General features: G+C 41.5%; 3 protein-coding genes across 3 annotated transcripts; all 3 read right to left on the reverse strand.

The window, feature by feature from the left end:
• Positions 1-42,243: 42,243 nt before the first annotated feature.
• Positions 42,244-44,278, reverse strand: LOC311055619 (E3 SUMO-protein ligase ZBED1-like). The gene is made up of 2 exons (XM_084071867.1): positions 44,189-44,278; positions 42,244-43,029 (listed from the first exon to the last, which is right to left on the reverse strand). The coding sequence occupies exons 1-2, from the start codon at positions 44,244-44,246 to the stop codon at positions 42,338-42,340; spliced, it is 750 nt and encodes a 249-aa protein (XP_083927993.1). The 5' UTR covers positions 44,247-44,278; the 3' UTR covers positions 42,244-42,337.
• Positions 44,279-47,172: 2,894 nt separating this feature from the next.
• Positions 47,173-48,588, reverse strand: LOC311054537 (nuclear factor 7, ovary-like; the record flags this gene model as incomplete). The annotated part of the gene is made up of 2 exons (XM_084070549.1): positions 47,173-47,905; positions 48,086-48,588. The coding sequence occupies 2 exons, from the start codon at positions 48,586-48,588 to the stop codon at positions 47,173-47,175; spliced, it is 1,236 nt and encodes a 411-aa protein (XP_083926675.1).
• A 10,977-nt stretch (positions 48,589-59,565) lies between these two features.
• On the reverse strand, positions 59,566-243,103 carry tmem104 (transmembrane protein 104). The gene is made up of 11 exons (XM_084072389.1): positions 242,920-243,103; positions 241,778-241,848; positions 238,734-238,855; positions 235,852-235,936; positions 230,962-231,055; positions 226,662-226,754; positions 198,095-198,194; positions 191,371-191,467; positions 119,710-119,803; positions 66,900-67,159; positions 59,566-61,297 (listed from the first exon to the last, which is right to left on the reverse strand). Exons 2-11 carry the CDS (start codon positions 241,820-241,822, stop codon positions 60,794-60,796), a joined length of 1,494 nt encoding a protein of 497 aa, XP_083928515.1. The 5' UTR covers positions 241,823-241,848; positions 242,920-243,103; the 3' UTR covers positions 59,566-60,793.
• Between the last annotated feature and the right edge of the window lie 30,168 nt (positions 243,104-273,271).

The raw sequence follows: 273,271 nt of genomic DNA on the forward strand, positions 1-273,271 counted from the left end.
AAAGAACAATATTTGCCGCTGAGATGTAGTGGAGTAGAAGTATTAGAACATATGGCAAAAAATAATAATGCTCAAGTAAAGTAAAAGTACCTCAAAATTGTACTGAAGTACAGTACTTGAGTAAATGCACATTCGACCACTCTCCACAACCCTCCTCGCTGCCAACAGGGCTAGTGTCTAGGCATTCCTTCTTCCCTTTTTAATTGGCCCACACTTAGACCAGAGGTGACCAGAATCACACAGTATTTAGGTGCTGCCGAAGACACAGAGTGGATTAAGGTAGCTCAGGTCGAGCGAGCAAGACAGCTAACCCTGTATAGGAGCCGTTCCCGCGCCCACAGCTGGACACCTAACAGTGCAAGGACACACACACACACACACATAAAAAGAGAGAGAGAGAGAGAGAGAGAGAGAGAGAGAGAGAGAGAGAGAGAGAGAGAGAGAGAGAGAGAGAGAGTGTGGTGGTACTCGAATTCTTTACTTAAGTAAAAGTACCGGTACTGCAATATAGGAATACTGATCTGTTACAAGTAAAAGTCCAGAATTCAAAATTTACTTGAGTAAAAGTGTAAAAGTATTGGCATCAAAATGTGCTTAAAGTACCAAAAGTAAAAGTACTAAAATGTTTGAAAATAGCAGATCTACAAGCTCACAACGCGTCGCGATGCGACACGTTGTGAGCTTGTAGATCTGCTATTTTCAAATAGCCTAGGTATAAATAGGGCTAAAGTGGTTAATGTATGTTTCATAACATCATAATTTATATCTGAAAAGTAACTAGTAACTCAAGTTTTCAAATAATTGTAGTGGAGTAAAAGTACAATATGTGCCTCTGAGATGTAGTGGAGTAGAAGTAAAAGTGTTGGGAATTGTCAAGTAATTGGAAATACTCAAGTAAAGTACAAATACCTCGAAATTATACTTCAGTGCAGTACTGAAATGTACTTAGTTACTTTCCACCACTGGAGAGAGAGAGAGAGAGGGGGGAAGGGGGGCATGCTTAAATCTCAGACCAATATGGGGGAGGTTTGGAGCAACGTTTTCAGAGGGACAAACATCGTGTCGGCTTGCTATAAATACCGAACATAAAAACAGACATTGTGCGTTGATCCTCCTGGTGCTGTGCAAAAAAACAGCTCAGATTACTGGGTCTGAACTGTGGAGGCGCTGCTGTTTGTCACTGGGACCTGTGGATCATAACTGTTCACAGCAGATGTTAAAGTGATATTTCACTTTAATGTTTGTTTTTGCTCATACTATACTGTCTGCACTTTTTAATTTGAAGGACCCCCATAACTCTGAGAGTGTGCAAATGGAACCAAATGGACCTCTAAGGGTCCATTTGTACGCTCTCAGAGTTACAGACCTGCAAGGGTCCATTTGGAGCCCACTCAAGGAACCCTGAGGGTCTCTTTTACACCACTTTGAGAACCACTACTGTATGTAGCACATTATACTGTTGTGCAAGTCTAGAAAGTGAGCCCCCTTGGCCTTCGAGCTGACAGGCTAACTTAGTTGAGAAATGTTAATCGTTGGTATGGGAAAACTATATTACCAGACATATTATGTCGGGCAGAAATCTCGTATTTACATATTTCAACCTTTCATGTTTTGTTTTTTTGTCGTGCCAACCACTCCTACACTTGACCGTGTGTGTGTGTGTGTGTCTGTCCGGGTGTCCGTCCATCCGTCCGTCCGTGCGTCCGTATGTTTGAGCACGGCCTCAACAGCTGCAGCTGATTGCAACACAACGATGCAACCTGTTACACTAATTCAGCACAAATATGCAACACATGCGCCACTTAAATACATGCACACACACACAAGCTGGCTCAGCACACGTGCGTGCGAAGCTTTAAGAAGTTATGTCCAGTTATGGGGGTACTTTAAGTACATAAATGTAACTTAAGTGAGTACAAGTATTTAAAAGTAAATACACTTTAAGTAAAAATACTTAAAATGTGTAAAAATGCTTAACAGATGTTTCTGCCAACATAAAGTTATTTTAAAGCATTCTTAGGCTAATAATAGCTTAAAGACGGGGTGCCGTGATTTTCAGTGACCCCCCCCCCCCCCCCCCCCCCCCGCCAAAACATAATCATCAGGTATTATGGTTATACTAGGAGGAAGATTTTTTTCAAAAAAGTGTACAGAAATTGTTAAAATTATGTTTTTATGTGGACACGCCTCCAGTTAATTAAGTATACCTGGTTCTCACCTTAGCACCTCCTCCACCACCTTAGCACCACCCACCTGTCCTAGTCCCTCCTCCTCCTCATGCCCACACCTGTTGTGTTATGATAATAATGAGGGGGAGGTTATGTTTTTACTATGTCACTAAAGCACTGTTTCTCTATTGGCACGTTTGACCCTCAAGGTTTCAGCCTCCAGGAAGAAACTCAAAATAGTCAGAGAAGACATAAAACACCATAAAACCACCACCGGGGGGGCTTAATGAAGTTCTATCAACCTCATTGACACATGAAAGACAAAAAAAGTGCAAAAACATGGCACCAGCTCTTTAATGAAATTAACTCAGCAAAGGCACCACTGACTTCACACTGGATGTGATTTTTGTGAATGAATGCGCGACTTCATCATACTACAGTGTCACAGAAGAGTAGCAAGAATAGCTGATCTGCGGCACATTTTTTTCTATTAGTGATATACTTGGGCGCTTAAGTAGTGCAGTCGTAAAGTGCATGGCCACCATGGCTTTGTCGAGCGTCTATACGAACAAAATCGTGGGGGGGCCGGCCAGGGGCGGCCCCCTGTCAGCGGGGAGCGTTGAGCGGGAGGAGGAGTAGTAAAAAGGCTCTACGTCCTCCCAGTGGGGGCTCCTCACTGGCAGGTGAGTCAGTAGGATACAACGCTGGATGTGTTGTTGTTGTCGTAGTGATCAAATGAAGGAATTAGTATAATGTTGAATATCTGTATCAACGGCAGTCAATTTGAATCCAGATCCAGTTGCAAGTGATCAGTTTTGTTTAGAGGGGGTCAGTGGAAAGTAACTAAGTACATTTACTTAAGTACAATTTTAAGGTATTTCTACTTTACTTGAGTGTTTCCAATTTCCAATACTTTTACTTCTACTTCACTACATCTCAAAGGCAAATATTGTACTTTTACTCCACTGCATTTATTTGAAAACTTTAGCTACTAGTTACTTCGCAGATATAAATTATTATATTATGAAACATACATTAACCACTTAAGTCCTATTTTATACCAAGGCCGTTTGAAAATAGCCGATCCACAAGCCCACAACGCGTCACGATGCAATGCGTTGTGAGCTTGTAGATCGGCTATTTTCAAACATTTTAGTACTTTTACTTTTGGTACTTTAAGTACATTTTGAATTCCGGACTTTTACATGTAACAGAGTTCTTCTACATTGCAGTATTGATACTTTTACTTAAGTACTACATTTGAGTACTTTTTTTCCACCACTGGAGGGGGTACACCTCCAGTCCCATCCCACACTGGGGACTTTCAACCACATGAAGCATCCCTACCAAAATACAGTTGGTTTAGGGAGGAAAAGAAAGCACCAAGTACAGTGCAAGAAAAGAGGGTTTAAAGTGGTGAAAAGGTGCCATATCCCAGTGATGATATAGACCCGAGTAGGAGCTCATAAATGTGATTTGTGATGAAGGTGCCCAGTTCTTCATCAGAACCCATCAAAGCTGTTGGCTGTTGACAGCTGCAAACACATGCAGAGAGAGAGAGAGAGAGAGAGAGAGAGAGAGAGAGAGAGAGCGAGAGAGAGAGAGAGAGAGAGAGAGAGAGAGAGAGAGAGAGAGAGAGAGAGAGAGAGAGAGAGAGAGAGAGAGAGGGGGGTGGGGGGGGGCAGAGGGCTGAGTTACAGCATTGCGGGCATAATCGATAACATCGACGGATAGAACCTCTGTGCTCATTAAATCCTACAAGATGACGCATGTATATTCTCACAAACGCGTCCTCTCACCTTGAAGTCCAGCGCGTACAAGCCGGCCGACTCGAGACCGCGGGAGGGTTGACCGTTTAGCCAATTCCTGGCACTCTTCATCGCCACTGAACGCAGCGCGACTCAAGCACCACTATTGACAAGTCATTTGGGCGGGAATAAATTGCACGCCGGAGTTGACATTAATAAGACGAAGTCACAGAGCGACGGGACGGGGATTGGGCGGGCGAGCGAGAAGGAGAGACAAGCCACCTGAAGACTAATTAGATATGACATACAACGCCTGCCATATCAATTTGTACCACACATACACACACACACACACTGTGGCAGGAGTGACCTACAGCAAGGGCAAGGTAAAGAGCGTACGAGAGAAGATGAAAGAGAACGGAATATATTTACAAGTTTTTTTGTTTTTTTTTAAGAATTGGACTGGAATAGAGTACTAGAAGGCCACTCTTTGAGATAACCTCTTGCCTTTCACACCTACAGATCAAGGGGCAAGTCTTGGATATTTACGATGAGGCCAACACGGAAGCTTATGAATGGCCAGAGTGGTGCTGTTTTACCCTGCGCCGACCTGCGGTGTCAGAAATAATTTATTTTAACGCAAGTGAATGGGTTTTTGACAAACTTTAGACTAGATTTTCTTGGGAGGCATGCGTTAATCCGACAGACCTTTTCTCCGACTATGTGGCATCCGCGTGCGGTTAGGGTTAGGGTGCGGGTTTGGTTCGGGTTTACTGTTTAATGTCGGAGCACTGCGCTGTCGGAGGAATGCGCTGTCGGACTAACGTATTGCACCCTATTTTCTTACCGTAATAAAAATTGTCATAAATTCTATATGCTTCCAGTCGCTAGATTAAAGTCTCCTTTCAATCATCAGGATATGTGTTTTGCTAAATTATGGTCCCATTTATTTTAAAATTGACGAGGCTATTCTCTAGGAGGGGCGGGATGATTTAATTGACAAGCTACACAACCAATAGCATTCATTCCCCGCCCCCCGCTCTTGATTGACAAGCTACCCAACCAATAATGGTCTGGTCTCATTCGGCAGGATATGACGCGATATGACGCGATATTGAAAGATGGCGGACCTACAGTCTTGGAACAATCGGCTTCATTTTCGGTCTGTAGAAAGCAGGGATACAGATACAGATACATCATGTCAGTGGTTCCCAGCCCTTTCTGGATCAGGGCCCACTTGAAAAGAGCTCGCAGACCAGTGTCTTAACACAGTTAGCACAATGTTTCATCGCTTTTTGTTGTGCCTTAAGTGTTATTATGGATGTTAGTCTTCAAAACATGCTTGTCAGACTATAGACTATAGGCCACACTGGGTGGGATCTTGTGCCTTAAAGGATGACCTCACCCACTTTCAACCCATCTTCATCGGTCCTCACCAATGCTCGTAGTCTACTTAGACTGTCTCAGAGGAGGACTGTGGACAGTTCAGAAACCCACCGACCAGTGACATCATTGATGGGGAATCCAAGCTAATAGAAACTGCATGCTTTCTCTTCCTGGAAAGTTAGCATGCTATGGTGAAAGCCATTGTTCTTGCATTAATACAAAAATAAAACCTGCCTAATGATGATGTCACTGGTGGGTTTTTGAAAAGCCATCCTATGTTATGAGACATAGACCAAGTAGAAAAAAATGGTACCATTTTATCATGAGCATTAGTGAGGACCAATTATATGAAGATAGGTTGAAAATGGATGAAGTCGTCCGGTTATTATGGATGTGAGAGCAGATTCACTTGCCAGGTGTTGTGATTAGTGTGAACGCGGCGTACCGTTCCCCAGAACGGAACACCGTACCGTACCCGGGAACACCTGGGAAGGTAGTCTGGGGTCCGATTGATGCATACTCTGGTACGGAACGATTAAGATTTGATAATGTGCCCATCCCAAGTTGATCTCTTAACAACTCTCTCTCCCATAGCCCCAGACTGTCTGTCTCACCAGCTGTGCTTAATCAATGCCATTCTTAACATGCACGACTGCAACGAAGTTTAACTAAGCATATAGGCTACTATCCCCAAGTCTGCAAATACTTTTGACAAGTTATTATAACTCAAGACAACATCAGGAACACAGACACACTTTAATATTCGCTCTAAACTCTGACTGTGACTCTTCTTCTGTTACATGTTACATGCTCTATCTCCCAAAGCCCCATAGTCCATAGGCACATACGTACCATTACTGTTGAATGAATTGTACTCGGGTACGGAAGAATCATGGCCAATGTGAATGCAGGCCAGCAGGGAGTGGGCCATCGTACTCGGGAACAGTTAGAATCCGCCTTTAGTCTTCAGGTTAGAAGTGGAACACAATTGAAAAATCATTGGTTAATTAACACATCGAGTGCCTAAAACAGGGTACATCCAGTGCCAGCCTTTCTTACCGTTTACACCGATCGTTTTAGAGCTGCAGAAGCCTCCACGAGAACCCAGATGTAAACAAAGGGTCTCTGGGCGATGGCCCTGTCTAACGACTGGAACAATAATATTTCTTTTTTTTTTTTATCCCACGATTTTGTAACCACATTTTTTACACCCAGTGCCAATTATCTATGTAATCCTGGGCACTACCTTCCCTCTGCCAACCTAGGGAGGCCAGGGCCGAGCTCATGCCTCCTTCAATGCATGAGAGCCAACTGGCCTTCTTGTCACCTGACAGGGGAGAGTTTCCCTGGTTGGACGTAGCGTGTGGAAGGAACACGTTATTCCAACCAGTTCCCTTCCCCTCCATCAGGCGCCCCGGCTGGCCAGGAGGAGGCAGTATAGTGACCAGGATTACTGCATGTTTTTGTGAGGGTACCTACCCTAGGGAACACGGGGAGAACATGCAAACTCCACACAGAGAGGCCCTTTCGCCAACAATAATATTTGTATATAATATATAATATTTCTACCACGATCCGCCATTGCAGAGTGATCACCCGTCGAGAATGGCTTGTTTTGACCACTGTAAAAAAGTATGGAGATATGGACCTTTTTCTCAAGATCCTATCATTGGAGCGGACAGAAGTGACGTTTTTGGGGCTGACGTCACATCCGTCCATTCCATTTTAAAGGGTCCTAGGAATAAAAAAACAATGAAAAAACTAGAAAAAGTGCTAAGGTTTTTCCTTGGCCTCTAAGGAGTGTGCATGCAAAGTTGCACCCAGATCTGTACAGTTATAGCTAAAAACGTAATTCGGACTGTTATAGCGCCACCATGAGGCTGATTTGAAATTTTTCAAGTGATATTTCTTCCTGGGCCAAGTGGGAATGTACGTGGAAAATTGCACGGAAAGTGCATGCTGCGTTCATGATTTGAGGCATTTTGTTCAAAATGAAGCAATCCTGCAAACTTTGGAAGCCAATCTTAGCCAATCAAGATGGAATATGGAAAATCGGACAGATCCGTGTTGATCACATGGCTATAGAGATACTGTGTACCGATTTGCGTGTTTTTTTGAGAACATCTGAAGGAGTAATATCAAAAAATGTGTTTTGCAAAAGTCGGCATCATGGTGGCGCTATGACAGGCTGATCTGAAAAATGTGGGGCAGAGGTTCAGCTGTGGCATCCAGGGAGTGTGTGTGTGCAGTTTCACAGCGACCGGGCGGCGGAGATTAGCTGGTCGCAGACAGAAGGACGGACGGACGGACACAGACACACGGAAGGACGGACGGACGGACGGACAGGATGGCAAAACATACTCTCTCGCCATGCCTTTCGGCCTGGCGGAGACAATGAAAGATTCTCGTTTATGGGACTCGGCGGGTGTATTTGCAAACACGAAGATTCTCGTGTTTGGCACTCAATGCGCTAAAACATGCAGAATTAACAACAGCATTAACAACAGCTTGTTGTGTGCGTGTTTTGTGTGCAATAACAAACAAGCAAACACGAACACCTCAGTGAAATGTGGTCGCTACGCAAGGCGTTTTCAAGAAAACTCCCTCCAATGTGCACCGAGCATTAGCAATTAGCAATTAGCCTTAACGGCACAGCTGCACAGCTGCGACACCTCCCCCGGGGGGGGGGGGGTGGGCGGCAGCATGGACAGATGGCTTCAGAGGAGACGAGGGCAGGGTGTGTACAGCGTGCCACCAATTCATTTGCACCGCACACACCAAATCATCACGGTCAGCTGGAAACCTTTTATGTACAAAAGTGCAAATGAGGGGGGAAAAGGAACCTGTGTTCCAATAGATCCAATGTAGTTATTATTCACAAGCTCTTGTTAATACTTTTCATTGGTTAAATATTTATAATAATACCCACAGATACACTTAAGCACTTGTACAGTCTTTAAAAAGCAAAGAAAATATCTCGTGAAATTGTACGAAGTAGTGCAATAATGAATGCACGCACAAAAAAACACACACACACAAATTTGACATAATGGAGATACAAGGTTTCCACCCGACGGCGACGGACTCCCAAGCGGTGCTGCCTCCATAAAACATGTTCAAAGACGTTGGAACAGATTGCAACACTGGAGTCCGCAGTGAAAAAATGCAGGAATGAGAGTTTAATTGGGATTGAAGGAGTGCAGATCTGTTGCGTCATCAAAGTCCGCTACAAATGATTACAAACCGTGTCTGTTGAGACGGCGCCCGTGGCAGACTGCTAGACAGGTTGCTCCACTCTGTGTAGAGTACGATATGAAAGGGAAACTATTGCAAATTTACAGTCAATTTAGCCTTACTGCTATAAGTGCCAGTGGTTCTTAAAGTGTGGTCCGGAGTCCTTTTGTCTATAACATGTGTCACATGTAGATGGCTGGGCCTGGCTCAGATCAAATGCTTCTAAAACTTCTAAAATCAGATTAATCTGCCAAACACGTGGATAAAATATGCTGAATTTGAGGTTAAATGCAAATGCTACGGGGTGGCAATTGCTGTCAAACATTTGGACACATGTTGAATATGCACCATCCGGCAACACACTTCCTGTTAAGCTCTATGTGACCTTCACACTAAAAGCATTTCAGCTACTGTATCACCACAGGTACTTTAACTCAAAGTACAATTGTGAATACAGGCCTTTTGCTTGTAACACGTAAAACAAAGATAAAATAAATTAGTAATTCTTCCACCACTGGCCCGAGATGTACTTGTTTGTGCTGTTTTACATGTTAAGGACTAAACCCTCTAGTTTTAATCTACACCAAATCTCTTTACCAAAAGTAGCCGATCTACAAGCTGACCATGATACTGACCATGATCCTGACATGATACTGACCATGATGCTGACCATGATACTGACATGATACTGACATGATATTGACCATGATACTGACATGATACTGACATGATACTGACATGATATTGACCATGATACTGACATGATACTGACATGATATTGACCATGATACTGACATGATACTGACATGATACTGACATGATACTGACCATGATACTGACATGATACTGATACGATACTGACATGATATTGACCATGATACTGACATGATACTGACCACGTTTTTCCTTTTTTTATTTTTTACATGAACCACTTAAACCCAATAGCAACCCAATTATGGCAGGAACATTCACGAACATAGCAGATCTACAATGTCACAAGCTTGTAGATGCGCTATTGTTTGGCTATAATGTTCCCCCAGAACAGCGGTACGTGCTGGGGTTTCAGGTGGTTAAAACTCTACCCAGGCCTGTATACCTGCTATTGAAGTCCCATCAGGCACCGGCTTACTTTAAGCTGATTGATCAGTGCGTGGAGTAAACAGCCAGGTAATTAACCCAGTCAATCCGGAAACGCATCTCTGTCATTTTAGATTTCTTTGGGCTATTCAAAAATAGCAGATCTACAAGCTCGTAGATCTGCTATTTTTGAAAAATCGTGAAAATGTGTGAACATTTTTGAATATATAAAAAAAAAAAAATGCCACGATTTTTGTAACCCATTTTTTCACCCAGTGCCAATTATCTAAGTAATCATGGGCGCTACACTCCCTCTGCCAGCCTAGGGAGAGCCTAGAGCCAAGCTCATGCATGAGAGCTAACTAGCCTATAGGCTATATATATAATATATATAATATATATATATATTATTATTTTTTTAAAGCAAACATTTGTAACTCAAATCTTTGCTTCTGGGGGATCCCTGGAACAAAACATTTTACAATGTTTCGCTTTAAAAAATACAGTATATATATATATATATATATATATAAAGATTTGTACAAATGTTCAAGATTTTTAAAAAATAGCCAAATACATCTAAAATGAACGGATTGACTGGGTTAAGCAGACATGCAGTATAAGGCCCCCGGGCGGCCGTTCTGATGTCCTTGAGCTGTGAGCTGTGATTGAGATTGTCAATCGATAGCGTCAGGATGCCCAGTCAGCACACAGCAGACAGTCAGACAGACAGGCATGACCCCCGGGGGCCACGTATACGGCGTTTTGCATGCGCCCGCCCGCCCGCCCGCCCGCCGGGGGGAAGGCACGTACGTGTTCGGGCAGAGGACTCGCAGGAAAGTCAAACACTTGTTTGCATGTGATGCGTAAATGTCTTTATCTGCCCCGACAGGCAGGCAGGGCGGAGAAAAAAAACGATCAGCGGTGCAGACAAAGTGCAGACAAAGTACTCGGGCTCCGGTGCCTGAGTTAAAGTACGTAAGATACTCCTGGTAAAAAAATAAAAAAAAAATCAACTACAAGGGAAAGTTGCTCTGTCAAATCTGTGATTGAGGTTAAAATAAAGGAGTACTTGCTTTAAAAAAAAAAAAACTTAAAAAATAATTTGAAAATGCATGTTTAAAAAATAATAATACTTCAGTAGCCTACTCAAAACAGTACAAATTAAAACGTACATTTCCTTCTTAATGTCAGTGCATTGCTTGTATTAAAACTTTGGCATTTTCCAGAACAATTACATTTTCGAGCCATTTTCTGTGCCTGGACTTCTTATTTGGCCATGCTGGACACGGAACTCCATATATGGGCATAAAAGGGACACGGACAGACAGATACAGAAATCTCCATAATGGGCATAAAAGGGACACAGACGGACGGACGGACAGACGGATGGACGGACGGACGAACGGACGGGTACAATGGGTATTGCGTAACGGGGTTGGGCATGCATTTCCAACTTTCATCGTTCCCGAGTAGGCCGGTGCTCAAGGCGGGCACCGGTCCAGTGCGGTAAATAAGAGGTAAACCACTTAAAGGAAGGGTAAGTGATATTTTTCTGTTTTTTTTTTTATTTTGTTAAAAAGGTTAAAGTAGCCTACTATATTCTGATAGTAATCATTGCTACAGAGCGTCTGTTCGGTCAATGGGGTCTCTCTTTAGTAAACAGAATATAGTAAATGTTCAGGTAGGTGACACATTTTAAGCCAATCAGGAGAGAGCACTGAAAATGCATTTTCTGTTTAATAAAGAGCTGGAGAGACATGGGAGACTCCTTTTACTGAACAAACACCCTATAGCAATGAGTACTATCAGAATATAGAGCTATTTAACACTTATTTTTAAAAAAGCAAATCACTTAACCTACCTTTAACCACTTGAATCCCAGCGTCCCCCCAGTGTATTGCCAACATTAGCCAAAAATAGCTGATATACAAGCTTGTAGATCAGCTATTTTTGGCGGAGAGATTTGGTGTCGACAGAAAAAAGCGGTCAAAGTAACAGTTTTTGACTCCAGTCCAGCTCTCTAAGACTACACAGGGTTTAAAGTGGGTAAAAGAGCAGGGTCTTGGGTATGTCCAGCAGACCATTCAAGCGGTCAGTGAGGATGGCATGATGAACGGCATTAACACTACGATAAAGGAGGATTAACCCTTTAAGACCGGGAATGGGATTTTTCTTTTTTTTATATATATATTTTTGTATATCTGAAAAAAAATAAGTGAATTCTTTCGCAAATCTTTACAAATGTCTTCTAAATGCCAACAGTTTTTTGAAGTTAAGTTTGAGAACCAATGATATAACGATATAAGTTTAAAAAAACTGTTGGGATTTAGAAGACATTTGTAAAGATTTGCGAAAGAATTCACTTTTTTCAGATATAAAAGCTTGTGGCGCAGCACTCGGTGCCGCGCTACGAGCTTGTATATCTGCTATTCTTTTTTTTTATAGCCAAAGAAATCTAGAATGACAGATGCGTTCCCCGGTCTCAATGGATTAAACAGGAGCGTCGCCCTCTATCAGCTGCTAAAGGCAGCTCATTAGTGACTTTCACTAGAGCCATTTGCGTGCTGTGGCAGGGCCAGAAACCTGACCGGAATGTTGCACATGTTTTTTTCTAAAACATTTGATTAAAATGAGAGTGAGATGCGCCTAACATTGCTAATAACGGAGGGGTCTAAGATTAGTATTATTATTATTTGTTTATTTTTCTTTTTTTTTACCACTTAAACCCTATTCTTTGAACACACATACATGTATTTCGGGCTATGGCCAAATCTGAACATTTTGAACAAAATACAATGGGACACCAGGTTGAAAGTGTCGGTTTTCTTTTTTACCAGCTTGCGAGCTGGTCTAAGAAGAGACTGACCACTAGTCAACATGTGTTCGACGGATTCTCGACAGATTCTCAACTGATTCTCGACATGTTTTCGATCCTTGGCTGTCCTTTAAGCCAATGGGGATACTTTCGGGCGGTCTTGTCCTCCCAAGCTATGGCCTAGCAGTGTTGCCAGATTCTGCGAGAGAAATAAGCAACAGGTCTAAGCCAATGGGGAGCCACTAGCAGTGTTGCCAGATTTTGCGAGACACACACACACACACACACACACACACACACACACACACACACACACACACACACACACACACACACACACACACACACACACACACACACACACACACACACACACACACACACACACACACACACACACACACAGAAAAAAAGAAAGCAAGCTGGTATACATGACTGTGTGTAATGTCTTGTTTCTTCTTTTTTTTTTTTTATAATATATTTAACGAATGAAAAGTATTAACAAGAGCTTGTTACTAAAAATAACTACACTAGATCCATTGGAACACTGGAAAAAGTAACACTTCTGGACCCAACAGCACCAATATGTAAGGAGGTCACGGGCAGGTGGGATTATTAATATATATGGTCTCTGTCGGATGGAAAACTGTTACTCTCAATTAGCAGATCTATAAGCTCACAATGTGATGGATTGCGAAGCATTGTGAGCTTGTATATCGGCTATTTCTGCTACTTTGTTTGTGACACTGCTAGTATGACAAAGTAGGGCATTCATTTACAACAAAAAAATAAACAGTGAAAAGTTGAAAGTTTCTGCCCGACAGCAACAATATACGATTTCCTTAATAAAGAATAATAGAGTGGTTCCTACAGTAACTCTAGGCTACTAAAGTGAATGTTTACCACATCCTCAATACTGTTAAACAGTTTTGTAGGCTAGGGTTGTGGGCAGAAATGAGTTTTATGTGAAATACCGTGCTTGCTTGTGCATCCTTAACTAGAGCATTAAATTCCTTCATAAGGTCTTTCACACAAGAATAAAACACATTTAGTTTAAAAGCTTTTCCATTTACTTTCCGCCTCTCTTCACAGTACAGGGCCTCAGGGTCACTGAGCCAGGGAGGCAATTTGACATATGCTTTTTTTTCTCTCTCCTTGGGCTACAAGGGTGACCTTACAGAGGTAATTACGGTAAAACTGTTTAGCGAATCAGCCTTCTGTTTAGAGGGAACGGAGAGAGTGGGAGAAACATGTGAACAAATCACCGCATTTCTCAGCAGTCAAAGGGTTTATGGTGCGGAAGCGAAGGGGAGTGTGTTTTCCAAACAAAGGGTCGGCACCCATGTTTGGGTCGCGGACCGATTTTGATGGGTCGCGAGTAAATGTCTTCTTGTTTTCTACATTTAATATGTGTATATACATTTCAAAAGATTTGAAAAAATCACAACTTTTCATGTATTAAAAACAATACCAACATTTGTTTAAAGTATTTCATGAATAAAACTAGAAAAAGTGCTCCTTGGAGCACAGGTCTCCGCCAGGGCAGGTAGGTTATTGTGGCCTCCTGGTGGCGCTATAATAGGCCAATGTGAAAAGGGTGCCATTTCTTCTTAGGCCTTTCACGGCTATCGGACAGGCCCAGAAACCTCTCATCTCCGTATCGCCATTCTATGTCACACAAAGGCAGCAAAAACAGCCGATCTATACAAGCTCAAAACTACGCTCTATTAGGCTCTTGTCGGCCCTGTAGCCCCTTTATCTTGAGATTAACCACTGTGTCCACGGGCAATAGTTTTACATGAGTTTGTGTCCACCGGCAATAGTTTTACATGAACATGTCTAGGCTATAGTGCAGTACTGCCCCGTACAGCCCAACAGAGCCCAGCACTGCCCACCAGAGCCCAATATAGCCCACCAAAGCCCAGCACAGCCCAGCACATTCCAGCACACCCAAGTCCAGCCCAGTGGGAGAATAGCCTAGGGTATGGGGGTAGTTAGATGACTGTACTAGGCTATAAAGGGCTAGGTCCAGCTGGAATAGGCTAGACTAGAATGTTCTATGCCATACTAGAGTCAAATAGGCTCTATTAGGCTGTCCTAGGCTCTTGTCAGTGCTGTAGCCCCTTTGCACTTGAGATTAACCACTGTGTCCATGGGCAATAGTTTTACATGAGTTTGTGTCCACCGGCAATAGTTTTACATGAACATGTCTAGGCTATAGTGCAGTACTGCCCCGTAAAACCGAACAGAGCCCAGCACAGCCCACCAGAGCCCATTACATTACACCAGAGCCCAGCACAGCCCAGCACATTCCAGCACACCCAAGTCCAGCCCAGTGGGAGAATAGCATATGGTATGGGGGTAGTTAGATGACTGTACTAGGCTATTCAGGGCTGGGTCCGGCTGGAATAGGCTAAACTAGGGTGGGCTATGCCTTATTAGACTCTAATAGGCTCTGTTAGGCTGTACTAGGCCCTTGTCAGCCCTGTAGCCCCTTTACCCTTGAGATTAACCGCAGTGCAACACGTTTTGAGCTTGTAGATCTGCAATATATTTAAATTGGAATCCAGATTTATTTTTTGCTATTTTTGAATTGGAATCCTGAAAAGAACATTTTTATTTAATTTCAAATGCATTTAGTTATACTTATATGTTAACTTTATGAACTTAAATACAAATACATAGACCCCTTAACAGACGACGTCACACTGATGAGAACCAGTATGCGTGCAACCAGTATGCGCGCAATGAAACCCATTCAGCTCTCGCTAGGACGCGCCTCACTAGCCAACACACAAGAGGGGGTTGGGGTGTGCTGAAACCAGCGCACCCCGAAACAACAGGTTGGAAATTGATTGCGTGAAACAATCACCTGTGCGTCCAGTCTAAATGTTAGTAAACAAATAATTGGTCTATTGGACATAAAAAAGGAAATAGGATTTTAATACTAGTCATTAGGCTACTAATATAGACTGAAGTAATAAAAGCGTGTCATGTTTGCATGTTGGGAATTGTAACAGCTGAAATCAATAATATATCAGTATTCTGATATTAAACCGCGGAGCGCATTAAGTGAAGGTGGGGGGCGCATGTGGCCCCCGGGCCGCCAGTTGCCCATGTACGTATGTCGTAGTTACTCCCTCTGGTGTTGTGGCTGTGGGTGTCACTTTAGATGCAAATGGTGCATTTGGTTACGTTCGTATACTCTCAGAGTAAATAACACTCAGGGTTTTACTGTGTAATTGTGCATTACAGTGCCACTGTGTAACAGTCAGGATAAATGACATCCGCTGTGAAGACAGCGTGTGAATTCACTGTCAGGTAGTGCAGGTACTAACAGGAAGACGTGAACTCAGAGGTCCTCGTGTACGACTGTTGTCAGCTGCGTCGGAATGACATCACCCTCGCAGGCGCTTGTCACACACGTCGCTTTGCATTCCGGCGGCGAGTCGTAATGAGCTGACGCTGTCACCGCCCCTGCTGTCACAGCACATCAATCCCAACGGCATACTGCAGGGCAGTGTGGTTCTCCAACTTTTTCATGTCAAGGATACCCCAAATTAATATGTATTTGACCCGCGGACCCTGATCTGAAAATATTTTGTGCCAGGGACCCCCATACAAAACTTGTCTTGTTAAAATGTTTCAAAAAGATTCAAAACTTTTCCAAGATTTTTTGAAAACTGCAGATCTACAAGCTCAATGTATATTATGCAGGATTAAAATAGTTATCCGTCCGTCCTTCCGTCTGACCGACAGACATGATACTGGCCATGATACTGACTTGATACTGACCATGACACTGACCATAATACTAACATGATACTTACCATGACACTGACCATAATACTAACATGATACTTACCATGACACTGACCACGACACTGACCATAATACTAACATGATACTTACCATCACACTGACCATGACACTGACCATAATACTAACATGACACTGACATGATACTGACATGATACTGACCATGATAACGTCCGTCCGTCCGTCTCTTATCTATTGATCTATCTGTATACTATATACTGTTTTATACAGATTTATCTAAAACAACCATCAATATTTGTGTGCATCAGAAATACATTTGTGAACCTTATTTTTTATATATGGATTCTTAAAAAAGTGCAACAATAAACATTCACTTATAGCGACTGACCTCGCTCCATAAAAAAAAAAAAACCTTTGTAACCAAATGGACCCTTACTGGTCCATTTGGTTACGTGTGTACACTCTCAGACTTTAAAAAAAAAACACTCAGTTAGCAATAGCATGCATGGATGTGAGTGGTTTCTGGAACGGACCCACAGAATTTGCATGTTGGGTAAACTTGGACAGTATACTGGACAGTATACAATCTGTTGTTGTGTGTGATGCGCCATGAATATGTAATTTACACAACACACCAATAGTCTTTATGCATGGGGGGATGCACCGCCCCCAGCTATTCATTTCAATGAAAGCTGCGCAGTGGCGTTTGAAGCATCCGGAAGTCTGCCGGAAGTACCAATATCGGAGCCAATAGACTCTATGCACAGCAGCCATTTTGGAGAAAAATTGGGCCTCTTCTGACTTCCTTCACAGGTGTTACCAATGATACTTATGAAGGTCTCTGTTCCATTCTGGTCAGGGTGCTGATATCGTGCATGTTGGCTCACTAGAAACACTCCATTTTGGTTCCCAAATTGCCCCTTATGGTGGGTGTGTAACTCTGAGAGTGTACAAATGTACACTCTCAGAGTTATGGGGGTCCTTGAAAATAAGACAACCACTGTGCCACACTAAATAGAACAGAGCCTTAATTAGTATCATTGGTAACACCTGTGAAGGAAGTAAGGAAGGGGCCCAATATGGCTGCTGAGCATAGAGCCTGTTGAGCAGGCAATAGAGGTATGAGCAGGCTTTCAAACGGTAGACGCACGCGCATTAGCATTTTAAATGCGGAAGTGTTGCTATCCCAGACTTGACCACCAGGTGACGGCCGCTTCACTGTTCTACCGTAGCCTCGTTCCCAGACTTCACTCATCTGCCAAGAGAAAAGCCTTGTCACGACCTAAAGCAGAGCGTGTCAATAGGGGGCGGGACTTCCGTCGTACGTATTTCCCCAGGAAACTATCTTTTTCGACCAATCACAACACTCGTTTCATTCACGGAGAATGTAAACAGACTTGTAAAGCATCAACGGCATTTCCTTGAGCGGTACTTCCGCCAAATTCAGGTACTTTCCGTTAAGACACTCAACCGGCTAGGTCTTGCCCAGCGTGGTTCTACCGTGGTTCTGGGGGCATGGGGGGTCGGCTTCAAAACGGGAAGACAGACAGACAGACAGACAGACAGACAGACAGACAGACAGACAGACAGACAGACAGACAAGAGACAGTCAAGTCGGCATGCAGGAGTTCAACCTTAGTGTTTTCCTCTTGAGCGATTAGGTAAGCACTTATTTTATGTTTTTGTTTATATCTTCCACAAGGTCCCTCCTGTTGTGCCTACAAATACTACTGTAGCTCTATGATGAGTGTGTGAACATTCGTTTCACTTGTAAGGCCTTTTACACACCAGACAAATAAACAATATGAAAATGGGTCAAACCTGTATAGCTGATGCCTCATTCATAGTTTCATGCCTTAGCTCAGTAAAATCTACCAAGTTCTAAATACAGTGTGTTGCTTTATCACCAGTATGATAGTTGTGTTATATGTTAATGAAAGTGCACAAACATAAATTATAATGTATGATTGCCCTTTTCACAATGGTATTTAACCACTTAAACCCCATATGGTTGACCGGTGTCCCTCAGGGCTCCATTCTAGTGTATTTTCAGTTTTCTGTGATTGTGGGGAAAGCTTTCGCTGAATATAGCCGATCGACAAGCTCACAACGCGTCGCGACGCCTTGTGAGCTTGTCGGTCGACGGATGCTGGGGTTTACGTGGTTCACATTTTCAGATAGCCACAACACCGAGCTGATGAGACAAAATGTAAATGTTTTGATATAAATAAATGGGTGTTATGTCATTTCTGTTGTGTTGTATGTAGTACACAACACAAGTCTCAGGATGACATTTTTGATGGTCTTTGTTTCGGTGTGAAGGGATTCTGAGGTCAATCAGGATATCGAGGCAACCTGAGTTGGAGACACTTTGTATTTCTAAGAAAGAGATAGAAATCGAACCCTGGCACATGGCCAAGTGTGAACAACATCCTCTGGTCAATGTTTTGTCACAAGACAGGTCATTACACATGATAACAAAGACAGCCAAGGCCTTACAGAACAGTGAGTGAATAGAAGAAAATAGAAAAGTAGTGTGCTCCTCGGAGGTCTAACCCGGGACCGCAAACTTTGGAAGGTCAGTCATAGCTAATTGGACTGGAATAAAAGAAAACTAGAAAAAGTGCTCCTCGGAGCACAGGTCTCCGCCAGGTCAGGTATGTTATTGTGGACTCCTGGTGGCGCTATAATAGGCCAATGTGAAAAGGGTGCCATTTATTATTAGGCCTTTCACGGCAATCGGACACTGCATTCATGATTTGAGGCATTTTGTTCCAAAAATGTGCTTTGCTAAATTAGACCTGCTGGTGGCGCTATAACAGGCCAATGTGAAAAGGGTGGCATTTCTTCCTCGGCCTAGTGGGAATGTTTGTGTGAAAATTCACGGAAATCGCAAGCTGCGTTCATGATTGGAGGCATTTTGTTCAAAACGGACCAATCCTGCAAACTTTGTAAGCCAACCGTAGCCAATGAGGATGGAATCTGGAAAATCTGACAGATGCGGGTTGATCACATGACTATAGAGATACTGTGTACCGATTTGCATGCCGTTTGGATCAAATCTGTAGGAGTAATATACAAAAATGGGTTTTGCACATGTTGGCCTCCTGGTGGCGCTATAAAAGGCCCATGTGAAAAATTTGGGGCAGAGGTTCTGAATTGGTATCGAGGAAGAGTGTGTGCACAGTTTCGCAGCGACCGGGCCAACGATGCCGGAGATTAGCTGCTAACGGATGGACAGGACGGACGGACGGACGGACACACACACGGACGGACGGACGGACGGACGGACGGACGGACAGGGGGTAAAACATACTCTCTCGCCATGCCTTTCGGCCTGGCGGAGACAATAAATCTGAGGTGAGGGACTGAGTGGGACACCTCGACACACATTGCGGAGGCAAGGAGCATGTCGTATGTTCTGTGTGATTTATGTCTAAAATAAACGTGGTACACTTTTTTTAAAAACCCATGTGTCTCCCCATTTTTACCATTATGCCTCATGAGCCGGGTCGTGACCCGTGGCTGGCCGGCCGTGTCTATTTGAGTCATTGCGGTAACCGCCTGGCTGCATGCAAGCACAACATATCTGATCAGAAGTACTGTGTACGCAATAAGAACATGTTTAACACATAAGCTGTGCTCTCAATCATGCCTGGCTGGTTTATAACATCTGTGAGTAATGTGTGTTCTATCCTGTACTTAGAACATGACATCCAAGCATTGATCTTTCTTGACACGTTGCTCTCAGGAGCCATAACATGCAAATCAAATTTGAGATTTCAAGAAGATATATAATTGAAAGTCCATATGAAGCAACATGCATGGTAAGATCAAACAGTGTCCCATGGAAACAACATTCTGTCATTGCAAGCACACAATTTAGGCATTTAGCAGACGCTCTTAATCCAGAGCGATTAGTAAACCAGGTATACAAAAGGTAATACATCAAATGCATCGAAATATTAATCTAGGATCATAGGTAAACCAAGAACTGTTAACTGTAGAATAACCCAAAAAATCTATAATCTGTACATTGAAACTATGCACACTATATGCCAGGTCATTGTTGACCTGGCATCTGTCTACATAACATGCAAACTAAATGACATTGTAGCCTTTGCCAAAGCCTGCAAGGTCGTCGAGGCTAGGGCAAGTGCTACGCTACGCTACGCTACGCACGCACGCACGCACGCACGCACGCACACACACACACACACACACACACACACACACACAGGGAGAGGGAGGTGGAGATAGACTTTCAAGTAATCCAAGTAACTTAATTAGCAATTGAATTGCTCCAAAACCAACAATAATGGTAAACGTGAATGACTCAGCTGGTTCATTGATATTAGCCTTGACCAGCTTTGTGTGAATCCTTCTGCGTGCATTCATTCGTACATGTTTAGACTGTTCTGACTTAAGTATTCTCCATAGGTATCAGCTTATTTCCTTTCCAACTAAATGTCTGTGAAGACGTTTGGACAGAGTCCCTTGAAGCAAGAAGTAAAACATCTTTTATACTGTCCGTTGTGAGTCGAACCTGACTCGACATGTCATGCTCGCCTCCGCTGTTAAAATGCAGAGGGAGGATGCTGAACGGTGTACCCCGTGGGGGCGTTTAAAAGTGAATTAATGATCGGGTCTAACCTCGCCACAGGTTGTTTACCTGCAGGTGGAACGGAATGACAATGAGACATAAACTCATAGATTGGCGTGCAGTAGACTATGTGCAGGTATAGTGCCTGTTCATGTAAACATAGTGCCTACAGGTATAGTTTCTGCTCATGTAAACATAGTGCCTCTTCATGTAAATATATATGCCCCCAAACCCTGGCTTGTTAGGAGAAAATTATTAACTGGATCCCTCTTGTTAGGCTGGAAAATACAAGGATGAACAGCTTATCGCAGTGCGTTGTTCGCCTTGTTATAGCTTGAACAAATCCTCCCCTGATGCGCGTGCGTGCGTGTGTGTGCACGGCACGCACGTGTATACGTGCGTGCGGGCATATGTATGTGCATGGTGGCTTCACGATGGGCACGTGAGGAGGTTTTCTTTTTTTTTTTGTCTTTTTCTTCATGAGCCCATCTGCCATGCAGCTCACATCACGCTGTCGGCTCCACAGCCCGGTGATGGATGACAGAGAGAGAGAGAGAGAGAGAGAGAGAGAGAGTTATCAGCCAGATCAAAGGCTGCCTCCGCCTCCTGTTACAGTACCTTTCATCACATCTATTATCATCTTCTTATTTCTGGGAGAATAAGAGGGACCACTCCCTTCCCAGGTTTACAGCCAGTCGGTCACAGAGATTCTAACGGATAGGAAAGCGAATATTGTTACCAATCCGGCCGGTAGAGCAGTGGTTCTCAAAGTGGGGTGCGGGCGGGGACCCCCAGGGGTCCTTGGGGGGTGGGGGGGGGGGGCTTCCAAGGGGTTAATATAGCATAACGATCATTTATTTATATTTTTCTGGGGGGGCGCGGTGGCGCAGTCGGTAGCGCTGTCGCCTCACAAGCTAGAAGGTCCTTGGTTCGATTCCCGCCGGGGATGCTGTGGGCGCTGGGGGCGTGTCCTCTCCTTCGCGTCATCAGTGCCCATACCCTAGGTGGTGTTGGCGAAAGGGCCTGTTTCTGTGTGGAGTTTGCATGTTATCCCTGTGTCCCCTAGGGTAGGTACCCTCACAAAAAAACATGCAGTAGTCCTGGTCTCTATACTGCCTCCCCCTGGTCATGATGGATGGAGGAGAAAGGAACTGGTTGGAATAACGTGTTCCTTCCACGCGCTACGTCCTACCGGCGAAACTCTCCCCTGTCAGGTGATAAGAAGCGGCCTGCTGACTCCTCATGCACTGAAGGAAGCATGAGCCCAGTTCGGGATTGTAGATCAGTTCCTATTGGAGAAATTAGGCGTTTGGGTTAGATGTACATAGAGTTTAGAGTGGTTGATCTGAATCAGTATCATGTCAGTATAATGGTCAGTATAATGGTTAGTATCATGGTCAGTATCATATCAGTATCCTGCCAGTATCAGTATCAGTATCATGTCAGTAACATGGTCAGTATCAAGGGCGCCGATACTGTGGGTGCCTCGGGGCTAAAGCACCCAGGTGAAATGAGGAGCACCCACTGGGTGCTGGTCAAAAAAATACTCACCACTGAATAAACCGAATTAACCGAAATAAAGTTACAAAACCCACAAAATGTCACCTGTCAGGTATTTGTCAAGAATACATCCCAAATAGGTAATCTCTTCTTTGCTAGAGATGAATGTGTCATCGACTTTGACCTTGAAGTAATTGTCTCCGCCAGGCCGAAGGGCATGGCGAGAGAGTATGTTTTACCCTCCGTCCGTCCGTCCGTCCGTCCGTCCGTCCGTCCGTCCGTCCGTCCGTCCGTCCGTCCGTCCGTGTGTGTGTGTGTCCGTCTGTGACCAGCTAATCTCCGCCACCGTTGGCTTGATCGCAGCGAAACTGTGCACACACACTCCCTGGATGCCAATTCCGAACTTTTGCCCCAAATTTTTCACATTGGCCTTTTATAGTGCCACCAGGAGGCCGATTTGTGCAAAACATATTTTTTGACAGTACTCTTACAGATTTTGTCCAAAAATCCCGCAAATCGTTACACAGTATGTCTATAGTCATTAAACAAAACAGGTCTTTCAGATTTTTCATATTTCATCCTGATTGGCTAAAAATGGCTTCCAAAGTTTGCAGGAGTGCTCCGTTTTCAACAAAATGCCTCAAATCATGAACACAGCATGCAATTTCCGTGAAATTTTTCACGCTTATTTCCACTATGCCGAGGAAGAAATTCCACTTCATCAATCAGCCTCATGGTGGCGCTATAACAGGCAGATTCATGTTTTTACCTATAACTGCACCGATCTGTGTAAAACGTTGTATGCGCACTCCCTAGAGGTCAAGGAAAAACCTTTCCACTGTATTTTTTACATTTGCCTTTTATAGCGCCACCAGGAGGCCGACTTATGTAAAACACATTTTATTTTTTTATATTAATCCTTCCAATTTTATCCAAATTTCACGCACATTCGGTAATCCGTTCCATAGTTGCAGCCAGTTGAAAATAGTCGAAAATACATCGTAAAAACAAAAAGTACACAGGAGCCGAGATACAGGCTTTTGAAGTCATAACTCAACCAGGAGGTGGATTGGAGTCTAAATCTTCGTAAAATGATATCTCCTGGTGCTGTGAAAAAAAAAAAAAAAAAAAAAAAAAGACTTTTTTTTTCATATTTTTGGCCTCAAATGTGTTAACATTGGCCTGTTATAGCGCCACCAACAGGTCTAATTTAGCAAAACATTTTTTGCACAAAATTCCTCAAACCATGAATGCAGTGTCCGATTGCCGTGCAAGGCCTAAGAACAAATGGCACCCTTTAAACATTGGCCTATTATAGCGCCACCAGGAGGCCACAATAACCTACCTGACCTGGCGGAAACCTGTGCTCTGAGGAGCACTTTTTCTAGTTTACCTTCATTTTAGTAGTCGGCGTGCCATGGAGAAGGCACGCGCTTGTACGAGCTCCGTAGCATCGCAACGTGTTTCCCTCTTTTTAGTATTTTTTAGCCTTTTCTTTTTTTCCTACACCGTCGGGTGTTTAAGGAGTTATGATAGACAAGCACTTCTGGACATCAGGAAAGCGATTGCACACAGAATTTCGGACTTTTTTTACCGAAAATCCTCCACCCAGCTGGGTGGGGGGAGGGGAGCCCTTTGTTCCTGGAACCGCTGGAACAACACAGAAATGCGTATACGTATTTTTGTGAGTTCAGAGCTGAGAGCTTCCTCAACTTGCAACTTGTCCTCACCCGAGATCAGGAGTGCCGAGTCATCAGCGAACAGGAACAGTTTGCAGTTACAGGCAGCAGTTAATGTATAGAAGGAACAGTAACGCCCTTAGAATGCTGCCTTGAGGAACCCCACAGCTCACCGGGAGGGATGAGGACATGGTTCCGTTGATGTCAACAACTTGTTCTCTACCCTCCAAGTACAATCTCATCCAACTTAGTGATGTGCAATCAAAACCAATCGCCCTCAGCTTATCAAGTAGAATTGAGTGGTTTACAGTGTCAGTATTATGGTCAGTATCATGTCAGTATTATGGTCAGTATCATGTCAGTATCATCTATCATGTCATGATACTGACATATGCAACAAAGCTCTTGATGAAATGACCATCATTCCAGAGGCCAGAGGCATTTAAACATGATGAGATGAAGGCATGAATGACCTTTCAGTGTTCCTTAACTGAAAGTAACAGGATTGAACAACTATTGTTAACTATAAGGAAAGTCAAAAATCACACCCAGGTTGAGGGCTGCATGTGTAACATTTCTCTATTTTTTTTTTCTTTAAACATCTATTTCTATTTATTTATTTTTAGATCAGATTTTTGAATTCATCATCTTATTTTCTTCGCCAGGCCGAAAGGCGTGGCGGAGACAATAAGATGATCCGTCCGTCCGTCAGTGTGTGAGTGTGTGTGTGTGTGTGTGTGTGTGTGTGTGTGTGTGTGTGTGTGTGTGTGTGTGTGTGTGTGTGTGTGTGTGTGTGTGTGTGTGTGTGTGTGTGTCCAGCTAATCTGCGTTGGCTTGATCGCAGCGTGTCCAAACGTCACACAAATCAGTACACAGTATCTCTAGTCATTAAACAAAACCATTTTTTCAGATTTTTCATATTCCATCCTGATTGGGCTTCCAATGTTTGCAGGAGTGCTCCGTTTTGAACAAAATGCCTCAAATCACGAACACAGCGTGCAATTTCCATGAAATTTTGCACGTACATTCCCAGTAGGCCAAGGAAGAAATGGCACTTCAAAAAAAGAAAAACCTCTGCCCTGCATTTTTCACATCTGCCTTTTATAGCACCACCAGGATGCCGACTTATGTAAAACACATTTTTGGACTCTTTCAGATTGTAACTACATTTAACATAAATCGCTACACATTATCTCTATAGTCATGTGATCAAGACGGATCTGTTTGATTTTTCATATTCCATCCTGATTGGCTAAGATTGATATCTAAAGTTTGCAGGAGTGGCCCGTATCGAAAAAAATGCCGCAAATCATGAACGCAGTGTCCGATTGCCGTGAAAGCACGCACATTCACACTACGTTGAGGAAAAAATCCCAACCTTTCAACCTCCAGGCGGCCGATTTTTACAAAACTATGATTTCATTTCATCACGCAAACCAGTACACATTATCTCTAATAGTCAAGTGATCAAGACGGATCCGTCCGATTTTTCACATTCCATCCTGATTGGCGAATTCAGAACATTGCTGGCCCACACTAACCTACCTGACCTGGCGGAGACCTGTGCTCCGAGGAGCACTTTTTCCAAGTTATTATTATTATCATTAAACATTTTGTCCGTGTGCATATTTAGAACGAGTGACCGCCCCGTCTAATTGAGTTCAATAGACAGGTGGCACCATCTTTACTTTAAATGGTGTGACATCAAGTTCTCTTTTTATATATAGGCACGTGTATGCATGCTGTATATAATTACTGGGTCCCCCAGGGCTCTATACTTGCTCTATACTTTTCCCCTTTACGCCAAATCTACACCGAAAATAGCCTATTGTCACAGAATATTCTGTGATACTTACAGGCATAGCTTAAAATAAGAGAAATACATCTCTGTGCCTGGACACATCCTGCTAAGTATATCTGTTGTGAAAAGATCCACAGTCAAACCCATATATAGTCGAGCGCACATCTCCGCCAGACCGGGTGGAACTCCATAATTAAACAAGACTGATGTCATCAACATGACATCAGTAATTGGACCAATATAAGTGGCAGAACACACAATATAACTGTATTCAACAACACTTGACACGTCTGTTTGTGAAATGTTGAGGTGGACCGTATATCAGAAAGGAGGACCAAAACATTGTTTAAATGCTGCTGTTCCTGTGGAACTCAAGATTTACGTCTTTGGAACTAGCAGTAACATGAATCACAGTGATCCGATTGAAGTCCATATCTTCAATATAGTGTCTTTACGCTGGAGGAAGTTGCCTCCAGTGACGACTGGAAGAGGAGAATGCCCCCTTGAGGTTCCCTCCATGCGTCACAGACACACAGCTGCACTGGTAGAAGATACTATTTACATCTGGGGAGGGTGGCCTTACTGCAACGTGCTTTATGCATTTGATGTCGACACCCACAGGTGGTTCAAACCCAGGGTTTCTGGGACTGTTCCAGAGACAAAGCGGGAACGCTCAGCCTGTGTCTTGGGGAAGGTCATGTATATGTATGGACGATCCGCCCAGCTGACTGGATACACTAATGACATCTACAAGTTGGACACCACCACAATGGTCTGGTCTTTAATTAACACCAGAGGAACTCCACCACCTGTTTCATTACATCACTCTGCCACCATCATCGGGACAAAGATGTTTGTATTTGGGGGCTATGGGGGGGTCGTCTACAACAACATCACAGTGTTTGACACAGAGACCAACTGCTGGCTGAACACACCTTCTGCACAGCCTCTCCCAGAAGGACGCTTTGGTCATTCAGCCTTTGCCTACAATGGAGAGCTGTACATTGATGGCGGCTACCGCGGGAAACACTTGATTGATCTGTGGAAATTCAACCCAGTGACCTTCACCTGGAAGAAGGTTCAACTCAAAGGAAACGGCCCTTCTCAGAGGTATAAGATGTGCTGTTGCATGGTGGGAGATCGTATCGTCCTCTGTGGAGGATACAACACAGCCTACAAACCCACTGATGGTCTGTACATCTTAGATTTAAGTCCAACACTGAAGACACTATGCAAGCTAGCAGTTATTCACTACGGTGTGGAGCAGTCAGAACTCCCACATGACATCAGGTGGGAACTGGCAGCCATGACTAAAAACCACTAGAAAGGTTCACATGCTCAGTGGAGCGCACATCTCTGCCAGGAAGTGTGACCAGTCTGGAGTTTGACTCGGTCGCAGACGGATGCGACCGACAAACAGGGATGTCTGGTCAAAATAGACTGTTGTGTATTTTCCCTTACAGTTTAGATGTGCACTATTAGCCCACTGGTTCTCAACATGGGGACCAGGGGTCCAAATGCACTGAGATTGCACAAATGGAACCAAATGGACCCTCAAAGTTAAATGAACACTGAGGATTTTACAGTATAGATCACTGCTGTTGTATCCTACTGACTCACCTGCCAGTGAGGAGCCCCTACCGGGAGGACATAGTGCCTCCATCCTACTCCTACGGCTCAACACTCCCTGCCGACAGGTTCCATCCCAGCCTGTAGGAATACATACAGTGACACATATCCCCCTCCCTGCCCGGCTTCCCTTCTCCGAACACGGGCCAATTGTGTTTGTATTAAGCTCGACAAAACCGGATGCACCACGGTGGATTCGAACACTTAAGACTCCATGACGGTGGGCACCACCCGAGCGCCGTACGGACCCCCATTGTTTTGTTCTTTCTTTTTTTCTGGGACCCTAATCCAGTGGTTCTCAACCTGTGGGTAGGGGGTCCCCACATGATTTTGGGGGGTCCCCAGATGACAGTGAAGTGACAATTTAATAACTTTTAAGATCTTTTTAATACTTAAAATAAAAATAAAAAAATAAAAAGACCAAACTGAATCAAAAGTAATCAACAAACTATACTATAAAAACTGGTCAAACATTGGCCAAATTGTAAATATTATAAGAAAGAGGCAAACATTTTGAAAATAGCCAAGCTTGTAGATTGGCTATTTTCATAATATTTGTCTGTGGAAAGGAGGCCGACTTATGTGAAACACATTTTTTATATTAAAGGGATATTTCACTTTAAAAAAAACTTTGGGTCATTTTATCATCTAATCAGGCTTTTGTGAGCCCCCCAGACAGTTTTTAAGTTGCTTGATTCAATATTTAGATATTTGATATTCATTTTATCAGACACGCCCCCTTCCTATACAAACCCATTATAACTTCAAACTCAATCCAACCCTGTTAGATTAATCAAAAACACCCGTCCTTGTTTCTGCTGACTCACCCTGCCCTCCTAATGCGAGGGGGCCGTGTTTTTTCGATTACTTTTTTCATTTATTTTATTAAAAAAAAAAATTGTATTTAATTTTTTCATTTTCCAAAAAAGAATATTAAAAATAAATGAAAAAAGTTATCGAAAAAACACGGCCCCCTCACGCATTAGGAGGACAGGGTGAGTCAGCAGAACCAAGGACGGGTGTTTTTGATGAATCTAACATGTTAAAAATGGAGTTTGAAGTTATAATGGGTTTGTATAGGAAGGGGGCGTGTCTGATCAAATGAATATCAAATATCTAAATAATGAATCAAGCAACTTAAAAAGGGTCTGGGGGGCTCACAAAAGCCTGAGTAGACGATAAAATGACCAAACATTTTTTTGAAAGTGAAATATCCCTTTAAGCCTTCAGATTTTATCCAAATTTCTCGCAAATCGGTACACATGATCTCTATCTTAGTCATGTGATCATGACGGATCGGTGATTGGCTAAGATTGACATCTAAAGTTTACAGGAGTGGCCCGTTTTGAACAAAATGCCACAAATCATGAATGCAGCGACCGGTTGCATGCACATTTGCACTATGTTGAGGAACAAATGCCACCCTTTTAAAATGTCCCTACTATAGTGTCACCAGGAGGCCGTTTTTTGCAACACTTTTCATATGTTACTCCTATACAAATTCTTTCGACGCATCATGCAAATCGGTACACATTATGTCTATATAAGTGATCAAGATGGTTCTGTCCGGTTTGTCATATTCCATCCTGAATATGTACGTATGCTGTTCGTGGACTACAGCTCAGCATTCAACACCATTGTCCCAGCAATACTTGACAAAAAGCTCAGAGACCTAGGGCTACACCCAAGCATGTAAGACTGGATACAGGACCTCTTGTCCAACCAACATCAGGTGGTGAGAATGGGCAGCATCACATCTGACCCCCTGACCCTCAACACCGGAGCACCCCAGGGATGCGTGCTGAGCCCTCTCCTCTACTCCCTGTACACGTATGACTGCATAGCCACACATGTCTCCAACATCATGATAAAGTACGCGGACGACACGACAGTGATAGGCCGAATCGTCAACAACGACGAGTCTGACTACAGAGATGAGATCAACTCACTGGCGCTCTCAACGTCGACAAGACCAAAGAACTGACCAAAGAACTGTATCACGGCCTGGTATGGGAACTGCACTGCCCGAGAGAAGATCAACCTACAGCGAGTAGTGCGATCGGCAGAGCGAATAATGGGAAGCGAGCTCCCAGCGCTCCAGGACTTGTACAAGAAGCGGTGCGTGGTCAAAGCCAAGCGCATCATCAAGGACAAGTACCACCCAAGTCACAAACTGTTCGGAACCCTACAACGACCGCGACCGGGCAAGGGGACCTACCGCAGTATCAAGAGTTCCACTGCCAGGTTTTGGAAAAGTTTTAACCCGGCCGCTGTCAGAATGCTGAATGAAGCATGAGCCCCTTTCAGCAGCCTGACAACAGGCGGTACTGCCCAGCTGGTTGCAGACTTTTCTGGCTCTTCCTGAACACACCTGTGGATTATACCAGGAAAATGACTCGGACTTAGCTCCCCCTCGGTAATATGAAAAACACTTGAGGAATCACACCAAAAACCCTTTAGGTGTACATTTTTTGTGACAAAAGCTTTTAGATTTTTTTTTTGGAGAAAGGGTTTAATTGTACATTTTGTGGCAAAAGCTTTAGTCAAAATGCTAATTTGAAGAAACACTTGAAGATTAAACATTAAGAGGATTATACCAGGGTCAGTCCACCCTTAGGCTTCTGCACCTTAATCCCATGTATAACTCACAAACTTTTTTTGTTGGTCTTTTTTATTGCGCTTTTTTTTTCTCTAAGCACCTTAACGTCTATAAGTATATCATGCACAGTATACATACATTGCTGCTATGCTCAGGCACCTTAGTCTGTCTCTTATCTCAGGTACTTTGTAAATATGTAGATAACTTGTTTTTGGCTTCTATTGTTCTCTTGTTTGATCTCCTTTACACTTGCCCCCCTACCCCTCTTCCTCTCTATCTCCCCAGGCTTCTTTCTACGGAATTTAACGTTGCAATGGGAATGATGTACAAAAACAAATTTCACCCACTTTTTTACCTTGTAAACCTGTGATGTGACAATAAACCTGATTCTGATTGGCGAATTCTGAACATTGCTGGCCCACAATAACCTATCTGACCTGGCGGAGACCTGTGCTCCGAGGAACACTTTTTCTAGTGTTACTGATGTGATTTTTGCGTTGCGACGTGTTTTGAGCTTGAAGATCCGGGTGTGGTTAACAGGCACAGTGGAATAGGCCAGAAAATCCATAGCGAACAGAGGATTCCATCCAAACAGCAGTGCTTTGTGATTGACTACAGACACTGGACTGACTTGTTTGCACAGCTAATGGAAACACCAGCAGTCAGAGGAGCAGTGGAGGTAGGAGGACTCTGATTTCTCTTTTTTTTTTACTTAAGGAGAAGTAGCAATATCTCAATATAGAAATACTCTGTTACAAAGAAAATGCCTGTATTCAAAATTGCGTGCCGTAAAGGTACAGAAGTCGCAGTTGTGAGCTTGTAGATCTGCTATTTCCGAATTAGATGAAGTATGAATTATAGTGTTTGTTTGCTTAACCTATGTTTTGTAATAATAATACTATAAATACAAAGTAACTCGTAACTAAACCTTTCAAATAATTGTAGTGGAGTAAAAAAATAAAAGTACAATAATTGCCCTTGTAGTGGAGTGGAGTACAGTTTCAAGTATTGAAACATTACTCAAGTAGAGTAAAAAGTTCCTCACAATTGTACTCCAGTACAGCACTTGAGTAAATGTACTTTGTTACTTTCCACTAGGACACTGTAGACAGTAGCTCCCTGCAGCCTGGGTGTGGATATTTGCTCATGTTGGTGATCATCCACGCTGCAAGCTCTTGTGATTTCTGGGTACATATACCGGCAGACTGAGCAAAGACCCCCTCATCCCTGGGGGTCCACACGGAGCCGTGTGCAAACCCAGGGTTTCTGGGACTGTTCCAGAGACAAAGCGGGAACACTCAGCCTGTGTCATGGGGAGGCAGTGGTGGGGAAAAGTATTCAAATGTTTTACTGAAAGGGATGTTTCACTTAAAGATATATATCTTCTACTCATGCTTTTGGGAGCACCCCCGACTGTTTTTAAGTTGCTTGATTCAGTATTTAGATATTTGATATTACTTTTATCAGACACGCCCCCTTCCTATACAAACCCATTGTAACTTAAAACTCTGTTTTAACCATGTTAGATTCATCTAAAACACCTGTCCTTGGTTCTGGTGACTGATATTGTCCTTCTAATACGTGAGGAGACCATGTTGCTAAACTAATGGCCTATGGTACTGACTATTGGCCATGATGATGATACTGACATGATACTGACATGACATGACCTTGTGGTTGGAAAGAGGCACAAATCAGTGCAATTTTCAAAAAAGAATGTAAGGCAATAGCAGGGAATTACAGACCTGTTAGTCTGACATCTGTGTTATGTAAAACAATGGAAAAATTAATTAGGGCATACATTGTAGCTCATATGAAGTCCAATAAGCTCTTAAGTAACAAACAGTATGGTTTTATATCTGGAAGATCGACCACACTCCAACTTCTCACGGTTCTTGATAAATGGTCAGCAGCTTTAGATATAGGAGAGTCAGTTGATTGCATATATATGGACTTCCAAAAAGCTTTTGATAAAGTTGCCCATAAGAGATTATCAAAAATAAGGTCCTACTGCATAGATGACAGAGTTATCAGTTGGATACAAGATTTTCTTAGTAACAGGAAACAGCAGGTGGTGGTTAATGGAGCCACTTCAGATTGGAAGGCAGTGACCTCTGGAGTCCCACAGGGATCCGTATTAGGCCCTGGGCTTTTTGTTATTTACATAAATGATTTACCAAGTGTGATACAATCTGATGCCTACCTTTTTGCGGATGACACGGAAATATTTAGAATTATTACCAAGGACACTGACATAGCTCAACTTCAAGCAGATCTCCAGAGTACTAGCAATTGGTGTGACAGGTGGCTAGAACTTTTTTTAATTTACGCAAAGAACTATTTATACCATTATACAAATCCTTGGTGAGGTCTCATCTTGAATTTGCAAGCTCAGTCTGGCGTCCTTATAAAACCAAATATATAGAGAAAATTGAGAAGGTTCAGAGAAGGGCTACTAAATTAATTCCAGGCCTGAAAGAAATGTCATATGAAGGAAGGTTAAGACATTTACAGTTACCAACGTTAGTATATAGGAGACACAGAGGAGATATGATTGAGGTCTATAAACTTGTTAACCAGATATATGACTTCACAGCCGAGCCTATTGTCCACTTCTGGGACAATAGGTACGAGTTGAGAGGGAATTCCCTAACATTGCTACCACTAAACTGTAACTCTGAAAAGAGAAAGAATTTCTTTACAATTCGAGCTGTAAGAACATGGAACAAACTTCCAGAGGAAGTGGTCCAGGCTCCTTCAGTCAATACCTTCAAGAATAGACTTGACCAATTCTGGTCATCAAAAGACTTTCTGTACAATTAAAGGGCTGGCTTGTAACTTCATAGACTGGTTAATCAACAGATTTCTTTTCATTTTTTATGTGAAAATGAAATTATGTGTGTACCTTATGTATAGTGGGGGATTGTATGTGGGGGGTGTACATTGTTAATTGTTAATGTGCAATTTGAAAAGAAATATTTATATTGTGTTGAGTCTGGCGTAGAGGATTGCATCCTGTGCCAGAAAATGTGCAATAAATTTCAATAAATAAAATGATACTGACATGATGCTTACATGATACTGACTACTGACCATGATACTGGCATGATGGAGGGGAAAGAACTGGTTGGAATAACGTGTTCCTGCCATGCGCTACGTCCTACCGGGGAGACTCCCCACTGTGAGGTGATAAGCAGCCGCTTGCTAGCTCCTCATGCATTGAAGGAGGCATGAGCTCAGTTCTGGGCTCTCCCCAGGCTGGCAGAGGGAGAGTAGTGCCCATGATTACATAGGCAATTGGCACTGGGTGACAAAATGGGTTACAAAATCGTGGGATAAACATTTAAGGCATAGGTATGCCCATATGATCACCACGGATATGCTCTAAAATTGTGAAAAATCATTATATGATAGTGAATTAAGTGAAAGTTCAATATCTCCTCTGGACAAGTGGAGTTTCCATTTCAGATCTTCATTTATTACACAAGCTGTGATGTATTAGGATGTGTTTATTATTGTTTGTTCACCAAAAACAAGGACATGGTGTTTTTTTTTGTATGTATAAGTGTGGGACAAATACCCTTCCCTTTTGAAAGTCATGACTTCGGTAGGCCAATCAGAGGCAGGTGAGGCGTGTCTTTTCTTAAGAGGGAGCCGCGCAGCAACTAGTCAGCTAGACGCGCTGTGATTGGCCTTGTATTGAGATACCATTCGCTCCAATGAACTGCAGAGGCCAATGAGGTATCTAGGTTTCTATATCTATGGGTGAGTCAGTAGGATACAACAGCAGTGACAACACACAAATGTGTGTGGGGAGGAATTAATTGGCATAAAGACTAAATTGGGGAGGAACTAAAAAAAAAATATATATATATATATATATATATATATATATATATATATATATATATATATATATATATATATATATATATATTCAGAGCAATTTAATACAATCCACCGACCCAATTGTCCCACATTTCACACCGAACTGTCCCACATTACATAAAGCAGACTATCTGAAACAGCTTGGCAGTAAGAGTACTGATACGTCTGTATGAGTGTGATGTCTGCATTTTTCTCTTTTGGACACGTCCTGGCGATTCCCGAGTGGTAACCGGGTGCATATTTCATGTACTGGCTGCAATATCACAACATATTCCGGAAGTGTGAACCGCGAAACAAAACGGCCCACACTAGGCCTCTTCGAGCGTGGCGTAGTAGCCTACTAGCATCTGTCCCCAGGTGTCAGCGTCAAGGGACAGCGATGGAGGGTGACGGTGTGTGTTGCTTGTTTCCTACTGTAAACCGCGCAGGGCCGCAAGACACCGGTGGACACGCTGTGTCATCGGAGCGAGTCTTTCTGAGCAGACAGATGTCACACACACACACACACACACACACACACACACACACACACACACACACACACACACACACACACACACACACACACACACACACACACACACACACACACACACACACACACACACACACACACACACACACACAGCAGGGGGGTTGAACACTCAGTTCCATTGGGGAACTGAGTGGTTTGGAGAAAAAATAAAAATAAAAAACCTTCGACATCTACACTTCATGGAGTACATTTTTTGTACCGAATGAACCAAATGAACCGAATTAAAGTAACAAAACCACCCCAAAAAAATAACAAACCCGAAAAAAAAAAATTCGCGCGCGCACACACGCTGGGCACGTGTGTGCCCAGCGTGTGTGCGCGCTCGCGAAAATCGGTTCCAAAATGCTCTCTGCGTCCCTGCTGAAACATAATGTAATGCAGGGGTCCCCAGTCTGGGGTCCAACTTCATTATTATGCAAGTATCAAGTTCAAATTGTGTTATCGTCGGGCTAAAACCTTGCATCTCCATATTTCAACTTGTTATGTTTATAATTTGTTGTTTTTTACTTCCCATCGTTATTTAATACACTGGTGAGTGTGACCCATCCAGATATCATAATGTGTCGTCATGTTTCATCATTCTTAATATAGCAGTTCAAGCAGACAGTGATGAGGCTATTACTAGTCATCTGTCACAAGTGTTTGAGTATTTACTCAAATAAATTCACACAATGTATAACATCTCTGCTGTCCGGCAGATGCCAGCTAACTCCAAAATGTTCCTTTTTCAGGAAATGACTAAAACAAATCAAAAAGTGGAGTTAGGAGGTTTTTGTTCATCATTGATAAGAACAGCTGAGTGGACCTCCAAGCTCATAATGAGGTTGGAGGTCAAAAGAGGGTGGAGCCTGGAGTCAGCAAAACCAGCTAACTCCACCCTCCTTTGGTGGACTTAGCTGGTCTAGCAGAAAGTTTGAGGATCCAATGGAGTTCGCTGGTTTTGTCAGAAGCACTTTTTAATACTTTTCATTGGTTCAATATTTTTGTAATCAACACACAGACGTAAAGGGTGTTCAATGGCACTGATTTATGGGAAAAAAATGCAAAAGCGGAAAAATGGAGTTCGCTGGTTTCTGCTGAACAGCAAGGAATCTTGCATATCAACGCATAGTATAGAAATTCCCTATAAGTGTGTCAGCGGATTTTATGAATATTGAACAACTGAAAAGTATTATCAAGAGCTTGTGATTAAATAATAATTGGATCACTTGAACACAGTTTATTTTATTTTCCATTTTCTGAAAAGTAAAAGTTTGTATTACCACCTGACAACAACGGGGGGCATGAAGATATTGGAAATATTGGAAGGGGTCCTTGGGGCAAAAAAAGGTTAGGGAGCTCTGATGTAATGGACTTGGTACAAGCAGTGGTGTAAAGTAACTAAGTACATGTACTCAAGTATTGTACTTAAGTAAAATGTTGAGGTATTTCTTACATTCTTCAAGTACAGTACTTTACTGGAGTATTTACAATTTTCAATACTTTCACTTCTACTCCACTACATAAAAAATATAGAGAAAAATATAGTACTTTTACTCCACTACAATTATATGAAAACTTTAGTTTCTAGTTAGGCTACTTTGAAGAACTTGTTTATTATCACAAAACATAACCACTTCATATGTATTTCGGCCATTTGAAAATAGCAGATCTAAAAGCTCACGATGGGACGCATTGTGAGCTTGTAGATCGGCTATTTTCAAACATATTTTTGATATGTTTTGAACTTGTGAAACGGGACATTCTGCACAATGAGTACTTTTACTTTTGGTACTTAAAGTATATTTTAGTTTGTTTAAACAATGTTATTATGCTTCACAATGATGTTACATTTCATGCAACAGTGATCTAGGGCCTGTCAATCCTGCCACAATTGAAATTGAGAACTTTTCACCCATCAGTTTAAGGTGTTCCTGAACAAGAAAAAACTCCAGTGTCCCGTTAAACGTTCTCCTGACAACCGATTTACAGTGTTGCACACTCTTGTCAAGATGAAACCATTACATTGCACGGATATTGCGTTGCATCTGAAAGTGGGGCTGGTGCTCCGGAACAATCTGTCCCAGAATGACTCAAAGATCATAAACCCCCCTGAAGTAGAGCCTAATATGTATTATATAGAGTTACTATTATGGAAATAATAGACATTTGAACTACTCATAGGACAGAACTAGCCTGGCTCCACCCCCTGAATCGCTATAGCCTCGCATTCAGGGTCTGGTGACGCTGTCGAAGGTGGGCTTTTCTCAGTTGAAAATCTGTACGACAAATCTGGATCGGGATAATCCAGTATGAACCAATCGCCAAAGAGTCCAACTTTGGCCACGCCCCCATCTCAGAAAACGGCTGCACTGAGAGGGCTTTCAGACTGAATGATGGAGTGAAACAAAAAAATCTGGGTGGGGAAGTGAATGGTCAACACTCACCCCTCCCTCAACACCGTTGAAGTGCCCTTGAGCAAGGCACTGCACTGGTCCAGTGGAGTTGTTCGGTGGTCAACATTATAAGACCGTGGTTGGACCTGGGCAGTTCCCAGGTGTTAAAGTGGGATTGTGAAGCAGGTGCATTGCTGAAAAAGAGCATTCGTGCTCAGCTTAACGCCACTGGATAAATAAAGGTCTACAATAAAAAAAGAAAATAAAACATTAAGAGAACGTGATAGCCTACAATAGCCTTGAATGGCACTTGCACTGCTTTAACAAAGAGGGCTACATTAACAGTTGTTTCTTTCATTCCAACAAGAGTAACTGAATTCACATTATGTTGTAGTCAAAACAAATTAATGATTCAACAAATACATTAACAAGTCATGGATTAGAAGTAATGCCTAGTTGAAGTGAGTTATCCCATCCATGCATTTAAATGAACAAATTGCGAGTCGATTAACAAATCGTGTCCTTGCGTTAAATACGCTCTATGCATAGCAGCCATATATTGGAAAGAAATTGGGCCTCTTCTTACTTCCTTCACAGGTGTTACCAATGATACTAATTAAGGCTCTGTTCCATTCTGGTCAGGGTGCTGATATTGTGCATGTTGGCTCACTAGAAACACTCCATTTTTGTTCCCAAATGGCCCCTTATGGTATGGTGGGTGTCTAACTCTGAGAGTGTACACATGGGTCCATTTGGTTCCATTTGTACACTCTCAGAGTTATGGGGGTCCTTGAAAATAAGACAACCACTATGCCACACTAAATGGAACAGAGCCTTAATTAGTATTATTGGTAATACCTGTAAAGGAAGTAAAGCAGGGGCCCAATTCATTCCCAATATGGCTGCTGTGCATAGAGCCTATTGTTTCAAGGGTAAACAAATGAAAGGAGCTGTAAGTGATGCAACATCGTGTTGCAGTTAACATGATTTAATTTCGACAAAGGCTCGAACAATGCATGAGCTAAACCGATCATTAGTTTGTCGCCAGGGTAAATGATCGTACATTAACTAATGTTGAACTTACGTCGGAAATTAACTGACAATAATTGGTCGCTACCATCTGCTCTGGGACCAAAACGGGCTCTGTTTCCCCCTGCTGGAAAACAAACACAATGAACATAATTGATTTCTTCCTGTACGCCAGTGGAATTATCAGTGTTAATTTTTCCATTTGTAACTCTGCGAGCGTGCAAATGTAACCAAATGGACCCGTACGGGTCCATTTGGTTACACTTGCACGCTCTCAGAGTTTCATTAAAGGGGTATACCACTCATTTTCAACATTGAACAATGACTTTAATACACCTTAGAGCTGTTGTGTGGAAATAAGAAAAAAACCCTTATATGTTGCCAAGAACTGGATAATTGATTAAGGTCATGTGATCAGTGACATTATGCAAGGTGTACTTTTGGCTCCGCCCCCTCAGGCAAAAGTACACTTTGCGTATGTCACTGATCACATGACCTCAATCAATTATCCAGTTCTAGGCAACATAGAGGGGTGTATCAAAGACATAGTTCAATGTTGAAAATGAGTGGTATTCCCCTTTAACACCTATGACAGCATTCGGTGTGTGTTCACCTGAAATATATTATGCAAAGCAACAGGGGGCCTGAGTACTAAGCGACATGACGGCTGAATAATAAGTATTTCGGTGATGAATGTCTACGGAGCTGATCGGGGGGGGGGGGGGGGGCAAAGGCGTGCGTTCTTTTTAAGCAACCCCGTGGATGTGAGCGTTCCTTAGTGGCTGCTCGCGTCAGGCCGGGACTCATGGGTAATAACGGTCATCAATCATTCATCGACACTCCGATGAAAACTCTGACAGAATATTCAACAGGCTTTCTGCTGTTTGTCAGCGGCGCGCGGGAACGAGGCCAAGAGACAAGTCACGAGAGACGAGGAAGGGGAGGATGTGAGGACATGAGCGGTTGGTTGGCGTGTCCAGACTTTAATTACCGATGTTGCGATTGCGGTTCTCTTACATTCCTGTGTTTAACATTTCATTTAAAAGATGAATGAACCTACCAATGGAAACATAACAGAGTGGTGCCATACAAATGCAATATTTGGGTGCATTCGTAAATATGCTGAGAATCTGCTCCGCTTTCAGTCAATTTACGGACGTCATTTTCCATAATTATTCGTCTTTTGAAATGCATTCAAATGTACGTTAATTCGTCCCATGTGAAAACATGATTAGATGCGTGTGAACTGCTCTAGTCCTCAGGGAGAAGCCACAGCCATCGCGTTTTGCAGTGACTTCATCCGACCGTCATTGTTGTCACAAATGTTCAGATGACGAGAAAACCAGGTTTTTCAGCTTTCACCCGAAGCGCTCTCGGATTCGTATTTCCGAATCCAAAATGTGTGTAATCGGGTGGCACCACGCCACTGAAATTGAGATGTTTCAGATAAGACCCTTTTCACGTCAGCCATTTTGGCATGAAATAGTTAGTGTAATGTTACTTCCTTCACACGTTTTACCAATGATGCTAATGAGAGCCCTGTTCCATTTAGTGGAACAGAGGGCCAACGTGCTCAATAGCAGCGCCATAACTCTCACCATCAATCACTATCAGTAAATAATGCATTTAGACAAGTGTTTTTTGAACGTTTTGTTTAGCAATTGATATACAGTCGCAAGGAAATACCCAACTCTCCTTGGAAAATATTAACTGTAAATGTGGGCTTGTAGATCTGCTATTTTCCCAAGATTTGAACATTAGTGAAAACATTTTAAAATGATTACACCAATGCAAGTTGGGAATTCATGCGGCATCTAATGTGATACCCGTATACCCTTTGTCAGAGTACTTGTTGTACCCGTACGCCTGTCTGTGTCCCTTTTATGCCCATATATCAGTCTGTCCTTGCCCCGTGGAGATCACAGATGTCATGAAGATATTTTATCAGTATATATGCCCATATATGGGCAAATAATTATGGGCCCAATCGGGACAACCAGATCTCCATAATGTCTATATATGGGCATAACGGTGACTTGGCGACAACAAAGGGGATGTAGACTGTCCTAGAACACATCATCATATATGATGGATTCTAAAATGTAGTGCTGTTCCCCTTTAACAACAACATGATGAGGTCCTGATCTTCTATAATGGGGACAGTACCGCCATTATAAATTAACACATTAATACCGGGAAGGCGTCCGTGTCATTTTAGACTTAGGCTATATATCGTTGTTGTCGGGCAGAAACCTCTTTTCTTCTTAATTTAACTTTTCAGTTTTTTGGTAAATGAACGCCCTACTTGATCATACTACAGCGTCACACAAAAGGCATAAAAAAAAAGCTCGAAGCGAGGCGTTTCGAGCTTGCCGATCTGCTACTTTTGATGCTTTTGGATTTGAATCCTGAAAAGTCAGGATCAGAGAATAACTGCGCTCCTTCGTTCCATAGTCCAGTTGGACTCCGATCCTCCAGCACCGGCCACCGTGGTGTTATTAGGCTTATTAAATGGTGTTATTAGGCTATTTTATCATTTAAGCCTATTATTAAGTAATTAAAGGAAAAGGAAAGTATTAAAGTAGTTGGCTACAAACAACCATTAACAAATCATAATCATTTAAAGTTTTTATCATGATCTGACTGTGTGGTTTAATTCCCAACAGCATGCTCTGCTGCTGCTGCGCGCTGCAGTTGTAGATTCGCCTATTCGTTGTACGACGGTGTCGCGCATTGAAAACATCAGAGATACAAGCTCACAGCACGTTGCAACGCGCCGCGTTGTGAGCTTGCATGTCTGCTATCTTTGATACGCCACAACACAGCTGATAGACCTGCTGTGTCTCCTCCTAATCAGCCAGCGTGGTTCGCTCACGTGTGTTGATAGGGAGGCATGCGTTAATCCGACAGACCTTTTCTCCGACTATGTGGCATCCGCGTGCGGTTAGGGTTAGGGTGCGGGTTTGGTTCGGGTTTAGTATTGGAAACGTCGGAGCGCTGCGCTGTCGGAGGAATGCGCTGTCGGACTAACGTACTGCACCCGTGTTGATAAACAGAACCGGGATTTTCCGAGGTGATAGAATCTGAACCAAACCGGACCCAGTTGTCGATAAAGGGACCCGAACACTTGTGGGTCGTGGATATTATGCAAGCATAGTGACTGTCTGTCTGCAATGGATAAAGTGGTGAAAGTTGGGCGAGGGTGTCGCGCATGGAAAGGCTCTGCCGCAGCTCGCCCCAAAACACCCTCGGCGCCATTTTTCAGGCGGACCAGCGGTTCTTGTGTTCTTGTATTTGTTTCACTGAGGATAAGGGTAGAAATAGGTTTTGGATTAGGTATAGTTTTACTGAGGTTAAGATAGGGGTGTTCGATATTGAAAAAAAAACTATCACGATATTTTTCAAGAAATATCACGATAGACGATAACTATCACCATTATTTTTCATGTTGGTTATTATGGTAATTTTTCAAGTTACTTAACAGTACGACCACCTACAAGGTAACAAAAACTAAAAGAAACGGGATAACAGACAAAAATACCATTTCAAGCTGGTTTTAATTAATTCTGCAATGCAATGAAATGAATCTCTGAATTAACAATTCCTCAGTGTTCAAGTAGGTAGACGTAGGCCTACAAATGTAAACAACACAACCAAGTGCAAATTATTCAAGGCACAAAAACATAACTAAGTACAACATAGGAGTACGACATATTAAAAAACAATTAAAATGTAAACTTTAGAATTGAACTTAGTGCAATCAAAGACTTCAGCATGAACATCTGTTTCAAAAGGGAAAAACAATATAAAACTTATTGATAAAACAACAAACCAACAGAACAAACCAAGACAGAATAAAGTGCAATACTGTCTGACACACGCGCGCACACACACACACACACACACACACACACACACACACACACACACACACACACACACACACACACACACACACACACACACACACACACACACACACACACACTCCTCAGTGAATTGAACAGGCTTGTGGCGAGGTGTAGGCCACTGTGTTGCAATAGGCAAACAACATGAAAAAAAAAAAAAAGAATCGTGGCAAGGCACGATTGATTGACACACTGCACAGACTTCCTTTAGTCAATCATAAATTAAGCTTCTATTTCTATCAAAACACCTCCTTACATGACCACCACAGTATTTTTTTGTTTTGTTTTAAGTCACAGTTAGAATTTTGCTTCCCTGTTTGGAAGCGCTGAGGTTAAAACCTTTTAGTGACCTCACCAAAAAATGGATGCATTCTCAAACAATCTGGACATCATTATCACCTCTTTAAAGGCCCACAGTGCTCTGCAAAATTCATTTAGCTAGTATTTAGCTTCAACTAGCTTGAGCTCTTTCATTTTTTATTTTTTTTTAAATATATTTTTTACTTTTTTTTTAACTTTTTCTAAATTTTCTTTTTGTATGACAGAACACAGTCACAGATTATTTGCCAGGAAAATCAATTTATCGACTTTCTCTGGCTTGAGTGTTGCCCTCTGACATGTGACAATGTTGCCACCAGTGCTGAACACCCTGGAATGCTGGAATGCAGAGATACTTTCTAGCTAAACTAGCCACCCTTGGAAAGTTTGCCTCGTGTTTTTCCCACCATTCAAGAGGATCTATTTCACTGTCTGCATTTTCTATGGACAGGTAGGACTTCAATTCTCCCTCTATTGCTTCTTTTAGGGATGGAGAAGAAGATGCACCTACTGCAGTTGCAACAGAGTTCTTCAAAAAGCTGGCCAGTGTTTTCTTAGCTTTCTTTTGGTGGGGGCCCTGCCCCTGCGTTTCTTCTGCCTCAGGGGCCAGGCTCTGTGATGTGGAGGTAGATGAACTGGGCTGAGCTGATGCTGCGGGATGCTTTGCTTGTACAGTGACAGTCAGCAAGGACTCAAGCTCAGACACAGCTCTGGCTTGTATCTTCTCTGTCTTGTCACTGTCAATGAACTGTGTCTTGAACCTTGGATCAACAAGTGAGGCCATATCCAGCAGTTCATCAGTTTTGGGATCCTTATATTTGTCAGTGAGGTAGTCGAGAATGGTCGTCTTCATTTCTCTTGAGAGGTCTGTGTCGTCATCATTCGGTTTCAAGAGGTCTTCTTTGAACGCGTGAAGCACTGGCTTTACATAAGACACACTTACATAGTCCTCGCCTAAAAAGAAAAGAAAAAAACACACCCTGTGTGAAGGAAGCGGTGCCTTTGGGGCGGGGCTTAACAGATTTCAGTTCGTCCCTATTGGTGGTCTGAGTCCACTTACCAAATTTGTACTTGGTAGCATGCTGCAAACTGGAATAATGGCTGTTTAAAGCCCAGCCAATGGGCAGACAGAGGGGGTGGGGCTTAAGTAATTACAGTTCGTCCCTATTGGTGGTCTAAGTCCACATACCAAATTTGGACTTGGTGGCATGCGGCAAACTGGACTTACGGCTGTTTAAAGCCCAGCCAATAGGAAGACAGAGGGGGCGGGGCTTAATTAATTTCAGTTTGTGCCTATTGGTGGTTTTAGTCCATGTACAAAATTTGTACTCCGTAGCATGCTGCGAACTGGAGTTATAGCTGTTTAAATGCCGTGCTCAAACGGACGGACATAACATACGGACGGACATACGGACGTCAAGTGTGTGTGTGTGTGTGTGTGTGTGTGTGTGTATGTGCGTGTGTTCATGTGTGCGCATGTGTGCAGTATTGGCTTGTGTGTGTGTGTGTGTGCGTGCGTGCGTGCGTGCGTGCGTGCGTGCGTGCGTGCGTGCGTGCGTGTGTGTGTGTTGAAGTGGCGCATGTGTTGCTTCTTTGCCGTGTTCAAACATATGCCGTGCTCAAACGGACGGACATAACATACGGACGGACATACGGACGTCAAGTGTGTGTGTGTGTGTGTGTGTGTGTGTGTGTGTGTGTGTGTGTGTGTGTGTGTGTGTGTGTGTATGTGTGTGTGTGTATGTGCGTGCGTGTGTTTGTGTGTGCGCATGTGTGCAGTATTGGCTTGTGTGTGTGTGTGTGTGTGTGTGTGTGTGTGTGTGTGTGTGTGTGTGTGTGTGTGTGTGTGTGTGTGTGTGTGTGTTGAAGTGGCGCATGTGTTGCTTCTTTGCCGTGTTCAAACATACGGAGGGACATAACATACGGACGGACGGACAGACAAAGTCAAATGTAGATCGGCTGGCACCGCTAAAAAAGAGGACAAATAGCACGCAGGTTATTTATTTTTGTATTTGTTTTGTATATAGAGTTGTTGTATTGATTGTATTGCCACTTTTCTAATTAAAAAAATGTAAATAATAAAACAATGTAAATAAACCCACAAAGTCCTCACCTGAGAGTGCATCTGTGAAGTCCCGTAGTGGTCCCAGGGCCATCACTACAGACTCCATCACATCCTTTTCGTTGTATCCAGGGACCAAACACTTTGTCTTCTTGTCTGCCTTAAGGATCTCAGAAAAGGCCCTTTCCTGTTCTAGTACTCTCTTCAATCATGGCGAGTTTGGAACCCCATCGAGTTGGTGAGTCGGTCTTGAGTTTGTGTGTAGGTAGCTTATACTCCTGTTGAAGAAAAGCCAACTCCCTCTTTTTCTTCCAGCTGAAGGAGAATGCACTAACCCCTTTCTTCAAGATGGACACTGTGCGATCAACACGACCATCTTTGGCACTTTTTTCTAAGGAATAGAAGATGAAGATGTATTAATCAATCTGGTTTAACATATGCCAACTATTTTGCACAACACTAAAACATAGGGACAGTTTGGCCCAGCTTGTAAATTTAATTTTAAACTATTTATTATCACTACTAAATATTTTTAATTGGTTAATCACAGTATCACAACAATACATTTTAATTCACATTTTCACACACACACACACACACACACACACACACACACACACACACACACACACACACACACACACACACACACACACACACACACACACACACACACACACACACACACACACACACACAAACAATGAAGAAACGTATATTTGTTTGTTTGTAGTATTATTATGAATTAACTCCCGACCTTATCTGAATGACAGACAGTGGCAAAAATCTACTTGTTTCACTCACCGATGGCCAGGTGAAGTCTGTGGCCAAAGCACTGCAGGCGAGTCCACTTGTTAACATCCAACGCCTTAACCATGTTTGCTCCACTGTCTGTGGTCATGCAGGTCATGTTCTCCTCTTTCAGTCCCCAGCCTTCAAGTACGTCTTTTAGGCCAGCTGCAATTAGGTCCCCTGTATGATCTACTGGGAAGTACATCGTTTGGAGACATGCACTTTGCAGCTTCCACTTGTGAATGAAATGAATGGTGAGACTCATATATGGTTCTGACGTGCGGCTAGACCATAAATCACTGGTTGTAGCAAAAAACTGGGCGTTTTGAACCAGCTGTTGTACCTTCTCTCGGCATTCGGTGTACATTTTTGGAATGGCCGTTTTAGAAAAATATGTTTGACCGGGCACCACGTAGCGTGGATCAATGGTTTTCATCAGCCTCACGAAACCTGTTTTTCACGCTCTTAATTGGATGCATATCCTTGGCCACATAAAACGCCACCGCTTCAGTTATGTCTTTCCATCGTTTGCTTTCCTTTTCATAAGAAACCCCTTTATCACATGCCTCTATTATGGTGGTTTGTTTTGGATGTGGTGCCTCTGCACCGGTAGATTTATTTTTCTTTTTCACACGTGGGGGACCTTGTATTGATACAGTCTCTGCATGCTCTTTCTGGTGTTTGCGTTTGAGATGGTCTCGTAAGCCCGAAGTGTTGCCATCTGTCGCTTTCAGATTTTCTTTTTTGCACATTTTGCAAATGACGTTTGTTTGGTCCTTGTCTGTTGCGTAAAATCCAAAATAGTTCCATATCACAGACATGGACTTCTTTTTGGGGACTAATTCTTCCACATCTGATTCTGACTCGTCGTCCATTGTTGTTGTTGTAGTGCGGTAACTGCGATCAGCTGTGTCCACGGGGTTTCCTCTTGTTGGCAAGGAGAAAGGGGGCGGGGACTTTGGGAGCGTGTCTGAACAGATCTACAAGCTGTAATGCTCATGGGAGAGACGCGTTGTTATCTTGTAGATCTGTTCTTTTTGGCGAACGAAACCGTCGTACTACAGAAGTATAAATGAAGGAATAGAACTGCAAATCATAGACTGTGCACTCACAGGATCTCAATGGAAACAAGACCGCGAGGACTTTTTTTGGACCTTTTAGACAAGTATTTTGCCTATGAAAACATTTTAAAAATATATTTTTAATAAAACAGTGAGTGCACGTTCTAAGTGACTCCCTGTATGACGATATGTACGCAGGGCCGTGTTAATGTCAAAATGCGCACTAGGCAACGGACAGTTTTCGGGCCCCCCCCCCCCAGCGCACGCGCGCGAAATTTTGCGGTTATTCCGCGGATTGTGGCCGTTTTTGGGCGTTTCTTTGTTACTTTATTTCGGTTTTAGGGTTAGGGTTAGGGTTAGGTTAGGCTTATGTTATTTAATTAAAAAAAAAAAAAAAAAAAAAAACTTTTTAATTTTTTTTTTTTTTTTTGGGGGGGCATTTTTCGGCCCCCCCCCGACAAGACATAGGCATGTGCCTACATTGCCTGTGCATAAACACGGCCCTGTATGTACGATATCTCTGAAAACGCATATCGTGGGGACATTCTATCGTCGCGACGATAGTTATCACAATATCGAACACCCCTAGGTTAAGATTAGGAATAAGGTTAGGTTTAGGCATAGTTTACTGATATGTTTAGGAAAACCAGGCGAATACAGCCAGATTTTCCCCGGGGCGACTGTGTTTTGGGGCGAGCGGGCGGTATTCGTTGCGCAGCAGTTCACTCATGCCCACTTTATTCATTTCATTTTTGGCAAGCGACATCTCTGCATGATATAGTAGATCATATAATTTAGTTATCTATAAAAACAGGAACAGAAGTGGAAAAGAAGCGCAGCTCTAACGTAACAAGGTGTAATGATCAGTTGGGTGCATGTATGCAGTGCAAACGCGCATGTGACGTTAATTATAATATAATATGGCCGGTAAATGTATTCTTTGGCCGGTAAAATATAATCCTGCCGGCCATGGTGGCCGGCCCAAAAAATGCCTAGCGGAAACCCTGCTATAGAGTGAAGACCCGCCCTCATTGCGGTTGGGGCCAGTAGCAGTCGTCGTTTCCGGTTTCTTGTCGGAAGTTCAAAGAGGGCGGATTTTATTCGCCGAAAAAGTGGCTTCAAAACGGGTCTGTGGAAACCAACGAGGCTCCCTTCGTCCATGTTTATTTTACAGTCTATGGTCTAACTACGTTGTTCCAGAGTTACATTGATCTTCCATGGTGACATCTTCAGGGTAGGAACAGTGCTGTATGTATGTATGGCAATGTATGGCAAGAGTGTTTCCGTGAAAGTGGGTGTGAAGGTGTGTATGCCTGTGTTAGTATCAGGATCAGAGAAGGAGAGCTTTCCTTTGTTCCAGTCCAGTTGGACTCTGATCGTCTTGGGGTTTTGCCTCACTGAGAGAACAGTGACTGACCTTGGTGAGGAGGTCCTTGCTGTGTATTTATCTCTATATAACTCTATTGTCCAGTGTTGACCCCTGCTGGGTCCCTTCCTCTGATGAGACTCTGCTAACACACCTAGTCTCCAAAATGGATTGTCTCCAACCTCAACATCCCAACTGTGAGTCCCAGAGTTAAAGCCCTCAGAACCCAGGACACGGGGAAAGGAGTCAGACCTCTCTGGGTTGTCAGGAAGCTGCTGTTCATCTCCGCATCTCACACTGGTCAGATCATCAGACAGGATGAAACATGGATGGGCAGTGTTGGGGTCCAGAATGACAGGAGTGTAGGAGACAATGTCCTTCATCTTGTCCCAGACTCTGAAGGTCAGGTTCTTCAGGTGTTTGGCCTCGTCTATCAGTGCTCCTGAGACCAGCTTTGGATCCTGCAGTGTGAACTGGAAGATTTCCACTGTAGGCTTGTAGTTCTGCAGGAATGCGATGTGTTCAGCTCTCAGTTCATCTTCTATGGCTCTAATTGTGGTCGAAATGGTTGATATTTCTCTGTTCAGATACTCAATCTTCTCCTTCTCCTCAATCTTCTCCTTCAACTTCAGCTTGTAGTTCTGCAGGAATGTGACGTGTTCAGCTCTCAGTCCATCTTCTATGGCTCTAATTGTGGTCGAAATGGTTGATATCTCTCTGTTCATATACTCAATCTTCTCCTTCATCATCTGACTCTTCTGCTGCTCTTCCTCCCTCAGTGCAGTGATCCGGGCCTCCTCTTCCTCTTGTAGAAACTGATGAAGCTTCTTAAATTGTTCATTCATCTTCCTCTCTGTGTTTTGGGTCTGGACCTTAATGTGTTCTGCTGCTTGGTCAAAGTTTATTTTAACCGAATTAAAGGCATTTCGTTTCTTCTTTAAGATCTCCAGTGATTCCTGGATTTCCTCTTCGGGATCCATTTTCTGACGTTTTTCCTGGAAGGTCTCACACAGGTTCTTCAGAGCCAGGTTACAGTGTGGATCCACCCAAGATATTTCCTTACAAACTGGACATTCCCTTATTTCCTTATGTGCCCACCATTCCTGCAGACAGGCTTCACAGAAGCTGTGGCTGCATGACAGGAGAACAGGATGTTTAAATATGTCACGACACACAGGACAGGAAAAATCCTCTTCGGAAAAGGACTGCCGTGTTCTTTTTAAAGAAGCCATAGTCTCTGAGACAGAATATCAGCCGTGGTCCTTTAGAATAACAATCCCTGAAGTTCAGTCAGTTTAAAGTCCCACTCAACTGACATTCACCAGCAAGTTTAAGTTGTCTGGGCCAGTACTGCCTTCAGCATGTATAAACACAGTTTGTGTTGCGTTCTTGTTTCAGATTTTATAGAATTTTTAAAAGCACTGTCACAGTGACATGGTGATGATGTCATATTGAATGACATCAGTGAAGAACTCTGTATTTGGGCAAGAACAGATGCAAAGACTGTCATACTGATGATGTCAGTGTGGAGGACATACAAAGATATTTGTGGAATTGAAATATACCAAAGGTTCACACCTGTGTCCCTTTTATACCCATATAAGTTATCTGTATCTGTCAGTCCTTGTCCCTTTTATGCCCATGTATAGATATGCAAGATGCCATCAGTATATGCCCATACATGGGCATGCTGATATGCCCATATAAGGACATCTCTGAATCTGTCTGTCCTTTATGTTTATGTTGTCATAGTGATGTAACCGTGGTTTGTTCATGGCTGAGTCAGAATGACGTCAGAGGTCTGCCGGCCGGCCGGCCGGCGAGTAAACAATTTCAATAAAGGATTTCAAAGAAGATCAGGGATTTACTTTACTTGGCCTACTGGGTCTCTTGGTTTGCGAGATTGCCTAAGACACACAGACAGGCAAAGAGACAGACAGATTTCCCTTTTATTCCCATATATGGAGATCCCTGATGTCATCATTATATGCCCTTATATGGCCACGCCCCCTTTTGTGCCCATACACGGATGATTGTTGGTGCCTGATGCCATGACGACACATTGAGGTTAGACAGCACACTCCATATTTGGGCATACTGTAGCTGCTTTGGGAACTCCTTATATGGTTATGGCTGAGCCATGGAGATCCGGTTGCCCTTATATGGAGATGGAGTTGACCGGAACTGCAGATCCGACCTATTTGTCCATATATGCCCACATACGGAGGTCCCTGTCATCCATACGATGTCATAGTATTGGCCTCCAAGTACTATGATGCGTATTGCACAAAGTACTCTGACAATGGGTACAATGGGTACGCGGTACTGTTGGTGTGTGTGTGTGTGTGTGTGTGTGTGTGTGTGTGTGTTTAAAGTGATATACTGTAGTTATAGTAGTGAGTGACTGAGTGACACATGCGCGTCCGCGCAACTGGTTGTGGCCCTTATCAAGTCACCTTTCGTACAATGTGGCCCTCACCCCGAAACGAGTTTGATACGAGTTTGACGCCTCCCACGAGGGGACGTAGAAGTTCTCTCGGTGGGGGCTCCTCACTGGTAGGTGAGTCAGTAGGATACAACAGCAGTGACAACACAGATGTGTGGGGAGGAATCAATTGGCATAACGACCACATTGGGGAGAAAAGTGGTAAAAAAGAATTGTCTAGAAAACAAAAGGATAATTCATGACCTTTTGCATAGTTGTATATTACATTAGAAATGTGTAGTTGTCACAAAACCCCAAGTCTCAACAGGACTTGTGCTTCAACACACCATGAGAACCAGATAAAATGCATGACATTATCATTATCTAGACATGTTGATGGCGTCACGATTATATGACATCACAGATAAAAGTGTTGTTTTAGGAGACACTAGTTTGTGTAGACTGTCCTAGAACACATCATCAAATGGATTAAAAAAATTACTGTTGTTCCCCTTTAGCAACCACATGATGATGTGAGTTGAGTGCTCTGTATTTACCTTAATATAATATGTTTACATCTTAAAGACATGAAGGTAAACACAGAGCACTCTCCTCACCATGGTCATACACTGTTCTCTCAATGAAACAGAAACCCCGGAGTATCAAAGTCCAACTGGACTGGAATGAAGGAAGACTGTCTTAATCTGATCCTGATGGTAACACACACACACACGTACACAGTACACCACGCTTTCATGGACACACTCTTTCCATTCATTTATGATTATGCTACTGTTCCTCTGAGGATGTTACCTGGGAACGTCCTAGTAGGAAGATCAGAGTGATTAAATAAGATGATGACCTCATCAAGACTGGGGGCCAACTCTAGAGCGTATGCTCCAGAGTTGACCAGAGTAAGAGTACTCTGGACTAGAGAGCATTACTTGTTACTAAACCAGCATATTATTCACCCGAACTACCTCGGGTGGGAAGGCAGTTGTTCCAGACAACAGGAGACATGGCAGTGTTTGGGAGAGACTGCAGTGGGGTTCCTCACTAGATTGTTCAACACAATCTTGGCAGGTGAGAGGATGCCTGAACAGTGGAGGCGATGTACAGAGCTCTAGTAACAGCGGTATAAAGCTGTTGGGCCACACCATGAAACTAAGGGAACGTTTTGTGGAACCTATGTAGGTTAAGAGGAGAGGTGACAATTAGCAAATGATGGGTTCATGCCAAGGAAGAGTGCTGAAGATGTGCTGTGTGTGGATGGAGAACTTGAAGTAATAAGGTCAGAGGGCATCGGCTTCGAATGCTATCAATCCAATGAATGGGAGATTATAACGTTTTATCAGACCATTGAATGGGCGAGTAGGCGACATACTGACCTACCCGCGATTTATTAGACCATTCATTGGGCGTACTCAGGAGCTACTGACCTACTCGGAGGCAGGGCAGTCCCCACAACATGATTTACGATTCTGTGACTATAACTCGAACGGCGCTGAGTAGGCTCAAGCGAACGTCGCAACGTTCGGGACGGCAACTCGCTTGCTTCGTGCCTCCGTCATGGTCCGAATCAGACCTTTTTAAGTCATCTCCGTCCAATGAATGGTCTGATAAATCGCGGGTATCAGTATGTCGCCTACTTCGCCCATTCAATAGGTCTGATAAAAAGTGATAATGTCCCATTCAATGCATTGATAGCATCCGAATGGGGTGCAGAAGGAGTTACACTGTGTCTTTGTGGACCTGGACAAAGCATTAGATAGGGCGTCGAGGGAGGAAGTGTGGGATTGCATGAGGAAGGCAGAAGTGACATAAAGGATATGTATGAGGACAGCGTGACAGCGGTGAGGAGTGCGGTAGGAGTGACGGACGGGTTCAAGGTCGGGTGGGCTTACATCAAGGATCCACTTTGAGCCCTTTCTTGCTCGCATTGGTAATCAACACGTTGATGAGTTAAGTCTGGCAGGATGCACCGTGGACTATGATGTTCACCAATGACATTGTGATGTGTAGTGAGAGGAGGGGACAGGTTGAAGAGATTCTGGGAAGGAGGCACGCACTGGTCACTGGTCAGTGTGTGTGTGTGTGTGTGTGTGTGTGTGTGTGTGTGTGTGTGTACGAGAGGGAGGACAGAGGAATGGTGAGGATGCAACGACAGGAGTAGAGGTGGCGAAGGGTCTAGGAGTTTAAAAACCTGGGGTCAACTCTCCAAAGTAATTGTACTTTTAGTACAGTACTCAAGTAAATGCACTTATTTAATTTCCACCACAGCAAGCGTTAGACTAGAAACTGTTCAGTGGATAGAGTGGGTCTACTACAGAGCTGAGAATGGCTATCAACTTTAAATATTACATACTTTTATAGTGCAGTGCTGACCAGGCGAACAGGATTATGGGGGAGAAAAAAGGCAAGATTTTTCAACCCCCGACAGCAGAAAAAAAAAGAAGAAAAAAAGGAAAGTAGCAACTCTCTTCCATTCTGCATCAGAGTGCCGTATGAACCGCAGAGAAATTAAACTCACTGTGAATAAATTAAGCCGCAGCGCGTTTTAATTTCCTGCTATAATTGTACCCCCAAACACACAGACACGCCCCCACATACATAAAAGGGCAACAGGGGGAATTAGATTACATCGTGGCAGCCTCCTTGCCAAAATTGAAATTTAGAAGCGAGGGGTTTATTATGATAATAAAAAAAAATATTATACCGAGCTGCTGTAACAGGGACAGAGAAGGCAGGTGGAGGGGGGCAATGGAAAGTACCTAGTGAGCACACACACACGCACACACGCACACACGCACACCAAACCCTTCTTGACTGGAGAGAGCCTGTTGAAATGCATATTTATACTTTGCCGTAGGCACGGGCAGAGAAAAGTTGATCAAGCTGTCAGCGCGTCACAATGCAACACGTTGACAGCTTGTAGATCGGCTATTTTCGGAAGGAATAGGCAGGACTCACACGTGCACGTCTCCGTTCACTTCCATTATACATGGGAGAAAAAAGGCGGAGCGAGTGGTTGTGGCACGTTGACGGCACTTCATCGTTTGAAGTCTTGGCGCGTGTGAAGCGTCAAGTGCAATTGATTAACTTTGACCTGGTGCCAATCAATAGGACAGAAGTGCCGTGCGTTGACCCCACTTGGCAGCTATTTCTTTTGTATTGTTCTTTGAAAGCGGAGAGCTCATTTTTAGGCACAGGGCTTCGGGGCGAGGCGGGTTTTTTCGAGACAGGTCTTTTTACGCGAGGAGGAGGAGAAGGAGGACGCGGCGCCGCGAGGCAGGGCTTTGATGCGAGGAGGAGGAGGAGACGGCGCCGCGAGGCGGACCTGGCTTTTGTTGTTCCCCCCCACATAGCAGCCAGGAAGCTACGCTAGGGAAACGCTGAACACGCGTTCACACGCACACGTGATAATAGTTATTGTCCATGACGGAGGCGCGCCGACTCAGCAGAGCTTGAGGCCGAGGAGGCGCGCCTCCAGGGGCGAGTGCCCGCGCCGACCGCCCGATGCTCTGCTAGTCGAATCAGCGCCGTCCGAGTTGTGAACCGATAGGGAGAGAATAGATCTTTTCATGGAGCACTATCCATTTATGTGTGTGTGTGTGTGTCAGGGATAAACGAAAACAAATGTTAAAAACCAGTCACGGCACTTTAGTTACCAGTTACTTTGCAGATATACGTTATTACATTATAAAACATGCATTAACCACTTTAGCCCTATTTTGTCTAGGCTATTTGAAAATAGATCTACAAGCTCACAACGCGTCGCATCGCGACGCTATGTGAGCTTGTAGATCTGCTATTTTCAAACATTTTAGCACTTTTACTATTGGTACTTTAAGTATATTTTGATACCAATACTTTTCTACTTTTACTCAAATACATTTTGAATTCCGGACTTTTACTTGTAATAGAGTACTTCTACATTGCAGTATTGACACTTTTACTTAGGTAAAACATGTGAGTACTTTTTCCACCACAGTCTAAAGGGGGCCTTAGTATCACTTTAAGCGACTGAAGTTGAAAAGTTTCAAGTGAACAAAAACAAACAACTTTATTTATTTGTGGAACAAAAACAAAAACGGACGCATTAAACATTGATGCATATCGTGGAATCACCAGCAGACCAAATCAATGTAAACCAACATCAGACATAGACTAACTATGTCTGAAAACGAAAGACATTTCAAAAGTTACATGGACATAAAGAAAATAAATCCGTTTTTAGGGTACACTGATTGTCAGTTAAATGAAAAGGCTTGCATGCAGAGACTTTTTACAAAAGTCAAATGAAGAAACGAAACGAACAAGGGCTGACAATGTCAACTGTCAAGGGTAAGACAACCCAATAAAAAAAGGCACATTTCAAGTCCATAATGACAAATTTGTGCTCCGTCGTGCCGCGGCGCGTTGTGAGCTTGTACAACGCGCCGGCGGTGTCCGGCGCGCGACACCGCCGCACGACTAAGCACAAATCAGACTTATGAGTCATCGAAGCGACACGACGCGTTTCAAAGTTAGACGAACACTCGTTCACGCACACGCACTCATATTTTTCTATTTCAGTCATAAGATCCATTATCCATTTCCACTTACATATAAATCAATCTTGCTTTCATATATTTGTACGTTTAATTCGAGGTGGAGAACCGGCTCGTCCATCACAATCTGGGGAGAATAAAACACAAGAAAAACTACATCGCACAAGAAGACAGGAAAAACAAACATGAAGGATAATGCCATTAAAATGTCAGTTTTTTTTTAAGGTTGAGCTTGCATGCAAGTACCTTAACAGAATCCCCGTCGCCACACAGCCAGCTCCAGAGTGCTTATTCAACTCTTAAAAAGGGTGAACAATACACGTTTTACTCTTTGCAGAGATAACGCTACGGTCTACTTGGTTGGACGAGGTCTCCCTACTCTTCCATTGAGCAGTGTTGCCAAGTCTGCCTATTATAAGCGACTTTTGGGCTTGTTTCCCTGTAAAGTTGCTTGTAAATATTGGTAGTTGCTGGGTTTTTGGGGGGTTTGTTTCTAAAGTGTAGTTGCTTAATTTGGGCCTGCTTCAGTTTAACCACGTTCCCCCTATATCGGATTTGTGAAAATAGCCAATCTACAAGCTCACGACGTGTCGCAATGTGATGTGAGCTTGTAGATCTGCCATTTTCAAAACATCTTGAAAAAAAAAAAAGAAGTACAACATATGGAATGGTTTTGAAACAACACAAATCTTGTATGGGGGCCACTGGCATAAACTATTTTCAGATGGGGGTCCGTGGCAAAGACCGTGGACCTCTTTGAAAAGAGTCTGTGCCAGGGTCAAGATTAGGCAAAATTATATTTTTATAAACCTGCAAGCTCATAAGCTTCACAATGCTATGTTTTCTAAGCTTTTAGATCGGCTATTTTCCAAATCGCTGAAAACATAAATAGGGCGTAAGTGTTTAAACTGTTCCTCGAACTGCCTTAATCTTTTTAATTAATTAAACAGGCAATTAAACACTTGACCGTTTTCCCAAGTAGGCCATCGTTCTTTGTGTACACCCCCCCCCCCCTAAAAAAAAAAGAAAGGATGTAAATACACAGAGACACAGGATCAAAGGCAGATTTGTGCAAATTATGTGCAATGTTGAGTGGTTCGTTTTTCTCCACAATGAGGCTACAGCATTTGTCATCACCGCGCTAGCCGAGTAGCCGAGCCGTCAAAACAAACAAACGGCGCAACCGTGGCAACAAAATACCGCAGGGGCGAAGCCGCCATGTTTCATCCAGTTCCGTGAACCTCAACCTGTTTAATATCAAGGACCCCTAAGTTTCATATGCATTCGGCCACGGACCCCCGTTTGCGTTTTAATCTCTGGTACCCCCAATCTGGTACCAGAGTTTACCCCAGTCCTCTGTTTATTTAACTCCGAGTGTACAAATGGTACCAATTTTGGACACTCTCAGAGTTACAGACCCTCAAGGGTCTATTTGGTTCCACGTGTACACTCTCAGAGTTACGGACCCGCGAGGGTCTATTTGGTTCAGTGTGTACACTCTCAGAGTTACAGACCCGCGAGGGTCCATTTCAACCCCCTGGTGGTCCCGGGAACCCCACGTTGAGCAACAGTGATCTAGTATGAAATCACATTTTTTTACCAGGCATCCTCCCCCCCCCCAAAAAAACTAAACTAAACATAAACAGCTACTGGTGCTAAACTCTCATGTAAAGACCTGACACCCATGTGGGATGTCTTGAGCCAATCCGGCCAAACCCGGGTGATGGCGGGCTAACAAGATCGTGGCGTCATTAATAAACGGTATCAGCGCCGTGCGTCCCGTAGTGTTTTGGCTGGCTGGCTGGCTGGGCGACCTCTCCTCTCAGAAGAGGTTCGTTCACCTCAGAGCGCACTGCCTGACGAGTTTTAATGGCTTTGTTCATTCAGACTGCGGGGCGAATCCGATTTGTTTCCGTAAAAAAATAGGATCTTTAGGACTGACTGTTATTTGCAAGCAATCCGATCGACTTAGCGTGATTCTGACATCGTCAAGCTGTTGGTTGCGGCGGTTAGTGATTTATCAACACGGAGGGGGGGGGAGTAAATATGAATTATTCTGTCGTGTGACGGTGTCACTTGCCGGAAATACCCGATCGACAAGCTCACGACGAGTCTCGTCAGGACGCGCTGTGAGCTTTCAGATCGGTTATTTTCAGCATCTCTTTAGATCCATCTCGGAACGTAGTTTAAATCCAATTTGCAAAAAATATGTTCCTGTGTGTGGTTTTTATTCTGCTGTTCATCTGATTCCACTCTGGACAGGCCAAAAGAAAATATGAGATTGTCTGAACGTTTTAAATCAAGGTTATTGTCATTAAAAAGTGTTTTGGCAATTCATTGGGGGCCATTTGCAGTACCCTCACGGCCCCGGGCCCACCAGTGGGCCGCGCACCCACAGGTTGAGAACCACCTTTGAAAAAAAGAGACGGCAGCAGAGCGAGAGAGATGGTGTGAGAGCTGAACGTTGGGTGTTAAATGGCTTGTTGAGCGTTAACCCATTCAATCCGGGAACGCATCTGTGTCATTTTAGATTTCTTTGGCTATTCAGAAATAGCAGATCTACAAGCTCATAGTGCGGCACCGAGTGCCACACTATGAGCTTGTAGATCTGGATCTGCTATTTTTCGAAAAAACTTTAACATTTGTGCACATCTTCGAATATATATATTTTTTAAAGCGAACATTTGTAAAATATTTTGTTCCAGGGACCCCCAGAAGCAAATATTTGAGATACAAATGTTCGCTTTAAAATATATATATATTCAAAGATTTGCAGACACCTTCACGATTTTTCAAAAATAGCCGATCTACGAGCTTGTAGATCTGCTATTTTTGAATAGCCAAAGAATTCTAAAATGACAAGAGATGCGTTCCCGGATTGAATGGGTTAAAAAAAGGATGGCAGACATGCCCTGTGGCTGAACTACTGCGGCGTGTGTGTGTGTGTGTGTGTGTGTGTGTGTGTGTGTGTGTGTGTGGTTGAGTGTGTCTGTCCGTCCGCTGATAAACCGAGATGCAGTCTCTCCTCCTCTGGGCTAATCTGTCAGTGCAGATCTGTCAGGGGAGAGCAGTTCATTGTTCACCGGGGTGGGGTGGGGCGGGGCGGCGGGGGGGGGGGGGGGGGGGGCTAGAGTCTGGAGGCAGCCACCGGTGAAGTATATCGTGTCGCGGTCGGGCAGAAACCTCTTATCTCCGATGTTTTTAACTTTTGCTCGGATATGAACGCCCTACTTGATCGTAACACTTACACAGCGTCACACAATAAGCAGCAAACGCAGCAGATCCACAGACTGTAAGAGCTGCTACTTTGGCTTTTTTTTTAAAAACATTTGAATCCTGAAAAGTAACAGCTCTGGACATACGAGGTTTCCACCCGACAGAGAGACGATACGGTCGCTGTCGGGATCGAAACCCCTGTACGTCCAAAAAAGTGTTACTTTTCAAAAAATGGGGGAGAGATGATCTAAATCAGTGGTTTTCAACCTTTTTCGCGTCAAGGACCCCCAAAATTGACAAATATTAGCCCAGGGACCCCCATTTGAAAAGATATGTCAGGGACTCAACCATTTAGATTTCTTGGGGGTCCCAATCTACACTGTATCACCATCATCAGTGTTCATTTAACTCTGAGAGTGTACAAATGGAACCAAATGGACCCGTTAGGGTCCATTTGGTTCCATTTGTACACTCTCAGAGTTACAGACGTATAAGGGTGTCGATTTGGTTGCTAACTATTCATTTGGCTGGGGACCCCCTGGAACCCCCTCAAGGACCACTGGTGGTCCCCGGACCACTGGTTGAAAACCGCTGATCTAAATGGATCCAGTGTAGTTATTATTATTTACTCACAATCTCTTGTTAATACTTTTCAAAGGGGCGACATTTTAGAACACCCACAAGACACACTTTCACGTTCAATAATCTTTTCGAATACAGTGGACAAATAGCCGCTGTGAGCTCGTTGATCGGCTATTGCTTTTGTGTGGCGCTCGTGTACTCTGAAGTAGGGCATAAAGTAAAACTAAAAACTAAAAACTTTGAAATATGGAGATACAAGGTTTCTGCCCGACAGAGACTATATTATAGAAATGCCAGCCATACAAAGACTGATTATCCCCGATTCACGTTCGTTCAATCTTTTCCTTCTCCCGTCCAGAGTCCATTATTAAGCTGTGTAAGATGTAATGCTACTTTGTAATAGGACACAGAGGATGACTTTGGAAAAATGCGGTAAGACTGTATACATTATTAAGGTCGGGTCTTAATGTATAATAAGCACATCTATGATGCATTAGAATACACTTATAAGGCTTTAAAACACTTATAAATGTTTATAATCATGTATGACAACTTAAAACAAGGTTTAAGAGGTATTATAAGTGCTGGTCATAATGCATTATAAGCTCGACGGACCGGTAAGTTGCAAAGTTATACACATTTATAACGGGTGTTATGAAGCCGTATAAGTGCATTATAATGCATTAAACGTGTGATTATAATACATTATAGATCCGACCTTTAATATACAGTCTTACCAACAAACGTTCTTTTCTCGTATTGCCGTTCCGCCAGTCTTGTCAGTTTGCTTGAGTTCATTTTGAGGAAACCTTTAGCAGGAACATTCTGTCGGAAAAGGACAATCGACCGTTTGTTTAGACATTAAACCTTTAAGACCGGGAAAGCAGCATCTGTGTCATTTTTAGATTTCTTTGGCTATTCAAAAAATAGCAGATCTACAAGAATGAGCTTGTAGATGTGCTATTTTTTTTTTTTAATTGTGAACATTTTGTGCAAATCTTGGAATATCTAGCGAACATTCGTAAAACGTTTAGTTTTTTTTTCCCAGAAGCAAAGATTTGAGTTAAAAATGTCAGCAAAAATTTGCAAAAAAAAACATGCTTTTAACCCATTGATACCTGGAACGCATCTGTGTCACTTTAGATGTCTTTGGCTATTCAAAAATAGCAGATATACAAGCTCATAGCGCGGCACCGAGTGCCGCGCTACGAGCTTGTAGATCTGCTATTTTTGAAAAATCATGAAAAAAAAAATTTAATATTTTTTTTCCGATTTTTTTTTTAGGATTTAGATTTTTTTAGACGCGGCCTCAGGTCTCAATGGGTTAAAAAAATAGCAGATCTCGAAGCTCATAGCGCGGCATTCAGTGCCGCGGTATGAGCTTGTATATCTGCTATTTTTGAATAGCCAAAAGAAATCTATAAATGACACATGGATGCGTTCCAGGTCTTAAAGGGTTAAATGACACTTTACGGACATGACGGCGTAGTGCAAAAAACCTTTGCTAAAAAACCTTTTGATTGTCCAGCAAAAAGAAACAAAAAGAAAGAAAAAAGAACAGCCAGAAGGACTCTCTCTTGTCCCAAAACAAGCCAGGATTCCGTTTCCCTCTCACCCCCTGTTCTTCTTCTTCTTCTTGTTGTCAGATACGGTTCCAGAGGTTTCCACCGCTGGAATAATAGTCACTAAGATGATTTGGTCCCTTTTTCAACAAATACAATAAATTACTCTTAATTACATTTAAATGTACATGCTTAGTAGGAGTCCCGTACAAAAAGGCACGCTATCCCAACCTGTAACGTGTTCTGTCAGACCTGAGGTACAGGAAGCAGGATAGAGAAAAGAAAGAAAAAAACAATTAAGAGAAAAGGAGAAAAAAAAGCTAATCCATAAATCAGTTCTCACTGAAGACTCAAACTTAGTTGCGCACCCATGAGCTTGCATGTCATCCATTTTCGGCACGCAATAAAAAGGTGCATCAAGTGATATTTGTTTTTATTTAAATTAATCGTTAAATAGCTCTATCTTCCGATAGGACTCATTGCTATAGAGTTTTTGTTCAGCAACAGTTGAGTCTCCCCGTCCCTCCAGCTCTTTAGTAAACAGACAATACATTTTCCGGTTGGGATACCAATCAGTTATCCAATCAAGAGAGAGAACTGAGCAGTGAAATTGGAGGTGTTAACACAACGAACTGGAACACGATAAAACTGAAGCTGATAAATGGTTATTCTCTCCTGAATGGATGGAATTGGTAACCCACCTACACTTTTTTTTGTTTATTAAAGAGCTGGAGAGATGGGGAGACCCCTGTTACTGAACAAACACTCTATAGCAATGATTGCTATCAGAATATAGAGCTTTAACCTTTTAACAAAAAAGCAAAAGGGTTCATTAAAAAAACAAATATCACTTACACAATTAAGTCTAAACCAAGACTGAGAATGTCTTGGTGTCCGTGAAGGAAAAGCAAATCCATAAATCAATACTTACAAACAAACGCTAATGCCTAACGTATACTTTTTTTGTAATAGTTTTTTCTTTGTGCGTAAAAAAAACAGCCGATCTGCCGCCCAAAGCTCACAACGTGTCTCGCTGAGCTCGCCTATCGGGCAAATTTCTGGTTTACGCAAAAACCCAACTCCGAAAAAGCCCGAGTCCCTTTCATGTCTTGGTGTCGTTGAGGATGATGTTGGCCGTGACGAACATGAGGCAGAAGACGGCCCACAGCACCACGAAGCCCACCCAGAAGTTGTGGCGGAAGGGCGAGCGGTGCTTGTTGACCGCGTCGCGGCCCAGCACGGGCTCCAGGCGCCGACGGCCGCAGTAGACGAGCAGCGCCGGCACGACGTACTGGATGCCCGTGCCGGCGTAGGCGCCCGTGATGCCCACCAGGGACTCCAGATTGTGCGTGCAGAAGGCCACGACGATGGGCGGCACGAGCGTGATGAGGGGGAAGGCCACGCGGTCCACCACCCACGGGTAGGTGCCGCCGTCGCGGTGGAACAGCGTCTTCCAGTTGTTGCGCAGCGTCACGGCGATGATGGGGAAGTTGGTGCTGATGGTGAACACGGGGAACAGGCCCAGGAAGTAGCGCAGCGCGGGGACGTCGAGCACGTCGCAGTCGTCCGTGAAGTTGAGCGTGTACATGTCGTGCAGCAGGGAGCCCTGGAAAACCATCAGTTTTTTATTTTTTTTATTTTTTTATTACTTGACTGAATACTTTATTGACCCACTCAATCCGGGAACGCGTCGGTGTCATTTTAGATTTTTCGCTGTAACCATTATGTTATACTTTGGCTGTTCAAAAATAAAAGCGAACATTTGTAACTCAAATCAAAAACTCAAATCAAAAATTGCTTCCGGGGGCCCCTGGAACTAAATATTTTTAGATGGGGGTCCGTGGCCAAATACATATCATCTTTTTAATCAGCGGTTCTCAAACCTTGACAGTTTGAGAACCGCTGATATTATAGCAACTTAAGTGTTTCAGAAAACTGTTAGGATTTAGAAGACATTTGTAGATGCGTTCCCAGGATTGAATGGGTTAACAAGTTGCACACAGTACAGCAAGTACAATTACGCTAGCAATGCTAAAAGGGTGACCCAAATGACTATTCAGAATCAGGACTCATCTAGGTCCTGTTGCAAGTTGCTCTCTTAGGTTGGTTTTCAATGAGGATAGGGAGTCGCAAAGTTTGATGGCTGGTGGTAAGAATGCATTCATCCCCATGTTTGTGCCAAATTTGGGGGGATAAGTGGAGCTCCGTCTGGTGTTGTGCCCATGGGCGTCTCTCACTCTAGTGAAGAAGTTTGACAGATGCATGGACACTGATCCCCTGAGTGTCTTGACGACAAGGCCCATTGCAAGTTAACTCTTTAACTGCCAGAGTATTTACACATCTACCCCCCTTCCCTGCCAGAGAATAACATTGCAAAAATAGGTAAACTGTGAATTTTGTCTCCGTTTATTTTTTAACATTGAAGTGAATGGAGCAGAAAATCTTCGCATCGCGTTATCTCCTGCTTCCTTTGTGATAAACAAAAAATGTATAAAGCAAAAAAAAAACATTTTTTTTTTTTTTAATTTTTTTTTTTTTTTCAAAAATCTCGTCAATCTCGTCGACGGCTGGCTGAGCCATGCGGAGAAAAACGAGAAATCTTGTCAATGGCAGGGAAAGAGTTAAAGGGATAGTTCATCCAAAACAATACATTTTTCCCATTGAGACTTGAATTCATGGATATTTTTAGTTTTTTGTCGCAGGTAGGCAGCGGTTCCGGTAGTAGACACAAAGGACTCTTTGGCCCTCATTTATCAACGCAGCGTATAAACCGGCGTATATTTTTCCATATATTCGGCCGTACACCAACGTCGAAGTCACATTTATCAACGCATCCTACACAGCTGATCCGAGCTTACACTTGGTTCCAGCGTTGATAAATGTCACGGCTGAAACGAGCGTCATTTAAATAACACACCCCTTAAATATTCTCAAAACGCCCCGATTTTACGACATGAAGACGAACCAGAATACGACCAAAGACATGAAAAGCCAATAAGAAACAGTCGCCCCCCCCGCTGGCCTCGCCGCACACGCACACGCCTTTCTCTCTCGCTCTCTCACACACACACACACACACACACACACACACACACACACACACACACACACACACACACACACACACACACACACACACACACACACACACACACACACACACACACACACACACACACACACACACACACACACACACACACACACACACACACACACGCCCAACTTTGTCTTTCATGTCCGTAGCGTAGCGGTACATGAGACTCGGGCGGAATGCAGTGATTCCGTGCCGCCACGTTAATATTGGAGCGTCGGGTTTATATCCTTAACCCAGCCAGGTTGTGTAGCCTACATAACTCTCTATGACATAACTCCATAACATAGGACAAGCTACTGTAAGTTTGTAGACCTCACTGTCCATGAAAAGGTGGCCGGGAGTGAGTCCCGACCGCGGGACTCCCGGCGCAAAAGCGCTCGTATATTTTTGAAAATAGCAGATCTACAAGCTCACAACGCGTCGCGATGCAACGCTGGCTTGTGAGCTTGTAGATCTGCTATTTTCAATACAGACAGATCTACAATCTTATCTGAATGACAGTTAAAGCAGTTTGTTTAAATTACTTTATAAAATGATATATTTTCACAGCAATTATTTATTAGTGTAGATGTACACATTTAGGAGTGGATTATGTGTCCAGATGCTTGTCAGACAGTCAGACAATGGTGCTCCGCAGGTCTAGAATGGAATAAACGGGTGCAGCCAACGTCAACAACTGGTCTCGACCAGACGTGAGATTTCAGCCCACGTCAGGATATATTGATAAATGCCGAAAGGTGCGGTGATTACGCCGTACGCTCATTATTCGGGCTGCACCGCGTTGATAAATGAGGGCCACTGTGTCTCCTACGGGAACCGCTGCCAGTCATCAAATTATTGGCTTAGGAGTGCGATAGCGGTCTAATCACCCTGTCCGGGTTTATTTCTCTATAATGACCTGCTCCCCATTGATTATCCCTCGCTTATCAGTTGACGATTAAACAGTAAACCACCTTACACCCTCTACTAAAACTGACTGAGGTTGGCTCTAGTCTGTGCTGCTACAGCGAATCTCTTCACCGAAAACGGCCGATCCTGAAGACGGGCTATCTTGGGGGCGAATGTTCCCCCCTAGAATAGGGATGCTAGGGTTCAACCCCTACCGAGGCCTGTCACATTTATTACATACTCGTCAAATTGCAATTATTTGAGATAATCTCAATTATTTTGTCATAATCGTTTCCATGTAGAAAATAAACAGAAATGGCAGATCTACAAGCTTACGACGTGTCACAAAGTGACACGTCGTGAGGTTGTAGATCTGCCATTTCAGTTTTTATTATTTTTTAATTTGTTTAGTATCGATATGTCAGTAATATCTTTCTATATTTAAGCTATATCTGCCCTGTGCAATTTTTGATTACGAAGCCGAAATGGCAAACAGAAATGCATTTTTTATTCATATGTTCCAATGTTCAACGCCAAAAACACAATGAACCGCAGTCATTTGTGCGACAATTAATCATCGACTTCAATAGGCTCTATGCACAGCAGCCATATTGGAAAGAAATTGGGCCTCTTCTTACTTCCTTCACAGGTGTTACCAATGATACTAATGAAGGCTCTGTTCCATTCTGGCCAGGGTGCTGATATTGTGCATGTTGGCTCTAGTAGAAACACTCCATTTTGGTTCCCAAATGGCCCCTTGTGGTGGGTGTGTAATAGAGGTCTTCGCGGGTAAAATATAAAGACCCGTACCCAAATGGACCCGTGAAAGAATTACCCGGAACCGAATGGACCCGGCCCATAGTCCAATATGAAGGACCGATACCCGAATGGACCCGCGAAAATATTACCCGAAACCGAATGGACCCGGGGCATTGTTAGAAATCTGAGTTTCGGACCCGAACAGCACCGAGAGCTGTCGGACCCCGACCCGTATAGAACCGTAACATACAACGCAAAATTGTTTGCTAACGTCATTACTAGTTGTAGTTGTCCAGCGTTAAATAAGACTAGTTTCATACTTTCTTACCTAAATGTATAGCCTCCATGATTATGATGTATAATCCCAATCAATGCTCATTGGACAGCTATACAAAAATAAATCCACGTTCTACGGATGTTTGTAATCCTTCTTCATTGCCAACTATAATCCACGTTAATTTCTAATGTTAAACCACATTTAATGTAGTTTAACACTATCATTTTTTAACCATTAACCAAAGCGTTACGTTAATCGACAATATTTGATATAACTGGTGCATATAAATGAGTGGGTAAAATATGTCCAAGGATTCGTCGGTGACATCAGATCGCCGACGAATCCTTGCCATCTTTAAAACAATTTTGAACATGGCGTAGCGTCCGTCGCTACTTCCTTGTTGCATAGTGACATCACTTTCGAATCCTTGGTATCTTTGTCCTAGCCTTTCAACGTGTGTGTTGATCAGCGCCGTTAATATGCGCTGTAGTCTTTGCTCGTGGTAGTGAAACACTAAACAGGATTATATTATTTCATGTCAACATTCAAGTACAAGTATCAGAAGATGTAACTCAGGTAAAGTAATGCGCCACTCAGCAAGTTTAACTAAAGTTTTCCACCTGTCCAAAGTTGTTCCTAATACAGACAGAGCCTTCGGTCAAGAAAGACGATCGTCAAGGCTAATACAGACACAAAGATGTTTTAATCATCCTATCCTTGTTAATATATCGCCATTTAGGTCAATGATATAACATTATGTAGTGATATGATAATATAAATAGCAGCCAGTGTTGACTGCGTCACTGCCAGTCTGTCTTCTGAGCCACCGGCCTCCCTCCCTCCCCTCGGGTATTAATGGATCCGTCCATTTCACCGTCTGAGCCCCGAGAAACCCGCTCGCCGGGTCAACTCGGGTATTAGTGGAACCGTCCTTTTCACAGTCAGAGAACCGAGACCCGAGACGGACTGTACCGGCTCCGACCCGGACCCGGAGTCACTTCTTGTGAATGGACCCGTGACCGAGCCGGGTACGGGTCGGAACCCGGGTATTTTCGGGTTACATGCCTAACCCGACGAGCTCTAGTGTGTAACTCTGAGAGTGTACAAATGGAACCAAATGGACCCGTGAGGGTCCATTTGGTTCCATTTGTACACTCTCAGAGTTACGGGGGTCCAGAGACGTGCAGAGAGATTTGGAGAGGCAGGGGCTGGAATTTCAAAATGGCACATGCACGGACAAATGCGCGCTGCGCGCGCGTGCATGTGTCCCCCTGCGCGCGCGCGCGAAATTTTGCGGATATTCGTCGGATTCGGGTAATTTTTTACCCGTTTTTTGTTACTTTATTTCGGTTTTAGGGTTAGGGGTAGGGTTAGGTTAGGGTTATAGATATATGATAAAAAAAAAAAAAAAAAAAATATTTTTTTTTATTGGTGGCTTTGGATAAAACATTGGTGGCTATAGCCACCGAAGCCCCCGCCTAACGACGCCACTTATTCTTCTGTATAATGAGTACTTTTACTTAAGTAAAGAAATTGAGTACTTTTCCCACCACTGCTGCTGACACAGAGAGAGAGAGAGAGCGAGAGAGAGAGAGAGAGAGAGATATATAGGCTCCTGCTTGACAAGTAGTTTCAAATTAACAGCTATATATTATTATTTTTTGTCCATACATACCTAATCTGTCTCAAACAATTGGTCCGTGTTCTGCGTGCATTCACTGCGTTCAGTTGTGCCCTCAGTTAGGTTTCGATTGTGTATAATAGACTTCGTTTGCCGGGCGGTATCGCGCACACCCAAAAAATAGCCGATCTACAAGCTCACAATGCCTGGCGTTGTGACGCGTTGTGAGCTTGTAAATCAACTATAATTCTGCGCGAGCACTGCATGGCACGGGGCTCAATTAAGTAAGCTTTACTGCAGGTGCGAGGCCAACGGGCGCGCGCAGGGGTTTCTACAGTTTACAGTCAGAGGAGACAAGGGCACTTTTTACCGACAGACAAAAGGGCAGGGGCTCAAGCCCCCTTTGATGTCTATGTGTGCACGTGCATGCGGGGGTCCTTGAAAATAAGACGACCACTGTGCCACACTAAATGGAACAGAGCCTTAATTAGTATCATTGGTAACACCTGTGAAGGAAGTAAGGAAGGGGCCTATTTCATAAATGGTGACGGCCCCCTATCCCCTACCTGGAAACAGAAGATGGCGGTGAAGCCGAGGAGCAGGTAGAAGCATAGGATGAGCGTGTAGTCCACCAGCACCAGGGTGCCCACGCGCTTCTTGTCCGAGATGGGCGTCACCAGGCTGGGCAGAGAGTGCTGGCACATGAAGGAGTACACGCACACCCCGAACAGGTTGGGCACCCCGGACAGGCTGGCCACGGGCGGGTGGCCCTGACCCGTCCCTTTGCTGATCCGGATCAGAGCCAGGATGATCATCATGGTGAACGCTGCAAAACACACACACACACACACACACACACACACACACACACACACACACACACACACACACACACAGAGAAACATGTGAAAAATTCATTTTTCATTTTAACGTTTGTTTTCTCTCAGACTTCGGTCTTGGATGTGCATGTCCCTCCTTCTTTTAACTGCTTAACACATTGAGTGCCAAAAACGGTCCGGACCGTTTTTCATAATCCAAACGAGGTGTGCCAAAAACGGTTATGGCCGTTTTTGAAAAAAAAAAACAACGAAATTACGAAGATTTAGACTCCAATCCACTTCCTGGTTAAGTTATGACTTCAAAAGCCTGTATCTCGGCTCCTGTGTACTTTTTGTTTTTTACTACGTATTTTCGACTATTTTCAACTGGCTGCAACTATGGAACGGATTACCGAATGTTTTTAATCTTTTTCCCACGATTGTACGAGACCTCTATGTGTGTAATGAGGGGATCACCGTGAGGACGGTGATCACTGAAAATATTTTGTGACTACTTGAAAAAGGTTCAAAAATTGTTAAAAATCCAGGCACTCAACGTACATTTTTTTTAAACACCCCTGGCACTCAATGCGTTAACCTATTCAGACCTGAGGCCGATTCTACAAATCGTCTCTGACGAGTTGAAACTAGGGGTGTGGGAAAAAAAATCTATTCGAATACGAATCGTGATTCTCATGTTGGACGATTCAGAATCGATTTTATTTAAAAAAAACGATTTTTGAAGAAAAAATAAAGAACTAGAAAAAGTGCTCCTCGGAGCACAGGTCTCCGCCAGGTCAGGTAGGCTATTGTGGCCTCCTGGTGGCGCTATAATAGGCCAACGTGAAAAGGTTGCCATTTCTTCTTAGGCCTTGCACGATGATCGGACACTGACTGCATTCATGATTTGAGGCATTTTGTTAAAAACATGTTTCGCTAAATTAGACCTGTTGGTGGCGCTATAACAGGCCAATGTTAAAAGGGTGGCATTTGTTCCTCAATATAGTGTGAATGTGCGTGCAAAGTTTGAGCGCAATTGGACGGTGCGTTCATGATTTGCGGAATTGTGTTCAAAACAAGCCAATAATGCAAACTTTAGATGTTAATCTTAGCCAATCAGTATGGCATATGAAAAATAAAACACATCCGTCGTGATCACATGACTATAGAGATCATGTGTACCGATTTGCGTGAAATTTGGATTACATTGGAAGGAGTAGTATAAAATAATGTGTTTTACATAAGTCGGCCTGCTGGTGGCGCTATAAAAGGAAGATGTGAAAAATGCAGGGCAAAGGTTTTTCCTTGACCTCTAGGGAGTGTGCATACAAAGTTTTACACTGATCGGTGCAATTATAGGTAAAAACACGAACTGGCCTGTTATAGCGTCACCATGAGGCTGATTTGAAAAAGTTCAAATGGTAGTTCTTCCTCGGCCTAATGGGAATGTGTGTGCAAAATTTCACGGATATTGCATGCTGTGTTCATGATTTGAGGCATTTTGTTCAAAACGGAGCACTCCAGCAAACTTTGGAAGACATTTTTAGCCAATCAGGATGGAATATGAGAAATCTGAAAGACCCGTTTCGTTGAATGACTACAGAGATACTGTATACCGATTTGCGTGATTTTTGGACAAAATCTGTAGGAGTGCTGTCAAAAAATCCGTTTTGCACAAATCGGCCTCCTGGTGGCGCTATGAAAGGCCCATGAGAAAAATTTGGGGCAAAGGTTCTGAATTGGCATCCAGGGAGTGTGTGTGCACAGTTTCGCTACGATTAAGACAACGGTGCCGGAGATTAGCTGGTCACAGACGGACGGACACACACACACACGGACACACACACACGGACGGACGGACGGACGGGGTGGAAAACATACTCTCTCGCCATGCCTTTCGGCCTGGCGGAGACAATAATACTGTTTTTTGGTATTTTCGTATAATGACTTTTTTGAGAAGTTCTGGGCTGAATTTCTCGATTTTTTATCGAAAAAAACAACGTTTTTTAATCGAGAATCGTTTCGGGAAAAACAATCGTTATTGAATAGTATGATCAAGTAGGGCACAAATTTACGAAAAAACTCAAAATGTTAAAACATTGAGATAAGAGGTTTCTGCCCGACAACAATAAAATGCCTTGTAAATCCTAACAGTTTTCTGAAAAAAACCTAGATCTAAAATGACACAGATGCATTCCAGGTCTAAATGTGTTAAATGGGCTATCACCCACACCACAGATGGGTGCACATCAGGCAGACGGCTCGTTGTTCCAAAGTACCATTGGTCTGATGGCTAAGGGTTTGCACTGCTGAACCACTTACTGTACACCCTTTATACTTAGTGGAGTGGGTTCCCCAGGGGTCTGTACTTGGCCCCCTCCCTTTTCCCCCTCCAAACCAAACCTTTTTCGACCAAAAATAGCAAATCCACAAGCTCACAACGTGTTGCGTTGTTATGCATTATGAGGCTGTAGATCAGCAATTTTTCACACCTATTACGGCATGCCCAGAATAGGGATGCTAGGGTTCATGCGGTTAGCCCATTGAGACCTGAAGCCGATTCTACGAATGTCTCCTAAATCCCAACAGTATTCTGAAAAACATTGTTTCTATATCAGTGGTTCTCAAACTTTTTCATGTCAAGGACCCCCAAAATTATATGTATTTGGTCAACCCCTACCTAGGCCTGTCACAAGTATTACATAATCGTACAATCGCAATTATTTGAGTTAATCCCAATTATTTTGTCATAATCTTCTAAATCCTAAAAGTATTCTGAAAAAACGTATGTTTCTATATCAGTGGGGCTCAAACTTTATCATGTCAAGGACCCCCAAAATTATATGTATTTGGCTGCCAAACCCCATCTCAAAATATTTTGTCCCAGGGGGTCCCAGAAGCAAAGAATAGAGTTAAACATGTTCGCTTTAAACAATATATATTCAAAGATTTGCACACATTTTCATAATTTTTCAAAAAATAGCAGATCTACTGTACGAGTGCCGCGCTACGAGCTTGTATATCTGCTATTTTTGAATAGCCCAAAGTGTAAAATAATACTTTTTAGCTCAAATCAAAAAGTGACACAAATGCGTTCCAGGTCTCAATGGGTTAAACAGTGTGCAAATGAACAATTAACCTGCCATGTAATTCATCTTGCACAGGGAGTGGACGCTTTGCCAAATGATGCCAGTGGTTCCGGCCAAGCATTTTTGATTGGTCAAAACAAGCTCTCCAGCCGTGCTCAAACAACGATAAATCACACCTAGCTGTGCTAAAAAAAATACGACTCTGCCATTGATTAGAAACACAGCCACATGTTCTGAGTTGGTGACACAGCGCGCATATTGTTGATTGCTGTTCTAAATTGTAAACCAGGAAAAGTAAGCAAGGCTGAACCAAAGTTCTGTCTAATAGTACTGTGCGTCTTCGCCGCTTCATTCAGCACCAGGTGCGGGGACAGCGGCCACCGCGCCACTTAATATAGCCTATCTGCCTCAGACATGTCAAATAAAACCAGCAGAATAAACCAGCTATAACGTTGCGGCTTAATTCCATACATTGCATTTATTCAATACACAGCCATAGAAAACCCAATGCATTTTCTCTGAGGGTTTTCAGTGCTCCTTATGTCTTGCTAATTGCACGGCTTTGGGTTAGTTGTTTTCACTCAAAGTTCTGGCAGAAAACGTGTATTTAGTCAAATATCTCCACTTTTCCAAGAAAAACACTCGGACCACATTCTCTACATGGATGCACATGGGACACACTAATTGACAGTTGCGTTGCGACAGTTGCAAACTAACAATTAGAATGCTGCCGAGATTAACTGCTCCCCAAAAATGCATTGAGTGAACATAATGGTTGTGTATGGAATAGACTACATGCAATATCACTACCGAGCCGACGCACTTTGGTGTTGGGATTGTATTAGGCTACTAACATTGTAATTGAATCGGGATTCCAAGGATCGGCATCAGCCCACAAAAACCTGGCAAAAACCTTGGTCGGTCTCTGCGTGATGTCAGTCACGTCCCTGAGACACACGATGACCCATTTACTTTGAAATGGTTGCCTCTCGAGGCTCTCCCTGACCCTCCTCCTCCTATAGGCCACGAGGTATTAGGCCTCCATGAGGATGATGTTGAAGCCCTTTAACCCATAAAGACCGGGAACGCATCTGTGTCATTTTAGATTTCTTCGGCTATTCAAAAATAGCAGATCTACAAGCTCGTAGCTGCTATTTTTTTGAAAAATCGTGAAAATGTGTGCAAATCTTTGAATATATATTTTTTAAAGCAAACATTTATAACTCAAGTCTTTGCTTCTGGGGGATTCTACAAGTGTCTTCTAAATCCTTTTTTTTTTTGGAAAAACCTATGTTTCTATATCAGTGGTTCTCAAACCTTTTCATATCAAGGACCCCCAAATACATTACATGTATTTGGCCGCGGACCCCCAATATGTTCTAATAGGAAATCCCAGAAGCAAAGATTTGAGTCAAAAAATGCCCCTTTAAAAAAATATATATATTCAAATATTTGCACGTTTTCACGTTTGTTCAAAAAAACAGCAGATCTACAAGCTCATAGCGCTGCACTCGGTGCCGCGCTATGAGCTCGTATAGCTGCTATTTTTGGAACAGCCCAAAGTAATCGTAAAATGACACACAGGTGCGTCCCCGGTCTTAATGGGTTAATGTGATAGCGGCTTCCAGCTGGCTGACCCAGAAACCTGCCCGCCGCCGCATGCAGCGGAAAGACACACCGCATGGGCAATGTTCTGCTCCATGCTACACGAGTGGAAACCTCACATGTCCAAAACCGTTCCCATTTTATCACTATTAAAAAGATATGAAAACAGTGAAAATAGCCGATATACAAGCTCACAACGCGCCGCGATGGAACACGTTATGAACTCGTAGGTTCGGCTATTTTCACTACTTTTGTGCGACACTCCGGCATTAACTTACGGAGATATGTAGAAAAAAAAAGTTGAAACATGGAGATATGAGGTTTCTGCCCGACAACGATGTGGGCATGCTCCATGGCAGCATCGCCTGCTCTATGGAGGAGTTATGTATCTCCACCTCCTGCTCTTGGCAAGTGTGTGTCTGCCTCCAATCGATTGCTGTGCGTGTGTGTGTGTGTGTGTGTGTGTGTGTGTGCGCGTGTGTGTATGTGTACTACTATACTTGCGAGGGCCCCACAAGTATAGTAGCATAATATGAGAAATAGACGTTGGGAGGGCAATCTTCTTGGTTCTAACAAGAGAAATGGTTGTTCTTTTATGATAAAAAAAAGTGAAGGACTCAAGGCTCTTGAAAACTGAGTCCAGTATTTTTTCTTGCACATAAAAAAATCTAAATAAAGTCAAATCACTGCTTCTGAAAAGTGTTTAAAATGTATTATGAAAAGGACATAAATGTATCATCGTGTAAAAGTCCTGATGAAGATCTAAACTGATCGAAACGTTTCTTTTTGTGATTTGCGGTTCGTCCTGCTACACCCAGGCATTGTGTGGATCTTTTTTAAAGCGTAAAACGTGTGTATGTTCTCACAAGTATAGCAATGCAAACGTGCGTGAACGTGTGCCACTCTTCAGGCTGTGGCCCAGTATGTGCGTTCTTTAACCCATTAAGACCGGGAACGCATCTGTGTGTCATTTTTTTAATTTCTTTGGCTATTGAAAAATAGCAGATATACAAGCTCATAGCGCGGAGTGCCGGAGTGCCGTGCTACGAGCTTGTAGATATGCTTGTATTTGAAAAATCGTGAAAATGTGTGCAAATCTTTGAATATCTATTCTTCCATAGCGAACATTTTTAACTCTGTTACAACTTATGGGGGAACAAAATATTGAGATGGGGGTCCGCGGACAAAATTCATATAATTGTGAGGTCCTTGACATGAAAAAGTTTGAGAACCACTCATTATACAGTAGCAAAATTTTTTCTCTCCAAAAAAATAGGATTTAGAAGACTACGAGCTTGTAGATCTGCTGTTTTTTTGAATAGCCAAATCCATCTTAAAATGACACAGATGCTGCGTTCCCGGTCTTACAGGGTTAAAGCGTATGCCGGGGGGGGGGGCATGACAAGCGGTCTTGTCATGGGTGTGAGATGGCGATGTGCGAGCACCATGTCACCTTGCTGCCTGCCGATGCCACTCAGCTCTGTGACACTACAGTTAGTCACAGCTGCAGTCCCTCTGCTTTCATCATCCAGCTGGCCTCTCAACACGGCCTGACATTTGGGCAAGGAGATGGAGAGAGAGAGAGAGAGAGAGAGAGAGAGAAAAAAGAAAAAAGGGCCACTTCTTTCCGTGCCATCGTTTTTTTCCCCCCCTTCTTCTGCACGCATTTTCTCACACGCCGTGGTACCATGACTGTTCTGCATGTGACTGTGAAAGTCTCCATGTGTGCCTGCGCTTGAAGATAATGTTTTCTAGAGCACTGGACCCATTGTTATGGCGTGCAAGTCAAATATCCTCCTTTTTCACGTTTCCTACAGTTAAAGAATATTTAGAGAACTTTTTTTGTGTGAAAATAGCCAATGGCAAATAGGCTATTTTCACTATTAAATTTGGCTTAACCCATTAAGACCTGGAACTGTGCCATTTTTAGATTTGAGCTAAAAAGCATTATTTTACACTTTGGGCTATTCAAAAATAGCAGATCTACAAGCTCGTAGCGCGGCACCGAGTGCCGCGCTACGAGCTTGTAGATCTGCTATTTTTGAAAAATCGTGAAAATGTGCAAATCTTTGAATATATATATTTTTAAAGCGAATATTTTTAACTCAAATCTTTGCTTCTGGGGGGTCCCTGGAACAAAACATTTTGATGGGGGTCCGCTACCAAATACATATAATTTTGGGGGTCCTTGACATGAAAAAGATTGAGCACCACTGATATAGAAACATACGTTTTTCAGAAAACTGTTGAGATTTAGGAGACTTGTAGAATTGGCTTCAGGTCTCAATGGGTTAAGTGGTGATTTCATATGTATTTTTGTAAGTTTGGGTCCCGCCGTCCGGGGAGACGCAACATGTATCAAGCTGAAAGGTTTGGGAACCACTGTACTAGAGTCCGAGGGATATATCGACATGAAGCGACGCGCTGTGAGCTTGTAGATCTGTTATTTTTGAATGGCCAACGCAAACATCTATCAAATTTGATTAGTCGTGATGCTATACTATAGGTACTGTAGGCCTACATTCAAAGATTGTGTTGCTTTTTTTCTCACAAACTTATTTGGTGGTCGATGCGTGGCTTTGGTACCGTCATAAAGGCACTTAGGACAGAGCTGTTTTGCAGGTTGTTGAGTAAAGGCGGCTCTGCGTTATGAGTGAGCGTTCAGTCACGTCATACTTCTTCACGCCAGCTCGCTCTGGCCTGGAACCAAATGGTTCCATTTGCACACTCTCTGAGTTCAATTGACACTGAGGATTTTACAGTGGGGTCCGAGAGATTGAAAAAAAAAGAAAAAAAGGAAAAAGGGGGGACCGTGACCGAATGCATATCGAACTGTCCTGGAAATTAAAAAGACCTGAGGCCGATTCTAAAAATGTCTTCTAAATCCAGTTTCCAAAAAAAGTTTTCTGAAAAACCTATGTTGCTGTATCAGTGGTGCTCAAACTTTTTCATGTCAAGGATTTTGTTGTTTGTTCAAGGGACCCCCAGAAATAAAATTCAAAATATTCTATCTATTCAAAGATTTGCACAAAAAAATGAATAAAAAAAAATATATATATTAGGGCCGGGACTTTATCGCGTTAATTTCGATCAATTAATTACAAAAGAATTATCACGTTAAAAAATTAACGCATTTTAATCGCGCCTATTTTTTCACCGCGGAACGTTTCTCACTGGACGAGTTTCAGACGGACCTATTATCCAGCGCACCAGGTTGGTGCGCTGGTATTATCGGTCCGCCTGAGAAGCTGTCTGAGAAGTGAGAACGACGTTGTTCTCACAACAACAGAGCAGCCACTGAATGAAGACGTGCCGCATAGCCTGCTTGATAATGTTGGCTGGACAAATCAGAATCTGTAATGGATGCCGCCCCCCACGCGCCCGTTTGTCCCGTTTGGGGGGGGGCGGGGGGGGGTGCACGATGCGGTGCGGGTCACATGCGCGCGATTTTTTTTTATAATTAATTAAACGACTATAAAACAACTAACAACAACACACTCTACCAGCCTCCAGTGGTGGAAAATAGCAGATCTACAAGCTCACAATGCCTTGTGCTTGTAGATCTGCTATTTTCACATGGTTACTGTATGTTTTATAATATTAATCGAAATCTACAAAGTAACTTGTAACTAAAGTTTTAAAATAAGTTTAAAAGTTAAATATTTGCCTCTGAGATGTATTGAAGTTACTGGAGTAGAAGTAAAAGTATTAAAAAATTGGAATTTAGGCGTATTCGAGAGTCGTCAAAATTGTACTTAAGTACAGTTCTTGAGTACATGTACTTAAAGACGTTTACCAAAATCCATTTGAAAACAATTTTTCTCACTGATCTCAGGTCAAATATTGATGTGCGATTAAAATGCGATTAATTTAGATTAATTAATTACAAAGCCTCTAATTAATTAGATTAATTTTTTTAATCGAGTCCCAGCCCTAATATATATATATATTCTTTTCTAAAATAGCAGATCTATTAAGGAGCTTGTATATCTGCTATTTTAGAATGGCCAAAGTATAAAATAATGCTTTTTTATCTGGAATCTAAAATGACACCGATGCTTTCCCGGTTTTAATGGGTTAACATAATCACACCATACATATTAGTCTAAATAACATTCAATTCATTCAAACACGGTGCGGATTGAAGCTATTAACATGGCGTGTTTTCGGGGCAGGGCTCTCTGTGAGTATATCAGACTACAGATGAACTCACTAAATGCGAGGGGTGGGGGGGGGGGTGTAATATAAAGTTTTAATCAGCGTCTATTAATCAGCTACTGGGTGCTTTTTTTGTGGTGGCACTTTAATGTATGTCAGGGGGATGAAAAGGATTTAATTCCGATTAGAAGGAACACAATGTACAGGAGGGGAGGAGAGAGAGCGCGACTGGGGGAGGAAGGCGTTGTAGAATGCCGCCATGTAAAACCTTGTATCTTCACGTTTAAACGCCTCATAAATCAATGCCCTAATTCGTCAGACGGGAGCGTCCCACAAAAGTAGCGAAAATAGCTGATCTACAAGCTCACAACGAGCTTGTAGATCAGCTACTTTTGCTATTTATTTTGACAATTTTGCGGTCGCTCAAGTTGTTCAAAGTGTATCTGTGGCTTTTATTAATGTTAAACGAATGAAAAATATTAACAAGGGCTTGTGACTAAATAATAACTACATTGGATTCATTGGAACACGGGTCTTCAACCCCTCTATATTGTATAAAATTGTGTTTTTTTTACTTGGTCTGCTCTTTTTTCCCTCTACACCAAACCCCTTTGCCAAAGATTAGAACATAGGTTGCCCCCCCCCATTTCCTGAATAGGAAAGGTTTGGGACGTACGAGGTTTCCACGCGGCAGTGCCGACGTACTGCGGTGAGTTTAATGGTCCAGTGCGAGCTTATGCATTCAATCATCATTAATCAGGGTGTCCGCGGGATTCAATTTCATATGTTTAAAGACCTTTTTCTTTAAGACCAAATATAAAATACATTTAAGACTGGATTTTGGACAAAATCATGCGGGACGGTTTCAGTTGACATGGTGGAAAAAAGATTATGGCCACAGCGAGGACATCATTTTGTTGACGGGCCTAAATTAATGTTTTAGGGCGGTGGTTCTCAAACATTTTCATGTCAAGGACCCCCACAATTATATATATTCCCCCATTTCAAAATATTTTGTTCCACGGACCCCCAGGAGCAAAGATTTGAATTAAAAAATAGACATATAAAAATTTTCCAAGATTTAAAAAAAAATGCAGATCTACAAGCTAATAGCGCTATGAGCTTGTATATCTGCTATTTTTGAATAGCCAAATCATAAAAGGTTAAAGTGGTCACAATTACTGTAATGCCATATTAACACATTTGGCAGGGGGGACCCCCTGACACATCCCCCCCCCAAGGACCCCTGGAGGTCCCCGGACACCACTTTGAGAACCAATGTTTTAGGGGCCGTGTCCACAGAGAACACATGTTGATATCATGTCCACAGCGCTCTCACAGCGAGACGCACTGTTCCAACCTATTGGTGCGTAGCTTAGCTGAAACAATGCAAGCACTCATGGATTTAAGCAAAATAAGTCTAAAATAAAGTCTCACAACGGAAAAAAATATTGTAGGCCCTAAGTCCTAAAGTGTGATTTGTGAAACAGTAAAGGGGCCCCACGCACTAGCGCTGATTCCTAAACAATTAACACCATATGTAAAACTATGTTTTAGTAATATTGTTGCTGCTGTTCTACATACTGCCAACCAGGTGAAGAAATCACAGATTGAGGCTTTAAAGGGTCTACACCATGAATTTTAACTTTTTCTTCATTTTTGTGTGTTTTTGGTCTGCCCCACCTCTCTTCTGTTCCAAAAAATACCCGACTTCGAGCATGCAGGCTTTCATAGGCTATCTGTGTTTTTTATGTAAATTGGTCTGAAAACAGTCCGTCAGATTTGTTCCCCCTGCCTACGTCACGTCAGGGAACAATTCCTCCCGTTTTTCAGTTCCAACAAAAAAAAAAAAAAAAAAAAAATCTTTTTTTTTTTTTTTAAATATTTTTTTTTTTCTTTTTTTTTTTAACTTTTTCCACACAGAACCAGGAGATAACATGCATACAAACTGGCTCAATAGCGCCCCATGCCAAACAGGACAATGTGGTATTGCAGGTGAAAGTGCTTTATAAGCCAGAGAGAAGTTAGTTGGAATGAGTATATCTGAGGCTTGATTTAGGCTCGAACCTTTTGAAAAATGTTTGAGGGACATAAACAATATGATATTAAATAGCATTATTATTTTTTTAAATTCATGGTGTAGACCCTTTAACCTTTGCTTTTATGACATTTCCGAGACATTAGGGTTTTATGGAAATTGCTTCTGAACATATTGTGAGTTTGACCACTTCAAATGCTATAATCTTAAAATAATAACCGAAAATAGCCTACCTACAAGCTCTCAATGTGTCACAGACACATTGAGAGCTTGTAGAGCGGCTATTTTCGCTGTGCAACATGCTTCAATAGCCATGCTGGCTTCTATGGAATCCAAATGACTGAAATCATTAACTTTAAGCCATGCAGTTTGATGCAGTTAGGTTATGAACGACTCAACGTCGGGTTGTCACAATCAGGAGGAACAAATGAACCGGCGCTTCTTTCCAAAAGTAGAACGCTTCAAGGTTTCCACCTCTAAGGTCCCCAGAGCGGTGCACCAAAACACGCCGGGCGTCGAGAGCACGAGACGCCCCGCCGCGATGGTCAGCGCTGGGAAGAGGAGCTTACACCAGCGCGTCTTTACCATAGAAATGCATGGAAGACTGGCACTGCCAACTGAAAAGGCGTTCTACAGTATGGGCAAGACCACTTTGGTAGAGGTTTGGGTTGTGTTGTTACCTTGGCATGATGTAACTCCAAAGGTGGACGAGAAATCTAAAATTGCTCCATTGATTAGACATTGAACAATCAAAATATGCTCCTCATTGACATTGTACGATGACACAGCTCTCAAAGTCACTCTTTTAGCACGTCAACGAACACAAACAAAGCTGATTCAGACAATATGGAACATCACCAAACCCAGTACTGTTTATTTGTTTAACTTCTTTTTTTTACGGATCCGCAGATCCCGTCCGGGTTTCTTCCTAAAAATCAACAGGAAGTTAGCATTTTATGTATTTAAAAAAACAGTACTGGGTTTTGTAATGTTATATGTGATATTGTCTGAATCAACTTAGTTTGCGTTCGTGCGAAAAGAGTGACTTTGAGAGCCGTTTCAGCGTACAATGTAAGTCAATGAGGAGCATATTTTGAATGATCAATTTCTAATCAATGGAGCAATTATTTTTCATTTCTCGTCCACCTTTGGAGTTACATCATGGCAAGGTAACTACACAACCCACACCTCTACCAAAAGCGGTCTTGCCCTTTAAAGATGTACACATTTGTCCTAGTACAATTAGCTACACAAATGTTACATTAGTGACAGTTTATTTAAAAAAAAAAAATCTTAGTATTTTGACTCATTGCGGTTTGAGCACTACTACAATAACAATGATGAGCTGAAAGGCTGCACCTGATCCTCCAAAAAAATGGACATCATTCAATTTATTCAGAGTGAAATGACAGAATATTCATTTCAACAGATTAAACGAATATCAAGATGTCGACCTGAGGAAGGTCATTTCACTTTCATTTCTGGGCTGGAATTACAGTTCATTACATCACACTCATCCCATCGGGGGGGGGAGGGAGAGAGAGAGAGAGAGAGAGAGAGAGAGAGAGAGAGAGAGAGAGAGAGAGAGAGAGAGAGAGAGAGAGAGAGAGATGCTGTGTTCACGCTGCCAGCTACAAAGGATACACAGTTAAAAAGCCTCAGACACAGCATATCTGTGGCTGAGTCGCTATTGAAGTGTTGATCAACATGCTTGTTGGTGTTAACCCATTAAGACCTGAGGCGATTCTTAAAAAAAATCTAAATCAACAGTTTTTTGAAAAAAATCGTAAAAATATTTTTTCAAGATTTTTCAAAAATAGCAGATCTACAAGCTCGTAGCGCGGCACTCGGTGCCGCGCTACGAGCTTGTATATCTGCTATTTTTGAATAGCCCAAATAAATCTTAAAATGAGACGCAGATGCGTCCCCGGTCTTAATGGGTTAAGCATGCGTCCGATGAGCAAGACAAATATGAAGGTCAATATCATTGCTGTCGGGGCAGAAACCGCTCATCTCTCCATATTCTAACTTTTCGTGTTTTTCTCCCCGTAAATTAACGCCCTACTTGATCACACCACGGTGTCACACAAAAGTAGCAGATCTTCAAGCTCGAAACTTTCAAGCGTTTCAAGCTTGAAGATCTGCTACTTTTGCTATTGTTTTATTCGAATCCTGCCTAAAGCCTGGGGTTCAAAAAGAACGCAGACCTGGCTGACGGTAATAATTAGTTTCCCCACCCATTGCAAGCCTGGAATTGTGTGATGCGAGAGGGCGGGTGGAAATTGGTTAAACAACACTTGGCTGTGTTGTAGCTTTGTAGTTGCAATTGAAGCCGGCTCAATTTGGATTGTAAGCTTTGTAGATCGTGTAGCAGCTACAAACGTTGGTTGTCGCCTTGCATCTTCATGTTGCTGGATTACATCGAGAATGAATGGTAGTGTGTGTGTGGGTGTGGGTGGGTGCGTGCGTGCGTGCGTGCGTGTGTGTGTGTGTGTGAAATACAACACAAGGCAAGTAGCCAGCGAGGACAGCTCACAGGATCTCATAGGTCACCAAATACAGTGTAACACCGCACCGTTGGGTCCGTGAAGCAACTGCTAATGTTGGAGTGCATTTCGTTGTAATGTCAACAGACTCTGTACATGACTGTAGTTCCCTTTTCCACATAGAAGGTGGCATTCCTGTTTCCTATTCTATTAATATATTAGTTTCAGTAAAGAGCAACAAAAGGCTATAGGTAAGTAAAGGCTATCAGATCTTTTGATTCTGCTGCTAAAGGACCAATTAAGACCAAAAAAAAACTAAAAACAAATACAAATCTGAACTAGAAAAAGTGCTCCTCGGAGCACAGGTCTCCGCCAGGTACGTTATTGTGGCCTCCTGGTGGCGCTATAATAGGCCAATGTGAAAAGGGTGCCATTTGTTCAAGGGCTTTTCACTGCAATCAGACACTACATTCATGATTTGAGGCATTTTGTTCCAAAAATGTGTTTTGCAAAATTAGACCTGCTGGTGGCGCTATAACAGGCCAATGTGAAAAGGGTGGCATTTCTTCCTCGGCCTAATAGACATGTGCGTGTGAAATTTCATGGACATCGCAAGATGCCGTGATTAGAGGCATTTTGTTCAAAACGGACCAATACTGCAAACTTTGGAAGCCAATCAGGATGGAATATGGGAAATCGGATAAATACGTGTTGATCACGTGACTATAGAGATACTGTGTACCGATTTGTGTGATGTTTGGACAAAATCTGTAGGAGTAGTATCAATAAATGTGTTTTGCACATATCGGCCTCCTGGAAAAATTGGGCCAGAGGTTCTGAATTGGCATCCAGGGAGTGTGTGTGCACAGTTTCGCAGTGGCCGGGCCAACGGTGCCAGAGATTAGCTGCTAACGGACGGACGGACGGACGGACGGACGGACGGACGGACAGGGGGTAAAACATACTCTCTCGCCATGCCTTTCGGCCTGGCGGAGACAACAATTTCTGAAAGTAAGACCTCACATACATTCGAATTGCAGACACTGTAATGCCTTTTTTAAGGCCTAACACATGGGTGGCCAAAGCCCCTCAACCCGTCGAAGGCTTGGGAGACAGGCGATCCATATTTGATGGAGCTCTGGCCCACATCCAGTGTAATCTGTGGCTCGTGGATGATGGGGAAAGTGTGGCAGTGGAACGGCCACTTCAATAGAGAGCAGGGAGGCATGCCTTCAAGGACAACGCTGCTGTTATGACACCTGGGGGAAAAATCCTGACACATCAACAGATTGATGCAATGGGCTCTTCAACAGGGGGTCCGGGACCTGTAGAGGGTTCTCAAGCGCTATTAAAGGGGGGGAGCAAATCTTTGCATTATAGGAACTTATTATGTTTTAGTTTTTTTTTTACATTAACCAATGGAACGCTAGCCTCCCTATTCTGGGGGTTAACATTACCCGAAAATAGCTGATCTACAAGCTCACAACATGTCACGCTGCGGCACTTCCAAAGCCTTCGACAGGTTGAGGGACTTTGGCCACAAATGTGTGTTAAATTGTCTGCAATTTGAATGACATTTCTGTTCATTTCCTCCAGCTGTTGTTATACAGATGGATGCAACAATTATGCAAACAAAATATAATTTTTGATTAGCACAAATAATTGCTGTCATGGGATTATGTAATAGCCTAATTTTGACAAACCTACTTCGTAAATAAAAGTTGCACATTTTACTCATTCAAAATAGTATAACATTAGTGGAAACAGCTGATCTACAAGCTCACAACACGATTGTAGATCTGTGATTTCCACCATCTGTTTTAAATGCTTGAAAAGTGTATGAACATTATTCAACATGGAAAAAAAAAGATTGTGATTATTATGCAAAAATAATTCTCTCAAATAATTGTGATTAGATAATTACGTAATCATCGTGATATGCCTATAATACAGGTTGGCAGGATTTTTGCCTACTGTGCTTTTTCCCCCCCGCCCAGAATATACATATGAGAGGATAATAATCACCATATTTTTTGTGTCAGATAAAGCCAGGCAACGTAAGCTGACAATGAAGTCGGTGCTAACGACGTCCATTGTCACGACAGATGTGTGCGTTCGACGTGTGAACGAGCCGTCAGCCCGGTGCCATCTGTCCGCCAAACAGGTGCTATGGCTGTCCTCGCCGTCCTTCCAAGATATCCTGACCCTCTCACCCACTTTCACGAGAACAGGAGGTGCGGGACGGAACACGGGCGGGGAGCTTTTAATTAAGACCGCCTCGGGGTGGCTTGGTGGTCACTACTACGGCTGCATTTCCTGGATGCTGTTTTTAAAGCCCTGTTCTTTCAGCCTTACGGCCCGGATGTTGAAAAATGTGGCCGTTTCGACGGCTTGTGAAAGAAAGGGCCATATGGGATATTATATGAGGCTTTATTTGGGGGGGGGGGGGGGGGGGGGGGGGGGTTGATTGATTGAATATCTTTCTTGCATGTTTGGGAAACAGTACAGCAGTAGAGTTACACAAGCTATGCTAAAAGGATAGGGTTAGGATAGGGTTAATTCATCAAGCAGAAGCTAAAAGCTGTATTTTCCCTAGGGATAATACGAGACCTGACCAACCAGCAACCAAAGTGCCGCCGTGCAACATAACTTGATTGCGTGATACTTTCGATCTCCTCCTGCCAACAGAGTCAGTCATGATCCAATGCCAATTCATGTTCATTCTGTGTTCGTCTACACATCCAAAAGTCCAGCTGTTACACAGGGGTTCATACAGTGACATTGTTTGGATTAGGAGGGAGTCCTAAGGCAGACTACGCAGTCGCCAGAACAGGTGATTTCTCAATAAATACTCACAGGTTGAGGTTGTTAATACAATTTACGTCTGCTTTATCGTCATTTCCCCCCGTTTAATCTCCAACCAAGCATAAGACCAAGCGGCTAGTCCATACATGGGCAACTGGCGGCCCTCACCTTCACTTAATGCGGTCCCCAGGTTAATATCGGAATACTGATATATTATGGATTTCAGCTGTTACAATTCCCAACATGCCAACAAGACCCACTTTAATTACTTCAGTCTATATTAGTAGTTTAATGACTAGTATTAAAATGTTATTGTCTTTTTTATGTCCAATGTATTTGTATTTAAATTCATAAAGTTGACATAAGTATAACTAAATGTATTTGTGGAATGCATTTATGGAAATGGAAATTAAATGACAATGTTGCTTTTCAGGATTCCAATCAAAAAATAGCACACACAAAAAAAATCAGGATTCCAATTCAAAAATAGCAGATCTACAAGCTCAAAATGTTGAGCTTGTAGATCGGCTATTTTTGCTACTTTTGTGTGACATAGAATGGCGAAGTACGGCATTCATTTACAAACAAATATAGTGACCCTCTCCATCATCAAAGTTGCCCACCCCTGGGCTAGTCGTCTGGCACATCGGCAGGTCAGCCGTAGGGTTGTTCCGATACCATTTTTTCCAGACCGAGTACGAGTACAAGTACTCAATTTTCAGTACTCGCCGATACCGAGTACTTTATGTTTTTTTTTGAGTAACCACTTATTTTATCCCCTTTTTCTCCAATTTCATTTCATTGTTATGCCTTGTACATATTATTTTAATATTAAATAATTATTGTTAAAATTGCGTTAATAACTTTCTGTTTACTTGGTTAATAGTAGCTCTGGTCCACCTCACGTCTAAAATACACTTTTTGGCCAGAAAAGAAAATATTTCACCGGAAGGAAACATCTTGTCAATAGAACAATTAAAATACCATATCTGTAGAGCAGTGGTTCTCAAACTGTTACATGTCAAGGACCCCCAAATTGACACTTATTAGCCCGCGGACCCCCATTTGAAAATATATGCCAGGGAACCCCATAAGAGAAGAATATTACGGCTCTAGCAGTTAATTCCCAACCATTTTAATTTCAAGGACCCCCAGTTTGACATGCATTAGGGCTACGGACCCCCATTTAATGGCATTTTTATCTCATGGGACCCCAATTTATATTGTAAAATCCATGCTAATTTAACTCTGAGAGTGTACAACGGGTCCAAATTGGTTCCATTTGTACACTCTCAGAGTTACAGACCCATAAGGGTCTATTTGGTTCATAACTATCCATCATTTAGCTGGGGACCCCCTGGTACTCCCTCAAGCACCCCTGGGGGTCCCCGGACACCACTTTGAAAACCAATGCTGTACAGGGCACCAAATAAATGTTTTCCTTCTGGTGAAATATTTTATTTTCTGGCCAAAAAGTGTATTTTAGACGTGATGGGTTCAGAGTGTCCCCACTAAGGAAAGAAGGCTTTCAACTCCACAAAACCGTCTTTGTTTTGATCAGTAGCGAAAATGTATTTTTTATTCATTTTTACTAAAGACGAGCAGCCTGCGCTGCCGCGGGTGTGAGGAGAAAGGAACGACAGTACCATAACGTTAAGGAGAACTCCTTCTAACGCTAATCAGCTGTCCTGTCCTCTTTCCCTGTATTAGCGCCGACTCATACTCCGAAAAACAGCAGATCTACAAGCTCACAACGGGTTGCGTCTGCGACGCGTTGTGAGCTTGTAGATCTGCTGTTTTCAGCGCGTCACACCGTCGTGCATAACGAGCATAAATGAGGCTTTTGTCAGACACGCTATGGAGCAGAGCTAGGTTAAGAGCATATTTCTGTTGAAGCAGAATCAAAAATATTTAAATTAGGCAAAATTTTTCGGAGGAGAAGAGAGACAGTGTGTTTGTGGCTACTCTACTGCTGTACCGTTCCATTCTGACCAGTGTTGCCAAATCCGTTTATTATAAGCGACTTTGGTATTGTTTTTCTGTAAAGTAGATTGTACATATTGAGGGATCCTTCCTCTTGGCATGAAAATGATTGAGAAAACATATAACAATACTAGACATTAAAGTTTGACTGACCTGACCTGCCCTAGTTGCTTATGTTGGCCTTATTTTTATAGACCTGGCTGCTTGTTTCTCTCCAGCAGAATCTGGCAACACTGGCTACGGCTAATAACAAGGCTAGCTCCGTCTGTGAATAACAGAGCCGGCTCCAGTCTGTGAGTGAGTGTGAACCATGCTCTCTGACTGGACGCTGGACAGAACTTTCTGTTACAGTAAAATCCATCTAAAAGTACCACCACACAACTGAAAAGTATCGCGACTATGACCACAAGTTAGAAACTCAAAGTGTTTATAACTCTGAGGCACAGCTGTTAACAATGCGATGTTAATACCAGCGGCCGTCATTGTTTTGGTATCGGGTAAAAGTATCGGGAGCTTTACAGAGTACCGATTCGAGTACACAAGTAGCGTATCGGGGCCGAGTACCGATACTGGTATCGGTATCGGCACAACCCTAGTCAGCCGTGGCCACGGCGACAACCAAGCCAACGCCGGTTTTGGAACTCGCTGTCACTAAGACATTGTTTGAGACCTGAAATAGGGAATTAATTTATGACAAGATGACACATAACGATACAAGGTTTCTGCGCGACAGCCACGCTATACCACACCATGGTTATGGGTGTGGAAGGAGCTCTGCTTGGTGGCTAGGGCTGAATAAGTCTGGCAGCCATCAACACGTTCTTAACAGTGTGCCTTACACCCAGGGAGATGACCCCGGTGAAATCTCTCTGCGGATGAAGAGAGAAATATGTCATTGGTATTTACAGTATGGGTTCCGCGAGTATTACTCATCCGGCTGTCGGGCTACTAGACTGGAGCTGTGGGGGAATGTTAAACAGTGAAAGCCCCAGTGACACAGACATATAGCTCCTATCGCTAGGAAGGCCACACTCACTTTTAAAAAAATCAAGTGCAGCTGGGCTCCAGTGGGCCTTGCACAAATTGACTGTAATGGTAAAGTTACGCTTGCTCCGTGAGCATAAACGGAGTCGCATTATACACTATAGCAGTGGTTCTCAAACTTTTTTTCCCCCCATGTCAAGGACCCCAAAATTAATATGTATTTGGCCTGGGACGCTCGGGGTGGCTCAGTGGCTCAAGTACCATGCCCACCATCACGGAGTCTGGGGGTTCAAATCCACCGGGACGCATTCGACTTTGTCGAGCGTCTCTATACGATCACAATTGGGGGATGGAAGTCGTGCGGGGAGGGCGATATTTGTCGCTGCACATAGTCCAACGGGCTGGGGGGGGGGGCGGCACCATAGAGTTAAAAAATAATAGAGGGTGCACCGGAAATCCCCGCCCATCCACTTGTATGGAGTTGCGTGAGTCGAGCCCATTGGTCGAAACCGCTTTCACTCGTTCGTGTGTCTTACCCCAGCCGTAATAAGCTGCAGTACCTATGAACGGCCAGCATGTCCAATGCACTTCACTGCTCTTCACGGGGAGTGTTGGGCGGGAGGAGTAGGGCGGAGGCTCTGTGTTCACCCGGTGGGGGCTCCTCACTGACAGGTGCGTCAGCAGGATGAGACAGCAGTGACGACACACACGTGTGTGTGTGTGGGGTGGAATTAATTTGCATAACAACTAAATTGGGGGAAACACAGATGTTTCAAGGATTTTTTTTTTCAAGTTCTTTTGAAAATAGCAGATCTACAAGCTCACAAAGCGTCACATCACGGCGCTATTTTCAAACGTCCGATGTGCAGATGTTGTATATTAACTTTGGTGTAACCCCTCAAGCCAAGACCCCTGGGGGTCCCCAGACCCCACAACCACACTAATAGCCTGCGTGTGGGTATTAGTAGTAGTGTGTGCTGCTGGGGGAGGTAACTCGGGGCCACTTCCACGTCCATTTTTCAGGGTAAAATAAATTTGAAAAAAGCATGAACGTGGCATTGGGCTAGAAAAGGACACTGGCGACCATGTGTGACCCTGTTCCACTTAGACTGAGTGGACCGCCCGTTCCCCAGGGGGTCCGGGTGCTCCACACTGGATGAGAGACGGCCTCGTTATGGATAGCATCACCTCACTCTGCCAGCATGTGGAAATACTGACCTACTATGTGGTGACAGGACGCAAATGGGATGAAAAGCACATGCATTTCCCAGTGGAAACGGCTTTAAGTGACAAAACAGTTTTAAGACTAATAATACTCTGTGTCTCTCATATAGTGAATTGTCATGCATAGTACTACAATTCTATTCGTAACCTGTGGTCCATTAACACTTAATAGTAGGGTAAGCAAAACTCTTTTGGTTAAAACTAACCTTTTGTTAAAAGGTTAAAGCACTATATTCTGATAGTGAACATTGCTATAGACTATAGAGTGTTTGTTCAGTAACAGGGATACCAGTTCATCAGCTTCAGCTTTATAGTGTTCCAGTTCCAATTCAGTTTGCTCATTTCTTTGTGTCCTCATGTGCAATTTCACCTATTCAATCTGTATCCATGTGCGACTTCTCTCCTGATTGGATACAATTGGTATCCCGTCCTGAAAAAACAGCATTTTCTGTTTAATAAAGTGCTGGAGAGACACGAAGACCTCTGTTACTGAACAAACATTCTATAGCAATGATTACTATCAGAATATAGAGCCAATTGAATCTAAAAGATAAATATGAGAGAGAGAGGGAGAGGGAGACAGAAACAGACAGACAGACAGACAGACAGACAGACAGACAGACAGACAGAGAATCCCTTACCCTACCTTTAAACTGAACCAGGTCTCTATACTACAATTCCCCTCCCGTTTTCACCGTACACTAAATATCCATGCCACACAATTGCCAATCTAAAAGCTTGTGGATGTGAGCTTGCAGATCTGCTATTGGGGCCCCCCAGGGGTCCATAATTGGCCCACTCCTTTTCTACCCCTCTCCGCCAAATATCTTGGGCAAAAAAAAACGGGTCCCGACCCATCGTTTGGGAAGCACTGCTGTACCGTGGCTGTGCGACGTGACGGATTTGATAGGCCTCTTTGGTTATGCATATCCATGCTGAAGCACTGTGCAGTCATGAAATAACAGTATATTATCTCTGTGTGGCCTGCTGCTTCAGAGTAGCACGTGGGAAGGAGATGCAAAGAGGACGGTAAATCCAGCGCAGAGAGCTAGCCCATTAAGACCTGGAACCGTGTCATTTTTAGATTTGAGCTAAAAAAGCATTATTTTACACTTTGGGCTATTCAAAAATAGCAGATATACAAGCTCGTAGCGCGGCACCGAGTGCCGCGCTACGAGCTTGTAGATCTGCTATTTTTGAAAAATTGTGAAAATGCGTGCAAATCTTTGAATACATATATTTTTAAAGCGAAATATTTTTAACTCAAATCGTTGCTTCTGGGGGTCCCTGGAACACAATATTGGGTCCACGGTCAAATACATATCATTTTGGGGGTCCTTGACATGAAACAGTTTGAGCACCACTGATATAGAAACATACGTTTTTCAGAAAACTGTTGGGATTTAGGAGACATGTAGAATCGGCTTCAGGTCTCAATGGGCTAGATAACTACACGATCGCTACCTCGTAACGACAAACGGAGACGATTCAATTGCGTTAGTGCATCTGGATCAAATTGTAAAGCTTCGCGGCCCCCTCTTCTCGCGTCCTTTTATTGGCACGTTGAGAGCGCGGAAATGGGACTCTCCTTCTCGAAGTGCTTCTTCTGAAGGTCACTGTGACCCTCGACTGCCTGATGACGCAAGCCTCCGTCCCCGCTCACAGAAATACACCAGCTGACACACGGTGGTGGAAAGTAACTAAGTGCATTTACTTTTTTTTTTTTATAGTAAAATGTTGAGGTGTTAATGCTTTACTTGAGCGTTCTCAATTTCCAATACTTTTACTTCTACTCCACTACATCTCAAAGGCAAATATTGTACTTTTACTCCACTACATTTATTTCAAAACCTTAGTTACTAGTTACTTTATAGATTTGGTTTATTATTATAAAACATATATATTTGCCCTATTTAAACATTGGCTGTTTGAAAATAGCCGATCTACAAGCTCAAAATGCGACGCGTTGTGAGCTTGTAGATCTGCTATTTTCAACAGATTTGTATACTTTTGAAACATGTGAAATGGGACGTTCTGCACAATGAGTACTTCCTACTTTTGGTACTTTAAGTACATTTAGTCAAGTAAATTGTGAATTCCGGACTTTTACTGGTAACAGAATATGTCTACAATTGCAGTATTGATACTTTTACTTGAGTAAAAAAATGTGTGTACTTTTTCCACCACTGGACACACAAAATATCAGACTGAGGTTTCAGGCTGAACCGACAGCCGCTGACCAACATTATGAAATTAAAGTTAAATATTAACACACAAAGCATGTACAAACAAAATACTATATTACTTCATGTGATTCAGGCACATTCTGGGCCTACTGGCAGTGTAAACAATAAAGTCGGCGGGGATCGGTTCAGCGGTTTGTAAGATTAACCTCGGACAAACACACTCGGGAGCTGTTTAAACTGGCGGGATGAGACAGCTGTCTAGCGGAGCGTGCGCGCGTGTGTGTGTGTGTGTGTGTGTGTGTGTGTGTGTGTGTGTGTGTGTGTGTGTGTGTGTGTGTGTGTGTGTGTGCGTGTGTGCGTGTGTGTGTGTGTGGGTGGGTGGGTGTGTGTGTGTGGGGGGGAGAACAAAAAAGTTATTTTCTTGACTATAGAAAAACGGAGTACCTCTTCAAATGCCGATTTCCCCACATGTACAAAACGAAACGTATCGTTTACGAGAATGCAATGTTACACCAGAGACACTTTTCTTTGACATTATTTGACTTCCTAAGTGTTTTAAATCATCCGTTTATCGGCCCTGTTTTTTAACCCATTAAGACCGGGAACGCATCTCTGTCATTTTAAGATGTCTTTGGCTATTCAAAAAAAGGCAGATCTAGAAGCAGATCTAGATCTACAAGCTCATAGCGCGGCCCTCGGTGCCGCACTCTGCAATCATTTTGAAAAAAAAGTGTGCAAAAGTTTGAATATTTTTTTTTTTAAAGCAAACATTTGTAACTCAAATCTTTGCTTCTGGGGGATTCTACAAATGTCTTCTAAATCCTAACAGTTTTTTTGAAAGAAATGATGTCGCTATAACATCAGTGGTCCTTAGTGGTACTTCTTTCATGTCAAGGACCCCCAAAATGAGTATGTATTTGGCCGCGGACCCCCCATCTCAAAATATGTTGTTCCAGGGACCCCCCCAATAAGCAAAGATTTGAGTGACAAATGTTCGCTTTAAAAAATACATATATTCAAAGATTAGCAAAAAAAAAAATCACAATAAAAAATAAAAAATAGCAGATATACAAGCTCATAGCGCGGCACCGAGTGCCGCGCTATGAGCTTGTAGATCTGCTATTTTTTAATAGCCCAAGAAATCTAAAAAAAAATGACACAGATGCGCTCCCGGTTAAATGGGTTAAGACTTTGAGATCAACGTGTGTGTGTGTGTGTGTGTGTGTGTGTGTGTGTGTGTGTGTGTGTGTGTGTGTGTGTGTGTGTGTGTGTGTGTGTGTGTGTGTCGCCGCCGCCACGGTCCCCCCCAATGTCGACAGCCCCCACACTGAGTGAATTGCGCCGGGTGTCAAACGAGCCACATATCAGCGTCCAACGTAACTTGCTGCCACTCCCGTCCGTCTCAGCGGACTGAGATTTATGTGGCCCGGGGACGGGGACACGGATGACCTTGTGGTGGCGGTGGGGGAGGGGGGGAGGGGGGACGCTTCAACTTAACAATGGTCCCATGCGGCTGTTACAGCTGTCATCCTTTGTGCTGATGCTGTTGCGCAGTGGTGGGAAGTAACTATTAAAGTACGTCTACTCATTACTCAAGTGCCGTAACACATTCCATCAGGGGACGCATCTCTGTCATTTTAGATTTATTTGGCTATTCAAAAATAGCAGATCTACAAGCTGAATTTGTAGATCTGCTATTTTTGAAACATTTCGAAAATGTGTGCAAATATTTGAATATATTATTTTTATATTTTCATGTTTTTTTTTAAACAAATGTTTGCTTTAAAAATATATATTTAAAGGTAGGGTAAGTGATATTTTTTGGTTAAAACAAAAAGTAGTAAAGTAATACTATATTCTGATAGTAATCATTGCTATAGAGTGTTTGTTCAGTAACAGATGTCTCCCCGTCTCTCCAGCTCTTTAATAAACAGAAAATACATTTTTTTGGTAGGTGTCAAAATCTCAACCAATCAGGAGAAAGTACCCATTTTTAAGCTTAATTTGTATAGCTTTCCAGTTCCAATTTAGTCCTTGGGCCAGACGAGATATCGCTACCACTAAGTTGGCAAAACCTTACCTATACTAAATTGTTTTTTGGGCCAATATAAGTAAATAAAAATATGATAGACTTTCCATAGGAGCAGCTTTTTATATTTTTTGACATGTCGTTATTTTTCTCTATAGGCAGATTTTCATTCATAGCCAACAACATATCAAAAGTTATATAACACACTTTTTGGACATCACACTGCTCCTTTTTTTATAAATTAAACAAACCTGTGTCCAATTAAAGTAGTTGATGAAGTGGGTGTGGCCTATTTGGTGGTGGAGCAGTTTTTTCAGGAATCAAAGCTGAAGTGGTAGAGGCCCTAGGAGGGGTCCACGCGCGACTGCTTATTTTTTTTTCTAGTTTTGATTTTTGGCATCCATAGGACCTCTAATATTGGGATTTTGATGATCCCAAGAAAAAAAGTGGTCCCAAGTGTGTTTTTTTCAATGTTTTATTAACCCTATGAGACCTGCGGGATGGCTGGCTGGAACGCCGGCGAGACTGTCTTTCGGAGACTGTGGAACACTCAAATTTAGACGTAGCCCAAAGATAGAGATACCATTTGATTCCAGACAACCTCAGGTTTCCAAAGGGACCAACCTTGTCATGCTACCTTGTCGGGAAGGGGGCTAAATACCTAATGATTCAAAGTTAAGACAACATTTTGGCGAGGGAAAAACGACCATCACCATTTTCTAAATGGTCCCTTGAGCTGTCACCTCAATATGTGAATGAAAATGGGTTACATGGATACCTACAAGCCTCTCCTGTACAGACATGCCAAATGTATGCCTATCTCATGCAGTTCTGGGCAAGAACCATGCAGTGTTTTGCATGCAGTACAAATATGTAATTTCTGCCTATTGTAAAAAGGAGACCACTTCTAGGAGAGGAGACTGCATCTATAGCTGTATGAGACCACTGTACTGTATCTAGAAACCACTGTACTGTATCTAGACCACCACACTGTATCTATTGCTATATGAGACCACTTTAATGTATCTAGAGACCACTGTATTGTATATATACCACTGTACTGCATCTATTGCTACATGAGACCACTTTACTGCATATATGAGACCACTGTATTGCATCTAGACCACTGTGTGCTGCATCTATATCCCACTGTACTGAATCTATAAACCACTGTACTGAATCTATAAACCACTGTGCTGCATCCAATCCCACTGTACTGAATCTATAAACTACTGTACTGCATGTATAGACCATTGTACTGCATCTATAGACCACATACATTGACCACTGTACTGTATCTATAGACCACTATACTGCATCTCAACTCAACACAGCTTTAAACATGTATATATAAAGCACATTTAACATGACTATGTCGCCACAAAGGCTCGGTAGATGCAGTACAGTGATCTACAGATGCACTAGAGTGATCTACAGATGCGCTAGAGTGGTCTACCGATGCAGTAGAGTGGTCTATAGATGCAGTAGAGGGGTCTACAGATGCAGTAGAGGGGTCTACAGATGCACTAGAGTGGTCTACAGATGCAGTGGAGTGGTCTACAGATGCAGTAGAGGGGTCTACAGATGCAGTAGAGTGGTCTACAGATGCAGTACAGATGCAGTATAGGGGTCTACAGATGCAGTATAGGGGTCTACAGATGCAGTATAGGGGTCTACATATGCAGTAGAGGGGTCTACAGATGCAGTATAGGGGTCTACATATGCAGTAGAGGCGTCTACAGATGCACTAGAGTGGTCTACAGATGCAGTAGAGGGGTCTACAGATGCACTAGAGTGGTCTACAGATGCACTAGAGTGGTCTACAGATGCAGTAGAGGGGTCTACAGATGCAGTATCGGTGTCCAGAGATGTCTACAGATCACGACAGTAGTCTACAGACATACTAGAGGGGTCTACAGACACACTAGAGGGGTCTACAGATCACGACAGGGGTCTACAGATGCACTACATGGTCTACAGATGCACTACAGTGGTCTATCGATACAGTACAGCAGTCTATAGATACAGTAGCTAGTCTATAGATGCAGTACAGTGGTCTTTAGATGCAGTACAATGGTCTATATATGCAGTACAGTGGTTTATAGATTCAGTACAGTGGGATATAGATGCAGCACAGTGGTCTAGATGCAATACAGTGGTCTCATATAGCTATAGATGCAGTACAGTGGTATATATACACAATACAGTGGTCTCTAGATACATTAAAGTGGTCTCATATAGCAATAGATACAGTGTGGTGGTCTAGATACAGTACAGTGGTTTCTAGATACAGTACAGTGGTCTCATACAGCTATAGATGCAGTCTCCTCTCCTAGAAGTGGTCTCCTTTTTACAATAGGCAGAAATTACATATTTGTACTGCATGCAAAACACTGCATGGTTCTTGCCCAGAACTGCATGACCATCTTGGATGGCATCTTGAAAATGATGCCTTTCTGCTAAGTATATTTTCCTGGATATTTGGGATGTTCTCAAGCATGCCTAAAGGTACCAGAACCAATTGAAAACCCTTTTGTATCAATGTTTAGGGAGGTTTAGTGGTACTCTTTCTTATATGCCTATTGACCGGTCTATTTCTCATAAAAAGTGCTTGTTTAAGATAAAGCTGAAAATGACCACCCCAGAATGAAATACTATGGGTAAATTATACATTTCCTGAATCCTTAGGGTCATGTCAGTATTCCAGTTGTTGTGTTTTGTGTCTCTGATGTTTCTTGATGCCACAGAACTAAACGAAAATATATGGTTTAGGCGGAAATTGTGAGAAAAAAAGGTTATTAAAGGTTTGAAGAGCTCCAGTGACCACTGTACTTATCATACATAGTCACCAAAGGGCTCGAATGAAAGCTCAAAGTGTCCCCTTAAAAATGATACCAAACATAAAATATAAAACATTGTAATATGCCCTGAACGTGAGCCAATACCAAGATATGCACATGTGTCTAAAATGCCATTTTTCAATGGGGGGTGGTAACTTTAGCAGCTGATAACCCCAATTTAGCTGGGCATCAGGAAGGTCTATCATACAAAAATAATATCTAGGGATGTATAGGAATAAAAAAATCCCAACTAGAATTTGCCATCCCAGGTGGTAGCGATATGTGAGATTTTGGGGTTTGGCCCAAGGACTAATTGTGTCTGCTCATTTCTTAGTGTCATCACTTCCAATGTCACTTGTTTAATCTGTATCCTGATTGAGTTCTCTGTCCTGATTGGATAAAATTGGAAATTAAACTGAAACTAAAACGAAAATGCATTTTATGTTTAATAAAGAGGTGGAGAGACAAGGAGACTCCTAATACTGAACAAACACTCTATAGCAATGAGTACTATCAGAATATAGAGCTATTTAACAATTATTTTAACCAACGCAAATCACTTACCCTAACTTTAAAGATTTGCACAAATGTTCACGATTGGAAAAAAAAATCACAGATCTACAAGCTCATAGCGCGGCACTATGTGCATGTGAATGGGTTGAGAAACATGTTGAGGTACTTTTATACTCACGTCTTAGGTATGTCAATTACTTTAATACTGTGTACTTATACTCCACTACTTTGAATATGTATGCACTTTTACTCAAGTCAACATTTCAATACAGGCCTTTTACTTGTAACAAGAGTATTTGTGGTATTGCTACTTTTATTCAAGTAAAACAATTATGATTCCTTCTTCCACCACAATGCTGTTAAGCCATGGCTGTATAGATGGCCTCACATCCCAGAGGAGCCATCGACTTGCCTACTCTGCAGCATCCATCTCTATCTTTAACTCATTCAGTGCCAGCGACGTCATAAAAAAAAAATAATAATAAAAAAATATAAAAAAATAAAAAAAAAAATAAAAAAAAAAAATATATATATATATATATATATTTTTTTTTTAAATAAAAATGTTCAGAACCCAAGATATGATGATTTGAAGATTTGCTGCTCCATTCACTTCTTGTTTAACTTCTTACTGAAAAAGGCTGTATCTCGGCTCCAAAGCACTTTTTATTTTTTACAATGTATTTTTGGCCTTGGCACAGGGGTGATAAAGCCAGAAATAAGTTTGGCACTGAATGAGTTAAGAAGCCATTCCTGGATAGTCAATTAATGCACATAAAGTGGCGGAAGGTTGAGTTGAGTGACGATGCCACAGCACACATGAGCTGGAAAGGGAGGGTGGGGTGGGGTGCGGTGGGTGGGTGGTAAGTGGGAAGGTCAAGGACGTCCGTGGTGAGCCTTTATCGTCCTCATAGAAGTGCCATTATGGTGACAGCGGGTTTAGACGCCGAGGGAAAACGCTGGACTCTAACCCTTTTGATTTATACTCGGTTACGTTGCCGTTGCGGCACACCGACGAGAGAGCAGATTGAAAAGTCCACACAACGTGCTGTGAGCTCGTCGCAACTCCAACTATTGGCAAGGCATCGCGATGCCGACACGTTGCGAGCTTGCAGATCAGCTATTTTCACTACTTTTGTGTGAGACTCATGTATGAAGTAGTTAGGAGCAATTTACTAAAAAACAAAATCAAAAATCAAAACATTCAAAGTTGAAACATGGAGATACAAGGTGTCTGCCCGACATTATAAAACAGATGTTCTTTTTTAACCCATTGAGACCTGAAGCCGATTCTACATGTCTCCTAAATCTCAACAGTTTTCTGAAAAACGTCTGTTTCTATATCAGTGGTGCTCAATCTTTTTCATGTCAAGGGCCCCCAAAATGATATGTATTTAGCCGCAGACCCCAGTCAAAATATGTTGTTCCAGGGACCCCCAAAAGCAAAGATTTGAGTTAAAAAGGTTCGCTTTAAAAATATATATATATTCAAAGATTTGCACACATTTTCACGAATTTTCTAAAATAGCAGATATACAAGCTCATAGCGCGTAGGTGCCGCGCTATGAGCTTGTATATCTGCTATTTTTGAATAGCCCAAAGTGTAAAATAATGCTTTTTAGCTCAAATCTAAAAATGACACAGTTCCAGGTCTTAATGGGTTAAATACACCAATACATCTACTTCCTGTTGATGTTACCATTTGAATAGTCTCGCGTGGCCAGACTGTTGCCTCCCACAATTTTCAAATGTTTCCGGTCATACGGTCTGGGACTCGGAAGCTCTGATCATGATTAGAATATAAACCGGCTGTGAAGCCTCCTCCCCACTTCCATTTGTCTTTACAGTCGCGCAAATTTATCCTAATATAAATACAAATCATCTAAGTATATTTAGCTTGCTGCTTAGCAGAAATGGAAATAAAATAATAAAATGTAAAGATATTTTAAAATATATTTCCGTGAACGAAGGTGCCAGCTTCCTCTCTCGTATTTCGGGAGTTGTAGTTCCAGACTCTATATAGACGGGTTTCCTGTTAGTAAACATGAGAGGATATGACCGCGCAGAGGAGGGGTAAGCCTATAGAGGGCGCCATTACCCGCAGCAGCTCTGGTCAAATGTCCATTCATAAAAGAAATGATCTTCACCGGGTTTAATGAAAGTAGATTAAATTATGCAGTTTGTAATACCTTGTTTACTCAATAAAAATGATCTGTCGGAAGTTGGATCTGTTTGTATATAATAGCAGCATTATGCCTATTATGCCTATAATAGCAGAATTATGGCTATCTAACTTCCGAACACATGAAACAGAGTGAACGGCGCAACAATTCGTTTTCCCCGAGCATGCGCAGATTTCGCATTCTGCTCTGTGATGACGTCGCGCGGAAATCCGTCTATAGCATTCAGAGAGTGTGGAATAGTTGTCTACACACAGAACAGGCCGATAGTCTCATCCTTAACCCAGTCAATCCTGGAACGCATCTGTGTCATTCTTAAGATTTCTTTGGCCATTAAAAAATAGCAGATTTACAAGCTCATAGTGCTGCACCGAGTGCAAATCTTTGCTTCTTTGGGGGTCCCTGGAACAAACTATTTTGAGATGGGAGGGTCCTGGGAAAAACACATATTTTGGTGGTTCCTTGACATGAAAAAAAGTTTGAGAACCACTGATATTATAGCAACATATGTTAAAAAATAAATTAAGAAAAAGGATTTAGAAGACATTTGTAGAATCACCAGAAGCGCCGCAGTCTGGGGTGCTAAAGCGCGACCAGGGGTTCAACGGGTGCCGTTTAGCACCCCGGACCGCAGCGCGGGGTCCAGGAGGGGCTGAGGCGGCCCAACACGCCGTGACATTATCGATTGAGCTTCGTGGAAACATCGATTAGTCCGGTCACTCAGCCGTGCCTCTGCAAATTACCCATTAGCCTCCAATAAGAAATAAAAAAGGCACCGGCCTCGGTTATTATGACCCACACGGGCAGCAGTAAAAACACCTCAAAAATGTACTTAAGTGCAGCACTTGAGTAAAGGTACTTAGTTTACTTTACACCACTGGTAGACCGAGACCATTAGCACCGCACGCTGACTTATTTGGACTGGTCGGCTTACATTTAATGCCCAGCTGAATTAGGCCTAATCACTGGATCAAACCTGTAATTAAACAACTTGGACAATTAGAGCTTGGCCGGTAATTGCATAATAAGCAGTAATGACAGCACTTCTGAAGGGAGCAGGCTGGCCTTCATGAATTGGTTCTCAAAGTGGGGTCCGGGGACCTCCAGGGGTCCTGGGGGGGGGGTCCATTTTTAAGCACTTTATCCATTTAAATGTTGGATATACTGTATGTTATGTACAAAAACAGCATATAAAAGCGCTGCAAGCTTGTACATCTGCTGTTTTTTATTGAAAAATATGCATTGCTTTGTGTGTGTGTGCGTGCATGCATGTATGCAATACTGTACTGTATTAGCTTGTAGATAAATAGATTATTCCAGATACATCTGGAATAATCTTGGGGTCTATGTGGGTCGCTGGCACAAACGTTTTTTTAGAAGGGGGTCCACAGCTAAATATGTATCAATTTGGGGGTCCTTGGCGTTTAAAGGTTTTCGAACCACTGGTGTAAAGACATGCACAGGGCATGCCCGGCAAAAACAGTTTGCTCCTTTTTGAGGTCCTGCTGGTGGCCACCCTACTAGGCTCTATTCACAGCAGCCATATTATGAAGACATTCACAGGTGTTGCCAATGATACTAATGAAGGCTCTGTTCCATTCTGGTCAAACAGAGTCAGGGTGCTGATATTGTGCATGTTGGCTCACTGGAAACACTCTGTTACACCTGTGGGTCTACAGTTGGGGTCCAGGGACCCTCATGGGCTTCCTAATGGCCCGTTACAGGTGTGTAACGGGTCCATTTGGTTCCATTTGTACACTCTCAGAGTTATGGGGGTCGTGCAAACCACTGTGCTAGACTAAACGGAACAGAGCCTTCATTAGTATCATTGGTAACACCTGTGAAGGAAGTGTTAATATGGCTGCTGTGCATAGAGCCTCTTACGGGTCCATTTGGTTCCATTTGTACACTCTCAAGAGTTACTGAGCTGTAAGGGTCCATTTGGACCATCCTATGTTGAGAAACAGTGCCGCAGAGAAGCCACGCAGTGACTTGAAGGTCACTGGTCGTATACATGCAGAGGTCTGGCCCACATCTCGGCCATTATTTGACTTTTATGTAGGGGTGTGCCGATACACTAATTTCACGAAACGATACGATACGATATTTGGCTCACAACTTCGATACGATTTCGATACGCACTTTTTTTATTATGAAAATAAATGGGGGAGAAAAAAAGGAAATGCAAACAAATAATTCTGTTTTTGCATTATTCAGACATGCAAACTTGTAGCTTTTCAGCCGTTTTGAATCCAAATAGGGCAATAGTGTGACACCTGAACCGAAAAAAAACAACATGTTGTCACCCTTTTCACCTCGGGGCTGTTTGCATGCCTGATTATTTTGACTGGTGGAAAAAAATATATATATATCGCGAAAACGTATCGCGATATATCGCGGGACGATATATCGGCACAACCCTACTTTTATGACATTGGTATTGCTAACCATGCAGTCGACGTGTCCCGGTTTTATTGTACCACTTTCAAACTGCCGATACCTAATTTCAGCGTGTCTTCATAGGTGAAAGCAATAAACCATGCCATAACCCGTTTTTATTCCTAAGGCATGTATAACAAAGAGACACTACAGGCTGAATGAATGCATATCCTTTACACAGCGGTGGAAAAAGTACTCAAATTCTTTACTTAAGTAAAAGTACCTAAAGTGTAAATGCCTAAACTGTACCACTGCTGCAATATATAAATACTCTGTTACAAGTAAAAGTCCAGAATTACCTCAAATTCCTTGAGTAAAAGTACACAAGTATTGGCATCAAAATGTACTTAAAATACCAAAAGTAAAAGTACTACAATGTCTGACAATAGCAGATCTACAAGCTCACAACGCGTCACATCATGACGCGTTGTGAGCTTGTAGATTGGCTATTTTCAAATAGCCTATTTATAAAATAGGGCTAAAGTTAATGTATGTTTCATATAATATCAAAAGTAGATATAAAGTACAATATTTGCCTTTTTTCCAATTTTCAATATCGGAAATTGGAAATACTCAAGTAAAGCACCAATACCTCAACATTGTACATAAAGTAGAGTACTTAAGTACATGTACTTCATTACTTTCCACCACTGCCCTCGCATTCTCATTCTACACGTGCTACCAGAGCACCCGTGTGCAACGCACGAGGTAAACAGGGTCCGCGGGGGGTCAACGGCTGTGATGAACAGCTTGGTTAGCGGGTAAATAGATCCCATTGATTGTGAGCACTGACCCTTTAATCAGCCTGAAATGTATCTCATCAGGAAGTCACGCAACCCATTAGGACCACGGAATAGCAAGCATCGATACTGACCGGGGTTCTTTCTGGTGACTTTGAAAGAACCAAACGGGGTCGTAAACACTTAAAACCCCCTGTAGTCTTAGAGAAGTGGACATTTTCAGAGCCTGTTTATTTTGATAATAAAATCGATTGTGTTCCGGCTCGGATCGCCTTTGAATCTTGTCTAACCAGAATTGCGAAAGCACCGACAACAGCTTTCAAAGATTTCACACAATCAGGGCCAATTAACTCTTTGACTGCCAGAGTATTTTCATAAAGTACTCCCCCATTGCCAGCGATTTGCGTGTTTTTTAATTTTTATATTTTGTCATTTTCCATTCAAATAAATTCTCTCACTGCAAGTTTAAACTAATAGCACAATTCTACCAGTAGAGAACAGTAGATGACAGCTTGATCACCCCGATGAGTCCCCCCCCCCTCTATGACACAAACAATCATTACGTCATCAACCGGATGTGACGGATCCGTGATCGCCGTTAAAACAATGTGATACACTAATACTGATCGTCACCCGGACCAAAGAAAATAGAAGGAAAAGGCTCCGTTAGTCTGTTACACCGTGTGAAAAACCGTGAAAATCCCTATTCTGGCCGAAAATGACAGAGGAAAAAAAATTGGACCCGGAAGTGAAATCTCCGTTCTGCATCCGGTTCCGGGTGAGTCTCAAGGAATCAGGAAGCCAAAATGATGTGGGAAAATAAACATTATAGCGCGATCAGAGATTAAACAATAAACGCGCGTCTAACGCGTCGATGGCGTGGGTGGATTAAGCCGCAACTGACACGTTATCGAGTCAATGGCGTGAAAAGAGTTAAAGGGCGTCAACAAGGGGTTATTTATTTAATATTTAATATTTTGAGATGGGGGTCCGCGGCCAAATACATACAATTTTGGGGGGTCCTTGACATGAACAAGTTTAAGAACCACTGGTCCAGAACCTTAAAAATCCAAACCTCCATCTGTCTGTCTAAATCTCCATCTCCTGGTCTAACCTGGCCATGCTCCCCTTATGAGCCTTTCCCCTTTCCTCTGCCCGTCTGCTGAACTCCATCATCCACTTCTGATGATCTTTGAAGAGCGAATTGCAGATCTACAAGCTCACAACACGGCACTGCAGTGCAGTGCTATGAGCTTGTAGATCTGCTATTTTTTTTTTAATAGGCAAAGACATCTCAAAATGACAGAGCTGCGTTCCCGGTCTTAACTCTAAGAACTGCCATGGGCGCGTAAATGCGTCCGTTGGTACTTTGTAAACAGTGACATGGACGCGTTTGATGCGTTGGGGGCTTTTCAGTGGTTTTCCACCAGATGGCGATATGGTGGCTAGCTTATGAATGATGCTTTCACTGCCAGAGGACGTCAGACCCAGAATTGACCCGGACGTAAACAAAATCGGCTCGTTTACTTTACAAAGTCATAATATACCAGCTTGCGGCAGGCTTTTTTTGCCCCAATCTGCAGCACAAAATGTAAAAGTTGTCTTTAAAATAAAATCTCAGCCATTCCAATGGGGGGGGGGGGAAGAGAGAGAGAGAGAGAGAGAGAGAGAGAGAGAGAGAGAGAGAGAGAGAGAGAGAGAGAGAGACAGAGAGAGAGAGAGAGAGAGAGTTGCCTCCTTAACATTCCATTCAATCAGGTCTTTTGTTTGCACAGCTGAGACCACTAATGGCCCTAAGGCTCGCTGCAGGGGGGGGGGGGGGCGCCCGTTCAGAGTATGGGAAAGGGGAAAGTATCCCCATTGGCTTAGAGGACAGCCAATCAGGCAAATGTGTCGAAAATCTGTCGAATGCAAATCTGTAATGTGTTGAAAGTAGGTCTGTCTCTTCTTAGACCAGCTTTGCAAGCTGGTAAAAAACACTTGTTTCTCTACTTTCTGTTGCTGTGCGGGGAAACCACACCTCATTCAACTGCCCATATATATATATATATGGAATGGACGATCGTGGCCGTTCGATCCAAGTGGATGAGACCCCGCTGCGTCTTTTTACCGCGATCGGCGGGTCGATTGCTGTGAAGAAAAACATTCTATGATTTTTCAAAGGTGAGTGAAAACACTAAAAAAATGTATGGGTTTATGGGTTAACTCATTCCCTGCCAATGACGTCTTTTGACGGTTGTAAATGGAGTGCCCACAGCACCAATGACATATTTTTGAGCGAGACATGCTATTTTCAACTGGGCATAACAAGCAAACGGGAATCGCGATGAATATTTTCTGTTTTTTCACAGAAGCACAGTGAAACCCTCCGTGATCAGCAACCATCAGATCATACTGGAGATAAATATTCTGTGACTACTTGAAAAGGTAAGACAATTGCAAAATCCTGGCAGTGGGGGCTTGTTGGGCTATTGAGTGAATGGCAGTGAATGGGTCAACGGTGAAACGACCGCTCAGGTGGCGTGCCGGGGTGGTTGTACTCGAACGGGCGTGATTATTGCCCGAGCTTGGCTTAATGTTTCCTCCTGGCTGCATGGGGAAAGATCTTTCTGGAAAGGACATGAAATGAAGACTGATTTGTTTTCGCCCACTTCACTTCCAGGTCAGTGCGGGGCTGACCTGAATAGGAACGATGATGGATGCATTATTTATTTCCTAAACGTTAAACTCCCCAGGACCTCTGAACTGTGATTCTTGCTGCAAAGTTCATTACGGGCCGGGCCATATTTCACAAGGCCCCCCTCTTCCCCGGTCCCCCCAGACACTCACACGCGCAGCGGTGGAAAGTAACTAAGTACATTTACTTAAGTACTGTACTTAAGTATAATTTTGAGGTATTTGTACTTTCCTTGAGTATTTCCAACACTTTTACTTCTACTCCACTACATCTCAGAGGGAAATACTGTATTACTCCACTACAATTATTTGTTACAACTTGAGTTACTAGTTACTTTATACATTATGCTATTATGAAAAATGCATTAACCACTTGAGCCCTATTTTATACATAGGCTATTTGAAAATAGCAGATCTACAAGCTCACAATGTGTTGCATCACAACACGTAGCTTGTAGATCTGCTATTTTCAAATATTCTAATACTTTTACTTTTGGTGCTTTACGCACATTTTGATGCCCATACTTTTGTACTTTTACTCAAGTACATTTTTTATTCTGGACTTTTACTTGTAACAGAGTATTTCTATATTGCAGTATTGGCACTTTTACTTAAGCAAATCATTTGAGTACTACACACATTTGTATTGCTATAGGCGTGAGGACATTGGAATTTTACGACGGTGACTTTATGAATGCTTAATTTTTGTTGTTTGTTGCCATGTTAACCCTAAAGCCGGGCATAGGATGCACTGTGAGCTTGTAGATCAGCTATTTTCAATGCACAACAGCGGTAGGAGTCAGGCATAACTGCATCAATAACCCCTGACGCCCTCAGGTCGGCACATAAAACACCCACATATCGCGCGCGCACACACACACACACACACACACACACACACACACACACACACACACACACACACACACACACACACACACACACACACACACACACACACACACACACACACACACACACACACACACACACACACACACACACACACACACACACACACAATCAGCACCCTGACTGTTTGACCAGAATGGAACAGAGCCTTCATTAGTATCATTGGTAACACCTGTGAATGTCTTCATAATATGGCTGCTGTGAATAGAGCCTATTGTAGTAAACCTCCAGACCAGTGGTTCTCAAACATTTTCATGTCAAGGACCCCCACAATTATATGTATTTGGCCCGCGGAACCACATCTCAAAATATTTTGTTCCAGGGACCCCCAGAAGCAAATATTTGAGTTACAAATGTTCGCTTAAAAAATATATATATTGAAAAGTTTTGCACAAATTTTCACTATTTTTCAAAAATAGCAGATATACAAGCTCATAGCGCGGCACTCGGTGCCGCGCTATGAGCTTGTATATCTGCTATTTTTTTGAATGGCCAACGTATAAAAGGTTAAAGTGGTTAAAATGATTGTGATGCTATATTAACACATTGTTCCGGGGACCCCATGGAACGGCCCTCCAAGGCCCCCCGGACCCCACTTTGAGAACCAATGCTCCAGACCATGAGATATGGATAGCCAGTGGCATGGTTCACTGAACCCTGCCTCTCTGCGATGTACAGTTAGCATGCACGTCGATCCTCGTTACAGTGTTAGGGCACAGAGCGGAAAATGGCTTGGGTTTTTATTTTTGCCTCATCACGCCCCCATTAACACTCATTGTATGTGTTCGCAGACTGCTGTGCCTCGTTTAACCCATTAAAACCCGGAACGCATCGGTGTAATTTTAGATTTCAACTATATACTGTATAGCAACTAGCCATGTAACGATTCACTCAACTCACGATAAGATTTGAATCACGATACTAGGTTCACAATACGTTCTTCTGCATTTTTTTTAAACACAAGATCATTTTCCAGACAAATGACCAAACATATGTATTTTTAAATTATTTCTCTTAACTCAATTCCTGCCAATCACGCATAAATGCGATCTATTAAATAGCGCACTTGGCCGCCAAGATCGCATAAATGCGTTCTATTGAAAAATTTTGATTTTTTTTTTTTTTTTTTTCAATTTGACCCAAAGACCAAGGAGATATGATTTTTCGAAGGAAAAGACTCCCATCCACTTCCTTGTTAACCTAAAACTTAAAAATGATGTATCTCGGCTCCTGAGTACTTTTTAAATTTCAATGAAAAATCTCTGGCAGACAACAGCAAAAAATCTGAAATAACTCTGGCAGGGGAAGTGTTAAACAAATCCAGTATTTTCTTCTTTTATTATTATTTTTTAATACTGTTGTCTTTTATCCTCTTTTCAATACAGTAGCAAGTGACTGAAAACTCTTTTATTATCAAGTTTCTTACAAAAATTCTGTATTTTCTTGCGTTGCGATACATATTTTATTGCATCGATTTAAATTGTCATCAGTTTGAATTGATTTCAATCGATTTACGATACATCGTTACGTGCCTAATAGCAACACACGTGAACCCTTGCGTCCCTATTCTCTGCACGTCATACTAGGCGAACACTTCCGCAGAAGAAAATAGCAGAGCTACAAGCTCACGATGTGTCACAAAGAGATTTGGTATCAAGGGGAAAACAAGAAGGGAAACCAAGACCCTGCAGAGAGAAGCATCGGGTTTTAAGGGACATTTTACTTGAAAACACCTCTTGTAACAGACCCTGGTAAGGCCAAACCTTTATTTTGAAGGCTGTAGCCGGAACACGGAAGACAGGGCGGCTGGCTTCCTGAAAGGGGGCTATTTAAACCAGTTCAGTGACAGCATGGCAGAAGAAATGTTTGTTACAGACAGCACAGAAGGAAAAACTGCACATAGACTGCATGTCTAATAATGGACCTGAAAGGATGGTCAAATGGAAGGACGGAAAGTTACATAACTCTGCATTAGCACCTAGCTGGAAGGGGAAAAAGGTATTATTTTTGTATAAATGTTTTTGGTACTGTTGTCACTGGATGCTTAATTGAGTTTTATTGGTTTCTTATGGTTGTTTATGTATGCTCTATCTAATGTATGGGATAATGTCTAATGTATTCATAATGATGTATTAATGATTAGGAGTTTATATGAATTTTAGATATGTTTTGCCAGGTTTATTGATGCAATCATGTTTATGAATTGACTTTTGATGCATGTATTGTATGTTTTCTGTTCTAGTTTTCACATTGGGAATACAAATAAAATGGTAAACTCATCAGTCGAGCTCCAACTCCTTTTATGTCCAGCTGGGTCCGCTACACCTCTGGTGTCATTTTCACATGTATGCTGGCTTTTGTGTGCAGCCAAGATAGTTGCTTTATTCAATGTTTAGATATTTGATATTCCTTTGATCACCCCCACAAGCCCATTCAACTTTAAACTCCATGTTTGACTCATTGAAAACACACATCCCTGCTTCTGGTGACTGATGAAAAAATGAAGGTCTCCCCATTCATTAGAAGGACAATATCAGTCACCAGAACCACGGACGTGCATTGTTTTCAATGAGTCATGGATTTTAGCCCAGGTTGACTGGGCTAGGCGCTGCTAGCTCGTATCCATTGTTATTTTTTGGCAAGCGACACCACTGTACTACATCTCATAAATCCAGTGGCGTAAAGTAACTGAGTACATTTACTCAAGTACTGTACTTAAGTACACTTTACTTTTGTATTCCCCATTTTCAATACTTTTACTTCTACTCCACTACATCAGCACAGGCAAATATACTTTGACTCCACTACAATTATTTGAAAACTTTACTAGTTACTTTGCAGATATAAATTATTATATTATAAAACACACACATTAACCACTTCAGCCCTATTTTATACATAGGCTATATACATCGCGACGCGTTGTGAGCTTGTGCATCTGCTATTTTCAAACATTTTTAGTACTTTTACTCTTGGTACTTTAACCCATTGCATGCCAATCACGTAGATCTACGTGAACCTATTTAAAGCCGCCACGTGCCAATCGCGTAGATCTACGTGAAGTGAAATTTTTTTTATTTATTTTTTTGGTCCAATTTGACCCAAAGACCAAGGATATATGATTTATCGAAGATATAGGGGTCTACCCACTTCCTTTTTAACTTAAAACTTAAAAAATATTCATCTCTGCTCCTAAGTACTTCTTTGTTTTTCAATGAAAAATCTCTGGCACTGGCTAGACATTTTCAGAAATAATCTCTGGCAGTTAAAGGGTTAAGGATAATTTGATGCCAATACTTGTGTACTTTCATTCAAGTAACATTTTGAACACAGGCCTTTTACTTATTTTTTCATATTGTGGCATTGATACTTTTACTTAAGTAAAGAAAAATGTCAGTACTTCTATCACCACTGCATAAATCAGTTTTTGTTTTTTTGGGGGGGGGGGGCAATTCATAACCATCCTCTCGACACGCAGCAGTGCAGCCAGCGGAGGACACGCCATCACTCACAGCAGGAGAGAGAGAGAGAGCTCACTGGAAAACAAAGGGGGAAAAAGTGGCTACAGTTGAGTAACGACGACAGTGGGGGGCCGGGTCAGGGGGCCAGGACCCCCAGGTTCAGGGGGGGTGAGCCCCCCCCCCCCCCCCCCCCCCCCCACCCCCTTGACAAGCTAACCCTGACAACTACTCTACTTAACCCATTAAGACCGGGAACGCATCTGTGACATTTTTAGATTTATTTGGGCTATTCAAAAAAAATAGCAGGTCTACAAGCTCATAGCGCGGCACCGACTGCCGCGCTATGAGCTTGTAAATCTGCTATTTTTTTTTTAAATCGTGAAAGTTTGTGCAAATCTTTTGAATATATACAATTTTTTTAAGCAAACGTTTGTAACTCAAATCTTTGCTTCTTCTTTTTTTTTTTAAACGTATGTTTCTATATCTGTGGTTCTTCTTTTTCATGTCAAGGACCCCCAGAAATATTATGTATTTGGCCGCGGACCCCCATCTCAAAATATGTTGTTCCAGGGACCTCCCAGAAGCAAAGAATTGAGTTACAAATGTTTGCTTTAATATATATATATATATATATATATATATATATATATATATATATATATATATATATATATATATATATATATATATTCAAAGATTTGCAAAACGTTTCACGACTTTTCAAAAATAGCAGCTATACAAGCTTGTAGAGCTGCTATTTTTGAATAGCCATATACATCCTAAAATGACACAGGTGCGTTCCCGGTCTAGATTGGTTAACACTCCTCAGTCCAGTGGCCCCCTGGCTCCTGTGTTGTCCCTCCAGGGCGGTATGTACGGGTGAGTGCAGATGTCCCTGGGCCTGGTCCCTTCTGGACTGTCTGCTGTGAGTAATGAGTGCCCACAGACGCGACCCAGTGTTGCATCGTGTCCAGGGGTGGAAAAAAGGTACTCAAATGGTTTACTTAAGTAAAAGTAGCAATGCTGCAATGTAGAAGTACTCCGTTACAAGTAAACGTCCGGAATTCAAAATTGACTTGAGTAAAAGTACAAAAAGTACAAAAAATATATACTTAAAGTACCAACATGTTTGAAAATAGCTGATCTACAAGGTCGCTTGTGAGCTTGTAGATTGGTTATGTTCAAATAGCCTAGGTATAAAATAGGGCTAAAGTGGTTAATGTATGTTTCATAATATAATAATTTATTTCTGCAAAGTAACTAGTAACGCAAGTTTTCAAATAATTATAGAGGAGTAAAAGTAGTTTTTTTTTTAATTTAAATTAGCCAATTATTTTTTTACCCCAACCAGCCCGTAGGAGTACGTGCAATGACCAATATCCCGATGAGATGTGTTGTGAGCTTGTAGATCGGCTTTTATCACACTTTCATTTTGTTATAACAGTAAAACAGGAACAGTTTTGAACATACAAGGTTTCTACCCGACGGTGACCACACACACACAACATAAACAATCAGGAACTTCATACCATTTCTATAATAGAGAACATTAAAAAGCCACTCGGTTTAACCCATTAAGACCTGGAACTGTCTCATTTTTAGATTTGAGCTAAAAAGCATTATTTTACACTTTGGGCTATTCAAAAATAGCAGATCTACAAGCTCGTAGCGCGGCACCGAGTGCCGCGCTACGAGCTTGTAGATCTGCTATTTTTGAAAAATCGAGAAAATGTGTGCAAATCTTTGAATATATATATTTTTAAAGCGAACATTTTTAACTCAAATCTTTGCTTCTGGGGGGTCCCTGGAACAAAATATTTTGATGGGGGTCCGCGGCCAAATACATATCATTTTGGGGGTCCTTGACATGAAAAAGATTGAACACCACTGATATAGAAACAAAAGTTTTTCAGAAAACTGTTGAGATTTAGGAGAGACATGTAGAATCGGCTTCAGGTCTCAATGGGTTAATAATGGCGCGAGGCACTGATCTAGTGTTGCCTCGGGCTTTACCATCATTTATTCATGATGGGAAAGACAATTCCTGGCCAAGGATAATCTATCATCTCATCCCTGGAACAACACCTCCGAACAAATGAGAAACATACATAACACAAATTGCCTGCGAGACAACGGGACAATGTTCTTGGAAGATCTACTAGGGTTTCCCAGCATTGCATACCAGACAACTAATGCTGCAGGGAAGCAACTATAAGGAATGGAAGGCTATGGCTTGCTGTCAAATGACCCTATAAAAACCTAATGGAGAAAGAAGGGCCAGACCAGGAGCCATGGAAGAGCAATGGGTATAGTCGGGGAAGCCTCGTCCCTTTTCTTTTGCCAAATCTATTTAGTTGCCCAAAGCATTCCGTGGCTAAATGGACGGTACGACAATATGATGCAATATGCGACGATATGATGCAATATGCGACGATATGATGCAATATGCGACGATATGATGCAATATGCGACGATATGATGCAATTGCGACGATATGATGCAATTGCGACAATATGATGCAATATGCATTTATAACTGTATATAACAAGACAATAAAGCATTGTGATGTATCCCTTAAAACAGTGGTGTTCAACCATTTTCATGTCAAGGACCCCTAAATTGACATGTATTAGCCTGCGGACCCCCATTTGAAAAGATATGCCAGGGACCCCCATAAGAGAGTGATATATGAGAGCAGTGATTCTCAACCATTTTAATTTCAAGGACTCCCAGTTTGACATGCATTAGGGCTACGGAACCCCATTTAATGGCATTTCTATCTCTGGAACCCTAATTTATATTGTCAAATCAATGTTAATTTAACTCAGAGAGTGCAAAAATGGAACCAAATGGGCCGGGTCCATTTGGTTCCATTCCATTCCATTAATAGGGTATCTGGTCTAGACTTGCACTCAATGCAAGGCATGCGCTGGCGGTATGATTGGTATTTCTGAGTTCACACATTAAACCAAATGGACCCTTATGGCAGGGGTTCTCAAACGTATTTCATGTCAGAAAGACATTTGTGTAAAACATAAAAAACAACTTAAAACACATTAAAAACATGTTACAATACTTTCACGTTTTTTTTTTAAATGCTAAAAAAAATAGCGGATGTACAAGCTTGCAGCGTGGCACGAAGCTGCTTGTACATCTGCTATTTATTTATTTTTATAGTAAAATATGGATGAAGCAGGGGCGGACGCACTGTAGGCCAAGTAAGGCCCGTGCCTTACCTTCGAATCCACTGTGCCTTGCCTCCGCCAGACAGCTTTTTGTGTATTTACTATGAATATCGCCCCCTATACTTAACAAACAACAACGTAGGCCTAATACACATCCATTCTCTCTCTACATCCTGCGTGTCTGGAGGATGTTGAGTCTTTTGAGCCAATGTGTATTCTCAGAATCCCTTTTCACACTCGAGTGTGAAATGTGTTTGTCTGTGTCCCTCATTCACAGAACCGGTTTTCTACGTCATGACATAAGCACACAATATAAACACCATGTCCTGGCCTCGTTCTCTTCATTTTTGATTCTTGAGACAGCAGAGAGACAACAATGGCACCAGCGTAAAAAAAAAAGTTTATCCAGAGCAAACTCATCGACGCGAGGACGCCTAAACGAACGGCAGCCACCGTGACCGCCTAAACCGCATTCAGGACTGCTTGAGGCTGCAGCATCAGTCCTGCTTGGTAAAATAAAGGCTGAACTTAATGGACAATATTTTGCAATAGGCCTACTCGCGGATGAGTATAAAGATATTTCCAAACGGGAACTAGTTGCAGTTTGTATTCGTGTCATGGATGGAGGACCGAGGACTCATCAAAGAGCGGGCAGTAGGCCTAGAATTTATTGACACCGCAGATTTAACTGCACGGTGCATCACAAAGCGCTCCTAAAAGAAACCTTTCCGAGCGCACTTTATGTACACTGCAATTCTCACTGGCTAAATTTAGTGCTTTGCACTCTGTAGCCAAAGCATCCCTGGATATTAGCGCTATATATATATATACATATATATATATATATACATATATATATATACATATATATACACATACATACATACATACATACATACATACATACATACATACATACATACATACATACATACATACATACATACATACATACATACATACATACATACATACATACATACATACATACATACATACATACATACATACACATACATATATATATATATATATATATATATATATATATATATATATATATATATATATATATATATATACATATATATATATTCTCACTGGCTAAATTTAGTGCTTTGCACTCTGTAGCCAAAGCATCCCTGGATATTAGCGCTATATATATATACGTATATATACATATATATACATATATACATACATACATACATACATACATACATACATACATACATACATACATACATACATACATACATACATACATACATACATACATACATACATACATACATACATACATACATACATACATACATACATACATACATACATACATACATACATACATACATACATACATACATATATATATATATATATATATATATATATATATATATATATATATACGGTATATATTATACATTGCCAGCTTTGTTTTTGTGTATCAAGTGTTTCCCCCCCCCCCTTTCTCGCTCATTGTATCTGACTGGCGCAGTGATATGCTTGTGGTTCAAGAAAGTACAAAATAAAAGTCTTTGAGTCGTTGTCAAGGTTAATAATTTACCAATCATCTACCAACTATTGTAAGCTACCTATGTCTATTAAGCTAAAACATGAATATGTAGGTCGCCTACATACTTCGGTAATTTCTCTCTCAGCTGTCTATCTGTGGCACCTGTGTGCACTTGTATATATGTATCTTTCTGTTGTACAAAAGAGCTGGAAAATAAACCGAACTGAACTGAACTGATGCTATATTAACACATTTTGCTGGGGACCCCCTCGGAACCCCCCCAAAGGACCTCTTGGGGTCCCCAGACCTCACTTGGAGAACCACTGCCTCATGGGAACCATCTGGTTACATTTGCTCTCTCTCTCTCTCTCAAGAGTTGAATTAGTTGTGGACATAAATGATGTACAGGATCAACCCTGGAACCCAAACCAGCCAGTTGAACCATCATATCAGCAGAAGACAGAGCAGGGAAGGTACTGCACGTTTCTGAAGCCTTTGTGTGCGCCGTGCACACAGAGTATAAACTGATCTCCAGTCTGGAGGGGGGGGTTTCTGGTGCAACACAATATAAAACAGGTCCTCCCAAGTGCCAACGTTCTGCTTCTCACATCCCCTCAGAGATTAGCTCAAAGCCTGCGTGAAAAATGACCCGTCAACAACAATCAGCCGTATTGACTCTTAAGCCATTCAATCCAGGGCATCTGTGTCATTTTTTGATTTCTTTGGCTATTCAACAAATTGAGTGCCGCACTATGAGCTTGTAGATCTGCTGTTTTTTGAAAAATCGTGAAAATGTGTGCACATCTTTGAATATGTATTCCACAAATGTCTTCTAAATCCTAACCGTTTTTTTTTTTAAACAAAACTTATGTTGCTATATGAGTGGTTCTCAAACTTTTTCATGTCAAGGACCCCCAAAATGATAAATATTTGGCCGCGGACCCCCATATCAACATATTTTGTTCCAGGGACCCCCAGGAGCAAATATTTAAGTTAAAAATGTTCGCTTTGAAAAAAAATATATATCCAAAGATTTGCACCAATTTTCACGTTTTTTTTTTTGAAAAATAGCAGATCTACAAGCTCATAGCGCGGCACTCGGTGCCGCGCTATGAGCTTGTATATCTGCTATTTTTGAATAGCCAAAGTCTAAAATATGGATAAAGTGGTTAACACAGATGCGTTCCCGGTCTAAATGGCTTAAGATGCACCTAGGAAGGCGAGGATAGGAAAGTAGCAAAAAATAAATAAAGAAGACATCCGGTACCATATTGTACTATCAATTTCCCTCCGGCTGTCTGCGGAGCATCAACTCCTAATGGTTTTTCTTAAGGGATTTAAATGGAATTCAAAAAGCCACCGGCTTTTTAACCCCTTCAATCCGGGGAAAGGGTCCGTGTCATTTTAGATTGTAGCTGTGTACTGTATGGGCACAAGGGGGTCCCCCAGAAAAAAAGTAGTTAATATAGCGTCACAATAATTTTAACCGCAATAGTTTAATCTGTGGCTATTCAAAAATAGCAGATCTACAAGCTCTGCTATTTTTAGCGGTGCCAACCGCTCTACGTTTGACTCTGTCTGCGTGTCCGTCCGTCCGTTTGTTTGAGCCTGGGATGAGCACGGCAAAGAAGCAACACATACAAACACACGCGCACACACAAACACACACACACACACACACACACACACACGGACTTGGAGATTGCCTATGCCATCTCTCCTCTCATTGGCCACACGTGCCACTGGTTATCAAAGAGGGGTCCAGGGACCCCCAGCGTATGTTATGTCTGTCCGCCCGTATGAGCACGGGATTTTAAACAGCTATAACTCCAGTTTGCAGCATGCCACCAAGTCCAAATTTGGTATGTGGACTTAGACCACCAATAGGGACCAGCATGAATTGCTGAAGCCCCGACCCCTCTGTCTTCCCATTGGCTGGCCTTTAAACAGCCATAACTCAAGTTCGCAGCATGCTACGGAGTACAAATTTTGTACATGGACTAAAACCACCAATAGGGACAAACTGTAATTAGTTAAGCCCCGCCCCCTCTGTCTGCCCATTGGCTGGGCTTTAAACAGCCATCGTTCCAGTTTGCAGCATGCTACCAAGTACAAATTTGGTAAGTGGACTCAGACCACCAATAGGGACGAACTGAAACGAGTTAAGCCCCGCCCCAAAGGCACTGCTTCCTTCACAGAAGGTGTGATTTTTTGAAAAAGCGTGAATATGTGTGCAAATCTTTGCCTCTGGGGGGGGGATGTTTTTTTGTCCCTGGAACAAAAAAACATTGTTTTAGATGGGCGGCCAAACACATGTAATTATGGGGGTCCTTGACAAGAAAGATATACTGATATAGCAACAGTTTTCGGCATTTTTTAATCGGCCTCAGGTCTTAACGGGTTAAATGGCCCGAGCAAGCGAGGCAGGGCGGTGGATATGAACAGGGCAGGGCGAAAGGATGCGGTCCAAAGCAACCCTGTGTTGTGGCATGGGCTCGTCGTACTGCGGTGTCGCGAGGCCAAAAAAACTAAACAAAATAGCAAATCTAGAAGTTAAGCTACAAACGTACGGACGAGTCATGAGCTTGTAGATTGGATTTTTTTTTTTTGGTACGTCGTGACACGTTGTTCGTTGTACGACGAAGCATCGTTTAGGCATTCACCAGCCGGATAGTGACCGCTGTGTGTGCGTGTGTGTGTGTGTGTGTGTGTGTGTGTGTGTGTGTGTGTGTGTGTGTGTGTGTGTGTGTGTGTGTGTGTGTGTGTGTGTGTGTGTGTAGAAAAAAGTACTCCGATTCTTTACTTAAGTAAAAATGCCAATACTGCAATATAGAAATATTCTGTTACAAGCAAACGTCAACATTTCTAAATTGACTTGAGTAAAAGTACAAAACGTATTGGCATCAAAATGTACTTAAAGTACCACAAGTAAAAGTACTAACATATTTGAAAATAGCCTATGTAAAAAATAGGGCTAAAGTGGTTAATGTACGTTTCACAATATCATAACTTATATCTGAGAAGTAACTCGTCACTAACGTTTTCAAATAATTGTAGTGGAGTAAAAGTACAATATTTGCCTCTGAGACGTAGCGGAGTAGAAGTCAAAAAAAATATTGGTAATTGGAAAACACTCAAGCAACGAATACCTCAACATCGTACTACAAGTAAATGCACTTCCCGGCACTGGTGTGTGAGCGTGCGTATGCGCGTGCGTGCGTGCGTCTTCCCCATGGGTTTTGTGTGTGTTGTTTATGTGAACCGGGTTCGGCCAATGCGGAGGCGGAAGGGGGGGGGCGGGGGAGGACGGGACGGGGGGGACGGGCAGGCAGCGGCTGCAGCCTGCCTGCGATTCAGTGGTGTTGTTGATGTGTTTTTTTTTTTTTTTTACAGCGGGGTACACCGGAGCCGGGACGCCCCCCCGTCCCCTCTTTATTTTCGTCCCGTCTGCCCCCGGTGAGTGACGGTCCAATCAAGCCTGAGACGGGCTGTCAGCGCCGTCAGGCTGAGGGATGAGAGAGACGGGAATCACAGACACACCGGGGGGGGGGGGGGGGGGGGGGGGGAAGAGAGAGAGAGAGAGAGAGAGAGAGAGAGAGAGAGAGAGAGAGAGAGAGAGAGAGAGAGAGAGAGAGAGAGAGAGAGAGAGAGAGAGAGGGGTCTCTCTGCGGCGCCATGTACCGACGGACACGGGGCGGCCACAGCCGCGGCCACCACCACACCGCGGGGGATGGAGGGAGCAAGAGGGAGGCTAGAGAGAAAGAACGCGTGACTGAAGGATGAAAGGAAATTGATACGGCTGAGAGGGAATGTTATTTTTTTTTGTTGGGGGGGGGGGGGGGGGGGGGGCTATAGGTATAAAATAGGGCTAAAGTGGTTAATGGATGTTTCATAGTATCATATTTTATCTGAAAAGTAACTAAAGTTTTCAAATAATTGCAGTGGGGTAAAAGCACAATATTTGCGTCTGAGATGTAGTAGAAGTAAAAGTATTGGAAATTGGAAATAGAAATTGGAAATAGTCAAGTACAAATACCTCAAAATTGTACTTAAGAACAGCACTTGAGTAAATGTACTTAGTTACTTTCCAACACTGACACACAAGATGTGGAATATTACAGTATACAGTAGGGCCATCGCAATGTGGAAAATGTCACCAGCACCGAGCAAGGAAAACAAATCAATAAATCAATCAGTCTAATGTTAATTAACTCATTCTGTGCCACAATCCGTCAAATCCGTCATGTGGCCTGACACCGCGTGCGCCACAATCCGTCAAATCCGTCATAAAAAAAAAGAAGAAAAAAAAAGAAAATTCAAAATACGTTTTTTTTTTTTTTTTGGAAAAACCTGTCCAGAACCCAAGATATGATGATTTGAAGATTTGCTGCTCCATCCACTCCTTGTTTAACGTATAACTTAAAAAGGCTGTATCTCGCTTCCTAATCACTTTTTTTTTTACAATGAATTTTGGCTGTGGCACTCAGAGCCAAAATTCCATAAGCATGGCATTGAATGAGTTAACTAACTTGAACATCCACGATGGAATGTAATTTGCTGTGGTGTGATATTATTATTTTTTTACTTGACTTTTGGTTGTCTTTGTTTTATTTTCCTTTAAGACCTGTTACAATTCAATTGTTACATGTTTTCTAATTGAGCGTTGTTACATATCAGCTAAATGGGCATCCAAACAAAGACACGAAGAAAGGAAATACATTACAGGAGGCAGGGAGGGAAGGACATAGAGAGAGAGAGAGAGAGTCAGAAGATTCAGAGAGGTTTTTTATACAAATACTGCTCTCGCCAAGATGGATCCCCTTCTCAGCCAGAAGACAACAAGTGTCTCTTGTCAAGCGGGTGACGGGCAGATCATGGCGGGGGGGGGGCGACGCACGGGCGCCGTCATTTAGGGAGAAAACTGGGTCAGGATGATCGATAATGTTTACAACATTAAATAACACTTTCCATCTGGCGTCCCCCCATGTTGGGCGTGTCGTTAACCCATTAAGACCGGGAACAACATATTTTGAGATGGGGGTCGGCGGCCAAATACATAACATTTTTGACATGAAAAACAGTCAGAGAACCACTGATATTAGAGCAACATACGTAAAAAAAAACAGGATTTTTCAAACATAGCAGATCTGCAAGCTCATAGCGCGACACTCGGTGCCGCGCTATGAGCTTGTAGATCTGCTATTTTTGAATAGCCAAAGAAATCCTAAAATGACACACAGATGCGTACCCGGTCTTAAAGGGTTAACCCATTAAGACCAGAGGCCGATTCTACGGATGCCTTTTTAAATCAATAGTTCTCAAACATTCCCCCCAAATGATATGTATTTGGTCGCGGACCCCCAAGAAGAAGAGAAGATTTGAGTTAAAAAAAAACAATGCTAAATTATTCAAACATGTTCAAATACTTTCAAGATTTTTTCTAAAATGTAAAAAAAAAAATATCAGCATCATTTGTTGAATGTTTGATTTGCTCTACATCATGTGTATGCAAAACTTTTCGCAGGTACCGTTTATGAATGCAATTAACCTTTGTGGGATGTCTGACTATGTCTCTTTGACTGTCAAACAGGTACAAATTATACAGCTCTTATGTAGGGCTGCAACCATCCATTATTTTCATAGTGATCTTAACTCACTTTGTATTTATTTATTTGTTTATTTGGACAGATCAATGCATATTAATGAACGTCACGACGTGAATACACCGGAATTAGCAAAGATGCTAGTTTTCATCCGCAGTTCTCACAAAGAAACATGACATAAAACAGACAATTCTGGCAATAATTCTCAAAAACTCAAAACACTGAGTGACAGAATTATTTCTGGCTATGTTGTCCCAGTGCCAGAGATGTTTTCAAAGTAAAAGAAAAGTGGAGGAAGCGAGATACAGCCTTAGTTAAACAAGGAGTGGATGGAGCTGCAAATCTTCAGATAATGATATCTTGGGTTCTGAACGTTTTTTTCCAAAAGTTTTTTATTTATTCATTTTTTTACTATTTTTTCAAAAACACGTTTAACCCATTAAGACCTGGAACTGTGTCATTTTTAGATTTGAGCTAAAAAGCATTATTTTACACTTTTGGCTATTTTTTGAAAAATCGTGAAAATGTGTGCAAATCTTTGAATATATATATTTTTAAAGCGAACATTTTTAACTCAAATCTTTGCTTCTGGGAGGTCCCTGGAACAAAATATTTTGAATGGGGGTCCACGGCCAAATACATATCATTTTGGGGGTCCTTGACATGGAAAAGATTGAGCACCACTGATATAGAAACATACGTTTTTCAGAACACTGTTGGGATTTAGGAGACATGTAGAATCGGCTTCAGGTCTCAATGGGTTAACATGTGATTGGCACGTTGCACCATAGCGGTAAAACACGTGAAACATGTGAATAGCACTCAATGAGTTAAGTAGTAATCGCTCAAGAACAGATTCAGAGCTGCGCAACTAAAATCTGTCGGGAGCCCCGTTCAGAACGTGTCAACATTGGCCTACAAGTGGGCATGCCTTAGGATCAGGAAGCAAGCCACGCTTTACCCAATCAAATGTAGTGGGCGGGATTTACGTATAGTGCGCTCGCTTCCCGACGGAAACAAACCGAAACTCATTTAACAATAGCGTCCTCGGAGCCGACAAAACCACGGAAAGTTAATAACATGTTAACTTGCTCTTTCATCGTATAGAAACAAGTGGGCTTATGACCAAAACGATCCATGTTCCGTGGGAGAAATGGTGTTAGTGGTAATGAAAACATAGGCGCACCCCCCGGTAGTGGAGGGCTGAGGGCAGACCAAAACAACGGTTTCCAGTCGGCAGCGTTCCATTTATACCCTCCCCCAGAGTCAAATCAAAGGTAAAAAAAAACAGCAGAGGCCTTTTTTTTTGACGATGGGTTCCCAAATTGCTTAAAGGAGACACACCATGAATTTCACTTTTTTTTAATTTTTTTGGTATTTTTTGGGCTCCCCAGTGTCTATTGTACCCCAAAAAATATTTTTTTTTAACATTCAGTCATTCATTCTCATTTCAGAGATTTTCAGAATGGGCGTGTCTGAAGAGGCCATCTCAGAAATGGCATGTTTGCTTACATCACGAAACGTTCTGCCCATGTATTTTGACAGACAGAATTGCTCAGTAGCACCCCTCTGCCCAACAGGACGTTTTGGCATTGCAGCTGAAAGTGTTTTATAAGCCTGAGAGAATTGACTTGGGATGAGTATATCTGAGTGTTGATTTAGGCTCAAACCTTTTGAAAATGGTTTGAGGGACATACACCATATGATATTAAATATCAAATATATATTTTTAAATTCATGGTGTGTCTCCTTTAAGTAGTGATACTTACTTTTTCGATTAACCAAATAATCGAGAAGCGTGTGTCTTTGTTGTTTTTTTTAGCGTGTTTCAATAGTGTTGCACAATTGTTATTATCTCATACGATTAAGCGATGATGACAAAGTCGTTTTTTTTTTGCCTTACCAATCCAACGCATCAGGGAGGTGAGGATCTGCAGATATTTGGTCTTCTGGGCGCTGAAGAAGGTGAAGGGCCCCAGCAGCAGAGTGAAGATGGTCTGTAGGGACAGGAGGACACACAGAGAGAGAGGACACACACCGTCAGTCAGTTTGATTCTCAAGCAGCAAAATGAGTTAACTCATTCAGTGCCACACTTATTTCTGGCTGTGTTGTCCCAGTGCCAGATCCAAAAATTCCTTGTAAAAAAAAAATCACACCCAGTGTGAAGTGGGCGGTGTGTGGTCATCACAACATGACTCACTTAAAAAAAAGGACAAATGACTTTTTTTAAAGTCCATACTGCTATTCATAGGGCTGCACATGTGTCATGTGTTTCGCTAGCCAATCACAGTCCTGAATTTGCAAAGTCAGCCAATCACATTACAGTTAGTGGTGATGACACTAGCTGTAATGTGATTGGCTGATATGAAAAAAGTATCGATTTGCATTAACAATGGAAGGGTTAGGGGGTATACAAATCTTTTGGTCGGTGTCCAAAACTCACTTATAGGGGGCGGCTACACCGCCCCAAAAAAGTGCTCAGGAGCCGAGATACAGCCCTTTTCAGTAAGAAGTTAAACAAAGAGTGAATGGAGCAGCACATTTTCTAATCATGATATCTTGGGCAGATTTTTTTTTCCCCCCTCCAAAAAAAGATTATTTTTTGAAATTTGTTTTATTTTTGATGACGTCTTAAGACGTCACGTGGCGCTCAGGGCTTAACAATGGCGATACAAACGGACGTCTTAGACGTCATGTGGCAATGAATGAGTTAATAAAGCATCACGATCATTGTAACCGCTGTATCCATAGTTTATACTTTGGCTATTCAAAAAAAATAGCAGATCTACAAGCTTGTAGCGCGGCACCGAGTGCCGCGCTACAAGCTTGCAGATCTGCTATTTTTTAGAAAAATCTTGAAAATGGGTGCAAATATTTAAATATATATATTTTTTTAAAGGCAAACATTTTGAACTCAAAACTCCCCCGGCACAACATATGTTCAGGTGGGGGTCCGCGGCCAAATACATATCAATTCGGGCGTCCTTGGCACGAAAGACTTTGAGAACCATTGGCCTAACACTTCACCTACAACGCTACACGCTGTCATGAAAACCAGATTTGTCTCTGGGTCACAAGATGGGAGCAAGACCTTCCCTTTTCTGTCCAACCATACAAAAAAAATACAAAAAAGCATATTACCGTGGGGCCCATTGAGACCTGAAGCCGATTCTACATGTCTCCTAAATCTCAACAGTATTCTGAAAAACCTATGTTTCCATATCAGTGGTGCTCAATCTTTTTCATGTCAAGGACCCCCAAAATTATATGTATTTGGCCGCGGACCCCCATCAAAATATGTTGTTCCAGGGACCCCCAGAAGCAAAGATTTTAGTTAAAAACGGTTCGCTGTAAATATATATATATTCAGAAGATTTGCACACATTTTCCCAATTTTTCAAAAATAGCAGATCTACAAGCTCATAGCGCGGCACTCGGTGCCGCACTATGCCAAAGTGTAAAATAATGCTTTATAGCTCAAATCAAAAAATGACACAGTTCCAGGTCTTAATGGGTTAAGAAAGAAAGACAAAAAAAAGCAAGGCTGCCTCATATCAGATACTCCACTGGTCCCAGGGACCCTCGGGGTCTGTCATTCTGAGAGCGTACGTACAGATGGGTCCATTTGGTTCCATCTGTACGCTCTCAAGAGTTACGGGAATGGGGGTCCTTGAGATTGAAAGGTTTCAGAACCACCGGGGATGCTGCATTTATCGGGGGGTTGCAATCAGAGTGCACGACACCCCCACTCGAATCCCATCAGCTCTGCAGCCCCCCCCCCCCCCCCCCCCCCCTCTCTCTCTGACATACTTAGGTATGGCTTTTTTTTTTTTTTTTTTGAGTGACGGCTTGAGCATCCGGCCGGGTTTAGCACTTAGCAGTGGTGGAAAAAGTACTCAAATGTTTTACTTAAGTAAAAAAAGTATCAATACTGCAATGTAGAAGTACTCTGTTCGAAGTAAAAGTCCGGAATTAAAAATCGACTTGAGTTAAAAGTACAAAAGTATTGGTATCAAAATGTACTTTTAAAGTACCTAACGTAAAAGTACTATAACGTTTGAAAATAGCAGATCTACAAGCTCACAACGCGTCGGATCTGCTATTTTCAAATATCATGGGTATGAAATAGGGCTGAAGTGGTTAATGTATGTTATATAATGTAATACTGTATATCTGCAAAGTGACTAGTAACTAAAGTTTTAAAATAAATGTAGTGGAGTATAAAGTACAACATTTGCCTCTGAAATGCAGTGGAGTACAAGTAAAAGTATAACCAATTGGGAATACTCAGGCAAAGTACAAATCCCACAAAATTGTACTCAAGTACAGGTGCTTAGTTACTTTCCACCACTGCCAGACAGACGCCATCATTGCGTGGCATCGCAACGTGCCGCGATGCTTGAAGATTTGTTTTGTATGAAAAAAAAAAAAGACATATGGAGATACAAGGTTCTGCCAGACGAAGACGATATACATAAAGAAAACACGCACGCACACGCCTCTGTGACAGAACCCAACGTGAGAGTTGCATTTAAATGGACATGGGGCGAACCATGGGAATTGGAGAGCGTGTGAAAAAAAAGGAGGGAGATAAATGGGTCTGGTGTGCAGCTCTGCAAATAATAAAAAATCTACTACAGGATGTGGGCTTTTATTTGCACATGAAATATGTATAGAAACCGTTACTCTATATATTAACCCATTGAGACCTGAAGCCGATTGTACATGTCTCCTAAATCCCAACAGTTTTCTGAAAAACGTATGTTTCTATATCAGTGGTTCTCAATCTTTTTCATGTCAAGGACCCCCAGAATTATATGTATTTGGCCACGGACCCCCATCAAAATATGTTGTTCCAGGGACCCCCAGAAGCAAAGATTTGAGTTAAAAATGTTTGCTTTAAAAATATATATATTCAAAGATTTGCACACATTTTCACGATTTTTCAAAAATAGCAGATCTACAAGCTCATAGCGCGGCACTCGGTGCCGCGCTATGAGCTTGTAGATCTGCTATTTTTGAATAGCCCAAAGTGTAAAATAATGCTTTTTAGCTCAAATCTAAAAATGACACAGTTCCAGGTCTTAATGGGTTAAAACAATAGCAATCTGTGGAGCTGTAAATCTCGCGACTCGATTCAATTATGACACTTGACGATGCGTTGCGTCGTCTCCAAATTCAACACAAATTGATTCAATTTGATTATTGTGACACGATTCATCAATTTCTACGCATTAATCGACTTCCCTGTCCTCAAGGGCTCGGTAAAAAAAAAAAAAAAAGCAATCTGCTGTCTCCAAGTGGTGCACAATTCAGCTGCTATAGACCGTTAATCAATTCAACGAAACGCAACCATATTACACCCCCATTCTTGCTTCTCTCCACTGCCTGGGTGGCCTCTGAGTTTCAGAATTGATTTTAAGATTCTGCTGATGACTTCTAAAGTGTCACCAAGGGCCAGACTCTTAGTTAGATTTTTTTAGATATGCTGGTCCCTTGTGAACCTGAGCAGCGGCCTTAGATTCTCGGATAGGACCCTCCCGGTTGTGCTTAACCCATTGAGACCTGAAGCCGATTCTACATGTCTCCTAAATCCCAACAGTTTTCTGAAAAACGTATGTTTCTATATCAGAGGTGCTCAATCTTTTTCATGTCAAGGACCCCCAAAATTATATGTATTTGGCCGCGGACCCCCATCAAAATATTTTGTTCCAGGGACCCCCCAGAAGCACAGATTTGAGTTAAAAATGTTCGCTTTAAAAATATATATATTCAAAGATTTGCACACATTTTCACAATTTTTCAAAAATAGCAGATCTACAAGCTCGTAGCACGGCACTCGGTGCCGCGCTACGAGCTTGTATATCTGCTATTTTTGAATAGCCCAAAGTGTAAAATAATGCTTTTTAGCTCAAATCTAAAAATGACACCGATGCATCCCAGGTCTTAATGGGTTAAGTGTCCAAGTATCCAGACTGAGACACATCTGATACGGAAAAAAAAATAAACAAACAAATCGGTTTTCAAGTCGTTGTTTTTTTTTTTCCATACTACATACTGTCTGAACAAAGCCATATTCCAGACAAGAGGGAGGAGAACGCAAAAACAAGCATGCATCTGAAACAAAGCCATCAATAGCATTTAGTTGGGCCCCGTGTGCTCGTTGGCTGGCGAGTCGACAGTGACTTGCTATTACCACCTGTCCCCCTGGCAAAGTTCAGCGCGAGCTCCGGGCCAAAGCATAAATTCACAATTCCCCATCACTGTGGACTGTAATGATTGACAAATTACGACGAGAGGATGGGATTTGTAGGGGGGAAAAGACTGCTCAATCATGGGGTTAGCTTGGCTGGCAAAACAGACAGAATTATTTCAACCTGTTAAAGATGTATCGGGAAGTAGACGGTGCACGTAATGTTCACGTCGTCATTTTGTCGAGGTTGACCTACTGAGCTCATGATAGCATAACTAATGGGATGTGACTGCTAACCAGAAGGTTTATGGATAGATTTGAAAGCTAGAGTGTAAAATGTGTGGAGGTTGTTTTTCCAGCCATTCAGCTTGGCAACTGCACATTGCCTCACGGATGGACGCGTTGTGAGCTTGTAGATCTGCTATTTTCGCTACAACACTCTCCTACGACGAAGCCTAGCATAACATGCGTTGCTGCTGCTCTGCTCTGCGATACCACGGCTCTGGTTGAAAAGAAACGTAGCGAACTTATTAATTCAGTTCATTTAACTTGGAATTAGTCAAATGATTTTCCAAGCCTATCCCATCTACAATATGTTCAACAACAACCATAGTTCCATCCTTCGGTCCGGTCGTTACAAGGCATCTTTCTGGGATGCGCGCTGCTGTTTCAGCGCAACACTACCTACATTGAGTGACGGCACAACGTCACATACAGTATGAAATGATTTGACAATAATCAACCGTGAATAGATTAGGAGAACTACCAACACAAGAGCTCATAGCTGCTTGTCTGCTGTTGAGAAGCCCCTGCTAAAAAAGAAAAATCAACAAAATCTAAAAAAAATAATCAAAAAATAATAATAATAATAATTATTATTATTATTATTTAAATAATAGCGATTATTCGACGTTGGTTTACAACGTCGAATAGTGGCTTTGATATTCGAATAGTCGAATATTCAAATATTCGACTATTCGGTGAATGCCCTAGTGTGTGTGTGTGTGTGTGTGTGTGTGTGTGTGTGTGTGTGTGTGTGTGTGTGTGTGTGTGTGTGTGTGTGTGTGTGTGTGTGTGTGTGTGTGTGTGTGTGTGTGTGTGTGTGTGTGTGTGTGTGTGTGTGTGTGTGTGTGTGTGTGTGTGTGCAATGGTTTGTTTGTCTGCATAGCAACACTAACTGGATAACCAGCTGCCAGATGAAAAAATTGGTGGGAATTGATCAGTAGCCTGCCCCGGAGAGAAGTACTCAGATATTTGACTTAAGTAAAAGTAGCAATACCACAATATAAAAATACTCTGTTACAAGTAAAAGGCCTGTGTTCATTAATACTTGAGTAAAAGTACAAGTATTGTCATCAAAATATACTTAAAGTACCAAAAGTAAGTACTGCAATGTTTGAAAATAGCAGATCGCTGACTCGCAACGTGTCACATTGCGACATGTTGTGAGCTTGCATATCTGATATTTTCAAACAGCCTATGTATAAAATAGGGCTAAAGTGGTTAATATATGTTTTATAATACAATAATGTATAGCTGCATAGTAACTAGTAACTAAAGTTTTCAAATAATTGTAGTGGAGTAAAAGTACAATATTTGCCTCTGAGATGTAGTGGAGTAGAAGTAAAAGCACTACAAACTGGAAATACTCCAGTAGAGTAAAAATACATCCAAATTGTACTTAAGTACAGTACTTGAGTAAATGTAATGAGTTACTTTCCACCACTGGGAGAGAGTATACAGTTTTGGGTGGAAAGGGTCGAGGACAAAATCAAGGTCGAAGTCCGCCTGTACGCTTAATAGCTTGAGAAGGGATGGCTGGATTTTCATGAAGTGTGTTGTGAATAAAGTTAAGTTCTCAAATCTGATCTGTAGGACTGACTGTCCTCATTGTTATTTGCAAGCGATCCGATCCGTCTATTCGAACATTGTCGACCTATCTGCATCGGTTGCTGTGGTAATGGCATAAACGGCATCGGCGTGAGTAATGCTAAATCTGTAGCGTTTAGTGTTCAGACTTGACAAAACCAATCTGATTCTAACACTGCGGCTGCATAGACTTACATGCTTAGAGAGCTTACGTCGCTTGCCTGACTTACATCATTTGAAAACGTGCTTCTCTCTTAACCCATTGAGACCTGAAGCCGATTCTACATGTCTCCTGAATCTCAACAGTTTTCTGAAAAACACATGTTTCTATATCAGTGGTGCTCAATCTTTTTCATGTCAAGGACCCCCAAAATGATATGTATTTGGCCGCGGACCCCCATCAAAATATTTTGTTCCAGGGACCCCCCAGAAGCAAAGATTTGAGTCAAAAATGTTCGCTTTAAAAATATATATATATTCAGAAGATTTGCACACATTTTCACGATTTTTCAAAAATAGCAGATCTACAAGCTCATAGCGCGGCACTCGGTGCCGCGCTACGAGCTTGTATATCTGCTATTTTTGAATAGCCTAAAGTGTAAAATAATGCTTTTTAGCTCAAATCTAAAAATGACACAGTTCCAGGTCTTAATGGGTTAAAATGTAAAATCACACATGATCGCATACAACCAGGATTATCGAGTTTCAATTTCCATTTTGAGCCACGATCTGCACACTGTATACGTGGAAAATGTCAATTTAAACATATGATAGCGCTGTCATTTTATAGATTACATTTCAAATTGAATAATGCATGCACTACACCTTGATAGTTTCTATCCGTCTGTTTTATGAAAGGCTTTTTTTTCTCTCCAAGCTTCAGATACTCTGGACATTTTCCCAGTGAGTATCCTAACATACATTTTAAATTAATTAGCCGATAAAAATTGATCAAGGCTGTTTAGGCTGGCAGCTTACTGCATATTATAGGACACCACATCAAACACTATGCTGTCAGAAGCAGCTAAAATAGATATGTACCACAAACACATTTTGTTTATACTTTGGCTATTCAAAAATAGCAGATCTACAAGCTCATAGCGCGGCACTCGGTGCCGCGCTAGGAGCTTGTAGATCTGCTATTTTTGAAAAATCGTGAAAATGCTTGCAAATCTTCGAACACATATATATTTTGAAAGGGAATATTTTTAACTCAAATCTTTGCTTCCGGGGGGTCCCTGGACAACACATTTTGAGATGGGGGTCCGTGGCCAAATATATATATCATTTTGGGGGGTCCTTGAAATGAAAAAGTTTGAGAACCACTGATTATAGCAACATATGTTTTTTTTTTTCAAATAACTGTTACGATTTAGAAGACATTTGTAGAATCCCCAGAAGCAAAGATTTGAGTTAAAAATGTTCGATTTACAAAATACATATATTCAAAGATTTGCACACATTGTCATGATTTTCCACAAAATTGCAGATCTACAAGCTCATAGCGCTGCACTCGGTGCCGCGCTATGAGCTTGTAGATCTGCTATTTTTGAATAGCCAAAGCATAAGATAATGGTTAAAGTGGTTAAAATCTAAAAAGACAGATGCTTGTCTTGGTCTTAATGGGTTAAAGCAGTTATCCAGTGCTGGCCCTGAGGGCCAGAGTCAGTGATCCAGCATGCATAGAGGTACATGGGGGACAATGGGACCACGGCCGGTGACGAATGTCTCCTTTTACATGGATTCAGTGTCATGAAAGAACAAACAGCAGCTCCTCCAACATCTTAACACATCCACCGCCAAGGGCTAATCTCAGAATGTACTCACCAGTGCCAAGGTTTTATTGTTGTTTTTTTGTTTTTTTCACGTCGCCATAGGCCCCGTTAAAATCCTTTAGAATGCGCGATGGACTGTTTGTAAACAACGTGCACATGTCCCTGTGTCTACCAACGCAGACCACGTGTCAAACGGAGCCGCCATGTTTGAGTTCTGACCGTTTATGTTAACATGGGAAATGCGAGGAGAAAAAACTACACAGGCTAAACAAGGGTTTTAGTGTGCGCCTTAGAATGGAGGCCGACGGGAAACAAAAAAACGGGATCGCACTTCCGGTCGACTTCCGGTGGTGTTACACTGAAAATGGTCCGTCTAGAAAATTGAAAAAAAAGAAAAAAAAAAAAAAGAAAAAAAGGAAAAAGCAACCGGACCGTAGCACTACGGTCTCGGCGCTTAACAGTTGGATTTAACGGACCGTAGGACTACGTTCTTGGCGGTTAATGTGTTAACGACCTCACAGTAAAAACAACACGTACTGTACACTAGCCTGAGGACAGTGAACGACGGTCAGACAAGAACATAACACACTACCAGACCAGGAGGAGGAACTAGCTAGTTAGTTAAGCAGCGAGGGGGGTTTCGTAGCGGCAGTAATGAGTCACTTGAGCTGGACGGCACCTGACGGTGGCATCAGGGGCTAAGGCCGGGGCCGGGGCCAGGCCAGGAAGGGATGGCATGGCAATGGCACAAAGGCCAACAGGGGCCTCCCCGCAGGGACAGAGCACGGTTTTATGGAGGAAAAAAAGGATATATGCCATGTGCTGGAGGGTTGAGTCAGAGAGCGGCAGAGAGTTGGCACAGGGGGGGGGTCCTACCGGAGCACGACCTCACATGGGGGCTGTGGCCGGACACAACCCACTATTATAGACCGTAGCCGTGTTCATGTCACATGAATGGAACTTCATTTGGATGAAGCCAGTGCCAGTGATTCCGTATAATGCTTCATTTGACGTCGTTTTAGTAATCATATTGGCCGATAATCGCTTTGTCGACTGCCACCGGTGTATTTGGCGTGTCGAGATGACAATCCTATGTTTCGCATGGCCTATGTTTAACCCATTGAGACCTGAAGCCGATTCTACATGTCTCCTAAATCTCAACATTCTCAAAAAAACGTATGTTTCTATATCAGTGGTGCTCAATCTTTTTCATGTCAAGGACCCCCAAAATTATATGTATTTGGCCACGGACCCCCATCAAAATATTTGGTTCCAGGGACCCCCCCAGAAGCAACAATTTGAGTTAAAAATGTTCGCTTTAAAAATATTTATATTCAAAGATTTGCACACATTTTCACGATTTTTCAAAAATAGCAGATCTACAAGCTCGTAGCGCGGCACTCGGTGCCGCGCTACGAGCTTGTAGATCTGCTATTTTTGAATAGCCCAAAGTGTAAAATAATGCTTTTTAGCTCAAATCTAAAAATGACACAGTTCCAGGTCTTAATGGGTTAACTGTTGTTTCATACAAACAGTATTTATGGATTTGTGCTCATTACAACTCTTCGCGATGAAGGGCCTAAAGACATTAAAACAGTGATTTCTTATAATAAAGATGTATGCGTTTCCCTGTCATAAAAGGGGAATGAAGAACAACACAAACAAAACAACCAAAATGCATTGGTATCCTTACTTAATTCATAACTCCCAGAAAGTAGCCGATCTACAAGCTCACAACGTGCCGTGAAGCAACACGTTGTGAGCTTGTAGATCGGCTATTTCCGGCAAGCAGCAACACCGTCGTACGCAAGTAAACAATCTGCTTTCATTGTGTGAACTAATGTTAAGTGCAGAAGGCGCGGCCATTACATGTTTTAATGACTTGCTAGTGCACTGATTACTTGTTTTAACGACTTGCTAATATTTCACTAATGACCGTGCGCCCATGAAACTGGACCACAATGCACTGCCTGGGCGGATACGGGCACCAACGACCCATTCCTTTCATTCTGATAGGATGGCGTCCTGCAGTAATAAAATATATGTATATCTTTTTTATGACTCTTGTAATTTAGATGTCTGAATAAGACGTGAGTGGGCGTCCACTTAATTGGACGCCCACTTAATTGGACGCGCCATGTTAACACATTCCCTGCCAGAGTTTATTCATAAGGTACTCACCCACTGCCAGCGTTTTTGAGTTTTATAGCCTTTTGAACCGTTCACAAAAAAATGATATCCATTAAAATCCGCGATCGGATGGTGTTTATAAACAGCAACGACGGACGTGCGAGCCCTCATAATGTTTACACTTTTTTTTTCTCTTCTTCTTCTGTGATATCAGCGGCCCAAAGAGGCTGCAAACGTCATATCCGTTTGGCTGTGACGTGGCTGTGACGTTTCCCCACCGGCCATCTTAGATTAGCTTAGCTTAGTTTTTAAACACAAAGAGGATAACCGTTCGTCGATCAAAGAAAAGAAAATACAACCGTAGCTTACCATTCGTTTTTTAAACCGTGTGAAAACCATGATCTTTAGCCAACACCATGGAAAAACTGTTTTTTCAAGATAAAAAACGAACCGGAAACGGTTGTCGGAAATTTTCTCATAGGATGGGTCGGAAGCGTCATGGGGAAAAAAAAAAAAAATCAAGGATGGTACCAAAACATTTTTTTTTCGTTATTAAACCACATAGAAAGACGATCCCGAGATATCTCGGGATACGCAGGTAACGGGTGGATTTAATGTCCCGAGATATCTCGGGATTGGCAGTATATGTGTTAATCAGCAATTAATTCAAGTGAATTAAGTCCTATGTTTTCAGACTGATGTTCGATATGTCTGACCTTTTGACTGTGACATATTTATATTTTTGGTGGGCATGTGTCTTTGGGACAGTAGGGATGCCACCGTCAGATCGTTTATGTGACTGCTAGATGCTAGATGCATAGAGATGGCAGACAATTACAGCAACGAGTGTCCGAAGGCATTCCGGTAATCTGCAGCAAAAGCACCAGAATGAATTAAAATACTGACAAACTTCAGACCGTAAGATGGCCGACTACTGGAAAGCAATACATATTGCTGACTGATACTGTAGGTAATGTGACCACGCGAACTCTCTAGCTGCGTTATCAGCATAAATGCTAAACGCTGCTGCACACGTTCACATTGTCATCGCGGTGCGAGTGAAGGCAGTTCAATCAAATGAATATACAGTAATAATGAAACCTTGTACAGTATCTCCATAATTCAACTTTACTAACTTACTTTCCGGAAATTAATGTCCGTATTTCATCGTGCAAGAATGTATCCCCAAAAAAGTTGTTTAACTAGCCGAGCTTTGTGACGCGTTACAATGAAAAATATTAACAAATACTTTTCACCAAATAATAAGTACACTGGAACCATTCTTTTCAGGTTATTTTTGTGTATTTCCTGAAAAATGTAACTTTTGGACAAACAAGGCTTCCAGTCGACAGTGCCAATATGCAACGTTGAGCCAATTCCATTTGAATGTCGGGTATAGGCATTTCCCTCCCATATGAGAGCAGACTTTCAGAACGTGGCCATATTGACTGACACCTGGCTCCAATGAATTTATTCATTTAATACTTTGTTCAGCCTGCACCAGCAATTTCATTTCACTGGTGACCACGGCTCTCATAGCGTCACTGTCGGGTGGAAACCTTGCACGTCCAAAACTGTTACTTTTCAGGAAGTGGGGGGACAAAAAATAACCTGCGTTTCCAATGGATCCAATGTAGTTATTATTGAGTCACAAGCTCTTGTTAATACATTTCATTGGTTCAATAGTTATAAAACCTACAGACACAACTATGTTCACAAATAGCAGATCTACAAGCTCACCACGCGCCACACATGTGCTATTATTTGCTGCTTTCACGTGACAACGTTGTATGAAAAAGTAGGGCATCACTTTATGGAGAAAAAAACAAACTTTAAAAAGTTTAAATATGGAGATACAAGGTTTCTCCATGACTGTGATGGTATTATGTACATTATTGTCTACCCCCCCAACACACACACACACACACACACACACACACACACACACACACACACACACACACACACACACACACACACACACACACACACACACACACACACACACACACACACACACACACACACACACACACACACACACACACACACACACACACACACACTTGCCATGCTCTATTCAATGAATGCATTAACCCATTAAGACCTCAGGCCGATTCTACAACATGGCAAAAACATTTTTTTTTTGCTGTCAGTGGTTCTTAAACTTTTTCCATGTCAAGGACCCCCAACATTATATGTATTTGACCGCGGACCCCCATCTCAATATATTTTGTTCCAGGGACCCCCAGAAGCAAAGATTTGAGTTAAACATGTTCACTTTAAAAAATATATCTATTCAAAGATGTGCACACATTTTCCAAAAATAGCAGATCTACAAGCTCATAGCGCGGCACTCGGTGCCGCGCTATGAGCTTGTATGTCTGCTATTTTTGAATAGGCAAATATATTTTTAAAAAATGACACAGATGTGTTCCCGGTCTGAACGGGTTAAATTGTCACCGAAAAAACCCTGCCAGGTGAAAAGACGCATCAATCACTGCACCCCTATGGCAAGCATTCCATTTAGCCGCTTGCTGCTATGGCGTTTCAGACACTATATGAGCTGCTTCGCACTGCCTTCTGACAACAATGAACATCCTTAAACATCAGCCCATTGCTGCGCTCCAGATATGAGATAACCAATTCAGCAATATTATTATAGCACAGCCTGGCTGCAATCACACGCTTGAGTAAAAGGGGCAATAAACGATAAGTCAGCGATGAGAAACGGCAAAGGTGACCAAGGCGCTGATGGATACAAATGCGGGCAGATTTATTCCATTAGCTCCCTGGTACAGAGTACACATTGTGTAGAGCCACATCAGTCAAACAGTGAGAGATGTACTCCCGTACGCAGCGGTGGCAAGTAACTAGGTGCATTTACTCGAGTACTTGTACTTAGGGTGTTAGGATTTTTTTCACTTGTGTACTTCTACTCCACTGCATCTCAGGGGCAAATAGTGTGTTTTTGACTCCACTACAATCATTTGAAAACTTGAGTTACTTTGTAGATTTACTGTTATTATCACAAAACACACAAACAAACACACAGCTAGTCAAAACAGCAATATGTAAGTTTTCTCTTCTACCCCGCATTTTAACCCGGTTTCCTGCGCAAGTACTGATTCTATTTATGTTTTACCATTGAACTAATAGAGCCTACCTGCTTGCTCAGGGGATAAATTGAATCTTGACCACCAGGTCAACATTCGTGTCAGATCCTGTGTCTAGGTAAGACATGACCTTTGACATGATCTGAATGTCTCTATAGAAGAGCAGGGAGACTAAATACCTACATTGTGGTATTGCTACTTCTACTTAAGTAAAAAAAAAAGGGTACTTCTTCCAAGACTGCCTCCCTTACAGAGTCTGTACACATTGTGTAGTCTTATCATCAGTCAACAGTGAGCAATGTGCTCCCATCAGCTCCCCAGGGACAGTGTAGATATCATATTACATAAGCCATCTTTAATGTTACCTCCATAGATATTCAATCGCTCAACCTGAAGACGGATGACATTATCGTTTACTCCGTTCAGGATAACTGATCTTTTGTGGGTGAAGTTCCACTGCATTCACACTCACAGCCTGTTCTTTGTCTATGTCATGGGTTCCCAAACTTTTCAGGCCGCAACCACCCACAATAATATTTGAACGGGGGACCCCCCACCCTGACAAGCACTTGGAATTGTAGGAGTCGAGGCATTACATTTAGTTTGACTCGGTTTCACAGATAAATATTGTAAAAAAATATATATATATTTTTGCCTCTTTCTTACACAATATTTGACCATTTAGCTAATTTGGTAATACAAAAGGTCTTAAAAGTCATTCAATTGTAACTTTAGAAAATGTGCAGATACCCTGTATACACGTATAGTATACTGTATGTTGGTTTGTTTACTGTTGAGTGAGAAAACAATGTTGCACATTAAGCTAATCATCTCGTTCACTTTCAAATATTTGCTTCTTTCTAAAATATAAGATGTACAAAATCAGCTATGTTTGCTACTTTTCTGTGACACTGTAATGTGACATACTGTAGTAGGGCATTCATTTACGAAAAATAAATAGAAAATATAGCTGCAAGCAGCGATAATATGGGGCCAGGAGAGAGAAAGAGAAATGATAATTCCTTTAACAGGTCAGTTCATGAAAGTCCTTGCGGTCTTGTTTCCAATGAGGGCCTGTGAGCAATTAGGGGTTAAGAGTCTTGCTTGTGTCGATGACAAATTTGCTGACCTGGCCTGGAATCGTACCTGGGGCAACCAGAGCCTCTGGCTCCCTAACCACTCAGCTATGGCCAACCCTCAGAGAGAGAGAGAGAGAGAGAGAGAGAGAGAGAGAGAGAGAGAGAGAGAGAGAGAGAGAGAGAGAGAGAGAGAGAGAGAGAGAGAGAGAGAGAGAGAGAGAGATGGAAACGGAAACGGAATAGATTGAAGATAGAAACGGAATAGATTGAAGAGACAGAGAGAGACATGGAAACGGAATAGATTGAAGAGAAAGATATGGAAACGGAATAGATTGAAGAGAGAGAGAGAGAGAGAGCCATGGAAACGGAATAGATTGAGTCATGTTTTTTGCAATTCAACTTCAATGAGTGTGCATCAAGTGAGGCTTGAACCAGCAACCTTGCTGTCGTGAGCAGTGTTGGGATAGTTACTAAAACATAGTAATATGTTACTTATTACATATTACTTGTTTAAAAAGTAATGTAGTTACTTTACTTATTACTCCCTGCCAAAAGTACTTAGTTACTTATTACTTTAGTTACTTTTTTTCTCTCGCCCCCAGTAATTTCATCCTTTCTCCCCAAAAGTCTGACTTTGCATTTTCAACATTAGCAGTTGTTTTTTTTTTCTCTTTTCTGCAGCCTACATTGTAAAATCCTCATTGTACACTCATTTGAATTATATTAACACTAAGACTTTTACTGTGTATGAATTCATAACTTACAGACTAAATGAAAACCATTTGACGACTATGAATTGAATACTAAGGACCTCAATGGAAACAAGTATTTTAAATGTATTTAATGTATTTTGCCTAATGAAATATTCAAATTCAAACACCTGGGCTCAAACAGATAATGACTCATCATGAGACACAATCTTTGAACAACTTCTGTTGTTTATTAAAGCTCCAAACATAAATTAAACAAACATAAATAAATGATGCACTGCATAATTTGCAGCGGACAATAATGTTCTTCAAATCTTTTGTCCGGACAAAATCAAAATAATTGCCATATTTCCAAGTAGTAAATGAAACGCGCGGTTCCTCTGTGTCCTCCATGTTTGTTTACGTCTCGCAGTCTGTGTATGGGTCAATCCCATAGAGTCAATCTACACATGTCCGTTAGCGTCCGTTCCGCGTCCGTTCCGTTCGCCGGAAGTGTGTGTGTGTGTGTATATATATATATATATATATATACATGCCACAGTCAGTGACCTACGGCGCGTTTTCATCGGTTAACAAGTCGCTTATAATAAGCAGACATGGCAACACTGTTTGATCCGGTTTAAGGCCCGCCCTTCCGCAGCTGATAATTCACACAGACTAGTGCGCAACGTTTCCGTATCCGCTCTAGACCGGATCAGCAAGCAGCCTGCATAGAAACTCGATCCCAACCAGTCTACCATTATATCAATGGACCAAAAACAACACAGGATCAAATAAACACACTCAAACCCAGAGTACCACCGAGGCTCGTGAAAAAAAGTAATATATTACTTTTTGAAAAAAAGTAAAGGTAATATTATTACTCAAAACGTGAAAGTAATTAGTTACGTTACTAGTTACTGGGAAAAGGTAATAATATTACTTTAAGTTACATATTACTTTAGTTACTTCCCAACACTGGTCGTGAGGCACTTTTAGGTAGCTGCAACACTACCTATAGTGCTATAGCTTTGTCCAGGCTGATGTTGTTTGTTGAGGATGACAAACGCTTGCCTTCTGTCATGACCCCCTGTTTCACTAACACTAAGATCACTCGTTCACAAACCATTTACCAATGAAGAAATTGTACATCTCCTCAGAAGCAAAACTAGTGAAAAGTAACCGATCTACAAGCTCACAAACCATTAAAAGTTGTCAGATTGTACATTGGCTATTTTCACAATGAAGTATGTTATACATTGAAAAAACATACTCTCATTGCTATCTGAAAAGTTGTGAGATTGTAGATCAGCTGCATGTAAAAGACACTCAATTAAGTATTTCATGTTATCTTTAACAATTGCAGATGTATTCATTGATAGTCATGTTGTGTGAAATGTAACTTAGATGAAGTCTGCACCAAGTGAGGCTTGAACCAGCAACCTTGCGGTCGTGAGGCACTTTTAGGTAGCTGCAACACTACCTATAGTGCTATAGCTTTGTACATGCTGAAATTGTCTGTTGAGGATCACAGACTCTTGCCTTCTGTCATGACCCAAGCCCCTGTTTCATTAACACTAAGATCACTTGTTCACAAACCATTTACCAATGAAGGAATTGTACATCTCCTCAGAACCCAAACTAGTGAAAGTAGCCGATCTACAAGCTCACAAACCATGAAAAGTTGTCAGATTGTACATTGGCTATTTTCACAATGAAGTATGTTATACATTGAAAAAACATACTCTCATTGCTATCTGAAAAGTTGTGAGATCGTAGATCAGCTATTTTCACAATGAAGTATGTAAAAAACACTCAATTAAGTATTTCATGTTAGCTTTAACAATTGCAGATGTATTCATTGATAGTCATGTTGTGTGAAATGCAACTTAGATGAAGTCTGCACCAAGTGAGGCTTGAACCTGTGACCTTGAGGTTGTGAGACATACACTTAAGCGGGAAGCTACTGGACCAACAGACCAACCTCTGAAAAAAGAGATCACAATGATCATACAGTTTCACGCAAATAGCTGAAAATCCTGGGTTTAAGTGTTTTTCAAACTGCTCAAGATTGCGGACAATCTAAGGGCGGTGCTTACTGGTCAACGTGATAGATGTGTTCCTCATTAGTCAAGGCACATGTGTAAGCAGGTCTAATGGCTGTCGGCCAAACGAGGCATGACTTTTGCCTGTTTAAAGTTTCAATTTTCAAAAAATTGCTATAGCGCCCCCGTTTGACCAATTGGAGTAAGATTGGTTTCAGTGATATTTGGAATGGCCCTTTACATTTCTGCAAAGTTTCAAAGAATGGTAAGTCTGCATGTATGAGTTAGGGGCAGATGAATAATTGTCATAAAACTGCAATATTCATTGGCTCATTAAAGCTTAATTTTTTCACTTATGGAAGATATTTTGCAAACGTTTTTTGGTATAGGTCCAAAGTTCATGTGTAAAAAGTTTCGTGCAGATTACTCAAAAATCCCAGGAGGAGATAGGTTTTAACTGTTTTTCATATAATTCAAAATGGTGGGAGATCTAAAGGTCAGAGGTCAAAAGTAAGAGTGTGAAAGTTGTTCAGCATGAGGAGACGCATGTGTGCATCGAAGTTTCATGGCTGTAGGTGAAACAGGGCATGAGTTGTACCTGATCAAAGTTGGCATTTTTCAATTGAGTGCTATAGCGCCACCTTTTGACGAAAGATTGTGAGAATTATTTCTTGATCGTTTTTCATGACCATCTATCATATGGCCGAGTTTCATAAAAAGCGACTGCACGGTTCAGCCAGAACTGCCAAAAGTGGCAGAAGAAGAAGAAACGGAATAATGCCAATAACAATATGGGTCCATGCTGGAAGCCTGGCCCCATAATAAAAAGAAAAAGGTTTAAATTTGAAGATGCAAGGTTTCTGCCTGAACAACAACGACATACACAGACAATGTGTATGTCGATTAGTCTATTGACTAGCAGGCCTCTGACTATAATGGTAGAGTGTGTCCCAGTAGTCCATGAGTAAGACCTGTAACACAAGGTTGCATTTTGCAATGGGATTATTAAGTTATTATTGATCAATAATGAAATAAATACCAAGTTAACCACTTCCAACCCTAGCATACCTACAGTATTCTGAGAGCATTAGCCGAAAAATAGCAGATCTACAAGCTCACAACGCCCTGAGAGACTTTGTTTAGTGTCTGTCGAGGGGAGAAAACAAAAGAGCGGACAAGCATAGAGAAAGTTTAATAAGTATTGAGGGTGTAAGTAGTTAAGGGTTTTAGATATTTGATATTCATTTGATCAGACACTCCCCCTTCCTACATAAACCCATTGTAACTTCAAACTCTGATGACTTCATCCAAAACACCCGTCCTTGGTTCTGGTTACTGATATTGTCCGTGTGTGAGGGGGCCGTGTTTTATCAATTACTTCTTTCGTTCATTTTATTTCATTATGGGGCCAGGCTTCCAGCATGGACCCATATTGTTATTCGCATTATTCCATTTCTTCTTCTTCTTCTTCTTCTTCTTCTTCTTCTTCTTCTTCTGCCACTTTTGGCAGTTCTGGCTGAACCGTGCAGTCGCTTTTTATGAAACTCGGCCATATGGTAGATGGTCATGAAAAACGATCAAAAAATAATTCTCACAATCTTTCGTCCAAAGGTGGCGCTATAGCACTCAATTGAAAATGCCAACTTTGAACAGGTACAACTCATGCCCTGTTTGACCTACAGCCATGAAACTTGGATACACATATGCGTCTCCTCATGCTGAACAACTTTCACCCTCTGACTTTTGACCTCTGACCTTTAGATCTCCCACCATTTGGAATTATATGAAAAACAGTTAAAACCTATCTCCTCCTGGGATTTTTGAGTAATCTGCACGAAACTTTTTACACATGAACTTTGGACCTATACCAAAAAACGTTTGCAAAATATCTTCCATAAGTGAAAAAATGAATTTTTAATGAGCCAATGAATATTGCAGTTTTATGACAATTATTCATCTGCCCCTAACACATACATGCAGACTTACCATTCTTTGAAACTTTGCAGAAATGTAAAGGGCCATTCCAAATATCACTGAAACCAATCTTACTCTAATTGGTCAAACGGGGGCGCTATAGCAATTTTTTGAAAATTGAAACTTTAAACAGGCAAAAGTCATGCCTCGTTTGGCCGACAGCCATTAGACCTGCTTACACATGTGCCTTGACTAATGAGGAACACATCTATCACGTTGACCAGTAAGCACCGCCCTTAGATTGTCCGCAATCTTGAGCAGTTTGAAAAACACTTAAACCCAGGATTTTTCAGCTATTTGCGTGAAACTGTATGATCTGTGTGATCTCCTTTTTCACAGGTTCTTGTCTGTTGGTGGCTTCTCGCTTAAATGTGTGCCCCACAACCTGAAGGTCACCAGTTCAAGCCTCACTTGGTGCAGACTTCATCCAAGTTGCATTTCACACAACATGACTATCAATGAATACATCTGCAATTGTTAAAGATAACATGAAATACTTAATTGAGTGTTTTTTACATACAGCTGATCTACAATCTCACAACTTTTCAGATAGCAATGAGAGTATGTTTTTTCAATGTATAACATACTTCATTGTGAAAATAGCCAATGTACAATCTGACAACTTTTAATGGTTTGTGAGCTTGTAGATCGGCTACTTTCACTAATTTTGGTTCTGAGGAGATGTACAATTTCTTCATTGGTAAATGGTTTGTGAACGAGTGATCTTAGTGTTAGTGAAACAGGGGCTTGGAAGGCAAGAGTTTGTGATCCTCCACAGACAATATCAGCCTGGACAAAGATATAGCACTATAGGTAGTGTTGCAGCTACCTAAGAGTGCTTCATGACCGTAAGGTTGCCGGTTCAAGCCTCACTTGATGCAGACTCATTTAAGTTGAAATGCAAAAAACATGACTCAATCTATTCCGTTTCCATGGCGCTCTCTCTCTCTCTTCAATCTATTCCATTTCCATGTCTTTCTCTTCAATCTATTCCGTTTCCATGTCTCTCTCTCTGTCTCTTCAATCTATTCCATTTGTCTCTCTCTCTGTCTCTTCAATCTATTCCATTTGTCTCTCTCTCTGTCTCTTCAATCTATTCCATTTGTCTCTCTCTCTGTCTCTTCAATCTATTCCATTTGTCTCTCTCTCTGTCTCTTCAATCTATTCCGTATCTCTCTCTCTCTCTCTCTCTCTCTCTCTCTCTCTCTCTCTCTCTCTCTCTCTCTCTCTCTCTCTCTCTCTCTCTCTCTCTCTCTCTCTCTCTCTCTCTCTCTCTCTCTCTCTCTCTCTCTCTCTCTCTCTCTCTCTCTCTCTCTCTCTCTCTCTCTCTCTCTCTCTCTCTCTCTCTCTCTCTCTCTCTCTCTCTCTCTCTCTCTCTCTCTCTCTCTCTCTCTCTCTCTCTCTCTCTCTCTCTCTCTCTCTCTCTCTCTCTCTCTCTCTCTCTCTCTCTCAGGGGTGGCCATAGCTGAGTGGTTAGTGAGCCCGCCTAGGGAGCCAGAGACTCTGGTTGCCCCAGGTACGATTCCAGGCCAGGTCAGCAAATGTATCGATGAAATGAAATTTGTCCCTGAGCAAGACTCTTAACCCCTAATTGCTCACAGGCACTCATTGGAAACAAGACCGCAAGGACTTTCATGAACTGACCTGTTAAAGGAATTATCATTTCTCTTTCTCTCTCCTGGCCCCATATTATCGCTGCTTGCAGCTATATTTTTTCTATTGTATTTTGTTTTCTTAATTTCCCCCTAAATATTATACAAAGTAAGTGAAAACAGTAATTGAAAAAACACAGTCCCCTCACACATCAAAAGGCCAATATCAGTCAGCAGAACCAAGGACGGGTGTTTTCAATGAATCTAGCATGGTTAAAATGGAAATTGAACTTACCATGGGGTTGTATAGGAATGGGGCATAATATCAATCTAAATACTGAATAAAACAACTTAAAAACGGTCTGGGGTCCTCACAAAACCCAGAGTACATGTAAACATGACCCCAGACAAGTTTGAAAGTGAAATATCCCTTCATACCCTATACTTTATTGGACGTCAAAAGGAAAATAAATAGCCGTTCTACAAGCCTATTAGTACGGCATGCACGGACCAGCGATGCTATAGGGTTCACGCGGTTAAATGTAAACACTGTGCGGCGCACACGCTACCTCCTGCAGATGGTTATGTTCCTAACGAGCTCCCTGGTGGGAGAACCAGTGGTAGGCCTGGACCCCCCACTGGGCCCAGCCAGGCTGCATCTTCCCTGGACACAGCCAGTGGCTCATCCCCTCCATGCTGCCACTATGTAAACAACATTTATTTTGTTGTTGTTTTTTTTTTCCCCAGGGGTGGAAAGTAACTAAGTACATTTAAGCTATTTTTGCCGCACTATTTCTTAAGGTTTTTTTTTTTTTTGATTTACCTGAAAAAAAAATGCTTGACTTTTTGTGTGTGCAAACTTCAACAATTTTTTTGAAATCATATTTTTACAGAAAATTAATTGTAAGCAAGAAATGGGACGTTTACTGTGCTTGTAACCCATTAAAAAAATGTGTCCCGAACCCAGTGTCTGGGAAACATTTTTCACTATCAACTGGCGACCCCCCTGGGGGTCTCGACCCACAGGTTGAGAACCACTGGCTTAGAGAGCAGAGATGAGCAGGTACCATGCGTTTGAAAAAGAAAAAAAACAAAAAAGTGCCAAAATGCGCCTCTGTAGTGAAATCAGAGCAGTGTGCAGGGGGGGTTTCCAGGCGAGGGCTTATGTATGGTGTGTGATCTCATTAATTGTTTTCATGATGAAGAGTCCGCCGCCTGTGGACCGCCAGCACGGCCCCCGTCGGCTGCCAATCACGTTCCGCCACTCAACGCCGCTGTGTTTGGACTTGCACGGATAAGCGAGTCAAGAGAATAGTTGCCGTCGGAAAAAAGAAACCTTGTATCTCCGTATTACAACTTTTTTTCTCCCCCTTTTTTTTTCTTGAATGAATGCTTTACATTGTTGTACAATAAGGTCGCTCAAAAGTAGTGAGAATAGATCTACAAGCTCTCAATGTGCAGGATCACGACACGTTGGGAGCGTGTAGATCTGCTATATTCACTACTTTTGAAAAAATAAATCGTGATAGCGAAAAGCGGTTAAAGGACAACTTCACCCATTTTCAACCTATCTTCATATAATTGGTCCTCACTAATGCTCGTGATAAACTGGTACCATAGGAGGGCTGTGGACACTTCAGAAACCCGCCTACAATACCAGTAACATCATCATTAGGCATGTTTTAAACAAAATCATCAGCGCGAGAACAATAGCTTCCATTATAGCATGCTAACTTTCCAGGAATAGAAAGCCTGCCGTTTCTATTAGCTTGGATTCCCCATCGATGATGTCACTGCAGGGGTTGACACTAACGGTTGCCCGACTGCCCGTGTGGCAAGTAAATAAAACGTTTGGGCAAGTGGAGTTTGCTCCAAAGGTTGCCCGACGGGCAGGTGCATTCCGTCTTCATTAAATATTATTGGCTATTCATGAAGAACAACGCTACCTTTTTACAAGTAGTAGTTTCACTAATTATTTTAGTTTAGTAAGTGACTGTCGCCACTCAGCAGTTATCAATTGGATTTAACATGAATTTGTTCCACAAGCTTAAATTTTACCTATCATTTTATAATGGACAATTTACTTTTCGGGCAAGTGGGCATGACCTTTTGGCAAGTAAACATGACCTGTATTTGCCCAATGGGCAATTGCCTCTGAGACCTTAGTGTCAACCCCTGCACTGGTAGGTGGGTTTCTGAACTGTCCACAGCCCTACTCTGAGACACAGACGGGGTCGACACAAAATGTGCAATATTATCATGGGCATTAGTGAGGACCAGTTGCAAGAAGATAGGTTGAAAATGGGTGAAGTTGTACTTTAAGTGCGTTTGTGGGCCTTTGTTTGTACTTAACCAACGGAAAGTATTACCAACAGCTTGCGACTACTCGATAACTCTATTGGATCCGTTGGAACACAGGTTCCTTTCTTTCCATTTCCTGAAACCGTGACTTTATGTACGTACCGTACGAGGTTTCCAACCGACACTAGACGACAAGACAAGGACAATTAATACGCGTTAGCTGGCGTCACGCTGGCCTCACGGGCCAATTGGCACCCGGTGTTTGCGAGCGGTTTCCTCCAGAGCCACGTGTTGCGCCGGCGCTCCATCCATCACGGCTGTGCTATATAAGTCAGCGCCGAGCTTCCATTTTCCCATTAACCCATTAAGACCGGGAACGCATCCGTGTGTCATTTTAAGCAACAAGCTCATAGCGCGGCACCATCTGCTATTTATTGAAAATTCTTGAAAATGTGTGCAAATCTTTGAATATAGACATTTTTTCTGAAAAAAACGTATGTCGCTAGAATATCAGCGGTCCTCAAACCTTTTTCATGTCAAGGACCACCCAACATGATATATATATATATTTGGCCGCGGACCTCAAAATATGTTATTCCAGGGACCCCCCAGAAGCAAAGATTTGAGTTACAAATGTTCGCTCCAAAAATATACATCATTCAAAGATTTGCACGAATGTTCACGATATTTAAAAAAAATAGCAGCTCTACAAGCTCATAGCGCGGCACTCGGTGCCGCGCTATGAGCTTGTAGAGCTGCTATTTTTTAACAGCCAAATCTATCTTAAAATTGACACACAGACGCGTTCCCGGTCTAAACGGGTTAAGTCATTAATCAACTTTCTAGAGAGGGTCGGCCAGGGACTGTGTGCGATGTCGCCGATTGTCTGCACTGACTTGCAGCCCTCTAGGATTACGAGACGCAACGACGGCTGGAGGCCATTCCGGCTGCCCGGGACACGGCACGGGTTAACCGGGTTGAAGGACCCCCGGAGGGGACGTCACGGGGGCTCTGTGTGGTGGTGGTGGTCCGGCAATGGAACAGCCATAATCCAGCATGAAGACACAGACAGAGGGATTACAACAAAACAGCTATTCCCACAGTCCCACAACCTCCCCGGCCATTCGTTTCTCACGTTAAGCTCTGTTCTCGACAGATTTCACACCCGAAAACATAGCCGGGGCGGGTTTAACCTTGTGTGGGATCGCTACGTTCGGCGGATTTTGTTTTTCACTCGCTACACAGTCTGGAAAGCCTCCAATCTTCCTGTACAAACAGGAGAAAACGACTTTCGGCTTCCGATTGGTCTGTGTGGGTGGGGGCGGGACCAGTGTTGTCCAGTTTAAAACTCCAGTCACTTCCTGACTTGCCTATACGTAATTGAAATACGAGTCAAATAGGAGGCTGGCCTGACTGATAAGCGAAGTGAGACAAAAAGAAAGTCAGCCGAGCGTGCTGGATCCCAGGCCGATTCTACAAATGCCTAATACATCCTAACAGTTTTCTGAAAAAACGTATGTTACTATATATAGTCCAGGCGTTTCGGGCCATATTTTGATGGAATCGTGCACTTTACGATAAAAGCATGAAATTTGGCACACAGTTAGAGCATGCCATAAGGAACATTTTTGGCTATAGGGCCATCGCAGATTTGTCCTGTGGTAACCATGGCAGCCATTTTCCAAAATGGCCTCCATCTGCTGTTATTTTACCAATAACTCAGGTGCTAGACCACCTAGGATCTTGATTCTGGTGACTAATCCTACATTTTCAAGTATGAGGAATACACTGGTACTATTTAGAATTGTCCTGTGGTAACTATGGCAGCCATTTTTCAAAATGGCCACCACCTGCTGTCATTTTACCAATAACTCAGGTGCTAGACCACCTAGGATCTAGATTCTGGTGACTAATCCTACATTTTCAAGGATGAGGAATACAGTGGTACTATTCACAACATGCTAGTAACTACCTAACTAACTACAGTACATGAGAAGGCTGATACTCGCGTCATATTACACCTAGAAGATGCTATGAAGGAAGGGTATAGCAAGGTGACAATACGCACAGTAGATAAGGATGTGCTGGTCCTGGCAGTAACGTCAGCCCAACACCTCCACTTGACTGAGCTGTGGGTTGCTTTTGGAACTGGGAAAAGTTCCTTAGCTGCTACCCCAGACAAAATAGATGACTGGATGGAGCCTCTGGAGCGATTTGTGGTATTGCTCTTTGACCGCACAAGCGGCCAGGCATCAGTGAATCAGGCACGGAAGCAGCTATTCACCCAGAAGGGTAGAACAATTGATGGACTCCCCCCCCCCAACACGAGCTGCACTGATTCAACATACAAAGAGGGCAGCCTACCAAGCTGGCCACTGCTGGGGACAGGTGATGGTTGCAGCCCCTGAACTCCCATCCCCAGGTGAATGGGGGTGGAAGAGGAAGGAGACAGGTGAATACAAATAATTTAATCCACTTCTTTACACTTGTAAACCCGTGATCTGACAATAAAGCTGATTCTAATTTTGACAGGAGCATGGGAAGTGCACTGGACCACATAGAAGCGAGCCTGGCCTGTCGAGAACTCCTCCGCTGTGGTTGCAAAAAGGGATGCAGTGGACAATGCAGATGTGTTAAGGCAGCACTTCAGTGTACTGCCCTTTGCTACTGTGGTGGACTGTGCAACTGACATTGTGTAGATTGTCTGGCTTTATTGAATAGACCCCTTAACAGACGACGTCACACTGCGCGGAACCAGTATGCGCGCAATGAAACCCATTCTATCAGGTCTCGCTAGGACGCGCCTCACTAGCCAACACACAAGAGGGGGTTGGGGTGTGCTGAAACCAGCGCACCCCAAAACAACAGGTTGAGAATTGATTGCGTGAAACAATCACCTGTGCGTCCAGTCTCAATGTTGGTAAACAAATAATTGGTCTATATGCCATTAGGCTATGACTCATGAGTACTCTGCCTTTGTTGTGTCTTATTAGTCCATTGAAAATAATTATGCAATACTACTGCTAATAAAAGAAACATTCTTGACTCTCATGTGTCAGTTTGAAAACATGTACTGTACTACACCATTACATATTTTGATGGGTTTACTATTATTTAATTAACTGAATGCCAGATATATGTAGTTAGGTAGTAGCATGTTGTAAATAGTACCACTGTATTCCTCATCCTTGAAAATGTAGGATTAGTCACCATAATCAAGATCCTAGGTGGTCTAGCACGTGAGTTATTGGTAAAATGACAGCAGGTGGCGGCCATTTTGGAAAATGGCTGCCATGGTTACCACAGGACAAATCTAAATAGTACCAGTGTATTCCTCATCCTTGAAAATGTAGGATTAGTCACCAGAATCAAGATCCTAGGTGGTCTAAAACCTGAGTTATTGGTAAAATAACAGCAGATGGAGGCCATTTTGGAAAATGGCTGCCATGGTTACCACAGGAAAAATCTGCGATGGCCCTATAGCCAAAAATGTTCCTTATGGCATGCTCTAACTGTGTGCCAAATTTCATGCTTTTATCGTAAAGTGCACGATTCCATCAAAATATGGCCCGAAACGCCTGGGCTAATACGGTTGTTGTCGGGCGGAAACCTACCGAAACACGGCGCAAAGCGACACATTTTGAGCTTGTCGATATGCTACTTTTCATAGTTTTGTTTGAATTTGAATCCTGAAAAGTAACAGTTTTGGACCAAATCGGAACCATATTGTGGCAAGGCAGGCTCTCAGGATGAAACCAAGTTCCCCCCCCCAGTAGTACAACATTGTTCAAAATGTGCCTTTTTACAAGCTCTACAAGCTTGTAGATCTGCCATTTCTGGCTAACGTTCTCCCCCAGGATAGGGATACTGGGGCAATTTGATGCCCTATAGGTGGGATTTTTACCTTTAACTCCGAGACTGCCGCAGCCAAACTTTGAAACTGTAAGGAGAGCCACGGAACAGTCTGGATATGCAATGTCCGGGCGGAACAAAACGCTCATGAAAGAGAGGGGTGCATTGTTGGGGTGTGCCTAACTTCAAATATTCAAAACGTACACATTTGAGGGATCATTTGATTCTATGTTCCATACAAAATACACACATATAAATGATTTTCAATTACTTTTAAAAAAGAGCCTCATGGCACCCTTGGCAATGTTCTACTCTGCCTAATGGGTGGGGTTCAAGTGGTTAACAACACCACAGAGGACAGAGGAGGGGAGGATGCAGAAATGTGAGTATTGGGATGATGTGGCTGAAGAGAGAGAGAGAGAGAGACTAGGTCCCTCTCTCGCCCAGCTGGCCGGTGGCATTTAGCAGAATGATGCTGTCGCACACGATGACAAGCTGCGGCAGACTGACGTTACGGTGCACCACACACACCTTCTGACCACATGGGGCCACTTATCACCGTGGTGACCAGGCCTGCCGCCCATCGGCTGTCCATGGCAGTGCTGTCACACTCACTCACACAGAGCAAGTAACACTGATGTGCCTAAGAGGAGTGTGTGTGTGTGTGTGTGTGTGTGTGTGTGTGTGTGTGTGTGTGTGTGTGTGTGTGTGTGTGTGTGTGTGTGTGTGTGTGTGTGTGTGCGCGCGCAGTGGTGTGTTCTACCGTGTTACGCTATTTGCGTAGTATACAGTCCAAGATAATTTGGAAAAAAAAACGTATACCCTGCAGTAACCATCCGAGGAAGCGCATCTGATACGCAAGAGGAGGGGCTGGGGGCAGCAAGAATGTAAACTTCAGTTCAAATAGCCTTTTTCATGTGATAATGTGGCGTCTGGGGTGAAGGCTTATGTGTGGCTATTGTCTTGAGGTGATAATGACCGTTGGCCATTGGAGTTGTGACGTAATTCACACATTAAGTACTTAACAATAGAGTTATTTAGGTTATTTCATTCGGTGACTATGCACACTACCACGCATGTGCACGTGTTGGAGGAAATAATTATGGTATACCCTCCAAAAAAAAAAAAAACACCTGTGTGTGTGTGCGTGTGTGTGTGTGTGTCTCTCTCGTGTGGACATTTACTTTTCGTAAAGAGTAATAATACAATGGATGGGCTATGTTTGGCATGTGAACATACATTAAACATAAAAAGAATGGACCAATAGTCACATGACGTGTCTAAACAGAGCGGGACAGATTAGACAACACTGACAAAGTCTTCGTGGAGTATTGGAACATGACAATGATTGGTATTTTGTTTTGTATAATGTAAACACAGGGCAAAGTTATATACTACTGTATGCCTTTAATGTAATTAATGATGGTGTGTCCGGGTAGCTCTCGCCTTTGGACCACAACGTCATGGGTTCGATCACGGACACCGCAAACTCTGCGTATAGCACGGTTTTGGTGCGGCAAGTCGTGCGGTAGGTACTGGGAGCTGATGGTAGGTGTGGCGCTCAACCTCAGCAATCCATCTCCGAGGGGTCTAGCACGTTGTACAGTAACGGGGAAAGCCCCCGTTATCGGCTGATAACGACACTAAGCCTCTCCCCGTCCGACTTATTATTCTCTGCATCACACTCACACACAGAGACGCAAAGCATTATGGGTCAATGCAGTGCCTTGCTTGTCAGATATATCACAAAAGCCCTGCAAATGTGTACAACGGTGAAAACGTGTCTACAGATGAATTCTCGGGCCTTCGGTTGCGACATTATGCACGCTCCCACTGGCTCAAATTAACGAAAAAACAACTAAATTGTGTTACTATAATTAAGCAGTTGACACAGTAATTATATATCACATCACCAGGGGACTGTGATCCAATGCAAGCACTGTGAAAATGCATTGTACAAATAAACGATTGGATGCGATGCCAGAATGTTCTTCAATTAAGCAAAGACAAAAGTAATTGTTTTTTTTTGGAGCCAAGGAAGAACAATTAAAAAGCCAAACGCTCAGCTTCATTGGGTAATGTTATAAACCACAACCTCAAGGCAGACGTCTCAGTGTAGCCATGGACTCGGACCTGAATTTCAATAGAGACTTTAAGACAATTACAAAGTCAGTCTAACCGTGAGAATATACCGTATAGGATTAAGACCATTAACTCATTGAGTGCCAGCATTGGCAGAATTATTTCTATATTATGGTGTCCCAGGTCCAGAGTTTTTTTTTCAAAGTAAAAAAATAAAAGTGCTTAGGAAGCGAGATACAGCCTTTTTCAGTTCTAAGTTAAACAAGGAGTGGATGGAGCTGCAAATGTTCAGATAATGATATCTTGGGTTCTGAACATGTTTTGTTTACTATTTTTTCAAAAACACGTCAAACACTTCATTGGCACGTTGCGCCATAGCGGTAAAAACATGTGAAACACGTTAATAGCACTCAATGAGTTAAGACCCGAGGCCGATTCTACGAATGCCTTCTAAATCAGTAGTTCTCAAACTTTGGACCTCCAAATTTTGAGAGAGAGAGAGAGAGAGAGAGAGAGAAAGAGAGAAAGAGAGAGAGAGAGAGAGAGAGAGAGAGAGAGAGAGAGAGAGAGAGAGAGAGAGAGAGAGAGAGAGAGAGAGAGAGAGAGAGAGAGATACTGAGACCCCCAAATTGAGAGAGAGAGAGAGAGAGAGCGAGAGAGAGAGCGAGATACTGAGACCCCCAAATTGAGACAGAGAGAGAGAGAGAGATAGAGAGTAGTAATACAATATACTGCATAATAATATATATTTTTTTTACTTGGCTATGCATTCATCTTCAGTATACTTGCCTACTGCAACGGTGTCTTTACAGGTCTCCCTTAAAAATCTATCAGACGGCCGCAGTTCAACGTTGCTGCTCGAGTCCTTGCCATTACATAACAGTGTGGAGCGTATCGCTCCAGGTCTTAGATCTTTACACTGGCTCCCTGTAATGTCAAAGAATTGATTTCAAAACACGACCGTTGGCTTTTAACCCATTGAGACCTGGAACTGTCTCATGTTTAGTCATTTGAGCTAAAAAGCATTATTTTACACTTTGGGCTATTCAAAAATAGCAGATATACAAGCTCAATCTGCTATTTTTGAAAAATCGTGAAAATGTGTGCAAATCTTTGAAATATATATATTTTTAAAGCGAACATTTTTAACTCAAATCTTTGCTTCTGGGGGGTCCCTGGAACACAATATTTTGATGGGGGTCCGCGGCCAAATACATATCATTTTGGGGGTCCTTGACATGAAAAAGATTGAGCACCACTGATATAGAAACATACGTTTTTCAGAATACTGCTGAGATTTAGGAGACATGTAGAATCGGCTTCAGGTCTCAATGGGTTAATCCGTTCAATCCGGGAACGCACCTGTGTAATGTTATAGCTGTAACCATTATTTTATACTATTGACTGTTCAAAAAGAGTAGACATTCAAGATCATAGCTCGTAGATCTGCTATTGTCTCGAACATCTTTAACTCAAATCTTTGCTTCGGTGAAAAAGTTTGAGCACCACTGATACTATATCAACATACATGTTTTAAGACATTTGTAGAATCCCCAGAAGCAAAGATTTTAGTTACCAATGTTCACTTTAGCAGATCTACAAGCTCACAGCGCGGCACTCAGTGTCGCGCTATGAACTTGTATATCTGCTATTTTTGAATAGCCAAATAAATCTAAAAATGACACACAAATGGATGCTTTCCCGGTCTTAATGGGTTAAAACACTGAATGGTTTTAGGGCAAAAAATGCCTTTCTTGTTCTACATCAGTGGCTCTCAACCTTTTCAGGCCGTGACCCCCCCAAAATAATCTGGGGACCCCCCCACCCTGATAAGCACTTGGTATTCTAGGAGTTTAGGCATTACATTTAGTTTGACTCGATTCCACATATAAAAAAAAAATCAGCCAATGTTTGACCAGCTTTTAAAGTATAGTATGTTGATTACTTTTGATGCAGTAGTGGTATTTTTTATTTTCTTTCTTTCCTTTTGGCTTAAATTGTCACCTGGGGACCCCCCAAAATCGACCCACTGTGCTACACACCAATTCAGACCGCTCAGGTGTGCTTTATGTCCCAGCTTTAACGTGGAGAAGCAGCGTTCAGTTTGTATGCACTACATGTCAAAAAAAGTGGGGTCCGCGGGGCTCCCCTTCATGTGTTCTTGAGGGGGGGTAGCAGCAGCAGGGGGTCTCCAGCTAAATGAGTTAGTATGGCGTCACGATAAGTTTAACCACTTTAACCCTATACACATGGGTTATTTGAAAACAGCCTATCTGCAAGCTAACAACGCGTCATGTGGGCTTCTAGAGCTGCTATTAAAAGAAAAAAAAATACATAGATTGAATAGTCCCCAAACGCACCGCTGGGGGGTCCTTGAGCCCCAAGATCAAAACCAGTGTCCTTGACTTGTCGCACAAGTTCAAAGCAGTTCCAGCCAGTGTTCCCGCAGAGGAATTGCATTCCACTGTACTGCTGGCAAAACGAGTTGAGAACAAGTTGTTTGGACGCATTTCAAACACAATTAGGCTTTCACAAATATCCATTCAAGAATGACTCTGAAGGATGCAAAGCCAAGATTATATTCATCATTCTCTCTCTCTCTCTCTCTCTCTCTCTCTCTATCCCTCTGTGTGTGTGTGTGTGTGTGTGTGTGTGTGCGTGTGCGTGTGCGTGTGCGTGTGCGTGTGCGTGTGCGTGTGTGTGTGTGTGTGCATAAGCGTTCCGAGAGAGAGAAAGAGAGAGAAAAGCAGACGAGAGAGAGAGAGAGACAGAGACACAGACAGAGACAGAGACAGAGAGACAGAGAGACAGAGAGACAGAGAGAGAGAGAGAGAGAGGGAAGAAAGGGGTGTCATGGCTGTGACACTGTGACAGAGTAGCAATGAGGGGCTTATCTACTGCTAACAGAAGCCTCTCCATCTCTTATGTGACTAACAGCCTTTAGTTTCCAATCACCGCCGTCAGATATCCACTCCGTCAAATCTGGATGACAACTCTGTGGCCGTCCAGGCGCCGCTGCTCCGGTCTCCGCCGGGGTGGGGGGGGGGGGGCGGGGCGCTGGCCCGGCGGGCCGAGCTTTCCGTGAACTCCCAACTTCCACTGAACAAATTCCACACACGCGCACACGTACAAAGTGGCGCGTGGTACAGTGGTGGAAGATGCACTGAGATTGACTTAAGTAGAAGTATCAATTCCTCAATGTAGACATACAGTAATCTGTTTCATAAAGTTAAAAGCCTGGTATTCAAAATGCACTTGAGCAAAAGTAAAAAATAAATAAAAAAATGTTGGCATCGAAACGTACTTAAAGTACAAAAAGTAAAAGTAAGCATTGCGCAGAATGTCACAATTTCACAAGTTCTCAAAATGTATGAACATCTTTTTGAAAATAGCAGCTCAACAAGCTCACAACGTGTCACATCGCGACAAGTTTTGAGACCGGCTATTTTCATGTAGCCGAAATATATAGAGCTGAAGTGGTTAATGCATGTCTTCTAATAATCCAAATCAACAAAGTAACCAGTAACTCAAGATTTCAAATCATTGTAGTGAAGTAAAAAGTACAATATTTGCAACTGAGATGTACTGTAGTGGAGTAGAAGTAAAAGTATTGAACATTGGAAATACTCAAGTAAAGTATAAATACCTCAACATTGTACATAAGTACAGTACTTGAGTGCATGTACTTAAGATACTGTCCACCATTTTGCGTGGAGCGAGCGCACAGCTCGCACTCGCACACGCGCACACACACGCACACACACACACACCCACAGATATGAATGAATAATGCCGTCGCCTCTCTTTCTCTGAGGCCGTGACTCGCATGCGGAAAAAAGGCGACGGAGGGGAACGGCTTTTGGGAAAGCCAATGAGGCGGCTCTGAGCTACGGACAGGTTGGCATTCCCGTGAGCCCGTCCCGCTGACAAGGAGGACCAACTCACAGCTGTGTGGGCCAACACATCACCTGGCTTTTTTTTTTTTTGTTTGTTTTATCCCAGGGTACTTGACCCTATAGCAATACGCTAAAGGTTTCTTCCATTTTCTTTTTCTTTTTTTACCTAGAGCCGGGTTCAGGCCTGAGCAGTTTCCCCAGTAAAGTGGTTCCCAAACTGGGGGGGATGTCCCCAAATTATAATTTTTGAGGTGGTCGCCAGACAATTGACTTAATGTGCAACATTGTTTTCTCACTCAACAGTAAAACAAATATATAACACAGCCTAAGTGTATACATGGTATCTGCACATTTCTTAAGTTACAATTTAATTACTTTTTAACACATTAACCGCCAAGAACGTAGTCCTACGGTCCGTTAAATCCAACTGTTAAGCGCCGAGACCGTAGTGCTACGGTCCGGGTGCTTTTTCCTTTTTTTCGATTTTTTATTTTATTTTCTAGGGGGAGCATTTTCAGTGTAACACCACCGGAAGTCGACCGGAAGTGCGATCCCGTTTTTTGTTTCCCGTCGGCCTCCATTCTAAGGCGCACACTAAAACCCTTGTATAGCCTGTGTAGTTTTTTCTCCTCGCATTTGCCATGTTAACATAAACGGTCAGAACTCAAACATGGCGGCTCCATTTGACACGTGGTCTGGACTAATAGACACAGGGACATGTGCACGTTGTTTACAAACAGTCCATCGCGCATTCTAAAGGATTTTAACGGGGCCTATGGCTACGTGAAAAAAACAAAAAACAACAATAAAACCTTGGCACTGGTGAGTACATTATGAGATTAGCCCTTGGCGGTGGATGTGTTAATACCAAATTGGCCAAATTGTCAAATATTACATAAGAAAGAGGCAAACAATAGTTATATTGTATGTGGAAACAAGTCAAACTAAATGTAATGCCCCGGGCTACAATTGCCTTAGTGGGGATCTTGAGTCGTAAATAGGGACAGTTGTTCAAAGAACTTCGAGCACCGTCGGACTTGATTTGTCCATTTGTAACTCCAGAAAGTGTTCAAATGCAACCAAATTGACTTTTAATGGTCTGTATCTCTGAGAGCAGAAACACAATAAAAGGTTGCATTGTTATGCTCTCAGAGTTAACTCTTTGACTGCCAATGACTGCCAATGACGACATTTTGTGTTTTCAGTGGTTTTACGCTAGATGACGCTGTTCGCTAACCTATGAGTCACCATTTGACTCCCAGTGAAGCAAATAAGCAGCAAATCACTTGATCGCAAAAAAAACACAACCACAGCCACTTCCATGTTAACTCATTGGGTGCCAAAACCGGGAATCGCCGGTTTTGCAAAGACGCACATTGAGTGCCATAACCGGAGATCTCTGTGAAATATATATGTTTTCCTTTATTTTTTTTGTTTCCACGAGGGGCAGGGTAGCGCAACTTTGGAATCACCCACGGTGCCTCTTAAATGGAAGGGACAGATGGATCACCATGCCAAAAAAACCTCCCTTCCATCCGCTCCCATTCCATCTCCTTGATTCATTCATTCATGAGTCGTTTTCGGAGCGCGATCACTCCGCAATGGCGGCTCGAGTGAGAGATGTTATTGTTCCAGGCGTTAGCCAGGACCATCCACCGTCGTACACGCATCCATTGTTGACATCCGGGTGCTCGTCGTGGAGTCTACAGCTCTAAACAGCGCAGCGTTACAAACGGTGAGATCTATGGCACTAAACGTACCCCGTTTTAATAAACCTCTGGCATCTATTGAGTGAAAAATTGCCTTTTCTCTGCTTTCTGTTGCGTTTTGGCGAAAACAGCCTACATTCAACTGCCAATAACTATGGAATGGATGATGGCGACGGCACACTCTACGAGACCCAGATGTGTCGTTGAACACATTGACTGCCAGAGTTTTTTCAGAACAGTCTGTAGCCTCTGCCAGGGTTTTGCCATGATTTTGGTACCTGTTCGCGTAGCCACAGATTTTTTTCCTCCAGTATGATTGATCCCCAGATGGTTTCTAATCACAGATGAGATTCAGGTGTGGTTTCACAAATGTCAACGAGGTCATTTTGACCTCGTTAACATGTGTTGTTTGATGTTTGAATATAGCTCAGAACCAGTAGTTTTAAACCGAAAAACAATGTACTGTAAATTGTTTGTCCGTTTGAATTTTAACTTTGAAGTGAATGGAGCAGCAAATCTTTGAACATTTTTAGCTCCTAATCTGTTCGAAATTCGAAAAGGGTTGAAATTATAAAATAATTTAAAAAAAAAAAATGTTTTTTTCTTTTTTTTCAAAGACGTATATATACGTCATTGGCAGGCAACAGCTGATTATTAAAAGACGTATATATACGTCATTGGCAGCTATATAGTTAAAGCGACCGGAGATCGATACATATTCTATGATTTTTCAAAGGTTAGTGAAAACACTTGACGATCGCTGGCAGTGGCTTAGCAAAAGATGGTTTATTTCTGTCAGTCAAAGATTTACACTAATTCACACTATGGATTTTTACGGTGTGCCTTCCGTTGCACAAGTTGCAAAACGTGGAGGAAGTTTTCAAGAAGACAACTTTTTAAATCGCTGCACGCTGCATAATGAGGTGAATCCCTAAGCAAAAGGTCAGACATAAGCCGGGGTCATCACTCATCATGGTTGATACCTCACATAATTGGCTGCACTTCCCTCAACAACAACTCTTATCATCCAATTACACCGGGGAAGAAAATAATTAACATTTCGCTCACAAGGCAATCACAACTTACAAACCCAGATACAGAAAGCAGACAGGGCTCACTTTGTAATTAACCCATTAAGACCGGGAACGCATCTGTGTGTCATTTTTTGATTTATTCAGGCTATTCAAAAATAGCATATATACAAGCTCATAGATCTGCTATTTTTGAAGGTTTTTTTTTTAAATCTTTGACATGATATGATTTTTGATATATATATATATATATATATATATATATATATATATATATATATATATATATATATATATATATATATATATATATGGGGTCCGTGGCCAAATACATATCTAAAAATGTTGCTCAGTGGTGATCCAACTTTTCCACGTCAAGAACCCCCAAAATGATATGTATTCGGCCGCGGACCCTCATCTCAAAATATGTTGTTCCAGGGACCCCCCCAGAAGTAAAGTTTGAGTTCAAAACGGTCGCTTTAAAAATGTATATATTCAAAGATATGCACACATTTTCAAGATAAAAATAAATAAATAAATGACACACAGGTGCTGCATTCCCGGTCTTAAAGGGTTAAGAGTTCGACCTATATAATAGGGACGCGCGCAACTCTTAATGTCCCACGGTCGATTGATCCGCGGGTGTTAAGAACGAATAATCGATTATTCGATGGGTGGCGACATTCAACAGAAGGCAGCTATAAGGATCATCGCCGATAAAACACTGAATACTCCTTAGATGCAAGAAAACAAGCCCATTCATTCTGGTTTTAATCCTCGAAGATATCGACTTCAATTAGGCTAACATAACAATAATGCAGAACAGAAAAAGAAATACACCCATATTAGGCGTACTGCCGACACCGACGCACACATTGGAGCGGTGGGCGCTAGTTTGTATAGCCGGTAAAAATTAGGGCAGTCTCTTAAAAGAAGCGTGCACATTTCTAAAGTTAGAATTTTAATGACATTTAAGTCTTTTAAGTTTTTATTACCAAATTAGCCACATTGTCAAATATTACGTAAGAAAGAGGCAAACATTGCGAAAATAGCCAATCTACAAACTCACAATCTGTTCCTAATTAAAATGTTGCAATTGGTTCTACGATGCTGTTATTATTGTTTTTATCGTACAGTAATTGATTCCACCCAGTTATAACTCCTACATTGAATTCAGATTTCACTGTCATCGGTAGGTGGGGATCTCTGATTATCTGGCTATGTGACAACAGTTCTAACCCATCCCTATGCTATTATAATAAGGTTGCATAACAAGTTCAAACAATGAGCATTGAGAAGAGGAGTGGAAGAGAGTGGGGAAAACAATGCGGACGCCTTTAATTAATGCATTCACTGGTGAGGTGTAATGACCTTATTAGTCTCTCTCTCTCTCTCTCTCTCTCTCTCTCTCTCTCTCTCTCTCTCTCTCTCTCTCTCTCTCTCTCTCTCTCTCTCTCTCTCTCTCTCTCTCTCTCTCTCTCTCTCTCTCTCTCTCTCTCTCTCTCTCTCTCTCTCTCTCTCTCTCTCTCTCTCTCTCTCTCTCTCTCTCTCTCTCTCTCTCTCTCTCTCTCTCTCTCTCTCTCTCTGAAGACATTTGTAGAATCCCCCAGAAGCAAAGATTTCAGTGAAAAAAAAAAAAGCTTTAAAACATATATAAATTCAAAGATTTGCACACATTTTCACGATGTTTTCTAAAATAGCAGATCTACAAGCTCATGCTTGTATATCTGCTGTTTTTGAATAGCCACAGCAAACTAGAAACGACACACGGATGCGTTCCCGGGTCTCAATGGGTTAATTAGGTATGAGCGTGCCACCCGCCCGCCCCTTCCGAGACCGCCATCTCTCCGTGCAATTACAGACGGCGCTATAATGAGATAAAGGAATGACGGGAGTGGTGAGGACGCGGCACACGTGTTGTCACCCGTCTCCAGACGCAGCCACAATATTACAAAGGGGGATGGGGGCCTTGTTTTTATGTGGCAGTTAATAATTAAATAAAAAAAAACTGAAGAACAAATACAGAGAATAGATGTGTGTCTGTTTTTTTTTTCCTGCAGTACTACAACCATGGTCCACAGCTGGCTAGGCCATACATGGGCCACATGCGGCCCCCACCTGCACTTAATGCGGCCCGCAGGTTATTGGCTGCCAGAATTATTTATTTATTTTCTACAGTAGACTGCCAGACTTTTTCAATGAAAAAACAAAAGTACTCAGGAGCCGAGATACAGATTTTTGGATGGGAGTCTAAATCTTCGAAAAAACATATCTCCTTGGTCTTTGGGTCAAATTATTATTTATTTATTTTAAATAAAACGTAGATATGCGTCTTTGGCAGCCTGCGTTCTAAGGACTCAATAGAACGCAGATCTGCGTTTGTGGCTGCCAATGTGTTAATATCAGAATACTGATTTATTATTGATTTCAGCTGTTACAATTCCAAACATGCAAACATGACCCGCTTTAATTACTTCAGTCTATATTAGTAACTTTAAGGGATATTTCACTTTCAGAAAAACTTTTGGTGATTTTATCATCTACTCAAGCCTTTGTGAACCCCCCAGACAGTTTTTAAGTTGCTTGATTCAGTATTTAGATATTTGATTTTCATTTTATCAGACACGGCCATTGTAACTTCAAACTCCATTGTAACCATCAAAAACACCAGTCCTTGGTTCTGGTGACTCACCCTGCCCTCCTAATGCTATTGTCTTTTTATGTCCAATGTATTTGAATTTAAGTTCATAACGTTAACAGTACTTGAGTAAATGTGCTTAGTTACTTTACACCACTGCTTAGTAGTATGCAAGATTAGCTGTCAAATATTGAAACTCGTCTCCCAATGATGTCACTGGTAGATAGATTGTTTTAACTGTTCACAGCCCTCCTCTGAATCACAGACCAAATAGACAGAAATTGACTTAACTCATTAAGACCTGGAACGTATCTGTGTCAAGATTTATTTGGCTATTCAAAAATAGCTCATAGCGCTATGCCGCGCTATGAGCTATTTTTGAAAAAAAAAATTGAAAAAAAAAAAAAAAGTTTAGATTTGTTTTCCTCAAAAAACTGTTTTTAAGAAAACATTTTTAAGAATCGCCTCAGGTCTTAATGGGTTAAGTGCAGTACTTGAGTAAATGTACTTAGTTACTTTCCACCACTCTGTGGCCGTGAGGCTAGGTGAGGTCGTGTGAGTCCAGTGTTCTTTGACTCGCTGGCCTTGTTGAACACAGAGCTGTCAGTGTTGACCTACTTCTCTCTCACACATGAAAGCCGACAGTCTCTCGCCCACGTCTCGGCTGTCAAACCTATCACACAATGCAGCTTAGAACCACTTGAACCCTACGTCGTCGCCGTTGGGCGGAAACCTCGTATGTCCAAAAAATAAAATACGTTTCAGGATTCAAACTGTGAAAATAGCAGATGCTACATGCTAACAACACGTCACAGTGCAACGCGTTGTTGGAGGTCTGTTGTGTGACACTATAGTATGACCAGTGGTGGAAAGTAACTAAGTACATTTACTCAAGTAACATTTTGATGTATTTGTACTTTACTTTTACTTCCACTCCACTACATCTCAGAGGAAAATATTATAATTTTACTCCACTACAATTATTTGAAAACTTTAGTTGCTAGTTACTTTTCAGATTCAAATTATGATATTATAAAACATACATTTAGCACATTTTAGCCCTATTTTATACATAGGATATATCAAACATTTTAGTACTTTTACTTGTGGTACTTTAAGTACATTTTGATGTCCAATACTTGTTGTACTTTTACGCAAGTAAATGTTTTGTTCTGAACATTTACTTGTAACAGAGTATTTCTATATTGCAGTATTGGTACTTTTACTTTTCCACCACTGAGTATGACGAGGGAGGGCATTATTCCCCCGCACCCCCCACAACAAAATATTGAGATGTGAGGTTTCTGCCCGACAGCAAAGATATGCTTTGTTGACCACAGCGCCCCAGGGGATTGTACTTGTGCTGCTCCTTTTTTCCCTTCCACACCAAATCTCTTTGCCAAAAATAGCCGATCACGCTGCGCTGCGTTGTGAGCTTATAGATGTGCTATATTTGGGATGAACGTCTGCCTTATTTTCGCAATAGGCTCTTCCATTTAGTGTAGGACAGTGGTTGTCAAATGTCTTATTTTCAAGGACCACCATAACTCTGAGAGTGTACAAATGGAACCAAATGGACCCGTAAGGGTCCATTTGGTTCCATTTGTACACTCTCAGTTACACACCCACCATAAGTTGCCATTTGGGAACCAAGATGGAGTGTTGCTAGTGAGCTGGCCTGCACAATATCAGCACCCTGACCAGAATGGAACAGAGCCTTCATTAGTATCATTGGTAACACATGTGAAGGAAGTGAGGATGTTTGACGCGGGCGCTCACTCAGCTAGTGGCTCGCTCGGCTCAAGTCCTCACTGTCAGAACCTTTTCTCCCAATTGTTTTTGTCCTTATGCCTATTGATTCCTCCCCACACACACATTTCTGTGTTGTCACTGCTGCTGTATTCTACTGACTCACCTGCCAGTGAGGAGCCCCCACCAGGAGGACGTAGAACCTCTGTCCTACTCCTCCCGCCCAACACTCCCTGCTGACAGTTGCCGGGCCCCCCAGCCCATATGAGTACGTGCACTGACAAATGTCACCCTCCCCGCCCGGCTTCCCTGCCCCGAACGCGGGCCAGTTGTCTCTGAATTGTTGTTCAACAAAGCCGGGTGCAACACGGTGGATTTTAAGGCACTTAACCACTGTGCCGCCCGCCTTGTTCCGAGTTAACAAAAACAAGCGCTCCTCTTCCCCAGCCTACCGGGTAGAAAATAAAAAAATAAAAAATAAACTATCTAACCTAGTAAACCTAACAGCATATGTCTTTGGAAAAGTGCTCACCTTGGTTCAACCGCAAGAACATGGTGTTTACTGTGGATCTTGCTTACACACGGAAAACCAAAGGACACGGAAAGATGATTTATCCTCCGCAGATACAGTAGCAATGACGCACAGATACCACAAAACTACAGTAAAAACGAAATATTCTCTCCTTTCTTCTCCTCCTCTGTCCTTCACATTACCAAAGTCAGATAGAAGAGATCTACACACACATTTTGTTTGAAAAATTGTACGGTGATCCCCCCATTACACACACAGGGGTCTCGTAGAATGGGGGGGGGGAAATATCCGATAGCAGTAATCCGTTCCACAGTTGTGGCAAGTTGAAAATAGCATGTTTTGCCAAAAATATATAGTGTAAAAAAAAAAGTACACAGGAGTAGGGATGGGTATTGGCAACAATCTCACGATACGATACTTGGGTCACGATACGATTATATTGCGATACGTATCACGATATTGCGATATATTGCGATATATTGCGATATATTGCGATATATTGCGAAATATTGCGATACATTGCGATATATACATATATCACAACTACATATTGTTTATATATACACTACATATTGGGTAGCTGCAGATCTGTGATAGGTTCTTTGAATTTTTTTCATAAAACCTGTATCTGAAAAAAAAAAAAAAAAAAAAAATCATTTTTTTTTTTTTTTTTTTTTTTTAAATTGCGATATTGATACTGGAGTATCGATACAGTCGATAAAATATCGCGATATATCGTGATATCGATAATATTGCCCATCCCTACACAGGAGCCAATAAGTTAACCAGGGAGTGAATGGAGCAGCACATCTTTGGATGGCGTTATCTCTGGTGATGTACAAGCTCGCACAGTGTGGCACGAGGTGAAACACTGAGAGCTTGTACATCTGCTGTTTTTGAATGGCCAACGTATAAAGTCGTTAAAACACTAACACTATATTGATTACTTTTGCTGGGGACCCCCTGGAACCCCCCCCCCCCCCCAAGAACCCCTGGTTCTCAAACCCCACTTTGAGAACCAATGCTCTAGAAGATGATGATGATAATAGAATAGTCAAAGCCAAACTTTTGACAGTAGGCTTATGCCTTATTTCTAGAACACAACTCTGTCTCTGTCAGAAACAATTATGATGAGCATGCATGACTGTCAATGGGGAACGGGGGGTGGTGTTTTATTATTCATTACAATCTCTAATACGCGGTTACAGTTGCTCCAAAAAAGTTAACTAACATAGAACTGGGTGAAAAATAACGAGCAGCAGCACAAAGTGAAGATTTATGAGGGGGGTGAGGGGGGGGGCGTCAGGCGTCAGGGGACAAATATGGGTGGAAAAAACATTGAATGAACAATTTGCCTTTGGTTTAACACGACCACAGCAATTTCACTCAGCCCATCCCTCCAACTATGGGGGGGGGAGAGAGAGAGAGAGAGAGAGAAGGGTGGTGGAGGTTAGGAGTGGATCTGTAGGCCGATGATAAAGAAATGAATCAGGTGTACGTCAGCGTTGCACACGGGTTCCACACACTCACAACAGCTTATCTGCAATCTCACGACTGAGCTTGCAGATAAGCTGTGTTTGCCGATTGATGCCTTCCTAAGGAGAAGTGACATAGTGGTGCTGTTCAGGCAAATACCTTGTATGTCCATATTTACATGTTTCTATCTATTATTATTTTATTTTTTTATTTTATGTTTTTTATTTTTTTATTACTTGTTTTTATTCTATTTTATTTGCATTGTATTGCATTTTATTGTATTTATTGTATGTATTTATTTGCACAAATGGCATATTTGACCCTTTGCCGTATGAAAAGTATTAACAGGAAGGTGTGACTAAATATTAACTACATTGGAACACAGGCTATTGTTTTATTTTTTCCCTGGAAAGTAAGGGTTTCGGACATACAAGATTTCCACCCGACAGGCAGCGAGGATATATCAACCATCCAGTATAATATAAATATAAATCAGGCTACATGGTGGTGAAGACATAACCGACAAAGATACCGACTCTTCCTTTTCTATAAAACACGTTGGGCTGACGGCGTTCTGGTAGGTGGGACGGCACTTAACCCTTTAAGACCTGAGGCCGTTTTTAGAAAAAGCCATCTAAATCAGTGGTTCTCTTAACTTTTTTTGTGCCAAAATAATACTATATGTATTTGGCCTTGGACCCCCTCGTCTGATTTTTTTTTTGTGCCTGGGGATCCCCCCAGAGAAGATTTATGTAAACACACTTTCAATATTTTTTCCAAAATGTTCAAAAATAGCAGATGTACAAGCATGAAGTGACACGCTGTGAGCTTGTGCTTCTGCTACTTTTTTAGAACCACTTTCCTAAACCGATGTTCTAAATCCTAAGAGGTCTCAGAAAAAAAAACGTGTGTTGCTATTAATATATAAATAGCTAAAATGACACAGACACTTTCCCGAATGTAATGTTAACCGATTCCATCTGGGAAATTGTCTGTCATTTTAGAGTTCTTTGGCTATTCAAAAAATAAAAATAAAATAGCGTGGCACTCGGTGCCACGCTACGAGCTTGAATATCTTTTTTTGTTTTCCTTTTTATCGTGGAACTTTGTGCAAATCTTTGAATATATATTTTAAAGCGAATATTTGTAAAATATTTTGTTGCAGGGACCTCCAGAATAAAAGATTTGAGTTACAAATATTCGCTTTAAAAAACGTTATATTCAAAGATTTGCGCAAATGTTCCAAGATTTTCCCCAAAAATGGCAGATATACAAGCTCGTAGCGGGGCACTCGGTGCCGCGCTACGAGCTTGTAGATCTGCTATTTTTCTTTCTTTCTCTCTTTCCTTTATTTCTAAATCTGAAATGACACAGACGCGCTCCCGGATTGAATGCGTTAAGAAGCAGGGCCTGTCCCCCAGGTCAGGCACGGACGGGTCATCAATTCAGGAGGGGAACCCACCCGATGGGGGACGCTCTGCTCTGCGCTGCAAGAGCAGGCTTTCTGCACAGAGCCATCAGCTTCAAGGTCAACGGCCAGTCTGAATGGAGACATCTAGTGTTTAACCTGCAACGCAGTATATAGTGCGTCTGTCGGGTGGAAACCTCGTATGTCACACCAGGAATGCTCGTACCATTCGGTAATAAAAAAGGTTTTAAAAAAGGTTTCTATTTGTTTTTTTTGCCTCTGGGGGCACCACCTCCCTTTTGTGTGTAGAAACAGTAACTTGGTTTGGCTCCTCCCCTTTCGTAATCTACTTCCTTCTGGGTGCTTCTGTGTTTGGTCCTACTTACAAGAACACTACATGTTTACTTCTGTTAGCAGAATCTGTCTGGAGAGATTGCTTTTCAAGAACCTGTGTTCCAATAGATCCAATGTAGTTATTATTTAGTCACAAGCTTTCGGTTAACTTTTTTTTTTCTTATCTTTTCATACAAAACCAGGAGATCCTAAGATGTACTTCTCCATTCACTTCCTGGTTAAAGTATTTGGGAAATCGCCTGCATCTCGGCTTCTGTGTGTTACTATGTATTTTTGCAGAGACATGCTATTTCCAACAGCGTATAACAAGCGAGCGCCATGACATTTTTTTTTTTTTTTTGTGGTAGCGTAGTGAAACCCTCCGTGATTAGCAACCATCAGGGGATCCATCATACTGGAGATAAATATTATGTGACTACTTGAAAAGGTATGAACATCGACTTTATTTATCGGGCTTTATTTATTGGTGTATACTCTGGCAGTGAAAGAGTTAATAATGTTCATTGGTTCAATATGTATACAAACCCACAAACAATTAACCACTTTCACTTCAAATATATATGTTTTAATTAAATAGCAAATAAATAGCCGCTAAGTGCCGCTGTGAGCTTACAGCTCGGCTATGTTTGCTACTTATGTGCTACTTCAAAAAAGTCCACACTGCTATTCATAGGGCTGCACATGTGTCATGTGTTTCGCTAGCCAATCACAGTCCTGAATTTGCAAAGTCAGCCAATCACATTACAGTTAGTGGTGATGACACTAGCTGTAATGTGATTGGCTGACTTTGCAAAAGTATCGATTTGCATTAACAATGGAAGGGTTAGGGGGTATACACATCTTTTGGTCGGTGTCCAAAACTCACTTATAGGGGGCGGCTACACCGCCCCATAAAGTCGGAATATGGAGATACAAGGTTTCTGCCCGACAGCACCGATGTGGTATGTATCAATGAGAGATCTGGATGGGTGCTTCATTTCATGGGGATCACGTGCGCTTTGCCTTCAGCCGCCCCCACCGTGCCAGAGATACCGCCGCTATATCATCCTGCAATGTCCTTTGCCGCAGCAAAACGTACCAGCTCTACTCTCAGCATGGAGAATCCTCTTTGTACGCCAATAGACGAAGCTAGAAACCTTGTTAGAAACCTGAACCCTCATGGTTCTCAAACCTTTTTTCACGTCAAGGACCCCCGAAATTATATGTATTTGCAAAGAGTTGAGTTACAAATGTTCACTTTAAAAATATATATACTCAAAAGGTTTGCACAAGTGTTCACAATTTTTCTAAAATAGCCGATCTACAAGCTCATAGTGTGGCACTACTCACGCTATGAATTTGTATATCTGTTTGTTTTTTTAACCCTTTAAGACCTGAGGCCGCTTCTAAGAATTTTCTAAATTCTAACAGTTTTTTTTTTTTTAAATCAAAAAAATATTTTTTCACGATTTAAAAAAAATATCAGATCTACAAGCTCGTAGCGCGGCACTCGGTGCCGCGCTACGAGCTTGTATATCTGATATTTTTGAATAGCAAAAGAAATCTAAAGTGACACAGATGCGTTCCAGGTATTAATGGGTTAAATAGACAAAGTATAAAAGGTTAAAGTGGTTAAAATTATTGTGATGCTATATTAATACATTTTGCTGGGGACCCCGTGGAACCCCCCGAAGGACCCCTGGGGGTCCTTAAATCTTTGCTTCTGGGATTCTACAAAATGTCTTCAACTGTAAATCCTAACATTTTGTTTCACTTGTGTTGCCATAATATCAGTGGTTCTCGAACTTTGTCTGGTCAAGAACCACCCAAGATAATAGAGAGATAGATAGAGATAGAGAAGGATAGATAGACATATTAAAAGGATTTGCACACATTTTCACAATTATTTTTTTCAAAAATAGCAGATCTACAAGCTCATAGCGAGGCACTCGGTGCCGCGCTATGAGCTTGTAGATCTACTATTTTTGAATAGCCAAAGCAATCTAAAACGACACATCTAAAACGTTCCCGGTTCGAATAGGTCAATGTGTTAAAAAGCAGCCCTGTCCCCCAGGTAGCACGGACGGATCATCAATGCAGACAGCAGATGTAGATAATGAACGGTTTAATTTGCAGTCGGTTTCGAACGGTTGCGATTATGCCTGAGAATACACGTCGTAGACAGCGCTCTCCCCACATAATCGATAGGTCCAGTGATTTGGACTGGTCCCTGTGGTGCCAACACTCAACACGTTCAATTCACATATTGTCACCTTGCTAAAACTACTAGCCTAAGTCATTTTAGGCCATTAGTTGTTGTTTTTTTCAGAACAAATAAAAAACTGATCCAAATCAAAAATATATGATATTTCTTAATCATTTCACTCAAAACGTTTATAACAAATGATGACTATTAAAATAAAAATAACACTTTCTGTCAGTTATGTAACATAAGAGATTTGAATAGGTTTAAATAGGATTAAATCTGACTTAGGCCACATTATTTACTGATTTAGGCCATTTTTTGGCAATTGTTGTGGCCTGAGTCACAACACCATGTGAATGTTGGCCTAAGTGACACTAGCGACGCTCCACTCGGACAGAGCGATCCAGATACTGTAGATATGAAACATGTTTTGAACATTCTCGGGGGGGGGGCGGCCCGGACCGCCCTGTGAGCAACTCGGGAGGCTTTAGATCGGATCTTTAAATCACCCGGAATATCGTGTAGTGTGAGCTTGTAGCTCTGCTATTTTCACTATTTTAAAATGTTAAAATGATAATAGTAAAAGGAGTGGTTTTGGATCTTCAAGGTTTCCACCCAACAGCAACGGTGTGATTTTACATTGCGGACCATTCTACAGTGGTGTGAAGTAACTAAGTACATATACTCAAGTACTGTACTCAAGTACAATTTTGAGTGTTTCCAAATTGCAATATGTTTACTTCTACTCCACTACATCTCAGAGGCAAATATTGTACTTTTTACTCCACTACAACTATGGGAAAAACACATATAGTGGGTGTCTGGCTATTTGGAAATAGCAGATCTACAAGCTCACAATGTGTCGCATTGTGAGCTTGTAGATCAGCTATCTTTATACATTGTATAAACGTAACAAAATGAGAAATGGTATATTCTGCGTAATGAGTACTTTTACTTTTGGTACTTTGTTGATGAAAATATTTCTTTATTTTTAGTATTCAAAGTAAATTTTGTATACCAGACTTTCACTCGTAACAGAGTGTTTCTACATCGTGGTATTGCTACTTTTATTTAATTACAAAATGTGAGTTCTTCTTCCACCAGTGTCATTGGGCTGAACCACAGTGTGAGGGTGTGTAACTGCTGCTACACCATTCTGCAATGTCCTTGTAGCTCGCAAACATCCAGCTTTAACACTCAGCATGGACAATCCTCTTTACCCACGTAGACAAAGCAGGAACCTTGTAAAAGCAGCACGGTCCACCAGCCGGCTTAACATCATTCTCCCCTGAGCAACAAAAAACATAAACAACTTGGTGACAACATCGCTCCACACACACACACACACACACACACACACACACACACACACACACACACACACACACACACACACACACACACACACACACACACACACACACACACACACACACACACACACACACACACACACACACACACACACACAATATAAAGTCCAAAATAATCTTGAATATTGGCTCGAAAAGTCATCAAAACTACATGCTATGAGCAATTACTACAGAGACAGACAGAAAAATATAAGATAAACCCCTTGAAAATGAAAGTAGAATCCTCTGCTTTCTCTGTAAACATACCATATGATTCTACTGTGCGTTATACAGTATCTTTTGACTGTACTTCATGTACTGTTATTAATCGTGGTAATAAAGTATCCAATCAATCAAAAAAAGGGACACACAGACATATATTTAGATGTGCTTATTGTACGTTTGTGTTGTATTAAACCATCATCAAACAGTTCCATGAAGTGACTGCAATCCTATTTGTTTTTTCTAGGAAATACAAGCAAAACTTCAAGGGGAGAAAAAAAGGCAGAAAGCCAAAAGGCTGTGTTCTTATCACAAGCACGTTGAGATGTACTGTACATGATGTGATATAGATATATCAAAGATGGCTTCTACATCACTTATGATATGCCTTGAACCACTTTCAACCTGGCGTCACAATTTGGTACGTATCATTATGGGCAATCCATTTAAAAAAAACATTAGAAAATAAAATAGAGAAAATAGCTATTTCAGCTGCAAGTCTGAACATCCGGCACAATGTGTGTCCAATAAAGTGTTCACTGTTTCAGCTATGCCACCGTGACCTTCAAGTCCCCTTGGCGATGGCCTGCCTGCACGTCTCCTCAGTGACCAGGGAGCCCTAATGGACCTTTAACTCATTCCCTGCCTAGAACGACTAAAACGACTTCTGTCCATAAGCCATGCCTGCCAAGAACGACTAAAACGACTTTTTAAAAAAATATTATTATTTTTTTTTTGACCCTAAGACCAGGGAGATATGATTTTTCGAAGATATAGACTCCCATCCACTTCCTTGTTAACTTAAAACTTAAAAATTATGTATCTCGGCTCCTGAGTACTTTTTTTTTTTCAATGAAAAAAAATCGGCAGTGTTCAAACGCGGCCAGAAATAATTCTGGCAGTGAATGAGTTAAGGGCTCTGTGAAGGTCATTACACACCAGGAATGACGCGAATAAACGATACGAAATCGCGGCGTGATCGTTTCACATCAAACTCTTATTTCGGTGAATGCCTCCTTCGTACAGATTCATGATTCTTTTTTATGTGGTTCCATTTGCAAACTCTCAGAGTTAACTAAACACTGAGGATTTCACAGTGCAGACTGGGGTCCCTGAGACAAAAAAATGTGGTATTAAATGGGGGTCCGTGGGCTAATGAATATCAAGCTTGGGGGGGGGGGGGGGTCCTCGAAATCCGAAAGGATGAGAATCACTGAAGTGTGCCATCGTGAGTGCCCTCTAAGTGGCCTTGACAATGGCTCCCTCCACCGGTGGCCCCTCGCCCGTCCCTCCGTCCCTCCGTCCTGCATGTCCCCTCAGAGCTCCTACTCTTGACAAAGCGTCCTGCAGTAGTGTGGAAGTGTCACATACGTCGTCCCGCCCCCCCCCCCCCCGTCCCCCCCCCCCCCCCCCGTCCCCCCCCTACACCCCACTCAGCTCAAACCCCCCTCCCTGCTGGGATAATCTCTATTAAGCCATCTGCACTGTCATCTCCCTCTGGAGTGTCACTGGGATGTGACACCACTAGACTGCGGCAAGCAGGCAGAGCGCTTTCATCCTCCTTTTCACAGGCTGAGAGAGGCCACGGCACGGAGAGAGACGAGACGTTTGAAGAGAAAGCCGCGTTTGTTCTTTCTCCACATTTCCTTGGAAAGCTCTGTTATGTAATGTTTTAACCCATTAAGACCTGAGGCGATTCTTAAAAAATGTTTTTTTTTCTAAATCCTAACAGTTTTTTGAAAAAAGATCTTTAAAAAAAATGTCTAGATTTTTTCAAAACTAGCAGATCTACAAGCTCATAGCGCGGCACTCGGTGCCGCGCTATGAGCTTGTATATCTGCTATTTTTGAATAGCCCAAAGAAATCCAAAGTGACACAGATGCATGCCAGGTCTTAATAGGTTAATAAAAAATAAATTGCTGTTTTTTGAATGCTAATACATTATACAGTAACTCATGCAATTTGGGGGTGGTTATCTGTCTCTCTGCTCTTCTATTGAGACATTTAAATCTTTGGCACGATCCTGCTTTTTTGAGCTGAAGGTCAAACTTCTATTTCTCCCCAGAGCAAGCAGTCAGGCTCTATTGGCTCAGTGGTAAAAAAAAAAAAAAGAAATCAGCACTTGTGCAGGAGACCCACGTTCAAATCCGGGGTAGTAAAGGACAAAGTGGTCGTGTGAGTGGGGCATTGATTTTTTCCTGACTCTCCACTTCAACCCTAAATGAATAACAATTCGAGTAACCCATTCAAACTATACAAAAAAAGCAGATATACAAGTTCATACAGATCTGCTATTTTTTTGAAAAATCTTGAAAATGTGCGCAAATCTTTGAATATATATTTTTTAAAGCGAACATTTTTAACTCAAGTCCTTTTAATGGGGGGATTGCTGGAACTAAATATTTTGAGATGGGGGTCCGCGGCCTAATACATATAATTGCAGGGGTCCTTGACATGTAAAAGTTTGAGAACCACTCATATAGAAACATATGTTTCCCCAGAAGCAAAGATTTTAGTTACAAATGTTTGTTTAAAAAAAATAATAAAAAAAATGGAGTGCCGGGCTACGAGCTTGTAGATCTGAAATATGCTTTCCCGGTCTAAATGCATTAAGAAGGGAACAATAGGATAGCGTGCAACACAGTCACTGGAACCTTTTCAACTTGGAATGACCTTACGTGCTTTGGTTGGTCATTTCAAATGAAACTCTTCTGCCAGGGTCTGACCACTCAAGAAGAAAGTGGGTGTACCTGCTATGTCTGGTAGTGCACTCTATAAACTGCGCTCAAAGTGGTTCAATATTGATTGAATTCCTTTTCCAAAAGGAGAGCCGTGCATGCGACTGCTTTTATGTCTGCGTTTAACAGGCAAGCCTGAGGTAGTGATGTAGAGAGGACAGAGAAGAACCTGGGAAATTGTGATGTCAACTGAAGTTCAATGTTACGGTCACATAACTGGTTTACAGGTGTTAGATTGAAAAAAAAAAAAAAAAAGGTGGGTGAAATATGTTGTACAAGCAGCTTCAAGAAAAGGGGAAGGAATAGACACAGGAAAACAGTTCAGACCCCAGCCAACCTAGTATATAGGGTATAAGCAGGGTATCTGTGCACTTCTTAAGTTCAAATTTAAGACCTTTTAAATACCTCTATAAATAAAAAATAATACCATTACTGTGGCAAAAGAACCGACAGCAAGGGATAAAGGTATGAACAAAATGTTATATTTCGATACGATACAATGGGTTCACATTTGCTATTTGATATTTTAAGTGTAGCAGTGAAAACTTAGCCTGGTAAACCCTCCCTCCGGAAATCTCATTTCCATTTGATTTCAGGAGTGAGTCTGGCCTGATCGCCCATTCTGCAATCTTGGCTGTGGGCTGGAGTTGGGCGGGAGTAATACCGTTGACTGACAACCCCTTCAGCCAATGATCGTTGTTCCCCTCCAGACTAATGTGACGCAACAGGACTTTTGAGATGGCCATGCCCAAAATAGGTTGCCTTATTCGGATACATGCGTGGCACTGCCCGCCCCTCCCGGTTCTCTACATTTTTATTTTTAAATAGGCTCCGTCATGATTAATTGACCACATATATGAAGTTAAACAACTAAATTATATCCAAACTATATCTTAAAAGTAAATTTCATGCCTCAAAAAATACGTTTGAGAGCGTTTTAAAAGCGAAAGTAAAAAGTGTAACTGGCCACAGAAACAATGGCGGATCGTTCCATTTTTGTCGGCTGCACTCTGTCCCATTCGGGCTCACTCGTACTCGCCACCTGATTGGCCAACTGTCGCTGTCAATCACAGAACGATGAGCGACGACGCTGATAGGCTCGGTTAGTTGGTAATTCCACTAGAAACCCCCACAAAGGGCGATCAGGCCAGACTCACTCCTGAAATCAAATGGAAATTTCCGGAGGGAGGGTTTACCAGGCTAGGGAAAACTAAGCATTCTGCAAAAAAAAAACATATTGCAAGTCAATATCATTCTTATTTTGAACTCCTACCTAGTACCTATGTTTACACTTGTTATTTGGTAAGTGTAGCAAGCAACTGAAAACTAAGCTAATTCTTAAAGAAATTGCATATATTTGATTTTATAAAGACTTTCAAGCATCTGACTTTTCAGATGGCCAGGGAGCAGGTCTAGTTCTATAATCTGATACAAGTGTGTAGGCTATGTTCATGGCACACACACTCGCACCCACTGCCAGAGTTGAACCGTCTTTCAACAACGCGCAACATGCAGGGAAACAGAGGGGTGGACTTTAATTTGGCACTGTCTCCGTCTAAAACAGTGGCAAATGTGGTATTGGCTGACTTTAGCGGTAGGCTGTATTTCACACAAGGCGTACTGCTATCTACCGAAGCAGAATGTACCCTCTGGAATCATTGCATTGCATTGTTTGTTTCTAGATTAAATTGAATACCCCCACTTACCAATTCCAGACATTTTAAGACATTTGTAGGCCTTGAATTGCAGAAACTAAATTCAAGGCATTTTAAGACTTTTTAACTCTTTGACTGCCAGAGTATTTTCATAAAGTACTCCCCCAGTGCCAGCAATTTTCGTGTTTTTTTATTTTTTTATTTTGTAATTTTTCATTCAAATAAATTGCCTGAGTGCGGTTTTAAACACATACGACACATCTGCCACTAGAGAGCAGCAATAGACAGCTTGATCAGCTCGCTGACTCACTCGCCCCCCCCCCCCCCCACATCAAACAGTCAAATACGTTAAACCGGATGTGACGTGTTCTCAGATTCTCCGATCGGCTGCGATACACGACGGCGATGACTGTTCGTCACCCAGACTATAGATTATAGAAGTTGACCTATCCGTTAGTTTTTTATACCGTGTGAAAAAACGTGTGTTTCCCTATTCTGGCCGAAAATGACCGGGGAAAAAAAATGAAAACCGGAGACGGAATCTGCGTCATAAAACCGGATGCAGGAGTGGGTGAAGTAAGTGGAACTCGAAACCTAGATTGAAAAATAAGCAGCATAGCGCGATCAGAGATTAAACAATGAACGCGCGTCCAACGCGTCGACGGCCAACTGGACAAACTAGCAATTGACGCGTTATCGAGTCAACCGCAGTCAAAGAGTTAAAGATCCGAAGGAACCCTGGGAATAACAATTGTCAACAAGCGCCAGGGCTATTATTTGCAGTTTATTCAGCCTAATTGGAACTGTAACCAAATGATGGCCCGGTGCAGGCCGGTGCAAAAATAAATAAAAACCTGCTGCAAATAGCTGCCTGGTTCCTTTTAAACGCCTGGGGTCCAAATCGATTTTGCGTATTAAACACCCGGGCTACTATTTGGACATATACGGTAGTCAAAAAAAATAGCAATGGAATGATGCATGATGACATAATGTGGCCTCACTAAATATGAAATTTGACTAGGAGCTGCTATTACGTACTTTTACCCAAGGTCAATGGAATTCCTTTCTGGACGGGTCATTGATTTATGACATAATTAATTCATGAGCAACAGCTTGCTCTCTGAATTGATTCTGTTGGTACAGGGTGGGCATGAGGGTGGGCAGCAACATTCAAAGAAAAGAAAAGAAAATTAATCAAGCAGGACTTTACATCAGCTCAGAAAGGTTCTGGTGTATTGCCATCCACTCACTACTTTGCGTGTGGCCTGACCGAAATATCAGTTAGGCCGGTCATTGTTAATGATGTGGCCTTTTTGATGGCATTGGTATTGGCAGAAATGTAGTCGATGTGTCGCCATTTTAAACGAGTTTCAACCTGGCGTCCCTATTATAGGCGGAACATTTTCAAAAGTTTTCAAAGATGATCAAAAAGTGCCATCTATGAATAAATAATTACATTAAATGAAAATACCAGATCTACAAGCTCACAATGTGTCAAATGTATAGGAAAAAAAGCCATTTTATTGTATTTAAGTGGTTAAATAAAATAAAGTAAATTATATGTACCTGTTTGCTTGTTCACTGTATAAAGTTACATGTTATTTTCATATATTGATGTTTAATATGCATACATATTATTTGATCTATCAATAAGTTATTTTTGTAATTGTTTCATTCATAAAATGTTCTCATATAATGGCTTGAGGAACCGTTCAATGGAGAGGTGGTGCCATCCTTGAGAGGTTTTCGTTATCGCTTTAAATGGGGTGACGTTACGCTCACTTTCTAGATAGAAACTGTATCACATTGTTTATTTGACGTTTTTATTCATTAGAAAATGACTTTTTGATAAAATTAGAGGTTCGGGAAAATGTTTGGACTTTGTGATAAAATATGGGTCAAAACCTTGTTAATCGTGGTCTAGGACCCCAACAAACCCGGCACCAGTCGGGCTCTAGTCTCCTGGGGGCACCGCATTTCATTTAACCCATTAAGACCTGGAACTGTGTCATTTTTAGATTTGAGCTAAAAAGCATTATTTTACACTTTGGGCTATTTAAAAATAGCAGATATACAAGCTGGTAGCGCGGCACCGAGTGCCGCGCTACCAGCTTGTAGATCTGCTATTTTTGAAAAATCGTGAAAATGTGTGCAAATCTTTGAATATATATATATTTTTAAAGCGAACATTTTTAACTCAAATCTTTGCTTCTGGGGGGTCCCTGGAACTAAATATTTTGATGGGGGTCCGCGGCCAAATACATATCATTTTTGGGGTCCTTGATATGAAAAAGATTGAACACCACTGATATAGAAACATACGTTTTTCAGAAAACTGTTGAGATTTAGGAGACATGTAGAATCGGCTTCAGGTCTCAATGGGTTAAACATCTACACGTGGCTAAACGGCAAACAATGCAAACATAAGCGACAGATAAAAGAAAGATGCTTCAGAGCAGATATGGAGTGCATCGATTTCCCATCACCTTCGCCACCCCCAGTGAGGAGAAAAATGAGTCGAGGCATTTAAATTCTGGAGGTTCATTCAGAATACCCTGCAGGCAGGGTAGACTGTTGGGCCACCGGCTGCTCGACAATGCATTGCAATTAAGTCCCTGTGGTGTTTAACCCAGTTAGACCGGGAAAGCATCTGTGTGTCATTGATTAGATTCCTTTGGCTATTCAAAAATAGCAGATATACATGGTCATAGTGCACTGAGTGCCGTGCTATGGGCTTGTAGAGTAGATCTGCTATTTTTGAAAAAACTCCTATATAACCTGCTGCGATTGTCTAGGGGCGAGGGTGATGGGAAATCGATTTACTATGGTAATTCTTTGAATATGTATATGTTTTTTTTTAAAGCGAGTGTTTAACTCAAATATTTGCTTTTGGGGATTCTACAAATGTCTTCTAAATCCAAAAACGTTTAGAAAAATGTCATATATCAGCGGTTCTTAAACTTTTTCATGTCAAGAACCTCCCAAAATGACATGTATTTGAAAACATTTTGTTTTCCGGGGATCCCCATTAGCAAAATTTGAGTTAATATTGTATACATATAATTAAAAGATTTGAGCACATTTTCACGATTTCTTTCCAATAAAAAAAATAGCAGATCTACAAGCTCATAGCGCGGCACCGGGTGCGAGCATGTAGATCTGCTATTTTTTGAATAGCCAAAGAAAGCTAAAAATGACACCGATGCGTTCCCAGTCTTAAAGGGTTAACAAGTGACATTCTATGTAATAACTCACCGGGGGACCATCAAGGACACGAGATGTTTAATTGAGGTCTGAGGGGGACTGGGGAGTGTTCCTGCAGGGGACCGGACTGGAGTGTCCACACAGAATGTCCCACTGTTGTGCTTAAACCGGGGAAGCTTTAAAAAGGCTATCAGTTGTGATATCAACCCATTAAGACCTGGAACTTTGTCATTTTTAGATTTGAGCTAAAAAAAGCATTATTTTACACTTTGGGCTATTCAAAAATAGCAGATATACAAGCTCGTAGCGCGGCACCGAGTGCCGCGCTATGAGCTTGTAGATCTGCTATTTTTGAAAAATCGTGAAAATGTGTGCAAATCTTTGAATATATATATTTTTAAAGCGAACATTTTTTAACTCAAATCTTTGCTCTGGGGGGTCCCTGGAACACAATATTTTGATGGGGGTCCGCGGCCAAATACATATCATTTTGGGGGTCCTTGACATGAAAAAGATTGAGCACCACTGATATAGAAACATACGTTTTTCAGAATACTGTTGAGATTTAGGAGACTTAGAATCGGCTTCAGGTCTCAATGGGTTAAAACATCACTTTAAGCCAGGGATTCTGCAGGACACCTAGTTTTGGTATGCATTTGGCCACAAATCTGTACACTCTCGGAGTTACAGCTCTGTAAGGGACCGTTTTGGTTCCCAACGATCGATAATAATTCAGCTGTGGACCCCCTGGAACCCCACGCCAAGAATCCCTGGGGGGGTACCGGTACGTCACTTGTAAAACCACTGCTATAAGCTATTAGAAAAATGTTGTAACTTTTTTCAACTTTTTACAGTATAGCAGTGTATATTGTTCAAAATGGCCATTCCACATGTGTTTTTTGACAACTTCTCTGAACATTATTTTCAGTCACGTGTATCTGCCCCCGACACTCGCACAAAAGAAAAAAATTACCAAAGCCCTACATACTTTCATATTTTTTGATAAGTTTCATAAAATGTGCCCCAAAGGACACCAGGGTTAACCCATAAAGACCGGGAACGCAGACTGTGTGTCATTTTTAGATTTATTTGGGCTATTCAAAAATAACAAGCTCATAGTGTGGCACAGAGTGAGCTTGTAGATCTGCTATTTTTTTGAAAAATCGTGAAAGTTTGTGCAAATCTTTGAATATATATATATATATATATATATATATATATATATATATATATATATATATATATATATTTTTTTTTTTTTTTTTTTTTTTGAAGCGAACATTTGTAACTCAAATCTGTGCTTTTGGGGATTCTACAAATGTCTTATAAATCCTAACAGTTTTTTTTTATTTTTTTTATTATTATGTTGCTATAATATCAGTGGTTGTCAAACCTTTTTCCATATCAAGGACCCCCAAATTGTATGTATTTGGCCGTGGACCCCCCCCCCCCCCATCTCAAAATATGCTGTTCCAGGGACCCCCAGAAGCAAATATTTGAGTTACAAATGTTCACTTTAAAAGAGTATATATTCAAAGATGTGCTCACATTTTCACGATTAAAAAAAAAACATAGCAGAACTACAAGCTCATAGCGCGGCACTCGGTGCCGCGCTATGAGCTTGTAGTTCTGCTATGTTTTGAATAGCCCAAAGACATCTTAAAATGACACACAGATGCGTTCCCGGTCTGGGTGGAGTCTACAGTAGGTGGAGCGTAGAATGGCCAGTTAAGTTATGCAACAGCCTTTACAACCTCCTCCAGTGACCATAGTGAAGCTCACAGATAAGATATGCACACAAAAGCCCCCCGTCTCCGGACACAAGACCCCCCTCATTCAACACGCACGGATAATGTGCGCAAGTTCTTAACCCATTAAGACCGGGAACTCATCAGTGTCATTTTTACATTTCTTTGGCTATTCAAAAATAGCAGATCTACAATTTGTTTTTTAAAACAAACATCTGTAACTCAAATCGTTGCTTCTGGGGATTCTACAAATGTCTTCTAAATCCTAACAGATTTGTTTTAATGCTACAATATCAGTGGTTCTCAAACCTTTTTCATGTCAAGGACCTCCAAAATGATATGTATTTGGCAGCGGGCGGCGGACCCCCATCTGAACATATGTTGTTCCAGGGACCCCCCCCAAGGAGCAAATATTTGAGTCACAAAAGTTTGCTTTAAAAATATAGATATTCAAAGGTTTGCACACATTTTCAAAATTGTTTCAAAAGAAGTGCAGATCTACACGCTCATCAAGTGCCGTGCTGTGAGCTTGTATATCTGCTATGTTTGGATAGCCAAAATAAATATGTGTTCCCGGTCTTAATGGATTAAGAGAGAAAGCCCCCCCGCCAGGCCACCAGACAGCAGAATTAATCAGTGGCAGATCAAATCTCCACCAATTGATCTTCTTAAGAGCTTTTTTTTTCTCCCCCCTTTCTTCCATGGAGCGAGATGAAGATCATGGCTGTCACGCTCCCCCAAAACAAGACTGTTTTGGTGTGTGTGTGTGTGTGTGTGTGTGTGTGTGTGTGTGTGTGTGTGTGTGTGTGTGTGTGTGTGTGTGTGTGTGTGTGTGTGTGTGTGTGTGTGTGTGTGTGTGTGTGTGTGTGTGTGTTCATCATTATGGAGTAATTAGTCCGTTTCAATGAATAAGAAACCTCGAGATCAATAGAGGCTCTGATGTCTTAAACACGAGGTTGATGGACTTCATGAATTAATGTGGCGATTCTCAACTGGTGGGCCGTGAAGGTATTACAAGTGGCCCCCCAAATAATTGGTAAAAGGTCTTTGTTCAAAAGGCTGTTAGTAAAGGTACACATGCATAAGAAGTGTGTGTGTGTGTGTGTGTGTGTGTGTGTGTGTGTGTGTGTGTGTGTGTGTGTGTGTGTGTGTGTGTGTGTGTGTGTGTGTGTGTGTGTGTGTGTGTGTGTGTGTGTGTGTGTGTGTGTGTGTGTGTGCGCGCGCGCGTGCGTCCGCAGCCAATATCGCACACTACTATGGGCGATCATATTTCCTGTGCACACTGGCAGCAGGCCAAGGACCTCAATTATTAAATGATGTTTCAAATCCATCAGTGAATCAATGACAACTATGTCATGTGTTGCGTAATCACAAAAGCAATCATCCCTCCAGGTGATGGGATATAATAGGTCTCAGGCTATGGGACCGGAACTAGACAATCGCAGCAGGTTATACAGGAGATGCGTCCCGCCGGGGCTATGGGAGCTGAGCCAGACAAACGCATGCGTGCACACCGTGGGCGGCGTTTGCTGCATTGGATACGGCGAAAAGTGTTGGCACGCGTCGTTGTCGAACCGTTTCACAAGTTGCCCTATGTGAAACGGATGTAACAGAAGGCACAGAGTGGCCTGGTGACGCACACACATACTGTACATACAGAGAGAGAGAGAGAGAGAGAGAGAGAGGGGATTTAGAAGACATTTGTAGAATCCCCTAGACGCAATAAGATTTGAGTTACAAATGTTCGCTTTAAAAATTATATATATATATATATATATATATATATATATATATATATATATATATATATATATATATATATATATATATATATTCAAAGATTTGCACACGTTTTTCACGATTTTTTAATTATATTTATTGTTCCAGAGACCCCCAAGCAAAGATTTGAGTTAACGTTTGCTTTAAAAGAATATATATATATATTCAAAGATTTGCACACATTTTCAAGTTTTTCAAAAATAGCAGATCTACAAGCTCGTAGCGCGGCACTCGGTGCCGCGCTATGAGCTTGTATATCTGCTATTTTTGAATAGCCAAAGTGTAAAATAATGCTTTTTAGTTCCAGGTCTTAATGGGTTAACCCATTTAGACCTGAGGTTGGTTCTTAAAAACGCCTTCTAAATCCTGACCTGAAGTTTTCTGAAAAAGTATGAATTAAAAAAGGACACCAAATGTATGTTGCTACATACCAGGGGTGATGCAACTTTGATGATGGAGAGGGACACTTTATTTCCACACTCACTCCAGCGGGCCACATTGCATTATACTGTCGGGCAGAAACCTCTTATAGCTGTATTTTAACTTTCTTTTCGTAATTAATGCTCTACTTCTGTCATTCTATGTCACACGACACGTGCAAAAATGCAAGCTCAAAACGCGTTGCCGTGTGCCATGCGTTTTGAGCTTGTAGATCTGCTATTTTTGCTTTTTTTTTTATTGGAATCCTGAATTATTATTTTTTTGCTATTTTTTTATTGGAATCCTGAAAAGTAACATTTTTATTTCAAATGTATTTAGTTATACTTATGTTAACTTTATGAAGTTAAATACAAATACAGTGGACATTAAAAAAAGACAATAAAATGTTAATACTAGTCATCAACTCATTTTCTGCCAATAACGCATATATGCGTTCTTTAGAATCCATCACTTGCCTGCCAAGTTTGGGTTTTTTTAAAAAAATTTTTTTTTTTTTAATTTGACCCAAAGACCAAGGAGATATGATTTTTTTTGAAGATCTAGACTCCTATCCACTTCCCTGTTAACTTAAAACTTAAAAATTCTGTATCTCGGCTCCTGAGTACTTTTTTTAATTTCAATGAAAAATCTCTGGCAGACAACTGCAAAAAATCTGAAATAACTCAGGCAGGTTAAGTGTTAAGCTACTATAATATAGCCTGAAGTAATTAAAGCGGGTCATGTTTGCGTGTTTGGAATTGTAACAGCTGAAATCAATAATATATCAGTAATCCGATATTAACCTGCGGACCGCATTAAGTGAAGGTGTATGCTATATACTGTACATAGCAACAGGAACCCCAAAAGGGGTTCCCGCCCTGAAAGGTATAGTTACAAATGGGGCTTCCCACCCAAAATGGGTTAACATGGTGTTGCAGGGGGTTCTGCTTTGCAGTGCTTTCTCCCAAGAGACGTTATTCCGCCACCAAACCACAACTTCTATTGCCTCATTTAACACTTTTAAAGCCCGTTTTTCTTTCTTTCTTCAGGCTCCAAAAGTGCCTCTTGGATATATGCCCTCATGCCGTGTGACACCTCGCCGAGATTGCGTAAGTCTTTTTTGTGACAGCGAGCCAGTAAATGAAGAGCAATGTGTAAGGCCTCCCGTAGACAGCAGCGTTCCATCCAAGAAACCCACCATGACAGTGCGAATATACACATGCAAATAATGTGGCCCGGTAAAGTTATTGATGGAAGCTTTTGCAAGTGTCTTTCTGAAAGAAATGAACTCAGTGGTGTAAAGTGACTAAGTACATGTACTCAAGTATCGTACTTAAGTACAATTTTGAGGTATTTTTACTCTACTGGAGTATTTCCAATTGTCAGCACTTTTACTTCCACTCCACTACGTCTCAGAGGCAAATATTGTATTTTTACTCTACTAAAATTATTTGAAAACTTTAGTTACTAGTTACTTTGCCGATATAAATGATTGCATGAATTGAGTACAAGAGGATCCCGTTTAGTTAGGGTTCGTTATTTGAACTGTACCTTCAGGTGCGTTTTGTCTGCAAACTACCAAATGAAGTATTCAATCAATCAATCAATCAAATGCATAATAAAACATACATTAACCACTTCAGCCCTATTTTACACCTAGGCTATTTGAAAATAGCCGATTGTGAGCTTGTAGATCGGCTATTTTCAAACATGTTAGCACTTTTACTTTTGGTACTTTAAAGGACGACTTCACCGCTTTTCAACCTATCTTCATATAATTGGTCCTCACTAATACTCATGATAAAATGGTAAAAAAAAATTCTACTTGGTCTGTGTCTCAGAGGAGGGCTGTGGACAGTTCAGAGTCCCGTCTACCAGTGACATCATCAATGGGGAATCCAAGCTAATAGAAACTGCAGGCTTTCTATTCCTGGAAAGTTGCAATGCAATAAAAGAAGCCATTGTTCTAGTGTTAATAAAAATCTAAATAAGAAATGTGAAATCTTGTTGAAAAAAAAAATCACGCCTAACGATGATGTCACTGGTAGACAGGTTTCTGTACTGTCCACAGCCCTCCTATGAGACACAGACCAAGTAGAAAAAAATTGTACCATTTTATCATGAGTATTAGTGAGGACCTATTATATGAAGATAGGTTGAAAAGCGGTGAAGTCGTCCTTTAAGTACATGTTGATACCAATGCTTTTGTACTTGTACTCAAGTCAATTTTGAATTCCGGACGTTTTACTTGTAACAGAGTACTTCTAAATTACAGTATCGATACATTTACTTAAGTAAAACATTTGAGTACTTTTTTTCCCCCACCACTGAACAAACTAGGCTAAGATGTTTTCTTTTTTTTTTTTTCTTTTTTTTTGTCACCTCTCCCTCTGTCCCTGCTTGTTGCCCTAATGGCTGTCAGGAGTGGACTACTGCCGGAGCAGGTCTAGTCATCTGCAAAAAAGGGACAGCTGTTACGGGACCTAAAAATAACCCACAATCTGTCGGCCCACTCTGAACAAAAGCACAGTGATCGCTGCGCAGCGTCCCGTCCGCTGGGGAAATCTGCCAGCGCTGAAGAGATTCACACGAAATCTAACGCGCGTCCGGTCGTGACAATAGGAGCGAGGTGTTTGGCGTGTTTAGGCCATAGACTGTAAAAAAAAAAATGAATGGGCAAAGTGACGCAATTGGTTTCTACAGACCGTGAATGAAGACGATTTTTCAGCTATTTGAAATCCACCATCTTTAACCCATTGAGACCTGGAACTGTCTCATTTTTTGATTTGAGCTAAAAAGCATTATTTTACACTTTGGGCTATTCAAAAATAGCAGATATACAAGCTCATAGCGCGGCACCGAGTGCCGCGCTACGAGCTTGTAGATCTGCTATTTTTGAAAAATCGTGAAAATGTGTGCAAATCGTTGAATATATATATTTTCAAAGCGAACATTTTTAACTCAAATCTTTGCTTCTGGGGGGTCCCTGGAACACAATATTTTGATGGGGGTCCGCGGCCAAATACATATCATTTTGGGGGTCCTTGACATGAAAAGGATTGAGCACCACTGATATAGAAACATACGTTTTTCAGAATACTGTTGAGATTTAGGAGACATGTAGAATCGGCTTCAGGTCTCAATGGGTTAATATATATTAACAAAGCAACCGGAAATCAATCGCTATATACATGCTATTGGTTGGGTAGCTTGTCAATCAAGAGCGGGGGGCGGGGAATGAATGCTATTGGTTGTGTAGCTTGTCAATCAAATCATCCCGCCCCCCTCCTAGAGCATACCCTACTTTATTGTCAATTTTAAAATAAATGGGACGATAACTTAGCAAAACGCATACTGTGATGATTGAAAAAAAAGACTTTAAAGGTTTCATGACGTTCAGTTTTACCACACATTAAAAGTCTTTGTCATGGTCCTTCAAACGTGTATAAAAGGTTTTAACAAAAAAAATCCACTCCATTGATCCATGGCAGGTGTTTTTCTCTCACATTTCTAAAGCCTTTTCGACTGCAATGAAAAAAAGAAATATTTGCCTGCGGGTGTCGCTGTTGATGGCTTTTGCCTGTCTGAATGTTCAAAGTTCAGATTTTTTGGGTGTAATTGAGGTCAGAAAACCCCCCAAAAAAAAACAACCAGAAAATAAAAAAAAGTGAAAATGAATGTCATAAAACCTTTAAACTAGCGACTGGAAGCATATAGTATTTATGACAATGTGTATAAAAGGTAATATAATCAAGTCTAAAGTTTGTCAAAAACCCAAACACTTGCATTGAGAAAAAAAATATTTCTGACACCAGCACGGGTAGAACAGCAAACCTACAGGCCATTCATATGAGCATTTACTTCCTATATAGACTCAATTTCAAAGCAGGAAGCTGGGCCCTTGGTTTAGGCACCGAGTCCGGTCAATGGCTAGGAGCTCTGCGATAAGGCTAGGTGTCCACCGACGCTCGTGGACGAACCGCAACACGAGTACTCGGCGCCGCGGCAAAGCGTGGCCCAGACTGCTGGGAGTGACCCAGCAGGTCGAGTTAAGGTCACGAAGGAGGAGGAGGAGGAGTAGTAGTAAAGCTTTTAAGCTGGTGTGGACGTTGTTCCATCCTGCAGGCCACGCAACAAGAGTACCCCCCCCACCCAGGAGAGAGTCCATCCATCAATGCAACATCACAAGACATGAGCCCCCCATGTTCTATGCTTCTTACTACCTCTCTCTCTCCTTCTCTCTCTCTCTGATATTATTATCTTGTAGATTTGCTATTTTTAGATGAATCTTAACAATGTGTGCAAATCTTTGAATAAATATATATATTTTTTAAAGCTAACATTTGTAACTCAAATATTTGCTTCTGGGGATTCTACAAATGTCTTCTAAATCCGGGTTGTTGTTTTTTTTTAAACGTACCGGTATGTTTCTATATCAGTGGTTCTCAAGGACCCCCAAAATCATATGTATTTGGCCGCGGACCCTCATCTCAAAACGTTTTGTTCCAGGGACCCCCCAGAAGCAAAGATTTGAGTTAAAATTGTTTGCTTTCAAAATATGTATATTTATTCAAAAATGTTCAAAAATAGCAGATCTACAAGCTTTTACATTAACCACTTGAACCCAAGCATCCCGATTCTGAGTGGATCAGGTTTGGTGTACAGGGAAAAAAGAGCAGACCAAGTACAAGTTTTCTAAGAGGGTTTAAGTGGTTAACTGTCTGAAAATGCACATTAACATGAATCCAACACAACACTACACACGTCTACGAAGCCGTGACAATCTATGAAAGAGTTTGATCTGCAACACAACGTGGTGTTGCAGATCAAAAAAAAGTCATGGTTTCGCCTGCCACGCACCTATTAGTGCATAAGCATGAACGTTTGAGTGCAGAGAAATGTGGCATATTTCATTTGATTGCTTGGCCATCCACGTACAATGAAAAACAACAGCATCTGCTGCTGTGGGTAGACGCCTCTGATCAACGGCGTAACCCAGCAGCATGTATGGAATTACAAATACACAAAATCACCCGAAAGGGAAGGCAGTTGACTGACCACACACAGACGCGTGTGTGCACGCACGCATGCACACATGTGTTATTTTTGACAGCATTTGTTTAATTGGGTTTTAGTCATAGTATTTTGAATACTGGAATGAAGTTCCATTTTAGGTTTTTGTCATATTTTGGTCATCTGAAATGTTTTAGTTTTAGTCGACTAAATCTACAGTTGATTTAGGAAAAAAATAAGTATTTTGGCAAGCCTTAATGTCGTCGTAATGCCTGATTTAGACTTAGCTGTGTGACACCCGCGCGCAACCAAGCACAAAATGGCGTGTCTTAATTCTACTGGATCTCTTTTCCACGAGGCCTCTACAACATTTTCACCTAGCTTGTATTCGTTGACGGTATTGTCAATATATTTAGTCATAGTTTTAGTCATCATAGCTTAGTTTGTATTCGTTTTTGTCAGTGAAAAAAAGCAGTCGACGATCATTCTCCGTCGGTTTTAGTCGACACAATTAACGTTGCTCATGACCAGTGACCACAGACACACACACACGCGCACACAAACAGCCTGGGCCGACACAAAGCAGGCAAGCCGCCAGCAAACCAGGGTGAAGTGAGGCAGGTTGAGGTCACACACACACACTCACCAGGTCCGACGGTTCAATACAGTTCAAACGTAGGGGGGAAAAAAAGGAGAACAAAATGAAAGATGAATGTTTCAGAAGAAGAGAAGCACAGTATGGCCCCTATATCTCACACCCTGACACATTATTGAGCAGAGGCCACAATATGTCACAAAATCTCTGTCTGGTGGTGTGTGTGTGTGCGTGTGTGCAGACATACATACAAATGTGTCAGAAGTGGATCTTAGGTGAGGGGGGGGGGCGATTTTGATAACTCTTTCCACCTTGGTTGGGTGCTATACGAAGTACAACCTTGAAGGGAATAGTGCATTATTTAGACTTCATCATTCAGTGTGTGGCCCAGTGTCTGCAGGGCAATTCAGCCCGCAGCATTTTTGTTTTCCCTCCGGGGAACGTTCTCCGTCGTATAGGATCGTGCAAAAATGAGTAAGTCTCGTCGCAATTTGACCATTCCGGAGTGAACGAATGGGAGGGGCAGGGGGCACTGGACAAGACATTGCCGCTGCTGTGTACATAAACAGCTGTGATGAATGTTTTATCAAAACTCAAACATTTATGTGATTCGTTGGGCGGTCATCTCTACCGGGGGGGAATCTAATATGTTTCCGCAGGAAGAAAAACAAGTAATGGCAAAACAATACTCAAATGCCTGTAAGTGTAAGCTCAAAAAAAAAAGAGCTAATATCGAGAGAGAGTAGCTTTAACCCATTAACTCATACACTGCCACTGACGTAATAAACGTAATTATTCCCGTTTACCAAACCTGCCACAGACGTAAAAAACGTAATTATTATTATTATTATTATTATTATTTTTTTTGACTCAAAGACCAAGGAGATATGATTTTTCGAAGGAAAAGACTCCCATCCACTTCCTTGTTAACTTAAAGCTTAAAAATTCTGTATCTCAGCTCCTGAGGACTTTTTTTTTTTCAATGAAAAATCTCTGGCAGTGGGCAAACGCGGCCGGCAATAAGTCTGGCAGTGAATGAGTTAAGGCCCGGGAACACATCGGGTGTCATTTTAAGATTTCTTTGGCTATTCAAAAATAGCAGATCTACAAGCTCATAGCGCGGCACCGAGTGCCGCGCTATGAGCTTGTAGGTCTGCCATTTATTTATTTTTTAATCGTGAAAATGTGTGCAAATCTTTGATTATACATATTTTTAAAGCGAACATTTTTAACTCATGTTACAACTTCTGGGGGGGGTCCCTGGAACAAAATATTTTGAGATGGGGGTCCACGGCCAAATACATATCATTGTGGGGGGGTCCTTAGCATGAACAAAGTTTGAGAACCACTATAGCATCATAAGTTTTTTTCAAAAAACTGTTAGAAAACATGTGTAGAATCCCCCAGAAGCAAAGATTTGAGTTAAAATGTTTAAAAATATATATATTCAAAGATTTGCACACGTTGTTCAGGATTTCTCAAAAATAGCAGATGAGCTTGTAGATCTGCTATTTTATAGAATAGGCAAAGTATACAACAATGGTTTAAGTGGCTACACAGATGCGTTCCCGGGCGCAATGGGTTAATAAACTGTTGAGGAAGTTCATTCTAGGTTTTCGACTGAAGAGTGGCCCACAAGGTTCTTTTTTTACATTGAATACCGGAGGCCTCGTTACAATGCTCGCAGACAAGGTCAACATTAAACATGGCAACAAACAAAAAAGAACGAGCAAGCAATTATTATGGAAATATGCTTGTCATTTTATAATCATAATGAAAGGTATGAAATCTTGCAAAACACTGTACAGAAATGGCCTTGAACAAAAGTCTGACCTCAATGAAGCATTGCATGCGACTGAGGCTTAAAAATTAATGTGCCCTGTTGTCCTCACTGTTCATTGATGTTACTTGTATATCTTTTACCGAAAGCAAAGCAAACCAAATGTATCCATTGCTAACTCTGAGTCTGTACGTGTATCCATCTCCACAGGCCTGTCCTCACCGATGCAACTCGTTGCAACTCCTTGAAAACAAAACCGTTTTAAGGCCAGTCCACACCAAAGCAACTTACGGGTTCATTTGTTTACATGTGCGCAACCTCAGAGTGAGTATTTTACTGTGTATACAAAGCCAGTCCACACCAAAGGAACTTACGGGTTCATTTGGTTACATGTGTGCAACCTCAGAGTGAGTATTTTACTGTGTATACAAAAATATATATCTTTTTTTTTTAATCTGCGATGAGACTGATTCTGATTAACTCATTTACTGCCACTGACGTAATAAACGTAATTATTCCCGTTTACCAATCCTGCCACCGACGTAAAAAACGTAATTTTAATTTAAAAAAAAATATATATATATATATATATATTTTTTTTTTTTTTTTTTTTTGCCCAAAGACCAAGGAGATATGATTTTTCGAAGGAAAAGACTCCCATCCACTTCCTTGTTAACTTAAAGCTTAAAAATTCTGTATCTCAGCTCTCAGAGTACTTTTTTTTTTCAATGAAAAATCTCTGGCAGTGGGCAAACGCGGCCAGCAATAAGTCTGGCAGTGGATAAGTTAACTCATTGAGTGCCATTGACGTGTCATGTGTTTTACCGCAATGGCGCAACGTGCCAATGACGTGTTTGACGTGTTTTGGAAAAAAAACGTTCAGGACCCAAGATATCCTCATTTGAAGATTTGCTGCTCCATTCACTTCTTGTTTAACTTATTACTGAAAAAGGCTGTATCTCGACTCCTGAGCACTTTTTTTTTATATGTTTCAATGTTATTATGCTATTTTCAAAAGGCAGACAATTAATGTCAACACGGTCCAATGACCTCGTTGACATTTGCGAAACCACACAGTGCAACCCTCAGTGATTAGCACCCACCAGGGGATCGATTATACTGGAGACAAATATTCTGTGACTACTTGAAAAAGGTATAAGGAAATTGGAAAATTGCTGGCACAGTTCGCAATTATTTTTTTCATTTCATTGGCAGTGAATGAGTTCCCGGTTCGAAGGGGTTAATAGTACAACAGCCAATAATGTCCGACTTTTCTTGGGACACCCTGGTCAGCGCCCTATAGCGATGAATAAGTACTCGTACATCAGAGTTCCCGGTTAGTTTACGGCTTACCGTTTTGTACACTCCCTTTAGAAAACATTACCAGTCCAACCACAAGAAATCAGCAGTTGTCTGCACCAGACAATATACATCGTCTGCTCATAAAAACAAATCTATGTAGGTGTTAAAGCCATCAATTCCCCCCACCCGGAGCAGTTTTAACCCATTAAGACCGGGAACGCATCTGTGTGTCATTTTGAGGTTTCTTTGGCTATTCAAAAATAGCAGATCTACAAGCTCATAGCGCGGCACCGAGTGCCGCGCTATGAGCTTGTATATCTGCTATTTGTTTTTAAATAAAATCGTGAAAATGTGTGCAAATCTTTGAACGTATTTTTTTTTTTTACTCAAATCTTTGCTTCTGGGGGGTCCCTGGAACAACATGTTTTGAGATGGGGGGGTCCGTGGACAAATACAAATCATTTTGGGGGTCCTTGGCATGAAAAAAGTTTGAGAACCACTGATATTATAGCAACATATGTTTTAAAAAAAATCATTTTTTCGTAACGCGGCACCACTACGAGCTTGTAGATCTGCTATTTTTGAATAGCCCAAAGTATAAAATAATGGTTTAAGTGGTTACACAGATGCGTTCCCGGTTGAAATGGCTTAATACAAAGACCGCAGCGGCAGCACACAGTGTAAACAAACCAAGAAGGGTGTTCCAATAAATCAGGCTGATTCAGTTTGCTTTACACACAAGGCGAGGAGGATTATCCTATTTGAGATAAAAGGGGGGAGAGAGGGGGGAAAGAATCCTTTATTAGCCAATTGTTTTGGGCTCGTCTCTGGCAGTTTTTTTTGGTTTGGTTTTGTTTAACCCATTCAGACCGGGAAAGCATCGGTGTCATTTTAGATGTTTAGCTAAAAAAAAGCGTACTTCGGCTATCCAAAAATAGCATCTATCTCTGCTGTCCGGCAAAAACTCCAAAATGTTCATTTTTCAGGAAATGAAACAAAAAGTGGAGTTAGGAGGTTTCAGGGTAAAGGGTGTTCATTAGCACTGATTTATGGAAAAGAATTCAAAGGCCCCACTTCGTGTCGCGCTACGAGTTTGTAGATCCGCTATTTTTGAAAGATCTGCTATTTTTGAAAAAAATCGCGAAAATTGAAAGCGAAACATTAGCTTCTGCGGGGGTCCCTGGAACAACACGTTTTGAGATGGGAGTCTGCCGGCCAAATACATGTCATTTTGGGTGGTCCTTGACATGAAAACGTTTGAGCATCCCCGATTACAGCAACATAAAACTGTTTTTTTTTATTTAGAAGACATTTGTGGAATCGGCCTCAGGTCTTAACACATTAACCGCCAAGAACGTAGTCCTACGGTCCGTTAAATCCAACTGTTAAGCGCCGAAACCGTAGTCCTACGGTGCGGGTGTTTTTTCCTTTTTTTCAAAAAAAAAAATCTTCAATTTTTTTTTTCGGGGACCCTTTTCAGTGTAACACCACCGGAAGTGACCCGGAATTTACCCGGAAGTAATTGTTTCCCGTCCGCCTCTATTCTAAGGCGCACACTATAACTCCATTTTGACTGTTGTAGTTTTTTCTCCTCGCATTTCCCATGTTAACATAAACGGTCAGAACTCATACATCGCGGCTCCTTTTGACACGCGGTCTCGACGAGTACACAAAGGGACATGTGGACGATGTTTACAAACAGTGGATCGCGGATTGTAAAGGATTTTAACGGGGCCTATGGCGACTTGAAAGAAACAAAAAACAACAATAAAAGCTTGGCAGTGGTGAGCACATTATGAGATTAGCCCTTGGCGGTGGATGTGTTAATGGGTTAAATGAGTGAGGAGGGTGATAGGAAGGAAGGAGAGAAAACAAGGGGGGGGGGGGGGGGGGCAGGGGGATAATACAGGAGGAGATCAGCGCATCGATCACCGTCAAGAAGGCAGAGTTAAAGCAAGGAGCGAGATGCGCCAGAGTTTTGGTTCTCTTAACCCTTCCAGACCGGGGAACGCATCCGTGTAATTCTTTTGATTTCTTTGGGGCTATTCAAGAATAGCAGATCTACAAGCTCGTAGCACGGCACCGAGAGCCGAAAAAATCGTGAAAATGTGTGCACATCTTTGAATATACATACATTGTTTAAAGCAAACATTTGTAAAATATGTTGTTCCAGGGACCCCCCAGAAGCAAACATTTGAGTTACAAATGTTCGCTTTAAAAAAAGATACATATTCAAAGCTTTGCACCCATTTTCACGATTTTTCAAAAATAGCAGATCATTATACAAGCTCGTAGGTACGAGCTTGTGTAACTAAGCTATTTTTGAACAGCCAAAGAAACCTAAAATGGCAGAGATGCGTTCCCGGATTGAATGGGTTAATACTTCAAGGTCACATGCATACTTTGTGTCTGCAGCGGCACCGGGATGGGGTGTCAGGGAGAAGAGGTGCAGTGGGCTGAAGTAACCTTAGCATTGTCTCGAGCACTACTTGAGTACAATGTAAAAGGTACTTTTATACTACTAGAGTATGTCCATGTCTTAATACTTCTACTCTACTACATCTCAGAGACACCGGTATTGTACTTTTTACTCCACTACAATTATTTCACGTTCATAGCGCGGCACCGAGTGCCGCGCTATGAGCTTGTAGATCCGCTATTTTTGAAAAATCTTGAAAAAAAATGTTTTAGATTGTTTTCAATTTTTTTTTTTAGGATTTAGAAAACATTTTTAAGAATCGTCTCAGGTCTTAATGGGTTAATGTTAATAATTTGCCAATAATTAAATATTCAAGTAGTAAATCAAAAGATTGTCAATTTGTTTCAGAAATAAGTAGATATATAAGTTCACAACGCGTCGCGATAAGCATCTATTTTCAAATGGCCGAAGTATGATATAGGGATAAGTGGTTAATGATCAATAATTATAGCCCAATAATGTCATATATTTGTGTCTCTGAAATGGTCATTCTGCATAATGAGCACTTGCATGTTTGCTACTTCTATGCTAATACTAATAAAGTGAACCTTGACCTTGAGTTGAGCACCATTTTGAATGTAGGACTTTTACTTACTTCAAGTCCATACCCGTCGGGGGGATATGAGCCCCCCAAAGTATGTGCAGTGTGGGTCATGCGCTGTGCACACACAGTATATCAGGGATGGAAAGTGACTTTGTACTTGGTACCTGCAACACTTGCAACACACACACACACGTGTGAGCGTCTCGTCGCCGCGTCGTGGAGCCACAGCGAACACACACACAAACACACACCCGCTCATAAACAGTTCCAACACACACACACACACACGTTTGTATTACTATACTTGTAAGGACATCAACACTTTAGGACAGCCATTTTATGAATGCCATTTAAAAATATATATATCATTTTGCCATTTTTAACCGTAAGCCTAAAGCCGAAAAACAGCAGATCTACAAGCCCACAACGCGTCGCGCTGCGACGCGTTGTGGGCTTATAGATCGGCTGTTTTTCGGTGCATGACACTGGCGCGCAACTAAGTGTAAATCACGTTTAACTCTAATTCCAATCCCTAAACCTAACCTCTAAATGTCTAATCCTGACCTGAAAGTTTCTGTAATTGTAAACGTATCTCTAAAAATAGTTTTTTAACTATAAAAAAAAACATTTGTCTTGTGAGGACCAGGAAAACGGTCCTCACAATGTATATTTCTTCAAATTCTACTATACTTGGTGCTCGCAAGTATAGTAATACAAACACACACACACACACGCGCGCGCGCGCCCTGTCTCGAACACGCACGAATATTGTGCGTGTGAATCTGCGTGCTTGTAGCATGAAGATGATATCCAAGGTGCTCGTGTAAATGAAGTGCCAGACGGCATCAGTCTAACAGAGTGGGTCTATGGATTTGACGCAAGTTTGATCATTCATCCCCGGTCCCAACGACCCACACCCCAGAGGGGACGGAGGGAGGGAGGCAGGGGTTTGTGTGCGTGGCTGCCAGACCCTCCAGGGAGGCCGCAGGGGGTCGAGAGAGAGAGAGAGAGAGAGAGAGAGAGAGAAGAGGGTGGGCGTTTGCTGCCAAGTACTTACCAAAAACACCCTGTAGGCGTCCTTCCGGGTGACGGCGCCCCAGCACGCGTCCGTGTCGTTGTACTTCGTGCCTTTGGCGCTGCATGAGTGGTTCCCACTGCACAGGAGGGACGGGCAGAACCGCACGCACACACACACACACACACACACACACACACACACACACACACACAGAAATATGGAATCACAATTTAACTCTGAAAAGTTGTATCCATGCGTCACTTTGAGGGTGTACAAATGCTACCAAACGGGCCCGGGTTACATTTGGACATCCTCAGAGTTAAAAGGATAACTGGCTAATAAGCCTTATATGCCTTAATACATTATAATGTGCCCTATTTATTTTAGAAATGCTTTCACTCAATACGGACCACTCCCGTCACAAGTTGATGATGTAATTTGTCCATGTGTGGTCGAGCCCTATGGAATGTATGGAATGCATATGCAAATAAAAACCAACATAACACTTCCTAAGGTTAATATGAGCATCAAAGCAATTATTTCAAATACATTTTTATTAGCACACACATTCCATAGGGCCGGACCACACATGGACAAATGACATCATCAACTTGGGACAGGTGTTGTCCCTATTGAGGGAAAGATGAACTATTTATAAAATGAATACAATATTTAAATACAGTACTTGGTTCATCGCTACCACAGCAATGGTTCAGATAGTGACTAGACAAACATCCGTCTCGGCTGCCGTCGGGGGGCGTCGCGTCGGCACATAGAGTTTCACAATTCCAGAATCACCTTTATTGTCACATCACAGATGTACGGGTGTAAAGAAGAGGCTGAAATGATTTTATTTTCTGTTTTGTCGTTTCTTTCCACCACGGAGATGTGAAGACGGCAGTCAGTTAACCCATTTAGACCGGGAAAGAATCAGTGTCACTTTTAGATTTCTTTGGCTATTCAAAAATAGCGCGGCTCATAGCGCGGCACTGCGCTATGATATATATTTTTTTTTTTTGCAAATCTTTGAATATATACATTTTTTAAAAGCGAACATTTGTAACTCAAATCTTTGCTTCTGGGGGGGGGGGGGGGGGTCCCTGGAACGATATATTTTGAGATGGGGGGTCCGCATTTTGGGGGTCCTTGACATGAAAAAAGTTTGAGACAACATACGTTTTTTCCCCAAAAAAAACATGAGGTTTTAGAAGACATTTGTAGAATCCCCCCAGAAGCAAAGATTTGAGTTACAAATGTTCGCTTTAAAAAAAACATATATTCAAAGATTTGCACAAACGATTAAACGATTAAAATAAATAAATAGCAGATATACAAGCTCATAGCGCGGCACTCGGTGCCGCGCTACGAGCTTGTATATCTGCTATTTTTGAATAGCCAAAAGGGTAAAATAATGCTAATTAGCTCAAATCTAAAAGATGACACAGATACGTCCCAGGTCTTAAATGGGTTAGAAAAAAAAAAATGTCCCCACTTGATGTTGCAGAGCGGACGGGGGATGAATGAAAAAGGGAGGGACACGGCGCGTCTGGCGTCTCTGGGATGTGAGGTGGAAAATTAATGAGTGTCACTCAAGAGCCATCGCGAGACAGCGCCGCGCTGGTGGTGGCAAAGTGTGACAGGGCTGTAAGCGTCGATAGAATCATTAGGAGCCTGCCTGGGCCACCTGCAGTCTGACTCTTAACTCGTTAAGACCGGGGGAACGCACCTGTGGCATGTTTTGATGATTTCTTTGGCTATTCAAACATAGCATATCTACAAGCTCATAGCGCGGTATGAGCTTGTTTTTAAAAGAATTGTGAAAATGTGTAAAAATCCTTGAATATATGTATTTTTTTAAAGGGTCTACACCATGAATTTTAACTTTTTCTTAATTTTTGTGTGTTTTTGGTCTCCCCCACCTCTCTTCTGTTCCAACAAATACCCGACTTCGAGCATGCAGACTTTCATAGGCTATCTGTGGTTTTCATGTAAATTGGTCTGAAAACAGTCCGTCAGATTTGTTCCCCCACCCTACGTCACGTCTGGGAACAATTCCTCCCGTTTTTCAGTTCTAACCCCCAAAAAAAAATCTAAAAATAAATTAAATTTTTTTTTTTTTCATTTTTTTTTTTTTTTTACATTTTTTCTTATTTTATTTTTTTACTTTTTCCACACAGAACCAGGACATGACATGCATACAAACTGGCTCAATAGCGCCCCGTGCCAAACAGGACAATGTGGTATTGCAGGTGAAAGTGCTTTATAAGCCAGAGAGAAGTTAGTTGGAATGAGTATATCTGAGGCTTGATTTAGGCTCAAACCTTTTGAAAAACGTTTGAGGGACATAAACAATATGATATCAAATATTATTATTATTTTTTAAATTCATGGTGTAGCTCCTTTAAAGTGAACATTTTTCAAACATTTGCTTCAGGGGATTCGACATATGTCTTCTAAATCATAACAGTTTTTTTTTTTAAACTTATGTTGCTATATATGTCAGTGGTTCTCATACTTTTTTCATGTCAAGGACCCCCAAAATGATATATATATATATGGCCGTGGACCCCCATATGAAAATATTTTGTTCCAGGGACCCCGAGAAGCGAAGATTTGAGTTACAAATAAATACAAAAATATCTATATTCAAAGATTTGCACACATTTTCCACGATGTTTAAATAAATAGCAGATCCACAAGCTCATAGAGTGCCACGCTAGGAGCTTGTAGATCTGGTATTGTTTGAGTAGCCCAAAGGAAATCTAAACATTGACATATATGCGTTCCCGGTCTTAACGGGTTAACCCATTAAGACCTGGAACGCATCTGTGTCACCTTAGATTGCTTTGGCTATTCAAAAATAGCAGATCTACAAGCTCATAGCGATATGAGCTTGTAGATCTGCTATTTTTTAAAACATTTTTTTAAGAATCGCCTCAGGTCTTCACGGGTTAAGGGAAAAGAATGTTGCTTTCAAGTGTCGATTCATCTCGGCGCGCTTGGCATGCGGCGGAGGTTTGTGATCGTAATGAGGCTTTTTTTTTTTGGGGGGGGGGGGGGGGAGGTTCAACGCCTTGCTCTCGCTCTCCGTGCCGTCGCCGTGTCGGGTGGAAAGCTTATACTGTACGTTCAAAGACGTTACTTTTTCACGGAACACAATAAAAAAAATAACCTGCGTTACGATGGATTCAATGTGTTAGTTATTATTTAGTCACAAGCTCTTGTTAATTATTGTCATTGGTTTAAATATTTATAAATATTTACAAAGCGCACAAAACCTCTCCATTTTGGCCAAGTATTATAGGTGAAAAATTAAAAAATATATATATGTTTTTTTTTAGCTATATACAGATGTGCCATTTCAAAACTTCAAATGTCCTGCCATCGCCAAGACAGTACATTTTCAGGGGATTCCCAGGGCAATAAGAGGGACAAAGAAGGGCATTTAAAATGCTGAATTATTTTGATGATCACTGCTTTTATGATGCTAATTAATTTGAGCAACTGGTCAAGGACCTCTTCAAATCACCTTTCGCCTCATAATGAGTCTGACACCTTCTTCAACACACATTATTTTGTTCTCATGTATATGGATGTCTGTTGAAGGGAAAAACGGGGGTGTGTAGTGTGTAGTGTAGTGAAAAAAATGCATTTTCAGGGCACTTTCAGGGAAAGAACAGTAACGTGTGAAGTTTTGAAGTGGCACATCTGTAGCGGAAATAGATGACTTACTAGCTCACAACGCATTGCAAATTGACACTTTCTGAGCTTGTCGATTGGATATTTTAACAAAGTAGCCCTAATTTACGGGGGGAAAAAAACATAAGTTGAAATACGGACACACAAGGTTTCCGCCGAGCAGCGTTGACGTGAGAAGAGGTGGAAATGCAGTGTTAATGTCCTATTGTCGCCTGCTCACTCACCTGTGCTGCCATCTAAAAAAAAAGAATGTTTTTATGAACGCCCATAAAATAAGCCTTACACAAGCCCTCATGGCTCATTGAGCACCCATGGGTGATGTTAGACGAGAGCATAGAGCTATAATGGGGGGATAGATGGTTCATTGTATGGGGGTTGTGTTCAAAAAAACGCAAACGTTTTGGCCACATAACTTTCATATTCTGTGTTGTTTGATGTGAAGTCACATGCCTCTAAAGTGTAGACCATTATTTGAACGTGCACATGGCTATTTTATACCTCATTTCTATTGGAAAACATGTTTTAGAGATTTCACTCATGTTCTGATTATTCAAAACACAAATAATAATCAGCTGGGAACTTGAGTAGTCTTTTCACACAGAGGCAAATATTGTACTTTGTACTCCACTACAATTATTAGTTGTTAGTTACTTACAGATTTAGATTATTATTACAAAACATATATTAACCAAGTAAGCCCTATGTTATTCTTCAGCCATTAACCCATTAAGACCTGAGGCGATTCTTTAAAAAAATCTAAATCCTAACAGTTTTTTTTTTTAAATATAAAAAATATTTGTTCACGATTTTTCAAAAATAGCAGATCTACAAGCTCATAGTGCGGCACTCGGTGCCGCGCTATGAGCTTGTATATCTGCTATTTTTGAATAGCCAAAGACATCTAAAGTGACACAGATGCGTTCCAGGTATCAATGGGTTAAGACCTGAGGCGATTCTTAAAATTATTTTCTAAATCCTAACAGTTTTTTGAAAAAAATCTAAAAAAAAATGTTTCAAGATTTTTCAAAATCCATGGAGAGTTGTAATTTTAAATCTATTGTTAAATTATTGTTATTGTTAAATGTTTATTCTCCAATATAAAGATTTATAAAAACAAAGCAAAAATGGGTTAATGAAGTATTCAAATCAATAAATCAATCAGTCAATCAGTACTGCAAGTATATTTCAACGGCAATACTTTTTTCTATTAACACTCAAGTAAAATGTTGAATACAGGACTATACATTGTGGCGTTGCTACTTTTACTCAAGTAAAACAAAAGCAGAGTACCTCTCCTCTCCCACCACTGTCTCCAACTACAATGAACTAGCTCATTCACACCCTGTCTGCCCAACTGAGCCGCAATAAAGAAGCTGTCGGACGGCCAAGTCAACGGGGGGAACGCTGTGCCAGCAGCGGTGCCGGCATGAGGTCAGGAAACACTTTTATTGTCCCTGTCCCTCGCTGGACGCGCTCAGAAGCACACCGAGGAAAACAGCCAAAACGTACAGGAGGACGAAGTCTGGAGAGACACTGGGGAGGAGCACAGAGAGGTCCTGCTGTGTCCTGCCAAAAAAAACAGCTTATCCCTTTAAGACCGGGAACAAATCTGTGTCATTTTTTGAGATTTGTTTGGGCTATTAAAAAATAGCAGATCTGCAAGCTCATAGCGCAGCACTCGAGCTTGTAGATCTGCTATGTTTTGGGAAAAGAATTGTGGAAATGGGTGTAAATCTTTGAATATATATATATATATATATATATATATATATATATATATATATATATATATATATATATATATATATACACACATTTTGTACTCAAATCTTCTCTGGGGCTCCCTGGAACAATATTTTGAGATGGGGGGTCCGCGGACAAATACATATCAGGTTAAGGGTCATTGACATGAAAAAAGTTTGAGTTTTGAGAACTGATATTATTTTTTTTAACTGTTTTTAACCGTTTCTTTTTTTTTATTTGAGTTAAAAATGTTAGCTTTCAAAAATATATACATTCAAAGATATGCACAAACTTTCACGATTTTTCGAAAACAAATAGCAGATCTACAAGCTCATAGTGTGGCACCCGGTGCCGCACTATGAGCTTGTAGATCTGCTATTTTTGAATAGCCCAAGTTTAAGATAATGGTTAACGTGGTTAAAATCTAAAATGCGTTCCCGGTCTCAATGGTTTATAGGAGGGAGGAGGACTGGCGAAGGAACGAAGGTCGAAGGGAACTTGAAGCCCGATTCGAGAATAGCCGAGCCTACGAGCGCACAACGCATCGTGGACGCAATGTGTTGTGAGCTTATACGCCATCGCACAGCTGGGGCACAAATTAGGCTTGATGTGGTAGAAAAAAAGTCATGGATTGGTGAGGTCGCGCATACCAGTAGGGTTGCGATGCTTAACCCATTAAGACTGGGGAAGCATCTGTGTCATTTTAAGATGTCTTTGGCTATTCAAAAATAGCAGATGTAGCTTGTAGATCTGCTCATTTTTGAAAGATCGTGAAAATCTTTGAACATGTATATTTTTAAAGCAAACATTTGTAGAATATCTTGTTGCAGGGACCCCCCCAGAAGCAAAGATTTGAGTTACAAATGTTCGCTTTAAAAATATATATATATATATTCAAAGATTTGCACACATTTTCACGTTTTTTCAAAAATAGCAGATCTACAAGCTCGTAGTGCGGCACCGAGTGCCGCGCTACGAGCTTGTAGATCTGCTATTTTTGAATATCCAAAGAAATCTAAAATGACAGAGACCCGTTCCTTGATTGAATGGGTTAATCAAATCGCTTGTAAAAAATAAAATAAAATAAAAATGATTATCAATAAAGTCATGAAATAATGGATTAGTCTTCATTCCCTGTTTTGAGCATGTCATAATAGAAAATTCCCCCAAAAATGTTGTTGTTGTATCACATGACACTGTTGTGTGAAAAGGTATAGATATGCACAGCATATATATGAACAAATACACTTAAAAGTGTGTTATTTCCAGCTCTAACTGAAACGGTATAACATGTCAATGCATTTGGTGAGGTTTCTCTTACCAGGCCACTTCAGTGAGTGATATGGGCACGGCGGCGGCGTAGATGGCCAGGTCTCCGTACAGGTACACGATGATGCAGATGTAGAACATGTTCACACCGACTGCAAGACACAAACCAATGCATCACATTACATAATGTATAACTGTGCCTTTTCATGGGTGTTTTGTAGGGTTGTCCGATATTGGCTTTTTTACCGATAACCGATATACCGATATTGTCCAACTCTTAATTACCGATACCGATATCAACCGATACCGATATATGCGGGGATTATTGTGATTAGGGTAAACTCAAATTTCATATCACACACACCATATACAGTAAGAACTCCTGTAACTTATTTATAAAGCAAAAAAAAAAAAAAAAAACTTTTTTTTTTTCAAAAACCGATACCGATATTTTCCCGATATAAATTGTTATGCTAATATCGGCCGATAATATCGGGAGGCCGATAATATCGGACATCCCTAGTGTTTTGGCAACACCTCTGGTAGCCACGTGGTCATTACAGCATCTGTTCATAGCTTGTTTTTTTTTGCTACATTACCAGAGAGAATACATTTCTGGTTCCAAAGCCCTTCCTGTAAGAGAGTGTGTCTGTGTGTGTGTGTGTGTGTGTGTGTGTGTGTGTGTGTGTGTATGTGTGTGTGTGTGTGTGTGTGTGTGTGTGTGTGTGTGTGTGTGTGTGTGTGTGTGTGTGTGTGTGTGTGTGTGTGTGTGTGTGTGTGTGTGTGTGTGTGTGTGTGTGTGTGTGTGTGTGTGTGTGTTTTTAGCGGGAGTGTAGGGGGCAGGCAGTAGCTCAGGTTTGGCCAGCTTGGAATCGGAGGGCTGCTGGTTCGATCCCTGGCCGCCCCCTGTGTTACTGTGGAAGTGTCCTTGAGCAAGACACTGAACCGAAAACCGTGCCTTGCACGGTTTTCGTGCAGTCCAGACACCGGCAGACACTCGAGGCAAAATAATCGTGTTCAGAGAAGTTGAACGCACAACCCGTTTATGTGGAAAGATTGTGGAAAGAAAGTGAATAATGATATACAAAATACGTTTTTTTAACCCATTAAGACAGAGAAAAGCATCTGTCATTTTAGATTGTAACCACTTTAATCGTCATTTTAAACTTTGGCTATTCAAAAATAGCAGATATACAAGCTCATAGTGCGAGATCTACTATTTTTGAGAAATCATGAACATGTGTGCAAATCTTTGAATATATGTATTTTTTTAAAGCGAGCAAATATATTTTCAAATCTTTGCTTCTGGGAATTCTATAAATGTTTTCCAAATCCTTTTGAAACGGGCCTCCCTAAATAGGCCTTTCTATAGGCCTCAGTGGTTCAATTTGAGTTAAAAATGTTCAAAGATTTGCACACATTTTCATGATAAAAAAAAAATGCAGATCTACAAGCTTGTAGCCCTGAAGTGTTTTCTAATAGCCAAAGAAATCTAAAATGACACAGACGCGTTGCCGGATTGAATGGGTTAAATTGACAAAGTTACATAGAATATGAACTTAAATTGTACTTTGACGAATTAAAGGCGTCACACACCAAAAACAGCCGAACTACACGCTTGTAGATCTTCTATTTCTTGTGTGCGACCCTGTCATACGACGGCATATATATTAAGCATCACTGAGCTGTAGGTTCGTGCGTATACATTTGTTACACACGTGAGAATGCAAAGGCAGCAATATTTCCTCTTCACCAGCCATAATAAACACACACTCCCATTTCAAACTGCATATCTTCGCCAAACATGGTAAATCTACAAGTTCACAAAGTATGAAGCAACGGCTAGTGGATGCACGTCCCACATCAGAGACACATTCTATTCCAAAAGGACGCATTAAAAAAAAATAATAAGGCCTGAGGTTCCGATTCTACAAAATGTCTTCTAAATCCTAACCGTTTTCTGAAAAAAAACTATGTTACTATATCAGTGGTTCTCAAACCTTTTCATGTCAAGGACCTCCAAAATTGTAAAATTGCATTTGGCCGCCGACCCTCATCTGAGAATATGTTGTTCCAGGGACCCCCCAGGAGCAAAGATTTGAGTTACAAATGTTCGCTTTTTAAAAAACATATATTCAAAGACTTGCACAAATTTTCACGATTTCTCAAAAATAGCAGATCTACAAGCTCATAGCGCGGCACTCGGTGCCGTGCTATGAGCTTGTAGATCTGCTATTTTTGAATAGCCAAAGTATAAAATAACGTTTTAAGTTAAACTACCTAACGTTGCGTCCAAAAGGGACACATGGAATGTTACTTTGACGAAAACAAAAAATCTGCAGAAGGATATAAACTTTTTCGATTTACCGTCTGCTGTGTGGCTGACAGCTCCGAGTCTTGATATATATTTTTTGATAAGAGGCTTTCATAGCTCACCATATTTAACTGTCAATGGATGGTTGGCTGCTGAGAGATTTGAGACCAGCTTGGAAGCATTCCACTTGGTCCAACGGGGGAGTTGCCTTCAAGCAATGCTGCAGCATCGATTGCTTCATAGATTTGTTTGAAAAGCGCCGTCGGAGTCTGACCTGATTAACAAGTTCTAATTCGCTGTACATCGCCAACCACTAACCTCCTCGCCTTCGAAAAACAAAGTTGTCTGTCAGACTGACGTGTGTGGGTGTGTTGGTAAATTAATATTCGATTTGTGAATACTCCTCGAATATGGGGAAAATGTCTATATTTGAATAAGAAAATTAATATTTGAATTAAAATAAATTAAAACCCTTTTTTAATGTTTATTTGACAGGGAAATACAAAGAAACAATGTATCGTATTGTTATAAAAACAAACAAAAGATATGTTTTATTGGATCCGAGCACAAAGAGGGACAATGGGTGAACACCATAAGTCCACTACAGTTAATTAACCGATGTCATTGTGTTCATGTTTTGCCTTGTCTTCTTGGTGCTACTTGTTCTGATTCTGAATATGTGTTATTTAGTACCATACTGTATGTCAATGCTTTGGCAATATAAGAATGCTTGTCATGCCAATAAAGAATAATGTGAATTGAATTGAGAGACAGAGAGACAGAGAGACAGAGAGACAGACACAGACACAGAGACAGAGAGAGAGAGAGAGAGAGAGAGAGAGAGAGAGAGAGAGAGAGAGAGAGAGAGAGAGAGAGAGAGAGAGAGAAAGAGAAAGAGACAGAGAAAGAGAGAGAGAGAGAGAGAGAAAGACAGACAGACAGAGAGAGAGACAGAGAGACTGGCTGTTGTGTAGCCTATAATATCTGCATTACTCCTCCTCGTAGTGTAAACCAACCCGATTTTCTCATTTACATTGGTGCTATTTAGCCTACTTTAGCTATATGTTCAATAATATAGTTTCATGTGTCCGATTCACTATTGTGTGTCTTAACTTGTTTCAAATACACGTTCAACATACACGTATATATATATATATATATATATATATATATATATATATATATATATATATATATATATATATATATATATATATATATATATATATATATATATATATATATATGCATAATTACAGCCATAGAACAGCATCGCTATAGGCTTCGAGTGGTTAAAAGGTCCCGTCCCTGTTGGAAGGCATACATTATCTTCTCCCACAGCTCTCCGTTTCATCTGGTTTGCTCCATCACTCACTATCTGGGTCAACGGCACTACGTCACGTCACGCCCGGCTGGAAATATTAATCACACTAATTAACCCGTTAAGACCGGGAACGCATCTGTGTGTCATTTTAAAGGATTTATTTGGGCTATAAAAAAAAAATAGCAGTTATACAAGCTCATAGCGCGGCACCGAGTGCCGCGCTATGAGCTTGTAGATCTGCTTTTTTTTTTTTTTTTTGTAAAGTGTGTGCAAATCTTTGAATACATATATTTTTTTGTGAACATTTTTAACTCAAATCTTTGCTTCTTGGGGGGGGGGGGGGCATATTTTGAGATGGGGTTCCGCGGCCAAATACATATCATTTTGGGAGGTCCTTGACATGAAAAAAGTTTGAGAACCACCAATTATAGCAACAACATACGTTTTTTTCAAAAATGGGTTAGGATTTAGGAGACATTTGTAGAATCCCCCAGAAGCAAAGATTTGAGTTACAAATATTTGCTTAAAAAATATATATACATAGAAAGATTTGTACACATTTTCACGTTTATTGTTCAAAAATAGCAGACCTACAAGCTCATAGCGCGGCACCGAGTGCCGCGCTATGAGCTTGTAGATCTGCTATTTTTGAATAGCCCCAGAGAAATCTTAAAATGACACACAGATGTGTTCCCGGCCTTAAGGGGTTAAAATAATTCACTTGGTGATGGTGATGCTGGTCGTTGCCCCTGTACCTTCCCTCCTCCACGCCCACAAGCTCTCACAGAGGCGTAGCAGAGCCTTGTGGGTAATTTGTCATTCTGGTCTGTTTTTTTTTGATAGGATTTCAACCCTCAGAACTTGTGATTTGATACATGTATTTTTGATGCAAACGACAAAATCGAAGCGAGAGCATCGTCGGCGTCAGCATTTTGATCAAGTGTGGTTAAGTTCTGTGTGACTCCGAGGTGTTTGGAGAGGTACCCGACTTCAATGACAATATACTCCATCTCATTATAAAAATATATATATAAACAAGAAATGACAAAGTCATAATATACCAGCTTGCGGCAGGCTTTTTTTGCCCCAATCTGCAGCACAAAATGTAAAAGTTGTCTTTAAAATAAAATCTCAGCCATTCCAATGGGGGGGGGGGGGGGGGGGGAGAGAGAGAGAGAGAGAGAGAGAGAGAGAGAGAGATGCCTCCTTAACATTCCATTCAATCAGGTCTTTTGTTTGCACAGCTGAGACCACTAATGGCCCTAAGGCTCGCTGTAGGGGGGGGGGCGCCCGTTCAGAGTATGGGAAAGGGGAAAGTATCCCCATTGGCTTAGAGGACAGCCAATCAGGCAAATCTGTCGAAAATCTGTCGAATGCAAATCTGTAATGTGTTGAAAGTTGGTCTGTCTCTTCTTAGACCAGCTTTGCAAGCTGGTAAAAAACGAAAAACAAGTTCCTATGAGGCAAAAAAATCTGTGCCCCATCTGTAGTAAGACTGAGCACCCTCTAGGGGGCGTCCTCAGTCATTAGAGCAGTGGTTCTATAAGTGGGGTTCGGGGCCGCTCAGGGGTCCTTGGAGAAGTCCCAAGGGGGTCCCCAGCTAAATGAGAAACGATAGTTTCGGAACCAAATGGACGCTCATGGGTCTGTAACTCTGTGAGTGTACAAATGGAACCAAATAGACCTGTAAGCAAGTACAGGAATAAAATCCTATATCAATGTAAGAGTGGCCAACGACCCACATGTGGAAAAACAACAATTAACGAAACAAGAATGAATTGGATGACATAACCAATGTGAGAGTGTGTGTGAAATAGATCAATATATCAACCAATAACTCATACCAAATATCAACAACGTTTCAGAAACAGGGACAAACCGCAAACCACCAGTCTTTGCAAGCACCTTCACAGAAAAACAAGGGCAATGTCACTTACAATAAGCAGACATGGCAACCAATCAGCGTTGCAGAGCCTTTGTTTTTACCAAACACGCCCCCTTTCCACAGCCACGCCCCCACCATACATACATATATATATTATGAACTGAAGTGCACGCCCACAATTCAATCTAAACACCTCCCACAAATGGACAGGGTGTTTAGAGAGTGTTACACACACACACACACACTCAAAAAAAGGTGGCATGGTCACCTTTTTTCAACTGTTTTCGGGCCTCTCTCTCTCTCTCTCTCTCTCTCTCTCTCTCTCTCTCTCTCTCTCTCTCTCTCTCTCTCTCTCTCTCTCTCTCTCTCTCTCTCTCTCTCTCTCTCTCTCTCTCTCTCTCTCTCTCTCTCTCTCTCTCTCTCTCTCTCTCTCTCTCTCTCTCTCTCTCTCTCTCTCTCTCTCTCTCTCTCTCTCTCTCTCTCTCTCTCTCTCTCTCTCTCTCTCTCTCTCTCTCTCTCTCTCTCTCTCTCTCTCTCTCTCTCTCTCTCTCTCTCTCTCTCTCTCACAGACTGTCCACAACACGGCGCTCTGAACACAGGGCCCTTCCCTCTTCGGGCTGCGGTGGCGAGCGAGCGGTCAGTGGCGAGCCAGCGCAGCAGCCCGGGGATTGAGAGCTTTCAGCGGGAGATGACAGATCGCCGCGCTGCCCCGGCCATCCATCAACGCGCCTCGGGGTCTCAGAAGGCGGTTTCGACCGTCCGTCCGTCCGTCCGTCCGACCGACCGACCCGACCCTCCCTCTCTGCCCATTCATTACTGCCAGGGAAATGAGAGCGGCAGAGTCCATTAAGCCTTCAAGACCGGGAACGCACCCGTGTAACCCGCTTTAACCATTATTCTATACTTTGGGGCTATTCAAAAATAGCAGATCTACAAGCTCGTAGCGCGGCACTCGAGTGCCGCGCTACGAGAGATTGTGGATCTGCTATTTTTTTGAAAAACCCTGAAAATGTGTGCACATCTTTGAATATATATATATGTTTTCTAAAGGGAACATTTTAAATTATTATCTTTGCTTCTGGGGGGGTCCCTGGAACAACATATTTGGAGATGGCGGTCCGTGGCCAAATACATATCATTTTTGGGGGTCCTTGACATGAAAAAGTTTGAGAACCACTGATATAGCGACAACATACGTTTTTTTTTTCTAAAAAAAAACCTGTTAGGATTTAGAAGACATTTGTAGAATCCCCCAGAAGCAAAGATTTGAGTTACAAATGTTTGCTTTCAAACATGTATATCTTCAAAGATTTGAAATGCATATAGCACAAATGTTCATGATTTTAAAAAAAATAGCAGATCTACAAGCTTGTAGCGCGGCACTCGGTGCCGCGCTACAAGCTTGTAGATCTGCTATTTTTCTATTTTTGAATAGCCAAAGAAATCTAAAATGCGAACGGATGTGTCCCTGGTCTTAATGGGTTAAAAAGGAATAAAAAGGTGATGGGTTTATGGTTTTCACAGGGCAGATCGGTTTATCTTGTATGAATAAATGGCTGAGGGGTGGACGACACCAGCTGCGGTTGAATTTGCCTCAGACCAGGGGGGGTGGACATAATGATGCGGCGCGTGATAAACATCCGTTCCGACGGCATGAGGGAGTAGCCACGCTGTTTAGCTTTTAAGACACTAGACCATACCCGTCGGCGCAGCGCATCCGTGGGGGGATATGCGCACATGATCTGGCAACCCGGGAGGCAGTTCGTCCCATAGCTGGGCAGGCCCGTAACCATGGCGACAGTGTTTGACAGAAAAACGCTAATAAGAAGCTGAGATTTGATGAAATTGAAAAACGGGCTTCACAGTTGCGTTCAGATGGTAATGGTCAATGGCTGTGTGCAAAATCAGAGCAATTGGTCCAGCCAGTGAGGAGAACCGGGTATCTTCACTCACGTACTCACCACCACTACAGAGGTTACTAGAATTATAGTATGATTACCCGCCAAGGACGCAGATATGTGTTCTATTAAAGGGGCTAAACCATGAATTTCATTTTTTTTTAGGTTTTTAGTATTTTTTGGGCTCCCCAGTGTCTCTTGTACCCAAAAAAATATTTTTTTTTTAACATTCAGTCATTCATGCTCATTTCATGGATTTCCTGAATGGGCGTGTCTGAACAGGCCATTTATTTTGCATTGATGATGGCCAGACAGAATTGCTCAGTAGCTCCCCCCTGCCCAATAGGACGTTTTGGTATTGCAGCTGAAAAAGCTTGGAATGACAGACAGTCAGATTGTGAGAAAAAATATCTGGATGTTTTTTAGGCTTACAACCTGTTTAAAACGTATTAGGGGGCAATTAGTTGGGTCATTTATGGCACTTCCGTGACCGCGGAGAGCGAAGGTCCGTTTCTCAATGGATTTGTCATCTAGGAGGGTTATTAAACAAATTTAGCCGGGGTGTCTTTTTTAAAACGGCGGGGAAAATTTGTGGGAGACCAAAATCCAAAATGGCTGCCGTGAAAATGAACTTTTTAATGGTTTGACCTACAATGATGCACAATACATGGTTTCAGAGCTTATTTTGGTCAAGGAATACATATATGGTGTTTATATAATGATTTGACCTATTGTCGACCTTCAAATGCAAGATGGCTGCCAATTATGAGCTCCAAAAGGGAGTTTTTTCAAAATCGTCACAGAGCCTTCATATTAGGCTCAAATGAAAGCTCTGCTCATGATGAGTTGAATAATATACAGTATAAGTACACAGAAGTAATCTCTGAGGTCAATAAAGTCAATGTTTGTGTGTAAACAGCAGTTGCTGATTTGCGGTTTCCCATTAAATAGGGTAGGCTACTGAGAATATGGTGTCCAGTTCATCCCATCACATTTTCATAATGAACCAAAAATAAATGAGCTCTATAGCCTAACATAAAATAGTATTCTGTATGCAAAGCTAGAAAGGTTAGTTGCTTGAGGTGAATTTAAAGGTCAACTCATTTGTCACCCTTATTTTGTAGTATTGCTCCCAGTGTTTCCTGTCTGTCTTCCTTGCCTTGTCTAACCAGTCTTGTGATTTTGTCAGTGTTTCCACCTGTGTCCTCCTAGTCCCCCAGCCTATCCCAGTGTTGATTGTCAGTTGAGTTCACCTGTGTCCTGTTAATCCCTGTCTATTTAAGCCCTGTGATTGCATTGTGTTCTTATTGGTCTGTAGACCTTTGTCATGTGAGGTTTTTAGTCGTTGTTCTTTGCGCTCAAGAATCTTGGAAGTGATTTTGGATAAGAACCTCTCGCCAGAGCAGGATGCACAGCACGCCCTGTCTGTAGTGCTTTCCTCGTAGTGCTTGGTCTACCAACCCCTCCACTACTACCCCTGCTGTAACCAGAGTGTCTGCCATTCCAGAGCCCTTGAATCGCTTGTAGATGGCATAGATGTACTGTAGGACATCAGCTGGAGGTACGAGGATTGGGAGGATGTCCTTGAACATTTCTGGATTCTCTGCCTTGAGCTCAGTGAGCATCTTGTAGGTGGGCAGGTCACCAACAAGAAAGGAGAATGGAATATTCTTCTGCCACATGGCCTCCACATGTTCCACCATGATGTCATTCACCACTGACTGACTTGAAGGTTCATTGTATGTTGTGTGGTAATAAGGCTTGCTCTTGTTGGGTGGTGGATGACAGCAGGACTGGGCACCACTGTATCCTGGAACTCGCTGCTCTTCAGGTGGTGGTCTTGTACCATGATTGTCTACACGAGACAGTGCATGTATCACAGAGCGAGCACACTGCGGAGCTCTGCTATCAACCTGGGAGTAAATGTCCATGGCATGACAAGGAGTAAAGATCTGGTAGACACTCTGCACAAGAGCGGTGTCTGCATCAGCTTTGCAGACACACTGCTCCTCTATGACCATTGGGCTCTGATGGATGTGGAGGCATCAGCAACCTGCCCACACAAGATCGCAGACAGCAAGCCAGCTATCGTGATCATCGACAATGACGACTTCAAGATTGACACTATGACAGGTGACTCTACAGCAGTCCATCGAACAAATGTCATGTACATGCAGCCAGAGAGCTATGAAAAGAAACCAGGCAAAGAGACTGCTGAAACGCTCACCAAGAAGAAGGAAATCTCTGCACAGCTAAAGCAGAAGTGTGCGGAACTGACAAAGGTTTGCCAGTACAGATGCCCCCCCTGGTAGCAAGAGTGAGTCACCTGCTTGTCCCAGGGTAGATCCACCAGTGGATGGGTCAGCTCCGCAGCGTGCTCGCTCTGTAATACATGTACTGTCTCGTGTAGACAATCATGGCAGAAGACCACCACCTGAAGAGCAGCGAGTTCCAGGATACAGTGGTGCCCAGTCCTGCTGTCATCCACCACCCAACAAGAGCATGCCTAATTACCACACAACATACAATGAACCTCCAAGCAAGTCAATGGTGAATGACATAATGGTGAAACATGTGGAGGCCATGCGGCAGAAGAATATTCCATTCTCCTTTCTTGTTGGTCACCTGCCCACCTACAAGACGTTCACTCAGCTCAAGGCGGAGAATCCATTAATGTTCAAGGACATCCTCCCAATCCTCGTAACTTTCCACCAGCTAATGTCCTACATCTATGCCATCTACAAGCGATTCAAGGGCTCTGGAATGGCAGACGCTCTAATGTCCAAGATTCTTGAGCACAAAGAACAACAACTAAAAACCTCACCTCGCATGACAACAGACCAACAAGACCACAGTGCAAACACAGGGCTTAAATATACAGGGATTAACAGGACACAGGTGAACTCAACTGACAATCAACACTGGGATAGGCTCGGGGACTAGGAGGACACAGGTGGAAACACTGACAAAATCACAAGACTGGTTAGACAAGGCAAGGAAGACAGACAGGAAACACTGGGAGCAATACTACAAAATAAGGGTGACAAATGAGTTGACCTTTAAATTCACCTCAAGCAACTAACCTTTCTAGCTTTGCATACAGAATACTATTTTATGTTAGGCTATAGAGCTCATTTATTTTTGGTTCATTATGAAAATGTGATGGGATGAACTGGACACCATATTCTCAGTAGCCTACCCTATTTAATGGGAAACCGCAAATCAGCAACTGCTGTTTACACACAAACATTGACTTTATTGACCTCAGAGATTACTTCTGTGTACTTATACTGTATATTATTCAACTCATCATGAGCAGAGCTTTCATTTGAGCCTAATATGAAGGCTCTGTGACGATTTTGAAAAAACTCCCTTTTGGAGCTCATAATTGGCAGCCATCTTGCATTTGAAGGTCGACAATAGGTCAAATCATTATATAAACACCATATATGTATTCCTTGACCAAAATAAGCTCTGAAACCATGTATTGTGCATCATTGTAGGTCAAACCATTAAAAAGTTCATTTTCACGGCAGCCATTTTGGATTTTGGTCTCCCACAAATTTTCCCCGCCGTTTTAAAAAAGACACCCCGGCTAAATTTGTTTAATAACCCTCCTAGATGACAAATCCATTGAGAAACGGACCTTCGCTCTCCGCGGTCACGGAAGTGCCATAAATGACCCAACTAAATATTTATATATAATATATATTTTTTTTAATTCATGGTGTAGCCCCTTTAAGTAAAAGTAACCATATCACAATGTAGAAATATTCAACATTTGACCCGTGTAAAAGTACACAAGTATTAGCATGAAAACATGCTTAAACTTCAGTAAGTAAAAGTGCTCATCACGCAGAATGACACATTTCATAGGTTTTCTCAAAAGGTTTAAAAATGTGTCAACATCTTTAGAAAATAGTAGATCTACAAGCTTGCGTTGTGAGCTTGTAGATCGGCTGTTTTTAACAGACAATCGTTTGTTGCATGTTTTGTCTTCTAAATATACAACAATATACAACAAAGTAATTAAGAGTAAATAGTGCGATATTTTTCTCTGAGACGTACAGTAGTGCATGTACTATTGACAATGGACATTACTCAAATCAAATAAAAGTAACACAAACATGTAGTTACTTAGTTCTTAATTCGTTTCCCCCAAATAGAAGACGAATGGGCGTGTTGGCGTCAGCGCTCCGTACAATTACCGTGAGCCGCGGCTAGACTAGTTTTCCATGTCAGATGTGTAAAGGATGCACTTTAATTTCAGGGGGCCGCGCCATTACGGCTTAACTGTGATTACCCCCTCCTCTCCAAATCGATATCCCAATTTGAAGTCTCCAGAGTTGGTTGGAGCGCGCTCAATGAAAGCTTAATTCGTGTTTCGATAATGAAACCCCTTGAAAGCAACGCCCTTTCTTGTAGGCCGGTGTTGGTGCATTTTTTGGTACAGTTTTAGAGCACCGGTTCTCTACCAGGGGTTCCGGACACCCCCAGGGAACTTTAGTTTTTAGCTTTTTTTTATAGGCCTATAGCCTTTTTCTCCCCAATTTAGTCGTTATACCAATTGATTCCTCCCCACACACGTCTTTAAGCTCGCAACGTGACACGTTGTGAGCTCAAAGATCTGCTATCTTCCAAAAATATTTGGAAAATTGGGACTTTTTTTTTTTACATTTTAAAAACACAAATCTTGTATGGGGGTCCCTGGCACATATTTTCAGATGGGGGTCCGCGGACACATACATATTAATATGAGGGTCCTTGACATGAAAAAAAGGTAAGAACCACTGGTTTAAAAAAACATTAGGAAGCAAGCCCAAATAAGCAACTACACTTAAAAAAAAAAAGCCCTAAGTTGCTTATTATAAGCAGACATGGCAACACTGGTAAACAGGGAAACCCCTTGATATGGGGGCTCCCCAACTCCCTACTCCCCTACCTGGCCCTACACCCCCGGTGAGCGTGGCCAGGAATAAGGTGAATAGACGCTCGACGAAACCGGATGCGCGGTGGCGGATAGGCTCTATTCACAGCAGCCATATTTTCACTTCCTTGACAGGTGTTACCAATGACACTAATGAAGGCTCTGTTCCATTTAGTGTAGCACAGTGGTTTCCGCGACCCCCACAACTCTGAGAGTGTACAAATGGAACCAAATGGACCCTTACGGGTCCATTTGGTTCCATTTGTACACTCTCAGAGTTACACACCCGTAAGGGGTCATTTGGAAGCCCATGAGGGTCCCTGGACCCCAACTGTAGACCCACTGGTGTAACAGAGTGTTTCCAGTGAGCCAACATGCACAATATCAGCACCCTGACTCTGTTTGACCAGAATGGAACAGAGCCTTCATTAGTGTCATTGGTAACACCTGTGAATGTCTTCATAATATGGCTGCTGTGAATAGAGCCTATTCGAACCCTCAGACCCCGCGTCGGTGGGCAGACGCTTTACCACCGCGCCGCCAGCTGCGCATCGTTGTGTGCAGCCGGTGTCTGGTGAAAGTGACAGTAGCGTTTGCACCTCTGCTGCGGTCCTGTCACTGCTTCTGACCGACTCTCACACAGGGCTCTGTCTGTCTGTCTGTCTGCAAAATGACCAGCAACACAACTCCTTTCTTTCTCTCCTTCCTCTTCACGCTCTCACAGCGGGTCACCATCGCAGCGACGTGTTACTATTTTCGCTATTAAGTAAAACTTTGAGGTCTTTTTTTACTTTGCTGGAGTATTTCCAATTGTCTGTGCTTTTACTTCTACTCCACTACATCTCAGAGGCAAATATTGTACTTTTTACTCACACAATTTCACTACAATCATTTGAAAACTTTAGTTACTAGCAGATTTTGATTGTTATTACAAAACATACATTGACCACTACATACATTTTGGCCTTTTGAAAATAGCCGATCTACAAGCTCACAATGCGTCGCATCGCGACGCATTGTGAGCTTGTAGATCTGCTATTTACAATCTTTTTTTATTAGATTTTATACGTGTAGAACGGGACATTCTGCACAATGAATACTTTCTACTTTTGGTACTTTAAGCTCATTTTGATACCAACATTTTCGTACTTTTACTCAAGTAAATTCTGAATTCCTGACTTTTAACACATCCACCGCCAAGAACGTAGTCCTACGGTCCGTTAAATCCAACTGTTAAGCGCCGAGACCGTAGTGCTACGGTCCGGGTGCTTTTTCCTTTTTTTTTTCAATTTTCTAGGGGGACCATTTTCAGTGTAACACCACCGGAAGTCGACCGGAAGTGCGATCCCGTTTTTCGTTTCCCGTCGGCCTCCATTCTAAGGCGCACACTAAAACCCTTGTTTATCCTGTGTAGTTTTTTCTCCTCGCATTTCCCATGTTAACATAAACGGTCAGAACTCAAACATGGCGGCTCCGTTTGACACGTGGTCTGCGTTAGTAGACACAGGGACATGTGCACGTTGTTTACAAACAGTCCATCGCGCATTCTAAAGGATTTTAACGGGGCCTATGGCGACGTGAAAAAAAACAAAAAACAACAATAAAACCTTGGCACTGGTGAGTACATTCTGAGATTAGCCCTTGGCGGTGGATGTGCTAACTTTTACTCGTAAAAAAAATGTGAGTACTTTTCCCACCACAGTTAGTTACTGGTCTTATCCAGCACCATGGCGAATGTGTTAACCGTCATTATTTCTCAGAGAGCAGAGGCCTATAACTCTCTCTCTCTTCCTCTCCAGTCTGTGCTGTAAAAGAGGGCCATCAGGCCGGCTGTCATTCAGAAGCAGGGTTAGCATGATGGATAGACGACGTGGTGGCCAGCCACATGGGGGGGGGGGGGGGGGAGAACTGCAGCTCCTATGGTTGAAAAGAGGCCGTTTTGCAGCAGTTTGAGCCCGTGGACACGGCCGTAATGGGGAGGTATTAGTTACAGTGCCTGGCAGCCAGGCACCCGCCCCGGCATCATCTTCTCTTCGGTCACGCGGCATCCTCCTCAACCCCGGCTATCGCTCACTGACAGCCCCGCGCGGGCTGCAGCGCTGCCGCTAATGTGCTCTCTCTCGCCCTGCACCCAGGGCCAGGTGCACACATTATGAAGAGAGAGAGAGAGAGAGAAAGAGAGATATACAACTATAGGGCTGAAACCATCATTTTTTAACCCATTCAATCCGGGAACGCATCCGTGTCATTTTAGATTTGAGCTTCTTCAGAGTGCCTCGCTACAAGCTTGTAGATCTGCTATTTTTGAAAGATCTTTAAACATTTTGTGCAAATCTTTGAATATATATATATATTTTTGGAAACATTTTTTTTTTTTTTACTCAAATCTTTGCTTCCTGGGGGGTCCCTGGAACAACATATGTTGATGTGGATCGGTGGCCAAAAACTTATCATTTCGGGGGTCCTTGGCAAGAAAAAGTTTGAGAAACAGCTGATATGGCAACACTAGTTTTTCGGAAAACGGTTTTAGATTTAGAAGACATTTTGTCAAATGTTTGACAAATGAACATTTGACAAATGACATACTGTATGTTTTGCTTTATATATATATATATATATTCAAAGACTAACACATTTTCACGTAAAAAAATAGCAGATCTACAAGCTTGTAGCGCGGCACTCGGTGCTATTTTTGGCAATTTTTTGGGGCTATTTTTGAATAGCCAAATAAACCTTAAAATAGCACAGATGCGTTCCCGGTCTTAATGGGTTACATAACCTTTAGATTAGTTGTAGGGTAAGTGATATTTTTTGGTTAAACCAAAACATATTTTTTGTGTTAAAAGGCGCAATATGTTCTGATAGTAATCACTGTCATGCTCTAGAGTGTTCGTTCAGTAACAGCAGCCTCCCCGTCCGTCCAGCTCTTTAGTACAATTTACAATTCAGGGATTTGGCAGGCGCTCTTAATCCAGAGCGATTTACAGTAAGCACGGTAAACACGAGGTAATACACCAAATGCATAGACATAGTAATCTAGGATCATTGGTAAACCAAGAACCCATCATCAGTCTGAACAGTATAATATCAATAAGCTGTAGTAAACAGAAAATACATTTTCGAGTGGGATGCCAATTTCAGCCAATCAGAGTACCTATTTATCTGCTTCAAGCTTATAGTGTTCCAGTATCAATTTTGTCTGCTTATTTCTTTGTGCCATCACTTCCAATTGCACTTCTTTAATCTGTATCCTGTGTGAGTTCTCACTCCTGATTGGATCAAAATGGTATCCTGACTAAAAAGCTGGTATCCTTACTAAAGAGCCGGGGAGACTCCTGTTACTGAAAAAAACCCTCTATAACAACGATTACTATCAGAATCTAGTGCTATTTAACACATATTAAACATTTAGACCCAAGGCCAATTCTAAAAACGCCTTCTGAATCCCTACATACGTTTTATGAACAACTTTAACCCATTGAGACCTGAGGCGATTCTAAATCCTAACAGTTTTTTGAAAAAAATATAAAAAATATTTTTTCACGATTTTTCAAAAATAGCAGATCTACAAGCTCATAGCGCGGCACTCGGTGCCGCGCTATGAGCTTGTAGATCTGCTATTTTTGAATAGCCAAAGACATCTAAAGTGACACAGATGCGTTCCAGGTATCAATGGGTTAATTCAATCAGTCAATGAGGAGCATATTTTGAATGATTCATTTCTAATTTAATGGAGCGACTGTTTTTGATTTCTCCACCTTGTTGGAGTTACATCGTGGCAAAGTTTCCCTGCCCTTTTAACACATTACCCGCCAAGAAATTAATGTTTTTTTTATCCCCTTGCCAGCGTTTATTACCTTAAATAGACGATCTTTGAAACGCCGTGGGAGCCACGTTGTGTACAAAAATGTCCGTGGATTGGGGGAGGGATCCGTGTATCCACTGTGAAAACAGGTGGTTTTCATCACAAAAAAAATAATCTGAGTTAGAAGTGTTTTTATAAAAATCCTATAGTTGGGGCGGACGGACGTCCGTTTTTCTGGAATGACGTCACATCCGTCTATTGCTTCTCTGAGTGAGGAGGGATCATTCCTAAGCTGCGATAGAGCGCCCCTTGTGGAATAAAAACAAAACAATTGAAAATAGAACGCATACCTGTGTTCTTGGCGGGCAAGTGATGCATTTAACTCATTCCCTGCCAATGACGTCTTTTGACGGCTGTAAATCGAGTGCCCAGAGCGCCAATGATGTCTTTTTTTTTTGCGTTTTTCACACCGAACCAGGAGAAAACGCGATCCAAATAGTTACTGCTCCATTCACTTCCTGGTTAAAAGCATTTGGGAAATATTCTGAATCTCGGCTCCTGTGTTTTCCTATGTATTTTTGAGCAAAACATGCTATTTTCAAGTGAACGGGAATCGCGATGACATTTTTTTTTCACGGAAGCACAGTGAAACCCTCCGTGATTAGCAACCATCAGGGGATCGAACATACTGGAGATAAATATTCTGTGACTACTTGAAAAGGTAAGAAAATCGCTAAATCCTGGCAGTCTGGGCTTTTTGGACTATTTAGTGAATGGCAGTGAATGAGTTAAAAAACAAAACCCACCACTGGCCGTGGCTCACGGTAATTGTATGGAAGGCCGACACAAACATGCCCATTCGTCTTGTGCGTTGGCACATGCCGCGGCTCTTCCCCCCTGTTTGCCATTTTCCGAGCCCGTGCTGCTCTTACCGGCGCAAGTATGACATTTAAGAAAAAGTCATTAGGGTATTAAAAATGAATGTGCGCCGCGTCGGGCTCTCATTAACGCCAAGCGGAGCGGGCTGATTATCCCTTTAAGGCCAGGAACGCGTCCGTGTGTCATTTTGATATTTATGTGGCTAATCAAAACTAGCAGATATACAAGCTCGAATGCTTTTTTTTTTTAATCGTGAAAAATGTGTGCAAATCTTTGAATATATATATTTTTTAAGCGAACATTTTCAACTTTGATACAACTTATGGGGGTCCCTGGAACAACATATTTTGAGATGGGGTCCACGGCCAAATACATTTTTGAGAACCACTGGTATTATAGCAACATCCGTTTTTGTTTTTTTTTAACTGTTGAGAAGACATTTGTAGAATCCCACAGAAGCAAAGATTTGAGTTATAAATGTTCGCTTTAAAAATATATATATATTCAAAGATTTGCACAAATGTATTATTTTCCAAAGAAATAGCGGATCTACAACCTCATACTCGGTGCCGCTCTATGAGCTTGTAGATCTGCTATCTTTTAATAGCCCAAATAAATCTAAAAATGACCCACAATGTGTTCCCGGTCTTAATGGGTTAAGTATTCTAAACCACAGCCTCTGTGGATGTCAAGGGTAGGATGGCACACACACACACACGCAGGAAAAGGCAATCCCCTCCTCTGTTTGCACAGCCGGCCCCGCGGAGCGCAACACATAATCGCGCCACAGGGCGAGCGAGGGTCAGCGGTGGAAGACGTACTCGGATTAGTTTAGTTTTTTTTTACTTAGGTAAAAGTAGCGACGGAGAAATACTCTGTGACGCAGAGTAAAAGTCCTGTAGTTCAGAATTGTACTTGAGTAAAAGTAGAAAAGTAAGTAGCTGAATGTGGTCACTATGAAACAGGGCTTAAGTGATTAATGTATGTTTTGTAATAATAAGCTGCATCTGCAAAGTTAACTAGTACCTAAAGTTTTCTAATAACGAGTAAAAAGTACAACATTTGCCTCTGAGATGTAGTATAAAGCAAGTCTTGAAAACTGGAAAATACCCAAGCAAAGTAAAAGTGCTTCCAAACTGTACAAAAGGGATAGTTCACCCCCAAAATGACTTTTTTTCCTATCGATTAGTCACCCCATGGAGACGTTGAATTAATGGATATTTTTTGAGTTTTTGTCACATTCCTAAGCCAATAATTTGATGACCAACTGTTAGGCAGCGGTTCCGGTAGGAGACACAAAGGAGACTTGTTTTGTCTCCAACCGGAACCGCTTCCGGTCATCAAATGATTGGCCTTTAAGTAACAGTACTTGAGTAAATGTACTCAAAGTTAACTCAACCACTGGCGAGGGTTGAGAGACGATGCTGATGCAAGGGCAGGCCTCTGTCACCCGCTCATCCGACCGCCCTAGCGTTTTGTGACTTTAGACAAAGTCGCCCCGTAATCAACTTTCCAAATCATCAATGAATAAGGTTATAGTAACAGCTCTCACCTCCGGGGGGGGGACGCTGCAGATAAAACCGCAGCCCCCCCCCCTCATCAACATTCCTGTCAAGTATCACCACCAGTGACTATGCTGATACCGCCACACACACGTGGCCTTATTCCAAGCCCTGTTCTCTTCTTTCTCTCTGTCCTTCTTTCTTTTACTGCTGCTATGTCAACTAGAGCCCAGGAGGAAATCAAAAAACGCTCTCTCAGGAGCGCTTCTTAACGCATTGAGACCGGGAACGCGTCCGTGTCATTTTTTTTTTTTTAGATGTATTTGTGCTATTTCAAAAATAGCAGATCTACAAGCTCGAAGTGCCGCGCTACGAGCTTGTAGATCTGCTATTTTTCGAAAAAACTTGAACATTTGTGCAAATCTTTGTACATACATATTTTTTAAAGCGAACATTTTTAACTCAAAATCATATTGCTTGTGGGGATTCTACAAATGTTTTCTAAATCGTTTTCTTTTTATTATTAGTTTTTATGTCGCTATATTTCAGTGGTTCTCAAACTTTTTTTCGTGTCAAGGACCCCCAAAATGATGTGTATTTGTCCGTGGACAAAATATTTTGTTCCAGGGACCCCCACCAGAAGCAAAGATTTGTTTTTAAATTTGCAGTATATATCCAAAGATTTGCACAAATTTTCACAATTAAAAAAAATAAATAGCAGATCTACAAGCTCATAGCGTGGCACTCATAGCGCGTGCAGTGCTATGAGCTTGTACTGCTATTATCTATCTGTATCTGCTATTTTTGAATAGCCCAAAGACATTTAAAAAAATGACACAGATGTGTTCCCGGTATTAATGGGTTAAACAAGCAGTCCTTTTTAATGACTTGGAAAGGTTTAGCTCAGAGGGGGAAGAGGAAGAAGAAAAAGAACACATCAGAACAGCCATATTCTGTTTATGGGTATAGTGTAGGACGACTTGAACCAGTGGTTCCCAAAGTGGGGGTCCATTCGTGCACTGTCAGAGTTATGGGGGTCCGTGGCCTAATGCAAAACAAACTGGGGGTCCTTAAAATGAAAAGATTTGAGAACCACTGACTTAAGCCTTATACTGTAATGTGTCGTAAAACGAGTAGTGAAAATAGCCGATCTACAAGTTGACAATGTATCGTATGGTGACCCTTTGGTATCGGTATGGCATCAGGGATCTCTGAGAGTGGGTACGATATAGCCTGGTAAACCCCTCCCTCCGGATATCTCATTTCCATTTGAGATCAGGAGTATCATCATAACATCAACTCTCCAATCAGCGTCCTCGCTCATTGTTCTGTGATTGACAGCCGAGGTAGGCCAATCGGGTGGAACCCGAGTGAACCCGAGTGGAGCCGACAAAAATGGAACGGGCCGCCATTCAAATTATGTCCGCGTTTTTTGGTTGCGGTTTTAAAACTTTCACTCTCAAACTTATTTTTTGAGGCACCGAATTTACTTTTAAGATATCGTTCGGATAGAATTTAGTTGTTTAACTTCATATATGTGGTCAATTAATCATGAAAGAGCCTATTTAAAAATAAAAATTCAGAGAACCGGCAGGACACGCATGTATCCGAATAAAGCAACCTATTTTCGGCGTGGCTCTTTCTAAAGTCCCCTTTCGTTAGATGAAACTGGTGTTGGGGAAAACAAACTGCTGATTGGCTGAAGGGGTTGTCAGTCAACGGTACTAATCGCGCCCAGCTCCCGGGCACAGCCAAATTGCCCACACAGGCCTGTAGGCCAGACAAATTCCTGAAATCAAATGCAAATGAGATTTCCGGAGAGGGTATGGTTTACCAGGCTAGGTACGATAGGTAGTACGAGTATTATTACATAATCGGGTGGAAAATGAGTTCCCCACGGGCATCGGCGTCGTAATTGTTGAAAATGTTTGCCTAGAATGACATGCTCAAAATAGGATAAAACCAGATTTTAAGTGGTTAAAGGGATAGTTCACCCAACACATTTTTTTTTCCAACATCGATTAGTCACCCCATGGAGACTTGAATTCATGAATATGTTTTTTTGTTTTTGTCGCATTCCTAAGCCACTGATTTGATCACCAGCGGACCGGTGAACAAGGAACAGTGAAATAAAGAAATAGGGGCCGGCTCAGACCCGTCAATGGTTCTCTAAGAGGGGTCATTGATGCGGTCCAAGGGGTCCCCAGCAAAATGAGGAACAGTTGACACTTTAACCCTATTTTATACTTCAGCTATTCTAAAAGAGCAGATCTACAAGCGTTGCATCGTGAGCTTGTAGACTGGCTATTTTCAAACATTTTGAAAGAAATTGAAACATTTTGGCTTTTTCTTTTCAAATATCTTACGGAGACCCCTAGCACAAAAACCTGTTCAGATAGGCAGTCCTAACACGTATCAATGTGGGCGTCCTTGACATGAAGATGTTTGGTAACCACTCCGCTACATCCCAGGGCAGCTTGGCTTCCGAACAAGCCAAAACGGCCCTGTTGCCTCCGCTCACAGGCCTAACCGGCACGCCTCCCAAAAGTCACATGCTTAACGGGGAACGGTCAGAAGTCACGGAGGGGCCAAGTGGCCGGCTGAGTGGCTCCGTCACCTCCGCCCCCCCACATTAAGAGGTCTGACCTGACACTCCGGCCCTTCGACTGCTTAAGGAGCCCAATTAGCTCCGACGACACATTCATCAGCGATGAACTCCTTTCTCCTCGTCACACCAAAAGGCAGAGGTGGAACCTCTGCTGAAAGCTACAAGACCTGATGCCGATTCTGCAAATGCCTTCTAAATCAGTAGTAGTCGTAGTTCTCAAACTTTCAAGATTTTTTTCACCTGACCACACTGTCAGGTGATAAGAAGTGGCTTGCTAGCTCCTCATGCATTGAAGGAGGCATGGGCTCAGTTCTGGGCTTTCCCTAGGCTGGCAGAGGGAGAGTAGCGCCTAGGATTACATAGGCAATTGGCGCTGGGTGAAAAAAAAATGGGTTACAAAATTGTGGGATAAAAAGAAAAAAAATCACACCCTGTGTGAAGGAAGCGGTGCCTTTGATGAGCCCCGTATTGATGTTGTCATCAATATTTGTTTATAGCCCAGCCAATAAGAATACAGAGGACACCCGGACACCCGGACACACGGACAAAGTCAGATATAGAGCGGTTGGCACCGCAAAAAAAAAAAAAATCCATAATGTAAAAGAAAAATAGTAGATATACAAGCTTGCAGCGTGGCACAAAGTGACGCCCTGTGACCTAGTATATCTGCTATTTATGAATAGCCAACGCACAAATCTAAAATGACACAGATGCGTTATCGGTTTTAATGGGTCAATTACTGTACTTCAGTACAACTTTTAGGTACTTTTACTTTACTTAAGTACAGCAATTTTTCGAAAATAGCCGATCTACAATAAAGGACTATTACGTGTATTTTCATATTGTGGCATTGCTACTTTTACTTGAGTAAAAAATAAAAACTGCCCAGTAGCTCCGACAACGCATTCATCAACGATGAACTACCTCTCCAAACGCACACAAAATGACGTCCCGGCATAAAGCCTATGATTACTTCTAACTGTTTCAGGGCTAGGCCCATCACGTCTCATTATGTGCAGCCGTTAATTAGCCCATTAAGACCGGGGACGCATCTGTGTGTCGTTTTTAGATTTCTTTGGGCTATTGAAAAATAGCAGATCTACAAGCTCATAGCGCGGCACTCGGTGCCGCGCTATGAGCTTGTAGATCTGCTATTTATTTTTAAATCATGAAAATGTGTGCAAATGTTTGATTATATATATATTTTTTTTTAAAGGGACATTTTTTAACTTGAATCTATGCATCTGGAGGATTCTACAAATGTCTTCTAAATCCTATTTTTTTTATGTTGCTATATCAGTGGTTCAAAAACTTTTTCATGTCAAGGACAACCCAAAATTATATGTATTTGGCCGTGGACCCCCATCTCAAAATATGTTGTTCCATGGACCCCCAGAGGCAACAATTTGAGTTAAAAATGTTCACTTTAAAAAAATATATATTCAAAGATTTGCACAAATGTTCACTATTTTTCAAAAATGGGCGCTATGAGCTTGTAGATCTGCTATTTTTCAATAGCCAAATAAATCTTAAAATGACACGGATGCGCTCCCGGTCTTAATGGGAATTAATAAGACTAAATAAGAGTAATGTGCAGCGGCCATCAGCCTCGTGTCACAGGCGAAAACAGCCGACGTCTCTCGCGGTCCTCAAAGCCCCGATTTATACCAGGCTGTGGGGTTGCGTCTCGCACGGGCTACAAGCTTATGTGTGCTATACTGAAAGGGTGGGAAAAAATAGCTGATCTACAAGCTCGCAAAGTGTCGTGCTGGAAGGTGGCAAAATAGCAGATCTACAAGCTCGTGTGTTGTACCGAAGGGCGGAGAAATGGGTGATCTACAAGCTCGCACAGGATCACGCCTGAAGGGAGGAAAATAGCCGATGTGCACTGTATAAAATCACAAAGCGTTGATGGAAGGACGCAAAATAGCCGATATACACGCTTGTAGATCGGCTATTTTCGATCCGATGAAACCAGCGCGCAAAAATGTAAATACCCCCCCCCCCCCCCCCCTTCTTGATTTATATGTACATGTACAGCTTATATCTACATTATCGGGTCATTACATTTACCTTTATGGCTTGTAAATCTGCTATTTCAAGTGCGAGACTCCGATGTATAAATCAGCCACCCCCCCCCCCACCCCCCTGCCGCGCCGTGCGCTGGGCCGCGTGCCCATCTAATTCATTTCTGATTAGCGGTCACCGGGCAGCTCTCCACGGCAGTGACACGCGGGGGGGGGGGGGGGCACGTGAGTGGGTGAGAGGGGGGCGAGTGGAGTGGAGTGTGTGGGTGTTGCACGCTTCCAATCCCCGGTCGATCGATTCCTCCTCACCTACGAGGCCAGAGAGAGGGAGAGAGGGGGAGAGAGAGAGAGAGAGAGAGAGAGAGAGAGAGGACGAGCGGGTCCGGGCCACGCACGGCCCACCGTCTGTTCCGCGGCAGGGAAAGGTCGTCGCCAAAGACTTTTTTTTTTTTAGCGCTGCGAGTGGCTAAAAATTCTCCAGACTGATTTCAGTCTTTTTTTTTTTCATTTCCTTCATGAGAATAACCCATTCAATGGGAAGGCATCCGTGTCATTTTTAGATGTATTTGGCTATTCAAAAATAACAGATATACAAGCTCATAGTGTGGCACTGAGTGCCGCGCTATGAGCTTGTAAATATGCAATTTTTTATTTATTTAGAAAATTTGTGCAAATCTTTGAATATATATATATTTTTTTTTAAGCGAACATGTGTAACTCAAATATTTGCTTCTGGGGGTCCCTGGAACAACATATTTTGAGATGGGAGTCCGTGGCCAAATACATATCATTTTGGGGTCCTTGACATGAAAGTTTGAGCATCACTGATATAGCAACATATGTTTTTTTCAGAAACCAGTTAGGATTTAGAAGACATTTGTAGATGTGTTCACGGATTGAAGAGTTATTGGAATGGGTCAAACTAGAGATATAATACATGTTCTATTGCTGAAATTATAAATCGATGTTCAGAGGCATCTTCTATAAATCCCTACAGGTGTTGGGATTATTTCGTAAAAGCAAATGTTAAAGCCTCAATCTTGTGATTTGTTCAACTGGTTGATCTTTATGTAGAACAGCAAGAACATGATAGAAATTACAATACCTGAACATTATAATTCTACATTGTTTTAGGAAATACAACACTGGTGCGGAGCGACTACCTTTCACGCCGTTTCACAGAGCACAGACTGGGAACTTTTTAAAGGGTCTACACCATGAATTTAAAAAATAATAATAATATTTAATATCATATTGTTTATGTCCCTCAAATGTTTTTCAAAAGGTTGGAGCCTAAATCAAGCCTCAGATATACTCATTCCAACTAACTTCTCTCTGGCTTATAAAGCACTTTCACCTGCAATACCACATTGTCCTGTTTGGCACGGGGCGCTATTGAGCCAGTTTGTATGCATGTTATCTCCTGGTTCTGTGTGGAAAAAGTAAAAAATGAAAAAAATAAGAAAAGAGAAAATTAAAGATTCTTTTTTTTTTTTTTGGTTGGAACTGAAAAACGGGAGGAATTGTTCCCTGACGTGACGTAGGCAGGGGGAACAAATCTGACGGACTGTTTTCAGACCAATTTACATAAAAACCACAGATAGCCCATGAAAGCCTGCATGCTCGAAGTCGGGTATTTTTTGAAACAGAAGAGAGGTGGGGAGACCAAAAACACACAAAAATGAAGAAAAAGTTAAAATTCATGGTGTAGACCCTTTAAAATTGTAGTTGTGATATTATCGTTTTTTAGCTTTTATTCCCAGTGACTTCGGCCCTTCGTATAGGGGAGGAAGACGGAGGTGGAGGGGAGGACGCCGGGACGGCTGTGGAGGGACAGGAAGACGTGGCGTGTGGACTGTGTTCCGGACCGGGGCGGAACGGGTGTGTGGAGAGGAGAGGAGAGGAGAGCACTCCGGCAGCGTGAGCTCGCCCTGTACGGGGCTGTACGCATCGCTGAGTTAGTGTGTGGCTGTGAACATAGCTCCGTGTGTGTGTGTGTGTGTGTGTGTGTGTTTGAGTGAGTGTGTGTGCGTGTGTGTGTCTACAAGCCTCTCTCTATTTCCCACCCTCTGTATATCTTTCCCTCTCCACACACACCTCTCTCTCTCCCTCTGTGTATGTGTGTCAAGATCTCCCCCTAGTGGCCGTTAGCGGGGGTGACAGACGGGGACACAGAGAGAGGCAGGGATGATGTTGTCAGCAGCAGAACAGGGAGGTTTGACCTTTCTCCGTTCCCTGCTTTTTACTTATTCATTTTTTCCAACAGCCGTGTTGCTGACTGACGAGCTGGCACGGGTACACCTGCAAAGGCTGATGTCGGCTGTAAACCTTGTATTTCCAAAACCATTCCTTTCTTATCATTTTTGAAACATTAAAAAGTACTGAAAATAGATGAGTACTGATGGCGTCTATAATATCCACTGCTATCGGGGCGCTCGGGTGGCGCGGTGGATAAGTGCCTGCCCACCGCCGCGGAGGTTGCGGGTTCGAATCCACCGCGGCGGGGCATCCGGCATTGTCGAGCGTCTATATACAAAACACGATTGACCCCGTGTTCGAGGGAGGGGAGAGTGATATCACTGCACGTATTCCTATGGGCTGGGGGGCGGTACCTGGCAGCGGGGAGTGTAATAGGCTCTATGCGCAGCAGCCATAGGGGAAAGAAATTGTGCCTCTTCCTTCACAGGTGTTACCAATGATTCTAATGAAGGCTCTGTTCCATTTAGTGTAGCACAATGGCTCTCAAAACCTTTTAATTTCAAGGACCCCCATAACTCTGAGAGTGTACAAATGGAACCAAATGGACCCTCACGGGTCCATTTGGTTCCATTTGTACACTCTCAGAGTTACACACCCGTAAGGGGGCATTTGGAACCCCCTCAAGGAACCACGAGGGTCCCTGGACCACACTTTGAGACCCACTGGTGTAGCAGAGTGTTTCCAGTGAGCCAACATGCACAATATCAGCACCCTGACTCTGTTTGACCAGAATGGAACAGAGCCTTCATTAGTGTCATTGGTAACACCTGTGAAGTAAGCAAGAAGAGGCCCACTGTCTTTCCAATATGGCTGCTTCTACCCAACTAAATTGGGTAGAAAAGGAGGGTAAAAAACACAAGAACAAACAATAATAATACACCTGGATTGCACCTATCGTATTATCTTATTAGTATTAGCCTACTGACTCTTTTTGTGCTTGTGGTTTTCCATCTTTCTTTCTTTACTATGATTATCTATGCTGCTACGGTGTCATAAGGAAGCCAAACAAAAATGAAGTTTTACTCTCATGTAAGTGTACACGAGATGTAAGAATAAAAACATCCTTGAACCTTGCAGACACAGTGCACAGTCATTTCCCTGGGTAAAAAGAAAGCAGGCGGGCGTGCTGTGAACCAGGCGAGGACAGGAGCAGTGCTGGAAAAGTACATTTACTCCAAGTGTTGTACTCAACCCTAGAACACTAACCGTGGGTGAGTTTCACCGGAACAAGTGATTTTCCTAATGTCGCTGATGTCTGAGGTGGGCGGGTCCTTGGGTACCTTCAGGATGCTCACTGACGTCATAGAAGGTAGGTTTGTTTCCCTGCCCCCATCCCTGTTTTTTTTCTACAGGGTGAATTTCACCCATGGCTGGTTAGTGATAGAGGGTAAAAAAAAGTCATACTCCCACAATGGTCAGCTGATGTAATTAGACTGTGCCTTCACTGGAAAAGGCTCATATGTCCCAGGAATGAGTGGACCAAAGGAAAAGTTCCCATTTGTTGAATATTTGTTTAATACCAAATTTTTTCATATGAAAGAGGAGTACCTTCATTTGCCATATATTGTTGTACTTTAATTTATTTTGATGAGAATTTTTTTTATGGAATTTATTATATCGGGTAAAATATACCCAACGTTAGTGATGTTGTAGCCTCGATCTCCAGGCTTTTATTGTTTAGTTTTGCTAAAAAATAAAAGCCTGGACCAGCGCGTCGGTGTACCCGATATAGGAAGTGTTTCATTTCCCCAACCAACCAGAGTGCAGTGGGCGTCGATCGTAACGTTGTGTTGACGGACAGATCGGTGAACCAATGGGATCACACGCATTCTCTCGCCATGTTAAACCCGCCCCTCTAGGTACAAAAACAGGAGGGCTAGTGCAGCCTAGTGATGGTGTGACTAGTATTTTCATCGTTAGTGTTCTAGGGTTAAGCACAATTTAGAGAACATTTAAGTACCATTTATACTGCTACTCCGCGACCTCTCAGAGGCAAATACTGTACTTTGTGCTCCACTGCCAGTGTTGCCAGATTGTGCGAGAGAAATAAGCAACCAGGTCCATGAAAACAAGCCAAAAAGAAGCAAATGAGCACTTTAAACCTATATACATTGGCAATTTGAAAAAAAATGGGGGAAAGTGAAATTTTAAATCGTTTTGAAAGATTAAACTACAAAAATCTGGTATGGGGGTCTCTGGCACAAAAATGATTTGCAGATGAGGATACACGGACAATAATAACATATTAATTAGGGGGTCCTTGACAAGAAAATGTTGGAGAAACACTGATTTAAACAACATTTAGGAGGCAAGACCAAATAAGCAACTACACTTCAGAAACAAGCCCAAAAAAAACGCAACCACCAATATTCACAAGCCCAAAGTCGCTTACAGTATAATAAGCAGACTTGGCAACACTGTCCGCTACAATGACTTGAAAACTTAAGTTACTAGTTACTTTGAAGTAAATTATTATTTCAAAACCTATATAAACCACTTAAACTTTATTTCAGACTTTGGCCAATCGGAAATAGCCGATCTACAAGTTCCCATGTGACATGTTGCGGGCTTGCAGATCTACTGTTTTCTAAAGGAGGGGAGGGGGGGAGGGGGGCATGGAGACCGAGGCGACTTGGCCGCTGAACATGAAAGAAAGCGTGACAAGGTCACGGGCGGTCCACCGGTTCAAGGTGAAACACGGTTCTGCTTTCAATTTTGCCGTGGCGGAGCTAGCGGCGCTTTCATTAGCTCCCATCACTCACACACACGCACGCTTTTAACGTCTTCACCTGCCGACGCCGACTTCACGCGCACGCGCACACACACACACACACACACACACACACACACACACACACACACACACACGAGGGAGATTAAAACAGCAGCCTTGATGGGGCTCTCAAACAGGTAATTAGAACCAAAGGCAATTTATCCATACATATAATTACATTTCATTAGACAGCCTCGCATTATGAATGTGAAAATCACCCACAAAAAAAAAGAAAAAAAAAGAAAAAGGTGATGGAACTTCCTCCAAATCGTCCCGCACGACCTTCAGTCGGTCCCCTGGCCGTTTCGCATGAGAAACGACTGGCGGTGTCTCGGAACAATTGCGGGAATAATTGGCGGTGAAAATAGCGGCGTTTATGTATGAACCGAGGGGGGAGGGGGGGGGGGGGGGGTATTACCTTTGTTGAAGAACATGGAGGCCATCTGACCCATCTCCACCCGCTCCACGATGTCGAAATGATCCACGTGACCTCCTCCCCCTCCCGACCTCTCTGTGGAGACATGGGACGACGTCAAGAGTTATAATGACACTCGAGTGAAAAGAATTAAGGCTTTGCCACATGGCGGTGCCGTGTGGCGCAAAATAGCCGCGATATACAAGCCCGCATTTACGAGCTTGTACATACTTGCTATTTTTTTGCATTACACGCACAGGACATTTGACTCTTCTCTAGAGTCTAGAGATGATGGGTGGTGCTATAGTGTATTTATTGATGTTCCATAAAACGTAAACACATTGTTTCCCTCTTTTTTATTTTACCAGTCACTTAAAGTGTAGTGTGATATATATACACACACATACACTTTTAATATATATAGCAACATACGTTCTCAAATGTTCGCTTAAAAAAATTATATATATATATATATATATATATATATATATATATATATATATATATATATATATATATATATATATATATTAGGGCTGGGACTCGATTAAAAAAATTAATCTAATTAATTAGAGGCTTTGTAATTAATTAATCGCAATTAATCGCATTTTAATCGCATATCAATATTTGACCTGAGAACAGTGAAAAGCAATTTTTTCAAATGGATTTTGGCATACGTCTTTAAGTACATGTACTCAAGAACTGTACTTAAGTACAATTTTGAGGTATTTGCATTGACTCGAGTATTTCCAATTTCTAATACTTTTACTTCTACTCCAGTAACTCCACTATATCTCAGAGGCAAATATTGTACTTTTACTCCACTACAATTATTTGAACACTTTAGTTACTAGTTACTTTGTAGATTTCGATTATTATTATAAAACAGTACAGTAGCCATGTGAAACTAGCAGATCTACAAGCGCAAGGCATTGTGAGCTTGTAGATCAGCTATTTTCCACCACTGGAGGCTGGTAGAGTGTTGTTACTGTTGTTTTATAGTAGATTCATTAATTATTATGAATAAAAATCGCACGCATGTGATCCGCACCGCATCGTGGAACCCCCCCACCAGCGCACCGCCGCCCCCCCCCCCCCCCCCCCCCCCAAACGGGACAAACGCGCGCGTAGGCGGGGGCTTCCATTACAGATTCTGACTTGCCCAGGCAACATTATCAAGCAGGCATCATGTTTTCATGCACTGTGCTGGCTGCAGTAGACTTTGTTGTTGTCTGTCATGCCTGAGAAGTGAGAATTACCGTCTGTTGGTGCGCTGCTATAAACGGTCCGTCTGAAACTCGTCCAGTGAGAAACGTTCCGCGGTGCAAAAATAGGTGCGATTAAAATGCGTTAATTTTTTTAACGCGATAATTTTTCTGTAATTAATTGATCTAAATTATCGCGATAAAGTCCCGGCCCTAATATATATATATATATATATATATATACATATATATATATATATACATATATATATATATATACATATATATATATATATACATATATATATATATATACATATATATATATATATACATATATATATATATATACACATATACATATATATATACACATATACATATATATATACACATATACATATATATATACACATATACATATATATATACACATATACATATATATATACACATATACATATACATACATACATACATACATACATACATACATACATACATACATACATACATACATACATACATACATACATACATACATACATACATACATACATACATACATACATACATACATACATACATACATACATACATACATACATACATACATACATACATACATACATACATACATACATACATACATACATACATACATACATACATACATACATACATACATACATACATACATACATACATACATACATACATACATACATACATACATACATACATACATACATACATACATACATACATACATACATATATATATATATATATATATATATATATATATATATATATATATATATATATATATATATACACACACACACACACACACACACACACACACACACACACACACACACACACTCAAAGATGTGCACAAATGTTCATGATTTGTCTAAAATAGCAGATATACAAGCTCATAGCGCTATGAGCTTGTATATCTGCTATTTTTGAATAGCCAAAGAAATCCAAAAATGTTCCCGGTCTAAATGGATTAATAGGATAGGAAAATAGTTGGAACATTTTGAGATTTGTAATGGGGGCATTGCCCATTTCCCGTAGCATCTCTCTGATACTGCTCAAACATGCAGACTGTCTGAATGCAAAGAGAAAACAAGAGAATTAAACACAGCTCAAACCTATGTCTGTCAGACGGAGAGACACGTTTGAGAAAAAGGGTCTAGACCTCTGCGCCCCCCCCCCCCCAACTCCATTTGTCTCAGCGCTACCCCGTACAATGAGTGTGAGATGGATGGATTGGGCTTCAGGGTTTGTGAATGCTCAAGAATGAAGAGGGCTTTGTTTGTCACTCACTCATACATACAGGTACAAGCAGGGACATATTAAGGCCAATTTATGCTTTGAGTGAGAGGTGTTGACAGACAAAAGTGACCTCAAATATATATATATATATATTTTTTTTTTTTTAACCCATTCAATCCGGGAACACATCTATGTCATTTTAAATTTCTTTCGGCTATTCAAAAATAGCAGATATACAAGCTCGTAGTGCGGCACCGAGTGCTACGAGCTTGTAGATCTGCTATTTTTTGAAAAATCTTGCAAATGTGTGGAAATAGATATATTTTTAAAGCAAACATCTTAAACTCGAATCTTTGCTTCTGGGGGGTCCCTGAAACAAAATATTTTGAGACGGCGGTCTGCGGCCAAATACAGATCCTTATTGTTGTTTGGTTGCTATATCAGTGATGCTCCAACTGTTTCCATGTCAAGGACCCCCAAATTATAGGCATTTGGCCGCAGACCCACCATCTCAAAATATTTTGTTCCAGGGACCCCCCCAGAAACAAATATTGGGAGTTAAAAACATGAGTTATGAAAGAAGAACAACAAGAAGGAACAAGAAAAATAAGACGCAGTTAGATAAAACCAGGTTTAAAAAAGTACAGGCAAAACACACACTCTAACCTTCTATAAAGAAAACCTTATCAGCAATGTAGGCTGTGCAAAAAGGTGTGGGGGAGGAAATTATTATCACATTTATAGAAGGTATAACAGTACATCAAGTACACTTATCTCTGTACATAGTGCAAGTACAGTACGTTAACAGTGAGCAAAATAAGCATGATTATTTACAGATGGATGGAGTTTGTTTTATTTACTTCTATCTATGTTGTTGTTCTTGTTTTCTGTCCTTGTTCAGACCTGAAGGGTCATTTCCAGCTGGGTTGCCAATTTCATCCAATCAAGAGAGAGTACCCATTCATCAGCTTCAATTTGAAAGTGTTCCGGTTCTAAATTTTTGTCTGGTCACTTCTTTGTGTCATCACTTCCAATTTCACTTGTTTATCGTGTATGCTGTATGAGTTCTCTCTCTTGGATAGAATTGATATCCCCACCTGAACATTTCTGTTTATTTAAGAGCTGGAGAGACAAGGAGACCCCTGTTACTGAACACATACTCAACAACAACGATTACTATCAGAATATAGAGCTATTTAACACTTATTTTAACCCATTAAGACCTGGAACGCTTCTGTGTCACTTCTTGATTTGAGCTAAAAAGCATTATTTTACACTTTGGCTATTCAAAAATAGCAGATATACAAGCTCGTAGCGCGGCACAAGATCTGCTATTTTTGAAAGATTGTGAAAATGTGTGCCAATATTTGAATATATATATTGTTTTAAACCGAACATTTTTAACTCAAATCTTTGCTTCTGGGGGTCCCTGGAACAACATATTTTGAGATGGAGGTCGGCGGCCAAATACATATCATTTTGGGAGTCCTTGACATGAAAAAGTTTGAGCACCACTGATATAGAAACATAATTTTTTTTCAGAATACTGTTGGGATTTAGAAGACATTTGTAGAATCCGCTTCAGGTCTTAATGGGTTAAGAACAATAGACCCTACCTTTAAGTAGTAAAAAAATACAATACATTTCTATCACAAAAAAATATACAGAGAATAAACATGAAATTTAAAACAATGTATGGTGTACAGTAAGATGTGTCCTTATCTGCTGACTTCTGAATAACAAGAAGGGGAACCAGCAGAGATAAGCGGGCACATGGCGCCACCTAGTGGCCAAAAAGTGGATGTACTCACGGACAGACAGGATGGGTCTGGTTTCTGGCTCCGATCGTCCCCTGACGATGACGTCGTCGTCAGAATAGTCCGAGGTGGAGTCACTCTCATGGACCTGATGATGACAGAAGTGGAGGGGAAAACATAAGATCTCCAAATACCTCTCTGCTCCCAAACGTAAAAGGGATATTTCACTTTCAATCATGTGTGGGGTCATTTTAACGTCTGCTTGGGTTTTTGTGTTTCACCCCAGAGTAGGGATGCAAATTATCGATCAATTCATTAATTGATAATTGATAACCTTATCGACCGATTAACCGGTTAACTGATAAGCGGCTTTTTTTTTTTTTATCTGAGAATCTTAATTTCAGATTTTTAAAAAAGTGCTTAGAAGCCGAGATACAGCCTTTTTCAGTAAGTTAAACAAGAAGTGAATGGAGCAAAAAATCTTCAAATCATCATATCTTGGGTTCTGAACATTTTTTTTTTTTTTTTTTTTTTTTAATGTTTCAATTAATTGTTAATTGTTTGATTTAAATCGGATAATTTCATCCCTACCCCAGAGAGTTTTTACATTGCTTTGAGTCAGTATTTAGATATTTGATATGCATTGTATCAGACATGCCCCCTACCTATACAAACTTGTATAGGGGAAAAATGTGAAAATGGCCGATCTACAAGCCGATCTACAAGCTTACAAACGCCTCGCGTAAGCTTGTAGAGCTCACAACTGTTCATTGTGAGCTTGTAGATCTGCTATTTTCAATAGATTTGTATACAGTTGAAAACTTGAAATGGGGACATTCTGCATGATGAGTACTTTTACTTTTGGTACATTAAGTACATTTTGATGCCAATACTTCTACTCAAGTACATTTTTAATTCCGGACTTTTACTTGTAACAAATATTTCAAAATAGCAGTATTGATACTTGTACTTAAGTAAAAAATGGTGAGTACTTTTTTCCACCACTGCTAAAAGCATCTACAGTCTGACTGCACAAAATAGGCATTATAATGAAAATATTGATGAAAACGTTTTTCATATGGTTTTGGACAAGGTTTCCACATGACAGCGACAATACAGAGTTTAAGAGGTTAATCATTGCCCAGCCGTTGTCACATGATGCAGGCTGAACTGACAAATTGTTATCTGCTTTCAATAGTGTATGTCCCCATGTTGACCTGGACGCTCATGGGTGTTTCGGCTGCTGTTGACTGTTGGTGTAACTAAGAAAAATGGTACTATCACCTACGTACATTGTTGAAGCAAAAATAAGATCTCATGACTGAACATGTTATGTCGTTGTTTAGGCCAGTGGTTCTCAAACTTTTTCACGTCAAGGACCCCCCAAATTGACACTTATTAGCCCACGGACCCCCATTTGAAAATATAAGCCAAGGACCCCCCCATAAGAGAAGATTTTACGGCTCTAGCAGTGATTTTAAACCATTTTAAATTCAAGGACCCCCAGTTTGACATGCATTAGGGCTACGGACCCCCATTTAATGACATTTCTATCTCTGGGACCCCAATTTATATTGTAAAACCTATGTTAATTTAACCCTGAGAGTGTACAAATTTGTGTACACTCTCTGAGTTAAAGACCCATAAGGGTCAATTTGGTTACGAACTATCTATCATTTAGCTGGGGACCCCCTGGAACTCCCTCAAGGACCCCTTGGGCATTATCATTCTAAACCTGTGTTGCTGCTGTTTAACATGCAGCCAACCAGAGTTGAAGAAATCACAGATTGAGCCTTTAACCTTTGCTTTTATTGAATATAAGAGGCCATTCATGTTCATGTAAAATGCTTCCAAACATGTGTTCTATTGCTAGTTTGATCACTTCAAATACGTCCTCATCTTAAAATAACGAATAGCCGAAAACAGCCGATCCACAAAGCTCACAACACGTCGCGCTGTGACATGTTGTGAGCTTGTAGATCTGCTATTTGCGGTGCCCTAACATAGAAGACATATGCTGCGTCTACCATGGAATCCAAATGGCTGCAAAATCAGTCTGAGAACTTTCATCTTTAATCCGTGAAGTTGGCATGTCCTGGTTTCAAAGAGAAAGCAGTTGGCTGTTGAAATGTGGACTTACTGGGTGCATACCCTCGGTAGAGGTATGACACTCTCACTGCAAAGAGCTTAGATTTGATCTATTGGCTAAATAACTTAGAACGACTATTTGGTTATTCGCTTGGAAAATGTGCAGTGATAATCTTAAAAATAAAAAGAAAGTATTCAGGACAGAATTCCCCTACAACTTTCCTTTAATTCTCACTAACTCCCATATATTCCCAACCCCTATATACTTAGTTGACCGGTGTCCCCCATGGCTCTTGTAGATTAGATTACTATTTTCACCCAATGTTCGCCCCCAGAATAGGAACGCTAGGGTTCAATTGCCAAAACACATTTTAGTCCACTAAATCAACTGTAGATTTAGCAGACTATAATCTCATGATATTTGGTCGACTAAAACTAGACAAAAACAAAAACATTTCAGATGACTAAATTGACTAAAATATTGACTAAAATATGACTAAAACTAAAATGGAATTTTATTCAAAAGACTATGACTAAAACAATCAAAATGAGCTGTCAAAATCAACGCTGTCAAGCAGAAACCTCTTATCTCCATATTTTAACGTTTTGTGTTTTTTTGTAAATGAATGCCCTCATCATTGTACATCTGCTATTTTTTTGCGATTTTTTTGAAAAGTAACAGCTTTGGACATACTAAGAGGTTTCCACCCGACAGCAACAACATGTTCCCGTTAGCTCCAAATGGGAATGTTCTACATCAGTGGTTCTCAACCGGTGGTCCGGGGACCCTTGAGGGGGTTCCAGGTGGTCCCCAGCTGAATGATGAAGAGTTGGTAACCAAATGGACCCTTATGAATCTTCATTCTTTAACTCTTGAGAGCGTAAAATGAAACCAAATGGACCCGCAAGGGTCCATTTGGTTTCATTTTACGCTCTCAAGAGTTAAATCATTGTTAAACATCTGCATTACTTAATTTGCAAGAAGTCTACACAACAGGCTCTATGCACAGCAGCCATGTTGGAAAGAAATTCACATGTGTTACCAATGATGCTAATTAAGGTTGTGTTCCAAACAGGGTGCTGATATTGTTCATGTTGGCTCACTGTAAACATTCTGCTACACCAGTGGGTCTCCAAATGGACCCTTACGGGTATGTAGCTCTGAGTGTGTACAAATGGAACCAAATGGACCCGTAAAGGGTCCATTTGGTTCCATTTGTACACACTCAAGAGTTATGGGGGCCCTTTGAATTGAAACGTTTGAGAACCACCGGTGGTAAATGGAACAGAGCCTCAATTAGTATGATTGGTAACACCTGTGAAGGAAGTAAGGAAGCAGCCCAATTTCTTTCCAATAGGGCTGCTGTGCGTAGAGCCTGTTGGAGAATGTAGAAGAAACATTCAACGTCTTAAGGTCTGAGAGGCTAAATCTCATCAAATGGTGGTTCCGTGGCTCAAATGCCGAATAAATAATGGTCCTTGATATGAAAAAGGTTGAAAACCACTGTTCTATATTTGGAACTTGGCCCGTGCTCGGGGGGAGGGAAGCCGGGCGGGGGAGGGTGATATTTGGTCATTGCACATACTCCTACGGCAAGTGTTAGGCAACAGGCGGCCCGTGGGCCAGGACTAGCCCGCCAGCGATGACAACTGGCCCGGCAAATTATTTAGTAAATAGTTTACAACAGGGGTCTTCAACAGGGCGTCTGGGACACCTAGGGGGTCCTCAGAGTTACTACAGGGGAGGCGCCAAAACTTTGTGTGATTTTTTTGTTACCTTAATCTCTTGAACCCTAGCATCCTTTTTCTGAGGAGAACTATCCAAAAATAGCCGATCTACAAGCTTGTAGATCGGCTATTTTTGGCAAAGAGGTACAGGTGTAGAGGGAAAAAAAGAACAGACCAAGTAAACAAAAAAAGTATAATCTGAAACACAATGTTATACAATACAGAGGGCATCCCTGCCTCATCTCTCTCTCTCTCTCTCTCAGCTAGGGGGTCCCTGGTCTGAAAACGCTGAAGACCCCTGATTTAGTAAATAGTTTACAATATGTGAAGGGCTTCAAGGGGGTCCCCAGCTAAATTACTGATAGTTTGGAACTAAATTGACCCTAAAGGGTCTGTACTACTAGCATGGACACTCTTGTAGTTACAGAGAGCACAAGAACGTACAAATGTGTACACTGATATGCAAATGTAGGTCATGGACCCCCATAACTCAAACTGGGTTCCTTGAATTTAAAAACGTTGAGGACCCCTGGGTTATAATGTCCAAATACCAGTGGTGTAAAGCAACTAAGTCCATTTACTCAAGTACTGTACTTAAGCAGAATTTTGAGGCACTTTTGCTTTACTGGAGTATTTCCAATTTTCAATACTCCATTACATCTCAGAGGCAAATATTGTACTTTTACTCCACTACAATTATTTGAAAGCTAACTAGTTTCTTTGCAGATATACGTTATTACATTATAAAACACACATTTACCACTTTAGCCCTATTTTGTACCTAGGCTATCTGAAAATAGCCGATCTACAAGCTCACAGCGGCACCAGTCAGCAGGGAGGGAGTGTTGGGCGGGAGGAATAGGTCGAAGGCCCTACGTCCTCCCGGTAGGGACTCCTCACTGGCAGGTGAGGAGGACACAACAGCAGTGACAACACACAAATGTGTGTGGGGAGGAATTCATTTGGCACAACGACTAAATTGGGCAGAGAAAGGGGGTCAAAAATAGTTGGCTTTTTGTTTTGTTTTGGCTACTACTACATTTTTAAAATACATAAATATATGTATGCATGTCGGAAAGTGCTATCGTGCTCTTTCTATGCGATATCACCAGATCAAATCGAGCGTACCTCCTCCTCCTGTTCTCTCCTCTTCCAGCGCAGCTGAGCGTTGGCCGCCGCCATCGCCTCGATCACAAACGTCGTGGTCATGTAGCTGCACAGACGGAAAAGACAAAAACACGATTTAATTTCATTCCACTCATATTCAACTCATCGTGTCCACTGGCTTTCATGTAGAGCAGTGGTTTTCAACCTTTTTTGCATCAAGGACCCCCAAATTGACACACATTAGCCCAGGGACCCCCATTTGAAAAGATATGCGAGGGACCCCCAATAAGAGACGATTTCTACGGCTCTAGCAGTGATTCTCAACCATTTTAATTTCAAGGACCCCCAGTTTAACATGCATTAGGCTACAGACCCCCATTTAATGGCATTTCTATCTCTGGGACCCCAATGTTTAACATAAAATCAATGTTAATTTAACTCTGAGAGTGTACAAATGGAACCAAATGGACCCGTTAGGGTCCATTTGGTTCCATTTGTACACTCTCAGAGTTACAGACCCATAAGGGTCCATTTGGTTCCTATCTATAATTTTGCTGGGGACCCCCTGGAACTCCCTCAAGGACCACTGGTGGTCCCCGGACCACCGGTTGAAAACCACTGATGTAGAGCGCTCACTGGTTCAGAGCAGTCTTAGCAACACCAAGTGTGACCGTCACCATTGCCACATTTTCCTTGACCATTTTATTGTCATACAAATAATTGAGATTAACGAGTTAATTGTGTGGCTTTTAGGCTTTGTAAACAAAAGTTGCACGGGGCAGATATGACAAGAACTGAAATACACAAAGAGATGACCAATAATCAAAATACATGGCCAGAAATAGCCTGAAATAATTCTGGCACTCGGTTTGTTAAGTATACTCTATTTGTAAAAAGAATTGTGGATATAGCCGATCTGCAAGTTCACAACGCGCCGCGAGCTTGTAGATCTGCTATTTACACTATTTCTGAAAATGTTTCAAAATGCATGAACCTTTCTCAACATGGAAACGATTATCATGACGATAACACAAAATAATAGCGATGGTAAAAATAATGACACATTGTGGTGACCCGTTTGGTCACCAGGGGTCTAAAACTGTGGTTTTCAACCCTTTTCATACGAGGTCCATTATTTATTCGGCATATGAGCCATGGACCACCATTAGAAGAGATTTAGACTCCCAAAACTTAGAATATTTTGTTATGTTGGATAAGATTTTGTCCACAATTCCATTCTGTATTGATGTTGGTACCATAGGAGAGATAACAGGCAAACAAAATAATGAAATAAGTAAGTATTTTGCAAATGTTTAACAATAATTGAACTCTTGAGAGCGTAAAATGAAACCAAATGGACCCATACAGGTCCATTTGGTGTCATTTTACGCTCTCAAGAGTTAGATATCTATAAGGGTCCATTTGGTTACCAAATCTCGGACCACCGGGAACCACCTCAAGGACCGGTAAAGCTAAAACGACTCAAGGGTACTAGAGTGGTTAACCTGTAATTTGCAGGTCATTCCATGTGGTAGGGCCACAGAAGCTAAAAGAAGATCTACCAAGTGCAGAGTGTGAGAAAACTACTTGATAGAGGCCCATTTAAAAAAATGACGAGATGTAGCTAGGACAATCTCCCAAGTATGGCTTCGATTAGGCTATTATGCAATAATTGGGTCAATTCCCATTGTTCCATCGATTCATTGATCAGAAAACGGGCGCTCTCCGCGGCGCTGGAATGCCGCAAAATATGTTTGCCGGTCAGTAGACTGTAGCTAGTGTTATATGGTGTGCAAGAGCACTTTGTGGGTTAACGGAAAATGCACGAGACACTTAGCCACCGCACCTGTGAGTTTGTAATTTCTAGCCTACTTAACCCATTAACATTCTAAAAAATGTTTTCTAAATCCTTTTTTTAAATGTTCACGATTTTTCAAAAATAGCAGATCTTAATGGTTTAACCAGAAAGATCAACTTTCTTCTATCTCTCTGCTGTTCACTCATATCTGAAGGCCTAAATGCAGGGATGTCAAAGTGACACGTTGTGGTGGATTACGTCGTATCCGTGCATGTGTGCTCCCAACTGACAACAAATGAGTACAATTCTAGGCTACTGATTTCACGTCTAGGACTTAACAGGAATGTGTAGCCTACAATAGGAGTTTCCAATTCATAAGTCTGTGTATCGAGGAGCTTTCCACCTGCAGTGCCCAAGCAGATGCTTTTAAATCTATTAATGTGACTAGAGGTTTGGGCCGCTCAACGGCCCTCACATCTAGATGTTTACTGTTTCCACTCCCCTCCCCTCCCCCGCTCCCCTCCCCTCCTAGCTCATAGATCTGCACACACGTCATGCGGCATATGACGTGTGTCCGGCATAAAAGTTATGCGAAGCCCATGCCAGGGCTCCCCCCTCCCTCGCCTGGCATGTTTCCCTCCCGTTTCCATAGCATTTTTGATAACCACTGATATTACAGCAACATACGCTTTTATTTCAAAAAACTGTTTTTCGTTTTTTTTTATATAGAATTTAGAAGACATTTGTAGAATCCCCAGAAGCATAGATTTGAGCTAAAAAGTTTCCTAAATGTTTCAAAAAAGTTTAAAAAATGTTCCTAAATGTTTCCAAAAAATAGATCTACAAGCTCATAGCGCGGCACTCGGTGCCGCACTATGAGCTTGTAGATCTGCTATTTTTGAATAGCCAAAGAAATCAAAAAATGACACACAGATGCAGATGCGTTCCCGGACTAAAGGAGTTAATCAAAATCAATACGTTTGAGAACTGGCCTTCCCAGAATCTGGTTCGGCCCCAAAAACTCTTGGCATGGGTCGGGGTTCTGATACGAGTTGTGCGAGGCGGTCAAGCGTCCAGGTCAGAGGTGTGGTGGACCAGAACTCACCTCATGAAGGACAGGAAGCAGATGAGACCCAGGCTGACCACCCAGCCGGCTTCAGCGAAGGCCTTGGGCATGGTCAGAGCTCCTGTCCCTACGATCAGGTTGAACATGTACACCAACCCCACCTGGAAAAAAAGCACAAAGGATACACAATTGTGTTTAGGGCCGAAAATATTGATTATCCTTAACGATTAGTTTTTCATCATTTTAAGATCACTTTTGGTGAGAGTGCGGGGTAAGCTTTCGGACTACATGCAAAAAAAACATGCATGAAATGAACGCAGAGTAGGATGGAGATGCTCCGGACCCATGTATACATTATGAGTACGTCAGTAGGATGATGTCATCAATACTATGATTGATGTCAGTACTATGATGTCAGAACTTTTTTTTCTCCCTTCTTCTGGGACAACACCGTAAAATCCTCAAGTGTTTATTTGGTTCCATGTGTACACTCTCAGTCAGAGTTACAATCAATTCATTGATATATAAAAATAAATTAAACAATCTCCTGCTTCTCACTTGCTTGATTAACCCAGAAAGTAATCAATGGAATAATCGATAGTTGCAGCTCTACATTAATGGACGTGTCACACCACAGCTATGGGTGGTGCCATTGTGGATTTTGAAAGTGAGAGAAAGAATCACAGTTTCACGATTTTTGCACATAAATGTATTCCACAAAACTATGGATGTATAAAATCCCATTAGCTTTTGTAAATTAGAGGTTTCATTATATTTTCCCCACAAAATGTCTATGTTGGCTGCCTTTCAAAACACAAATAATACAGTAGACAAATAATACAAGCAAAATAAAAAGTATATGTCTATGAAAGTAAATAAAAGCTACCCATGTAGGCTGCACAACCTCTGTCTGCACGGCTCTTCAGCTGTATTACAAAATAGTGTGTTCAGCTCGACATTTCTTTTGGACATGATTACAGAATCATTATTGTTATTATTAATATTGTTGTTTTGCATCAGGATTATACTGAGCCCCTACCATTAATTAATGGTGACTTTTAAAACCATTGGTTAACCCATTAAGACCGGGAACGCATCTGTGTAATTTTGAGATTTCTTGGGCTATTCAACAATATATATTTTTGAAAAATCGTGAACATTTGCGCAAATCTTTGAATATATACGTATATATATTTTTAAAGCGAACATCTTTTACTAAAATCTTTGCTTCTGGGGGGGGGGGGGGTCCCTGGAACAAAATATTGTGAATTGGGGCTTCGCGGCCAAATACCTATCATTTTGGGTGGTCCTTGACATGAAAAGGTTTGAGAACCTCTGATATTAAAGCAACATAAGTTTGTTCAAAAAGAAAACTGTTAGGATTTAGAAGACATTTGTAGAATCACCCAGAAGCAAAGATTTGAGTTACAAATGTTCACTTTAAAAAGTACATATTGAAAGATTTGCACAAATGTTCACGATTGTTAAAAAAAATGTGCAGATCTACAAGCTCATAGTATATCTGCTATTTTTGAATAGTCACAGAAATAAAAAAAAATTACACACAGATGCGTTCCCGCTCTTAATGGGTCAATCGTAAAAGCGGTTAATAGTCGAATCCCTAACCACAGCACAAATGTCCTTCACCCCACTTCACCCCAACTACTGCTGCTCTACCACAATAACAGGACGCTGTACAGGCCAACGTAAGGAAAGCCTTTACAGGAAGCCCTTATTATCCCTATCAGATAGCGGAGTGCTTTAAATGATTCAAGGCCTCAGCAAAGCCGCAACACTCCCATCAGCAGACACACCAATGCATGTGTTTGCGGTTGAGTCACGTGCATAATACGAGCAGAACTGAAAAAAGTCAGTCAGCAGGTCGTAAAAAAATGAAAAAGAGCTGGACACAGGATGATGGCCCAACATATGTGAAGTGTAAGCACTTTGGCCTTCCTCTTTCGAACGAGAAGGACAAATTGATTCTCTGAATCATTCTCCGTTGCGTCATGTAGAATCAGTGAGTTGTCATTAGAGAGCCGCACAGCAACTGTTAAAGCACTGATCATCAACCAGAAGTTAATTGTCAATTCAAAAGAATGTAAAACCTCAAATGCATAATATGAACTTTGTATCCAGGACAGCTGACCACTTGAACACTACACAGCAAAATCCATGTACAAATGGAACCAAGTGGACACATAAAGTGTCCATCTGGTTCCATTTGTACACTCATTAAAGTTACATTAACCCTGGGATTTTAATGTGTATAATATACACCAATTAAATGCATAATTCTAATCCTGTAAGACTCAAAAGTTACGGATTTCACCTTTAAACCTCCGGCTCCTACACATATGAACTTTGCATCCAGGACACATGACCACTTTAACCTCTTAAGAGTAATTCCATAAAATGCATTAGTGATGATGATGATGATGACCCACGTGTTAGTCAGTCACACACGCTCTCTTTTACACCAGTGATTCTCAACCTTTTCAGGCCGTGACCCCCCAAAATAAATCATATTTTAACTGGGGACCCCCCAAAATAAATCATATTTTAACTGGGGACCCCCCAAAATAATCATATTTGAACTGGGGACCCCCTAAAATAATCATATATGAACTGGGGACCCCCCAAAAAAATCATATTTGAACAGACAACCCACCCTGACAAGCACTTGGAATGTCAGAGTTGAGGCATTACATTTGGTTTGACTCGAGTTTGCACGGATAAATATTGTGAAAATAGCCGATCTGAGCTTGTAGATCGGCTATTTTCAAAATGTTTGCCTCTTTCTTATATTATTTGACAATTCGGCCAATGTTTGAACAGTTTGTATAGAATAGTTTGTTGACTACTTTTGAAGTAGTAATGGACTTCATCTTATCTTTCTTTTTTGAGGTATTAAAAAAGGTCTTTAAATTGTCATTTCACTGTCATCTGAGGACCCCACCAAAATCAGGTGGAGACCCCCACCAGAACCACTGCTTTAAACCACAAATCACTCCAGTGTAATGAAGCAGAAACCCACACAGATCAATTCAAAGTACTAACAATGCCGTTGTCTAAATACTTACAAATGGGGAGTAGGGGTCCCCCGTTTCTGTGATGCCACCTGCCATGTTGTTGGGGGTACAGCCAGCAGTCCCTGAATATAAGGGGGGAGATATTCACATATTATTCATTCAGATATTATTGATTTACTGTTGTTTCTAGCCTGGGTCAACTGCTCAATGCCACAAGTGCAGTGGTGGAAAGTAATTAAGTACATGTACTTAGGTACTGTACTTAAGAACAATTTTGAGGTATTTGTACTTTACTTGAGTATTTCAAATACTTTTACTTTTACTCCACTACATCTCAGAGAAAAAGTGTCTTTTTTACTCCACTATTTGAAAACTTTAGTTATTAGTTACTTTTTGTATTTGTGGTAGATTTTGATGATGATTACAAAACATTAACCACTAAAGCCCATATGCATTTCAGCCATTTGAAAATAGCAGATGCTTGTAGAGCTGCTATTTTCAACCGATGTGTCATACATTTCAGGGAAAAAACTGAAATGGGACATTCTGCATAAGGAGTACTTTTAACTTTTGGTAGTTTAAGTATATTTTGATGCCAATATAGGTGCCTTTACTCAAGTGAATGTTTGCCTTCCAGGCTTTTGCTTGTCAGTTGTCACAGAGTATTTCTACATTGCAGTGTTGATACTTTTAACTAAGTAAAAACAAGATCTGAGTACTTTTTTCCACCACCGCACAAGTGACTTGGGTGTAACTTGTTGAAAGAGAGCTGACAGCACAACAACAATTGTCAATAGGCTCTATTCACAGCAGCCATATTACGAAGACATTCACAGGTGTTACCAATGGTACTAATGAAGGCTCTGTTCCATTCTGGTCAAACACAAACAGAGTCAGGGTGCTGATATTGTGCATGTTGACTCACTGGAAACACTCTGCTACACCGACTCACTGGAAACACTCTGCTACACCAGTGGGTCTAAAGTTGGGGTCCAGGAACCCTCATGGGCTTCCAAATGGCCCCTTACAGGTGTGTAACTCTGAGTGTACAAATGGAACCATCCATTTGGTTCCATTTGTACACTCTCAGAGTTATGAGGGTCGTGTAAACCACTGTGCTAGACTAAATGGAACAGAGCCTTCATTAGTATCATTGGTAACACCTGTGAAAGAAGTAAACAAACAACGCTTACCTGACTTCTTCCAGGTACAGTTAGCGTTAGCTTCGTGCTAACTCTCCCACTATGGGATTCCACCAGCAGCAGCAGCGTAAGCTGGAGAACCAGGAGCACACACTGTGCCAACTCGCTGTAACTATAGTATTCTTATTCTTTATCCGAGGGGAAGTCTACGTGAAGCGAACGCCTTTAAAGCGGCCATAAAACACTCATAATGTTTCACTGTAGCACAGCTAAAGTAGATGCTACCAGCGTTGCCAGGTTGTGCGAGAGAAGTAAGCAACCGGGTCTATGAAAACAAGCCCAAGGAGTGACAACACAGGCCACAACGCATGCGAAAATAGCCGATCTGCAAGCTCATTGTGAGCATGTAGATCTGCTGTCTTCAAAAATCTTGAAAAAAGGTGAAAAATTTAGAATATTTTTAGATGGGGGGGTTCTTGGATAATAATTACATATTCACTTGGGGGTCCTTGACATTAAATATTTTAGAACCACTGGTTTAAACAACATTAGGAAACAAGCCCCAAATAAGCAACAACACTTAAGAAACAAGCCCCAAAAAACGCAAACCGCAAAACTACCAATAATATATTTAAAAGCAACTTTGGAGAAAAACAAGCCCAAAGTCCCTTATAATAAGAGGACATGGCAACGCCGGTCTGTGTCTGTGTCGCTTCATTCATTGGCTGCTCTGTTTGTTGTGCGCTGGACGTAAGCTCGCGTCATCAGCGTCTGTTTACCGTTCTGTGTTCGCAGTGCGGTCTAGAGCCCGCCTACTGTTTCCGGTTGTTTACACGCACACATACATTAACGAACACAGCCGTTTCCGTATCCTTCCAAGACCGGAAATGTAAACTGCAAAGTGAATTGATCCACTAGTGACACCATAGAGGAGGATCATATGATTATTGCTAAAATCATGTGTCACATTCTCTCTATATTATGATAAAGCGTGGATAAGCCTGAGGATGTTGCTTTACTTCACGTATATTTGCATTCTATACTGTCTGCCGAGGGGGTTTCAACTTGCCATTGTTGTCTCTGCATGTGGATGGGCCCCATGGTCCATGGGCCCCTGGGCCTGAGACAGCCTCGCCTCGGAGCCCCAATCTGAACCGCAACATATCATGTCAGGGTGTGGCACAGTGTGAATTAACACAGAATGACCCTAGCAACATACAGTATCAACAGTCCGGGTGTGTTAGGTGTCTAGTAGGTCGTAGGCTACTACTATTTTTCAACCACAGTTAATGAGACGCGGCATCAGTAGAATGAGTTTGGGTCTGGGAACAGACGCCATGAGACAAAGCACACACAGTGAATCATGTTTTAGTCATTTGGAATAGGAAATGTGATATCTCATTAGTAACAACAATGCAGGTGATTGGTAAACAAACATTGAAAGACGTATAATGTAATAAAATTATTTTCGGTTGTTTGTTTACCATCAAACAAACGGTTTCATTTTAACAGAAGTGTGATTTGGGCTGGGGGCTGGCTTTTTGGTCAGGTCACAGCCCTCATTCCTCCACTTTATGTGAAAAGTGGAGGAATGAGGGCTTGCAGGCTGGAATGTGATGATGGTGTGTCTTTAGGGATCCCTATCAAATGAAATGATTGTCTCGTTACATCCTGTCCTCACTTTGGTCATTATATTTATCATCAAGTTATTACGTTATACATAATGAATGCCACAACACTATTATTGTCTTCTACAAGGAGGACATCCACTGGTCAGAGTGTGTCATTACATCGTGAACAGTATAAGAGCTAATGGAATGCTGTGTAACATGATCTGACATGAATACTGTCACTTTAGTTTTGGCTGTTGTTGTATGGGAGACACTCAGTAATGTAGGCTACGTGAAGGTCTGTTTGGATTTTGCTTTTGCCTTTGCTTTGTAAAGCAACTATATAGAAATTCTTTATTGGAAATAACCCCTTGAGATGTACCATCTCGTTTTCGAGGGGATCCACAGATTACAGAGATACATTTTTCATACATTTAGACACAACATTTAACAGGTAGTTCAAAACATCAACAAAACAAAACAGGCAAAACAAAACAAACAGGACATACAACAATAACACAACAACAACAACAACACTTACAACAGTAATATACAGATCACTTAAATGGATCATTGGTTAATAGGTATAATGTGATAATTAGTTAAAGCATGAACAGGTAGTCTCAAGGTGAGAGGACAGCGCAGTTTTAAACAGTTTAAAAGATGTTATTGACCGAATGTGAACAGGCAGATTGTTCCAGTCAGAGGGAGCTTTAAATCTAAAGGATTTTTTGCCAGATGAGTTAGTTACTTTTGGGACTATAAAATAGATCTGTGCACAATGTCTAAGTTGATGTGTAGAGGTGAAAGGTTCCATATACTGTTTTAGATACTGTGGATAGTTGAAATGAATACATTTGAAAATGAACTGTAGCCAGTGCTGCTGTCTTCTCACTGTGGGAGATGGAAAGTTGAGATTTTCATAAAGGGTGCAGTGGTGAGTCATAAATGGACAACCAAGAACAAATCTACATAGACGGTTATAAATTGTATTGAGAGGAAGAAGGTTAGTTTTGGTTGCAGTTTGATAGACAACATCGGCATAATCCATGATAGGTAGAGTGAGTTGAAGCACAATTTTCTTTCTGGCTGAGAATGTAAAACAGTTTCTGTTCCGGTAAAGCACACCGGAGCTGAAATTGATTTTCCTCACAATATTGTCAATGTGGCATTTAAATGAGAGTTCTGAATCAAGCCAAAGACCGAGGTATTTGATATGATCAACTCTTTGTAGGTGTGTATTGTCAAGACAAGTAATGGTAAAGGATTGATTTATGGCATTAGAATTGATTTTGTGATTCGTTCCAAAAAGCATTGTGTTGGTTTTGGTTTTATTGATAATTAGTCTATTAGCTGAGAGCCATGATTCAAGTTTATTGAAATTTGATTGTAGGGTTGCCTGAATTTGTATTACATTGGATTGTGAGGTATAAATAACTGTGTCGTCTGCATAGAGTTGTACATTACTGCCAGAGAGAATAGAAGGAAGGTCATTGATAAAAATCGAAAACAAAAGTGGGCCTAAGGTTGATCCTTGAGGCACACCTCGTTCTTGTACTAAAAGATCAGACTTGTTGCCTTCTATAGCAACACATTGTTTTCTGTTATGTAGATAAGAGTTGAACCAGAGTAAGGCATTACGTGAAAGGCCAACAGAATAGAGTTTATCTAATAACAGATAGTGGTCAACAAGGTCAAAAGCTTTGGTTAAATCGATGAAAATTGCTCCTGTGAGTTTGCCATCAGCAGATGAAGAAAATATGTCATTTGTAAGTTTTAACAAAGCCGTTGTTGTGGAGTGGTTTGATCGAAAACCGGATTGAAAAGGTGAAAGAATATTGTGTTTGCCGAGATAGTGAGATAATTGTTTATAAATTATTTTTTCAAAGATTTTAGCTATAGAGCAGATTATTGAAATTGGTCTGTAGTTGTTAGGGTCCAGTTCACTGCCTGCTTTGTGTAGTGGAGTAATGCGTGAGCATTTCCAGATGGAAGGTATATCAGAAGTTGAAATGGATAAGTTAAAAAGATCGCAGAGAGGGTACATTAAGATGTGTGAAGCTAATTTAAGAAATTTATTTTCAATCCCATCTAACCCGGGGCCACTGGAAGATTTGAGATCATTAATGACATTCAAAACATCAACGGGTGTGATTTTCCTGAAAGAGAAGGTGCTTTGGCAAGGTGGTGAATTAGTAGAGATGGCATAAGGAACAGACGTTGTGGGAGAACAGACTGAGGAGAAATGTTGATTAAAAGCTTGAGCAACTAAAAGAGGATTGTGTAAAATAGTGTTATTAACTTTTAATTTATTGTGATGATCAGTTTTATCAGATGAATTGGTTAATGTTTTGACTTTTTTCCAAAAGTCTTTAGGATTTTTAGAGTCCTGTGTGAAAGATTCTTTATAGTAATTAGATTTTGCATTTCTACACATAATTTTACTTTTGTTTCTCAACAATCTATATCTTTCCCAGTCAGCGGGATCTTGTGTCTCACGATATGAGGCCCATGCCTTATCCCTATGCCTGAAAGTACTTATTAAGTCCGATGTTACCCATGGAAGGTGGCTACCTTTGACCTTGATAGTTTTAAAAGGAGCATGTTTGTCAATTATTCTCATGAGTTCAGAATGAAAAAAGTTCCAAGCATCATGGACATTAGAAATGATCTGGTAAAGGTCCCAGTTAACTGTAATCAGGTCGTTGATGAATTCGTTGATGTTGATTTTCTTATATTGCCTTACCTTGATCAGTTTAGGGGGAAGTTTTGGTAAATTGATTTTCCAGATGCAATAAACAATACAATGGTCACTAAAGCTGTCAGGCATAGTCCCTGATTTAATAATTCTATTAGGGTGTGAGACCAGTATCCAATCAATCAGGGATTGAGATGTGGGTGTAACTCTAGTAGGTTCACTGATTAGTTGAGAAAGGTTAAGATTTCCGATAATGGTTTTAGCAGTCTGAGAGGATTTATCCATCCAGTTTTTATTAAAGTCCCCCAAAATTATCAATTCGTTTTTATCTCTAATAGAGTTTATGGAGGAGATGATGCATTTGAAGGATTCAGCAGGAGCTGAGGGGGGTCTGTAAATGTTGCCAATAGTGATGTACTTGTTCTCATGTAAAATTATTTTAACAAAAATGCTTTCAAAATGTGAAGGCTCAACAGCAGGCACAATGAGCTCAGAAGCAAGAGATGATGAAACATATGTTAATACCCCTCCACACCGTGTACTTCTGTCAGCTCTATATATAACATAGTTTGTTATTTTGATTTCGTTATTGGAAATCTTGTTGTTAAGCCATGTTTCTGACAGTGTGATTATATGAGGTTTGTGTTCTTCAGCCCACAAACGCAGCAAGTCAATTTTATGTTTAAGGCTCCTGATGTTCAAGTGTATTATTTTTAGTCCTTTGACACTATCCATATTGACAGTTGAGGTTTAGGAGAAAACCTTCTCCGATCAAACATAAGGCATAGATCCACAAAAATGTAGTAAGCATCCGTATAAACATATACTGTTTGTGCAAATGAGACAAAACAAACAAACAAGGTACACACATAAAAACATAGAGACGAGGAGAAAAAAATGACAAAAAAACAACAGAAAAAACACAAATAACCCAAGGCCATCTCATTCAACCCCAACCCCATAGGCCCAAGGATTAAGGTGAGTAGCCAAGAGTTGACCACATTTCCCTAGCCAAAAGATGAAAATATAGAGGGAGAGAGGAAGAGAGAGAGAGAGAGAGAGAGAGAGAGAGAGAGAGAGAGAGAGAGAGAGAGAGAGAGAGAGAGAGAGAGAGAGAGAGAGAGAGAGAGAGAGAGAGAGAGAGAGAGAGAGAGAGAGAGAGAGAGATCAAATCCCACCAATCAAATACTGCCCAGAAGAGGGCAGATCGGACAAAAGGTAAAATAAAAACAGAAAAATTGAAAAATAAAACAGAAAATGAAACAGAAAGAGAAAGAGAAGAACAAATACATGAAATAACCACATATACATACATATACATACACATATATATACATATACATATACAACTAGTCAAAGGTAAGTGAATGCTTTTGAAAGGTCAAAACCCCAACTTTGATGTAGATATTTACTGGATGTTTAAATATAGGGTAAGTTAGCCTGGGATCCAGCCTGCTTCGCTACGTTCGGCGGATTTTTTTCGAGAGAAAAAAAAATCCGCCGAACGTAGCGAAGCAGGCTGGATCCCAGGCTAAGGGTAAGTGATATTTTTCGGTTAAAACAAAAGGTATTTTGTTAAAAGGTTAAAGCACTATATTCTGGTAGTAATCATTGCTATAGAGTGTTTGTTCAGTAACAGGAGTCTCCCCGTCTCTCCAACTCTTTAATAAACAGAAAATAAATTTTCCGGTAGGTGTCAAAATCTCGGGTGCAGTACCCGCACCCTAACCCTAACCGCACGCGGATGCCACATAGTCGGAGAAAAGGTCTGTCGGATTAACGCATGCCTCCCCAAAATCTCAGCCAATCAGGAGAAAGTACCCATTTTTAAGCTTCATTGTTATAGTGTGGCCAGCTCCAATTTTGCCTGCTCATTTCTTAGTGTCATCACTTCCAATTTCACTTGTTTAATCTATATCCTGATTGAGTTCTCTATCCTGATTGGATAAAATTGGAAATAAAACTGAAACTGAAACGAAAATGCATTTTTTTCAGGGTGTTTTGCACCACAAAACACCCTTGTCTCAGACAAGGATTCCCTTTTTTTTGTTAAAAGCAAAAAGAAAAACTGAACCATGTGTATTGATAACATAGGTGTAAGAATGTACTATTATTATCATCTTTGTTTAAAAATATATTTTTTGTAAAAATGTTGGACCTTTAAAGTTGTGTCCAAGATCTTTTGTCAACACATCATTTTATCAGGGATAAACAGGCTTAGCTCTATCCTAAGTCCCCTGTCTCACTTATCCCGGCTGCTGAAGCTAGCTTTCTATTTTTTAATAAATGCATTAAGTAATATTGCTATCAGATGTGTCTTAACCATAACATGTCAACTCCGTAAGTTCTTCTAAATCCAAACTAAATCAAAATTATGGTTAAAATGTGTAATTTTATTAGCATTAAAGGAGTAGTTCACCCCAAACATTCATGGATATTCTTTTTGTTTTTGTCGTTTACTTAATTTGCCAATAATTTGATGACCGGCGGAGTATCCGGTATAGGAGACATTGACCTGCATTTGAGTCTCCTACCGGAGACACCGCCGGTAGGAGATATTATTCGATTATTCATAAAATAAATTAAGGTTCTGTCCTAAAGAATGGGTGCTAGATAAATATTATGAATGTTGTGTAAAATTGTGTTAATTTGTCTATGTTTCTTTATACAGGAGACATGGCAGAAGCCACAGTTCATGGTAGGTCACAACACTGTTTACTTCCTTATATAAACCATAGACTGAACACAATCATGTTTACTGAGCGGTTAAAGGACCACTTCACCCATTTTCAACCTTATCTTGGTCCTCACTGTGCTCATTATGAGATGGCACAATTTCCGTCACTCACACACGCAGACGTGCAAGCGTGACAAGTCTACGTGTTTGTCAGAGGATTTCCTCTAGGCACAGGCTGCTTGATTTAATGCGGCGGTGTGTGTTGCTGGACTGAGTTTCCCCTCTGGGCCAGGGATGTCCAAACGCTGTTTTTTTCAAAGGGGGCCATACAATTTGGAAATATGAAAATACCTTGGGACTGACTGCATCTCCTGTCAACTTATTTGGACCATAACAAAGTCACACACATGGAATGCATTTATAACACTTCTATTTAACTACAGCATCTATGAAAAAAAAAAGAAAAAAGATTGAGATGTTTTCCAGCCTTTGTCACATGCATATTTATGTACAAACTGAAACATTTGTAAATGTATACAATAAAACCAATACAATTGTCTGCCTGACTTTGAACTTTTAAAAAACATTTCAATTATAAAAACAACGATTTAATTAAAAAAAAAGTTAATTGCATAGCTTTAATATTAAGCTAAATAAATTATCAATTGCCACTGTGAGGTGCCACTAATGTCTTGTCATTGTTCCAGGAATGGCAACTGCTAAACTGCTGTTGAGAATTATTGAAGAGCTGACAGAGGAGGATTTCAAGAAGTTCCAGTGGTTGCTGATTTCTCATGCCTACCCATCCATCCCAAAGAGCCGTCTGGACAATGCTGACCGGCTGACCACAGTCGATCAGATGGTGCAGACCTACTCTGATGGAGCCCTGGAGATCACTGGGAACATTCTACCGATGATCCGCAGGAGTGATCTAGTGAAAAAACTCAATGTGAAAACAGGTATGAAAACCTCACACATATAAACGGTTTCCAAATGGTCATCAGAACACAAAGAGTTAGGAAGAAATAAAATACAACATCCGGTAATGGTAGCATGCTGTGACCGTGACTGCTTCTCTCCTGGTCCCATTTATTCTCCTCTTGCACAATGCCGTTGGAGGGACCTTGCTAAAATACAGTGCAGAGTATGTATACTCCGACATTTTTAAACATCTTTACAATGCTTTTTTTCTCCTTCAGTTTCACAGTTTTGTTTGTATTATTAATAATATCATTGACCATTCACTTTTTTTGTATAGTTTTAGTGTTTTGATCAATGTCTTTGGGCCCAATGTCAAAGGCCTCCCCCTCAATATCTTTGCCTAGGGCCCCCAACATCCTAGGATCGCCTCTGATCAAAACTGTTGATTAAACAACATTATTCATACAATTAATAATAATAATCATACAAAAATAATAATCTTCATCATGTCCAGTGTTAGATCTTCAACTCTGTGAATCATTACGATCAAGTTCCCCTTTCTTGTCTAACTTGGGGACCTCCCTTGTGATGTTGTAATGGCAGAGTAACTTTCCAGCATTATTCTGGACAGTGTGTGTGTGTGTGTGTGTGTGTGTGTGTGTGTGTGTGTGTGTGTGTGTGTGTGTGTGTGTGTGTGTGTGTGTGTGTGCAGGGCCGGACTTACCGTTGGGCTAGGGGGGGCTACAGCCCCCGGGCCTCCAACTGGGGGGGCCTCCGATTTTTTTGGTAAAAAAAAAATATATATATATATTAATTTTTTTATTTTTTTTTTATTTTTTATGATATTTTTTTTTTTTTGTAACCCTAAAACCGAAATAAAGAAACCAAAAACGGGAAAAAAACTGACCCAATCCGCCCAAAACCGCAAAAAAAAAAATCGCGCGGGGGCGGGGAAACATGCACGCTACTCTAGCCCATGGGCCTCAACTCCTATAAATCCGCCACTGTGTGTGTGTGTGTGTGTGTGTGTGTGTGTGTGTGTGTGTGTGGGTGGGTGGGTGGGTGTGTGTGTGTTGCAGTAGCATCTTGTCTCAAACCCAGCAATACAAGTTTTTCGTGTTTTGACTCCTTCTTCAAAATTGTAAGCTTATAAGCGAGGCACAGCTGTGCTATACTCTTTCCTATTATAATAATTCAGTAATAACTTCTACTATTGGGGTGTATTTTCTCACTGTATATATATACATGTATACACATACATATACGTGAAATTTGTCCTCTTGTATAATGGCAGCTTTTTTAGATGTTACTTTAAGTAAGTTAAAGAGATCAGGAAATGCAGGACTGCAATGTCAGGGATCAAATTCCATACTTTATTGTAGACCTCATCATAGCAGAGAGAGACTAGTGTCTTCCCCCTTCACCCCCCAACACCAATGTCTTACACACATTTATACTGTCAGGAGAAGTACACATGAGGTAACAACAGATGGTCACTCCTTACATGGGCTTTATTCTATAGTTGACTCACACATAGTCGGCATATGTTTGAAATAGGTTTGTCAAGGAGAGAAGTTTGACAAGGAAGAACAGGTGATGATTGTTGCATCTACTAATACATTCAATTAATAAATACCACAATGACTGTTACTGTATATGAATTTTATCCACCATACTCTGCGTCTACCCATCCTATAACAACTAGGCACTTGGGGAGTTAAGACAGGAACACACATCGACACATTTCTAGCCTGTCCTGGAATCTAACCTGCGACGACCAGGGCCTCTGGCTGCCCAGGCGTACTCACGAGCCACTCCGCTATGGCCGCCCCCTACCATCATCCACTTGCTATGTTACCAAAACTCTTAGAGGTGCTGGAAGTGATTGTTTAGGTTAACAATTTGAACCCCAGCATCCATTTTCAGCAACATTAGCCAAAAATAGCCGACTAGCTGACAACGCGTTACTGCGATGCGTTGTGAGTTTGTAGATCAGCTAAAAGCAGTGGAAGTACAGGAAGTGCCCCCCCTCTCTTTTCTGGACATAATCAAAACGATGGAGTTTGCACAAAAACACATATCACCCACTGTTTTACACCTGTGAACAATAAAAGGACAATAAAGGTGATTCTGATTCTGAGTTTGTTTCACAAAGTCAAGAGGATTCATATTCTGATACCATTGCTATAGCTTAGAGTCAGAGTGTTTATTCTGTAACAGGCGTTTCCCTGTCTCTTCAACTCTTTAGTAAACAGGGGGGAAAAATCAGGTGGGTTACAAATTTAATCCAAGAGAGAACCTCATAAAGATCATACTGTATATCAACGTTTTGTATGCTTTTTTTTTTAACACTTCCAATTAACTTGTTTATCCTGTATGTGTATGAGTTCCCTCTCCTAATTGGATGAAAATGGTACCCCGGTCTGAAAATGCATTTTTGTTTTTACTAAAGAGCTGGAGAGACAGGGAGTTCCCTGTCCTGACCTAACACTCTATCGCAATGATTACTATGGTGATATAGAGCTATTTAAAACATATGTTAACAAAGAAATATCATATCATATCAGTACATACAGTAGCACTCATTATGCAGTCTGTCGAAAGAAGTGGCTTTCAGATCAGCCTTTCAAACCTGCTTCCCTTAACCTTAGCTACCTTATTACAACTCCCAGCCCAGGGCAGGGGATATGAGGCCTCCATTTGAGACTATTGGATATACTAAACAAGGGTTACAGAAGAGAAGAAAAATTAGCTATATTGAAAGATGAAACCCTAACCCTAAACCAAAATAATATTTTAAAAAGTGTTTATGGATATGAATGCATAACAAGTCAGCGCGGAATACAAACTCAGAGCAGAGCAGTTGTCCAATTGTCTTCAAACTTGCCACAAAAAACGCCCATGGCTCTTGCAAGGCAACCCTTTTCTTCTCCACCTTTACATGTGTCTCCACCTCTAATAATCAATAAATGTTTGCCTTTTTCTCCCACATTTTGTCCAGTAGGCGGCCTAAGTGCACTGGCGCAATATGCGTCACACGTTTCGAGTTACACAGCGCATGTGTGAACACGTAAACACAACACCCGCTTATGTGTGTGTGTGTGTGTGTGTGTGTGTGTGTGTGTCAGTGTCTGACACACACACACACACACACACACACACACACACACACACACACACACACACACACACACACACACACACACACACACACACTGTCTGACTTGACGCGCACATGAAGATTTTGTTCCGCGGTGGCATGAAAAAAGGTTTATGAAGGGTTCCAGTATATGTGCAGATCTGCTGAACTTGATTTGATAGGCAATTAAATGTCAGTGTCAAATGTTTGTCCCAGTCCAGCCTTGCTGAAAGACAGTCGGCCTCTGGCAACACTGGCCAACTTACAAATTGCCACAAAACCTGTAAATCCACACATTTTGGGGCTAAACAACAACTTGAAGGATGGACGCCTGATAATGATGTACCATGCATGTTAAAATCATGGATACTTTACATGCTTCCCCCACCATTACTTACTATACTTGTTTTTACACTTTGGAAACAAATGCCCATTTAACATTGAGTTGGCCACAATGTTTCACCCCCGACTGTTTCTGTTTCTGTCTGGGGCTACAGAAAGTGGCCAAACCCCCGAAGGCAGCTTTGTTGTAGTCTTAAGAATTTAAGACACACTCTGCATATTTCTAAAGCCTTAATGTGAGAGAGAGAGAGAGAGGGAGAGAGAGAGAGAGACAGAGAGAGATGTAGTGAGATGAGTTGTAGTGCCCGTTTAACCCAGAGGGTCCCCCACCCCTGGGCCCTGGTACATCCCCTCTAGCTGCTCCAGTGATATATTCTATATAGGCCTACATGCACTGTATACTGAGGGCACCACCACTCGGCGACCTCCGGTGCCACGCCCAACCTTCTGGAGCAATTCCATTTCCATTTAATGCATCAAATGTACTGCATGTATCCAGAAAGATTCCCTTCGGTTGCGTACACTACGTGTGTTAAATCTAAACACACTCGTGCGAGCGTGTGTGTGCGCGGCGCGTGTGTTTGTGTTTCCTTGCGTGCATGATGTGCATGCATGCACGTATAGCCTATGTGTTAGTCTATAAGTCATTTTCACATCACTGAATATGTTTAAATGAACAGTAACTATTTCACACGTCACTAAATCTTTCCTTTATTCCAGCAGATGACCTAGATGATAAACTCGTCACTGAAGACCTTGTTTGGGATAGGACAGGCCAACATGTCACAATCCCCTGTCACCTCTCTTCTGAGACCAGCATGGATTCCATGACAATCAGATGGTTTAAGGAGACAGAGTGCATTTACCTGTATAAGAATCGTCAGGCAATAAAGGTGATGGGTTATGACCTGAACACCCATGAGCTGAAGAAAGGCAATGTGTCTTTGACAGTGAGAGACTACAAAGAGACAGATAGCGGAGTTTACATCTGTCAGGTCACACATGGAGAACAGGAGTTGGAGACTGCTGTGGGATTATTTCATGGTAAGTGATCTACTGTCAAAGAGCTTCATCATTAAAGGAGTAGTTTACCCCAAAATGACTTATTTCCTATCAATTACACACCCCATGAAGCATTTAATTCATGGAGATTTGTTTGTTTTTGTCGCATTCCTAAGCCAATACTTCAATAGACTGAAAGAACGAGCCCAATCGATGGTCTTGAAGGGCGGAGCCAAACCCAGGCGCTGGATTCCAGCGCCTGGGTTTGGAGCACTCTGATTGGTTAGGAGATAACAAGGTCCTAAGACCAGCGTTCCTGCAAGGTTCTCCCAGGCTTTTTTTCTTTTGAAACAAAAAAAAAGGCATGGGTTTCCGAGGCTAATACTTCAATGACTGGCGGTCTCTTCGGTAGGAGACTCAAAGAGTCTCCTTTGTGTCTCCTACCGGATACATAAGCATCTTTATTATTATCATCAAATTATTGGCTTAGGAATGCGACAAAAACAAAAGAATCTCCATGAATTCAATGCTTCATGAGGTGTGTAATTGATAGAAAATACTTTTTTTTTTTTGGGTGAACTACTCCTTTAACATTGACATATACAATGTTTTGAGGTGGAGACTGCTCAGTGGCTTACAACATACAGTATTCAAAGCCAGTGCTTGAGTCAAAGTATGGTCTAATATTACAGTATGTTTTTGCATTACTTTAGTATTCAAAAGCACATGCTTTTAAAAGTACAAGTGCATTTTATTTTTAATATCATTGCATTGGTTTATTGTTTTCACAATTTATAATAACTTGCTTGTGTGCCTGCCCATTGGTCCAATATTATTAAAAAAAACAATAGTCAAATAACGTTAGGTTATGAACAGTTCACACACATCAAGCAAATGATCTGAACAAGGATTTGGGGACTTTGCTCAGCAAGCTCCAAATAAGGTCACAAAGTGGATAATCTGGGCTAAAATTGTATACTGAGAACTTGGCATTAGTGTGAGTTTAGGATTTGGGATAGCGTTAGCAATAATGTGCTATAACTGATAACTGATGGTACTTCGTTATAAAGAGCTGTCTGACCAATACCATGGCACCATTGGTCGTAGAACCACTATACTACACAAAGGCTAGAGAAATGTGTAGTTGTGGTTGTGTAGCCTACTAGTGCTGATGTTCAGATGTAGTGATGATATTGTGTAGTTATGTTTGTGTAGTGTGGTTGTGTTGGTGGTGTGCATGTTGTGTTTGAGTGAATCACTCTATTGAAGAATTTCATGACTTTTGCAGTGAAAGTAAAAAGTCTGATCATTCATTTCATGAAGAGGACAAGTCAAAGTTATGAAAAAACAATGTCAGGTTTTGTTCTACCACTGACAGAAGAGTAGGACCAGAATTACAATGGAATATATTACAATTAAAATTCCATCATTTTAATGTAAGGCCTATAATATATTAAAAGGCTGCCGATTCAAAATAGAACCACATAATGGCATATAGTTGCTTTGGGATGTAGGGACTCTACATATATATAGACCATCTGTGCAGGTATGATGTAAAAACAACCAGCAGGTGACAAAGGATTTACTTGTTACTCCCTCTTTCGGTATGGTGTGTTTCTTTGTTATTTTCTTTTTTTTTGTCACTTCTGGATAAATGTACATTTTATCAACATTTATTGAAGCTGATTTGTATCTTTTACCAATGTTAAGCTGTTTATTAGCATTTTGCTACAGGCTATGGGAACTTTAGTGCCAGTTGCAGTCCCAAGTCTCAAGTTTGCACATAGCTTGGGTGTGCAAATCCCCTGGTATGGGCTAGCTTCTCCAGAGGTATTATCTGGCTTCTCTGTGGTCAAAAATACATGCTTTGATAGCAAATTCCTTAATTTTGGACCATTATACACCACGTTGCTCCCAAAATAGTATTAACGGACGGCCATCTTGGAAATGTGGCTAATTGTGGCTAATGGATTTTATCTAAAGAGCAATCCCTAAGGAGTAGTTGTGCAATTGTTTCTTTGTTACTTGTTTACAACTATTTTAGTGCAAAAAATGCAACTGGCCGCTACACATGGGGTGTATGTATGTGGGGGCTTAACTATCTTTTTGTGGTTGAAGATGGAGCTAAAGTTTACCTCAGCAATGAAACAGAAGAGATGAAGAATGGAAGAATGAAATCGACTAATTTGCTTGGTAAGTATGAGAGAGGATAACAAATAGACAAAATTATATTGATGTATTAAACTTTATTATAATGAATTATAATCAGTGTATTTGTCACATCAAAAGTTTACAGCAAGGATAGGGAGAGACAGGAGAAAAATAAAGAAAATCTACATTTACATAATTGCATAATGCACAAAGCATAAGCCACAGTTACAGTATGTCCATGAGGTCAGACACAAGGTGCAAAATGTAGCAGCACAACGGCAGGTCCACATAAGAAGGTAATCCATCACAGGAAAAACAGTCAGTCAAAGGAAAGTTTGACAGGCCAGCCTGGTGACAGACCTTGTCCGACAGTGTATTGGGTTGGGTAAACCTGTTTCATATCACAGGGGAAATTCATTCTGCTCTGATGGTTCCGATGAGCGCTCAGGACACCCCGACACATAGCCAGGGCCGGAAGTCTAACCTAGGACCTTTTGTTTCCCCAGGTGGCCTCTCTAGCCATTCAGCTATGGCTGCCCGTAATGTGCATTTACCAATGAATAAGTCACTGTTGTCCTTATTGATTATGCATGTGCTTAAAGACAAACCTGTAGGGGAGATGATCAAAGTAGAAAGAGAGTTTAATGTATAAAGTTAGATGAGCAAAACTGTTGTTCTGGATAATAATGATACATAGCTTGTAGAGAAAGTGAAACTGCTCAAAGAGAAGGAAAAAAGAAAGAGAAAGACAACTGATGCAGAAAGAAGAACTTAGGATGTGGAAGAAGCACTGTAAACAGTGAAAACTAAGTTCTACATCCTTCCAAGACATCAATATTACAGTGAACACAAACAAAAGAGATAGTTAGAGAGAAGTTATGATTCACCGAGGATCTTAATATGGCTGTGGTTTATCTAAATTCTAAAACCTGTGTGTGTGTGTGTGTGTGTGTGTGTGTGTGTGTGTGTGTGTGTGTGTGTGTGTGTGTGTGTGTGTGTGTGTGTGTGTGTGTGTGTGTGTGTGTGTGTGTGTGTGCGTTTTATTTTCTATAAAAGACACACAACGGAATATGACACATTGTCAGAGACGACTGTTTCTGGCTATGAATCAGGATCAAAAAGAACTGTACCTGACCATGTCGCTGGAGCAGAGAGAACGGTTTGGTTATATGACCAAACAGGAGAAAGAATTGTTTCTGAACCAGGATCAGACACAAACGTTCCTGAGTATGACCCAGGATCAGAGACAACTGTTCCTGAATATGACCCAGGATATGAGACAACTGTTATTTGATATGAACCAGGATGAGAGACAACCGTTCATGAATATGACTCCAGATCAGAGACAGCAGTTACTGAATATGACCCAGAATATGACCCAGGATCAGAGACAACTGTTCCTGAATATGACCAAGGATCATAGACAACTGTTCCTGAAAATGACCCAAGATCAGACACAGCTGCTCCTGTATTTGACAAGAAACGTTAGAGAGCAAGAGAGAGAACGGCAGAACACCATCAAAGAGAAGTTCACAGTTCAACTCAACGAAAGAGAGAGAGAACTGAACAACATCAACCAGAGACTGATAGACAGAGACCGTAAACTAGAAGAGAAAGATCAGCTACTGGATGAAAGCAATAAACTACTGACAGAGAAATACCAAGAACAACTGGATGAGAGTAATAAACTGCTGAAAGAGAAAGACCAAGAACTCAATCAAAGTAATAAACTACTGACCGAGAAAGATAAACAACTGGATAAATGTAATTCATTACTGACTGAAAAAGACCAAAAGCTGAAGGAAATAAATGAACTACTCACAGAGAAAGATAAACAACTGGATGAAAGGAAAACACTACTGACAGAGAAAGGCCAATAACTGAAGGAACAGAAAGAACAACTGACAGAGAAAGACCAAGAACTGAAGAAACACAAAGAACTGCTAACAGATAAAGACCAAGAACTGAAGGAACATACAGAACAACTGACAGAGAAAGACCAAGAACTGAAGAAACATACACAACAACTGATAGAGAAAGACCAAGAACTGAAGGAACAGAAAGAACAACTGACAGAGAAAGACCAAGAACTGAAGAAACATACAGAACAACTGATAGAGAAAGACCAAGAACTGAAGGAACAGAAAGAACAACTGACAGAGAAAGACCAAGAACTGAAGAAACATACAGAACAACTGACAGAGAAAGACCAAGAACTGAAGAAACATACAGAACAACTGACAGAGAAAGACCAAGAACTGAAGAAACACAAAGAACTGCTAACAGATAAAGACCAAGAACTGAAGGAACAGAAAGAACAACTGACAGAGAAAGACCAAGAACTGAAGAAACATATAGAACAACTGAGAGAGAAAGACGAAGAACTAAAGAAACATACAGAACAACTGATAGAGAAAGACCAAGAACTGAAGGAACATAAAGAACTGCTGACAGAGAAAGACGACAGACAACTGGATCAATGTCATAATCTACTGTCCGAGAAAGACAAACAACTAAAGGAAAGTAATAAACAACTGACAGAAAAAGACAGACAACTGGATGAAAGCAAAAGACTACTGACAGAAAAAGACAAAGAACTGAATCACAGTTATAAACTACTGACAGAGAAAGAAAAACAGCTGGATAGATTACTGACAGAAAAACACCAAGAACTGAAGGAAATGAATGAGCTACTGACAGAGAAAGACCAACAACTGGAGGAAAGTAATAGACTACTGACAGAAAAAAACAAAGAACTGAATGACAGTAATACACTGACAGAGAAAGCAAAGCAACTGGAAACAGAAAAAGACAAAGAAATTAGTCTGAAAGATGAAGAGTTCAGATTGAGGGAGAAGGAATGGGAAGACACACAGCGTGGTGAGATTTGAATCATTAAAATCCTTGTCTCTATCTCTAGATCAGTGGTTCTCAACCTGTGGGTCGGGACCACCAGGGGGGTCCCCATATGATTTTTTGGGGGTCCCCAGATGACAGTGAAGTGACAATTTAAGTAACTCTTTTAATATATAAAAAAGCACAAATAAAAATAAAGCTAAGAAAAAGACCATTACTGCATCAAAAGTATGATATGTTGATGGTTCATCAAAATGCATTTCTTAAAACCTGTCATTGCAGCTCAGCAGACCTGTGATCTGAAGACTGAATTGGATAAAAAGAGGACTGCATCAGAACAAAACACTGGTCAGTAGGCTGAAATACAGTGTTTTCTTTATCCATGTTGTATTAGTACGTAAATCTGTCTTTTGGATAATACTTCTACAGCAGTCCCCAGTAATCAAAATGTATTTAAATTGTACAAAAGTAGTGCAAAATTCATCCAATGTCATCTTTCTATTGTCAGTACATCCACTTGTGTTTGCAGATGATGGAGAAAACACAGACTCCACTCTTCCACTGAGCGACAGTATGGACATACATCCAGATAGTGAGTCCATGTTAATAAAATAAAGAAATAAATTAATAATAAATGTAAATATAGCTGCAAGCAGCGATAATACGGGGCCAGGAGAGAGAAAGAAAATTCCTTTAACAGGTCAGTTCATGAAAGTCCTTGCGGTCTTGTTTCCAATGAGGGCCTGTGAGCAATTAGGGGTTAAGAGTCTTGCTCAGGGACAAATTTCATTGACACATTTGCTGACCTGGCCTGGAATCGTACCTGGGGCAACCAGAGCCTCTGGCTCCCTAGGCGGGCTCACTAACCACTCAGCTATGGCCGACCCTCTGAGAGAGTGAGAGAGAGAGAGAGAGAGAGAGAGAGAGAGAGAGAGAGAGAGAGAGAGAGAGAGAGAGAGAGAGAGAGAGAGAGAGAGAGAGAGAGAGAGAGAGAGAGAGAGAGAGAGAGAGAGAGAGATAGATAGAAACGGAATAGATTGAAGAGAGAGAGACATGAAAACGGAATAGATTGAAGATAGAAACGGAATAGATTGAAGAGAGAGAGAGAGAGAGCCATGGAAACGGAATAGATTGAGTCATGTTTTTTGCAATTCAACTTAAATGAGTCTGCATCAAGTGAGGCTTGAACCGGCAACCTTGCGGTCGTGAGGCACTCTTAGGTAGCTGCAACACCACCTATAGTGCTATAGCTTTGTCCAGGCTGATATTGTCTGTTGAGGATCACAAACTCTTGCCTTCTGTCATGACCCAAGCCCCTGTTTCACTAACACTAAGATCACTCGTTCACAAACCATTTACCATTGAAGAAATTGTAAATCTCCTCAGAACCAAAACTAGTGAAAGTAGCCGATCTACAAGCTCACAAACCATTACAAGTTGTCAGATTGTACATCGGCTATTTTCACAATGAAGTATGTTATACATTGAAAAAAAAAAATACTCTCATTGCTATCTGAAAAGTTGTGAGATTGTAGATCAGCTATTTTCACAATGTAATATGTAAAAAACACTCAATTAAGTATTTCATGTTATCTTTAACAATTGCAAATGTATTCATTGATAGTCATGTTGTGTGAAATGCAACTTAGATGAAGTCTGCACCAAGTGAGGCTTGAACCTGTGACCTTGAGGTTGTGAGACATACACTTAAGCGGGACGCTATTGGACCAACAGACAAACCTCTGAAAAAAGAGATCACGCTGATCATACAGTTTCACGCAAATAGCTGAAAAATCCTGGGTTTAAGTGTTTTTCAAACTGCTCAAGATTGCGGACAATCTAAGGGCGGTGCTTACTGGTCAACGTGATAGATGTGTTCCTCATTAGTCAAGCCACATGTGTAAGCAGGTCTAATGGCTGTCGGCCAAACGAGGCATGACTTTTGCCTGTTTAAAGTTTCAATTTTCAAAAAATTGCTATAGCGCCCCCGTTTGACCAATTGGAGTAAGATTGGTTTCAGTGATATTTGGAATGGCCCTTTACATTTCTGCAAAGTTTCAAAGAATGGTAAGTCTGCATGTATGTGTTAGGGGCAGATGAATAATTGTCATAAAACTGCAATATTCATTGGCTCATTAAAGCTTCATTTTTTCACTTATGGAAGATATTTTGCAAACGTTTTTTGGTATAGGTCCAAAGTTCATGTGTAAAAAGTTTCGTGCAGATTACTCAAAAATCCCAGGAGGAGATAGGTTTTAACTGTTTTTCATATAATTCGAAATGGTGGGAGATCTAAGGGTCAGAGGTCAAACGTCAGAGCGTGAAAGTTGTTCATCATGAGGAGACGCATGTGTGTATTGCAGTTTTATGGCTGTAGGTAAAACAGGGCATGAGTTGTACCTGTTCAAAGTTGGCATTTTCAACTGAGTGCTATAGCGCCACCTTTTGACGAAAGATTGTGAGATTTATTTTTTGATCGTTTTTCATGACCATCTATCATATGGCCGAGTTTCATAAAAAGCGTATGCACGGTTCAGCCAGAACTGGCAAAAACGGCAGAAGAAGAAGAAGAAGAAGAAATGGAATAATGCGAATAACAATACGGGTCCATGCTGGAAGCCTGGCCCCGTAATAATAATAATAAGGGTAATAATAATAATCATCATCATCATCATCATAAAGTACACTTTGCATGCTTATATGCTTATACTGTACTACTATTGACAATAAATAGGAAATCCACTTGGTCTAAAGACCAGTCAAGTGTGTATGAAAACATGATTACCATACAACGATTTTGTTGTGAATGTTCACAGAAATAGTATGATTCTCTTTGAAAGGATGTGACTTCCTGGTATTTTGTTTGTGGTGCTAAACCAAAGTCTGGTCAAATATAAAATCGACACATAATAAGTTGAGTTATCTCAATTTCATCGATTTATTCTGGGCATTTAAACAAGCGTGAACATTCTGGGCTAGTGGCCACTAGGCAGAGACATTAATATATTATCATTGTTTTAAAATATATGATTATACTATAATAATACAAGTAATCCCCCAACTTGTCTTCAAGGTGCTTCTGCCAATCAGCAAAACCTGATGATAAAGATCAAGGAAGACAAAGGAGCAGAGAAGAAGCTGAAGTCTGTGAGGTCGGAGTTCATTCAGAGAGTGTCAGAGCCCATCCTGAAATCTCTGTTGGATGAACTTCTGGCTACAAATGTTATCCATGATGAAGAAATGGATTGCGTCAGAGGGGAAAAACTCAGGGCAGACAAAGCACGGATAATTATTGACATGGTGCGGAGAAAGGGAAACAAGGCGAGTCTAGAAATGATTGACTTGTGTCATCAGCTGGACCCGAAACTCAGTGAACAGCTGGCGTTTACTGGAATAACCACAGGTGATAATATCTCCCATCTCTCTCTCTCTCTCTGTGTTGCGTGCGTGCGTGCGTGTGTGTACAGTATGTACGTATGTATATACAGTATACATTACACAAACTCCAACATTGTTAAATATGGAGAACGAGACAAACCACTTACAAAGACACACTGTGGCGTGACAGCGCCGTGTAATTTGGGGCAGTGGGACAGTTTATGCAAAAGTGCTGGAATGTCATTAGCACTAACAATATCTAGGCCTCCGGTCACAAAATATGCCCAGCTACAAGAATATATTTTTACTTACTGTCAAATACAGACCAGTTTATTATTTTGTTAGCTTTCAATTGTTTAATTTCTTTAGTCTGCCTACTTTAATATTATTTTATTTTTTATTGTAGACTATGGCTCAGCATGTACATGTGCTTCCAGCGGACTTCCCTTAAGCAGTCCTATTGTATAGAAGCTGAGTACTGTGTAGTCGGTGGTTTAGTTTTACAACTTTGTTCATTGTGTTGTGTTTCAGTGGCAGCAGACAGCAGTTTGGACTCACCAGTGCTCCCCACTGTGTTTGAGCTGAGAGTTGTGCTACTGTGGAAGACTGTTGCTGGAAGGAATGCAGCAGGAAACACCATTCTGGGCAGGGAGGTGTTTGGTGCTGAGGCCAGCTCTTTTGAACTGAGCCAGAGGAGTAGGAGAAAGGGGGTTGTCTTTGGGAGACGGCTGATGCTGGTGGACGCTCCAGTCTTCTCTGGACGCTCTCTGGAGGAGACAAGGCAGGATGCATTCCGCTGTGTCCGTCTGTCTGCCCCGGGTCTCTCTGAGAAAGATAGAGGGATCCATTCAAGAGAAGGAGGGGGACATCAAGAAGATTGAGGATCGAACAAGTGAACTGGAGAGACAAGTGAGGGAGGAGAGGGATGAAGAGAAGAAAAGAGAGCTGGAAAAAGAGCTGAGGAAGGAGTCTGAGAAAAGAGAGGAGATGGAGAAAAAGCTAGAGAGAGTTAGAGCAAAGAGAGAGAATGAGAGGAGGGAGACGGAGGAGAGACACAGAAAGGAAAAGGCAGAGATGAGAGAGATCTATGAAGGAGAGGCCAGATTAGAAGCAGAGAAATACCTGATGACGGTTCTCCTGCCTGAGATCCAAAGGAATATCATGATCTCAAACACAAAGATGCAGAGAGAGTTTAATAGACAACTGGAGGAGAAGAACACAGAGATGACAACACTGAGACAAAACTTAAATCAGAGCCAAAGCCGTTATTCAGTGCTGGAGGAGGTGTATCACAACTCACTGTCAAAACGTCTGAACCTACTGGAAAAGAGTGAAAACATGCCACCAGACAGTGTAGAAGAAAAAACGTGTGAGGTGAAGGACAGCAGAGGCATGGTTCAGGTGGTTTAAGTTTTAGCTGCTGTACAGAACAATCAGTCTATGTCAGTTTGGAAGAGCAACATCATTTTAAAATCTAAAACTGTTACCTTTCAGCTAAAATATTAAATTCCACCTACATACAGATCATGGTCACAGACATTGAGAGCCATTGTTAGCTTGTATATATTCATACATGCACATCCTATATTAAAATTGGCTACTGAGACGGCCGGGCCGATAGGCCACGGCCACTCTGACTCAGACATAACCATAATCTAACCCGATACGCCCATTTATAGGCCAAGACATGTCACTATGACTCAGACATAACCATAAACAAACCTGATATGCCCATATATGGCATATATGAAGATCCGGTTGTCCAGAGCAGAGCAGGGTACTCCTCTGAGCGCAAGTCTTTGCCAGGCTGGGAGGCCAAACTAGGGCTTCACAAATCTGTGAAGCCAATTCACCCTTTGCTAAGCTCCACTCCGAAACTCTAGGTCTGGCAAACAGTGCAGCTCATCCTTACACTTGCATTGAATATCACTGATTATCCCACATAAAATAATTGATCATTTTTGGAACTAGAGCTTCAAAATCTCATCAACAATACCTGCAGTGTGCACTGGGAAAAGTTGCATCACAATCCTCAAAATCCAACGGGGGAAACATTTTTGATTGTACGACCTACAATTCAAGAGTTATAGACCAAATGTGAATCAGCCTGTTTTTTAATGGATATTGATAGAGCATTATTGTGCTCTGTATAGAGGGTGTTATGATTTCTGGTGAGCTCCTGAGCTAAAATCCACCAGTAGATGCTAAAGAAGCCTCATGCAAAATGTGATGCTTTTATCCACTTCGTTATGGTACTTTTACTACTTGTCAACATGTAAGTGTTCTACCTGAAACCAGGTGATTTATTTTTCTATTCCTGTAAGGATATTTTATTTTATGAAAGTTCCCTACTTTGTACAGATTCTACAAGTATTGTATCAGTTGACATACAGTACACTGTTATTAACAATTCACAACATGGTATATATATTTCATGTAATTTTGTACAGCTCCAATAAATCTAAAAGAATGACCGTTTGCCTCCTGTTGATTAATAGTTAGTATTACTGTAGGATGTGTGATGGCAAGTGGTTGCTGCTGGAATGGAGTCTGAAGAGTGACCATTAACACCATAATCATGTGATTTGAGAGAGAATGTGACCTGTTGTGCATGCAATTTGGATAACAAGTGGAGTAAAGAATAGTGGTGTAAAGTGGATAAAGAAGCAAAATGATGGAATATGTTGTGTGGTGTAAGTAGCTGTGCAATGTGAATGTGTGGGTTATATAGAGAGAGAGTAACACAGAGAGAAAGATTACGGAGGGCGTCACATACAGGAAGGTATGCGTTTCTTTCACCATAGTAAATACTACTTTTTACAGATGGGTAGAAGGGTAGGGGCTTGAGCCCCCTTTGATGTCTATGAGTGCTTGTGCCTTCTGTAGTGTAGGCACACAATTATTTCAGTAATAACTATACTATTTTGTCCAGGTGTTGCATTTAAGCGATAATATTACACAAGAGGGTGTGCTTTACTGTGATTATTGGCACGACAGTGATGTGGTCAGGAACTATAGGCACAATACACATGCAGCGCCCGATTATCACCGGCTTATCACTGGTGGAAGATAGAACCCCACTTGACGTCACACATGGATGATTTCACTCTGACTGTGTGTATAGAAAATCATTAAAAAGAGTCACAATTAAGGAAAGGAATTGCTGAAATGTGACAAGATTATGAAAAAAACACGAATAAAACACAAGTCAGGACATTGTGAATATAACATTATTTATCCTGGTGGTTTTAGACAAATGGAGAGAGTATGAATCGACAAACAATATTATAGATATAAAGTGGAGGCGTGTTGATGAAAATGTATCATCACGTTACATGCCAAGTAAAGTACTGTATCAGATCGATGTGATCAATATGATCATTAAGATTAGTGCTGCTGGTTGAGAAACCTGCAGGCTGCTTGTATAATTCACTTGTATAATACAAACTGGGAGACCATTATAGGTGATATTTGTACCACTTAATTGTCCCTACTTTGGACATTTAGCATGGAGTTAAAGGTAGGGTAAGTGATATTCTTTGGTTAAAACAAAACGTTTTTTTTTGTTAAAATGTTCGGATCATTGTTACATAGCGTATATATAGCAGTAATAATATAGGCCCCACCCCTTGGGGTGTTTTTTGTCTGTGAAATTTGTCCTCTGTATTTACCCATCCTATAATCAGTAGGAGCAGTCATTGTGCGGCACTTGGGGAGCACCCCCAGTGGGAGACTCAAAAAGTCTCCATTGAGACTCAAAAAGTCTCCATTGAGACTCCGCCGGTCATCCAATCATTGGCTCAGGAATGCGACAAAAACAAAAGAAACTCCATGAATTCAAGGCTTCATGGGGTGTGTAATTGATAGAAAATAAGTCATTTTTGGGGTGAACTACTCCTTTAAGCCCCCTATAGACTAAACTGTGTTGACCAGACTACAACAGACTGTAAATCAAAATTGTGACGTCGGGAGAGCAGTCAGTTGAAAGGTGTGAAAAGTTACTGCTGCAACTCTCTCCACACCGCATCGACAGCCGGCTAGCAGCAGCAACTAGTATGAACAGTCTTGTCAAAGCAGAATCTGGATGGGGCACCCATAACACAATAATAATTAGACAGACAAAAAATCAGTTTCCAAAGTATGAGAGAGTTTAAAGTATTAATACAGTGGAGTGAACATACACCTCTCAGTGGGACATGCATGCAGAGTTTGCGGAATCAATTGAAGCAATGGCCAGCACAGACTTAAATGGGCTTCTCCCAGACCGACCCATTCAGGGTGAAGTGTCAACCCAAAACAGCAGCATAGAAAAGGTATTGTTTCATGTTGTTTGATGTCTTGCAGGTGAGCCACACCTCTAGGTGCAATGGCTCTGTATAATGAAATCAGGGGTATGCAAACTAGTAGTCACAGGACCTAGTCTACTGGGATCTCTACTATGACAGAAATTATACTAATAATGACTATACATAAATCTTTTAGAGTTTTCTTAAATGGATAATATTACACATTTTCAAATTGCATTGACAGTCTACATACAGTACAGTAGTTTTCTATAGTATTTGACTTTAGATGAGTTAGGGTCTGTTTTTTTTCCTACAGCATTTCTAGGTGCTATGTGAAATACAGCATGAATGTGAACTTTATTTATTTAAGAAATGTAATGATTAATTTATTCAATCGCTACATTTCATCTTGTGTCTTGGACATGACTCAATACACTCTTGTCCTGCTGTATGGTACTGTGGCTTAGCTGGTGAAAGCGCCTGTTTCGTAAACAGGAGACCCTGGGTTCAAATCCCAGCAGTACCTAAACGAACATGTACTTAGTATCCTTTCTTATACACAATGTATTTCTCTTACGTAAACCTCTTGACATAATTGAAAACAGGAGATTCTAATTTTGCTTTGATCCTTACTTTTTCAGACATGCCTCTGGTGAAAGTGCCTGCATGGTTAGCTCAGTCAGTAGAGCATAAAGGAGTATTTCACATTAAAATACTTCTGGGATAATTTTAACAACTACTCAGACACGCAGCCCTTATGTAAACTCATAACCCAGACAAGCTTAGGGAGAAAGATATGTACAAGCTGTAAGGAGTGCCTGGTTAGCTCAGTCGGTAGAGCATCTACCTATCTATATTTAGAGACTCTTAACCTCAGGGTTGTGGGTTTGAGCCGCATATTGCGCATTATCCCTGCTGTTGAATGGGTTGTCTTAATGGAAAGATAACTAATTAATATGTACCTCAGGTGTCAATGGTTAAATAGAGGCATCACTATTGGACTGTGGGCAGCCATGGTCAGCAGTGCCACCTATCTACCTATAGATGGCAGTGTGACACTATATTTTTATGTAGAAGACTGTGGGTGAAGATTATCTTTAATGTGACTTCCCAATGTGACTTTTCCCCTCCGACTGGAATGTGTTTTTCTACATCATCTTTAGATGATGTGTGAAATATGGCATGAATGTGGACGGATTAGTTCATTTGGAACTTTAATGATTCAATCACTTGATCAGAGCATCTCATCTTGTATCTGCAATGCCAGTCATAGCCACTTCTAGGCAGGTGCTGTGGCTTAGCTGGTAAAAGGGCCTGTCATGTGAACTGGACACCCTGGGTTGAAATCCCAGCAATACCTCATAATGCATGTTTATTCCAAGCACCATTACTCTTGTTTAAAACCCACTACATTTCTGTAGTTATATTTAAATCTCTAGATGAGGTAGTCTTCATTTAGAAAAATATCGTACTCATTCTCCAGTTAACAAATTGCAGAGAAGTGATGCACTGGCCTTCACAGGTTGAACATATAAACTGTAGTTTGTGCTGTTCCCAATGTGTCCAGTATTATGTGCACAAACTTGTATTTTGGTCACAAAATATACTTTGAAAAGTGTAGGAAGCATATTTGAAATGTTAGAGCATTTATAGATGAAAGAACACAGGACTGGACTGTATTAATGATATAGACAATACATGCAGTTTTGGAGATGGAGCAGATGGAGGCAAAATTAATGGTTAGACAAGGTAGCTATTCTGTGAAATGAGTATTGCAATAGATGAGGATATGGATATGTTAAACTGTAAAAAAAAAAAAAAAAAAAAAAAAAGCGTTAAGAGGCAAGTTTGATGATTAAGCCCCTAATTCTTCTGATTATATCAAGTGATCTTGAAACTTTGGTGGTAACTATGTGTTCTTTCCAAGGCAATGTTTTACGTATAAGGACACCTAGAAATTTGGTGGATGAAACTTGAAAAATGTTGCTACCACCAATAGAAATCTTAGCTCTAGAATGACAGTATTTGTTTGTTTTTACTTGGAAATACAATAAAGTAAAACATATATATATATATTTTTTTTTACATTTAGTGATAACTTATTTGCAAGAAACCATTCACAAAGCTATATGACATAATTACCTTCATCAATACGTTTTTTGTTGTTGTTAATTTGTATCATCGGGACAGAGATGTGCACAGATGAATCATTCTGTAGAAGGACACTGTAGAGCTCAAGACCTGGATGCTAGACAGGAGAAAGTGGAGGGCAGCGATTCAGGAGTCCCGAGTTGGTGTTGGTTAGACCACATATTTTGGAACTTTAATGATTCATTTATTTGTTGTAGTTTTCTATAGTAATTGACTTGAGTGAAGATAATATTCAAGGTCTTTTTTTTTTTACTTTCCTCATTTTGGAATGTTTTTCTATGTCATTTTTAGATAATATATGAAATATAGTATAAATCTGAACATATTAATTCGTTTTGAAGTGTAATAGCTGTGTTAGCTTGGATCCTTACTTTTTCATACATGCTTCTGGTGAAAGAAATGTACTACTTAAGATGTGCCTTCTTAGCTCGGCAGAACATGTACTCTTCATCTCAGGGTAGTGGTTTAGAGCCCCACATCAGACGCAGTCTTTGGCATTTAATGGAATGTTGGTCAAACTCTGAGACATCTATCATTTCAATCTCTAGATGAGGTCAAAGGTTCCAGAGAAAGAGGGGAGCGTCGTTCTTTTCTACACCAATTGTAGAATGCCCTACATGACCATGTCATTATCTTACACTGAATGCGAGAAATCTCCGTACATCCGTGTGTCCGTCTGTCTGTGTCCGTCTGTGGTTCTCGTATCTCACGAACCGCTCGACCGACCGACTTCAAACTCGGCGTGTGCATCGGCAAACGACCAGAGGGAGTGCCGTGCCTGGCGTCAACCTAACATTTAAGAAATGAGTAGAGCAGAGACAAAGTAGGGACACCATAGTCACACAAATGTATGTGATCAAAAAGTCAAACCAAAATAAAAATAAAAACTAATTAAGAATGCAACACTATAATAACCTGATCGGGAAGGATGACTAGCAGATCAAATACACTTAGCAAACGTTGAGCGAAAGAGGCGTTTGAAAGTCTTGTTGTCGCCCTTCTCCAGCTTGTCTGATTTTGCCACAAGATTCAGCAGATGGCAGCAGTGGTGGACAAAGTATACTTAGGTAAACACTCAAAAGTATTCAAAAGTACAATCTCAGAATTTTTAAGAAATTGCAGACATTTTCAAAAATATTAGATCTGCAAGCTCACAACGTGTCGTACTGCGACACATTGTGAGCTTGTAGATCGGCTATTTTTACTACTATTTAAAATAGGACTTAAGTGGTTAATTTATAATATATTTTTGATAGTTTCGGTCCCAAAGGTATCAGTGGTGCTCCCGGATCAAACGGGATGCAATCATTAGAAAACAGGGGCGTCAATTGGGTATGGCAGGCTATTGCAGCTGCCATACCCTGGCTCCAGGGAAGAAAAAAAAAAGAAGTACTTTTTTGATAATAAATCGGGAAAATCAGGCAAAAATAAGAATTAAATAACATAACCCTAACCTAACCCGAATCCTAACCCTAAAACCGAAATAAAGTAACCAAAAACTGGAAAAAAACGAACCCAACCCGCCCAGAACCGCACAAAAATTTGCGCGCGCGTGCATGAGGTCGCGTGCATGCTGCCATACCTTAGCTTTTGCTGAACTGACGCCACTGTTAGAAAACAAGAAAAGAATGACATACAATAGATGTCATTGTGACTGGAGAGCTAGGACATATTATCCAATGTGAGAGTGTGTGACGCGTTGTGGGCTTGTAGATCTGCTATTTACAAAAACTTTTGACAAAATGTAAAAAACGTGGAATGTTTTTGCAAACATTTTTAGACCACAAATGTTATGCTGGTCCCTGGCACTAACCTTGTGGTTGGACATGGACATACAGTCAGTGGAAAAAGCATTCATATTTTTTACTTTAGTAAAAGTATCAATACTACAATGTAGAAAATGTAGAAATACTATGTTAGAAGTAAATGTCCAGAATTAAAAATGTACTTGAGTAAAAGTACAAAAACATTGGTATCTAGTATGTATGTATGTATGTAATATGTACTTAAAGTACCAAAACTAGAAAGTAGGCTACTCATTATGCAGAATATCCCATTGCACAAGTTGTCAAATGTATGACATCTTTTGAAAATAGCAGATCTACAAGATCTGTGAGCTTGTAGATCGTCTATTTTCGAATGGACGAAATGTATTTGAAGGTGAAGTGGTTAATGTAAGTTTTGTAATAATAATCGAAATCTACAAACGAACTAGTAACTGAAGTTGTCAAATAAAGGTAGGCCTATTGCGCACATAACGGGCCTTCACATAATGTACATAGACCTACTGTAGTGTGCACATAACACTATAACTAGCAAGGTTAACATTAGCCTAGTACTGTAGTAGTTCAGGTGACACCTTGTCAAAACAATAACTATACAGAAAAAAAGAAACACTGTGGAAACACGATCGCATCGTCCGTCATCAGCGTCATGGCTGAACGTCAACCTGGTATTTGCACTTTCTCCATTACAACCCGTACATGTACATAAACGTTCAGTTTTCAAATATAAAGTGCTAACCACATGGCCATGGATGTTACAATTATATACGGGCCGTCAGAAGTACCCGTGTCTTCCGTATTGTTCAATGAAAAGCATTCTAATTCGATCAGTGGCCTCTTTCTCCGAATTTTCTCCATGCATTCAGCTAAGCGACCCTAGCGGTTGGGGGGTGTATTGCACTCTGATACATTGTAACTGTATGAGGAAATGGCCGTCGATCGGATTAAAATGCTTTTTATTGAACAACACGGAATAAACAGATACTGTTGAGGAACCATACATATACGACATCTCTGGCAAACACACACACACACACACACACACACACACACACACACACACACACACACACACACACACACACACACACACACACACACACACACACACAAGAAATCAAGACAGCAGCGTCATGATCCTCACCCCAGCCAGCAACAACAACAAAAAAAGAGTATGGCCTACCTTTCTTTGAGGTAAACTGTGAAGAATAATATTGCAAAAATAGTTCCAATCCAGTGCGTAACACACAAACAAAAACTCCTCATTTTGAGTCACGAGCGAAGAAAAAGTGTAGGCTTAATGTGTGTGTGCAACATGTGTGTGTGTGTGTGTGTGTGTGTGTGTGTGTGTGTGTGGGTGTTGTTGTCACGTGACTACTAGCAGCGTGCCTGCCGGCAGGGCACGCGC

Source organism: Gymnoscopelus microlampas (genome assembly GCF_963454915.1).
Source record: "Gymnoscopelus microlampas genome assembly, chromosome: 11".
NCBI classification, from domain to species: Eukaryota; Metazoa; Chordata; class Actinopteri; order Myctophiformes; family Myctophidae; genus Gymnoscopelus; species Gymnoscopelus microlampas.

What these genes read in the sequence shown, in the direction of transcription:
- LOC311055619 (XM_084071867.1), bottom strand. Translation starts at nt 44,246, where the DNA reads ATGGAGTCTGTAGTGATGGCCCTGGGACCACTACGGGACTTCACAGAT. An exon ending in CTTCACAGATGCACTCTCAG is followed by an intron (nt 43,030 to 44,188) that starts GTGAGGACTTTG and finishes TTTTCTTTTTAG; the next exon opens with GCGAGGACTATGTAAGTGTG.
- tmem104 (XM_084072389.1), bottom strand. Translation starts at nt 241,822, where the DNA reads ATGGCAGGTGGCATCACAGAAACGGGGGACCCCTACTCCCCATTT. An exon ending in CAGACCCATCCTGTCTGTCC is followed by an intron (nt 226,755 to 230,961) that starts GTGAGTACATCC and finishes ATGTCTCCACAG; the next exon opens with AGAGGTCGGGAGGGGGAGGA. An exon ending in TCACTCACTGAAGTGGCCTG is followed by an intron (nt 191,468 to 198,094) that starts GTAAGAGAAACC and finishes CCTCCTGTGCAG; the next exon opens with TGGGAACCACTCATGCAGCG.